The sequence below is a fragment of the Stegodyphus dumicola genome, chromosome 7 (assembly GCF_044657685.1).
Source record: "Stegodyphus dumicola isolate Sdum_Otavi_A_Nest chromosome 7, ASM4465768v1".
NCBI lineage: Eukaryota > Metazoa > Arthropoda > Arachnida > Araneae > Eresidae > Stegodyphus > Stegodyphus dumicola.
This window is the reverse complement of record NC_140774.1, coordinates 53,794,411-54,008,579: the sequence shown is the minus strand read 5'-3', so window position 1 is coordinate 54,008,579 and position 214,169 is coordinate 53,794,411. Positions and strand designations below refer to the sequence as shown.

The window sequence follows — 214,169 nt, the reverse complement described above, 5'->3', positions numbered from 1 at the left end:
TTGAAAACAATAGAAATGTGTATAAATTGAAACATTCTTTCACATTAAAATGCAAAATCAAAAGGTAAGCATTTAGATACTAATTAATACATTCTTTTAGATTTATATGTAAAAATCAAAAGTAGGTAGGTATTTAGATAAAAATTTAGGTACAAATTGATGCCATGAAGGAAATTAAAATTAACTTACTTGTTTCCAAAATTTCAAATGAAATGGCTGTAACTGTAAATGTACTCAGTGGTGGAATGTAATAGGGTTGTCGTTTTTAATGGAAGAGAAGGAGTGATTGGTGATGTATTTTACTGCATTTGAAATATGGTAGGCATAAAGTTGGCGAGAGAGCCTTATTGCTTAGTTAAAGTTGTTGTCAGAGACTAGTTTCTCAGTAAAATTTTTTTAACAAGCAGAAGAAATTAATTTCTGGCTAATGGTTTAAAAAGCATAAACAGAAGGTATCTTCACTGGTAAGAGGCTATTTACCAGACTGAGAAATATGAATAGGCCCATTAGTTACTAAAAGAATAGAATGAAAAAATAATAAATAAATAAATACCTCCTAATTTACATTATATACAAAAATTAATTACAAAATTTACAAATTCTTAGCTAACAGACACCCAGCGTATTCCGCCTTTTGAAGGTTTTAGGAATAAATTATCATAACCCTATTAGTCAACATATTTAAACCGAGGATTTAGCACCTGCTTCAGAAATTAATAAAGTTATCTGTTGCCAAATTATTTTTAAGAACTTGAAAAAGTATTAATATCCAGTTTTGAATATCTAGTGTATCAGTACAAATATTTCTAATTCGTTATATTTGTCAAATGACTGTGTTACTAATTTGTTTCCTGGAGATGTTTGAAGTCCAATTAATTAATTTATTAGTTGCAAATTTGAAGTTCCTGCTTTTTTCATAGAGTTTAATCTGTGTGTAGTTAACTATTTGAAGACTTAGAAATTTGGTAGTTTTGTCAAGAATTGGTTTTATGAAGAATGAGGCTTTTGGAATGAATTTGGGAATTTCTATTTTGTTAAAAGTGATGAAATCATCTATGTATCTGATAAGTACACTGCAAAAAAAAAATTGAGACAGTTCTATATCTCCCGTTCTACTGAGCCGATTGATGGAATTCAACTTGCCAGTTTTCATGTCTCAAAAACGCGACTTAGGATATGTATTAGATTTATATATAGCATTGTTCTGATCTAGGTATTTTGACACAAAATCGAGCTTTTTCTGAAATGGATTCAGAAGAGAATTTTTCTTGACCTCTCTATATATCTGGATAACTCAAGAAAGAATAGCTGTAGAACGTTGAAATTTTTAATGTGGGACTGCTATAATATGTAGTTGTGCATCTCTTTTCCATTGCAATCGGTTGCACCAATCATATATAAGTAAATATATACATGTATATGTATTCTCACTTTGTTACCTGGGTCAGTGAGATTAGTATTTTATTTTATATGTTGGCAAATTGTGCATTTTTTGCTTTAAAAGTGATGGAATTATGTGGTTTTTATTTTCTGGTTAAGGTTTTTATGGCTTTAGTTAGTCTGCATGCAATAGTTGTAGAACTGTGAAGAATTTAAAAGTTCAAGTGGCGAGTTAAGTCTAACAAACAGCCAATTGTTTACATTTGAAATTCTTAGTAGAATAGTGAACAAGGCCAGTTTCTACACCCTCCGTGTCTTTTTGCTGAGTAGGAAAACAACGAAAACTGAGTTTTGTGCACCAAAAAATTTGTCTTCTTCCCTGCTGGGTGAATTCCTTGTTTTTACATAGAAGTTCTTAATTTTAAGTGTAAAAAAATTTAAGTGTATTTGGTGTTTTATGTTTTTCTGTATTTTACAGTATTTAATGAAGATGTTTTGAATTTTTTGTTATTTTTGCTTTGCCTCGAAGTGAGAACTGATTAATTGAATGAGAAATATATCTCTAAGAAGGTTGAGGAAATAAGTTTAAATAAAATGCAGCAAAAAAAAGTGCATAATTTAATAGGCCTTACAAGGAAGTCATCTGGTGTCCCCGTCAGATTTTGTTTGCATAAATATCTTTGCTATGATCACTCTAATGAAAAATCAAGATCCTAAACTGTTGCTGTAATGCCTGGCCTTGCATGGTTGTGAGTGGGTGAAGGCTTTGCTAGTGACACCGTCTTATGTGATGAATATCATCCTCTGCACTGCAACTAACTTGAACTTGCATATGTTGCAAAGCATATGTGCGAGTTGCAGTGAATTGAAAAATATGTACAAGGGTTGGAACTTTAATAGTGGCAACTATTTATATACAAGGAATACAAAAGTGATTCATGTCACCATGTTTTACAGTCCTTCAATATAGTCGCCAGCATTGTGTACAGCCCATTTCCAACGATGTGGAAGTCGCAGAATACCTGTAGCAGCGCCTGTTTTGTTGATAGTTTGAATGGACCGGTCTACTGCCGCAAGAATCTCAGGAAGAGTTTGGAAGCGAGTGCCACGAAATGGTTCCTACATCTTAGGAATAGTCATAGTCACAAGGGTTTAGATCTGGGGAGTACGGTGGATGGTAAAGCACTTCCCAGCCCCATCGCTTGAACAAATCAGTCACAGCTTGTGCTGCATGTGGCTGAGCATTGTCATGCAAAATGAGAGGAGCGTTCTGCAGAAAGTGTCGCCGTTTTTTTCTCAAAGCTGGTCGGAGATTGTGCTCCAAAAATGAGCAGTAATACTGCGCAGTGACGGTCTGCTGTGGGGGAACGGTATGCGCTAGGATGACACCATCACAGTCGTACATGAGAATCACCATAACTTTCACATTGCTGGGGTTCTGATGAAATTTCGAACGTCGGGGTGACCCGTGATGACGCCATTCGTTTGATTAGCGTTTCAGTTCTGGCTGGTACGATCGGGCCCAAGTCTCATCCAGTGTAATGATATGGCGTAAAAAAGTATCTCCTTCTCGCTCATAGCACTCCAGGTGGGTTCAGGCAGCATCGTATCATAGCCATTTCTGCATTTCCGTTGATTGATGTGGAACCCATCGTGAAGCAATTTTTCTCATGGACAGGCGTTCCTTCAGAATGTGCAGCACAGTCGTATGTGCTAATCCTGTTTGTCCGGCCAGCTGACGAATCGTTTGGCGGCGATCACTGTCCATTAGTACGGCAACAGCTTGCACATCTGCATCACTGACACTCGGATGACCTGGCCGCAGCATGTCTGCCACAATTTGGCATCCTTCCTTGAATGCTTTCACCCATCTTGCTACGGTTCTGTAAGGCAATGCAGATTCCCCGCAAGCCTCTTGAAGCCCTAGATGACACTGTCGTGCTGTACGACCTCTAGCACATTCAATTTATATCCAACATCGTTGTTCTTGTTTTGAAAACATCCTGAGAACACTTACTTTAGACCGCGAGCTAATACAAGGATCCGTTCTTCACGTAACTCCGCATGCGCGTGACGTAGTCAGGACGAGTCTTTTTGCTAAGAGGTAAGGTAGGTATGTAGTTCACGTGTGGTATACGCAATATTCTTTGGTTTTGTTGCATAGCGTTTTTTCAGCTGTGTTGCCACTATTAAAGTTCCAACCCTCGTATCCAAGACCCAGTGCGTTAGGATGCATATGAATGAATTAAGTTTCAGTGCCAAAGAGTATTAAGCACAATAAAGAGAGGTTAGAATTTCATATAGCATCTTATTTGTAACAGACGATGTTGAGCTGGTTGAGTATTGGTATGAGCAGGAGCATTACTAATGACACCATCTGATGAGGAGACTGTCCTTCAACATTTAGACTGCAGAATTATCAATTTCTGAAGTCGTTTACTGACCTGACGCTCACATGGTCAATCCAAAAGTACATTTGTGGCTCAGAGTTAATCGGGAACTTTTTTTGGTTTGTTATTTAATATGTGACTATACTGATTAGCGCACTGTGCACTAATTTGGTGAATAATTATACATTGCCCTGATGAAATATATTACTAAGGAAGCTATTTGTGCTAAACGCTTTCTAAAGTATGCAAATGATAATTGGCATAATTTTATTTTCTCTGAGGACCAAACATTTTCCATAATGATGCTGCTGCACAACATTCTGTAGTGCAAGATTAAATCTTTCCATTTTCTCTGAATGCATATCAAAGGATAATATCATGCAAGACAGCTATATAAGAAAAAAAAAAAAAATCTAGTTTCAAATTTGACTGCCAATGAAATGGAAGTTAAAAGATGAGAGAACATATATAATACTACATTTACATTATAATATGTAGTATTGAAGTACATTTATACAGTAGAAACTCCGAAATCCAGAATGACCTAAAATATGGGCTTCTGGATAACCGGCAACTTTTTTTTTAATTTGATATTTTTTCATAATAAAACGGGAAGAGCCCCGATTCTTAATTTCACTTCGGCACTGGCAGCAACTTGTCGTCTTTTATTTTTTGCTTTCATCACTGCGTTCCTATCAATACACTGCAGCTTGAGAACTGACTCACGCAACGATGTCTAAACAATTCTTATATATTATTATTATTAATTGAATACCAAAGAACATGGTAACCTTTTATGTTGACATTACGCTTGGCGATGATTACAAACTTCAGATAACTCCGTTAAGAAGTATTTAACAAATTTTTTCCCATATTCAAAAAATATATTTTGTAAATGATTGGCCAAAAGACTATTTAGTGCTTTTTGAATTGAGAATAACTGATTGGTTATTAAAATCAGCCCAGAGCCATCGGTACCACAGCTGGTGTGGTTGCACCGGTCGGCAGAATTTAGGGGAGGTAAAATTTTTAGAATTTAGTGAAGCATCTAGCAACAATATATTTTGTTAACAATATTTAGTCGCCAGTCTCATGATACATCCCTAGTAGTGTATAGAGGACGCTCGTTAAGCTTTATGATGATAGTCGCGAATTTGAAGCTTTTTAAAATTTTTTTTATTCTCTGAAGGTCATAAATGTTTCATTATTATTATTATTATTATTATTATTATTATTTTATAATTTCTGCATGTTATCTCACTAGATTTAAACAGATGATCTAGAATCTACGAAATCCCGACGGGGCCGAATCTCAGAATGTATTTATACAATTAGCGGGTACTGGCATCATATTACAAAGCATGGAAAGATGTAGAGCTGGTCTAAATTACAGACGCGAAAACTCATTCTGGTTTAGCTTTAAAAATGGAATTTATTAGAATAATAGATTTTTTCGCTCGTTTCATTTCATTTTATTTATTTATTGGACAAAAAGAAAAATGTATGCATTCACTCCCGTTTTTCGGAAAATATTTCTTTTTTTGATTTTTCATTAAAACATCAAGAACAGCAAAGAAGTAACAGAGTTTTCTGACATCGCGTCATCTCTAATGTTTGCAGGTTCATGTGGCACGACAGATTAGATTATAATCTGCAAACGATCAATCAGAGCGAAAGTGGCTCTTTGAATTTCCAGTTTACTTAGAAATCGGATTAAATCTTCTGAAGAGATCTAGTTTCACGCCGATTTAAACTCTCGAAGGACTACTCAGGCATCTAATCGTTTATTCTTTCCTTTTCTTGTATTTTTCACAATTTTTTGAGGTTTCTTATTATATTAAGAGTTTAAATTCAGTCGGTGCCTGGTTTCGGAACTTCTCAAAGGTATGAGCGAAATAGTCATTCAAACCAGAGCACCAAATAAGATAAACTCCGCTATTTTAATTTATTATTTAATTATTTGTCTTTCATTTATTTTTTTAAACTTTTGTCTATTTACACATTATCTTTTTTGAATTATTCCTTATTTTATTGATTTATTATTGTCTTTTCAATAGACTTTTATAGTACTCAGACTCTTTTAATTTTTGAAATTAAGCCCCTCTTATATATAATCACTTGTTTATTTACTCAGTTATATTTGATATGAAAACTGCATCGAACTGAAATATATCTGCAAAGATACAGAATCATTATTCTCTTATGATATGCACAATCCAAATGAAGGCTTAGGCTCAGTAAATATAAAATTATTAATTTTTCTTGTGGATGAACTCAGTGGCATTAATTTGTTCTTTCTTAAATCTTTGTTCCATTATTGTATTTCAGATTTTATCCCAATTATTTTTCAGACGCCTTTCAAGTATTCGGAAAAAAATTTTCATAATTTCATCAATAAAAATCATTTTAAACTCTTGAATATCAAAAATCGGATGTTAAAAATTTCACGCACTTTGGAATCTTTGTTATTAATTGTAGACTATAATTGATACGTTACACTCATTTTTAATTCTGCATTGTTTGCCTAAATATACCTATCCGATAAGAAACGATATCTGTTACAGATTTTAGTTTTATTCATCTTGGAATTAGAACTTATTACATAAAAGTATCCCAAGAATTAGGCTTTGACTGTCAAGCTTTTGAAGAAAGACTGATAGGCAAGGCTGAAAACAGGGTTTGAAATAGCTTGATCAAAGTTTTCCTAATTTATGACTCCTCGCCTCCTTACGTTATGAACAGTAGTCGCTAAAATGAAAGTGGATTTAATGTACTTTTTTTTGGGGGGGGGGCACTTTTTGCACCAACTGTTGTAATAGAACGAGCTTCGACTGTGTCGATGTAGCTACGATTCTTTAGAAGCTTCATCTTAGTAATATTTTTCGGTCGTTTAACTGAAATCGAAGTAAATTAATTTAAATACGCGAAAGCCCATATTAGAACCACTTATTATCTGATCTGGAAACTGTTCACATATATGAACAGGGTATATATTTTTCTAAGACATTCGCAGGTCAATGCAAAAAATTTTTATTATGTAAAATAAGAGAAACAAGTTTCGTTAGATAAAACAGTACATGTTTTGATCAGAGTAAATGCAAGAAAAGTTATGCTTATGTAGCAACAAACTTGAATATAATACAGAAATGGCTGAAGACACTATACTAGCTCATAAATGATATTGCTCCATGAATGGTATAATAAAATCATTTATCAGGAAAAAGAGTTGAAAAAAAGTAATTTTGACAGCAGATCCCAAAATTTAATTAGGAAGATGTCCTATAGTTAGTACAAAATCTTATCGACAGATTATGTAGTCATCTTATCCTATTTTCTGTCATTCGTCGAAATATTTGTGGAAAGCGCAGCAGAAACTTGTAATTAATTAATAGATTGAAAAGTGGTGTATTTGTTGAAGGAGAGAGCTTTCTTCATATTGGAATTCCATTGTTTAGGAGAGAGTACTGATAATGCAAGAAGGAGCTCCCAGCACAAACTTCAAAGCTCTAAAGATGCGTATCTGAATTCAGTTAAGGTGACAAGAAATTTCGACAAGCGGATAGTTGACGGCTTACTGAGCAAATTTAGACGACTGCTATCCTGAAAAACCAGCCTCCAAAACTGCAACTGTATGCACATAGAGCAAAACAGCAACAAGCAAAATAATACGCAACAAGCAAAATAATACGCAACAAGCAAAATAATACTGCTGGTCTTGTTTCCATACAAAATTTAAACACAGCAGCTGTTGCAAAAGACATTGGTGGAACGAAGACATTTTTGCGAAAGAAATGATGCACATACTTGTCGCTGGCACATTAATGTAAATTCAGTGTAGTCTTCGGATGAGGCATGTTTTCATTTTAATGGATCCGTCAATAAACAAAATTTGCGAATCTGGGGAACTAATAATCAGTGGCTCTGTTTGGCAGTCACTGCATCCACGAAAAATAAAAAAATTACTGTTTTGGCAGCTATATGCAGCTAAGGCATAATTGGAACTTTTCACTTCCTTGTAAAGGAAGTATTGTAAGGAGCGTGAAACATTTCGGGGATCGTATTTCAACAAAAATATCCATTTTGACCGCTTTCGAATCCATCTGGACGATGTTTTTGCGTGACATCTGTACGTATGGTCTGAATAAAAGACTCGTTTTTTCCAAGACAGATGGTAAAATGGGTTCAAAAGAGATTTTCTTTCGTGACGTCTGCATGTACGTACATAATATCTCCCATAACTGAAAAAGGAGTGGTCGTTGAAATTTTGTATATGGAACTGCTGTGACATGTAATTGTGCACCTTCCTTTTTCGTTGCAACTGGCCACACCAAACCTGCATATATATACTGCCACTCTGTTACACGGCTCAGTGAGTTCAGTTTTTTTTTTTTTTTTTAATTCTTATATGTTGGTAAATTGCACATTTTTTGCCCAGAAGTGATTGAATTAGGTTGCTCTTGTGTTCCGGTTAAGGTTTTCGCGCCTTCAATTAATCTGAATGCAACATTTATAGAATTATCAAAAATTTAAAAGTGGCTAAGCCTAATGAGGCCGCCGTTTGTGTACATTTGAAAACTGTTAGTAGACTAGTGAATTAAGTCAGTTCGCGCACCAAATTCAGTATTTTTTGGCCCAGTGTGACCAGAAGTTAAATTTCGATTTTGTCTTCCTGTCCCATTCAGAACGGCGTCTGCCTAAAAATATATGTGTAGGATAACTATGTAAGGAAATAAAGCTTCCAATCACATGACTCGAATATCCTGCATGTAACAATCACCCTATCTAATAAACTGGCTAAAACGGAAAGTACTGTGTTTCGGTTTAAATGTTTTTTAGGGTTGACTCTAGATTTAAAGAGTTTAGGGAAAATAGAAATAAACCTAGACGAATGATTCGTAGATTAGAAGTTTATAAGGTCCCTCTGCCTTTTTGCGACTTTAGAAGCTTGTGTAAAAAGCAAGCTACATCAAAAAGAGCTGTAATTGTGTCCAGGCAATCTATATATAAAAAGTTGCTTATAAACTTGATTTCAGGAGAGATGATGTTAGAACCCATAAATTTATGACTCGTTAAATAACCAAACGTTCAAAAGAAATTAGCATATTTAAAAAGGTGTAAAAAACACGTGATACGAAAAAAGTATTAAAAATGCGTTTTGTGAACATTTATGCAAAAACTAGTAGCTTACATTATATTCAGATTTCACTTTGTTAGAATTGAAGACTGCATTAGATGCACTAGTTAAGGGCAAGAATGGCAGCCTTGATCACATTTTTCCCGAGTATCTCATAAAATTGGGTGACTTTTCAAAAATAGCCTTATTGCAATTCATAAAAAATTCGAAAAATGACCTTCCAAGCTCTAAAAAAAAAGGCAAAATAGAACAGGCTTAAACAGATGAGTTAAAAAATTATCATCCCAGTTTCCTTACGCATATTGTATGTAAATTAATGAAATGAAAAGTGGATAATATCTGAAAGACATGTAGATTTTCAAAGACATATATTTTAAGTACAGCTACACATATCGACTTAACAGGTAATTAAACGTGGTTTGCAGAGAAAGCAAAGCTCTCTCTCCGTATTTATAGACACCAAAATGCTGTTGATAAGGTATAAAACGTTAAACTACATAAGTTACCGACTTCTTTTGGTACCTCGACAAGTCTTTATAATTGGATAAAAAGCTTCCTTGCCCAAAAATTTAAAAAAAAAAAAAAAAAAAAAAAAAGTTCCTCAAGGGGCAACATTGAGCTGGTTCTTTTCAATATTATAACATCTTTATAAATTAATTGATGAAACTGTCTCAAGACTTAGTCCTAGCATGTAAGCTTTATCATTTGCTGATGAACTTCTTCGAGTCCTAACGGACTTCACCACTTTAGGGAATGTTCTTCAACATGTCTAAATATATAGTGAAAAACTGGCAGATCAAATACTGAGAGTACAAGAATACGAATAAAATTATGTTCGAACCTTTTAATCTCAGTCAAAATACCACGATACTATGGAGATAAACATTTAAATAGAATTGTTTATTTGAGTGTTCATAACTGAGCTGGAACAAGCATGATCTCGTCTTCTGAAACATTTAGCTGGAGTTACGTAAGGGTTGAATACAAATGTTTTGTGAACAGCCTTAAAAATTTGCATGCGTCTTGCTGTTGAGTGTGACCCTGAGATCCTAGTAACAACTTCTGAATCAAATAAAACCTAACTGATGCATTTCAAAACAATATGTTGCACTTGATTATTGAAATACAAAGTTGACATCACTAGACTCCAATATTATTAACAATATTATCGTTATTTTAATCTAAATTGTTTCCAAATTGACTCCAATAGTTGCTATGAAACTCCAGACTGGACTTCAGACTTTCAAATGACAGAAGACAAGGGTATGCCAAACCTCTAAACATAGAAAATCTCGAAAAGAAGAAGCAGCTACTTAATTAAAACGCAAAGATCCTTCTTCTCAGCAATTAAGAAATTGTATGATACATATGATACCTTTATTCCTCATTGTCTGATTTTCCAGGAAGCATAGAACTCTTTTAAAAATTCAAGACTGGTTGAAAGACAATTAGATTTTGTTTACAGCAGCAGTCTCCAAAGCATTTTTAATCGCGTACCTCTAAGACGAAAATAATTATGAGTTGTATCCTATGTAATATATTATATAATGCAATTTAATATGACATACTGTAACATAATCTATGGTATAACATAATGTGATGTGATATAACGTAATTCGATATAATATATCATAACATCACTTAACAGTATAATATAATAATATGCAACGTAACATAACGTAACGTAACATGTAATGTAGTGTAATATGTAACGCGCATGTCCTTTAATGTCGGTGCAGTTACGATGTTAAACTCTCCAGACGCTAATGAAACCAGACACAGCGACCAATGAAAGAACCTGGCATTAACATGATACACGATCATACACTTGCTAGTGATCATGAGCTTACTGCTTTGGTGCACTCCCACTTAATGTACTCCCTGGGGTACGCGTTCCCCATTTGGTTTAAAGAGTTAACATATAGCACTATATATTTCTGTAGTTTGAATTAAGAAACGTTGCCTTGTCCATTATTAACCTTTTGTTGCATCATGTCCACTCTAGTAGACAAAAGTTTAAATTTGTTTATTCTTCTGTAAATGCCTTAACCGATTCCATTCCTGTGTTTATTCATTCTATATTTATTATTATAACTTCAACTGTCGATCATAGATGGCTGTATAGCATCACTAAGTAAAGCATTGCTATTTGGAAAATAGCTGCTACTTCTGTTATAGCATCACTAAGTAAAGCATTGCCATTTGGAAAATGGCTGCTACTTCTGTTTCCAAGTTAGTACAATTTCTCATAGTAAACATTATATAATATTGCTTACATTTTCTTATACTGTCATTTTTTATTCATAATTAGTAATCTTAGACATTTTATTATAAATGTCAGTTTGAGAAAATTGTGGAGTGGGTAGATAAAGATCTACCGAACAGAGTGAATTGAAACCCAAATGTACTTTTTATCAAGCCAAAACACCACTGGAAATGCTTATGTTTGGCAAGGAATTTCTAGAACCTTTGACATTTGAATCCAATAGGTACAGGTTACAAAATCGTAGCAAAATGAATTCAATCACAATCGACGAAATGAAGGTATATTGGGGGATCTGTATGTACATGCCAGTTGTAGATTTACCATTTAGAAGATGGTAATGATCACTGCAAATGCAATGACCGTAAATTGTTGGGAAGAGATTTGTATGCATGCTGTCCAGTGTATTGAACAAACTGTAGCAGTTATTTAAAACGAAATTTGAATAAAATTATTTTTTTTATTATTACTAAGGTTATTTAGCTATAGAAGAGAGTTTGAATATACTACTCGCTGGAAATAAGTGCAACTCTAGTTCCTTGCCTACAGCTGTAGGAATATTTGTTTTAGATTAACCACTGATCATGATTATTCGTAAAAAAAGTTTAAATTATATAGGAGTGAAAAATAAACTGCTATTTTTGCTTTATGTCAGTAGGCTGTTATGCATCGACAGCACTTCAAAGACTAAAGTTATCAATTTTATTTTTGACAATTTTTCGGACGCTGGTGTTGATTTTAATGACTATTTAACTCTCTCGATTGTCAACTGAACTGATTCTCATCTAATGGCAGAGAGACCGGTGACTGGAGTACGATACATTATGTTTATGAAAATTGCAACACCATGAAGGAATTATGCAAATTGAACTAAACTTGCAGGAAATGTAAATTGAGAAAAGCCATGCAAATGATTAGTATTACAAAGCGTTTGCTTTGAGCTTGCGTGGAATAAGAACCAGCCACTTGTTCCAGGCATATAAAGGACTTTTAAGTTGCGTTGAAATCTGGTTCTTGTCCTGTGTCTGCGGTGAACGTATAATTAGTGATCAATACGCCTCGTCCACAGCGGAGGGTACCATGCCAACAACTAACGGATTTCGAACGAGGACGTATCGTCGGTATGCGAAAGGGACTTTCGTATCGAGCAATTGCAGCCCGCACGCAGATAATGCCACAACAGTTATGAATATGTAGAAGAAATGGACAGAGGAGAAACAAACAAGGCGAAATCCTGGCATTTGACATGCAACAGCAAAACGGCGCGGGACAGCATACACGTCATCGGCATGACTGTGACAGATCGTACAGAGTCCTCTCTGTTAGCACAAAGTTGGAGCCCGGCTGCAGGTGTTGTGTTGTCTAGGTCCACATTCGTTGCCGTCTGCTGAAGCATGAACTGCGTGAAAGGATTCCTCTATCGCTGACGCCTCTGACTTCAATGCGCATGGGAACACAGTGCGTGGCGTGCCCTGTGGCAACAAGTTATTTTGCAAGATGAATTTCGCTACAATCTGGAGTACAGTGATGGATGAGCCTGCGTCAGGCGTTACAGTGGGGAACGTCTTCTCCCATAGTGTATTATCCAGCGATATACTGCATAAAAGCTATGTGTTATGGTGTGGAGAGCTGTTGGGTATTATTGTTGATCCCATCTAGTGCAGACTGCTGGCAACTTCAACAGTGATCTGTACATGAGGAAATTGTGAAGCCAGAGGTTCTCCCGTTCTCCGACGCATTCCGGGTGCTGTATTTCAGCAGAATAATGCCCGTGCACCGTTTCTCAGATTGCACAAGCCTTCTTTAGGGCACTACAGGTTTTGCTTCTTCCATGGCCTGCTTATTTTTCGGAAGAGCATGTTCTGGGATTTCATCGGTCGGCGACTCGTTCATACAGCTGGTGGGGAACACACTAAGAATGAGCTTTGGTGTCAAGTCGAAGCCATATAGAACACCATTTCCTAGGATTACATTCAAAATTTGCATGATTCAATGCCACGACGTGTACAGGCTCTCATTGCTCAGCGTGATGGATACACAAGTACTGATTTACGACGTTCGTTTTGTGTTTTGTATTGTAAATTTGATCATTTATTTGTACCACTATCAGTAAATACGTGGAATAAATTTCATTCATTTGCAAAGATTCCTTCATGGTGTAGCAGTTTTTACAAACATTAGTATAAACAAATTTAAAAAAAAATTAGAGGTTCCCACTCTCTTGCGGGTTCCATTTTTTTCCAGTGTTTTCACATAATTTCGCTAATAATTTACTTCTGGAATTAAAAATATTACCGTATATTTCTTGGGAATATTAAACTGCCTCTAGTACCTTTGCGAACTATTTATTTATTTCAATTAACCAGTTATTTTATGTTATGCATCTTTACTGCCGTTTCTCCGTTTTCCTACCAGAATGCTAATTTTATTTCGTACGTATTTAAATGACGTAGAAAGAGACAGTGTTTAAAGGAAGGTTTAGATTACTTAGACACAGCGTGTCCGCCTCGTGAAGGCCACGTTACTAGTTGAAACTCTAAGACAGCATTTTGTCTACGGGATTGCTTTTTTCATGCCAATAGTGCTTTTCACGCCGTGTAGGTTCGATCCAACTTGCAAATTAATTATTTCTGTGCAGCGTTTGGCTTTTTGCGACTTAGTTTATTAGCTTAAATTTGACCTCCTTACTTTTTTAATTACGCCATAAATGCTGGCTGGTTTTCTGAGCACAAGAAATGTTTTCTGTTCAGTTATGTGAATTCTAAACAACTCTCATAATTGATTGTCTTTTACACCCTCCTTACGTTTCTGTGTGATTAACTAGACATAGCGATAAGTCGCTTACATCTGTTCAAGGGTCTTGACTTATTGTATGCAACCTAACAGAATGAGACTCTACACCTTTCAGATGAATCATGAGCTATAATTCTTGAAGAACAAAAATGATTTTCGCAGTTTCCAGGTATGGCAGGTTCATAGCAATATATATGTTCTATCACAAAAAAAAAAAAAAATGTACAGTGAAACCTTTTAAAATATGTTAACACTAAAACCATGGATATAAATGATAACTGTTATGCCATAAAAACAATTAGAACATTTAGAATTATAGGAAAATATCGTGAAACAGAAGAATGATTATGAGTAGGTATTAGAAAGTTTATGAGGTTTCATTTGATCTGATAACAGTTAATTTGTCCCAAATCCCTAATAGATGTCAAGCAAATTATCGCTATGTCTGAAATTACCTAAAAATCAGGGAAAAGTCGAAATAAACCTTTTTATTTTAACATATTTTAAAACACAATTGCACTTTCTTGTGCTCACAATATCAGCCACAACTCCTGGTATGCAACTAAAAGAATAATCAAAATCAGATTAAAAAGTGGAAGAGTATTCAGAGACTACACAATGTAAATTTTACTCTCTAAGTTGGTTCAGTAATTCTAACCGGAGTTTCAAAATCAATATGTAGGCAGAGAAATAACGCAAAGCCGAATAATTACAACTATCAGAGCTGGCAAGAATTAAATCTAGCGTGCGTGCGCAGGCGAAAACACGCTTTGTCTAAACTTAAAAAACCTCAGTTTATATACTGTTTAACTCATTTACATTTCGGTGAGGAAGCAGAATGGAGAATTTAGAGTAAAGGCTGAAATTGTAAATAACTAGTTAATTTGAGAAGTTTTAGGGCATCTTCATCAGCTGAATTAAGTATAACTTAAATTTCGTATTCTTTTCTATCATTACCAGAGGCTTTCATGTGTATAATAAATAACTACTTAAACTCGCGCCAATTTTCGGCTACATTCTTATCAACAATTGTAGGTTTAACTATTTCATACTTGATTTATGCTCAAAATTGGACATTGATTTTATAAATAAATGGTTCAAAATTCTAGCGCGACTACGTTATTTTGAATTACTTTAGTTATAACTAAAGTATTAAAACACAATGATTAAAAGACACACATAAATTTATTAACATTAGAAAGCTCTAATTCTCATCATATAACAACTGTAAAAATCCAGCTGCAATCTGTTATTTACAATGAGGCGAGGCCTTTGCAGTATTAACCGAACACCGTTAATACATATGTAACAGTGAATTGTATTCAATTTAACCTGCATTTATATTGAAAAGTTGTTATATGACCTGAAAGATAGTTGATGCTTTGTTCCTGTTAATTTCTGTTTATGTGACTCTCAGGTCGCCATGTTAATATTTTAATTTGGGTTTGATTTGATTATGATAGCTCTAACACATCAGATGGGATAGAAAGTCGTCCGATAGTCTTTTATGGTTATTTTGGTGAAACAGAAATTTGCATTTAATAACGTAACTGTATATGACTTGTAAGCAAATAATATCTAAGCGGGTTGATAGCACAGGCAGTAAAATTAGCTGCGAGATGTAGTCAATAAATACATGGTAGTCGTAAAACTGCCTTGCAACATAAGTTAGAGATGAACTGTACCAAAATATAGCTTCCCAGACTATCGCGCCAGATATCATGTCAATGAAACTCTTGAAAACGAGGTGTCGGAAGACTGATAGCTCCTTGTCTCCACACACATATGCGGCGACCATCAGTGCTGAGAAAGAAATGAGAATCATCACTAAAGAATTATCACAATATAATTTCCAATCGGACGCGGTGCAAAATGATCGAACTTGGTTTCGATCCAGAATGATTCTACTTCTGTCGAAGTCCCCATCCCAGCTTTTGTCTTTCATCTCCAAAAGGCATTACTCGATATTACAAGATGCAATGGAGGATGCTATACATCTTGAAATGATTGATAGCGATGTCTTTTGTGCAGCAAAAATTGTTCTTTGAGGACAAGTTTCCAGAATTTGTATTTTGGGGAATTACCGAACCTAAGTACATTTCCTTCCTCTCGAGCACTGTTGCCAACATCTAATATATCGTCATCTCGCTCAGACTAACTTGGTGGTTGGTTTCTTTTTCCAACAGGAACTGTCTGGCTTCCTTTAAACCTAATGATACGGCCTCTCTCTAAAACAGAAATTTATTCGTACTCCTGTTTGGCGCGTTTCAGAAGCATCTTTGCGGCAATTTGGAATATGCAAGAGGAAATGTAGTTACAATTGCAGTGAGTGGGAACATCAAACCTTTTAAATGTTACATGATATGCAACTATCGTGCGCTATAATTTCGCTGAATTGTAATCACTTGTTAAATTGCTGGTACATATTAGCATAACAAGTGCGAATGCAGTTAAATTTGTTTTATGTGCTGAAAAACATATATACATGCACGCACGCACATACGCATACTTATAAATTGCGAAACAGATTATAATAGTATATTTTCCTTTTCCGATGTACCTACACGGGAAAAAAAAAAACCACTCTACGGAATCACAACTATCAAATCCAACATAGGATACATTAAGGAATTGGTAAGAGGAAAAAAAAAAAAAAAAACTGAATGTTCAGTGCTTCCTAATGCATCTACATCTTTATTTATTATAAAACTATGTCCAGTAAATAAATAAATAAAAATCTGAAAAGTTTAAGATTTTAAATTACTTCCAAAGGGGCGTTTTTCTAACATTTGTCTGTTACCTTTATTTATTAAATATCACGTTATTCGCACTTAAACCATAAAATTCAGTTCAAGAGCAATATCGCAAAGTAGTTTTAAATTGAGCATATTTTTAGAATTTCCGATACAGAGTCTCGCAACGTTGGAGATAAAAATGCTTTTTCTGTACAACGTTGCCATTGCTCGCTTTGAAATCCTTGTGTTTGTTAATCAAAAATTCGTTAAAGTTTTACAAAATATGAAACCGATAATAAAACAAATTTCAAATTTTGGCTTCCACATGCCCATATTCGCAGTAGGATTATGTCATTCAAAATTCGATGGCTCTATGTACCGTTGTTTTATCACAATGCAAGAAATTTACATAAATTTATGCAGATTTTTCACTATTTAACTTGAAAAATTTCATTATTTAACTTCAAATATAAAGCAGGACTCTAACATTTGGTGGCAACACTTTGAAAAGTGAAGCGGACATTTATAGTGTACCAACACAAAATCGTAAAACGAAAACAATATCCTTCAGGGACAAAGCCCCTTTGGACTAAAATTAAAACTATAATGGTGAGGTTGGGTTAGCGTATTGTTATGTTTCTTTCTTACGTTACGTACGTGACGGGGTTCGTGCGGATTTGTAGTGAATAATGGCAACACTACTTGATAGAATATCGAAACGCACTTTATTTACCAATATTAATCAAGACAGTTCCAAAACACTTTTTAAAGTCGTCGAAGATCTACTATAAACATGCTGCAACAATCAGCGACAGGGCCTTCCACACTGTCAGGCAATAACGTTGGAGACAGCTTCACTCCAAAGCACCAGAGTACAGCTCCCGATTCTGCTCGGTCGTTCTCGGAACTCTACGTACTCTCGAGACTCTCCACGCTACAACTCGCGATGCACTCGACGACACATAGAGCACAGCTCCCGACTCTTCGGTTCAGTCGTTCCCGGAGCTTAATACACTCTCTCGACGATGCACTAACCGCGATATACTAAGAGACTCTTCGATGCATTCGACGACCCACTCAGCACTCGCTGCCTGGCTGCCAACTCGATCGACTCCGCACGGACTAACTAACTCGAGACACTATCTCGCACTCACTCTCCGCGTACCAGCAGGGTTTATATAGTTTTTGGCTTGTGTTCGAGAACATTCTGGGCTAAACCGGTACGAAATTGTTCCAAGAGGTTCTCCATCCGCCCATGGCATATTTTTTATATAACAATTTTGTCGCCAAATGGACGATTTTTCGGCAAATGTGGCAACCCTGATTTCCATGCCATTTTATGGCAACCTTAAAATTGCTTTGCAGGAAGCCATCTTACTGCGCCTGGACATTTCGTAACAGTATATTAATGGTACTTAGAGTTTGGCTTGCTTTGGAAGCATAAACTAGTTCCAAACTCCTAACAAATATAAAGCGAATTTTCGCTGTGTCTGAAATTAACTACAAGTCTTGGAAAGGTTTTCAATAAACATTTTAATTAAACACAAACTTTGAACATAAATATACTTTCTCGTGCCAACAGAATCGACCATAACTTGTGGCGATATAACAGTCACTTTCGAATTTTAAATGTGGACTAGTAGTGAAGGACTACGTAATTAAATCTTAAACTAAGCTGGCTCAAACCTTCAACTGGTGTAACAATTCACAAGTCGGCAAGAATAACGGAAAGCCGAATAATTACAAACTTACCATAGCTGGCAGGAGCCATGAGGGCAGAAACACACTGTATCTTAAATCTAAAAACCTCCGCCTAAAATGTTCCCTAATTCATTAAGGTTTCTGGTGAGGAAACGGAAAGGAGAAATTATAGTAAAGGCTGAAATTATAAACAACTGGTTAATTTAAATAATAACTTTATAGATATTAATAGTAAATAGTTAATCATATCTCACAACAAAAGAACATGATCACTACACTTTAAAAAAAATTAATGAAAAGGATGAAAAAATATTTAATGAAAATGGGGGCTGATGAGTTTCTACAATTTGTCAATAACTGACTCTATTTGTTAACAACATGCAAAATCTCCGCAAATCTCTGGGCACCTACAGCAGATTTCATGTTTCAATTACTGAAGTTGTTACTGCGCTGAGCCTGCTTTCCATTGTAGAGTCATTAGGTTAATTGGAAGCAGAAAAGATGAAAAATATGCAACCGCCTTCGCCGGGAATCGAACCACGGACCTTTGGAATACCGGCCTAGTGTGCAGAACCACTACACCACGAAGGCTCGCTAGAGAAGTGGGAGAAATACGTTATACCATGAATAAGATAAAAAGACTATGTTAAATTTTGATACAACATTTCACAAATTACGATAAATTTCAGGCTTTGCTCATACAGACCATACTGTTAGCACCCAGCATCAGTTGCGCTATGCGTCGCATAAACTTGAAGTACAAGTTCAATTGCTGGGTGCCGCATGAGCTGACTCAAGCAGATGCGGACACATGTGTTCGGGCCTGCACTAATCTGCTCGAGTATCAACGCAAAGACAAAATTCTGGACCGGAAAGTCACTTGTGATGGAAAGTGGATTTACTTCAACAATACAGGCCGAAAAGGGGGTTGCTCTGCGCCCGGTGCATTTGGTGGGATTGCCGTGCTGTTATTCACAAAGAGTATCTAGAAAAAGGTAAATCCCTCGACAGTAAGGTGGACAGAGAGATGCTAGTCCGTGTTAACGCTGCTATCACGAAAAAACGTCGAAGTGTTCCGGTAATGTTCCACCAAGGTAATGTTCCATCAAGATAATGCAAGACCACATGTGTCTACAATCACCGTCTGGACTCTGTAGGAACTCAAATAGGATCTTTTGCCACACCCACCATATAGCCTCGACATCGCTCCTTCGGACTTCTACCTTTTTTTACACCTGCAGATATACCTTACTGGTGCTATCTTCCATTCTGCACGGAACGTTCGAAATTAAGTTAACCTGTTTCTGGAATCGCGGCCACCAAATTTCTCTGCTGATTGCTTTGAAAAATAACAAAACTTTGTCAAAACATTATAGATTTAAGTGGTGTTCACTATCTGCACTAGAGATACTGCTTTCATGCTTTTTTTTCTAATTTTATTAAGAACGTTTTTTGGCAGAAAAATGTCGTTACAACCAGGTATTTTGAAAGAACTTGTTGGCTTGTCATATAAGAAATTTTTTACTTTACCTCGTGCGTAGTTTCACTCTGCAACTGGTAGAATATTCTGCTAGCTACTGGAAGATTCATGATTCGAATCCTAGCGATTTTCAGTGTTTTCTACTCCTGAAATCTTAAAAGACTCTTAAAAGACCGAATAGAATATCTTAAAAGACCGAATAGAGATCTTTAAATCTTAAAAGACCGAATAGAATATCTCGACGATAATTCATCATCACTTGGATCTGGTCGAATCTTTACCGAATCGCCCATTAAGTATGAAAGCTCATAAAAAATCATCGCCTTCTCCTGCTCAAACTCTCGGCATGTAAGCGAAAGCACATCCGGCAGCAGTCGGAAGGGCTGAGATTCGAATCCTGGTGAGGACCTAGTTAACTTTTTCGGTTTCCTATACCAAATAACCTAATAGACGCTACAGAAAATGCTCGGCTACATACTGCACGCAGCCCATCAGCGGCCGAGCGGTAAAGTCGCTGAACACTGGCAGTTTGGTCCGGAGTTCAAATCCCAGGGGACCCCCACGTGTAACGTTTATACGAGTCGATTTTCCTAAATCCTTCACGAAGGCGTCCCTCCCCCTTAGGCAGATAACTCTCGAGTGTTTTTCTAAATCAAACCAAACCAAACATACTGCACGCTTTTTTAATAAATCTCTTCGAGGATTTAGTACCTTTCCGGGGTCGTTCGAGTCCTCAAACCTATCAAAGTAAAAAATATCTGGGACATGTGGGAAGACAGTTGCACTCTTCTCAAAATACTACTGAATTAGCTGACTAGGGCAAAACTTGTCGCAGAAGCTTTTGCAAAAGAGCGTAAATAATTTTACTGGTTGTATGCCACATTCAGTATTGGCCTATAGCAACCGGACAAGTGGTTGCCATTCACTAAAATGCAATCTTCTTTTAGTATTTTGCAATAAAATGCTTTTTCATCTTAAATTTAACTTATTTTTTTAATTAAAAATGAGCATCGAGTGCGCACTGTTGGGCATTAAAATTGCCACACCATGAAGATTGCATGTAACAAACGTCATATTTGCGTGAAAGTTATTACTTGCTGGATATGCAATTGATTAGCATTCCAGGGCAAGTGCGCACAGCCGGTATCTACGTTTTGTATAAGTGGGAAAATTACACATCAGGTTTTGGTTTTGTAAATCACATTTGAAGGTTGGTTATTGGTGTAAAGGTCAGATTATGCCTCGTGTAAAAACGAGAAAGTCTTACTAGCACGAGCCAGAAATCAACTGTGGCAGGATCGTGGATCGTGGCCTATCAAGACTGCGATTCATCGTTCCGCAACATTTTTGCTTGTGTTGGTCAGAGTCACATGGCAGTCGAGTTGATATAGAACCGATGAGTTCAGGAAGGCCATACTGAACCTCATCGGCTTAAAGCCGCTAACGCCCAAGAGGACAGATATGCTATACTCTCGGCCTTGAAAGATTTTTAATTCATGTACGTTGAGTCAGGAACTTAGCACGTGTTCAGAATGACAAGTATCCGCAGCGAGATGCTGCGACATCTGCAGCATTACGGTCTGTCAGTATGATGACCACTTGTGCGGGTTCCTTTAACGCTGCAGGCTCACCAGCGGCCGAGCGGTAAAGTCGCTGAACACTGGTAATTCGGTCTCGCGAACGCGCTGGCTGCATGGGCATTTTCGGGTTTTCCCCATGTGTAACGTGTAGACGAGTCAGTTTCCCTTAGAAAGTCCTCCACGAAGGCATCTCTCAGGCAGATAGCTATAGAATGCTTTGCCCTAATTAAATAAACCAACCAAACTAAACTCTTAACGCTGCAGCAGAGATAGGCGCGCTTACAGTGATGAGACGAATGACAGTGGCATCATGTCGTCTTTACAGACGAATCCCGGTTCTGCGATTCGTGTGTAGAGGCACCGAGGAGAACGAACGTTACTGGCTTGCATTCGTCATTGTCATATGGTCCAGTCCTGGCGTGCTGGTACTTCTTAACAATAATTTTTATCTTAAATTTTACTTTTTTTGTAAAGTCTGATATTATATATATATATATATATATATATATATTGGATTTGATTTGAAATATGGTAAAGTACATTAAGGCTGTCTACTAAAGGGAAGAATGTCTTCGTGAAAATTCCCATACAGCCAGTTCATGCGCGAGGGGTCGGTTTCGAGTCGGAATTGTTGAATTGCCAAAGTTAAGCGATTTTATCACTCAGCCGCTGGTAGGCTAAAATTAATCATTTTTATGACCTAAATGAGACCACGACACTGGACAGAGATGGTTTCAGTGTAGTATTCTTGCCGTCGAACTGTAAAGAGAAGAAAATGACTCCTTAGAATGCTAAAAATCCAGGGCAAAAAGCCTCCTGAAAAGAATCGCAGTAGCACTGAGCGCCGCCTGAGATAACCACTGACCTGACTTTGTTGTAAAAGTATTACAAAGTTAATAGTCATCCTGGCAGAAGGGAATATTTCCTCCGTGTAAAAATATAAATATAAATATTACATGGGCATACAAGGTCTGTGTATAAACATAGATACGTTGATTACAAACATTGTCTTGTACAAGTTACAAATGATAGTTACGTAAAATCATAACAGCTATGTGTACATTTAAACATTATCTGAATTTATATTTACGATACTTTTACTGAGATAATCAAAGTAAACTTGTAATTCATTTACACATTGAATGGATTTTCAATATCATTTAAACTGCTTTACAATATTAGTTTTATCAAGTACATACAAACTGGATAGTAATATGCTTACATTACAATAGTTTTGCTCTTACAGTCCTGTTACTATTCTACGGAGTGAGCTATTTTTCTAGTGTTGATTTTCAGTTGTTGTAGTATTTTGAATTGCTATTAAAATTACATGTAACGAAGATACAATTCTCAAGGGGGGGGGGGGAGAATTTCTTAGTACCTTGCTGAGCATAGCCTGATTACCTCCTCTATTTTAGTTTTCGTCTGCTTGTTGCCGCAGGTATTCTCCGCCCATTGCGACCAGTATTCACTGCTTGACATTTTTAAATGCAGTTTATCGGTTCGTGGCTAGTTGAAGAGAAAGTGATCTGCACCACCTACCGCACCACATTCACACAATTCTGATGCTCGTTTGCCGAATCTGTTAAGATAATGTAGAAGGGTCCATGGCCAGTGTAAAATTGAGTTTGTGCTCCGCTGTATGTATTAATTGAGCATGTAACTTTCGGAAAGAACTTGTAGGTTTTCCTCCCTGTGCTTTCCCTTTCCCATCTTTCCTGCCATTCTTGTAAAAGGCTATTGCGCGTGATTTTTTTTAAAATAGACTGCGGAACACTTACTGCGTTTTCCAATCTACTAGAGTCATTGGCTGCAGATTTCGCAAGCACGTCCGCCGTTTCGTTGCCAGTAATATCCACATGAGCTGGAACCCAGATCAGGATAGGTCTGTCATCTGGTGGGATACTTAGAAGAATTTTCTGAATATCTTGCACCAAAGGACTCCTTGTCTTGTGCCCTCGGATGGACTCCAAACTTGAGGTAGAGTCGCTATATATGTTGATCTTTATTCCTAATTGATATTTTGCCAAATTCATGGCTGCTTTTAATGCAAGAAGCTCTGCCTGAAAGACGGTATTTTTGTCTGCCAGTCGTCTTTCCCAAGTTTTAATCACATTTCCTTCTTGGAGTACACAGTAGGCGCAGCCTGTGCCTTTCTCCGTCTTTGAGCCATCTGTATGGCTAGATCTAGATATTTAAGGTCAGTGACCTCTTTTATAGGGACTCCATTTAGCTTAATGTTGGGATTCCTATTTCGCGCTCCATGCTTACATATAAACAGTTGTTTAGTTTTATCTGCTGAGATATTTAATTTGTGCTGATTTGCCCAGCTCGCAAAAGTATTGATTGCGTTTTGTGCCTTTAACCTAATGTCCGTGCTACCAGAAGTGATCAATAAAAAGTCGTCTGCGTAAAGCTAATGCTTTCTCATTTGGCAGGGTGTATTGCATGTGTATTGTGTGTGCGATAAATCTGTATCTGCAGAGTGTCCAAGCATGATCGGCTTGCGCTTCTCATAGTCTGTGTGGTAGAATGTCTTTTGCCACAGAGAGAAGTTATTTTCCAGGCGTAATGTCTTTACTAATAGTGATTCCCTCTCCGCTAGAAGGTCCAGTGGAAGGACACCCGCCAGCACTTGTAGTGCCGCAGTTGGGGATGTTCTTTAACCTTTGCATGTGATCAAAATTTTCATTCTTTGTACGGTGAGAAGCTGCCTCCTCATATGGGCAGTAAACTTCCTTCCCCATATGGCAGCCCCATATAATATGATCTTTTCTGAGATTGTTCTAAGTTGTTTTCTGAGCTTTTGAGCATAGTGATTGGAGTGCCCAATGAGGTCCTGTTGTTCTAACCATGGAATTACTAAACTGATTTATTTTCTGCTTAAACTCTTTAATATGAGGTTCCCAGGAAAGCCTATTGTTAATTATAATATCTAGATATTTAAGGTCAGTGACCTCTTTTATAGGGACTCCATTTAGCTTAATGTTGGGATTCCTATTTCGCGCTCCATGCTTACATATAAACAGTTGTTTAGTTTTATCTGCTGAGATATTTAATTTGTGCTGATTTGCCCAGCTCGCAAAAGTATTGATTGCGTTTTGTGCCTTTAACCTAATGTCCGTGCTACCAGAAGTGATCAATAAAAAGTCGTCTGCGTACGCCTGGATATCCACTCCATGCTGTTGGTCATAGAGCGCAAAGGCTGTGTCCCCTGCAAGATTACAAAGTGTAGGTCCCAAGCAGGAACCCTGGGGACAGCCTCTTTCCAACTTGACTTTGAATACATCATTGTCCGTTGTAACTTGTATCCAACGATCCTGCAAGTAGCTGCGTATAAGATTCAGGGTTTTCTTTGGGCATTTGATGATGCCTAGGCATTCGACTACGTCTGGCCACCACATCGAGTCGAATGCCCATTTGATGTCCAACGAAATAATCAGAGTGTCCAAATTGTTGTCTTTGTTCTGCTCTATGTTATCTAGCAGTTGTTTTAAGGCATTGTCTGTGGACTTTCCTGCGCAGAAGCCATATTGGTTTTCGTTTATAGACTTGTTCCTGTACATGTGGAAATTAAGGCGTTGTAGAATTACTTTTTCTAAAATTTTACTGACTGAATGCAGTAAGCTTATAGGCCTATATGATGCCGGGTCTGACGGGTCTTTGCCCTGCTTGTGAAAGAGTGAAATTTTGGCTAGTTTCATGCTTCTAGGGAAGTGGCCGAGTCGCCAGCAGGCTCTGCATAGTTTTGGAAACAAACCTGGGAATTCTTTGTCAATTTTTTTAACAATAATATTATCTATGCCATCGGTACCTGGTGCTTTTTTGTCTGCTAAGGCTTTGATGATATTATGAACTTCGTGGTCTTTAGGAAGAGTAATATCTCTGTTGCTGCTTTTCCAATTAAACTTCTCCCTTATTTCTGTGTGAGTTACAAAATCAAATTCCATCTTGTATTTAACAAAGATTGTTTCTAGGATAGTGTTTAGAGCTTCTGTTTTGCTTTTTGCATCTTGTTTTACTTTAGCGGTAAGTTGCAGGGGTTGAAAAACCTTATTGGTGGCTATTTTCTGTAATGTACCATAGGTTACTTGCACGTTACTGCAGTGCTTACGCCATGACTCTTGTTTCTCTGCCTTGATTTGCTTTTTGTATTGAGCTAGTTCCTTCCTGTAGCGTACCAACTTTAATATTTTCTGTTCTTCATCATTCTCCACTTGCACCTGTCTTCTCAGGGCTCGTATTTTGCTTCTTCTTTGCTTGAGGTGGTTGCTCCACCACGATGTAAATGTTTTCGGCTTTAATCGAAGTAGCACTGATGCTACAAAATTAGTAAGGATTGGAAGCATTTGCAATGGCAAGTAGTTTTAGGCAGTAAAGTGAATCCTATTGGTACTGCGTATGGTTCTTCAGTTTGAACACTTGACTTTCTAATGACATTATCTCATTTCCCTAGCCATATCACTGTCATCATACGATTCAGATCAAATATATTGCCATATACTTAACACGCTCTATCAGACTCGATGAACTGACTGGCTGTATAGAATTTTCATCAGTTTTTCCTCATAAAAAATCTTTCTTCAAGCACATGTGTACTTTGGATTCAGCAGTTAATCTCTCAGTTTTATACCTCCATTGTCTTTATTCCTTTTACTGTCGCTCAGAAAATGATTTTTTTTTAATTTCAGAAAACTAAAATACTATGCAAATGTAATAAATAATGATTTTCTGTTTATTCGATTTCACCTTCTCTGTTAAGAAATACAAGGCATTCTTTTTTTTTTAAATAGGATACACAGTTAGAACAGCTGAAATTCTCTTTGAAGCGATAACTGACCAGGAAGCTTTTTCAAAATGTAAAGATACGAGATTATAAACAAATCAGAGCGAAGAAAGAAAAATAGTTTTATCGTAGTTATGAGGAAGAAAGTTCTAAAATTTTGATTACGAAGTATAGTTTTCTGCTGTGCAAAACTGTGAAGAATTCATACGTGTTCGTATCCGCTGCAGCTTATTTCGCGTAAATTGTGCACATTTTTAGAATAATTGAATTTATAATTTTTGCCTTTCTCCAGATATTATTACTTTTCAATTTATTTAGAATTGGGTAAGACTGCAAGATTTTTCTCTCTCGTTACCGCGTGGCTCATCACCGTCAGTGTAATTAGAAAACATGTCCGACCAGAGACTGGAAGGTCCAAAGTTTGAATCCTGGTTAGTGCACTAAACCTTTTTCCATCTCCTGCTTCGACAAACCTAATGCCTCTTCAAGATAATTTGCCAATCTTCTTTTGAAAAGTTTTATTTGTGCCTTGAAAGCGCAAACAGACCCATCAACAGCTGTATGGCTAAAGCCACGGAATACCTACGCTACCTGGAGAAAGAAACGTTATCTGCAAAAGAATAGCCGGTACCGGCGGTTTCCCCCCCCCCCATTGCAAATGCTGAGGTTCCTAAATTCTCCAATTCCACGTTCTCAAACTTAAAAAAATTTCGTCGCTTCGGTTGCATCGACTCTGGCGCCCGCTCTGCTTCTCAGTTGCATAATGTAATTGCAAGTTTCCTTAGACGAAGTCATCTGTTTTAAAAATCTGTTTTGATCTTTTTTTTTTTTTTTTTTTTGGTTTGTCTGTTCCTCCACGAAGTCTCCTGTTTTGAAAAATTTATTGCGGAAAGCGAAACAAATAATTTTTAAATAGATTTTTTTGCTTTTACTGTCAACATGAAGCATGCATACTCAATTAAAGTCATAAAAATTAAATTAAAGAAAATTCTTAAATTAAAAAGAAATTAAAAATTTGAAGGTATCCTGAAAGGTCGCACCAGACGTTATGTTAAGATTTTTTTTTTTGTTCTCCTTGAACACGCAGTTTATCAGTGTGCTCTTGAACTCACTCCTGGTTACACAATCTTTTTTTTTTTAAACTTATTATTAAATATTATAAAGTATTTCTCTCGCCTTCTTAGCATCATTTCGTGGTGTAATGGTCAGTACAATCGGCACGTATTCGAGAGGTCCGATGTTCGATTCCCTCGAAGGCATTCACATTTCTCATGCTTCCTGCTTCCAAAAAATCCTAATCACTCTACAGCGACGCCCGAACTAAAAAAAAATGTGGTAGATGATGATTCTCCATCACCAGGATTTGGCGATTGGGTCCCCTAATTCCCAGTCGCGCTTTAAAAAGGGGAGAATATAAGATATTTCTCCCGCCTTCTTAGAATACCTTCTGGTGTAATGATCAACACCCTCGAAGCGTATTCCAGAGGTCCGAGGTTCAAGTCCCGGCCGCATATAAGCAAAGTGTGTACTGCTAGGACAACGGCTTGAATTTGGCCAATGACAGTCCAGATGAAGGTCCCCCTTAACTCCGCCCACATAAATCAGGTTACATTACTGACGATTGTTTACATTCTGCTGTTGCGCGTTGCGAAATGCATTTTTGAATGTACACTGCGGGGGGGGGGGAAAGACAGTTCTATATCTCCCGTTCTACTTGGCCGATTGGCAAAATTCAAATTGCATTTTTCATGTCTCGAAAGCGCGACTTAGGATATATATTAGATTTATACATAGCATTGTTCTAACATAGGTATTTTGACACAAAATTGGACTTTTTCTGAAATAACACACCAATTTTTTTTTTCATATTTCGATTCCACGACTCAAATTATGCCTAGATATTAAGTTTTTTAAAATTTGGTGCGAAATTTACGGAGAAATTCAAAAATTTATCTTTGCGAAATTTTTTCAGTTTGCGCCAAGAATAACTCACTTGGCGAACTTCTTAAATATATGGCAACCAATTTTTCTTTTCTTTCCACTATGCCGGAGCGGAAAAAAAGGTACCTCGTTCTTACCTTTTTACATTGTGCATGAGCGGGAAAAAAGTCACATTGTTCCTACTTTCAAACAATTTTAACAAAGTGTCTAAACCACATTTGATGTTTTATCGCTTTCAACAAATATGCCAAATTTCAAAACGTGCCAATATATAAATTCACGTATATCTGCAATTTATTGCAAGTATGCTTAGAAATACGTCTACTTGAAGATGATGGTAAATATTTTATAGATTATAATTCATATTTGTTTTCGAAGAATTTATAAAAAATTATTTAAAAATACAAATTTTAGAAATAAATAACAAAAAAATGGGTGAATTTTATTTGGAATGAACATGAATTTCGAAATGTAAAAGGGAAAATCAAATAAGTTTAATTTAAAAAAAAAAAGAGATTAGTAAATATGTACCAAACTCAAATAACATCGAGTTGCTAGAATTCTGAGAGCTAATTTTTTAAAAATTACTCGTAAAACTTGGTAGTTTGGCGTAATTTAAATCGTAGAATGGAAATATGGAAAACAATTGGCAAGTCATTTCAGAAAAAGTCCTATTTTGTGTCAAAATACCTATATTAGAACAATGCTGTATATAAATCTAATACATATCCTAAGTCGCGCTTTCGAGAGATGAAAAACGCAAGTTGAATTTCGTCAATCGGCCCAGTAGAACAGAAGATACGTATAAAACTGTCACACATTTTTTTTTTTTTTTTTTTCCCCGGCAGTGTAAACATAGTTTTTAGTTTTTCGGAATTAAAGTATTTATGTATATTTATATATCTGTATATAACGATTTAATGTTTCTTTCGGTCTATTAAGGATTACTTTACTGTTCCAATACAAAATTGGATCCAGTCAGATGGTGAGAATTGGCTATGTTTGCCAAGTGATTGTGGGCTATGTATGGTGAAATACAGCACCTAATTAAGACTGCTTTGATAGAAAAGATGCTTCTCAAACAGGCTTATTAATAGTTTTCCAGGCAGGTGATTGAGTAGATGTTATTTTAATAGATATATACTTACACACTCACACATGTATGAATATATTATACAAGTGAACAACACACAAATTGTAAAAAAGCTGACTTTGATGTTCATAAAACTACAGTAAGATGAAGTAGGTTAATATAAATTTAAGTATGCTTATGTAAGCTATTATATCAAATGGAACAGAAGCACAGCAATGTAAAAAGCAAGACTTTTTCAGAAGCAAAACTATTTTGCTCCTGGAAAAGCCTGTCTAAATGCTCTTGCAGTTGACAGAGTTTTACTGAAAATCTCTGCCAAATTAAGGTAATTTTTTTGATTGATTTTAATTAATATTCTTATGTTTTAATAGTTCATTTGTCAGTTGGCTGTGGATGAGGGAAACTTAATAAATACTAACACTACTTTTATGCTTACATAAGCAAACTTAAATATACACGTACCTTAATTTGACAAATTTATCCTTGCATCTTACATATCTTGTGCTTTCTTAATCATTATTTTCACAAAAGCTTTACAATCTTTTTCAGAAGCAAAACTTTTTTGCTCCTGGAAAAGCCTGTCTAAATGCTCTTGCAGTTGACAGAGTTTTACTGAAAATCTCTGCCAAATTAAGGTAATTTTTTTGATTGATTTTAATTAATATTCTTATGTTTTAATAGTTCATTTGTCAGTTGGCTGTGGATGAGGGAAACTTAATAAATACTAACACTACTTTTATGCTTACATAAGCAAACTTAAATATACACGTACCTTAATTTGACAAATTTATCCTTGCATCTTACATATCTTGTGCTTTCTTAATCATTATTTTCACAAAAGCTTTACAATCTGCACTTTTTGAGACACTGTTTCCGCTCATTTTTCTACCAACTTTCCTGTAAAAACTATGACGGTATATAAATTCCTTTCTGAAAATATTTGGATTATTAATATAAGTATCTTCATTTTCTGCAATTCCCAGTGATAATTAATGTTAATTAAAGAAAAAATGCAGATTTTATATTAATTTATTGAAGATAAAATATTAATATATTATCGATAATTATTATAAATTATTATTAACAAACATTAATGTATTGCACATAATAATAATTAATAAATGATAATTCGTTATTAATAAAAAGTTATTGTTTATATATATATATAAATTTATTATGTTATAAGTATAACAAATATATATAAATATATGTAAATATATATAAATAAATATATATATATATATATATAACACTTATTTATAATATATTAATATTTAAATAAAATTAAAGAAGTTAAAAAGGCTATCTAATCATATCTTAATTAATCCAATATATTACAGTTATATGTAATCATAATGCTTACATCAGTATGTAAATTAAGTTGCAATATATTATATATCAGTAGCAAAATGATTTAGGCATGCTTAAATTCATGAAACTAAGGAAATGAATAAATAACAATTATGTACTTACGAGCAAATAGGATGTTCACTATTTGGATTTGAAGTTCTGGTATTTCATTGAGTATTTGTTTTCTAAGTCAATTCTTGTCAGAATTTGTTGCCAATGTTGTCTTTCATATTTTTTCGAAAATGAGATAGGGGAACCATTACAATGTCATCTAATGATTCCTCTATCTCATTTTCGAATGAGTTAGGAAGTTGTGTAGCGACAATTTTCAAAATAAAGGTCATACTGCAAACTAAAAAAAAAAACTACTACAAACACATGTCGGTAAAAAACAAATTTCAGGCCTTGTGACATCATCATTGTAGGCGGAGTTAATGTGATGGTTCTCTGGATTGTCATTGGAGAAATTCAAGCCGTTGTCCTAGCAGTGTACATTTTGCTTATATGCGTCCCTGCCAGGGCACTGCATATTTTTCATTTCTCCTGCTTCGAAATAACCTAATGTCTCTACAACGTCACTTTTTTCGCACTTACTCCATTTGAAATTCAACAGTAAAATCAAACAGCTTGAAAACAACATATCTTAAAACTTGAAAACAGCATATCTTTAAAATTCCTAATACGATGTTAAGAGCTGCTATGCATTTATTTTATTTTTTTATTTATTTTAAATCTTTCCTCAGTTTATCATTTCAATGTTCGGTGTTTCTTAGTAAGATGACTTAATTTTTTCCCCCTCTTGTCATAACTAACTTTTTGTCTCTTTAACATTATTTATTAAAAATCACTCTCTTCGAACTCACGTCACATAAAATTCAACATTGATGGAATTAACCGGTCCCAAGGCTAAACTTCGTCTTATCACCTGATTGTGATTGTGTCACCATCTAGACCTGCCCTGACAAGACGACCTCATTATGAGCATTGCCTGCCAGGACAAAGCGCCTAATGCCGGGCACTGCTTTGTGAGCGGAGATTAGACATAGAATATGTATTATAGACTTTCTTTGGTTTAGATATACCCCCAAGATGGAGGACTCCCATGGAGGTAAGAATGAAAGGACATACCAACCCCGCACTACGAGTGAAGCACTGCTCCGAGGCTTAGATTTCCAGCTGTTTTTTGATTACATCCAGAAGCTCCCTTGATAGAGCTTTGATAGTATTTCGACACACGACAGTTCCATACAAATCGAAAAACGGAACACTTCCGCATAAAAGAAACATTCATTGTGTGATGGATAATAGCAATTTGTATAGTTTAGTGACATTTACGCAAAAATCACATCTTAGTTATTTTCCGATAACTAACAGCAGTGATTTTAATTATGAATTTGTTTTATAAAATTCTAAGCTGTTGAACTACAAAAATAGAGATTTTTAGCAAAAATGTTATGCTTAAAGAATGAAAAATTCCTTACACTACCTTTAAAATTGTATGTCTTTCGATACTCTTGATAGAGTATTCGCTATTTTTATTTTATGCTCCAAACACCAAAATATTTTAAATAAAATAATTTTTCTTGTCATACACATATTATTGTAACATGTACTTTTTAAAAATTCTTAGAGGAGAGGCTTAATAGTTGCTCAGTTTAAACTCATCATTTCATTTTTATATGACTGAAAAATTTACGCTTTGGTTAACTAAAAAATAAAATTACCACAAAATGCTACATATAGAGACAGATATGCCAATAAGTTAACTTTTCCTTGATTTGTAACCGAATCTGGAATCAATCTGTTAAAAGGTATTGTAAATCAATTTCTATGAGATTCGTACTTAAGGAAGTAGTAAGGAAGAGTTTTAGAATATCTATTGTTGAAATTAAAGGTAAAAAAACTTATAAATATTAAAAGAATTATTCCCTTACATTTTATAATAACTCAGTTTCAAGTTTAAAATAATATTTAAAAAAATCCTTTTTTTTATTCCCTTTCAGGAATATTCAGAGAAAGTTAAGTACAGGGAAATGAGCACCAATATTCAGCGTATTGCACTATTAAAATAAAAGGTGCTCTAATTTGAAATGGACCGAATAGAGCATTAATTATAAATTGACTTCGATTTTTCGATTTAAAAGATGCCTCAAAAGCTAAAAAACCATGTCATATTTGAGAAAACATTTTAGGAAGAAAACCGTTCTGAGCAAACTGTTCTGTTAAAAGTATAGCATTTAATTCCGTTCAGAATGAAATGTTGTTTAAAAATTTATTCTTTTCACATACTTAGGACTCTAAAATGTTGTAGAAAAAGAAAATATATGTATTTATAATGTATATTTACGACGTAAATACAAAATAAACGAAATAATACGACGTACATACGTAATTACAAAATGTTTACATCCGATCGTGCCAAAACCCATTCTTCTTCATGGTAAGTCACTGAATGTTTTGGGCTTCACAAAGGGATTGCCAGTGCTTCAAAACAGTGTATAGCGAAAACCAATTAGAGTCTCTCCTTTTACTTTTTACCTCCATGAGATCTGCTCAGCGCCCCAATGTAGGGAGGCCACCGCAGCTTGGTGGCGGGCCCGTTAGCGGAGGAACATGGAGGTAAGAATAAACTTACTTCTTACCTCCATGCCGGAGAACGTTGCCGTCCCTCCACAGCGCCGAGGTGGACCCTTAGAGGGGACATAAAATTCAACAGCAAGATCACAAAAGCTTTTTAAAGTAGCGTGTTTTAAGAATTTTCGAAAGATGATTAAATTTTGCCATACATATTTTTAATATTCGCATTATTATTTCTTTTAAAAATAATACTTGGCGCTAACATATGGTGGTAGCATCTCTTTATTTGGAAAGTGAAAGAGACGAACGTATCGACGTATCGAAGTCAGGCGTCAGACTAATAGTACCTCTGGTGATTTCAGTGGTTGGGTGATTTTCTATTTGCTTCTACACTGAAGATTTTAAGTCTCTGTTTTATTTTCACGTCCTAATGATTTCTTTTATACTAGATATTTTATATATCATATTCGCTTATTGACTTCGAATATTATACAACATACCTGATTCATATATTTCGTGTGTTATAAAAGATGGACATTCTTTGGTTTGATCATTTGCAACTTAATAAAAATTTCTTAGTTTATCGATTTTATTTTAGGTAGACAAATGCATTCAGTCTGTGAGATCATGAAATAAAAAAAAAACATTTTTTAAATTGAGCTTATAGCATTTTACATTTTAATGTTAAAATAAAAGTTATTATTTAAAAATAAATCCCAGTTACAAACAACAGCTTTATGATAGTTTTAATCTCATCAAAAACGAAGTCAAGATGGCTCATTGCAAAAGAAGTGATGTGTTGTCAAATTTTCATTAGCATTTATTATTCTTGATATGAAGCTGTTTACGATAGCTAATTATAGAGATTTCTAATAATAGTTTTGATAGTCAAGCTTTGTCACACCACTTAATGCTCCTCCAAATATATTCGGAAATCCTGCTTCGATGCATTCGTGGTTCTTCTCCTTCCACTCTCCGGACGAGATCGCCAGTTAGATACTGAACTTCGGTATGATAGGAACATAACGATATTCGATTTTCGACGCAATTTACAACAAGGCGAAGCATCCGTAAGACACAGCTTTAAGCAATTACGCACAAATTTTTCACCTTGTCAATGAAACGGTTTTGCTAATACTCTATCCTCTACGGAAAAATGCTATATTATTCAAAAACAGTTATAAATTTAATGCATATGGGATTAAAAATTTAATAAAAGATAGTAAATTATACCAAATAATAAACTTATAATTTTTCTTTTACAACTTCTTTTCCTCTTTTTTTGTTTCTTCTTTTTCCCCCTTACAGCACTGATTTTCTTAGTTATTAAATTGTTTAAAATATTTAATGTTTGAACATCGATTTTAATAACACTACAGAAAATAGTAATTTCTGATGCCTTAATTTTTTATGGAGATGCATTGCATATCAATTTTTCAGCGCTTTAAATATGTACACATACAATTTCTTATGTTTTGTATGACAAACATGCGGTCAAAAGTAGATTTCAGATGGTCCTTTTGCGGAAAGAAGTGAGGAGATTATTTATGATGAAGCCTAGATACACGAAGAAGAAACGAGGAAAAGAAATCATACGGCGGAAAAACTTGGTTCCAAAAGCGAGCGAGAAAGTTACAATTCGCAATTAATTTCGCTTTTGCGTCCTCATCCCTGCTGCGAATGGCCCATCAGTGTCACATGGCGCGGTGACGTAGACGCATAAGTAGAGCAAACTCAAGTTAATGGCGCGTACATAAGAAGATCGTCTTGGTGAGCGGGCTTTTTGTAACACTCGGATGGCAACCAAAAATATGGAAGGTAACTGGAAAGTGTTTCTCTGGGCTGTTTGCTTTGCTATCATCTTCAGCATGAGTGCTGCGAAGAAGGTGAAAAGGGAAGATGAAGATAATTCAATGGATAAGATCTTAAATGATCCGAGTCATCCCGACTACATCGCCGCTAATTGGCATAACACGGATGTTAAAATGGCACAAAGTATTGAACAAATGATGAAAAAATTGATGCCCATGGTAATTCGAAGTAGTTCCAGTGTCGACCTATCTGGCCCATGTATGGCATCCCTATTCAAAATGATGCTTGGTTTGAGACAGTCAAAAACATGGGCTTTCAAAGGTATTTATTTATTCATTTAAAATTTACTGGAATTCATGAAATCATAAAATTGTCCTATCTGTTGAAATGAAATGATTAGAATTTTATTTTATTAAATTATGCAGCACAACATTTGCTAAATACTTAACTGTATAACTTTGGGCTTTGTACTAAAAGTTTAAAGAAATACTAAAAGTTTTGAGGAAAAAAAAAAGGATACAAAATAATAAATTAAAAAAATGAATTACCGCGAAAATAGTTGCATATCTCATGCTAGAAAGCAAAACATAGTGTGGAAAGAAATTTAGTTCCATAATAGCCTCCCCAATGACATTGTGTTTCACATAATAGCAACAAAATATTATTAGCGTAATTTTATTTCGTGATCTGAGTAACTGAAAAATTTCTTCTTTACAGCACACTTGTAAATGTATATAATCAAGTCCTAATTTTAAAACTCTAAATCAGAATTTTTTTTCTCACAGTAAATTTTAATGGTTTTCGGAATTTTTTTGTAGTTCTTTTTAACACGTAAAATGTTTCTATATGTTGGATTTCGAACCTATCTACTTTCCGCCTTAACCATTGGACTGTAGAGACAATGATTTTTTTTATTTAATTTATTTAATGTGTGTACAACTCCGATTATCGATATTGTATAATTTTGGGATTACGGATGAAAAGTACTTTGGAGTTTTAAATTGTAAAATTTATATAAAACTTCCTTCCTGTGTTTGTATGACCTAATAGTTCTGGGAATACTGAGGTAAAACCTGGTGAATCAAATTTGAACAATTTAATATTTATAGTTTAAGTCTTGATTAATTTCGTGTGAGCAGTGCAGGAATATGTTAATATGATAGTATCATGTATGAAATATATTTTGAATTGTATCATCCGATATAAAATTCTAAATACCAACACTAAATAATGTTAAAAATAAGTGAATGGTTTTATACCAATCACTTATTTTTACGTAACAAGGTACGTAAAGTAGTTACACTGAAACAGCTTATAAGCAGTCTTTAAATATTGCAGATTAAATACATTACTAAAATATTAAACAAAAATTTAAGACTTGTGTTTATTATTTTTAGATCTCTCATTTTGTTAAGCAGATACAGAACTGATTCAGTTTGAAACATGTATTAAAATCTTAATGCTTGGCCATATTAGCAGTATTGGAAGCACTGACCATTTGCGAGCATTTTCGTAAGATACATTAAAGATCATGTTTTGCCCAATGGCAATACCTGTTAAATAGCGTGGCTACCCAGACGGGAGATTGGTGAGTGACGTTGACTGCGGTATCGAAAGGCCCAAGTTCGAATCCCGGAAGAAGGCATGGATTTTTGTAGACGTACTTTGTCTAGGGGCCAAAAAAACACTGAAAAGGCACGGCAAGCTCAAAGCCTCTTCAGAGATTGACGGCAGAGGGAAAGGGGTGGAAGACTCTCGATTCGCCTTGGGGGAGAGGTAATCTCTCTCGGAATTCTAAACTGGAAATTGGGGTTGAAGCTTAACAGTTCGGTATAGCAATAGCTCAGTGATTATGAGGCTGCAGAGGTGTTGGCCGAGCTTGCCTACACCTGTTAAACAGAGTGGATGAAAAATGCATTATGCCTTAATTTTACGTATGGAAGTGGTCCAAATATTTTACGAAACTCTTCAAAACTTATTTATTTCTAACGTCAAAGTTTAAAACTCCTTTTAAATCTTATCAGACTTACTTATTTCTAATGTCAAAATGCGAATTATTATTTTATTCATATTATACAAAAGCATTTCGTTTTCCAGTAATAATAACAACAACAATGAATGTTCAAAAAGAAACAATAATTTTTAAGATGAAAATCTGAAAGAAAAATTTTATATGCCTTTAAATTCTTGTTTTAAAAAAATTTGTGATTCCAGTGAAATATTTCGTGATATTTAGTTTTCTCTAACACCTCGGGAATATTATATTATGGTTTTCTTAAAATGCTGTGTCAAATTCCTACGATATTATAGTTTACATTAAAATTTTAGAAATTTTAATTCTTTTTTCAAATTTAAAAATTTAAGATCGTAGGACGCTTTGCTCTGTTTACATCAACTTGTATGCGCTAAAGAAATTAAAGGGACATTCAGTTGCAGTCTGAAAATTGCAATATGACATTTAATTGAAAAAATTTATCATTAAATTAAAAATTTAAGAATTTTTCATTAAATTAAATAAATTAACAAATATTTAAATATTTCAAAATGCTAAAAATTACAAATTTTAGGAACTGTAATCTAATTTTGGTTTTACAGTTTAACGTATAATCCGATTCTCAGCTAAACTGTTGCGTTCAGGAATTAATTCTCCGGGAGAAATTCAAGCTATTGAATATAAAATCATATAACTGAAACCAGCTATTAAAAACGCCAGTGACAAGAAGAAAAGAAACTTTATATTATTTTCGTCATAAATTATTTCAATATGGAGATTTGTAGATTTATTTTAAAACACAAGGATCCCTTGTGCCCAAGGCTTGTAACAGAAAATTTGCTCACCAAGCTTATATGCAAAATGAAAACATATATTTCTTGTAATTTTGTAATGAATAAATTTACTTCTTAGAACATCTTCATTTATTAAGATTAAATGGTTAATATTTTTTCCGTTTTAGAAACCATGCCTCTAGTTAGCGCTGTTGTTTCACGGTTATACACAGCGTCCACAAAAGTCCTTTACCAGGCCTTTAACTTTCGTAACCTTGGGTGCAGACATGTACTTCCAGCTGCAAAAATGTTTTAAATAACGCAAACATTCATGTTTGAGTACTGTAAAGATATTAATTGTGTAAATACTTGGAAATATAACTTTTTATACTTTCCTCCAGTCCCTGTACTTATATTTTTAGGAAAATGTTTTATTCATTATAAAAATTAAAGCATAAAAAGTTTGACTTCAGTACGACAAAAACTGACCAGATATTTAATTTCTAAATCTGCGATTTTGGACATGATATTCAATTTACATTGAGGGGTTGTTTAGCAAATAAAATGAAAATAAATCAAAATTCATCCCCGCCTCCTTAAATGTGATTCAGTGGTACTGTTTTGTGATTGACTAGCGACTCTAATTTATAATTTTATTACATTTGGTATGTCGAAAGAATTTTCACACAAATAATTTATATGTTTTCAAAATCTAAAAATGCGTTGTTAATATTCGCACAAGATTTTATTCTTTTGGAATTATAATCTGTTAATAGTAAGAAAAACTCTTTCCTGTTGTTGTGAATTATCTCACTTGTCTGACAGTAACTTCAGAACAAACCCACGAGCTTCATTATGGCAAGATTGCGCCTGTCGTTTGGCAAGAGCCTTGAGCAGCACACAAGTACGACTTTGCTCAACTCCGACCCAAATTTTGATGGATAGGACTCCGGGGCGATAGGTGTAAGGATCTCCTATTCCACTTTCCCTACCACTAACATCTCGGGAGGACATTCAGCTCACCGCATATTCAGAGTGCCCTCATGCCGTAAACACCATACATTTACAAACATGCATACCTTCTTCGGGATTTGAAACCGGGCCTTTCGGTACGACAGACAGCGTCGCTAAGCATTATCCTTGTTGGGCGGCAAAAAATTATTTAAAATACAAATTTATTTCATTTTTAATTAATACAAATAATATTACGAGTTGGCTACGTGCCCATTCTGAAGCCTGCAAATGTTTCTAGAACAAAAATTCTATAAGATTCTGTGAATAAGCTCTCCAGTTTGGAAAAAAAAAATATATTAATGGATGCTCTTCATAATAATCTGCATAAAAGGCTTGTCATACTAGTAACCTTTTTGTAAACGATATTTTTTATTTTTAGTTATGTAAAAAGGTAAACATTTCTCTCTTCAATTTGTGAACGGCCCCTGAATATTTTTCTCGATTTTAATATCAGATATCTAGATCAAGTTTTGTCGTACGGGAATCAAAAGATTTGTGTTTTATTTTTTATAGCGAGTAAAAATTTTACTAAATGTAGGTATAGGGATCAGAGGAATTTTTAATTGCTTTAAATTTAAAAACGCTAAAACATGTATATTTACTCCATTTAAAGCATTTTGGGGGAGGGAATGAGTTCAGTTTTTTTATTCAGCTATTAAATAATATTTAATTTTAATTTTTGAACATGAAAAATTATTTTTATTCAAGTTTTAGTATTTATCAAAATTTTCTATATTTTTCGTTGTTTAATTTTTAAAACAGGTTAAAAATAATATAAATATAAAGAAAAGCACATGTATTTTTCAAGTTTTGGAAAGAAAGGGAGGATGATCATTTAAGAATGGTGAAAGGGGTCCATTAGGCAGAAAAGGGCTAAGAACTGCTACTCTAGAATTTTCGTATAAAACGCTTTTTTTTTTTTTTTTTTTTCCCAGGGAAAGTTAAAGAAATGCGAAAAGTATGTATGAACGTTCAGAGAGTGGCATAACGTGGAACTAGATATCCTACAAAAATTATATGCGTTTTAAGTGTTTTTCAATTCTGAGAAAAAGAAACAGGAAAAGATGACAGTTATTTAACCCAGTATGCAAACCAATCATGCCTGCAAGCAATTATGCTTAAATCATCCTATTAATATACAATACTAATTCGAATTCCCAAGAATTCAAGCTTCGTTTTAACCGAAGACTTTATAACTTTTCATTCATATATACTTGCATTAAAGACAAATATAAAGTCTTCCCAGGTTAACTTAAAAGTTGAGCACTGTTTGTCTTCCCAGTTTTATTTAAAATTTGACTTTCGGAGTAAAACTAGGGAAGGAGAAGTGCTTACATCAGTAATGACGTGTGAAAAGTAACACGCTATTATTTATGAATAGATTTCCACAAGAACTGTTTGTAAAGCTACTTACTGTGAAAATTCGAAGACGAACGAATAAGGAAGTATGAAAGTGTCAGCTTATTATTCGTGTTCTCGCTAGACGGTTAGATGAAGTTGTGAGTTTAACTGTTTTTTAAGCACAATTTAGAATGGTATTCGAAAACTGTTTTCAAAGTAATTATATGAACCAGCTTTTCAGCAACTGTTTGCAAAAATCTGCTATTTTTATTATGGTCTTTCTTTTTTTTTTAATAAGTTAATGGAAAGGAACAAAATTCAAGAATTAGTAATTTCATACATATTTATAAAAAATACTTATGTCATGTAAAAGGTGATCAATAAATGCGGTTACAAATTTCATTGCATCAAGTACGATATTAAACTTATTTTTTGAGTTTTAAAATGTCTTAAAATAAGATAGAGATATTACTCCAACGAACAATAGCAATTTTATTTAGTCGCATTTTTGCTTATTCATTTACTTTTTATTTTTCTTGCAGAATAATAAGTGATAATGCAAATAAATAACATATTATATAGTTTTAACGGACTGTATTTTAATTAGCAATATTCAGGCGCTTTTTTCAACAGAAACGCGAAATTTCCAATTCACAAACATCACCAAGAAGATTACAAATTTAGATTCTGTTAAAATAACTTCGAGACACTCGTCATCGTTTGAGTCTAAAGTTAAGTTGGGCGTTTTATAGAACATTTGCTACATGTTGCTAGGCATTTACATAAAATTAATATATAATATTCATTATATTTTAAGAAGTTAACGTCTTGAAATGCAAAATTCGCTGATATACACTTTATAAAGTATTTTCTCCCTCCTTTCCGCATGCCTTCGTGGTGTAATTGGAAGCAAACTCGACGCGTATTCCAGAGGTCTGGAGTTCGAATTCTGGCGAGGGCTCTGCGGATTTCTCCGATTTTCTTTCTTCGAAAAATTCTATTACATGGCGCCCGAACTAAAAAATGTGGTGGATGATGATTTTGCATTACAAGGATTTGGCGATTGGGTCCCCTAATGCCCAGTCGCTCTTTAGAAAGGGAAGTATATAAGGTATTTCTCCCACCTTCTTAGCACGCCTCCGTGGTACAATAATCAGCACGCTCGGGGCGTATTCGAGAGGTCCGTGGTTCGAGTCCCGGCGAGGGCATTGCTCATTTTTCACGTTTCCTGTTTCAAAAAACCTAATGTCTTTACAAACGCTCCTTGGATCTAATTAGAAATTTATGAAGTCTTGTATCTATGATTTTGCTCAATTACTGGTATAACTGAAGCTTAAAGAATTACGAATAATTTGACAAAAGCTAAAGTCCAGATAAACGTTCTTTCAGCAGAAAAGTGAAATCACTGTATTTGTAAAACAATTTCTGGTTGTAATTTTAAATAATTGTTGTACACTTGTGAGCTCGCATAGTATAATACATTTTATTTTAACTTTAAAGTATTTATAACTGTCGAATAATTAACCAATCTTTATTGGTTCTATTTATCAATAAGATTTTTAATTCCGTTTTATTTTCTATTTGTTCTCGCGAAGTTCAGGTTAAGTTCAGTACAAATTCTATTTTGGCGATAATACATTCTGAATCAGACAATGATAAACCAGCCACTATAAGAAATAATAGAAAAACGAGTTTCAAGTATAAGCTAAATTTCATAGGATTATATATCATGATTTATTTTACAACTTTCCAAACGATTCTTTTAATATCTGACGATGGAAAGCGCGACTATGATTGGCATTCTGCCAAAAAAATACTCAGATCTTTCTGCAGATCTGCTGTCGACAAAAAACACACGTCTGACAGGTAATCAAGGAACATGGTGAAGGTTAGAAGGATTTATTTGATTGTTTTGGCCTTTGATCTTTAAGACATACAACGCCCTGATCGCTCTCTGTTGCCGATTTCATGAATCTGAAGAAGTACAAATACAGTGGCTCCCAAAAGTGTTCGTTCACTTATGATTTTCATTGAAATAAGGCTCTGTCTATTAATTAAAAGTAAATTTTCTGAATGAGATTTTAATAATAAGATCTATAATCTATTCGTTTGCCGCTTTTTTTAATTTTTTGCATTGTGGTGGCATTTAAAAAAATCTGATGTGTACACCACATGACTTCCTTGTACGGAATATTAAATTATACGCATTTGTTTTTTCATTTCATTTAAACTTATTGGATTGAATTAAATCTACTTCGCCGACAGCGCATAAACCACAATAGAATAAAAGTATTCTTAAAAATTCATTCTATTTGTTTACGATAGCGACACTCTGGCGCTAGGTTCACTTAACAGTATTATATTTCATTCATATAATAACTCAGAATGCACAAAATTTATATCATTTAAAGAATTATCTAATCGTTGCCAAATGTTCTATTCAAATACTCTAAATTGTTGATAATTCTAAAAATATTGCATACAGATTTACTAAAGGCATAAAAACCTTAACCGAAAGATAAAAACAACATAATTCAATCATTTTTGAAGCAAAAAATGTACAATTTACAAACATATAAGAGTAAAGAAACTGAGATCACTGAGACGGGTAACAGATATAAATATATTTATATACGTTTGGTGCGGCCGATTGCGCCCAAAATACGAGGTGCACATCTACATGTTATAGCAGTCCTATATACAAAATTTCAATGTTCTTAGGCTACTCGTTTTGCGTTATGCGAGATACGTACGTACGTACGTACATACGTTTGTACAGACGCCACGGAAAATTCTCTTCAGAATTCATTTTAAAGCAGTTTTATAATTTTTTTAAAGGAAAAAAGTCTTTTATTCTGTCCTTACGTACAGATATAACGCAAAAACATCGTTAAATTGCATTCGATAGCGGTCAAAATGGATATTTTCGTTGAAATATGCTGCCTGAAACTTTTCGCGATTACAATACTTCCTTTTTACTTCGTACAAGGAAGTAAAAATCGTTTGCTTTAATTTTTTATTGTTTACTTCATAATATTATATTTATTATTGAAAAATGGGTCTCAGTCGTAAAGAAATTACAAAGAGCATTCTAAAATTGATAATTTTTCACCATAGTAGTGGTAAATGAATTTGAAATATCGCTAAATTAGTTAATTTATCCCATTCTACAGTGTAGTATGCGATAAAACGCTTTAAAAAAAATCGGATTGAAAACAAGGTAAGAAAAGGTCGACTGAGAAAGTTAACTAAACGTGATGAGAGATTTATTTTTACGTGATAAGAATTTGTGAAAAACTCACGTTGGTTTTGAAAACACCACCTCAGTCGCCAGATCTAAACCCCATAGAACACATTTAGAAAGAACTGGAGGTTAGAGTACGAAAACACGACATCAAAACGAAAAGCAAATTCAAAACAGTCATGATGGAATAATGGATGAACATTGATACAAAAATTTAAAAAAAAAAAAAAAAAAAAATCTATTCCCAGACGTTTAAAAGCTGTTGTGGATGCTAAAGGATATCCTACAAAATATTAATTTAACGAAAAATGAAAATATATACTAATATGTCAAGATTTTTTTGAAGTGTACGGAAACTTTTGTGAGATAAAATGTTTGTCATTGTTTGATTATTAATTTCTTAAAAATAAAGTTTCTCTATATTTAAAAATATTTCATGTAATTTTGTTACGAATAGATTATAGATCTTATTATTAAAATCTCATTCAGGAAGTTTACTGTTAATTAATGGATAGAGCCCTATTTCAATGAAAATCATAAGTGTACGAACACTTTTGGGAGCCAGTGTATCTCCACCATCACCGCAATTTCATGGATCAGATAGATTAATATTATTTTCTATAAGTAAATCGATCTGAAACATGAATGCAAGTTTATGCTTAATAATCTCTCTATCAGTAGGCAGATTGTATTTATTCAGTTTTAGTAAATGGAAAGAATGACTCATAGTAACCTGAGTCAAAAGCAAGATAAAGTTATAAAAATATTCATTTGTTTTCCCATTTTCAAGAGTTAATTAGTTTTGTATACTTCTGAATCAAAATCAGGCAAAAACAGACTGAGAATAAATACCAGTTTTATATGTATATAAATATATTAACTCAATCTGAAAACTTCATATCACATTATAATACCTGGGAAGAGGTGGGTTAAGGATTCAAAATGTTCAAAATGATAGCTATGGTAGGTCTGCTAGTTTAATAATTATATCCCCAGAAATTAAAGGTACAGAATACAAAATCTTATATTTTAAAAAGAGCTGTTCAAAATGGCAAAGCCGAAAACATATTTACTAGCAGGAAAAAAATTGCTGCATTATTTAATCTTAAATTAACGCAACGTGAAGACTTGTGCTTACTTTGTAGAGTCATTATGTTAATTGGAAGCAGAAAAGATGAAAAATATGCAACCGCCTTCGCCGGGAATCGAACCACGGACCTCTGGAATACCGGCCCAGCGTGCTACCGTTACACCACGAAGGACGCTAGGGAAGTGGGAGAAATACCTTATATACTCCCCTTTTTAAAGGGCGACTAGGGTTTTAGGGTGCGGAGAATCATCATCCACAACCCTTTTAGTTCAGGAGCCACTTGTAGTGTCATTAGGTTAATTGGAAGCAGAAAAGATGAAAACTATGAGACCGCCTTCGCCGGGAATCGAACCACGGACGTCTGGAATAACGGCCCAGCGTGCTATCGTTACACCACGAAGAACGCTAGCGAAGTGGGAGAAATACCTTATAACTTAATAAAGTGAAATAATTATAATTAAATATTCAAGATGTGTTCTGAATTTATTTCATTCTATTGCTCGCACGGGAAGCTAAAGCAAATATTTTACTCAAGTAGAAATACTTACCCTTTTCCTCAGATACGAAATCTGCGAACTGAAAATAATAAGCACCTCAAAAAAGTTTTTTTTAAGGTGTCTGGAAAAGTGAAGAAACTTACAACTGAAATTTAGGTTAAAATTTTCGTATATTGAATTCGCTTAAAAAAATCATGGACATCAAATAGCAGGTACATATGCTAGATGTAACAAAGCTGACAGTCCCAACTTTAAGAGGTTAGAGAATACGACTAATAACAATTTTCGCAATATATTGTGTGGTAGAATGTGAAATGCGAAAGCAAAAATTAAATAAGTGTGAAGAACATGGAAAGTGAAAAGTCATTTTAAAGGCAGATATTTACAATAGTGTCTGATATTAACAAGACTTGTTCAAATAAAAGACCACCAGCTGGAATACATGCATGACAACGACAGCAGATATAGTTTACGAAACGCAGATTGACTCTTTTGAAGATCTTGATTCCAGAATTAGCTCTTGCTGTTGCAGAAGTACGTGACATGCCAGCACGTCTTCTAAAGTGTCTTCATGTATTCCTGGCCTCCAAAACGTACCCCAATCATTTCGTTATACTTATACAAGAATTGCAGCTGGTGGTCGTTTGTTTGAGCAATTCATGTAAATATCAAACATTTTTTTTCGAATATGCATGATTAAAACGACTTTTCGTTCTACAAGTTCTTCCCACTCACCTATTTCTGGGTTCATATTTCAAATTCCACCAGACACTGTATTATAAAAAGGGCTGTAACATCTTAAAATTGTAAGCATAAATTCTGATACTCCCGGTGTTTTATGGTAATATTAGAAATTATAATTGCTATGATGTAAAACAAAACAGTAAAAACGTTTAACATAGAGGAAAATTTAAAAAAGAAAACTAACTGAATACTTGTAGAAGTGGATAATTTCTAACATTCAAGATGACTCACATAATTTGAAATGGTTTAATTTTTTAAATTTACAAACACAGTGGGTCATGTAATGCATGAAATGAGAGAAAACTGTAAAAGTTTTAATTAAAAATCTTCTATGTGTGCAAATTTTTTTTTTGTCATATAGCGCAGCGTTAGGATGATATTATTCAAATTCTTATGTTATACCCTTTGTTATTGTCTCAAAACAATGAAGTTGTATATATTTAAAAGATAATTTAAGCTTACTTGTATAAAATATGGCACGAACAAAGTATCTTCAACATATCCACAAACAGAAAAATGAAATGGCCTAAGATCTACTGAGCTAAATAATCAGTTGTGAAAGACTAAGTCATCAGGACCTCTGGAACTGATTCAACAAGCCAAGAAAGTGCTTCAGCTGATGTTAAGAAACGTGATATTCTACTGGAACAATCTAGTAGCATTTTAACATTCAGGGATATGTACTACTTTCTTATTTGATATATATTAAATTTTATGCTGCCTCAAAGGATGCGAAGTTATGCTCATAAAAATACTGAGCCACTCGTTTATCTTACTCTAATTTACTCAAAAGAGCTGTTTAAAGACTTGCTGAAACTGAACATGTGTCTTCAAAAATTTAATAATGCCTTGTGAAGAAAGAAATTTAAACGTGCAATTTATTCTGCATCAAAATATTAAAGTGAAAAATGAAAGCTTCTGAAAAATGAAAATAAATAAATAAATGAATAAAATAATGCGTGATCGAACATGGGAACTTAATCCCAAATTAACAAGAAAATGTCATGTAAAATGATCTAATATTGGTTAATACACTCTCTTTAGCTGTGTTCTGTCACGTGATCTGTGTGATGTCAGGCGAAAAATAGAGCGAATTGTGCAAAATGGTACCTACATAAGAACTTGTGACTTTTCTATTTTTCTGTTTTAGTTACAAGAGTTACTCTAAATGCCATTTTTGTTTTGACATAAGTAAGTATTTGAGAATGATCGGATTCGAGAGGCACTTTCTCTGTACAGTGCTTTTTTTTTACCTCGTAGCTGTCGGCTCGGCAGCTGAAGAAAAAGATAAGAATATTGCAGTGAATGATGAGAACTCTGTAGAAAACATTCTTAAAAATCCCGATCATCCTGATCATATGGCTCATTTATGGTACGAAGCTTCTGTCAAGATGAGAGAAAACACTGAGGATTTTGTAAAGAAAGTGATTCCTATGGTTCTTCGGTACAGTTCTGACGTTACGATTTCAGGCCCATGCATGGCATCTCTTTTCAAAATGATGTTAGGATTGCAGAAACAAAAACTGTGGACCAACAAATGTAAGTAAATCATACCGTTCCCCTTTTCTTGATATAAAATTAATTATAATTACTGATGTAGAGCGAATATATAACCACTTACTATTCTGAAAATATAATTAGTACGACCTATACTATTCCCTTTATAAGTTAAATTTTGCGATTTTTAAGTACTAGATTCAGGTAATAAATAGTTGTTTTTACAGAAGGAAGAAAAATGTGGCTTTGGAAAATGTACTAATCTTCAGAAAAGTAGAGATGATGAAATTTTTCTTTTTTAGTCAACTCCAGGAAAAAGTAATGAAAATTGTTAATATGTATTTGAAACTTTCTATTGAAAGGCGGAACCATCTGAATGTTAGGTTAGGTGGAATACTGAATCTCAACTATTTGCCTCTTCTGTTATTTTCAATCATGCATATCAAGAATCACTCGCTCTATCAAGAACGCTCTACCAAGAAATTTCTCATAATTTATCTCAGGTCTGAACTCATGTTCAAGTCTAGATAACGGGAAATGACTGAAAATTTTCTTTCCATCAAAGGTTTTGTAAATTCATTCCAAACGAGATGTTTAAAAACAATTGAAATTTCTGTTACTTATAACATTTATTGTCGCATTTTAGTTCAACAAGAATGCCTAAAACATACATAATATTTCATTTCATTTATGAAAAAGTCTTGTTGTGAGAAAGTACAGAGAGAATAGAAATATAATTAGATGCATTTAAGAGTTCCTGTTGCACATGAATACACATGAATGAATATAAATACACATAAAATTGCTGCTATTTTATCAAAGAATAGTTTTCTACTTATTTTTGCAGTCTATAGAAACAGCAGTATATGAAATTCATATCACAGTTGGAAAGTTAGTCAAAAATGGAAAAAATAGAAAAAAGATATGATGGAAAGAAAAGTGTCATTAAACAACTCTTACTTAATTTTAAATTGCCTTTAGGCAATAAAAGAGAAAATGTGATTCTAAAGTTCTTCTACTCCTAGAGTTACTTAAGATTCAATTACTTTTATCACAGACTAAAAAGACAAAGTTTCATAATTTTGTTTTAATTCAATAAAAATTTTAGCATAATTTTTGCTCTATAACCTTGCGGAAATTGAACCAGCTAGCCAATAGTTCTTATTTGAGATATATTTCAGATAATACCTTAACTTTATAGGGAAGATAATTTCGAAATGATATGGATAATTTAATAGAGATTAAGGATCTTTTTACTGCATCACGAAGGTGAAATTTTTCTTTTGTCGTGTTACTGCTGGAAATAATTATAATTTTACTCCAAACGATATATTGCCTCTGGCCTTTTAAATATATCCAATGATCTCATTTTCCAGTTTTAGTAAATTGTTCTCCCTCCATAATTTACTTATCTAAAAGTTAACAACTTTTTAAGGGAAGTATCAATTAAACAACTATTTTTATACCAATACTACCTTCTAAAGATATACTCATAACTATACTTTGTATTGATATCAACAATGCATGTTGGTTATAAAAAACTTCTAGATATACGAATATCTAGGGTATATCTAGAATATCTAGGATATACGAATATCTAGATATCCGCTTGACTAACCAAAATAAAATTCCAGATATTGTTATTTGAAGGTAGGTGCTCGAGATTGTGATGATTTAAAACAATAGAGTTCTCACATTTACGGTTACAGTGGAAAAATTTCGAAAGTTTCAGATGGGAACACCCACTTTTTTCCAGTTCCGTAAAACCCGTAAATGACTTTGGAATCAAGATCATTTATAATTCGAGCTTTCCACGGTATATAACGTCCTAGTTTGTGTATAAAGTGAAAGATAATCAGGGAAAACTGAAAAATTATCAGGATAAACTGACGAGGATAAAAGATTAGTTTTTACTGGAAAATTTGGCATAAAAAATGCCATCAAGTGAAAATGTTATATTTTTTTCATCTATCCTTGTTATATTTTAAAATGTTACCAAATAGTTTACATTGATCTTTTGCATTGACTATAATATTTATCTGCTTTTGGTGTAAATTGAAACATTACTTGCATAATTTCTTTATCTAATTATGTTTTAGAATAAATTAAAAAATTAAATAAAACTATGCATTTAAAACCACACTCTTTCTGTCCGTAAGTTTCGTAATGTATTACGGTAATAACTATATTAAATTAGATGCAGTTTGATTTATGAAAGATACTTTAGTTCTTAAGCCGTTTCTAATCCGACTAAACTGTTTTACTTCTCATGTCAATTACATCACCCTTACATTTAGCTGAATTGGCTAAGAGAAATACTCATAAAATGCTTCCATCGTACTTAATTTTACTTGATCTCTTTCCCAAAAGGATTACTAGTTCCACCCTTTAAGCAGATCAAAAACAGGTAATATTATTAAGTATGTGATTTTACTGATAGCAAGAAAGTAATACTATTATAAATATGTTCCTTCTGATAACTGAAGCATTTTATGGATAGCGGATAATTCTAAGGGAAAATAAATTGGAAAACTGTATTGAAATATTAAAAATACTATTATTAACATTAATATTTTGAAAGAGTTTTTAATCTGTTACATTATCGTTTTCGCGTTAAAGTATAATTTATGTCACTGTTGCAACAATTTCTTCTGTTTAAGACACAATAACACGCCGAAAAAATACTAATTCAGAAGTCAAACAACAAAAATCAGCGTTATATTTTTAAATTTTCACAGGACTAGTTTCGATGGTTTTACCGAACCACCATCCTCAGCTGCAAAAGCGGAGGGAAAAAATTCCTGGTAAAATTTGTAAATATAACGCTGATTTTTGTTGTTTGACTTCTGAATTAGAATTTCTTCTGTTATTTATTGTTATTCCAAAAGTATTACAGGGATAATTATGATAGATGAATCCAGTAGAAATATTTACTGTATTTCTAAAAATTATTATTAAAAAATCTTAGTTTTCAGGTTTTATATTAAGCCAAACGTTTTTTTAAAGTTTTGTGTGTTACCTTTATTTATTAAATATCATGTCCTTCGCACTTAAACCATAAAATTCATTTCAACAGCAATATCACAAAATAATATTAAAAGAGCATATCTTAAGAATTTCCAAAACTTAGTCTCGCGCGCCGAAGATAAAGGTATTTTTTTTCTCTCCGTACAGAGTAGCCATTGCTCGCTTTGAAATAGTTGAGTTTGTTAATCAAAAATTCGTTAAAGTACAAAATATGAAATCAATAATAAAACAAATTCCGAATTTGGGTTTCCAGATTCCCACATTCGGTGGAGGATTACGTTATTCCAAATTTAATGGCTCTAGGTACCGATGTTTTATCACAGTGCGAGAAACATACATTTATGCAAGTTCTGCATTATTACTTCATCAGCATCTTTTAAATCTTTACAGATCATCTGTTAAGAAACATCATTCTAGGACTATTTTCATTTTTACTGTTGCCACACTCAGTCTACATAACGTTGTACAAAAGAAAAGATTATGTATGATTTGTAGAGGTTACAGTAACATAACATAATGTAAAGTAATCACTGGAATAGACAGAAAAGACTGCGCTACGTTTCTATCATCAGTAAACTGAGCACTTTAAGAGAAATCTATACATTTCTTAATAATTTAAATCCTTACTCTACTTTTGGAAATATAGCTAATTGATGTACCTTGAAAATAAATTGCAACATATCCAACTGATAATTTCTATGAACATTTGCAGCGTTATTGTAATTAATAAACACTATTTCTAACGTCTTTTCGATACGGAATTGCTTAGTTTTAAATAGATCTTTGCGAGTACATGAGCACATATACTTTTGCATAAATTCAGAAACATTTTTCGTCAAATAGGATCTCTATATATTCTCTATTACTTATTCCTGTAATAAAAAGACAAATTGTGTTTCTGTGGATTATGCATTTAAGAAAATGCGATAACTTTCAAAGGACGAAATTTCTCTTGCGTCAGCATTGCCGCGTTTAAGTACTGAATTTGAATGGATTTGATTCTTTTAAATAAGGACTGGAAAAAGAAAAGAAATCAGTAATTGTAATATTAAAAAGAAAAAAAAAGGTGTTACGAAAAGGGGAGGGAAGGCAGAGAAATAAAATAATCAATTTTAAAAAATAAAAGAGTGGAGGAAGGTAATTAAGTCTGTCGCATTATTAATTCGAAAAGGTATGATACATTTTATTTTGTTATATTTCATTCAATGATTATTTATAGATTAGAGCTTGCAGTCAAGCACATTTAGGTCACTTTTAGGCTTATAATTATTATTGATGCATTTTGTAACTGTACGTAGGGTTATTATTTACTCCGTTTATTTCGTTCGTCAGACAGAATAATTACTAACGTTTCTTCGCTTATATATTCCGTTATTTAATTTAATCCTAATTATTTGTTTATTAGTTATTGACACGTTAACTCAGTTCGAGCAAAGTGTAGTTGTACGGAATTTTATTATTTTAGTTAATCTTATTAGAACGGTATCATTTTGTTTTCATTAATTTGTTAAAATGTTTAAGGTTATATTAAAATGTTATATTAAAAGTAAATCTAAGATTAATTTCGTGTTTTAATTTTCGTTCTTTCCTTCTGAGCCTGAGTTACAGCAGAACATCATGGGTTTGACGTTAATTTCAAATAATATTATTTCAAATAATATTAAGGTTATATCAAAAGGTTATATTAAAAGTAAATCTAAGATTAATTTCGTGTTTTAATTTTCGTTCTTTCCTTCTGAGCTTGAGTTACAGCAGAACATCATGGGTTTGACGTTAATTTCAAATAATATTATTTCAAATAATATTAAGGTTATATTAAAAGGTTATATTAAAAGTAAATCTAAGATTAATTTCGTGTTTTAATTTTCGTTCTTTCCTTCTGAGCTTGAGTTACAGCAGAACATCATGGGTTTGACGTTAATTTCAAATAATATTATTTCTTTGTATCATATTCCCTTTATCTTTCTCTGTTCTTTTTATGTTCTACATTCTTTTCTGCTAAATTTTCTTAAAATCGAGAGTCCAATAATTTCAAAATCATAAAAGTTGTGACGGAAGCATTAACATACTGAAATAGCAACTTTAAAAGAATTAAAGCTTTCCTTTCCATTTTGATATTTCATTGTAAATTTTCAGTTAGACATTTAGGACACATATTCAAGTTTATTATTACAAAATTGATAATTTGTTTTTCTTGATCTATGTCATCATTGCCGACAAGAGTGTAAAGAGTTATCGTATTTCCCTGTGCGTACTCTCGAGAGGGAAATATCTAGCTCATTCCGCTAGTCTTGAAGAATTCGTAGTTAATAAAGCGAAGTCACATTTGACCTTTTAAATTTTCTGCTTTGAAAACTTAATAAGTGGCACGCACGTAGGAATGAAATAATTCCTTATATTCTTCCTCATTTAAAGGACGAATGGAATGAAGCATAAGATCTAAGAAACCAAATCCAGTTAGTGATGACTTATCCTATCATCACATTCTGCTTCGGCTGCCGTTGTGGAGTTATTGAAAGAGGGAATTTTTTAATCAATTGTTCTTTCCCTGGGATTCGAACCAGAGATCTTTCAATGCTAGTTGAAAGTTCACTTTTATCTTTCTGGTTATATAGAGGGATAAAATAAATTATTTACAAGTCTTCAAGCCACAGCAATATATAAGCAGCATATTCTAATTTTGATAAAGAACACTTTACTGGTTTGTATATGTGTTTCTTTTACACCTTTTGCACAATTCCAATCAAAGTCACTAAGCTCCCTACCACAAAATATCATATACAGAATTCAGAACTAGAAATAATCGTATATTAAACGTGTAACATCGTATGTTTTTCTTCTCCGAGCCTTATATATAATGCGAGAGAACCGGCAATAAAATTATACATACTCAAAGGCCAATTAAAAGAAAACGCATACAAAGCTCTTTGCTAGAAAACATATGCAGCCGTCTTTCTAAAGCACTGCCCTATTCATGCAAGCAATTTCCAGAACAATTCGTTCTGTTGTAAGTTAAGAAATGCTGAGCAATATTTGTAACTTTAGAGGACAAACTCAACCGTTTTCCCATGGGACCATGTATAAAATTTAAATCAATTTTATTTTTACTTTTGCGAAGTAGACTCCTTTATATCAACTGCCAATTGAGCTAAATTGATTTATGGTATAATTTATTTTACTTGAAATTTAATATATTGTTATTTATTATAAACAGATGTTTTGACGAATTTCTGATTCCTTTTAAAATTCTTCGCATGAAAATTACATAAATTAAAACAATTAAACTAGAAATTAAAAATAATTACTTGATGGTTACTTTTAGGAATTAAAACTATTCCGTTCTTGTGATTGTGTTCAGTAGTAGTCAGCGTATTCCGCTTTATGATTCGGGATCAACTCCCGGAAGAATACGTTTGATTTTTCAAGATTCTTGCTTCAGATCTCTTACAGCATTCCAAAACAGTTTGAATAATTTTTAGAAATTAAGTCAGCAAACGTATGAATGAATTAATTAATGAAAGAGTATGTAGGATCCCAAAATAGGTCTCTGAAAAAGGAATATGCCGAGAAGTCTATATATAATATTTTTCCTCAGTATAATTATATATACATATATTTTTTAAGTTATATGGAATGGAAAAAAGATTAGTAAAATTATATAACAGAACTAGGCATTATTTGTAAGAGTTTATGCTATTGTATAGTAAAGTTATATTAATATTAAAAGAAATATATTCCTCAGAGTATCAATTGACAGTATTTTTTGGTATGGGGCGAGGATTGAATCACTGACGTCTAAAGTCGTTATTTTTATCCAACAGAACTAAAATGTTAGTAGAATTCTGGATTAAGCCATCTTATAAAAAATACCTTTCAAATATTTTATACGATCACTGCATGTATCACTTTTATGATACATCAGCCTTCAAATTAAAGAGCAATTCATGATGAGCAAATCCAGTGTCAGTCAATTATACGTTTGAGTAAGGATTATTAAATGTTATTACCTAAAATTTTATGCACGAGTCAAAACAATAGAGCAGAAATACGTCTCGTTTTTTCACTAATGATATTTTTGAAATAATCTATAAGGTTAAGATGTGAAGATTTAAAAAAAAAAGTGAAATATTTGCATTAGAATGTACATATTTCAAAGAAATGTTTTCTGGTTTTGTATTGGTCAGATAAAGCAAATACATAACAGTTCGCCGTTTTAAAACGAAGGGGTAAAATCGTGGAAATAAGCTATACATGTGGAAATAGGACACATTTTCACCTGAATACACAGATATCTCTTTCAGAAACTTTCCCAAATTAACAATGGAGAGCGTGATTAACAAATTACACTGCACAATCACGTAGTCGTAATAAGATGAGCATTTGATGGATTGATGATTTTAGAATTGTAACAACTGCTAGATTTTTAGAAAAACAGTAAAACATAGAAATGAAAAGAGGAAACTAAAATGATTCCATAAAATCAATTAAACAAAAAGCAGACCGGAACCAGCTTTGGCAACTATATTAAAAAAATCAGCCCGATTAGGAGCAAGGCGGATACAACTGTAACCTAGTCGCAACATTTCGTTGGCTATTTTTTCCTCACCGTCTTAACTGAAGCGTATCGAGCGGGAAATACTCGTAGAATCTTCTGAGCGCTAAGTGATCGTTGCGTAATCATCAAAGAGATTGTTTATTTATTTATTTATTTTTTTTTCGTTTCATTCAAGATGCTCTGTTTCCCATACGTTTTACAGTTGGTATCAATTGTAATTAAGGTTTGCGCGTTCGTCTTTGAAAAATTAAATTTTGGAATAATAGGCAGTATTTGTATTATTGGTTTCACACAGTCGAGAAGAAAGAATACGCTTTGATAAGGCATTCTTTTTGTAAAGATATTATGTGAGCAAAACAAAACTGATTTTAGGCCTAAGAACAAACACATAATCCATAAATAGGAAATAGGTGCCAAACACGGAGCTATTATTCAACTGCTAGGCTAGATTAGGAAAAAGAAACTGTATTCCAGCCAATGACAATGACATATTGAGTCTGTATTGGGCTTAAGAGTGATTGCCTTGCTTATAATAAATCATTTATGTATACACTTACGCATATATTGTATATTACATGCAACTTATGCATATATTGTATTTGGCATGATTGATAGCAATTTATTTGTAGCATTGAAAGGTATAACAACTAACAGTTTTGTCTAGTTAACGTATTTTCTCACCTACACTGTGCTGATTGCTAGAAGATTACCTAAATATTATCTAGTTCATTAGTTCTGTCCATCTAAGTTGCAAAATGCCGCACAGTCTTTATTTTTCAGACAGTGGTCTTGCTAAAGCTCAAAGGAAAAAAAAATCACACGAGTTAATGTCAGAATAAGAATAGGACACTCATTCAACATGGGTACGTGTGCAGCCTGATCCCGTCTAAAATGCTGAATTAAATAACGAGAACATCTAAAGATCTACTGAGATGGATGGTCATTCTTGTATTTGTCCTTTCAGGTTACGCGCCAGAAAAACTACCACCACCAACACCTTTCTATAAGCGGTTCTCTTTTGTAACCTGAGCTAAAACTTATTACTTGTGTTAGAGATTTGAACTTCATAATACACAAGCTACTTTACATTCTAAATGCCATTACTACGGCTTCCGAGTTTGGTATGTTCCTTAAGACTAGTTAATATTGGAATAGTTATAATTAAACTCCACAAGTGTGCACAGTTTTCTGCTTCGGGGAAAAGTTAATTACAGCTCTTTTTTCAACATAATACGGAATTATATGCATATTTGCACGGATATCATGCTCTATCCTACTTACATTAACTCTTATTTGCACGCTTTCCAAAGAAATCTAGAAAAATATATTTGCATACTTATACGTTGTTGAACGGTCGGCATAATTAAAAATTAGAAAAAAGAAACGATTATTTATTTTCACTTATAAACGATTACTTATAAACTTGAACTTTATCAGTAAACAAAACTTTTCTAACTCTTTTGTGAGTGTTTGTCATTGTCTTTTAGTGATTGATTGATGATCTGAATATTTCAGATTAGTGAAGTTTAGTTTGATAGTAAAGCAGTTGACGTATAAAATATACCCTTAAATTTATGTGATTATATTCTGTATCAGAATTTTAAATTTAGAGGAGGGTTGATCTGAAGATTATTTATTTTCCTGTAGGCGAATCTGAAACCTGCAAACATTTGCAATTTCACGTACATTTGATTACGCATTTTGATTATAAGTAAACTTCGGTGACCTTATTATTCGAAATACTTCACCCGATTAAAAAAAAAAAAAAAAAAAAAAAAAAAGATCAAAAATTTTTATTCAAAGCATGCTTTAAGGATTTCTGTTTTTGGGTAAATCAGTAGAAGTTCGATAAAGGAATATCTTCGCAGCAGTTAAAAGTTACGGCCTATGAATTTCACTGCATTACGGTTGAAAATAGAACTTCCTATTTAGTGGCATGACCTTGAAATGAGGTCAAATCTAGGAATGGAGCCAAGTTTTTCTAGAATTTTTATTGGATTTTTAAAGGCTATTTCCTTGGGAAATTAAAGAAATTCAGTCTGATTAATTCTGAGAAACCATACCAATTCATCAAGGTGATAAAGGATTTCAATCATCGAGATGAATAACTAACGCACATGAACAACAGTGAAAAAGAAAAAGAGATTCATTTAGTAATAAGCTTTTAAATAATTCTTTATCATAACTGAAATGAAAAGATGATTAAGCGCATACACTTCTAACAATTGGCTATGCCTTGCTGTTATTCACTGGTTCGTAAATTTTGTATTGCCAGAACACAAACGTAAAGAGAGATAAAGATATCTTTTAAAGGAAACAAACTGAATCCAAATTTTAAGAAGCTTTGCATTATTTATGGGAAAAAAATAAAGCTTAGAAGATTATCTATAATAAGGTTGCTAGCGTCGCTTGTCAAAAAAAAAAAAAAAAAAAAAAAAGTGGAAACACCGAAAACGAAACAAGTCGGATGTGAATGTGCACACAGGGTAAAATGATCTCCGTATAAATAATCAAGCGGCACAAAATTGTGAGGAAAATGTAAGAATTCTTAAAACTATAATAAAATTGCGCCTATGATGTGAAATATAGGCATCTAGGTGTTAATGTTTACGGAAATTAGGGAAGTAGTTCTTAAATATTTAAGTAGAAACGCTTCGTGGTACGGACCAGTGAATAACCTGCTTTATTGAAAGAAATGAGAAATAGGTCTCCAAGCATGAAAAACGTTATTATCATGTTGTGAGCAAAATAGTTATCAAACAAAAAGTTAACGAAATGCATTCTTAGCAATCTAGAAACAATGGCTACCATTCCTCCTAAACCACAATATTGCAGCTGCCGAATCAGGTGTTTATTTCAATTAAATGTCAAACGGGAGAGTATATATTATATAACCCGTTTTAAGAATGTCATTAATATCATTAAAGACATATTTCAGAAAAGCAGTCAAAGCATACAGTTTTTTAAATAAAAAAAAATATCGATTATCTTTTGATGCAAAACCATCATTAGCCGCTTTTCTAATTCTGCTTTTCTGATATTTTAAAGCAGTTTTGCATAGCTGCAAACAGCATCATGTTGTTAGACAACAAGATATACGGTCTTTGACCTGCCTTCCAAACTATAGCAGCATGATATAATCGTTCGAAAGAAAGCCAGCCGTTTGTAAAACAATGCTACTTAAGTTTACTTCGATGCTTTCCAGTGGTTACGAAATCATTAACAGAATACTGGTAACAGCGATTGGGTAATTGGTGAATATTTGCAAATCGAGTCTTAATTAATAAACTTAAAGGTGCTTTTATTAATATATTATTTTACTACAAGTATTAAGCGTGCAATTCACTTTGTGGCTTCACAGACATCAACTATACTGTATTTGAATGCAAATATTTTAATTTCCGCACTGGTGTTTCTTATAGTCCGAACCTTTAAAACGAAAATATATGGCGTAAATGGGTGCCGTAAATGGCATATCTTCACAAAGTCATATCAGCACTTTGTTCTCAAACACACAACATGCCAACCACAGCATTTGTTTTGCATTTCAACCTAATAAAATAGTCAAGAGAGAAGAGAAACATGTCAAAATAAAGTATAAAATTAGCAAATCAACAACCCTGTGTTTGGCAAAGGTTTTAGACAAGTCTCTGTCGATTTCGGGGGCAAGCAAGTGCACTCTTCATCAATGGCGCAACCTTCTCGTTCTTTACTACTTTTAGCTACAAGTATAAATACAACCGTAGCTTTTCCTTCATTACAGATTTCTTTGCTCCTGATGAAGATAAACCTGTACTTGTTTGCCCTTTAAATCGGTAGAGTCTTGAATAAAATCTACTCAAAAAAAAAAAAAAAAAAAAAGTTTGCTAATTTTAATAAAAAAACGTGTTTTGAAACAGAGGAAGAAACTTGCTCTACTTTCGGAGAAAATGCTGCCGCTTAAAACACATATTAAGAAAAAAAACTTTTAAATAAAGATTTACAAAGCGCAACTAGCATTTGAATGATGCAATCCAAATGCAATCCAAAAGCAAAAACCGCTCTCTGGAACTGGAGCTGGCAAGGAATATTACTGCGCTGAGGATAAGGATAATGAGAAACCTGCCTATGATAAAAATGAAGAGGGGCTTAAAGTTAAAGTAATAAATTAAATATTAACACAAAATTGATAAAAAATATTTAGGGAGTCGAGTTTCGAATTTACCCAAATATTACAGTCCATCAGATATGAATTGTTATTGCCTTGTATGGAAATGCAGCTCTCTACTCCTTCGGCTGAGAAGTTTTCTTTCACGAGGCTTATTTTCCATGCTCAGATTTCCCAGATGATGTTTCTTTTCTCTCAATAACATTTCTAATGATAATTCTTTGATTTGAATACTAGCTTTATTGATTAATAATTTAATTATTAGCTAGTATTGATAAAATCAATACTAGCTTTATTGATTTAAAGTCACCATCTATTTCCGAGCAGATATGCTTGATTCTCCGATACAATAAGGTAGTTCAAACATGTAGAGTAGTGATTTCCAAATTTATTTAGGTTATGGCAAAGCATTTGACAGCTATCTGCCTAAAGGAGGGATGTCGTCGGGGAGGAGTTTCTGAGTGAAATCGGTTTGTTAAAATGGGAAGTATCTACGTTAAACATGAGGAAACTCCCATGCAGTCAGTCGCTCGCCGGGATTTAAGCCTGGGTCTAAGTGCAACGGTAATCTATAATCTCACCGTTTGGCCATTAATGAACTACAATGATCACCAAACCGTTGGCCGTTAATTCAGATGAGAAGTTTTCCTTCTTATTAAGATTTATTAATGACCTAAAATAAAATTAATTTAATTTCACAGTTTCAATCAGATTCTTCTAGAAATATTGATATATAAAATCTGTTCTATATTCAGACACATCGACAAGAAACTTACAATAGGATGGCCCATCATGAGAAACAGAGTTGATGGAATTTCAGTGTGATTTATGAGTAAAGTGGGATTCTTCAATACTAAATCCAGAAGTGCCATTTTATACGCCCTGTTATAAGGATTGTGGGTCATTGCGAATTGCCACATTTTGTGTTTGGTATTTTGTGAGCAACATTTGATCGCCCCTGAAAGTTTCATGGTAATTATCATTGCGAAATTCGATAGTTTTCCTAGTCAATAGAAATGTTTTAGATTGAATTGGAGCAGCGTTTTTACTAAAGCATTGCTCTTTCTCGCTCATATAACGTCTTTTAGTAGAATATGATAAAATAGCAAAAAATGAAAGATTTGCTCAAAAACGTTTATGCTAGTCTTTCGATTGGTTAAATTTTGAAAATGCAGACTATTCTTTTATAGCAATTTTTTTTCTTTAAGATGTTACTAAATTTCACACATTTATGCTTATTTTTTTGTACTTATTATAATCTTGCTTAGCAGTAACGCGTAAAATGATAAGCCTGCTTTAAATAGATAAGCTCATCATTAAACTTTAAAACGTTTTCTGAAGTAACTTACAGGCTTGGAGACCGGTGTAGATCACAGCTGAGAAAATTTTGAAGTTTAAAACGTTATTCTGTATTTTTTAAATAATTAAAAAAATTGAAATAAAAGTAATTATGTATTAAGTTACATACGTAAAAATTCATATTTCAAAACAATTTTTAGTTTGTTAACGAGGAAATTTAAGGTTCATTAAAGCTTTAATTCGAATTTTTCTGACACAGACGCCTTTTGCCAATAATTATTAGTTGCTTACTTCCGGTGCCCTTTTCAACTTTTCCGCTGCTGGTGGTCTTAGCAGCTCTCAATATCATTTCATCGGTTCTTATTTTGTTTAATATCCTGTTCCGTTCTTTTTCTCTTTAGATTGGTCTTTAATTTATCGAAATATTTTGGGCGTTTCGAGGAAATCAAACACTATCTTTTGAAGGAATGAAATAGCATCTATCTTTTTAAGCCTCATTGATGAAATATTAAAAATTAAATAACTAAAAAAAGAATGCCGTTAAATGTAGAAGACATATAATATAGCTGATAAATAACGAATACGATATTTTACCGTTTCTCCAACCTCCTTTTGTTTCTGTCCAACCTCCTTCTCTTATAGACCCAAAGTTTATTGTTCTCACTAAACAAGGGAGAAAAATGGGAGAGAGAGCAAATCATAGCAAAAATTAATTTTAAACGAAACTGTTAGAAAGATGAACCAGAACTGCCGTGTTGCCTTTCCACATGTGAAAATTTTGACTGTTTTGTTTGAAATAAAACAAAGATGTCATAAGTAGCGAATTAACATCATGTAATTCATTGATTCTGAAAAAAAAAATTGATTATGATAGCATCATTATGTTCCAATAATATATGTTAAATTTAGCATTTGAAATTAAATAATTAATAATGCATGGTTTTTAAAGTAGAGGTTTGGTTTGAAAAAGGGAAGAAAGTTTATACTAATAGTAATATATTACGTAATAGTAATATATTACGCAATAGTATTGTAAAGGTTTTAGTGCTGAAATTTTCGACTTTTAAATTTTAAAACTTTAGAGTTAAAAGTTGAATCTGTGGAGGTAGTTTTAATTATATAGTTTTTATATTCATTTGGCTTGAGTTTTTCGACAAAAAAAAAGGGGGGGGCAGTAAACATTAAAGAATATTATGTTCTAAGATAATCATTTAATATTCAGGTCTTATAAGGATGCGTGACGAACTGTATATTCCATCTTTCATTTCATCGCGGAAGTACCGAATTCTGACAATGATACCGGCAGTGAAAACATTTCAGGGTAAGATGTAAAAGATTACCTGTTTCCGCATACATAAAACCGCTACTGCCATATGTAGGCTAATTTACCGACAGGGCATTTAAAAGGAAGAAGTTAAAAACCTGCAGGAAGAGCCTCTGGCTATGCGTGCTGAGCAGTTCAACGTTCCTTGCAGTGAAAAAGACAGTATTTTTTCTATGTATTTATTACTTTTTTATGCGAAATAACAATGCCTTTTTGATCTTGGAAGATTTATACCGTTGAGTAACGAATTCGATTTCTGTAATCCGACTTTTGTCCCACAAAATGTTTTTGCATCCAAGCCTATGTTGTGGTTCGAAATACGCATGCATAACTGATGACGAGAACTCACGAGATATTCAAATTGAGCACGCATATTTTGGCAGAGATTTTGAAACATTTTAAACGATTGGAACGGAAGTGAAATTAACGAACGGTTTATTAGGTTGAACTGCAATATGCATGAGTTGGGCTTATGCAGGAAAATATTACGCGCCATTTAAGCGGAGTTTGTAAATCAACAATCCAAACAGCAGTTTTCAGGCAAAATTTTAATGAATCAAGTTTACATTTTAAGAAACTTGCTCGAAATCATTTAAAAGTTTCTGTTGATATATTGCGTTATTTCCGAGTTAACATCAGAGATACATATTTCTGGTCAATTTGTCAATTAGCTCGGTAAAACTTTGATGCTGTTGTATTAACATGGTTTTCTTTTCTGCAGACAAGGTGATAAATAATCTGTAACTAAATGGTCATTTCGAAAAATATGTGTTAATTAAAGACGAAATCTTGTAGAAATCTGGACTTCTGATGTTTTAAGAAATGTTAGCAACAAAACATATATAGACAGGCAAATAAATTTCAATTCTTGGGAATACTTTTGTTAATATTTAAGCAGGTGTTATATTTTATTGCATTATCTTAGCAATGCAAAACTTTATGTTGAGCTCAAAACTTAAAGTTATGTTGAGTTCAAAACTTAAATTTATATTTTTATATTGAGTCAAGAAAACTAAGGTTGTTTCATTTGAGTAATATTTTCGAAATGCAAGTAAAACCTCTCGTTTTTATCCTTGAATAAAAATATTTCGTTTTATGAAAGGAAAGAAAAAAAGAAATGCATCTTTGTACTAATAGTATTTCGTTTCTTTTCATTTAGATCAAAAGCGAAAATTTTGGTTTGCATTTGCACCTCTCATTGATCACGATTACAAAATATAAATGACCACGTAGATTTCAGTGTTTGCGCATAGAAATAACCATGTTTCAGATTTCAAGATAGTACTATTTTTTTATTCTTTGTTTTTTTAAATAAATTGGTAATATGAATTATTTAAAAAAATTAAATGCAACGAATCTGAATTTGTTATTATTCCACCACAAGCAGTCAACGTCAAAATGCCGTTGAGGGGAAGGAATGACTACTATCTACTCTTAGAGAGTCGCATCTCTCTTTTTAATTCTCAATCGCCCCAACAGCGTCTGTTCCCTAAAAGGAGCCCAGAAGGTAAAGAAGATAGTGTATCCCACATATCTTGGATACAAAATAATCTTTATATAGCTAGAGGTACTTCACATTAAAATGAGTTAGTTCTTTGTATTTGCTTAATGTATTTGCTAATCTTCTGAACTCGGCAACAGCCAATAAACCAATAGAAAATGGAGCACGTGGCATTCGTTTGTTCCCATGTTCTTGTATACGGTTATTCTGCTAGCAGATGTTCTAATAGATGCTTCAAAAAGAAGGACCAAATATTACTTGTTTTTAAAATTTTATTGTTCATTGCAATATAAAACATCTCCAATCTTAAAAGAAGTTGAAAGGTTTCTCATTTCAGATATTCTATATGTGTGCACTTCTTCCAAGTTGCCATATCTTAAAACAATGGCCAATGTCGTGACGCACTCCTAGCTACGCAGTAGTTGCAGAACTCAGTGCTGAAGAATTTGTTATTAGATGATAGGAGAGATATAAATGATTAATGTGTAAAAACCTGTCCATTCTTAAGAAAAGAAGATAAAGGTTTCCTAAATCAGGCATTCTATGTGTGCACTTCCCTGAAGTTGCTATACCTTAAAGCAATGGTATATGTCGTAACTCATTCCTAGCTACGCAGTAGCTACGGAATTCAGAGTTGAAGAGTTTGTTATTTAGATGATAGCAGACACATAAATCATTACAATATAAAAACATGTCCAACCTTAAAAGAAGAAGATAAAAGTTTCCTATTTCAGGCATTCTATGTGTTCACTTCTCCGAAGTTGGTATATCTGAAACAATTGTTAACGTTGTGACGCATCCGCCGCTACGAAGTACGAATGAAAAAAAATGAATGAAAATGACCTGAAAACTTGGGATTCTAAAATATAACACGCAGCCATCTTGCTCATTTAAAGTGATTAGACATTGAAATCAAGTTACTGAATTAAACTAAATATATTGTACATAACTGAAGGCAACTCAAGTGATGAACGAAACATTTTTACATTGAAAAGAATTACAGTTTTGCAAGCAGTCCCCTCTCTTTAATCACGGTATATTTCAAGTAGGCTACCATTGTTTTTGTCGAGTTAGCATCCTCAAACGCAATTAAATTTCACAAGAGTACACACATTAAGTTAAAATTCACCTGTATTTGTAATCGACCTCAATTACGCAATGCATGAAAGATGATTAGATGCATAAAACTAAAATTTAATTCCAAGTTTACGCAGCTGGCAATAATAATAATTACACTAATTATAGAAACACGGTTTTAGGTTGGATGCGTATCTTTTTAAAATCTCTCCTATCTAATCAAATGCAGTCTATATAAATCTCATTTATCAGTAGCTGGTTGGTTCTATTCAGATAGTGAAAGTCAAGTAGTAATAAGAGAAATTCCGTAAGGTTTCGTAGCAACAAATGGTAATGACAACTGTAATTGCCACTCAGTTATCGCATTCTCCATCTCATTTGATAAATTTTATACTTTGTTATAAATTTAATTTATATTTAAATGTATTTCAGAAATGAGATACTCAAAGGGCAGTATAATTAAAATATTTTCTGTTATTAAAAAAAGGAAAGTTTAGAAATTTACAAATTAATATTTTTAGATTGTTTTTGATGGAGCAAAACTATAAAGTTCATGATTGTGAATATTTATTATTCTGGTAAAAAGAAAGAGCCTAGAATAGAACGAAAAGTTTTCTGCAATATTTCCCTCTGAGCAGAATGTTGCTCCGCTATTATTTTTGTTTACTACCCTATTTTTATTGGTTTACAGCCTTTGTTTACTGCCTAACTGCTACCTGTGTCGTCTTACGCACACAGGTAGTTCCAACAGATGGTTTACAGCATGTAAGTCATCGCCGTTGTCATCGCATTCGTCACCGTTCAGTCTGTCTTGTCACATGCGAGTGTCGAAAACATTAGATATCACTGTTTTTTTAAAGCTCTTCACTAATACTGATTTCTCAGTCAGAGCTCAAGCATACGAAATCCGCAACCAAATCAATAATTATGTTAAAAATATTCAATAAATGACTGAATTTGTGGAAATTTATTTATACTCGCTAACTCATTTACATTCTGACATGAAAAGCGAGGGTGAAAAGGAGAGGAACAGAAAAGTTACTTAACTCAAAATTAACTATCAGTCAAAAATAAACAGATAAATCCTCACAAGATAGTGCGTGTTTCTTCCTCTCAAGGCCACCTCACTAGGCTTGCTGACTCTGATAAGACAGTAATTCTTCGGCTTTGTATTATTTGCTGCCGACATTTAAATTGTAATGAGTATGAGAAGTTTTGAGCCAACTTCGCGTTAAAACAGTTTTGTAATCCTGGAATACTGGTCTTAGCTTTAATTTGAATTTGACTGTTACTTTAGGTTATCTCGCCGTAAATAGTAGTTGAGCTTGCCAAGCACGAGAAGTGCGTTTTACATTCAAGTTCTTATTTAATAAAAATGTTTGTTAAACCCTTTGAAGATTTTGTAGCTCTTTTCACACGAAACGATAAGTCGCTCCAAGTTTATTGAGAGCTTAATGCTAGTTTATGGTACCAAAAGAAACTGGATAAAACTCTGATAATTTTTAAGAATTCTTATAGTTTTCAACTACGAAGCATTCAGGAAACGAGCTGCTTAAATTTTAAAATGAATTCATAGAATCTCTTTCTTTTAGGCAGCATAAACTACGAGTAAGAGTTGTATGAGGAATTATCCCCAAGTGTTGCATAATCGAGAAAATATTGTTAAGAATTTTATTATTACTATTTTTATTATTGTCTATTTTCAAAAGTGTGTTTTTGCTTTATTATTGTGTGAAGTTGTAACTATATGTCTTTTCTTGTGTGGCAACAACGCTTCTGTAATTCTTCAATTTGAACTTTTGGATGTGTGCCAAGTTTGATGGCGTAATGCTCTGGTGAGAGCGTCGATTGATTGTGTAGATGAAACATGTTGTTTCAGAACGTTATTTCTTTAAAATATGTAAAATAAATGTTTTGTTTTCTGAACTCGGATTATGCAAACGTTATTTAGTTTCAACATAAAAGTTTGGCGTCCGTTTGACAGGACGTTTGTGTGATTTCGAGTAGTTTTGATTTAGGCGTTTTGTTAAAATGGAGTTGTTAAAAGCAAAACGTAAAAGTGAACGTACTTCGTTTACGTTAACTACGAAGATTGTGGAAGAAGAATTGCCTACTTGTACGGATCCTGAGAGATTGCAAGTGTTGTTGGGGCAACTAATTGACAAATTTGAACGCTTGGACAGTACTCAAAGCAGTGTTTTAGAACAAACCAAGGAAGCTGATTTTGAAAATGAATTTAATACGGCTGAAGGATACAGAGATTCCTTTATAGCTTTAAAGGTGAAACTTCAGAATAAAATTGGACAATTGAATTCGATGAATGTTACTACAGATATTGCTTCAGTTTCGATTTCGGATCCTAAAGAAAATAAAAACAGGAAGTTCAAACTTCCTAAGCTTGAGCTGAAAAAATTTTCTGGAGATGCAAGAGAATTTTTAGGCTTTTGGAGCCAATTCTCCAAAATTCATGAAGATGCGGATATTGTGCCGGAAGATAAATTTTTGTACTTAGTGCAAAGTGCAGTACCTGGCTCAAAGGCAGCTCAACTTTTGAACAGTTTTCCTGTTACCGCCGCGAATTATCCTAAAGCTATCGAGCAGCTGAAAGAAAGATTTGGTAGAGAAGACCTTCTGGTGCAGATCTATGTAAGAGATTTGCTTGGGCTTGTTACAAAGAATGCTACAACAGGCAGAACGGCGTCGGACTTAGGAGTACTTTATGATAGTATTGAAAGTAAATTACGAGCGCTGGAAAGCTTAGGACGCACCAAGGAAACGTTTGCTGATTTCTTGGGACCTTTATTGGAGTCGTGCCTACCTGAGAATATTCTACGTGCCTGGGAGCGGATTCGAACTTCTGAACAGGTATAGGAAAAGAGTTCTGAAAGAACGCTTGAAAAACTAATGTGTTTTTTAAGGCATGAAGTAGAATCGGAAGAAATGATTAGATTAGCACAATCAGGATTTACTCATTCTGTTAAGCGTCTTAATAAAAATGTTATTTCAGGTATTTCAGATTTAGCAACAAAGGTATTTCAGATTTAGCGCTGGTAAGTACAAACGAAACCAGTAAAGGTAAGCAAAATGTTTGTATATTTTGTGGTAAGCCTCATATGAGTGCTAAGTGTTTTAAAGCTGAAAATATGAGCTTAAATGAAAAGAGGCAACTTGTACAAAAGAAAGGTATTTGTTTTTCATGCTTAAGAATTGGCCATTTAAAAAACCAATGTAAAGCCAATATTAAATGCCCCATTTGCAGTTGTGATCATATAAAATTTATGTGTCCTCAGAATGTTAGTTCTGTAAAACAAAATGACTCTAAGTTGGATGTTTCCCTTTCTAATAATAGTAAGAGCGAGAAAGTTTATTTGCAAACTTTATGTGTTCTAATTAAAGTTAAAGATCTAGAGAGAAAAATTAGGATTCTCTTGGATTCGGGATCCCAACGATCATACGTTGGGGAGAAAATTATGAAGCGAATGAAGGCTGATCCTATTCGACAGGAGAAAGTAATTCATGGTTTGTTTGGGGGGAGGGAAACTGCGCCTGTAACCCATTCTGTTTTTGCTATTGACATAAGCAGTTTAGATAACACTTTTAGGTGTTGTTTTGAAGCTTTTTCTGAAAAAAAGATATGTGGATTTGTTCCAACAATCAAGAATGCTCAGATTATAGAGGAATTGAAAAGCAGGAAAATTGAGGTCAGTGACACATTTTGCGAGGAAAGTGAAATTGATTTATTGATAGGTGCAGATGTCATTGGTAAACTGTTAACTGACGAATACCTAGAATTACCCTCTGGTTTAACTGCAGTCAAAACAAAACTGGGTTGGACGGTTATGGGTAAAGAAAATGATACTGTCAGGGATAATGCCCTAATAAGTCTTTCCTTACATGTAAATAATGCTTCTTTGAAATCTTTATGGGAGCTTGAAGTTTTGGGTATTTCCGACCCGATGGAAAATAATAAAACGAAAAATCTTCATTGCGACTACGAGATTGATTTTCAGAATAAATTATCTATTCGGCCCGATGGTTGATATGAATTAGAATTACCCTGGAAATGCGAATCTACCAATTTATCAGATAATAAAAGCATTGCTTTCACACGTCATCAAAAAATGATAAAGAGGGCAAAAGAAAATAATTCTTTGAAGGAATATCGAGAAGTGTTTAGAGAGTGGGAAAATTTAAATATTATAGAAAAGGTTCCGGAAAAGGAATTAAACAATAAATGCCACTTTTTACCACACAAACCGGTTATTAAGATGAATAGTGAAAGCACTAAGGTAAGACCCGTTTTCGATGCTTCATCTTGTGAAAAGGGAAAACCATCTTTGAATCAGTGTTTATTGAAAGGACCTAATTTAATAGAATTAGTCCTGGTATTTTAGACAGAATGAGATTTTTTCCTATTGGTCTGAGTGCAGACATAGAGAAAGCATTCTTGCAGTTAGGAATTTCTCCGAAGGATAGAGATTACTTGCGATTTTCTATCCGAGTGATGAGGGAGAAATAGTGTATAGGCACTGCAGAGTAGTTTTTGGGGTTTCCTGCAGCCCTTATCTACTAGGTGCGTCTATTAAATATCTCTTGAATAATTGTCCATCTGACTTTTTAGATGTGGCTGAGAAATTAAAAAAATCGTTCTATGTAGATAATTTTATTACGGGTGTTTACAATATTGAGGAACAAGAGGATTTAATTCAAAAGGCCAAAAGTCTTATGTCGAGAGGCAGATTTAATTTAAGGGGATGGGAGAACAATGTTGCTTCCAAATATACTACAAAACATTCTGGGGACACACCTCTTTTAGGAATATTGTGGAATTTAGACAATGATACTTTAAGGTGTAATATAAATGTAAATATGATAACTTGTGATACTAAGGTAACTAAGAGACTGATTCTGTCTATTGTACAATCAATTTTTGATCCAATTGGAATACTTGCACCAATAACTTTGCTTCCAAAACTTTTGTTACAAGAAACATGGAAGTTGAGAAATTGCTAAGTTGACAAAGCCTTAATCATGGAGGCATGTGCCTGGTAATATGAACCCAGCAGATGTGTTATCTCGGGGTTGCTCTGCTAAACAAATGATTAACTCTGAGTGGTTTAAGGGACCTCTCTGACTAAGAGAAAGCCCTGAATTTTGGCCTACCAATATTGTTTGTCAGCCGAGCGAAGCTGATTTGGAAAAGAGGAAGGTAAAACTTATTAATGTTAACTTTTCAGAGGATACCAATCCTTGGTATGCAGAAAGAGTTTCTGATTACGAGAAAATGATTCGTGTAATCGGTTGGGTGTTACGTTTTATTTCTAACTGTAGGTAGAAGTCAAATTTGTGTAAAGAATCTAAACTAACTGTTGCTGAAATCATAAATTTCGAAAAAGTTTTGATTTGGTTGGTTCAAAGCTCAAATTTCCCTGACATTGGAGCTCTTAATCCACTTGATGTATTCATTGATAATGAAAAAATTATAAGAGTTAAAACTAGAATATTGGAACGCAAAGACAATTCTGAATTTTTAACACCAATTTTGTTACCGAGTAAATGTATCTTTACTACATTGTTAATTGAGTCAGTTCATAAGAAACATTGTCATGCTGGAACTCAAATGCTTCAATCTATTTTAAGAGAAAGATTCTGGATACTAAAACAACGTAAAACTGTGCGTAATGTGTTAAAAGGGTGTGTAATATGTCAACGATATAAAGCGAAACCGATGTCTTGCGAAGTGACTCCTCTTCCTGAAGATCGCGTAGGAGATTATAGGGCTTTTGAAATTTTGGGAGTAGATTTAGCTGGCCCATTGTTTTTGAAAGACGGTAAGAAGGTTTGGATGGCACTCTTCACATGCGCTGTGTACAGGGCAATCCATCTAGAACTGGTGACTTCGTTATCAACAGAATCTTTTCTTTTGGCTTTAAGACGATTCATAGCCAGACGTGGCAGACCACGAACTATTTATTCTGACAATGGGACTAACTTCCGAGGAACGTATAACGAAATGTCTAAACTTAACTGGGACATAATAGAGAATGAGGCAAAAATAAAGAGAATAGTATGGAAATTCAATCCACCAACAGCCTCCTGGTGGGGAGGTTGGTGGGAACGGCTAGTTCGCATGGTTAAAGAACTTTTAAGACGTTCTTTGGGAAAATCGGTTTTATCTTATGAAGAACTGGAAACCTTAATTTGCGACTGTGAGTCGGTAATTAATTCTCGACCTTTAACATATATTTCGGAGAACTCTGAAGATGCTATCCCTTTAACTCCGTCAATGTTTTTAATTGAAAATTGTACTTCGAATGTAGCAGATATAGATAAATTGACTCTCAGTACTTTTTGAGAAGAATTAAATACCGCCCAAAACTTCTTAAAGATTTAAGGAACCGTTTCCGAAAAGAATATTTGGGGCAATTAGTAATGAAACAACCACAAAATAAAGTAACCCGGTTGCCTAAAATTGGGGAGATAGTCTTAATAAGCGATAATTTCAAAAAACGCTTGTATTGGCCTTTGGGTAAAATTATAGAGAAAATTCCTGGTCGGGATGGCAAAGTTCGAACAGTTAAACTAAAAACTCAGAATGGGATTTTCATAAGGCCCGTTCAGCGTATTTATCCACTAGAGATACAACTAGGTGAAAATTATTTAGTTGAAGAGCCTAACGTTAACGACGATAAGAAAAACGATCAGACTGACGTACAGCATATAAAACAGAAACTTACGTCGTCAGGACGGCTTGTTAAGAAGCCTAATGTCCTAGACCTTTTTAATAGGATAACATATGTTTTTGAGTCGTTTGCCACTGACTCATAAAGGGGGAAGGATGTTGCATAATCGAGAAAATATTGTAAAGAATTTTATTATTACTATTTTTATTATTATTGTCTATTTTTCAAAAGTGTTTTTTTGCTTTATTATTGTGTGAAGTTGTAACTATATGTCTTTTCTTGTGTGGCAACAACGCTTCTGTAATTCTTCAATTTGAACTTTTGGATGTGTGCCAAGTTTGATGGCGTAATGCTCTGGTGAGAGCGTCGATTGATTGTGTAGATGAAACATGTTGTTTCAGAACGTTATTTCTTTAAAATATGTAAAATAAATGTTTTGTTTTCTGAACTCGGATTATGCAAACGTTATTTAGTTTCAACACCAAGTCTTAATTAGATGAAGGGTGATGAAGGTCAAATGAAGGGTGTAAAGAACCCTTTATTCACTCATTATAATTTCACAGGTGACCCCACTCGAGCTTTCAAAAAGCCAGCACTTCTCACTTAACTCAGAACAGGCAACAATGAACTTAAAATGTAGAAAATTTAGCCTTAACGCGCAGGAAAACTAGCCTAATGGCTAGAACACTCAATGCCACGCAGTCTAATCGGTAGTAATGTAAAATAGCTTCGTGGCCTTCAAACAGGCATAACACGCTCTCTCTGAAAAACTAAAACCACCTTTCAAAACCTTCTCTTAAATAGCACTTCTTTTTACTTCATTGGAATACACACACGCTAGCTTATTAACATTCTGGCAAGAAAGCGTGGGTGAAAACGAGACTGAAAGGTAGTTGCTTTAACTAAAAATTAACTATTACTGATTGAAGGAGAAAGAAATGCTATTTAAGCGAAGATTTTGCAAGTTGATTTTAGAGCTTGTTCTGCGTACTTGAGGCCATGTTGTTACTGTGACTAAATAGTGGTTTGATTCAGTGGCGTTGAGCGCTTCTAGCCATTAGGCTTGTCTCCTCGGTTTTCTACAAACCAGTGTATTCCTGTGCGTACTTTATCCTGTGTGATTTAGCCTGTGAGCCGTTAGGTTAATCTCACCACATTTCATTTTAGTTCAACATTATTTGTTTAAGCCAGAAGTGTTGGGCTTATGTAAGCCCAAGTAGGGCCGTCTTTAAAGATCTTTGTGTTTGAATAAATGGGCCTTATACAACTTTCTTCTGACTTTGTCTTTCTACAGTTTAAGACAAGAGGATTATTCTTCTATAGTCGTCCTAGAGCTCATGAGTATATGATACCAAAGAGAGTGAGACTCTATAGTCTTACAATCTGAAAATCTCAGCTTAAATACATTCAAACTAAATTTGCATTCTGGTGAGGAAACGGAAAGGAGAAATAATATGCAGTGTCTTGTACCAGAGCACAGTACAAATTCACTGCCATAGACATGGAGCATTCTAATTTTCTATAATCTTCGTTCAATTATAAATGGGCTATCCTTCATATACATTTACAGTATTCCCTTAATGAACTGATTATGCTAAGATTGCTTGCCTATGCTAAGAGTATTTATCTGCACACCAGTCAATAATGTTTTTGAGCTGTGTGGTTGCATATTTATTATATTGGAGGCTCTTGTACCACATAGACTTACTATTATCACTCGGCTGTCTGAGTCTCTGACCTCTAATTAGGGGCTATATTCTTTCATGGAGGACTTCCTGAGGGAAACTGACTCGTACACTATACGTTACACATAGGTCAACCACGAAAATGGCCACGCAGCGAGCCCGTTGGTCAGAATTCGAATGTCGGACTGAACTATCGAACCGTGTTCAGCTTGTCCATTGGTGGGTTGGCTTTGCCCTAGTCGCCCTTTCATTGAGGCGGAATTAAGGAATTACCACATTTTCTTCTGCGTGCTTTGTGATGCAAATCGTTAGCACGTATATCTAACAAATGTAAGATCACTGATTAGAATCCAGGCGAAAGCACAGTTAATTTTTTAGGTTTCTTGCTCCGAAAAACCTAACACGTTTCTGCAACTTTTGATAAAATCTGGTAATTGCTGAATGTCTTAATTTCAACAAAATTAAGATCTTTCCATTTATTTAAACAGCAAGTAAATGCATGATAGAATATAAATGGTGTTTCTGTTTGGTTTCGATTCAATTATTGATTGGCGTTTTAGATGTCACTTTTTTGTAAAAATTTAGACTGAAAGATTACCGTGAATAATTAAAAAGGGAAATTGCTTTTGAAACTTTCACTTTTAATTCCTAAGCGTACGAAGTTAATTTTAAACCATTTTGTTTTATGAGATGTAAACGTCTTGCGGCTAACACAGAAAACCCTTTAATCGGCTGCAATCTATTGCCTGGGATGGCAACTGGCGGACCGTTGCGTTAGATATACTAAATACTCGCTTAAGCGAAGCAAGCAATCACTTAACTAGCACAAAGTCAGATTTTATTTATTTCCTTTGCATTTAAGAAAAAAAAAACTTTTGGAGTATATGAATGAAACTGAAAATATGCAGTGTCTTTAGACAGGATAAATAAAACTAATAGGCTAAATGATTAACAATAAAATCCTTACAATCCATAAACTTCAGTTTATATGGTCAGTTATTTATGTATAGTACTCTGCTATTCTTTTAAGAGCAATATTCACAACACGAAAGAATTCTTGTTTCACAATCTAGCAGAAATAGCTTTATGTTTTTTCTCTTTATTAATTTTTTAAAATGTTATTATGTTCTATCAGAAATAGCTTTATGTTTTTTCTCTTTATTAATTTTTTTAAAATGTTATTATGTTCTATCAGAAATCTGTCAGTGAGGCCCTCTGGAAGAAATAAAACAACTTTTCAAAGAAAAACCTTATGATAAAGAGGTATAACTTTCTTACTTTTCATTGCTGAAAATGTTTTCTGACTGTGATCTGTTTGTAGACAGTTAAGTTACTGCTTTCGGATTTTTGTTGAAAGAATTCATTGACAGGATTTTAAGAAACTCCCATTCAGCCGTTTGCAGAGTACCTGTTAGTTCCCGTCGATCACGATATGGGAGGTACTAAAAAATGAAGACCACTTTTAAGGAAATATTGATAGTCAAGAACAAATGTTTCGAAATGTGAAAAAATCGTAAGGATCAGTTCTCACTACTGCTTTTCAGAATCAGGTTTTAAACGGATGGTACTTAAATGCATTATGTAGAATACTGTATTAGGACTTTTCTGGTAAAGGCATTAAGTAAGAGATATTCGATTTATCACTGTGTAATAGATCATAATGGTCTAATTGCATTTTCAAAAACTTTTGTGTAGTCCTTTCAGCATACCCTTTGTTGACCAAATGAAAAATTAATATTTTATACCTTGTATTCTTTGTTTAGGTGGAACTCTAATACAACCAAGACTTTATATTTTTGTACCCTATTTCATGTTAGTTCTGGTTCTAAAAAGCAGGAATTTGAATACGATGAAAAGGGATGCTTATCGCTTATTTATTATAAATGGATGCTTGCAATTTTTATGTTTTATATGGTGTTGATTATATGATTGGAATTCATAAATGTTTCTCGGATGCCGATGGATGATTCTGCAGCTCAAAAAGCAATGAAATTTGGTAAAATTATCCTATAGTAATGAATTCGATTAAGCATGATTGTGCCGCCCAATCGGGATAGTGGTTAGCGACGCTGACTGCCACACCGAAGGGCCCGGATTGGAATCCTGTAGAAGACACGGATGTTTTGTAAATGTATAATGTCTGTGTGGCATGGGGGCACTCTAAATAGCGGCGAGCCGAAAGTTTTCTCGAAAGGTTGGTGGTAGGGGAAGAGGGGTGGGAGACCCTAGAATCTGTCTCTCCGGTGCTCTGTATCAAAATTGGTGGCGGAACTGAGCAAAGTCGTGCTATCACCTGTATGGTGCTCAAGGCCAACGACAGGCGCAATCTTGCATTCCTTGCCACGATGAATTTCGTGGTTTTTTTTTTTTTTTTTTTTCTATTACTGTCAAGCTAGAGAGGTAAGTCAACAACAACAAGCATGACTGTCGTTAACGCAAAAGAATTTCGAATCAAATTAATCGGATTTCACTTACTTCCGAAGCCAAGATATGAAACAAATGAAAGCAAAGATTTTGCGATTCTTGCTGGGTGAAAAAGTTTAAAAGAAAATACGCTTTTAAACTAATTCTTCGTAGTGAATCGAAGAATATTGGCCTATCATTCGCTTTCTTACTTCTGAGACAATGATATGGTTTTACTCTTTCTTCTTAACCCGTTATTGTAAAATATGTTTTGTCTTAATATTATTAATTTATTACACATAATTTACATTATTAACTCAAGGCAAATATTTCTTGATTATGTGTATAATATTATTAAAAATCCAGTAGAATGACGACCAAAAGCGAATAAAATGCAAATAATGCATAAAATTCCGAAAAGATTTATTAAATTTTTATAAGGAATCTATTACGAGAGTGACATTGTTCTGCATTTTTATCTCTTGGTTGTATCATTTCCTTATTGCTTACCGGCCATGCGTTTTACTTTGAGGTTTTTTATATATATATTAATATATAAGAATTAAAACTAAATATGTGTAATGTGTAAATAAATGCAAAGAGAGAATAAATAGATGCAAGATGAATAAAAAAAGCGATAAAGAAATAGACGCAAGGATTTTTAAACAATTCACAGGGAATTATAAGAGAAATGCTTAGCGTAATTATTCTTTTATGCATAGGTTTGCTAGAATGATGACATTTACTTTATTTCAAATGGAAAAAAAATGTATATTATTAAGATGAAGTCTAGATGAATTTGTGCTGAGGTATTTTAGGACTACTGGAGCAAGGAAAATGTGCCAAAAAAGAAATTAAAGACGAACATTATTTTAAATTACCATTAAGGATGAAAGTTATCAAAAAGTTGACTTTTATTATAACAACATGGATAGTATTTTATCTATTGGATTATGACAACACTAGCTATTCGTCTACGGCGTCCTTTGTAAAGAACTTTCTAAAGGAAAATTAGTTCGCATTTATGTTACAAGTAGGGAAAACCATAAAAATGCTCGTTCAGCCAGTTCATTGGTTAGGGTTTGAATACAGGGCAAACCAGCAGTGGTCTTAGCAACTTGGTTACTGGTGGGCCCGTAATGAGGAATTTTAGTTGCATTAATCATACTGGAAGCGCAGCTATGTCTCGTGTTTTACATTGATCCGCTAGTTCATCTGTAAGCTACAGAATATCTTTTCCATTACGATTAAAGGTAATAAATAATATATAAAGAAAAATGTCTGCGCTTCGGTGGTGCGGATTCTCGGTCAACAAGTAGGAAGTTTTTGCCTTACGTTTTACGATTTCATTTCGGCTTGATTGCAGTTGTTACCCAATTAATGGTCGATTAACCATGATTGTCACAACGGCTAATCTTCCCGATTTACATCGGTGAAAAATTGAGGAATCGTCTGTTTTTAAGAAAAATCGTCAATACAAATATTTATTTTGTAAATATTTACATTAAAAGGAAGGTTTTTTGCGGATGTTATATTCTCCTCCTGAATGTGCCCGTTAATTTTCCAAGGGCTAAAAAAATACGCTGAGCTATTTTACATTAGTTGATGATTTTTACCATCTTAATTTGGTCTATGTGTAATATACGCCGATTTTGTGATGATAAAAAGCTATAATATTAATGTATCGTCAAGAAAGTAATATTCACTTCTAAATAAAATATTTATTTTTAGTTTTTACTTCTTAAATAGTTTAGGTTTCTTAAAAACAAGAACAGAAAATATGTTGGTATCATTTTCCTTTCCAATAAGAGTTTTGCGTCTTCTTTTCTGAAAATATTTTCAGAATTAAAATTCATTTTTAAAAATAATTTATGTAAAACTAGTATCCTTAAAAATTTGATTTGTTATTAAATTTAAGAAGTTAGTGGGAGATAAACAATAGTATATTGACAGAAAGATTATTTGACAGATGTTGAAGAAAAGAACTATTTACTTAATCTATTTACTTAAATAGATTAAATAAAATTAAAAAAATAATGTGAACAAATAATAAAATAAATGAAAAAAAAAATGTTGAAAGTATTCTCTTGAACTATATGTAAATATGCAGAATATCAAGGAAAATCGCATACTCTATGAAGCTTAGACAGTTCTCTATATCAACATTTAAGTTTTTGTGCAAGAGTAAGAGTAATTTCTTTGGCACTATATGCTGAAATTTTATAGACCTGATTTCTTTGTTTAGGGAAAATAATTACCATCTCGTTTTCCGTTAAAGAAAATTTCTATTAGAGTTTTAAGGCTTTGTAAAATTGGCATTAAATACTTTTGTCCATCAGTGAAAATGAAAAAAAAAAAAATTAAAAATCAAAGAGCACAATCTAATATTCCCTATTGAAAGTCGAAGATTCAGGACATGGGCAGAATAAAACTGAACTTAGTACAGTCTTTTATAATTTTTTTGGAACAGGAAACTTGATAAAATTAGCTATGCCATCACCGGGTTCGAACTCCGGACCTTTCGACTACTAACTATACGTACTTATAATTACGTACGTCACGAAAGCACTTGGTAAGATTACAACTTTACTTACACACAAAGAATCAGAATTTATAACCCTCGAGAGAGAACTTGCTTGAACATGCGCAATAAGGCACCTGCGCGTGATTTTCAGTGCCACTGTGTTTATATGGGTTATGTGAAAAACTGATATTCCCACTCTGAGATCTAAAATAATGCTCTTTCACATTTCAGAAGGAATTCTATCGTATTTTGAGAAATTTGTTTATTTTTCTGATTTGGATTGGGATGATACGTGCCGATAAATTGTTTGACAAAAGTAACGACTAAAATTTTATTAATTCATCTGCTACAAAGTTATTGTAGCACAGAAAAATTTAAGATTTATAGATTAATACAAATTATCTATTTTTAAAGTCTTTGTTTTAGTTTTTACGTGCAGCTAATTTTGCTTCAGAACTGCGCAAGGTAGATAGCGGCAAAAAACTAAATAACTTTCTTATTAATACTAATTTTGCTACCGCCTGGTATTTGGTATGTATATCTATCCCTGTAATTGAAAGAACAGTTCTGAAGTTGTCTCATGATTTCTTATGCTAAAGTTATCTCATAACATAACATCATGTTTTACACACTTTTTCAAAAATATAAGGGAAAAGGGTAACTCAGCTGGAGATACTGCATAAGTTTTGTCAATCATTAATACATTTTTATAGAAAATATAACATAAAGCAAAATATGCAGTATTATTAGATATTTTTCGTTTGCAAAAATTTTTGTATATGCAATTAAATTGAGAGAGGGAATTTGTTAACAAAGGAATCGGTCTGTGATAGCTCACAAAGACTGTAATGTATAACTTCTGTTTCAAATCACAATGAAAATTTTTAATCCCTCTATTTGAAGGCCATAATTTTAGTTTTACATTCAACTTACTGAAACATAATACGAGTATTTTCCCTCGCAATATAAAAATCAACTTTAAACTTATACAACAAAACCATTTCCTACAAATCTTGTAATATTTTCGGGCGGCATCTTCTCGCAGCTATTTTCTACAGGTTCATTTGAAAGCTCTGGACAATTAATATAGATGTGTCGAAATGTATTAATATTTATTTCGGTTTCTTTTGTTACACTTTCTGAGAATTATGGAATTAACATTATTTTATACCTTGCGACATTATCACACTAGAATGGGCGTTCTTGTGATCCTTTTTTCACAGTGCGAGATAAAGCAATCGCTAATAATTACTTAAACTAAAAGGACATTTGATGATAAGTAAATTTAATATTCATTTTTCCAAGTGTAAGTTTGCCTAATTCGAAAACGTTTTCTGTTCCTCCAGATTTTGTCCAGAACCTTCGAAATGTTTATAAGGTTTAACTTCTTTTACTACTGTAAATGTGACTTAGCCTTTTTGCAGACTTAAAATCTACTTAGCGCTTAGTCTAAACTTAAAGTACAGAAATTTGAGAAGGGTGTAAAAGACCGTTTTCTTTAAGCAGAGATTAACAGAATACACTCCTCCTAGTGTTTACAAAGTCCACCAATACTTACGGCGAGAAACTCAAAGTAGAAATTCCAAGTAGAGAACTAAATTTAAATATCTAATAGCCAATGTTATTAGCTAGTAAGCCGTTAGAAATAATATTAGCTATTCTAATAGCAAAGCTATTTATTAGATATTACTATGTGTAGCTAAGGCTACTTAGATCAATTTAATCGGACTTCACCGGCGTGAATACAAACTATCGGCAAGTAGCAACTCCGAAGGCAGGAACTCTTATCTAGAATAGTAAATCTAGTAACATAGCCTTCAAACGGCAAAACACGGACTGACTTCATAATCTCAAGCCTTCGTTTAAAAATACACGTGAACTAATTTACAATCTGGCAAGAAAATGGAAAGAGAAAGGTGACAGAAAGATTATAAACATAAAATAACTGTTATGTAAATTAAATAAACCTTATAACTTGGTTCGAGCTACTTTTGAAAGTTTATACTTTCTCCCAGTTTATAAAAAGAATGTTCTTTTATTGTCACGAATTTAACAATTAAATACACGGTATCATCTTATTTAACTGCATGTTTTCTCTGCATATTTTTCTTGTAGCAAATGGACGCGAAATACGAAATGGTTTGAAAATTAGAATCTATAGAATGAAATTATGAATTAGAATGAAATAATTTAAATATTGTTCGTTAAAACGTTCTTAAAACTCCTGCTCTAAGACTCTGGTTAAGAACAATAGCTTTGTGGATTATCTGACGACATTTTCGACGCTAATCTGCAAATATATTTCCATCATTTAAGGATTTTGGTCAGCAGGTTTCGAAATAGGAAAGATCTTATTCTTTTAGTACTGCAGAATATATACTTCAAACTCTGATGTGGATGATTTGAATTTATTTTTTTACCTCAAACTATAAATATTCTTCTTCGAAAGACATTTAGCATACTATTAATCTATCTGTCAATTTTTATTAGGATTATTCTTTTAAGAATAAAAAATTGCATATTTTAATATTTGCATAATTAGACCAAAAATATTGGCCTGTGTTAATGCGAGTTTAAAATAAAAACATTTTTTCCCCATTGGCGGGCACTTGGCCGTCTTAGTCGTGGCCACAACTAAGACCGGAAGTGATGGCCATTGAAGAGACGGAAAATAACAGCCATGCCTTCTCTGGGATTCAAACCCGGGCCCTTCGATATCGCAGTAGGCTCTTCTATCCACTATTCTGTCCGGGTGACTTATAAACACGCAGCCAGCTGCGAGACATAGTGTGAATTTGCAAGATACATTGAGCACTGATTTTTCGAAAGCGTCTCGGGTGATACTCGGGACCTCACCTCTCTGAGGATCGGATGATACTTGCCAAAGGATCTTGGTGGTATCAGACATGAAACTCCTTCGACCTAAGATTTCATTAACCCTAGGTTGAGAAGCGTATCATTTAAGAGCTTTCTCGAGAGCAGGAGAAGCGATAGTAAACACGAGGGCAGTTACGGGGGCTGCTACTTCAGAATAATAAAATAAAACGTATATGATTAAATATATTACTATGAAGTTTATTAAATTTCTGTATTAGCTTAGGCTATTTGTCTTCCTTTGCTTCAGAAAAATATTTGAGAGAAAGTGCTTATTAATACCCTGGATGAGTTATAAAAATTAGTAATGAAAAGAAAGAATGGCCCATTCAGTAGTTCGTTTTACGAAAGCACTGGGCAGTTCTGACAGTAAGAAGTTGTGGGTCTTGACAGATATACAATGGTTTTTAGGACAACTCATAATAAATAACTTTTTTAAATCTTACAAATAGCTTTTCGACACTAATTGTTTGAGGTTTATTGGCACATTGGTTGTTTATAACGTCAATGAGGAAAAAAAATGGATATGATCGCTTCCTAATTCCAGCAATATGCAAATCAAACATTTCCTTGTACATGAATATGTAATCTTTCTTTTAAGTGAATGTTTTCATTTAAAAAATTCTTTGAAAAAGTTTCCAATGGGCTCTCCTTAATTATGTTTCTAAACTTTATTCCCTTTACATTGCAATTTCAGGCAGTATTAAATAACTGCAATAATGTTTCTCAATAGAAAGGAAGAGCAGGAAATGACATACGTAGCAATAAAAGTCTATTGCTAAACAAAACACCTGCAGTGAAATGAAAGATCTTTTAAAAATTTCCGTCAGTGATGTAACTATATGTAACAGTTAATCATTTATTTTTAGATCAGATATGCTGCTCAGGGAAAGTTATTCCTTCTGAGGAATGAGTTTATGGATCGGGGTCAGATCGTGACTAAAATTGCGTCACTAACACCTCGCGGCTTTCCCTCTTATAATCCAATATCTCTTGACGGTCATTTCTTGTTTATGATACAACGATTTGTGCAGTTCTTTTTAAAACACAAGGAAATCGTGTTTGACCAAAAAATTAAAATTCAGTGGTCTTGTATTCCCTAATGAAAAGAAGCTGTATCTTTTTTGAAAAGAATTAAAGAATGCTTATTGCACTTTCATCTTAATTCCAAATATATTATTAAAAACTTAATTAATTGAGGAAAATTTTATCATAAAAAGTAACGGAAACAAATATATCATCTCAACAGTCTGAATGTAATGATAACGTATTTGTATTGGTATCGTTTCAAAATATAGCATATTGAAATTCGTCAAGGATTTTAAACCTGATAAAATTCAAAATGCTTTTTAAAAACTTCAGTAACCTAAGAGTTAGTGAAATTCAAAGTATTCATTCTTTCAAGTTGATCATAATTTGCCGTTATATTCTATTCTGCGATATATTCTTTGCTAATACAAAGGGTGTTTATAAATTTTTAGAACAACTTCGATGCAGAATTTTTAAAAAGGTCAATGTTTTGGAATAAAACGTTCTCGCCACAGCTTATTAATTTAAATGAAAAATATTGTCTGCTATTTTTAAATTTAATCTTCTTTCAAAATGTCGCATGTAAACAAGTTGAGCCATGAAGTACATATGAAGTATATGATTTTATGCTTTTCAAAGGGAACTATTCCTATTCCATAATTCAAAAACGTTGTGAAATGCATGTTATTAAAATTTCTAAGGGAAAAATAAACAACATTATTATTCAAAAAGGAAAAACTACCAGTCATTACTTCTACACAGAAAGAAGACTCCAAACGAACACCCAAAAAAAGTTACATACTGTTCTAATATTTTTGAAGTTAAATCGTTGGTAACGAAAGAAAATCCGCTGACACAGAACTCGGTTACAAAGTCTATAATTACATTTGTAGCAACAAGAAATAAAATAATAAATCAAGATTTACACCTTAAAAAAGGTAAAAAATTATAATATTTCTCAGCTTTTGCAGAGGCATGCGGCTCAACGCAAAACAATTTGTAGAATCCCTTTATGAAAATTATTTAGCTGGAGATAAATGGAAATACCTTGTGACCTTTGATAAATCATGGGTTTAACTAAATGATTACAACAAAAAGGAAACTCTATTTGTTATCAAACACAAAGTGAAAAAATTGTACAAACCTGATTCCGTTAATGCAAAGAAAGTTTTAGTGAGGGTTTTAGGGTTGTCGGAGGATTTTCTTAGAATGAAAAATTGAAAATAAAAAGAGTGGGAGAAAATATCAAAATCAACTCTACATACAAGCAAGAGAAAGTTTTACGCCTTTATTTACTGAATCCCAATGATTTTCAAAGCTTGAAACTTTATCGAGACAAAGCAACAAATTATACTTCGAAAAGCACCATAGCATTCCTTGAAAAAATAAAGATTGATACAGATATTGCGGTGTCCGCCGATAACATCGCGGCAAAAACATCGCGGACGAAAACGTCGCGGAGAAAACAACGCAAGGCGAAAACGTCGTCCTACAAAACATCGTGGGAGAAAACATCGCAGTTCTAAAACATCGTGGTAGAAAACATCGTCGTCGAAAATAAAGCGGTCCAAAAACTTCGCAGTTTAAAAACATCGTCGTCGAAAATATCGTGGTAAAAAATAAAGTATCTACAAATCATCGCATGATGATAACATCGCATGACTATAACATCGCAGACATGCTTTTTTCAGGCTTTAATAACTGTAAATGGATATTCCCATAATGATTTGTGAGCGCAAGATGTAAAGAAGGATAATCTTTACTTTCATATTTTTTATTAAATATTAAATTTTTGCTGAGAAAATAAGAAGAAAACTTAAGCATAGAAAATTAATGCAACTTATAGCACTTAATAGAATTTTAAATCGACATATTTAACTAACAAAGACCATTAATAAAACATTTTTATAAAGATTTTACAGGTAATTTTTCATAAAAAGTATAATCTATTAAGTTGCATTTAATTTTCTATGCTTAAGTTTCCTTCTTATTTTTTTCAGCAAAAATTTATAGTTAATAAAAAAATGTGAAAGTAAAAATTATCCTTCCTTACATCACTTGCGCTCACAAATCATTATGGGAATATCCCTTTACAGTTATTAGAGCCTGAAAAAAGCATGTCTGCGATGTTATCGTCATGCGATGATTTGTAGATACTTTTTTTTTACCACGATATTTTCGACGGCGATGTTTTTAAACTGCGAAGTTTTTGAACCGCTTTATTTTCGACGACGATGTTTTGTACCACGATGTTTTAGAACTGCGATGTTTTCTCTTTGCGATGTTTTCTCCCACGATGTTTTGTAGCACGACGTTTTCGCCTTGCGTTGTTTTCTCCGCGACGTTTTCGTCCGCGATGTTTTCGGCTGTAACCAGATATTGCATATACGTATATACGTCTTTTCAATGTATTCCTGCGAAGTTCCCTAATGTTTTAATATATGAACTACTGTGTCTCTTGAAAAGAGCTCTTTCTAAGCGCAAATCGACCACCATTGATGAAATTTGGAAAGTAGTGCAAGAGAAATAGAAATCAGTACTCTTGGAAATTTTACGAAAAGTCAGTCTATCATGGAAATAACAATGCAGACCTAGAACAGTAAAAAAAAAAAAAAAAAAAAAAAAAAAAAAAAAAAAATTATTAGACTGAACATTTAAAAAAATACTATTTACATTTAAAATATCAATTAAACGGCCCGAAATAATTTTAAAAATGTGTAAACACGCGCTGGAAATCTGTGGTCATTACAGCTATGGACAAATACAACTTCAATGTGAAGCAGGGATGAAAATTAAAGAAAATACACTATCTACGTGCATACCTTGGTAATGGAAAAGAAACAAATAAAATCATTAAAAAAACGTTGGACACATGTTTTAATCTCTCTCTTTGGGATGGGAACTGAAATATTAAAGAAACAAATCAAGTGCCTAAACACATCAAATGTATAAATGTACATCAGAAAACATTGACACGAAACGTTAAATATAATCATATACTTCAACGCTTATATTTATTATGACTCGGGTTTTTAAAGTTTATCTATACCTCCTTATGTTCTACGATAAGATATACCACCGCCGTTTTCAAAAGCACTAAGATATAGTGATAACGTAATAAATACTTGTACAAGTACAATATTGTACAATTTAATTATAGAAAAATTGCAGGTAAACAAAAACTGACAGATATGTCTTTATTAATATATAGCATTTCCTGTTAATATCTGGATTAAACATTCGTATTTATATCAACATCCAGAAGTTGATTTTCATAGACGCTCATGTTATATCTCGTACATGCGTTAAATATGCAAATTAAAAATTTTTTAAAGAAATACTTGCTAGTCTATATGTATGATGTATTTTGAATAGGAATTGTAAAGCTTCCGTATTCCGAGATCGAATTTATTGAAATCCGAATCAAAGGGATACATATCATCCCAATAATTTCTCTTCTATTCTTCTGTAAAAATAATTTGTAGTATTCCGTTTCTCAGTAAATATCAATGCAAATAAAGCGTTTATAAGACAAACTGAAAGAAAATTGATGCCAACAACTGATCAGTTTAAATATTTTGGGTTAACCGTAAATTTTCGATTAAACTTTGAAATTAGATTAGGCAGACCGTAAGCGAAACCTCTAGTAAGTCTAGTCTCTTAGTCAGCTTATCAGTCCTTTTACGAAAGTTGATGTTTAAGAGTGGCAGAAATGGGAAAACACTGAACACTTGAAGACTTGTAGTTCGCTCTGTGTTTAGTTCCTGGCGGAAGAGTTAAATGCATAGGGTTTTCGTAATTTCTACTTGTGCAACATAAAAATCAGTTTGTAGAGTCATTAGGTTTTTTTATACTGGAAATGTGAAAAATGAGTAAGGCCATCGCCGGGACTCGAACCTGGACCTTTCAAATACGCGCTGAGTGTGCTACTGTTACACCACGAAGACATGCAGAAAGGAGGGAGAAAATGCCTTATATACTCGTCTTTTTAAAGGCGATTGGGGATTAGGAGACCCAATCGCCAAAGCCTAGCGGTGACGAATTATCTTCCACCACCTTTTATTTCGGGGGCCACTGTAGAGTTATTACATTATTTTGATGCAGGAGTACATGAAAAATAAGCAATACCCTCGGCGAAACTCGAAGTTGGACTCTCGTATACACGCCGAGTGTGCTACCATTACATCTTGAACGCATGTTCGAAGGAGGGAGAAAATGCCTTATAAGTTTCTCTCAGAAAATCCTTTACGAAGTCATCATTCCTAAATTAGACCCGTCTGTCTATTTTAGGAATTAGGCCGTGATCACTCAACCAACCAACCAATTAAAAATTAACACAAAAACTACATGTCTTCGAATTAAGCCTGTTCTGATATATGATTCCCTGGTTCAGTCAGTAGCTGCAACATCATATCAGGGGGGGGGGATGAAAATTTTCTGGAATAAAGAGTTGATTTTCAGAGGAAATGCACAAAGATATGTGTACAGTGCAAAAACATATATTAAAAACGAGTCTTAATTTATATGCTTGCATGAGAAATTCAAATTTCACACAGGACAGCATCAATTATAAAGTTACAGAACATTTTAAACATCCTTGTAATACATTCCTCCATTCAGACAAATAAATTGAATTGCTTGTTTTATGTGTCAACGTGCCACTAGAGAAAGCTCGTATCTCAGTCAAGGACTCGTTCTAGTAATAAATATATGTGAGCATATAACGATTTTATTATTAAATATTATCTGAGGCTATGAAACATAATTCAGAGATTACAAGCTAAAGAGGATTTCATTTAAAGAAACTTTACCTATTTATCTAATATCCATTTATTGTCACCTGGTAAGAACAAATATTTATTGTTAAATAAAATTAATATTCAACTTAAGAAGTATTTCAGTTTCAAAAGCTCTAAAGACTGTTTATGCATTTTATTTTTCATTTTTCTACAAAACACTAAATAACCAAAGAAAGTGTGACCCACAAGAATCATAAACAGGTCAAGTCTCAAAATATCATTAAAATGAATTTTTCTTTGAATAAAGCTAACATTCTAAGGCGCACAACCACTTTTATCAGCTTATGAAATTTGTCATCATTTGATATATATTATTATTTTTTTTACGAATCCAGTTATTATCTAATGAATGGAAAGTTATGAAAATAAAATAACTAATTATACAAATCTAGCTAATAAATGGTATTTAAATATATCTTTTCTTGAGCGGATCCAAAATGTAGTGCCACTCAGATGGGAAAATATTTAAACGAAAGCAATCTATGCATGACTACAGAATTTTTTCGTTATAATTAGATTTTATTTTTTAATCTTCTTCCAGTGTACACAGGAAAAAGAATCGAAAGTTTTATACTGCATGTACATAATGGCATTCGAATCGTCTTTTATTAATTATACTGGGAACATTAATAAAGGTTAAGAAGTACACATATGTTTGTAAATGATTAGCTTTACCACACAAATGAGCCTCGCAATATTACAGTACCGAAAATAAATGAAAGCCGGTATTCCTTGTCAATTATCAACAACAGACACTGGCATTACTTGCATACATTTTGCCGATTCTTGTTCATTTTCGTGCTCTTTAGAGTTTAACAAATTCCTATTTTGGCAGAAGACAATCTTTTTTATCTTTTACTTTGAGAGAACAGTAACAGTTATTTTCAGGAGTAAAAGAAGTCAGAAACCCTCAAAACGTATACTACCAGATATATATTTCGATAAAGTATTATATATTTTGATAAATTCGTTTAATTTTGAAAAGGCTTCGATGCCCATTATAATTATTGTCAATGGACTTTATGAAAGAAGAGAATAGGAGGATCATCATCATTCTCATAAATTCATGGCCGATTCGTAAAATTATGAGTTTAGGTAGCAGGAATGATATTTTCTGGGGCTACATTGCGTATATGTTACTAAAAACAGAAGGTATATTTCCAGAAGACATCTTGTGACCTCATTCCAAATAATACACGTCGCATGGAAAGGGGGAAGAGCTTCACGTGTAACGGAAACTCTTCAAAATGCCGAGAAGGCGTTTTCTTTATCCAATTGGTCACTTAAGAGTCAACGAACCCAATGATTATATTCTGCAAAACTGGCAATTTTACAAAACGCTATATGACTAGAGAAAGTGTGACCCACATCTACAGGTTGTTTATATCATCTAGAATAAAAATGTTACAGAAAATAACGATTTCCCACTCTCTCTTTGTGTATTTGAGCGGACTTCAGAAACTAATGTCCGTCGGCAATTAGTTTCCTTTTTCCAAAGATGCTTATCGATTTATGAAGAGCTTAAGGCGTTACCATATATACTTTAGAAGCCAGCCGAATGAACCTCTGAAACTAAACTGCATTTTGATGCTAAAGATAAACCGGTAAAAAATGATCCGGAGAGTTTGAGAGCTAGATAAATGCCACAAGCGCAAATGAAAAACATAATTACTTTGCTTTGATAATGCTCCTTTGTTATTTGTAAATATGTCTGAGATAACAAAAAAGTGACTGGGTAATAAGCAGCGATTAAAAACAATAAGTTTCGGTTCAATAAATTTATTTTAATACGTATAAAAACTTATGTAACTGCATATGTCGTTATTAATATAAAACAGTTACTTAATTAGTTTATTCAAGAAAATTTTGAAAGGCAGGAAAACACACACATAATTTACAAAGTTCACTAAAATAACATACGTATAAAACTATGTTGAACCATTTAGTTACATATCACCATTTCGCAACTGAATTACTGAAAAGAATTTTTAATAATCGAATCATTTATGTCGTTTCGAAAATTTCTTCTTATCGTAATAGATGACATTTTTCTGTTTTTGTTTTTAGTTGTTATTTCATTTCGTTCTTTCCTTTTGTTCGTTAAAAACATTTTGCTGATTCTTCAAAGTATATTTTCTATCTATTTTACTTCTTTTTAACCCAAAGGGGCAATTTTTCAAGAACGGCTATTAATTTCGATTTAACATTTGGCGTCGTCCATTATAAAACGGCGTTCCACTTTTAAATTGCGGGCCCACCAGCGGCCGAGCGGTAAAGTCGCTAAACACTGGTAGTTCGGTCCGAGGCTCGAATCCCCCGAACGGGCTGGCTGCATGGGTGTTTTCGTGGTTTTCCCCATGTGTAACGTGTATACGAGCCAGTTTCCATTAGAGAGTCCTCCACCAAGGAATCCCTCCCCTTTGACAGATAGCCCTAGTGTGCTTTGCCATAATTAAATACACACACACACTTTTAAATTGCTGCCACCAAATATTACAGCCCTGCATTATATTTAAAGAAATTAAATAATGAAGAATTTGCATGAATATATGTATGTTTCTCGCACTGTGATAAAACAACGGTACCTAGAGCCATCGAATTTTGAATAACGTAATCCTCCTGCGAATACGGCCATCTGGAATTCGTTTTATTATCGATTTCATATTTTGTAAAACTTTAACGAATTTTTGATTAACAAACTCAACGATTCCAAAGCGAGCAATAGCAATACTGTACGAAAAAAAAAATATTTTACCGCCAGCGCGTGAGACTGCGTATCGGAAATAATAAAGATATGCTCATTTTAAAATTATTTTGCGATATTGCTCTTGAACTGAATTTTATGGTATAAGTGCGAAGAACAATAAATAAAGGTAACACACAAAATGTTAAAAGAACGCCCCTTTAGGCGTAATATAAAATCTGAAAGTTTTCACATTTTTTTTTATTAAAAGTTTCAGTTCGTCTTACAGATTGAATTCGTAAGAAATTTATAGAATTTCTAAACAAAATAATTTATTATATTTTCATTGTACTAGTAGGACTTAGATTTTATGATTTTACTTATATGTGACATAAGCAGTATTTGTTCGCATTAATCAGTTTTTCATAGGAAAGCTTTAATTATAAATATTAATTTCTTCACTCATTTCTATACGTCTGGCTCTCGAATTAAAAATGTGGACCAGAAGTTGTCATTAAATCTGAATGAGCCGACCAAGGAGCCATTTATCTTTCTTTAGTCAGCTTTAAGACTTTTTCTTTTCTTTAGTCAGTCAGTGAAGGGAATTCTATAAATTAAATCATTTCTCTCAAAAGTTAGTCTGACGTAAAAGCAAAAGGAACGGTCCGGTGTTCCTATGTTCGATCTTTGACAATTTTTAGCCTATAAAAATCTTCTTTAATAGCATATTTCTTTTTTTAAGCTCGTAATTGCTTCATTTATTAGAAAATTCTTCCTGAATAATAGCAAAAATTATTGTTCAGTGCTCTCTAGATGCCTCAATCTCGTGGAAAATTCTCCGAATTTATTAACATCATTAACCAGTTAGACTAGGTTTAAGTTACATTCGATTAACAACCTGCAAAACAGCTTTATTTAATTTTAAAATACATCCATATTTTAGTTATATTTGACAGGAAATATGAAAATGTAGATAATTTGATTTGCTTATGAAGACTTAAAATGTTCCGACAAAAGTGGTACTAATTTTTGTGTTCAATAATATCTTGTTAAGCAGTTTCCTTTACTATATTTCTTCTGTATGATTATAAATAACTATTGTTTCATCCAAAAAATCTTCAAAGCTTCCAAATATGCATATATTACACAAAGTATTTAATTTATTAACGCAACAAAAATTATGAATTTTATTTGAAATATCTTTTGATAAAAAGTTGGTAAATTAAAATCTTCTATCATCTTATCGCTATTTTTAAAATTCTGTTAAAAATTAATTATAAAAATTAAGTTAACACTCGAAACTATTGCACGAGTTTGGAAACATAAACTTAGTATAAATAAAAAATACACCCATGTCCATAAATTAAGGATAATTCGGAGTCACGCGGAAATCGAACTCTAAACTAAATATATCACCTGTAAAATCACTACACACATCTTCAAGAATCATATGCAAATTTCAGGAAGTAACCAGATGACACCGATGGTACGTCACAATGACGAGAGTGTAAAAGAGTGATATATAAGAATACAGGCAAAGAAGTAAAATTGTTCGCAGGCGCTTTATAAGCATTTCAGTGCAATAACCGAATAGTTATGACACAAAGGACGCATTTGGATGATTTTTTACGTGGCAGAATTATCTGCCGTCTGGAATGTGGGCGTACACAACTGGAAGTATCAGACGAACTTGGAATTGGCCAGAGTGTCATCTCCAGGCTTTGGCAACGATTCCAAGATAATGGTAATGTGAGTAGACGTTACAGCACAAGTTGCTCCAGAGTTACAACGCCAAATGAGGACCGGTATTTGGCAGTTACTGCCAAAAGAAACAGGCGGAGGACAGCCTCAGACCTGTCTCGTCAGCTCTCTTCAGCCACTGGTACGACAATTTCAAGGCAAACCGTGTATAGACGCTTAGAGCAGATTGGTCTATATGCTCGTAGACCTGTCAGATGCGTTCCACTTACTGCAACTCACTGTCGCCTGCGGTTAGCCTGGAGTAGATAGTATTCATTGTGGACACCGCAACAGTGGGCTTGTGTGATGTTTTCCGACGAGTCCAGGTTTAGCTTGCAGTCTGATTCTCGCCGGACTTTCATATGGAGAGTTCCAGGTACCCGTTACCACCAAGAAAACATCATTGAACGACACCGTTACGGTGGTGCAGGAGTGCTCGTTTGGGGTGGAATTATTCTGGGTTCCAGAACTGACTTGCATGTTTAAATTGGAACCATGACAAGCCAAATCTATCGGGACGTCATTCTGGAACAACATGTACGTTTGTTTTGGGCCGCCATGGGCGCACAATTTGTGTGTATGGATGACAACGCCCGTCCTCACCGTGCAAACATTGTAAGCGAATTCCTTCAATCGGAGGATATCACCCGTATGGACTGGCCAGCATTCTCACCGGACTTGAATCCAGTAGAACACGTGTGGGATATGCTTGGCCGACGAGTTGCAACCCGTTACCCTCCTCTTACATGTCTACCGGAACTTCGGAGAGCATTGCGTTTTGAGTGGTGTAATATCCCCCAAGATCAGATCGATAATTTGATACTCAGCATGCCTAGGCGTTGTACGGACTGTATTGCATCGTCTGGAAGACATACAATGTATTAACAATCATACCAACCATGTAATATTTGTTTTTTTTTTGTAAATAAGGTTTTTTTGTAATTTGCTCCAGGGAGAAAAAATCGCTAATTTTTTTAATACTATCAAACATATAACATCTTTTTTTTTTTTTTTTTTTTTTTTTTTTTTTTGCTCTTTACCTTTTGTTTAATAAATAAGCTTTACAAATAAGTCAAATTTGTTTTGCTTCTAACTCTTCCTTTGCCTGATTTTGCATTATCCTTAATTTATGGACATGAGTGTAATACTGGGATATCTAACAGGCTGATTTGCCGAACTTTAGTTTAATACCTGTATAGTGTTATAAATAAGTGTACTTAAAATGGGAAGAGGGTGAATCCATTACATGTTGACGTTAAATTTGTAGATCAAGTCTAGGTTGTCACTAAGTTAGTTTAGTGAACACCTCCGCATTGAAAGAAACTGTAAAAGTTATTTCTCGTAAAATGAGCTACAAATCAGAATAAATAAGAATGTAAGACATAATTACACCACCTAAAAGAGAAATAATAAAAACTTTTTTTCTTTCATTAAGTATATTTTTATGTTCTTGTATAAGCTGGAAAAAAAAAAAAAAAAAAAAAACATTCGTGTTTAACGAATCAAAATTAGCAAACATCGGTAAATGTTTAGTCCGGATATCATTTGTTTGTTGTTTGACATAATTAAAAGGCAAAAGAAAGATGTTCAGGATTTTCTTAGAGAAGTGAAAGCGATAAAAAAGTCTGTGTTAAATGTTAATAATAAATATTTGTTTTCAGAACAATTTAGGATTATTTTTGCACAGCAAATGCCTGGCAAAAATATGCGTTTGCACAAAAGCTCTCTATGTCCTTCAATAGAATTGCTTGTAACCCATCATTAATGATTGCTCTACATTTAGGAGTGTTTACCCACTTTGTTCCCAAACTCTGAATTATAGTGTAAGAAAATGCTTTTTTCTCGCTCAGGAGATCTCAGGGCACGTGTCACTGATTTCGCTCAAGCATTGCGCGTGATCACAAAGGCGCACGCGTGACAACAGCTTGCTTGCTCAATCAACTGCAGCTTGTCAGTGGTAGAGTAAGTTGCAGGAAAATATGGCGTGAGACTGGTTTCGCTCTCCTTCTCCTTTTAATTAATCACGTAACTGGAAGTTTTAAATCTTACCAGTTATGGATATGGATTGTAATATCGGTGTTATGAAGGTTAATTTATTTAGGTGCATCGCTAATTAACATGTACTGTAATTTTTATAACATGTGGCTAAAATTCCTTCAAAATTACGCAGAACGAAACCCTTGTTATTCCCTAGTTCTAGACCCCAGTTAAACCCTAGTTCTAGACAGAGATTATCTGAATTTCAATTTGAATCGGAAGATATCCACGAGACGTGTTACATAACACCGCTGAATGCTGGTAGTTCGACTTGGGCTCGAATTCAGCCCAGCAGCTCGGCCGTATTAGCATATTCACGTTTTCCTCGTATGCAACCGTAATACGAGCCTTTTCCCCGTGGAAAATTCTCTACGAAGGGAGCCTTCTTTAAAGGAAAGACTTTTAATGCTTTGCCGTATTGATAAACAATCACGCATTTTTTTTCCGGTGACTCACTAGCTTGCGACATACACTCAATGTAGATTTAAAAAAGGAATTAGTTAACTAAAGTAAAAACTTAAGAATGATTATCACAAAATATCGCGATAAAATTAAAATAGGGCTCATTCTGGCAGGCAATTACAGCCTTCACTCCTATAATACTTTTCCCTTGGTTTGACAAATTGAACTTTTATTTATTTATCTATTTAACTTTTTTTATGTGTGTGTGTGTTCTAACTCATGATAAATGATAGCTCCATTCCTGAAAGCAAAAAGTACAGTATTGATAGTAGCTGCAATCATACAACAAACAATTACGTAATGCTATCGATATTTTTGAGAGATTTTGCTTGGCTAGAATGCATAATGCAAGCTAAGAGTATCTTGAAAAATAAAATCGTATGAGCTTTATACATAATCACTTCAATTCCATAAAACTTGTTTTTCTTTTTAAATCTATTATTTAATAAATTCATTTGAAAACAAATAAAAGTCTTATCCTAAAACAGATCCCTAAGCATAGACGTGTATACAGATCTCATGCGTAGAATTATTAGATTTGTATTAAATAAAGTTCCTCGTTAAATTCACCATTTTGCCGATGCGCCACGTAGTTGTTCTTTCTTGATTAAACCTCTTAAAGTGCTTTGATTTACCTTTGAAAGGAGAACAGTATTTAGGCATAAAGATACCACACCTTTATGCTGTGATGGCATTATATGATGAACAGTTGAAAATTTCTATGAAGGTACATTTTCTCACGTATAGTTATAATTTAAAATATTTAATTATGAAACATTGAAAACTTTCTTAATATTACAAATTCTGTTGTCGTATATTTTTCGCTGCATCGAAATTTGCAATACTAAATGAACGCTGAGAGATAAAAATTAATCTCTTTAATACATAAATAAATGTTATGAATGCTAACATTCAGTTAATTAATGTCATTCCTATGTGAAAATTGTATTTAATAAAAATACAGTAGCATACCATGAGCGATAGTGAAAGTGAGTACACTTTTTAATAAAACTCGCATAGACGTTGGTGACAGAGATTATTTTCATTTTACTTGTTATGAACTGGTTTGGTTTGGTTTATCTGATTACGGGAAAGCACTCGAAGGCTATCTACCTAAGAGAAGTCATGGAGGACTTCCCAAGGCAAACTATCTCGTATATATTCACACATGAGAAAACCTCGAAAACGCCCATGCAGCCCGCCCCTTCGCCGGGATTCGGATCACAAATCGAACTACCAGTGTTCAGCGACTTTCTACCATTGGACCCTTACAATGCATTCTAGAATAACTTCACGAAATGACAGGAAGATGTGTAACATATTTTTAAAGTCTTTGCTGATTTTAAAATTAGACAAAATTCGACATCAGCTTAATTAAATTAGACGAAATTCGACATAAAAAATCGACATTATGAAGTAAGCTTGACGCTAAAATCAAGTAAAAGTTTTTTACATTTTAAAAAATAGTTTGACAAGGATCTTTCTTCAAATAATAAAGCGGTAAATTAATTTTATGATGAATAACGGCAATTCAGATTCCGCCATGCGTGATTCCATGCATATTGTTCCCAATATCTCGTAAGACCCTCAAAATAAGATTAAGATACGAAAAAAAAAGCAAGTACAGTACTGGGAAATAATTCGATTTTTTTAGCATTTAACCTCTTTTTTATGTTCAAGATGCTATCGTAATAGTATAAAAAACTTTAATGATTTTGAATTAGCTTTCTACTTGAATTTTTTATATTTAATATCTTACGAATAACGATAGTACTAAAACGAAAAAAACGCAAAAACAGTTATCAAGATACGTAAAGGAAATATTATTCTCTAAAAAATGCTTTTTTTTAATGAGCTATCCTTATTTTCATACAGAGCTAAAAATTAGGGAAGAAATCACATTTTTCGTCCAAAAGTTTAATGCGTAGTTGAAATGTGCGGGATTACAGAAATTAAATAATAGAATAGAGATAAAAAAACACATTTTACAATATTTTCAAAAAGCTGAATTTTATATTCAAGAAATTGCGCATTATTTAATTGCAATGCATTAAACAGCATGTAGCATAATTAAGATACAATAACACGCCGAACAAATATTAATTTAAAAGTCAAACAACAAAAATCAGCGTTATATTTTCAGCTGGTAGCAACAGAGGATGATGGTTCGATAAAACTTCTAAATTAAGCATGTAGCATGTTTTCACGGGGCTTTAATCGAAAATTTTAAAATGCGAAATCCTGCAGTTTTTTTTTTTTTTTTTTTTTTTTTTTTTTTTTTTTTTTAAGAGGAACATTTTTTATAAATTTTCCGAAAATCCCAGGAATTATTGCATGGGATAGAAAAATACCTGTGTTTCTCAAAATAGACAGTACTAGCCCAATTGAGGACGTTCAAATTACCCAGAATAAAGTCAGCTTTAGACTTTACAGAGGTCGCAGGATCGAAATCCACGAAAACGCCCATGCAACTGTCCGTTCGCTGGGACTTGAACCCCGGAACGAAATACCAGTATTCAGCTGCTTTTACCGCTCGGCCGCTAATGGGCTTACTATTCTGGTTTGCACTTATTCCTCAAATTTCTTTATAATTCTCAGCATCATAACCACGCAATGACGTTTTAGGGTTGTTAACGTAAATTTTTGACAAAATTGAAACATGGTAGTTTACAACGTGTACTAATGAATCGTAATCCTAATACTATTAACGTTTCATCAAACTCATCAATCTCACTGATTAAACAAAACAATTATTATTTTTACTATGTTAATGTCAAGGAAATAGTATTCAGTTATTCTAAGGCTCGTATAGCTATTTATATAACATTGTATTATTCAAGCTTTCCGTAACTGTACATGTATCTATTTTTTTTTTACAAAGAAATTAAAATGCTTAGTTTTCTTTTATCTGTGCTGATAAAATTTTGATAAATAACAAACATTACATAAACCGACCTTTTAAATATTATTAATTAAGTATGTAGACATTAGGTTATACCAATACGGGAAAGTGGAAAATGGGCACTATTCTCGCCCAGATTCGAACTCCAGACCTTCCGAATACGTACCGAGCGTGTTTTTCAGTTACCACAAAGGTATGCGAAAGGTAGGAGAAAATACTTTATATACTTCTTTTAAAGGTCCGTTCGTGAAATCCTGGTGGTGACGCATTATCATCCATCCCGGTTTAGTTCGGGAGTCACTTGTAAAAGTAATTAGGTTTAGTAAATGACTGAACTTAAAACTTGGACTGACTCAAACGACTCACTTGAAAAATGTGCAGTACCCTCTCCAGGATACGAACTCCGGACCATCCGAATACGCGCAGAGCGCGTTTTCCATTTATACCATAGAGGCATGCGGAAAGGAGGGAGAAAAATGTCAGCATTTTATTTGAATAATCAGTTTACTTAATATTAATGAACAATAATTTTTATATCTATGTGCATTTATACATTCGTAAGAAAGCAATGGAGATGTTAAAAAATAACTCGCACAAGGAGACTAATATTAAAAAAAAATTAAGAAACACTAATGTATACTTATACATATCTAAAATTAAGCAAAATAGAAATCTTATTTTGCCGTGGATTCAAAACTTACGCCAAGGTAAGGTTGCTATTTTGTCTAATTTTAAATTTTATTTTGACGTGTTCGTCTTCGAACTTGACTTGCACATATGTTTAAAAACGGACAATTTAAGCACGCAAAAGAAGACTAGAACATTACATTTTTTTACCATTTAATTTTTTTACTTTAGTACTTAAATTCCTTTACCGAAATAATTCGCTTTAAAAACAATCAAATTATTGTTTATTGTTTTAATATATTCAATATATTACTAGAACTCATGAGAATAGTAAAAATCTGCTTCATATATTTTTACTTTATTTGCACATGTAGTAGCTATTAGAACTTCTTCTATTCGCCTTCTGTTGGAATCATTGCATTTCTATTATATTATAATAAAAATAAATTTAAGGCAGTTTAATGTTACCGAGGAATCTCTGTGAAGTTTTTAAATGCCCGGTAATAAAAAATGAAAAAGAATACTTGAGAATTCCGACGAAATAAAAGAATGGGCTTTCCACACATTCTAATTGCGATTCAATAATCGAAACGTTTCGTTAAAAATTTCTCCTCAAACAGCACGCACTCTGGACTTTTAATCATTCGACATAATTTACAACTGAAATTAGGACTAATCATGTTATTATGCTGGAGAGGTTTGTTAGTAAAACATAAAGAAATAAGCAACCTCTCAATACATGTGTGGCCTTGTACATTGTTTTCATTGAGGTCAGTTAGTCGGTCAAACGCGGTTTGTGTTTTTATACTTTTTATAATCTCAGGGTGATACGGTGTGACCACTTTCTAAAATATATATTGCAAAATAATGCTATTAAAATCATAATTTCGAAGTATTAAAATTCTAATTATACTATGAATCTGAAACAACGAAAATTACTCTTTTTCAAAGTTATAACTATTTTATAAGCGGAATATAAATTTCTTCATTAGGTAAAATAAAGTCGCCTCAAATAATTTTTTTTTTCATTTTTTAAGTTAATTTTGTGAATAAAACCCTAACATGAATTATATTTTCAGTTATATAAATAAATAAAATTTATTTAAACTGTCATCATATTATCAGAGGTTCGCGATTCCTTTAATATTAATCTAGTGGAAGGTTATCACAAAAGTAGAATAAATTTACGCTAACTTTCGAACCTCACTTTTGAATTAAACATGACCGCTTTGTTGAATTAAGCACACCAGCGAACTTTCAGTGTTCAGCAAAATCGCTAAACACTCAAAGTTCAGTACAGGAGTCTAATCCCGGTGAACGTTTTGGTTGCATGCCCGTTTTCGTGGCTTTAACCTGTGTAACGTGTATTCGAGACAGTTTCCCTTAAGAAGTCTTCCTCGAAGGCATCTCTCCGTTTAGGCAGATAGCCCTCGAGTGCTTTGGTCCTAATTAAGTAAACCAAACCAAACCTTTGTTGAATTAAACATTTTAAAAAAGGTAAACGTTGACTTTGCCCTGTTAAGCGCAACGATGTCTGTTTAATAGAGGTATTTTTATTTAAATTTTCTGAATTCACAAGAGTCAATGGTGAAGCAATTTTCTTCAGACATGTTAAAAACTTCAAAGTACCCGATATTATAACGCTCCTCGAAATATCTCAGTTTTTGAATAACGTAAATGTTAGATAAAAGCACAGAAAAATTACATGATTTCATCGTAACGCCTCTATATACTATTTTGTTTTTATTAAATGACTGTTTAAGGATCGTTTTGATGCATGGGTAAGCAGAGTTTTGTCGTAATATATACACATTCCTCTATTACACCCAACTGACATATTGAGAATTCTTTTAATACAATTTAGATTTAATTTTGGCCTGAAGTAACATGCTATTATAAAAATACATCAATTCTTAGCTAATATTTAAATATTTTATTTGTAAAATGCGTGTAAGACGTTGCATATGAATTCTAATCTCACTGAATTTTTATTTAAAGTTTTTATTTGTTACTCAAACAGCACTCACGCTGGACTCCTGGTTTGAATGGGTTCATTTGTTTCTCATAGATTGAATGTAGGTTTATGATGAAAATTTTGCATATTCAATTTTTCTTTATTTAACACGACATCATCTTATAATAAATCGTTATTTTTTAGTTAGTGAATGTTTTTCCTTTATGTATCTTAAAAGTATACAAAACATTGTTCATAATTTTTAAAGGATTAAAGCGTAAGGATGCAACTCTCTTATGTAAAAACAAAATGCGGTGCAAATCACTCTACAATTGGGAGAAAAGCAGAATCAATCTTAAAAGTCAGATCTTTTCAGGCTTTCGAAATTTACTTCAGTGTTTTTGTTTGATTAGAAATATTTAATTGTATATGTCATATTACATGTATCAAGAGAGCCCTTTTATTATAAACATTTATTTCTACAGAACTTGTATAGCTGACATTTATTTTAGATCCGAAAAGACAGTTTAAATATATTATAGAAAGTTCTCGCCTTCTTTTCAACTTTAAAAATAAAATGTTTAAAGATAATTATAATGTGAATATTTAATGTTTTTTATTCGAAAAGAAATTCTTTTTCTAATGTTATTTAAGAGAATAAAGCTGTATAATCAATAGAATGAAAGCATTTTACCTTCAATTCCAAATGTAAGCCTTTCAAATTTTTTGCATCTTATTTTATCCATAAATTTACTTCTACATTTCATTCAGCTTTTTCAAATCATGTTGTGATTTCTTAAGAGGAAACAAATACTCCGTTACTGTTTTTTAAGTTCAACGGAAAATTTATTGTTATTTTGGAGGAGTTCAGGAACAGCGGAATGAAACAGAAGAATAGTTCAGCCGATTAATTTGTCTAGGAAAGAAATCTACGCTTTTAGATTCCTTTTGTTAAGCTTTTGTCTAGCAAAAATCTTGTTTCGTAACTCTAAATAGACACTTCTCGGTCAAATAAAATAGTTGACTTTTTAAAATTCCATTTCCATTCTGATATAAGTTTATACAATATTAGAAATCAAATATTTAAATTTAATTGATGAAAGTTAAGAACAAACATTTTATTAAATTTTTTTATTGAATCATTTAATTGTCTTACTACATTTTTGCAGTTTCTTCTTATTGATAGTGAAGAGAATTGAACTCTTTCCCTTATTCAAATGACTTATCAAATTTCAAAAATTAGGCGACATTATGAAGTTTCATTTTTAGTGGTATTTGAGCTCGTGCTATATCTACTATCATATGCCGACCTTTAGTCTTCATCATTAAAATGTTCATTTGAGTTACGATTTAAAAATGAAAAAGTTAATTTTTTTGAGTTAAGATTTAAAAATGTAATGAAACCATGTAATAACTGATCAGTTCCCGGCTTACACAGAGGCTCTCTCAACACTTTTGGAAAGACTCTAATTAAGCAAGTAAAGCGAAAGAAAGCTCTTCTAAAAAAACTGCATATAGGAAGCTGCGTTTTTGCATTTTCCAAAGCAAAATACTTTTCTTTCAGTACTGAATCTTAAAATACAAAGACCATGTAGGTATCCTGGAATTAAGATACCTAATGACACAATAAACATTATCAGACATAATGAAAGAAAAACACTGACAATTATTTAATTTTTTACAGAAAATGAAACGCCAAATGTTAATTCAATCAAAGTTCATACTTCAAAGACAACTTCAAATTAAATTTTTGCACCTGAAGCAGGATCCACCTACTCAACGGATAATATCATCAACTTAAAAGGTGTCTGCTTCTACTGAGAATAAAATAAGAAGAAACGATTTTAGCTTAAAAAAAGCAATGTATATTGTTTTCTGAGACACGTGGCAAAGTATAAGACCGGACGTACCGTTCGTAAGTAATACCTTACGAACAATAATTTTTCGTGGGAAAAAATAGGAACGTTTGTAGTGTCATTAGAGTATGTTTGAATGCAGGAGACATGAAAATAAGCAATGCTTGCACCGAGACTCGAACCTGTACTTCTCGAATATGCGATGAGTGTGCTACTATTGCACCACGAAGGCATGCAAGAATGAGGAAGAAAATACCTTATATCCTCCTCCTTTTAAATGGGGACTGAGGATTAGGGGACTCAATCGCCAATCCTAGTGATAACTTGTTATAGTCCACCATCTTTTAGTTCGGGCGCCATTGTAGAGTCATAAGGTTTATATTGAAGCAAGAGACATGAAAAATAAGAAATGCCCTCGGCAGGACTCGAACTTGGACCTCTCAAATATGTGCTGAGTGTGCTACCGTTACACCACGAGGGCATGCAGATAGGAGGGAGAAAATACCTTATACGTTTTGCTAATAAAGATGAATCATAGCTATATTTCAATTATGGCAATAGAGAGGATGAATGTGTGATCGTAAACTTAATATCGAGAGTCTGAAGAAAAGTCCAGTATAGGTTTTATGATTACAGCTGATTAACGGAGGAATGAGAAACTAAAATGAAGAAGAGCCAAATACTAGGCTTTCGGGCTGTTAAGAAGAGAACTTTCTACAGACCAAAAACAGAAAATTGACGAATTATCGAAAAGAGCACAAGAGGTGTGGGAAAAACCTTCCTATGGTTAAATTAAATAACGATCTTTTGTAATGGAAATCGAAAAGCAAATTAATAGAAACGAAAAAGGGATACCACACTGAACACTTAAGCAAAATATTTGCATTGCAATTATTTTTTTTTATGTATGAATATCGCCCACGTAATGAGCAAATGTGCGCTGTATGAGGTCTGGATATATAAAGAGGATACTGTTTTTGCATAAAAAAAGCAGAAATAAGATAATTTTTCATTTTGCAGTTTCTAGTCTGATGGCGATTAAAAAGTGCTTTACAGTTTCTAGTCTGAAGGCGATTAAAAAGTGCTTTATGGTTATACCAAGATCAAAGTTATGAAAAAATTAATTGGAATTCATATTCATATATCAAGAGGAGATTACTAGAAATTGATTACCGTCTTCAACAGAGAAACGAAAGCGTGCGAGGTTGTGGTTAGTAGGGTAGGACCCCGAATGGAATTTCACTGGAAGCCCAGACATTCAACTTAACTTTTTTGATATAGTAATTTCGTCCAAAATTGGAATTTTATTTAGAAGTACTTATCAATTACCAGTCCTCATCAACAAGGAAGTGTAGATTTTTTCCTGAAAACGAAACTCTTAAATTGTGAGGAAAAATAAAAATAATCACACATCTTACGATGACTTTTCTTAATTATCTTGAACAATGAAAACTCTAAAATGAGCCCTGATATGAATGCAAAAGTGTGTTTTAAACGTTTGTTTCATGCAAACACGTTACTTTAAAAGGCATTTTACTTTTGCAAATCGTGCAAAACAATGTTTCTATAACACATTATTCAAAGAAGTTCAAATACCTTTGAATTGAACATTAACGTCAAGCAAGCTATATTCTTATAACATTACATATATATATACCTTTAATTATGAAAATTTAGACATATATGTTTATTGATGATATGCGGTTTATGTGTTCAATAATTATGATTATCATTTTCGTATTACACACATTACTTAAATATATTAATTTTACTATCGCATAAATCCTAAAAATATCTTTAAGCCAATAAAAATGAATCAGAAAATGATACTCATTTAAAACATTCTCACTGAAAATGTTTGTTAATAATTATCTGAATATCAAATGAATAATTATTCCAAACACGAGAAACTGTAATCCTGGCATCCTGTAATAGTTTATTTAACCTTCAAATAGTAAATTATACGATTTATATTCATTTATTGTTGAAAAGGTAAAAGCTTTTCAGAATTCTAAATATAAATTTGAAGGTGATTTATTCTAAATATAAAATCTATATTTATTAATACAATTTATTTATTCTGGCGCCTAATATGGTTGCTGTGGTTTATCGTTTTGGCAAGAGGAATGTAAAGTAAACCATTAGATCATTTAATTTTGTACAATAAAGCGAACAATTCGAAACTGATTGATAATTCACTGTAAATATTTTATTCTTCATTTATCTGGTAGCACACATTTCCAAGATACAGCAGGCAATGTGTTTCTTAGTTCAGGCCACAAATTAGACACAAAAAACCTTATTTATCTTAATTAACATTTTTTTTTCATTTTGACAAAATAATATTCCATTTCCTTACGTATCTCCATATTTCATTTCCGATTCCTTTTTCCTTTCGTATTCTTCAAGCAGGCTAAAAGGTTCATAATGCAACATGTATAAAAGAACTATGCCACATTTAATATTTAACCGGACACAGTAGATTATTGATTTAATTTGTATAAAACTTCTACTGGCAATATTTTTGTAGTTATGAATAGAATATTTCGATCCTATGGCAAATTTTCCTGCATCTACATATTTCTTGTTCATTTCCTATTACTTGTTTTTTTTTTTTTTTTTTTTTTTTTTTTTGGTTTCTTTATGTTGCGCGAAAAGTAACTTTATGAATAGAAAATAATAAAAAGAAAAGTTTACAAAAATTCTAAAAGCTTTCAGATTTTACATTACGCCCAAAGGGACTTTTCTAAAGTTTCCTGTGTTACCTTTATTTATTAAATATCATGTTCTTTGCACTTAAACCATAAAATTCAATTCAACAGCAATATCGCAAAATAATTTTAGAATGAGCGTATCTTTAGAATTCCCGATTCACAGTCTTGCGCTCTGGAAATATTTTTTCCCCCAACAGTTGTGCCATTGCTCGCTTTGAAATCGCCCAGTTCGTTTTAAAAAAATTCGTTAAAGGGTTACAAAATATAAAATCGATAATAAAAATATTCCAAATTAGGGCTTCCTGATGCCCATATTTGGTAGAAGATTACGTTATTCAAACTTTGATGGATCTAGGTACCGTTGTTTTATCACAGTGCGAGAAACACGCATACATTTATGCGAATTCTTCATTATTTAATTTCTTTAAATATAACATAGGACGATAATATTTGGCCGCAACAATCTGAAAAGTGATTCCCCATTTATAGTGAATCGATGCGAAATTCCGAAATGAAATTAATAACTCTTTTGGGCTAAAAAAGTATGTAGTATTGGGTATAGAACCCCCTGACTTACGGGATTTCACAAACTAATACCAGTAACACTTCGGTAATTTTGGTGAAATTAAAAGAACATTTTTTAAATGATAACAACGAAAAGATGTGATTTTCAGTTTGCACATATTGTCTCTGAACAAGAACATGCATTAAACCATTCCCACGTCAAGAGAAATGTAATGTAGCCTTACAAAGCATACGGCATTTAACGTTTCAAACAAATGGGTTTCCCAAGACCACATCCTTCAAGTAGACTTTTCAGACGTATATAGTGTCATAACTTATACTTAAAAAATAAGCTAATTTACTTTGCGGTTTCTGTTGGGTCTCAGAATACCTTATTTGAAATGGCAATCATTCGCATTTTTGAATGATCGAAATTTTAAAGGTTGAAAAATATTTTGAGGTTATACAAAATCTGCTATGCTCAGTTTGTATAGAACTGATCCGGTCGGATGCTTTCGTTCATTGCAATAATGCAATGAAATTTAGATAATAATAAACAGACATGGGAACCTTGACACGTCTGACCTGTTCGCAAGGGTCATTAAGATGAAATATACTGCTCTATAAAGACAGCAAGCGATTTTAAAGCATTACATTTGCAATGCTTAATTCTTTACTACTGAGTTGTGTCAAAGCGTTACCAAAACATTTTTCAGATTCCATTTAATTATAACTGATATGGTATATTAAGTAGATGATTTCGTTTTAAAAGATTATGTATTAGGAACTTTGAAGTTTTCACTGTGTGTGTGTGTATGATTACGGCAAAGCCTTGAGGGATATCTGCCTATGGGGAGGGATGCCTTCGTGGAGGACTTTCTAAGGGAAACTGGCTCGTATACATGAAGTTTTCACTATCATTTCATTTGTTTAAAAATTGAAATGAAAAATTAAGATAAATGCATAAATATAGTAAAAACAAATAGAAATGCATAGAATTTTATAAGATTATGAAAATGTAATGAAGAATATTTCGCAAAAGGAGCTAAACTTCTTTAAGTTTTCAAGGCTGGCAGCAGACGGTTAGAATTTCTGACGTCTTTTAGCTACTTAAAGTGTTTAAGTTAATCATGCAATTATTATTCCACATTTTTAAGTATCGGAGTCTTCCTACAATGAAGTTGGAGCCGTTGGTAAAATTCTGAATTTCCCTAAAATATATCTTTTTGCTTTCAGAACCTCATAATAAATGTTATGATATTTAGAAATTTCCTTTGCCAGTGAAATTTTTCAACTACAGAAGAAAGTTTATAGGACCTTTGGGATTATCCACTAAGCTTTCAATAAGTTATTCTTCCTGTAACTGAAAGAATCACCTTTATTTCCCCGTATTATAAATTTAAAAGTTAGAAAATCGTACATTTTTCCTTTTTTTCTCGTAGCCTTATACTACACTACGATGGCGTTAACCACCCTCAGGGAAGTTGCCAACATTTTGGAAGAACACTTTTTTTAATCTCTATTTCAAATTATAACCGTACTTTATAATAGTTTAAAAAATGAACGAGTTAAAAACAATATATGTATTCCTTTATTTAAAACAATATACGTATAAATTGTACCTTTATTTTGACTTTAAAAATATATGAATTAATTATCAATAATACGACTAATTAATATGTTTATAAACGTTCGCAGCGTTAGTGTAATTAATAAAATTCGTTTATAATATCATTTACTGCGTGATCAGTTATTAATAGTTGTTTGCTTGCTTAACTACGGTCACGCTTCTTTAATATCAGAGATGCTTGGAGAACATACATTAAATAATTCTGGGTTATTAGTACATTTTTAATAATTACATTTATAGAAAACCAACTCGTTTTTGTCCCATAAAAGTCAATTCAAATGTACAAAATTACTACATTGCATTTAACAGAATTGCTAAATCTGAATTTTAAACTTTCATTATAATTTGTTGTACGTATTACGTTCTATTTTATTCATTTATTTATGTATCTATGTTTTGAGAGAGTCTTATTCAAAAAGCTGTATAGCAACTGATAAATGACTCATGATTTTGGAAATTATGCTCATTTTGATGATATTATAAATGTTTTATTATGATTCGCTGATTTAAAGCATTGGCGACATTTTTAGAGTATTTTGCTTAACATTATGAAGGCGAGCAACATGTTTTGAAGGTATTTTTGTCATCAAATATCCATTATTAAAATTATAACGAATTTTTTATGGAAAAAATTTGAATTTAATAAATGTATATTTTAATTGATAATAGTAATAATAACTAAGCAAAATTTATTACTCTATCCTAAAATAACTTTGTATCCAATTAGAAAAATTCAGTGTTTCACTAGCTACTACCTTGAGTGAATATTTGTTCCATCTTTGATTGTCTAATCATACGCATGTTCTTTATAACCAATTTCAATCGCATACATATTAACCCTTTTTTGCGTCGTAAAACTAAGCCATACTTAACATACATAAGAAATTTACATTTCTTTAATTAAATTACAAATATGTTTCCTTATCGTTTACGGAACTATGCCAAAACGCAAATTATTTACACATTATGGCATCGCAGAACAAGAAATGTGATAAGGAAAAACATAATTTTGAAATGCAACTCGTTTACGGCTTCTGATTGTAAAAGAGGAACCAAGTTTACAGTACCAAGATGGCAGGAGAAGAAAGGAGAACGAGAATTTTCTTTTCCGCTTTTTATCACCATCCTTGCTTCGAAACTGTGGACTTAAATGTTAATGAGCACGATGCCCTTTTCGGTTTTCTTCCTCCAGAACAGCAGGCGGCTTCCGAAACTAGAAAGAATGAGTTTCGTGCAGATAAGCTTAAGTTTCTTGTACGTAGAAACCCTTGTCAGTGGAAATAAACGTGCCTCGACTATTCAGAAGAAAAGTGAAGCAAGAAGATATAATATATGAGAATCCTAGAGAAGTAGATCTGGCAAACATACGTCTATGTAAATTGATATTTGAACTGTCTATAGTTTAATTCAATGATTTTCGCGTCATATTACGTTTCACTACCAATCAACCATGCGGCATGGAAAAATATACTCTATCATTCTTGAAAGAATATCAATCTTTGAATTTTTTAAATTGAGTTATACGTATCACTGAAATAAATTAAGAAATTTGAAGACAGCAATTCTTAATAATTTAAGACTTCAATAGCGAGTATTCTTTTAATTTGGGGGCCATTACATTACGTTACTCTCTCAATTTGTTTCGTCCATGCGCCAGGCTTTGCTATTCCGAGAGAAATAACATCTTTAATTTTCATGGTCGCTAGCAAATAACCAGTTATCATCATTTTGCCATTCTAGGGTTTAAGACCATTAATTTATCTTTTAAATTATAGCTGTAGTTGTTTAACAAACCGATCGTTTTAAAAGCAATTAACATACTTCTAAACAATTCATATCGTTGTTTTATTTTTATTTAATTGTTATCTGTTCATTTTATCATAATTTATAATATATTAAACTGATAATATTTTAAGCATTTACGTCGTAAGTTTAATCAACAATCTATGTTTCAAACACCCCGTATTACATACCTCTGGACAGATTAACAGTAGTGACACTGTAATCATGAGTAATACCGCGAGTACGTAAAAACCTCCTACAGTTCTAAAAGCTGTAGGCAATAAAAATGCAGAAGATAGTTTGCACACTGGGCTTACGAGTTCATAATGTAAAGATGCTTCAAGCTAAAAATTTGTTTTAAAAGGAAAATTCGCCTTTTATCCCTTCAGAATTTACAATTTCAGTAATTCGAAATACGATTTTTTTTTCACCTCGTAATTTAAACTAGGAACAAATGAAAATTTAGAATTATGAAACTCATATTGCACACAAAATTCTCTGCTAAAACATAGAAACAGTATTTCTTTTATACATTACACTGAGAGAATTCCATCTTTTTATAAAACAATAACTTTGCAATTTAAAACTAATGGTTTGTTAGACTCAATTCACTTTACCTCTGAATCCTTCTTGCCTAACACTTCTTCCTATCAGTAGGAGTTATAAATATGGAACTATAAGCGAAAGTTATTTAGACTTACTGTGATCTATTTTTTAATGCACAGCATTATAATTAACCTAAATAATCCGTAGCTGAAATATACTTCAAAAATGAATTTAGAAAGGATACAATGCTGAAATTTTTAACATAGACTTCTTTTATTCTTTGGACTCGCATGAGATGATGACTAATAGTCAAATTTTATCAGAAACCTGTTGAGCGGTATTTTAGAAAATATTTTACCAATCAGTATCTTGTTGAACTATATAATTGTTGAACTAATTAGAATATAACTAAGAAATATATAATGCATTTTTCATGTATGTTTGCTTTTGAACATTTTCTTTAAGAATCATTTAAAGAAATATTTTGTATTTTAGCTCGGCAGAGTATTTACTAGCACTTTTTTTTCTGACCAATTTCACTAAAGTTGGCAGATTTGATTCGTTTTTAGTTGACGCTAGATTTTACATGATTTCTGGAAAGTCACGTCACTCCTATATTTTCCCTGGAAAGGAAGTTTTAAGGTAATTTATATCACCTAAATGCTTCCAAGTCCGTTTGTTAATTATATTAACGTATCACAACCGAATACAGCGGAGACTGTGAAGAAGAATTTATCTGGGAGCTGTTTTTCCCTACATTCATGAACGAGTTACCGAATGCAGCATGGATCGTTGTCTTGTAATATATCCATCTTTTGAAACATACTGAACTGCCACAGCACCGAACGAAGCTTGTAGAGACATTAGATATTTTTTTGGAAGCAGGCAAGATGAAAAATGAGCAATTGCCTTCACCGGGAATCGAACCACTGACCTCTGGAATACCGGTCCACTGTGCAAACCACTACACCACGAAGGCACGCTAGGAAGGCGGGAGAAATACCTTATAAGCTCAAAGGTTTGTTTTCATGTAATATCAAATAAACGAAAGTCGAATAACCAACAGTTGATTGGAAAATAAAATACAGGGAGTTTTGGGCTGTTAAGCACGTAGAATACAGAAATGAATGACACAAAAGACTTAATCAAAATAAACTATGTGTCCAACACAGGAAAATTTGGATTCCTTGGAAACATAGTCACATACGTTCTTTATATTATATTAAATTAAAGTTGTGGGAAATTATAAACAATTACTGGACTCGATCCGGAATGTGTTACAAATGTAGATAAGATGAACGTTTTCTTCGCATTGCTTTTATTGTTTTAGAAGACAAGTGTCATTCTTTAAAAGAAATGCGAATGCCTCAAGGCATTTGCCTACTTCAATGACACTAATCCTTCAAATATTAAAACATACGCATCAAATTAATTGAAAAGTAAACATTTCTTTAACAGAACAGGAACTGATGAATTTACTTTCAGTCCAAATAAAAAAGTTCATAGTTAAGTATTATCAACTTCCATGCATTGTCATACGGATTATATTACTCTTGGAATTATTCACTTGAATAATATAATAAGTAAACTGTTATGTGTACAGAATACTCTTTCTTAACAGCTACTATTAATAACATGATTCGTCTAAGGATTGAAAATCGTTCATAACAGGTTGCCACAACTCGCTCAGCTTAAGGGAAAAGTTATAAGGAACATGGAGAAAATAAACAGACATTTTCCTTTTACGTTACAGAAAGCATTATTCGTTTGAGAAGTACTGATGATCTAAAACCTTTAATTATATCAACCATGATTAACACCTTAGATGTAAATGTGACTTGAGAATATTTTTAAACCTTTTCTCCAGCCTCCGAGAAAATAATGCCATGCAGTCTACTGAAATTCCTCCAAATGTCAGCACCAAGTGCTGTTAATTACTTTGCAACGAAAGAAAGGTAAAAACTAGTTGGAAACATTTCGAAATTCGCATATGTTCATTATATGTTCATTCATGGGTAAAAATAAGAAAAAAATTGTTGGTTTATGTAAGTAACAAACGTTAAAATGCAATAATAAAAGAAAAAAGGTTAAAGGAAATGAAATGTAACTGTAAATATCTCAATCTTTGTAAACTAAATTATTTAATGACAGTTATACATTTTTTATGTGAATAAGCTGCTTAAAATATATGCACATATCATTTCCTAAACATTCTTCACCCAAAAAGGCTGATCATTTCTCCTGATTTCTATCAAATAATGTTCTAAAAACTGAGAGGCCAAATTAAGGGCCTTTACATTGAATGTTGTTTTACAGCTTTCAGTCGTTTCTTATCCTATCACCAAAGACCAGAAGGTCACATTTCAGAATTATCTTTCATGATGGGAGAAAGAGGACTTGAAGAAACTCATTTTCTCAAAGACCCCCCCCCCCCCCAAAAAAAAAAAAGAGTCGGAATATGAGGTCTGAAAGAGGAAAAAGGTCTTGAAATATGGAACATTAAATTCAGAATATCAGATAAAACTAATGAGTACTAATGGATTAATAAGTACCGTATTTCTCGTATCGGACAATAATAGGTCTTTCTCAACTGCCATAGTTGGCTAAATTTAATGACTGAAATTCCAAGTGTTCATTTGTATTTCATAACGGTTTGAGTTTCTAAAAGATTGCTTTTTCTTCTACGAACGTGCTAGCTTATTCGTTATTAGGATACATGTAATTCAAAGTCAGGGTTCTCTATTTCTCGAAACAGAAAAGCTTCATAAGCTGAACTATGTGAAATTTTAAATATTTCTCAGTTGACTTATTTAACCAAAAGGTGACCAGACTGCACAGGATTATTCCAATTTAAGGCAAGGTTTTATACTGAAACACAATTATTTAGTCTGACTCTGCAAATATATTTTTCTGTCGAAAAAGTCACGTAACCTATGCAAAATTACCAGTTTCCAGTATTCGAATTTAGCGCGAAAGAAAGCGCCAGAGTACTTTCTGAAGAAAAGAACGTATGAAAAGACATGATCGGGATAGTTTAATTTGTCTTGTCGAACAAAAGGAATAAAGCACTCGGCGACGTTTTGACTTAATGTCGCATTCTGAGTGAAAAAAAATGCTTGGGCTTCTCTGATCCAAAATACACGTATATCCCTATCATGCCATAAAAACGTTATTTGTCGGTTTTTCTTATTTTTGACCTCTCGTTTTCCTCATATCAATATGGTTCTAGAGGAACAATGTTCTGAGACAACTGAAACTATTGAAAATAATAATAGGTCAGATGCTAAAAGAGATATTCTCCCAGGAATATCAGAAGCCCTGGAATATGTGTATGCATTCCAAGGAATATTACTTGTGATTAGTAATAATTGTTTACCTTTCAAAAGAAAATGCCTTATATTATTTTCCATAAATGCTTTCAACGCAGAAATATAGTCTTTCACTTGAGCTATTTAAATCTCCAAACGAGATTTTACGTCATCCACTATACGCGATTCAACGCGTTTCCCGGCGAGGGCATTGCTCATTTTTCAGGTCTTCTGCTTCAAATGTTCTCTGCAATATCTGAGTCAAAAATTCAAAAATATATTGTGGTAAGGTTGTTAATTACATTATAAGAACTTTATACTCTTTGAATAACTCTATAAAAACACTAGATCGATTCCAACCCAACTCAAGGGTAAATTACACTAATCAAAATTCACAATACTAGCTTTTCCATATCGCAATATTTTGCGCAATGTATATAAACATGTTTGGATATCTACATACACATGTATGTGAACGCCGTTTCATTTCCTCCAAAGTTACATCACTCTATGGAATCATAGCTTGAATAATGAATTTGAAATGAAATACATAAACTTATGTAAAATTCTCTTTCCCTATCAATATTTATATGACTAAACAGGTACATTGGGTCTTTTACATTACAGAACAATATGTGCCAAAACATTTTGTCAAAAAAGATGTATGTGCCTATTTGATACTTCCAGTGAAAAAAAATCCTTTCACTATCAGCTAATTTTTACTGAAAAGAAATTTTTCTAAACATAAGAAATGCCTTTTTAGGCTTGCTATAGATAATGGATACGATAGACTAACTAATAAGTAATGAATGCGATAATAACAATTAAATAATGAATACGATTAAACGGTGCGATATTGGTATTTTTCTTCTAGAACACTATTATTTTTATTTAAAATTATTTAAAATAATTCTTACTGAAGTGTTACACTTTTGGATCGATCTGTGCATTTGTTAATGATGTTTTTCCTGATTAGAAAAGCTATTTTGAAATTGTTTTATTTTTTCTTACTTATTGCTTAATTATCAAAATTACATTAATCAACAACAACACAGCTGTACGTCTACGTCTCATGGATTAAAATTATTCTTATAGCACACTGATGATCTCTGTGTGAAAAGAAGGCGGATTGGCACAAATTTTAAAAAAAATATATATATATTTAAGTTTTTGTATGCTATTGTGTACAATATAATTTGCATTCCAGCTGCTTTATCTTTACTACTGCGTAACTAAATATTGTCAACTCAAAGTCTGTTAAAGAAGTCAATTAGGTAGACTAGTTCACAAATCCTCAACGTAATCCTATATATAAAAAGCCCAATGATTACAAAATGTCGTGCTCAATAATGTGACACAATTTCTTAGGTTACGGCAAAAAATATTCCGAAAGTTTCCACACTTTAACATCATTAATTTAATTTTCAAGGCATGTTTCCAAACTATTAACTTTAACGCTAAAGGTTGCTTTTCGTGATAGGTATTTAGCAAACCCTTAATAGACCACATATAACTGCTTTTCAAGAATTCAGCTGGCAAATTATAATTATTTTTATTCTACGTACAAACCGGTACAAAATCCTTTCAAATCCGGATATTCGAATATAGAGTTATTTTAAAATCCAGCATAAAGTTCAACAAAATACATATGAAATTTTAAATTTCGTGTTTAGTGACTTTAAATTGACTATATATCAGGAGTTACTTAATAAAGATTTACAAAATTTATTTAAGTATTTTATTACTTTTCAATATAATTAAAAGATTAAATTAAAAAAAATACTTATAACAGTCCAACATTTTCTGTTTTCACTTCATCCAATTTAAGGAATATTGAAAAATCTCTATAGAAATAAATCAATTACTACTTAAGGACTTTTAAAAAAAATCTGGAAAACACAAGGAATATGTAAACTATTTTTAAATAGCATAAAAGTATGTTTAAAATGATGGTAATAATGGGCCACACTCCGTAAGGTTTCGCGATGCTACGATTGTGAAATTCTGGACTGAAATGTTCTATCCAGGATTTTCGGTTTATTTTTATTTCCGTAAGTGTTAATCCCAGACGCTTATTTCCAATTATAAAGTATCTCAAAAAATAAGACGTAGAATTTTAATGAAAGCAGTTTTAATACAATTGGCAAAAGGATGTCTGTGAGGTCAATAAAAATTTCAGATGAAGTCTCTATAAAGAAACAATTTCAGTTAGTAAAACATTCATAATATTAAAAAAAAATCCAAATTTTTACACGCAAATTTCGCGAAGATATATGAGAACAAATTAATTGACCTGGGTAATTTTCACATGCCTATTAACCGATTTAAATTCAGTACATTTGAGAACAAATTTAGGATTTACGGATTTAAACGAAATGGGTTTAAAAACACTACAGATGAAATGCCTCATAATAAGATTTCCTGCCCCTCTTCTTAAAAAGAAAGTCGTAATACTTTTTTTGCTTTGCTATAAATATTTTAGAACCAGGAATATCTTTAATGACCTTTGCTCTTTCCTTTACGGTAGAACGTTTTTTATCCTAGAACAAGACGTTAAAGATGAAAAAAAAAAGGATTTAATATTTATATTTTCCACAGCTAAAATTTGTAAAAGAAAGTTATAAATTTCGTTTTTACATTCTTATTACTTTCATATTTTTTTAAAATAATGTTCTTTTAATAACACGCATTGTTTTATAACACAAGCATCATTATAACTATCAATTTCATTTTTGTTTTACTAATGATGTCATTTTCTCATAATTAAAGTGTATTATTTTCTCATTAGCTATTATTGCATTGATTTATCTTTGAAACTACAGTAGCATCATCTTAAACAAAATGGCAAAAAGTAAGTGGAACTCATGCGACCTCAACAAGCCAGACACTTTACTTTCGCTTCCGTCCGCAAAAAAAGTAGATCTAAAAAATAAAAGAGGCCTTCCCTAGATGACCTAATTATGGATACCACGCGAGTCATCATCTTTCCTTCAAGGAAGCAGGTGAAAGGATCCACCGGTGGGTTTTTCTAAATATCAAGGTAGTATGAAAGGAGGGGTCAGGTCCGCCTTTGTTTAAATGCCAAACCATAACGTGCGGCCATATTTTACTTACAGAGTACTGACAGGAAAGTAATTTATTTGTCCTAACATTTTCTTTAGAACTATTATTGTATTTTTGGTTATTTTCCTAAATAAAAAAAATATAATTGCTAATAATTAATTTCGATTATCACAAGGTATACACGCAGAAAAAAGACATGAAATTTGCTTTTTTTTAAAATTATTTTTTAAAAATTTCATATAAGTTACTATATATAGACAAATGTCGTAAAGAATGGCATTTTTACAATGTAGTTTCATACTAACACAGTTAAGGAACAGAATGGCCGGATTAAACTATTCAGTGAAAATCAAACTGTACTACATTTATTATATATGTATATTACAGAAAAAAATATTCACAGTAAAATTTTAAATTAATGTTTTATAGAAAAACCAAAGTAGAACAAAAACGTAAAACAATTAAAGCAGTGAAAACAAACATTACATAAAACCGAGAAAAGTGATATAAAAATATCTTTTTTATGTAAAAATATGTTTACTTTAAAAATATTTTTAACTTGTCGCAAGTACAATACAGGCATCTCTCGGAACGGAGATTAACTATTTTTCTGTTTACCATTAATAAATACCTTAATGTTTTTCATGAATAATTGAATATTTTAGTTTTTCTTTGTAAATTTATAACAAAAATCACAATTTCATGTGAAATATGAAACCGAAAAGAAGCATTTTACAGGAAATTATGTTATTTTATACTTTATTTTGTCTTAACAAATGATTTTAGATCTTTGAAACGTTCTTCTCAGCCACTAAAATTAATTCAGTTATAAGGTATTTCTCCCGACTTCCCAGCGTGACTTCGTGGTGTAGTGGTTCTGCACGCTGGGCCGGTATTCCAGAGGTCCGTGGTTCGATTCCCGGCGAAGGCGTTTGCTCATTTTACATCTTGCTTGCTTCGAAAAATACCTAATGTCTATAATCAGTGTCTCAATTAAGTTTTAGTAAAAACGTTTTATTGCAATGGATTTAATGTATTTTTTCTCACAATAATTCCCGATCTAATTGTCATCAAACAAAGTTATATCTTCACAACTCAATCCCATTCCCGTCATTCATATTTTCCCCTAATCCACTCATCTATCCCCCATTGCTTACTCACGCACAAAGTTAAATTTGAAATTACTCAATTAAAAATTTATTTATGTTACCACATGGTATTTAAGAGTGTGACTGTGGGGTCAAACATGGCTGCGTATACGTTTCTGGTCATTATGAGAGGTTAGCTGGTCAAAAGAAGCCGTGTTTTCAGATTCATAACAGCAAGTCCAGCAAAATAATCTTCAAAGACGTCAGGAGTAGTTTCTTTTGAGGTTCAACGTACCTGAGGAGGAAAAAATTAGGGTACTTTCACTGAAATTAGGGTATTCCTTGCCTCCTGGGGTCTGAGGCCCACATTTTGGACGGCCTGAATGCGTCAGGGCAGTTTAAGTAGACTTCTACGCATTACAGCTGCCTGTTTACTCTTAAAAAAGAACTAATTTAACCATCTTTCCGTCGACCTCTTTGATATCAAAAATAAACATCCATTGAATTCAGGAAGTTAGATTTGTTTGTTGCTTGCTTATGAAAGCGAAGATTGCAAATAATTTATTTTGGTGAAATGATACTCTTCTTTGGATAAAACATAACATATAAAATAAATAATCTTAGTTTAATAGAAAATGCATATCTACCTAGCATTTCTTGTTGTTTCCTGGCAGAATTAAAGAAGAAGAACAAATTAGGATTCTTTCATTGGCCATAATAGCTATATAATGCTTTATTAAGTACGATTAAACTGTATAATACAGTATTCGTACACGAAGCACTCAAGTACGAAGCATGAAAAATACGAAAAACGTATAAAGTTTACTGATATATCTAATAAAAATAGTATTTTAATAAAATTTACTATGAAAAATGCCTTGAAAATAGTTTAATTTGAACTTCAGCCAAAGCTGCATTACATGCGTTACATCTCAATAGTTTCGAATTTTTTTGTCGTGTTGTTAACTTGGCAAAACCTTTTGGAGCTAGAAAAAGCAACTAGCAATTTTTCGAATTTTATTTCAATGAATATCATATGAAATATTAATCTTAAATTTTAACAAAATGCTACATCAAAGCTCAGTAGTTTACGGTATAAATGCTCACGATTCCACTTCTCCAAGCTGCATAGCGGGTACTTAAAAGTTTTTTAAAATGTTACAATCTACTTTCCAAAAAAGGAAACTTCATTGACACAGATGGACTAGATGGAACCCAGAAACAATTTTTTTCTGGTTTAAATGTCCGACCTTCTTTCGGAAAGGAGGAGGTATTATAAATTTATTTATTATTTTGTTTTCGTCAGTGTATTGTCTTAACTATCTTTAAAATAATCTGAACCGCTTTATTTTCTTCCGCTACATGACTCCCATTCGATAATTACCATTCTAAAATTCACTTGAAATTCGAAAACATAATGAAAAAAATCTTCTTAGCGTCATTTTCCGATGATTTTATTCTTTTCTGGCAGTCACTTTAAAAAGCCTATTTCTGAAACGAGTGTTTTATTATTAGTATTTAGAAATTTAACTTTAAATCAAAGCATTTAGAAATTTAAATCAAAATAGATACAGATTACAAGAAACTTTTATCTATTACATTTATATGAATCTCGAGTACTAAAATCAAAGGATGGATTCAAACCAAAAGCATACGGATGTATGTAAGTGTCTTCGCAGCATGATTGCATTTAAAGTAGTATGAGATGAAGGATCTTCGGATCAATTCCCTGGGCGATTCAAAATTTCAAAATTGGGACGTAAGTGAACAAACTAATCTGTCACCTATAAAGAGCCCAAGGTGTAAGCCAACGATAGGCGCAAATCTAACCTTTTAACTGCGATAAAATTCGCAGATTATGATCTGATGCTACTACCAGACAGATGAAAAAAGTTACAACATATAACACATAGTTTAAAATACAGCAACGACAGACACAGTTATAAAGGTAAGGATGGTGTAATATAATTTGAAATTCTTATGAAAAATTGAGAAAATATTTGCTCTGTTTTACAGAAATATTAACCAATTAAGGACGCCATAACCCTATTATGAATTTTAAAAAATTGCCGTACGTTGCCCTTTTCCTATCTAAATTTATCTAGAGGAAGAATAAATTGCAAAAACGTGTTCCGACGTAACTGTAAATAAACACATTTTCTTTATGCAAGAGTAGTGTTACGGTTTGTTGTGAAATCGGGTTGCGATATACTTAAGTATAACCATAAGTAAGCAAAGCTAAAAAGCCAAAGCCTTTAAACTATTTTTTGTTTCACAGTTAAGAATCACAAGCCCGATCGTTTCGCTCTGCAGAGTGTTGCAATCATCCCTGAACTTTTTAAATTGATTTTTGACCTACCGTTTAGAATAATGTGCACCATTTTAGGTTATTTATTGCTCGCAAAACAGTTTCTTTTGGATTTTGTTTTTATACAAGGTTAGCAAATTAGGTGAAATCTCTATACATTAGATGTACAAACTTTCTATCTTTAGAAGCGAATACATAGCTTTATTCATTTAGTTTGTTAGATATTTGAATAAAACGTTTGAACTGCAACTGGAATATTTCGAGCGCTCAATAAAATAAAATTCTAAGAATACAGCCCAATACTTAGAAAGGTTTACAGCAGGGATTCCAAACCTTTTTCTTGCATCGACACCCTTCAAAGGAATAGTTTTGTTCATCGACATCCTTCTTTTCCTCTATAATATAGAATATACAACATAATCGTAATGGCGTGTAGGGAAAGCAACAGTTAACTTGTATTCTACTTGTCAGATGTAAAGGGCATACTTTCGTATTAATGACCTAAGTGCCATTTGAGTGCCTTTGTTATCAAGTTTCAACGATCAGCATGGCTGAGAGAATACGCGCAAGATTTTGCTGTGGCTCATTGCTTTTGCTTTCTTTGCATTTTTTATTATGTTTCTTTGTGCTTCTGAGTTTTGCTTTTTTATATTGCATTTATTGCTTAAATTAACATGTTTAAAAATATTATCGACTTTAAAATTACATAATAAATATAATTTGTGTGTTTTTCCCTTATATTTATTTTCTATGATTTCTTCCATACTATATGATATAGCTTTATATCAATGAGCAACTAATTATCATTTTTATTAATAAATTTTTTGAAATTAATGAGATTTTGACTGGCGATTAATTACCGATACATATTCGGCTGTCGACTCCAAATCATTCCTTGGTCATCATGGACCCCCTTTAAAATTCCATCGTTTCTCAGAGATTTATACCGACTATGTTGAGAAACCCTAGTCTATAGCAATAACTCTCAATGTACAGCGGCATCTTATTGAGCTTCGGAATTTTGTACCTACGCAGCGAGAGAAAGTTCACTGAGAAATTTAGAGAAAGTAATATAAAATATTGTGTTGCCAATGAAATCGATTATGGCAAAGTATGATGAAGGGATACTTTCGTAGAAGACTTGCCAAGAAAACTTGGCTCATTCTCACGTTACATATGGAAGATGGAGAAAATGGCGTGAGCTAGTCGTTGGCATATAGCACAACAAAAGACATGATAAATATGCTTCAAAAACACTAGTCTTTTGATATCTGGCATCAGCTTACGTAACGCTGCTTCCTCATTATCATTCACCGGCTCTAACAAATGGCCAATTCCGAGAGGTCTTGCCTGGCTTCACAGTGTGAGATTTTTTAATTAATCTTGCAGATGACGGAGCGTATTAATTATAAAAGTCATAAATGGTTCTCTAAGCTGAGCGCGTAAACAGTGGCGCATTGATTTTAAGGTGCACAGGTGCTTTTATTTCGTGAAACTACCAAGTGCAGAGGAGTAACATTATTCCCTAAATATTCAGAGTGATTCAAATGATATACTACTCACGCCCTGCGCAAGTAAGCAGAGATATCTGAGCTTCTTAGCAATGGCTTCCACTGTCTGATATCGGTCTGTCTTCGTCAGTAAGACTAATAAAACAGACCAAGACGAATAGATCTAAATTGTTGATCTTCATACCAAACGGCATCACTGGACGCTGTTTTATGAGGTCAATAATACTTCGAATAATGGTGTCCGAGTTCTGAAATTACGTGATATGACGCTAGTGAGGACAACGAAATCATAGGCCACACTTCTCAGACTGCGCACTTTCTTTAGCTTCTCTGTTATTCTATCTCATAGGAAATTATAATATAGTGGCAAATTTTAGTTTTATGGTGGTAAATTTCTGCAATACATAAGCTTACTGAACATCTATAATGACGATACTCAGTCTCAAGTAATTTGGAAAAATTTACAGAACTTTTATTTTGTTCAAGTATTAATTCATGTAATACGGCGTCATCGCTGATATCACATTTCCAAAATTTAAATATGCAACAACTTTCTGCCAAAGGTTTGTGACTTTATATATATATACTATACACTTTTACCTGAAATTTTGATGCTGTTACCTTTAAAATTATTTTTCTTTACGATTTACCGGACAATTTCTTATAATGACACATTTCAGTGTTTTATATCAGTGTAAAAACACATAATTCCTGAATATGCTGATAGGAAATAAGCTAAAAAGCGTATGACACACTTTACTTTAAAAGAAATTGGTTACTTGTAAATAAATATAATACTTTCGAGAGAATGGAATAAAGAAGATAACAAGTGTTGGTATTCAGGCAAGAAAAGTTAAAAATTTAATTATCGCTTAACTTTCACTGGTATTCTAATTTAGAGGAACAGAAATTCCAAGTAATCAGAATTTGAAACATTTACTCTAACAAAAATTACACTTATCCTTTATAAAGTATTTTCTCCCTCCTTTCAGCGTGCCTTCGTGGTGTAACGGTAGCACACTCAGCGAGTATTCAAGAGGTCCAGCTTCGTGTCCCGGTGAGGGCATTGCACATTTTTCACGTCTCCTACTTGAATAAAACCTAATGCCTCTACAGCTTAAAAAAAGTAAATGCTTATACATCAGCTATCTTTCCTTACAATCACATTTAAATTTGCGAAGAAAAAAACGTCTTGATATTCGTAATTACAGTTGACAATCAACTTTTTAAATTTGTTAATTTAGTTAATGAAATGAAATGCAAACACAGGTTAAGAAATTATAAACTGTACAAAGTCATATTATTTTTTTTAGTAGATAAATTACAGTTATACGTTATATTACGTGAAAAGAAATCAATAATTAAAAAGTAAAGACTTAAAAAATGTTTATTATATTATATTTGACTGATATATAATGATTGTTTTCTTTATATTTCTAACGAGATGTTTCATATGGTTCTGTGTTATTGAGCCATAACGATACCTGCTGGATAACGCAAAAATATTTTTCAGTAGTTTTATAATAACAGAATACAGTAATATTATCCATAACGCGAACAGTAAAAGTATAAATATACTGTGCTGATTTCGAAAACCTCTTTCGTAATTAATTACTGTAAATATTCTTTTGCAATAAAAAGATATTTTTACTATTAATTAATGAGTTATTTAAAACATGGCAGAATGAAGAAGCGTTTGATTTTTAAATGTATATGTATTTGTAAACGCAACAGATTTTGATGTCAGTAAAGATGCTTTTGTACTGCACTGTTAAAGGCCTCAGATAATTAGCGCTGGTGATGATACAAGTCATAAAATTATATTAGTCACTTGAAATGGAAGGTCTGTAACTCACTGCACCGAAAAGATATCCTAAAACGGCTCAAATTGTTAACTGTATTGTTGATCTAATTTGAACCCAAAACTCAGATCCTAATATTAAGGAATAGTTAAATTAAGAAACTTACTTAAAAGCTGAATATTAAATTTATATAGCCTAGCTAACACAGGGATTAGTAATTCCAAAGAAAATTAACGGTTAATCGGTTTCGTAACAAAGTGTAAATAAACAATGAAAAAAAGGAATAATTGAAACACTTATTCTGTTGATAGACAAGCGAGAAAATGAGGCATGGCTTATTTACCGTGGCTTGTTGACTTTATAATGTCAACAGCTGTTCTTATTGATAGCTTATTTCTTCTGGGCTTCAAAAACTGAGCATTGCTGAGTGATCTCGAGAAGAAATTTAACATTATTCAGAAAAGAGCCAAGACGCTGTTTACTTCTGAAGCGCTGAGGGAAACCTTAGTTAAAGATATCACATGCAGTTAATGTTGTAAATTTTAAAGGGACTTTTATCCTAATTATCCTTAATTTATTTTATTAAAATAAATATATGTCACAGAATTATTAAGCGCTTCTTAATAGAGTAAAGCTTTACTAAACAAACATTTAAATGCTTTTTCATTTACTACAACGAGAGTTCATTGTAGAATGACTTATGTTTTAAAGTGTATAAATTAGACTGTGTATCAATATTGCTCAAACTTTTCTCACGATTTTGATCCATACCTGTAGAGGGAATTTTATTTTTTTTTAACTTTACCGACAATAATATTTAAAATTTATTTTTGAGATTTTAAAAGTTATTGCACACGATGTGAACCAAATATACTTTTGTAGAGGTAAACTAGTATACTCATTTTGAATATCTGCAGCTTCTGCTGTAGGGGAACATGTAAATCATTTGAATTAGTTAATTAAGTTTTCAAAGGTTAACTAACTTTTTCGAGTTAATGATTAATATCCAAGGATTAAAAGGATTAATAACCCAACTAAAAAGTTCTTAAGCAGAATTGAAGCAATAGAAAACGTTGTCCTTTAGTTATCTTCTTTTTGTTTGAATAACAATTTTATATAGCTTTAATAGTACAACCGTAGTCATAGGCAATAAAAATCTATCACCTTCCCATATCCAAGTAAACAAGTTTCTTTGTTTTGTAAACCAATATAATGACCACCAGGGCCGAGTGGATAACACCACTGAACCCTGCTATTTCGATTCGGGTTAACATTGGTAGCGAAAAGGCTAGCTGCATGCGTTTCCCCCCCCCCCATCTGTAGCATAGTTTTCCCCATAAATTTATGCATGAAAGCGATTTCCTTAGCAGATAATCTCCGTGTGCTTTGCTTTAATCAAATATTTTCTAGCCAAAACCATTATAAAAGTAAGAAACGTCTTCTCATATGATCCCTACTCCCCCATTCTTTCTCTAATGTATTCATTTATATTTTATCTTATACAGTTTAAAGGTATTTTTTTCCTCACTACCGCGTGCCTTCAAGGTGTAACTGGAAGTATGTCCGGTTAGCAATCGAGCGGTCTGGAGTTCAAATCCCAACTAGGGCATCATTGATTTCTCATGTTCAAAATAAATCTCTCAAAATAAAAGTCTAAATTAGTCTACAAGTGGTGCCCAAGCTAAAAAAAAATGTGGAGGATGATAATTCGTTACTACCGGGATAAGGTAATTGAGTGCTCGCCTACCCCATTGCCCTTTAAGTGGGCAAGAGTGCAAAGTAATTTTCCCTTCTTACCGCGTGCCTTTGTGAAGTCAGTAGGTCGGGAGTTCGAATACTGGCGAATGCTTCGCTAATTTCTCACGATTCTCTCTCGGAATTAAAATTCTAAATCTCTCTACTCAATAGACCCTCGAATAACAGGAATAAAACCCATGATGAGCTCTGCGGTTAATCCAAAACCAGGGTTAATATGATAGGTGTTAAAAAAGAGATCAAACAGGATTAGCTCATATTATAATTAACAGAAAAAATACCATTAGCTGTTTGCTTGTACTTTTGAGCAATTTAATTTGAAGGATAAATTTGTTTGATCGTGCAAATTAAATCAGCATATATGTAAATTAAATGAAAAAGAAGAACACTTTTCAGAACAGAAAAAATGCTATCTTTTGCTTTACACTTGTATATCAGTAGGAATGACAGGAAACAGAAGATAAATATTCGTACAACTTACTTTATTTTTACGTTTTAGAAACTTATTTTTAATGGATTATTTAACAGTGCTTATACTCGTGTATTCCAAATTTAAACTACGCAGTAGTATGAATAAATGCAGTTTCTGAACACTACAACATCATTTGCTAACACTACTGACTTTCCATGCATTTTCTTTTCGTTTTTGCATCCGTGGAAATTTTGCTTCGTTATGATAATTTGCGATAGTAATTTTTCTATGGTTCGGTAATAAACAAGCCTAACCTTTTCTTAGACAAGGACTGGATAATTCGCAGCTTGGGCAATCCTCCTCCGTTTAATCAATAACTGCTTGTAAACGCAACATTTAAATAACTTTATTTAATTTGGAAATCGAACAAGAAAAATCAGCGTTATATTAGTGTTTGTTGTTTGACTTCTAAATTAATATTTGTTCGGCTTGTTATTTTAACCTAAACTGTATTTATATTAGCCCTATAAGAAGCAGTTTCACATTTTCAGTAACTTGGGCTGATTTTTCTTTTATATTTTGCTGTTTCAAAATTCCTACTCGAACTGAGAAAAGCTTTGGCAACGCATGAGCGATAAAAAATACTAATTTGCCTGCAGTTAAAAGTAACAAGGTTAATTCCTCAGAAAAGCGTATGTAAATAAGCGAGTTCTGTGGCAAGACGAGTTTTATGAGGTACCCAATTAAAGCAATGGAGAAGGAAAATAGATATAAAGGTTAATGTAAAACACCGTATGTCTGACAGTATAGCTCTAAGTGCCAGTACATTTATAGCCCGATGGAGAAATCAGACGCTTTATTACTGAGAAAGAAATACGTAGCCAAAAATTTAAGAAATCTTTCCTAATTTTTCGTTCGCCTTTCCAGTAGGCAGGGAAAGTATTTCTTATGCAAACGGGTCACGACTTCCACCGTGATCTCTTGCAATTGGCTCAACGTGTGTTTAGAAAGTAGTACTAGTGATTTAAGTAGTGAGTAGAATGCATGAGTAGAATTGTTGAATTTAGAAGAAAAAAATATCTAATTGTACATGATCTACAGTTTAAATTTTATATCTTGGAACTGATGAAGCGGCTGAGAAAATTTACCTATCTCAGTATCATGAAACAACTTCAATTTCATGCTTGAATGACTACATTAGAGCATTAAATTATATACTTAATACTCAATTATTCTCGTTGAATACACTTTTTCAAATAGCAATGATTCTGTACTCGGTATGTAACAGAAGGCGTTAGAAACAACTTTCATTATACACAATCAAATATTTATGAAAATTACCATTTCAATACATAAAAATACATATGTGTTTTAATTGAAAATCATTGCAGAAAAGAAAAATTTTAAAATATCCTAAGGATAAAGTGCGTTTATTCAGGCTGTTGTTCTTATTTGGGTATTACAGATTGATTGAAAGATCAGTTAAGAATCCTATATTTTTTCTAATTGCTACGCTGAGAACTGACAGTGTGCGAGACCGAGTAGACTATAGATTGACGATTTTGGTTTCTCTTTTCCCCAGACGAGTGGCTGAAAATGTATGGTAGCATAATGTAACGTTAACAGTCAAAACATTTTAGAACTAAACATAATTGGAGATGTCATAGCTTGTCCCTGTAACCTCCGCTAACCCTTCATTTGCTGACATTAATTAAAAACGATTTAAATCCACTTAATCGAATGGAGATTAATATAAGCATTTATATATACACTTGAGTTTTTATAATACAAACGTCCAATTACACGAACTTATTAAAACTCGTTTAATGCTCCCTAAGAAACTGAAGAGTCTCAAATCCATTTGCTCTGTATCCATTTGTCTCATTCTACTTGCATTATTTTTATTTCAGACTTGTTTATTTTTTAATTTTTAGTCCAAAAGGACTTGAATCCCGAAAGACTGTTACTTACGTTTCGACTTTTTGCGTCGGACTCCTATAAATGTGGGTTCATTTTTCAAACTGTTGCCATCAAATGTTAGAGTCCTGCATTATATTTGAAGAAATTAAATAATGAAAAATCTGCATAAATGTATGTATATTTCTCGCATTGTGATAAAATAACGGTAACTAGAGCCATCGAACTTTGAATGATGTAATCCTCCAACGAATATGGGCATGTGGAAGACCAAATTTTAAATTTGGAATTTGTTTTATTATCGATTTCATATTTTGTAAAGATTTAACGAAAATATGATTAACAAAATCAAAGATTTCAAAGCGAGCAATGACAACGTTGTGCAGAAAAAACATTTTTATCTCCAACGCGTGAGTCTCTGTATCGGAAATTCTAAAGATATGCTCATTTTAAAACTACTTTACGAGATTACTGTTGACCTGGATCTTATGGTTTAGTGCGAAGAACAGGATATTTAATAAAGAAAGGTTAAAACATTAAACTTAAAAGAAATTAAAATGTTAAAAAAACGCCCCTTTGGACGTAATTTAAAATCCGAAACATTTCAGATTTTTAAAATTTTTTTTCTTTCTTTTCCAATTCAGTATGCGTGCATCTTTGAGACTACGAAACAATTCGTTTTGTAGGATAGTTATTTATAACCAATTCATAAATACTGCGCTTACAGTTAAAGAAATACTGATAAGAATTTCATTAACAGCAAATAATAAAAAGGGAAAATCGACAGTTACTGCTTTGTATTCGATGTTCCTTTTTTTTAACCTGTTTGTTATATTGTAGTATTTCTCCCTTTTATCTATTAACTAAGTATGGAGGAACCTAGTGAATTGCTGAGCGAATAATCGATAAGTCCAGAAACAGAAACGTAAAACTCAAGAAGGGTTAATTACCCTTTATCACTCAAACTAAAGGTGTACAGTAGGTCCCTTTCTCAGGATGTACAACAAACCCTCCGCTTGAGCTTAAACTGAAAAATATAAGAAGTAAGAACTTAACTAATGACTAACTAAAGCGATGTAGCCGAAGCTAACACAATGCTAACTAGTTGGCCCCTAAATATAGAATTAGATAGCGAAGCTATCAAGGGTCCGTAATACGGCCGAGCGTACTAACAGCTTAGAGAGACGTAGCCAAACGGCAAACGCGCGCTAATCAGAAACTCTTGATTCTCTCTCTCTCAAACTCAGTGGAACTTCGACTTAAATACTACGCCTTCTCATTTGCGTTTAACGCGATTCTAAAAACTCATTCTGGTAAGGATTCGTAAGCTGATATTAAAAGACATAGAAAAGAAGCTTTTACTTAAATAACTGTTATAAACTTAGAATACACTTTACAAGCTTTGCTGAAAACTGTAATTTCGTTATCAAATACTAGGAAATAAATTGCTATTTAGCTAAAATAAATAAAATATTGTTCAAGAATTATAATTATTTTAAAGTGAAAATCTTAGCCCATTTTGATTCCGAAAGTTTAATTTTGCACAAAAATATAAATAATGGAAAGACAGCTAAAAACAGAGATGTTTTTAATAGATAGTCTTATAAAGCATGCGTGAGTAATGCGTTTTCGATTTGCATACTTTCAATGTGTATTCATATTTTGTGTCTTATCTACCTGTTGTATTTTGAAATCATCTTTTTCTATTTGCTGCCCTTTACTTATATATCTTGTTGACCGAAATGCACAAAAAGGCTTTTGAAGCTTAATGTTAAATAAAATATCGGTTTTTTTATTTTAAATATTTACCCATTATACACCGTTCAGTCATAACTGTTATCTATACCTTATAATGTCCCTCCCATAAAGCAAGAGGAAACTTCGGTGTTAAAACAGAGTGATGCTGTGTTCGCAACAAACAAGCAATACTTAAGGTTTTGAACAACAGTATATAATTGTAAATAAAAATAACTTAAATGATTCTTTAGAATAACTGTTTTAAACAATTAATTAAACAGCAATGAAAGATTAAATTGAATAGAACAATCGGTCATTTGTAATTAGGCACCAAATGGCAGGTGATAAAACCCTTGGAAAAGCTACAGCTTACTGATACCTTTTCACAGAACGAGTGTTCCAGAGTAGGTCAACAGAATGGAGGTATTAAAGTATCCACTCTAGGTCAGGGTTTTCCTTCTGCTCAGCGAAGTAAGCCAATTACACTCGACGAGTGTTTGTTCACATCGTCGAGAGCTTGCATTGTGTAATCGAAACCATATTGTTTTCTTTCTTTGCTTTTCTGTTGTTTTAGATGAGTTGTAAGAGTTTTAAACCAACTATAATAAATGACATGCTTTTTTTCTGCTTCTAGTAAGCAGAATAGAGGATACAGGAGTCATGCAGGAGATTTATTTACTTATTTATTTATTTTTATGCACTTGGTTTTTATTGTACTTTGTTGGAATTTTGCGCTAACAGAAGTTTTGTATAGTTCTACGTCAAACAAGTAGATCACCTCGCCTATCATTTTGCTAATCGCTTTGTCTCTTGAGTCAAATCATAATAAATCTCAAATATTTTCGATATTATTTTTAGAAACAGGTCATATAATAGTCACACAGTAATGCTCGGCCTTGAATTTTTACTTGAATCTTTAAACTCCTGCTCTTAATAATTACTCATTTCGAACTTAGTTCTTTAATTTTTTGACTCAGAAGCGTCTTTGTTTAATTTCTTCAACCATTTTTAACCGTTCGTTACCTTGTAACGTTAGGGTACTATGCATCATTAACACGACATAGCAAGAATCGCCAGTGCACAAAACGTAAGATCTTTAGTTTATCATCCAAGAGACCTAGAAATAACCAGTTTCCAGAGTGTTGCTATTCACAGTGATGGAAGATTTTTAGTTTGTCTTTCAAATAATATATTATTGCTTAAAACTGACAGTTAAAAAAGAAATAAATGTAATTTTTAATAATTAAAATTTTATTTAATTTTTAACAACTATAACTGACTGGTACAATTAAACATACATACATTTACATACATTTAATACAGTTTAAAATAAATTTCTGTCTCCATTTTATTACGTTTCGCGATGGTATCAGAATATTTAGCCTTTACGTATTTTGGAAACGTTGCTAGAGTTGCTAGAGGTGTTACCTTTCGATGTTTCATAAGAAATTTAACAGTATATTGCTTAGTTAAGTGAGGGTTGATGGTTAGTAGCCCAGCGTAGAAAAGATTCAGTTTAAAATCCTGGCAAATGAATTGGTTGCACGGAGGTTTTGCGATTTCCTTACAAACGATGCAAATATGAAGTCAGTTTTCATTGGAAAATCCTTCACAGAACCATTTCTTTTCTTATACAGGAAGCTTGCATTCCTTGATCAATCAGTTAAATATCCAGCTTAGCTGATGGAGAAATGATTTAAAAGAAATATATTTTTTAATTAATATCTTTGCTGTTTTAATGATACCTTTTTAATTGGTGCACTTTATGATATTTTTTATTCGTATAATTTATATAATACACCTAATAGATATTTTTTATAAATATGTGTTGCTTCACTGTAAGATATTTTTAATGTTTACAGATTTTCTAATGTTAGAGATTACATTTAATACTCGTATTGGAAATACGAGTATTATAATCCAATACGAGTATATTTCCAATATAAATTTTAGAGTTTTCTAGTGTATACAGATTACGTATCTAGATACAGAATAACTGTTTTGCATACCGCCTAATAATGAGACTTCAAATTTCTTGCTGGCATTATATTGAAATTGGGATAATTAGAAACTATGCTATTATTGTAAGCGTTAAAGGAAAATAAATAATTAAATAGTTACATGCCTTTCATTTTAAAGCAAAAGCTAGAAATAAAAAATTTGTAGGAAGCAACAGCATGTCAAACTCTGACATACTGAATAGATAACAAACAAATCGTTTGATGTAAGGTAATATTTGAATGGAAACAGAAACGGAAAAGTAGAGAGAAAACCTTTTTGTAGGAAAAAAAAAAAAACTCTTCATAATTTTTGTCGGTTTTAATTATGATAAAAATTCTCTTTAAACAATTAAGAGCTCTTTAAATTTATTTCAAATATGAGGTAATGCGATAAAAACCTTTTTAAAGAATTTTTAACTTAGACACTGCATTAAAGCAAGCCTCATTTAACAGATTTTATTCGCAGTTTATTTCTGGTATCCTCAATCTAAAAAAAAATCGAACCACATTCTCAAGCCTTTATGTAGTTTTATTCAAGTCACTTTGGCAGAAGTTCGTAAGCAAGTGCACGTAATGATATAAAAATTAAGCCCAAATGTATTTATTAATTTTACATCCTTTTTAAGTTTATACGTAGAATAACAGATTGAAAAATAAATATGATATGTTAAAATCTTATACAGTTCCACACTTGTTATAGAATCGCTAGCTAACTCAGCATTTTAGATGTAGTGACCACTTGTGATAGGACTCTAGAGACGGTAATAGTAAGTGTGAACTAAATTAGTCTAATGCATCAATTATATGACTTCAGCTAATCCTATTTCAGTTATAAACTAAAACTAAACTTAGTGGCGCAAACAACCCGAATGGGCCAATGGCTGCAGTGCCCGAAATCTGCTTTCTTGACCGTGGGCCCCGGGGAGCGTAAGCATATGCCCTGAACAAGTGGTCAGCTTGTCGCATGACCCCCAGTGTTTAGTCCCCAAGCAAACTTGGTACTCATTTTATCGACCCAAGGGATGGAAATCAAGGGATGAAGGGCTGAGTCGACCTTGCCCAGCACGGGGTTATTTCAGTTAGCACGGAGTTGTTCAGCACGGGACTTCAGCTATTATATGACTTCAGCTAATCCTATTTCAGTTATAAATGTTGTAAAATAATTGGGTAAAATACATATAAAAATTTTAAAGTTGTACGGTTTTAGTTAAATATACAAAAGAGTTAACAGAAAAAAATAGTTATTTTTTATAATATCCTTGGTAAAAAAAGGTGACTAAAAATAAAATCATGAAGCTGCAACCAACGAGGAATTAAAATCAAAATTCTCAAATGGAATTTTTTTAACTGAATTATAACTGTTAATTATTACTGAATGTAACCATTCTTATATGTGTTTATACCTAGGGTATTGCTTCTCTTCTTCTCTAAATTTCAGTCAATTTTTTAGATTATGTTTTTTATGGTGGCCAAGGCTTTTATTTTTAATCATTATAAGCGAAAATGATGTGATAGCTAATTTTTTAACTGCATTTAACTAAAACCATACAATTTTAAAAGATATTTTATTTTATGCGTTTATGTGAGATTGCATTCAGTTCGGTAAAATGAATGTTTGATAAATTTTGATTTTAGATTCCTTTTATCAGACTCGATTATCAACAGCTCATTGATCAATTTGGTAAAATTGTCCAAAGTTGTTAAATTATGGCTATATACTGAAATAAATATATTTCGATTATTTCCATCCGATGTTGCTAAAGTCAAAATCATTAGTCTGTCAGCAAATAAAGCTATGTACACTTTGCTGTGCTGCTCGAAATAAAAAAAATAAATGAAAGCTTCAGTATTATTTAAAAAAACTATCTCTATCATATTTATATCAAATTTTGTTTATACTAAGTCTATATCGATTTTTTTATAGGTAAAAAAAAAAAAAAAGAATCGTTGAAAATTATATTTTGACTATTACGTATAAATGTAACATTTCAAGAATGTCGTTTTCCTAGATAACATAAATCCACACTGATGAATAACAAACAGAAAAACACACCTAAAAGAGTAGAGAAAAGCACGTCACCTTAAATTATAAAATAAGACAAAACCAACCATAAACTGACAGTAGTCTTTAGTACAAATCTTTTGTGCGTTGCAAGGCTTGAGGCGTCACGCTCCTTTCTTCAAGAAGCAAAATTTCGGCTTTTCCGTATGCATATAGACGTAAATAAAAATGCTGAAACTGACATTTCTTTAAACAAAAATTCTTCCAATATCTAAGTGCAAAGTGCTTAAGTTCTAAAGTTTTTCATCACAACATATTACAAAATAAACAAATATACTTGTTTACTATCACTTCAGATCCAATAACTATTTGTAGTTTATTATTATTTATTTATTATTTAATGACATTTAAATTAATACAGCCTGAGATCGACGTAGGCGTACATTTGATATTTCAAGGTAGTAGCAATCAACCACTGCTAACCTTCCATGACCTCACTGTCTTTAATAACTCCTAAGTAAGTCTGTTCATTTTTACCTTGACAAGTAGTTGAAATCTGTGAGGAAGAATGACCCTTGATACAGGTTTCTTTCGCTGCAAAGCACCATCTTATTTATCTGTCACTCCAGTATGCTTTAGATTTCTTAGTTCAGAGAATAAAGATATTTCTTAGACATTTCTGGACAACACTAAACTCACTGACATGTTCAATAATATTTAAAACCCCTTCAGGACGGGTGTATCATATATGCATCAACGGCTAATACTCTTACCAGACGGCATGTCGTTTAGCGCAACTAACCTTGGAGACGGTGTGTTGTACCAGTGTAACGCAGTGTGCGATGCATCAGTGTATCACCCGGCTGCTAGCGACCGACTGATTGCATATATGACATACACGTCTGTAGAGGGTTTTTAGTTCAGCAACATGCCGTCTCGAAGGGAAATAATTATTCCCGTATTCTTGAAGAAGCACTTGTACGTGCATCTTGAAATCAGCCCAAATCTCTACGAATAGCATATAGAAAGAAAAGTGAGAAAAATACACACTAGTAGGGTATTTTGAAATCATATAACAATAAAATTTATCTTTCTGATAGCACATTTTCGAACTTGTTTGACGGGAAGGGGGTGTAAAATATTCCTCACGATCTGAAATCTCATTTGAACTGCTATATACAGGATGTCCCGTAAATGTTGCGACAAACTTCTGGGGGAGATAGGGCACATCATAAGGATTAAGAATTGCATAAGAACCCATGCCCAGAAACGTCATTGTACGCTGCCAGGCCTTGTTGTACAGGAGAGTGCTAGTGAAGAGTGAGGATTGCCTTATCTGAGCGGTAGGTACCATACGAAGAGAATGGAACGTGCCGTGCACGCATTTGTCTCCAAAGTTTGTTTTCACGTCTGCATGAAAATTTGCGCGACTACGGGTCATTAAGAAGTGGCAGGACAAGTGAAGGCAGGCCACGATCGACTCACTCGGTCGTTAGGGAAGAAAGTGTGTTGGATACGGTGTAGAGTAATCCAAGGACCAGCATACGTGCCATTGCGTCTCAATTAAGAATGTCTCGTACCAGTGTCCAACGTCTCTTGAACGACGAGTCCTTCCACGCCTTTCTTCTCCAAAGGGTTCAGTTAGTGCTCCCCGATGACCATCCTGAATGTGTGCATTTCGCACAGTGTTTTCTGTAAGAAAGTGCCTGTAATGTTAATTTCCCAGCTTATGTGTTGTTTACGGATGAGACCATATTCAATAGGGATGGCGTATTCAATCACCACAATGAGCATTTGTGGCTCAAGAAAATCCGCACGCGGCACAACAAAGCTTCAAAGTCAATGTCTGCGCGGGTTTGGTCGGCGACTGCTTAATGCTGCTTGTGGGGAGTCATGAAAAGTGTCGTGTATCACGATCCTGTTGTGTTTGAAGTGGATCTTGTGGCCTCATTCTGGACTGGATGCTCGTAGCCATTTGAATAGATCATTCCCGCATCGATGGATTGGGCGTGGTGGACCGGTTACCTGGCCCGAACGGTCACCAGATTTATCGAGCCTTGATTTTTTTTTGTGGGAAGCCATCCAATGTGTGGTGTATCACGATCCTGCTGTGTCTAAAATGGATATCGTGGCAAGACTTGCCTGCACAGCTACTACAATCAAAGAAACTCCCACTGTGTTTGAACATGTCTGGCAATAAATGGTTCCTCGGTGTCAGGCATGTTTGGCTTCTGATGGTGCAAACTTCGAGCATCTGTTGTAACATTCAAGCTGGCGTATGTATTCACCATTTGTAGTCACGTCCAATAAATGTTTCAAATGAATCACTCTCTTGTTTCCTTTTCCATCTTGTACCTCTGCTACCACTTACCCCTGACATTTCAGGGTATGGGTTCTATGCAATTCTTAATCCTTATGATGTACCCTACCTCCCCTAGAAGTTTGTCGTAACATTTACGAGACACCCTGTAGTTTAAATCCAGTGAGGCTTGTAGCTGCTGTCAAGAGAGAATACGTCACTGAATGTCTAGCAGAAAGCAGTTACTATGTATGCCATATGTTCTATTTGGTGTTGAACTGCTGACAGTTCATAAAATTCACACTCCCTCGCTTAAAATTCCCAAACAGTACAAGAACATTTATTAACATCGTAAATGTTTCAAGTAGCCTTGTGGTCATCATCTGAACTGTTTTGAATGTTTTTTATTGTAATATGGCAATGCACACTTGCTGTATCTGTGTAGGAACAAGGATGTCTTCCTGAAGGATTTTATAAAGAAAACAGACTTAGTTTTCGGCTGTTGTTTGTTTTCGGTTGTTGACTTAGTTTTCGGCAAGGCTGTAGTTTTCGGCTCGTAATTTTTTGAACCATCGTTAAACCTGGCTTACGCTTGTTGTTCGATCCTCATATGCTACATTAATATTCATATTTACTTAATTGAATTCATAAAGCAAAATGGGCCAAATATGCTCCTTTGTCAATTTCATTTAGCTCTGAAAAAATAAATGTTAAAATCTAACAACACTCTTTAAATCTTGCACTAAGAATAAGAAAGAGATTATATTATTATTTGTTTTTTAGCAACTCAATGCAGGTATACTTTATTAAAAGACTTCTTACTTATGGAATGGCCCAATATAAAGAATACAATAAAAACTGTTTATTTTTTGTAAATGAGATAATTTTAGCTATAGAATGGATTGTTTTGGAATGAATTGTTTTAACTTTCTTATAAATTTCCTAATTTTTAAGAATTCGATTTTCTGAACTTATAAACATTCGACTTTCTAAATTTGTGGAGTTATTCTGAGAAAGTTACGTAATATTCCAAGAAATCTTGGAAAGAGCAAAACGTTACATGATTTGAGGTACCTCTATAAAATATTTCGACATCAGACACAATTTTCAAAGATTTCGCTGTGGAAAGTAATAGAAATTTTCATGTTTAATTCACATTAAATCTGGAAGCGTAATGCTTAGTCACTTATGCGTTCTAAAGTTAATTAGTTCTTCAAACCCTTTTAAAATATTTTTACCTTATGTTTTTGCAATAAAAGCCGTAATGAGTTTAATTTTTATTCTGGATATGTCTTTAACGAGCCATACGTTTGGGTTTTACTTTATGTTACTTTATGTTTCATTAAGGTTACTTTACTTGTCATTTCATTTATTGTAAATCTTTACAAAATTTATCATTTTCGAAAGTGTTGGCTATGTGGCATGGCAAAGAGACAGAGTGTTGCTATTGATCTGACATAAACTTAAGTTTGTCTTTCAAATATAACTCATTACTCATCAATATGAGAGATTTAAAAAAATAAACGAAATACTTAAAAAGAAAAGAAGGAAAAAAAAAAAAAAAAACCTGAAATCTTTCAGATTTTACATTTCGCCCAAAGGGATCTTTTTTTAATCTTTTGTGTGCTTTTGTGTGTTACCTTTATTTATTAAAATGTTCTTTGCACTTAAACCATAAAATTCAATTTAACAGCAATATCGCAAAACAATTTAAAAATGACCTTATCTTTAGAATTTCCGGATATACAGTTTCGCGCGCTGGAGATTAAAAGAGTTCCCCCCCTGTAGAGTGTTGCCATTGCTTTCTTTCAAATCGTTGAGTTTTCTACTCAGAAATTCATTAAACGTTTACAAAATATGAAATCGATAATAAAACAAATTCCAAATTTCAAATTCGAGCTTCCAGATGCACATATTCGCAGTAGGATTACGTCATTCAAAATTCGATGGCTCTATGTACCGTTGTTTTATCACAATGCAAGAAATATACATACATTTATGCAGATTTTTCATTATTTATTTTCTTCAAATATAATGCAGGACTCTAACATTTGGTGACAACAGTTTGAAAAGTGAAACGGTCATTTATAGTGATTCAACGCAAAATCGCAAAACGAAAACAATAGTCCTTCAGGAACAAAGCCCCTTTGGACTAATAAATTAATCATAATTTTATTTTAGTGATATATTCATTCAACATAGGTTTAATTACATTTCATTTATGACGTACCCACTTAATTTCTGCGAATTTACACAACTCTTTTATGATTAATAAAATATATTTCTAGCACCATATGTTAAGCACTTCGGTTAAAAATAATCATTTGTTTTTATATTGTATTTATTTACTCATTGAGTTGAATCTTTTTTTAATATCTCAGGAGTCTGTAATCTGCTGTCTTCTATATATCCTGAAAAAGTTAAACAAATTTATACAGTTGCATTTGTAAATAGTAAACATAAAAAATATGAATATTCATGAAAAATGTAAATTTCTAGTTTCCATGTAATTATATACTCATATATGTATATCCTATTTCAGTAATCGATGCATGGGGCAAACCGGGAGATGGTTTGTTCGAAGGTAACTTCGGATACGTTGGAGATTACGATGAGTGTGTCAACCTAGTCATTCCGGAACTGAAGGATCAAGAGGGAAACCCTCAAAAGGGTCTTTACTGCCTAGTTCACTTTACACCTGTCCTACCCCCAAAGCCACAACTGTATACACTGTTTCACAAGATACCTGAACTTGCGAATATTACCAGCCAGAATACAGTAAGTACTTAAAACAACACATTTTATTTTAATCAGCGAGTCCGAACATGAAAACCAATCATCTTTGGTTTTCATTTTTCATCGTTTCATTCTGTAGTTCTAAGAACAGTAGTCTCCATTACTGTACACTATAAAGGTAGTTGATCGGTAAAAGTGCTCAAAACTCCAATTGCCTAAACGATGAAAAGAAGAAGGTGTCGAGCATCATCAAGAGTTACGAAGTTTTACAAAGATGTCAAAGCGTGTTTTTATGCGCAAAGTAGACGCAATGCGGACCATAAAAATATTTTACTTCTCGAAAAGCAGTACTTTAAATTGAGGCAATATTTAGCCAACAAGAGCAATGTACAGTTTTTAGCGTATTTATGCTGAAAGCAATATATTTAAGACACAATAACACGCCGAATAAATACTAATTCAGAAGTCAAACAACAAAAATCAGCGTTATATTTACAAAATTTCCACAGGACTAGTTTCGATGGTTTTACCGAACCACCATCCTCAGCTGCAAAACCGCAAATGTTTGGGGCTTCTATAATTAAGACACAATAACACGCCGAATAAATACTAATTCAGAAGTCAAACAACAAAAATCAGCGTTATTGCGGTTTTGCAGCTGAGGATGGTGGTTTGGTAAAACCATCGAAACTAGTCCTGTAAAAATTTTGTAAGTATAACGCTTACAAAATTTTTACAGGTTTTACTTAATGTTTGACATCTGAATAAGCAATATATGTTATGCTTTTATAATATTTTTTGTAATATGTACTAACTTACCGTTTAATCGCTTTCTCGCATTTTTCATTTTGTTTCACCTATCCAGTTGAAAAACGATTCGAGATTATATTGCATATCCAAGCTACATTGCATGCAAAGTTATATGTAAATAGAAATTGATCTTGCGTAAATATCATGAACAAATCGGAATATATAGCCTAGAGTATATCAGAAGCACCATTTCCTTTCGTCCATCTTAGAAAAAGCATAATGTAAGTTGGGCAGGAAATTCAGAATCAGTTCTATTAACTTGCTAATTTGTTCTGCGAGTGAATTTGGCGTTTTACTCCGTTCAGAGTAGAGCAAGTGCTTTAACAGCTGTAGTAAAAACATTTTCGTATAATGTTCTGAAAAGAACAAAATCAGAAACGAGAATGCTGAACAACTGATATTTATCAAAATGTTTCTTGCCTTATAAGTAAGAAACGCACAATTGCTCAGAACTGTTTTTTAGAATATTTCAAAGCATCTGTTATTTTTTCAATACTATATGAAATTATAATTAAAAACTTGTCAATAGAGGGAGATATTGCCATTGACGCAAGATGAGATGATTTATTTAATCTCCCGACGACTGTGATACGATCTGAAAATCATAGTTAGGCACATAAGAAATCAATTTGATCTAGGAAGGATGCTTTTCAAAGAAGTACTTACGGATAATTACAAATAAGAATTATTTAACTATTAAAAAAATTAATTTTTTATTTAACTCGAGCATTTCACACTGCAAGAAATTTTCATCACATAAATTTAAGAATTAGTACTTTTAATTAAATCTAAATGAAACATAGCAATCAACTTGCTGCGTGATTATTACTAACATTTTCAGCATTGAAAAGCAGCAAAAATTTTTTTCCATCAAACACAATAAAATAAACTGGTCACTTTCTTTAGGTTTCCGAAACATATTAAAACAGCCTCTCATGATAATACAACTAGTATTCGATTTTCTGCACATTTATTTGAGATTTTATCTACATTGCTTTATTTATTAATCTCTTGTTACTTTTGTAGATGTTTTTGTTCATTTGTTGTCATAACCAGATTGCAGGTCGTTCTATTCCTGTCCGTTACCGCAGTTTATTTCCAATTCCTTAAAAAATTGTTTTGAGATGTAATCCATAGAAAGTATCACTAAGACATACTTTAGGTTTAATATTATTATAGTTATACATCAATTAAATAGTTTATTAACATAAAATTACAACCAAGATGCATCTCAAATTCGTTGGTTGTCGGTAACCTTTAGACTGAGATTTCATAGTTACCGGTAATTAACCCATAGGTTGCGTATTATAGAAAATTTGGGTGGCTTTTTAAAATGCAACTAAATGAAGAATTCGGTGCCCGTCATTGAATTTTCAGTGTTCTTTTATTATTGCTTCTAGTATCTTTACATCAGTTTTTATTTAGTGATTTTTATATTATTCTTTTCAGAGCTTCGCTGAAACAGCAAAGAACGCTCACTGGTTTTATCTTCTAGGATTAAGAATAGGCGTTTGTATGCCGAATTCTTGCACAGCGGATGACGTATATAGTATTCTTGAGCAAAGTAAGAATCTTCGAAAACTTTCGAAGTTTTAATGAAACTCATTGATATATGTTTTTAATTTATGCTTCTCATACAGTATATTTTTTCTAAAAATATTCAAGAAATTATGTTTTAAAAACTTTTATAAAGTTTTAAGCTCATAAATATCACTTCTTCATTTCATTTTTATGATTGGGTATCATATAACAAGTACTATCTAACCAGTAGAAATATTTTATTTCATTTTAGGAAATAACATACAGATTGTTTTAATATAACTTTATGGGGAAAATTCAATAAATAAATAAGTTGTTCTTTTGCGCAAAAAGTGTTTAATGGAAATACGCTAGAATATTGGTTTTCAAACTATAATCGTGACCCTATTTGGAGTCGCGAAAATTTATAGTTAGGTCACAAGAAGGATAAAATTTCTAGAAAATCTGAATTGAGGGTACGTAACTAAGAGTCGACGTTTTGATTGGGGTCGCAAAATTATTTTTTAGGGTCGTTTGCATTTTTTATGCGGTCGCACTGCCATAAAATTTGAATACCACTGCGTTAGGATTTGATTAGGGAGTAAAATGGGAACTATGTACAAAAGGTACTTATTTCTTTTGAATTAACCCTAAGAGGTTACTTGATTTTGTATGTATTCATTAATGGGATAAAAAATCAGAATACCCTACTTATATCCCGTTAACGAATTTTGAATATTTGAAGAATGATAAACAATCTTAGCTTCAAATTATAATTAAGATCTAAAACTGAATTTTAATTGCCCAGTATTGTACGAAAAGGAATAAATAACTATTAACAAATCTGCTATTTTGTAAGACACCTGTCAGACGAAATTTCAAATTAATCCATGAATTTATTTTTATTACATAAGCACTTGCGTGAAAACCTTACTGTCTTTTCTATCATTGTGTGAAGTGTACTCATCTCTGCAGTAGGTTAGTGACTGAAATACAAAAGTAAATGTAGTCAAACGTGTCAAAAATGGTAGAGAAGTTTTGAATTTTTTGAAGCAAGAAATCTGAAGACTCGGTTATTCTTTCATGAATATTTTACCCGCGGATCTTTCAGTTATTTTCTGGACATGCTACCAGATACATAACGGAAGCAGGCATAAGGAATGCGATAATTCATTACATTCTCCCTCGCTAAAAGACGACTGGGGAGGGAACAAAAAAAAAAAAAAACATTCGTACCCCCAAGAGTACGCATAAGAAAATACGATAACTCTTCATATCATTAGCTTAATTTATGCATGAAACATTACTTAAGTTCATCTTTAAAGCTGTACAGTCAACAAAGTGTTTAAATATTTAAAAATTCACAGCGCATAATATGGAAAATGTCAAAGAAATAAGGTAAAGTTCACAGAAAACTGAAAAATGAGTCACGGGATTACAACAAAAATTTTTCCATTGGAGAAAAGCTCATGATTATTCCATCTTGTTATAAGAACTATCATATTGGATGTAAACAGTGAAATTTTAAAATCAATCCATATTGTTACGGTTTTTATATTGATTTACTGGTACTTACGTATTAACTCCACTGCAGCTGCAGATTGAGTGTTTTTAAGTGCCGCCAATCTACACCTAAAATGTTTGCGACAAATCATAAATTAAAGCACATTATTTAAAATCAAAGTAGTCAATCGGATTTCGATGGAAAATGGGCCGATATAGAGTTGAACATAGATATGAATCTCAAAGCTGAACAAAATGAAGCTCTGCTTCCTTCAAACCAGTTGTCTTTTCTAAGTCCCACTTGCTGATCACACTGTCTTAAATTACATTTCCAAAACTTACGTACGTTTACCAAAACAAAGTTTCATATAATGCAAATTGCGAATTGATACATTTTCGTTTTTTTTTTTTTTTTTTTTTTTTTTGGTAAAATATTTCTCACCTGAAAAAATAAAATTGCATCTTCTTCTGTGTTTCGCAAATCCCAAAGACGCATTTTTGTAGCACTAAAAAATGGCGTCAAAAATCAGCAAACAACAAGGCAAAAAGGAATCCAAAAGATAACTGCGTGCGAACAACAGGATTGCTCTTTTGTGGCGCATCAGCGTAACTTCTGCTGCGGTGGCTTTTATACGTATAAGTACCGATTTATTTAGTTTAGTTATTTTTAAACAGAATTAATTAATAAAACTGCTTTTATATTTATGTATACTGTTTTATATTACCGTGAGTAGATAAAAAATGGGGGTTCTGCGACACGGGGTGTGGGGTGTGGGCGTGGTCAATGACGTCACACAGAAGGCGGGGCCAAAGGCAACGTCATCACACTAGGAGGCGTGGTCACCAGTGGAGTTGAGGTGTTGGTAGACTGCTGATTGTGTTGTAGACCTCCTGCTTTTCATTTAAAGTTAGTTTTTTTATATTGGCAACGGGAAATATTTTCTGCATCTTAATTTTGATGATATAACGATGCTGCCCTCTATTAATGAAAAAGTAAATTATATGTTTTACAAATATGTTTTTTAAGTCTGGTGTTAAAATTATTCAATGCGCGACTCTGAAAACAATGTAAAAGAAACAAATATAAAAAAGACTTTCCTTTAATGTAACTACAAGATAATTTGTTTTTATTACTCAAAGTATTCAATTTTATTCTGATACTTTTATCCTTTCTAGTTTTAAATGAAACTTTAACTTATTTCTTAGGTTTTCTGTTCATAATAACATATTCATTTACTGTCATATTTTTTTAATACTTAACGTTTCTAATTTGTAATATTTTATTTAATTTCCACATACTATTTTTTTTCATACCTTTCATAAATTTCAGCATACCCTGATTTTTAACTTATATGTTATATTTCACAAATGTTCCCACACATGCTGTTTATTTGTTACATTACTTAATTTTAGATGCAATTTCACACTTTTTTTAACGTTATAATGTTCAATATATTTAAAAAGAAACGTTTATTTTTCGTGATCTTAGTTCTTTCACTAAATTTTCTACAAAATTTCTAATTTCTTTCACATGTTCAACAATATCTTCCTTACATTACCGAATATTTTTTTAAAAAACTTAAGTCTATAACTGTTAATTACTTCTCTTACGTTCATGATTTCCCTTCTGTGTTTATATTTCTTAATTCTAGTTTAACTTATTTATTATAATGTTTTTATTTCTGTCTCATCACTCGTAATTTCAACATTTTATTCCTTTTTATTTATTTTAACGATATGGATTGTTTTCATTTACTCCATATTCAAACATTTCCTTACAATTTTTAAAATACTTGTTTTATTCTCCGATCATAATAGATCATCTACAGGTTTTACTCAGAAATTTCCATTCACAACTTTACAGTTTAAAACCATTTATATCTAACTGTATTTCTTTCTCATATAGTTTTACGATCTTCAAAGTTTCTAACATCATGTTTAGTTTTAAATCCCTATTACCTTTAAGTGTGTTGATAATTTTCATTTCTAATTTTACATCCACATTCAGTGTTTCATCCACACATAACAAAATATTTCTTACATCTTCTGATATTTAGTCTATGTCATATTTCAGTACTTCAAATGAATTTACACTGCTCACATTATTATTTTTTCATGTTTTAGAGACACTGACTATACTAATTTTACTATTTTTCCTACACTAATTGCATCTATGTCAGCACTCATGATAAACTAGCAATTGTTTTGCATCACATGCATAAAGAAATTCTTAAAACCAACTTTTTCAATATCCTACTCAAATTACTGTTTTCCAGATGGGAAATGCCAGTATTCTTTGGTTTTACTCTGTTACATCTTTTTAAATTTTAACATCTTACTTTTAATTGTAACATACATCTTTTGAACAGTTTTTTCTATTAATGATAGCCTTACCTTATTTGTTCAAATTAATTCTTTCATTCACCTTCTTTACTACCTTTCAGTACCTTCATAATTCACTATGCAAACGCAATGTCTTTCACTGACATTCTGTTTAATAATACTACAAGTTTCGTTAATTGACAAAAAGCGAATTATTTCTCAGTTCAAAATAGAACTACTATATTTTTGCACAAACATTACCTTTATCCATTCAAGACACCCCTTAACCTGTAACTGACGTAGCGATAGGAAAGGAGACTCTTATCATATGCTCTTTCGACATTTGAAGTTTCTAGAACTTCTTTGACAAGTATATCAATACCATCAGAAAATATACTTAACATTTTTACCCAGTTTAAAGGCAACATACTGTTGTAAGAATGGTTTTAGTTAAATTTATAAGACAAGTTAACACATTTTGTGCTAAATAGGCATAAACATTTAGATTCAGAATATTTCTTTTAAATCCGATGTAGGACTTGAATTTCATTCATGATACGGATTGTCTCTTGATTTTCTTTTTGTTTACCTTACACTAATAGAAAATTTTTATTTTACAAGTTCAGCTTCTAACGAAATAAAAACTACGATACACCTGCTGTTTTTAAGAAAAGGAACTTTGATATATTTCTGGAAATGTAAATGCTTTTAGAGTTTTCTTTCAATAACGTTGATTTTCATTACTTTACTAACTTTAATAATTCTCTTATTAGCTAATATGAATGAAAGAAGATTGTCAAAAATGTAACACAGTATAATTCTTACGAACATACGTACCTTTACCAGCATACAGATATTACCGATTGAAATGAAGAAAGATACAGATATTTTACTCCAATCTACATTAAATTAAAAAAATATTTAAACTTTCATACATTCCAAAGAATAAACGAAAACTCAATAGATATTGTCATGTTTGTATATATGAGATAAAAGTTCTATGAAAGGTATTTAAAGTAATGCTTAGAACTTCATAAAAGCGAACATTCACTATGTTAATACACATATCATCAGTTATTTACATTAATCAATGTAATATTAATCATTACATGTACTATATGCATATATATTTAAAGTTTAATTGTCTTACAATTGAATAATTAACTATGGAGAGAAAGAGGTTCATATCTTACACTATTTAATTCACATGGAACAAATTTTTCACTCAACCACATTGAACCACGTTTATTAAATTCGTTAAAGTTCTTTTATTTCTGCATTTTCACACTCACGACACATTTTAAATGTAACTATTGATAACCATTTCAAACACAGATATCATAACTCAGTGTAAAACTACATCATAACTCATTTTTTCCCTACTAACTACAATTTTATATATTCAAGAAGTACATCTAAGACATGATCATTTTCTATGTTCTAGCAAATCGATTCAATTGCGAACATACTATTAAGACTTACGATTTTAGAAGACTTGCATGTATTAACGATGTCAACGTTTCTTCGTTTTTGTAAGATTCGCATCAAACCATGTCGCATTCGAATGTGGTGTAAGAGATCACTTTTTCTTTTAAACACTTGTAAACAATGGATGCAATTTATAAGAAGAGAAGTATCATGCTGTTTCAAAACATCATCATCAGCATATTTCTTTTTCTTTTGACACCAGCAAAATTAAAAAAAAAAAAAAAAAAAAAAAAAAAAAGGTTCGTGAGATTTTCTTCAAATTCTGTTTTACTTGAAAAAATGTCCGAACATTCAATACGATGTAAAGATTGATATTGTTTTAAATTCTTATGCTCACTAAATATTTTTTATCATGATTTACTCTTAAAAGTAACTTTATAAGTTTTCATATCCTTTTTACATGAAACGAACTTGTGATTATTCACTACAAAATTCTAAGACGAGAAGCTTCACGACTTTTCAAACTATAAACTTAAATTTCTTAGGACATACACTACATCTGATGTTCCTTTCATGAGATTTCAAATATCTGTTCAGATTACTCGTATTCAAGAAACCTTACAAATATATCACATAAGTTCAACGAATAATCGCTTCATAAACTCTTAAATTTTCAACACGAGTGAATCACTTGAAGCATATACTGCACTGTAAACATACAATACTTAAAAAAAAATTGTTATAAAAAATAAAAATACATTCATTTCACCAAGAAGCTTTTCTATTTAAATACATTTATTTATTTCCAAAGAACAAGTTTCTGTATTACACATAAAATATACTTAGAATTTTCTTACATTAATTAACATAAAATTAACAGCAATATCCATTTACTGACATTTGATATACATGTTTGCTTTAAAATTAAAACTAAAATTGCAATAGATTTCTATTAAAAAAAACATAAGGAAAAAAATCGTCATAACATCAAACAAACACAGAAATTTAAATAGAATAGCTGTACTTATATTAATGCATTTTTATAATCTTCATAACATTTCAATTCAAAAAACCTATCACAAAATAAATGAAAAATTTTTTTCTGCCTCAAAGAATCTCTTATATTTTTTAAATTAATACATAAAAATATATCTTCACCAATATATTTAATTCTATTATCAACACTTATTATAATGCAATCATGTCTTGTTTGTGAAGTATGATTTACAATGCAACCTTCGCATTTAAATAGTTTTTTAATCACTGAATTTAATTCAGTTTTGATAGAGTTTATGAGTTCTTTAAAAAGTTCATCATCATCACTTGCCATATCCGAACAATTGTTTTTACATTTGATTTGCAACGGTAAAATAATTTCAAAAATACTTTTATATAAAGTATTAGATACATCAGGAATAATTTCTTTCAATTTTTTTAAAATATCACAGTTTAGTTTTAGGTATGTAGGTTTTAGTTTAAAAGAATTTTCATCTTGTTTAAAAACTTGTTGAAAAATACACTCACCTTCTTTGTTGAAAACTACCAACTCATTATTGGAAATGATGCTGGCACTCGTATAGACAAGATTAAATTCATATATTTTTGAGGAAAATTCTTGCCATGTTGCAGGAGTTATAACAACACCGCGTGTAGTAGGGTATAATATTTTATTTTGTTCCACACATTCACGTAGATGAATGTTCATTCTGTTTTCAAACTGATTTATGGACACAAAATATCCCCAACCAAGAGTCCACTGTGCAATCAACTTCGAACTTTCTTTTTTCTGTTCTCGATTATTCGGCATGAAGATATTTTCAGGAACAGATTTCATATAGTGGGCAAACCAGTCATCCTCTGGAAGTTCATCCTCATTATCTTCCAAGCGTCGTTTTTTAATTTTCGAAATTTTTATGTTTCGGAATGTGATACTAATTCTAGGATCTTTAGCGTCAGGTTGAGAGGGTATTCCATGCATCCAAAATTGATTCGTTGGGGGTTTCATTACAAGGAGAGTTCCATGAGTTAAGTCCACGCTTTGAGATGTGAAATTTCGCCTGGTAAATACCATTTGACGTTTTGCACCTAAACTGATGATAGGTATATCACTTTCAGGTTCGAGACAAGTTTCATTGTCTTAATGCGTTGAAATCTTCACCACTCCGTCAGGATAATAGTTCAATAAAGCAAAATTATATTTTTTGCCAGTTATCGTTTCAACATAATCTTTTACATTTAGAAGAGTTTGAGTCCATGGTTCTGCACAAATGCTCGTTCCAGAGAATTCGTAACTAAGTCCTTCACCAAAACCGAGTACTTTTCTTCGTGGAACATACTGAGTCCCATTAATTTCAAAACTAATATTTTTTAAATCATAATTTGATAGTTCATCTAGCAAAATATCAGCTTCATTTCGTGAATAAAATTCTTCGTATAATTCCACATTTAACTCTGTATCACATATATTCCTCATATTCGCTTTTGAATCTAACGACAATTCTGAATGACATAGAAATACGTAGCTTTCTTAAATAGCAAAAATTATCTAAAATATACATTAACGAAATGATTTCATCAACATTTATCGTAATACATTCTTGTCATGTCTTGTTTGTGAAGCCAGTCTTTCCGGCGTCATATGTGTAAAAATAATCATGATAGGATAGTGGGAAGGAGTTATAGTGTCCTAATGTTATTCTGAACCTCGATATTACATATATGCATAAGGAGAATCTTAAAAGCATCATCCACTTATCATGATAGAGTAATGGAAAATTTCTAAAACTCTGATAATCATACGCGAAAGAATGTATTATCTTAAGGTTGTTGTTGCTATTCCAAGTTTGACAGTACATACAGAAGTGAAGGAAGATCCTTGATAAGCGATCAAAGGTCTTCCTTCACTTCTGTATGTACTGTCAAACTTGGAATAGCAACAACAACCTTAAGATAATACATTCTTTCGCGTATGATTATCAGAGTTTTAGAAATTTTCCATTACTCTATCATGATAAGTGGATGATGCTTTTAAGATTCTCCTTATGCATATATGTAATATCGAGGTTCAGAATAACATTAGGACACTATAACTCCTTCCCACTATCCTATCATGATTATTTTTACACATATGACGCCGGAAAGACTGGCTTCACAAACAAGACATGACAAGAATGTATTACGATAAATGTTGATGAAATCATTTCGTTAATGTATATTTTAGATAATTTTTGCTATTTAAGAATGCTACGTATTTCTATGTCATTCAGAATTGTCGTTAGATTCAAAAGCGAATATGAGGAATATATGTGATACAGAGTTAAATGTGGAATTATACGAAGAATTTTATTCACGAAATGAAGCTGATATTTTGCTAGATGAACTATCAAATTATGATTTAAAAAATATTAGTTTTGAAATTAATGGGACTCAGTATGTTCCACGAAGAAAAGTACTCGGTTTTGGTGAAGGACTTAGTTACGAATTCTCTGGAACGAGCATTTGTGCAGAACCATGGACTCAAACTCTTCTAAATGTAAAAGATTATGTTGAAACGATAACTGGCAAAAAATATAATTTTGCTTTATTGAACTATTATCCTGACGGAGTGGTGAAGATTTCAACGCATTAAGACAATGAAACTTGTCTCGAACCTGAAAGTGATATACCTATCATCAGTTTAGGTGCAAAACGTCAAATGGTATTTACCAGGCGAAATTTCACATCTCAAAGCGTGGACTTAACTCATGGAACTCTCCTTGTAATGAAACCCCCAACGAATCAATTTTGGATGCATGGAATACCCTCTCAACCTGACGCTAAAGATCCTAGAATTAGTATCACATTCCGAAACATAAAAATTTCGAAAATTAAAAACGACGCTTGGAAGATAATGAGGATGAACTTCCAGAGGATGACTGGTTTGCCCACTATATGAAATCTGTTCCTGAAAATATCTTCATGCCGAATAATCGAGAACAGAAAAAAGAAAGTTCGAAGTTGATTGCACAGTGGACTCTTGGTTGGGGATATTTTGTGTCCATAAATCAGTTTGAAAACAGAATGAACATTCATCTACGTGAATGTGTGGAACAAAATAAAATATACCCTACTACACGCGGTGTTGTTATAACTCCTGCAACATGGCAAGAATTTTCCTCAAAAATATATGAATTTAATCTTGTCTATACGAGTGCCAGCATCATTTCCAATAATGAGTTGGTAGTTTTCAACAAAGAAGGTGAGTGTATTTTTCAACAAGTTTTTAAACAAGATGAAAATTCTTTTAAACTAAAACCTACATACCTAAAACTAAACTGTGATATTTTAAAAAAATTGAAAGAAATTATTCCTGATGTATCTAATACTTTATATAAAAGTATTTTTGAAATTATTTTACCGTTGCAAATCAAATGTAAAAACAATTGTTCGGATATGGCAAGTGATGATGATGAACTTTTTAAAGAACTCATAAACTCTATCAAAACTGAATTAAATTCAGTGATTAAAAAACTATTTAAATGCGAAGGTTGCATTGTAAATCATACTTCACAAACAAGACATGATTGCATTATAATAAGTGTTGATAATAGAATTAAATATATTGGTGAAGATATATTTTTATGTATTAATTTAAAAAATATAAGAGATTCTTTGAGGCAGAAAAAAATTTTTCATTTATTTTGTGATAGGTTTTTTGAATTGAAATGTTATGAAGATTATAAAAATGCATTAATATAAGTACAGCTATTCTATTTAAATTTCTGTGTTTGTTTGATGTTATGACGATTTTTTTCCTTATGTTTTTTTTAATAGAAATCTATTGCAATTTTAGTTTTAATTTTAAAGCAAACATGTATATCAAATGTCAGTAAATGGATATTGCTGTTAATTTTATGTTAATTAATGTAAGAAAATTCTAAGTATATTTTATGTGTAATACAGAAACTTGTTCTTTGGAAATAAATAAATGTATTTAAATAGAAAAGCTTCTTGGTGAAATGAATGTATTTTTATTTTTTATAACAATTTTTTTTTTAAGTATTGTATGTTTACAGTGCAGTATATGCTTCAAGTGATTCACTCGTGTTGAAAATTTAAGAGTTTATGAAGCGATTATTCGTTGAACTTATGTGATATATTTGTAAGGTTTCTTGAATACGAGTAATCTGAACAGATATTTGAAATCTCATGAAAGGAACATCAGATGTAGTGTATGTCCTAAGAAATTTAAGTTTATAGTTTGAAAAGTCGTGAAGCTTCTCGTCTTAGAATTTTGTAGTGAATAATCACAAGTTCATTTCATGTAAAAAGGATATGAAAACTTATAAAGTTACTTTTAAGAGTAAATCATGATAAAAAATATTTAGTGAGCATAAGAATTTAAAACAATATCAATCTTTACATCGTATTGAATGTTCGGACATTTTTTCAAGTAAAACAGAATTTGAAGAAAATCTCACGAACCTTTTTTTTTTTTTTTTTTTTTTTTTTTTTTTTTTTTTTTTAATTTTGCTGGTGTCAAAAGAAAAAGAAATATGCTGATGATGATGTTTTGAAACAGCATGATACTTCTCTTCTTATAAATTGCATCCATTGTTTACAAGTGTTTAAAAGAAAAAGTGATCTCTTACACCACATTCGAATGCGACATGGTTTGATGCGAATCTTACAAAAACGAAGAAACGTTGACATCGTTAATACATGCAAGTCTTCTAAAATCGTAAGTCTTAATAGTATGTTCGCAATTGAATCGATTTGCTAGAACATAGAAAATGATCATGTCTTAGATGTACTTCTTGAATATATAAAATTGTAGTTAGTAGGGAAAAAATGAGTTATGATGTAGTTTTACACTGAGTTATGATATCTGTGTTTGAAATGGTTATCAATAGTTACATTTAAAATGTGTCGTGAGTGTGAAAATGCAGAAATAAAAGAGCTTTAACGAATTTAATAAACGTGGTTCAATGTGGTTGATGGAAAAATTTGTTCCATGTGAATTAAATAGTGTAAGATATGAACCTCTTTCTCTCCATAGTTAATTATTCAATTGTAAGACAATTAAACTTTAAATATATATGCATATAGTACATGTAATGATTAATATTACATTGATTAATGTAAATAACTGATGATATGTGTATTAACATAGTGAATGTTCGCTTTTATGAAGTTCTAAGCATTACTTTAAATACCTTTCATAGAACTTTTATCTCATATATACAAACATGACAATATCTATTGAGTTTTCGTTTATTCTTTGGAATGTATGAAAGTTTAAATATTTTTTTAATTTAATGTAGATTGGAGTAAAATATCTGTATCTTTCTTCATTTCAATCGGTAATATCTGTATGCTGGTAAAGGTACGTATGTTCGTAAGAATTATACTGTGTTACATTTTTGACAATCTTCTTTCATTCATATTAGCTAATAAGAGAATTATTAAAGTTAGTAAAGTAATGAAAATCAACGTTATTGAAAGAAAACTCTAAAAGCATTTACATTTCCAGAAATATATCAAAGTTCCTTTTCTTAAAAACAGCAGGTGAATCGTAGTTTTTATTTCGTTAAAAGCTGAACTTGTAAAATAAAAATTTTCTATTAGTGTAAGGTAAACAAAAAGAAAATCAAGAGACAATCCGTATCATGAATGAAATTCAAGTCCTACATCGGATTTAAAAGAAATATTCTGAATCTAAATGTTTATGCCTATTTAGCACAAAATGTGTTAACTTGTCTTATAAATTTAACTAAAACCATTCTTACAACAGTATGTTGCCTTTAAACTGGGTAAAAATGTTAAGTATATTTTCTGATGGTATTGATATACTTGTCAAAGAAGTTCTAGAAACTTCAAATGTCGAAAGAGCATATGATAAGAGTCTCCTTTCCTATCGCTACGTCAGTTACAGGTTAAGGGGTGTCTTGAATGGATAAAGGTAATGTTTGTGCAAAAATATAGTAGTTCTATTTTGAACTGAGAAATAATTCGCTTTTTGTCAATTAACGAAACTTGTAGTATTATTAAACAGAATGTCAGTGAAAGACATTGCGTTTGCATAGTGAATTATGAAGGTACTGAAAGGTAGTAAAGAAGGTGAATGAAAGAATTAATTTGAACAAATAAGGTAAGGCTATCATTAATAGAAAAAACTGTTCAAAAGATGTATGTTAGAATTAAAAGTAAGATGTTAAAATTTAAAAAGATGTAACAGAGTAAAACCAAAGAATACTGGCATTTCCCATCTGGAAAACAGTAATTTGAGTAGGATATTGAAAAAGTTGGTTTTAAGAATTTCTTTATGCATGTGATGCAAAACAATTGCTAGTTTATCATGAGTGCTGACATAGATGCAATTAGTGTAGGAAAAATAGTAAAATTAGTATAGTCAGTGTCTCTAAAACATGAAAAAATAATAATGTGAGCAGTGTAAATTCATTTGAAGTACTGAAATATGACATAGACTAAATATCAGAAGATGTAAGAAATATTTTGTTATGTGTGGATGAAACACTGAATGTGGATGTAAAATTAGAAATGAAAATTATCAACACACTTAAAGGTAATAGGGATTTAAAACTAAACATGATGTTAGAAACTTTGAAGATCGTAAAACTATATGAGAAAGAAATACAGTTAGATATAAATGGTTTTAAACTGTAAAGTTGTGAATGGAAATTTCTGAGTAAAACCTGTAGATGATCTATTATGATCGGAGAATAAAACAAGTATTTTAAAAATTGTAAGGAAATGTTTGAATATGGAGTAAATGAAAACAATCCATATCGTTAAAATAAATAAAAAGGGATAAAATGTTGGAATTACGAGTGATGAGACAGAAATAAAAACATTATAATAAATAAGTTAAACTAGAATTAAGAAATATAAACACAGAAGGGAAATCATGAACGTAAGAGAAGTAATTAACAGTTATAGACTTAAGTTTTTTAAAAAAATATTCGGTAATGTAAGGAAGATATTGTTGAACATGTGAAAGAAATTAGAAATTTTGTAGAAAATTTAGTGAAAGAACTAAGATCACGAAAAATAAACGTTTCTTTTTAAATATATTGAACATTATAACGTTAAAAAAAGTGTGAAATTGCATCTAAAATTAAGTAATGTAACAAATAAACAGCATGTGTGGGAACATTTGTGAAATATAACATATAAGTTAAAAATCAGGGTATGGTGAAATTTATGAAAGGTATGAAAAAAAAATAGTATGTGGAAATTAAATAAAATATTACAAATTAGAAACGTTAAGTATTAAAAAAATACGACAGTAAATGAATATGTTATTATGAACAGAAAACCTAAGAAATAAGTTAAAGTTTCATTTAAAACTAGAAAGGATAAAAGTATCAGAATAAAATTGAATACTTTGAGTAATAAAAACAAATTATCTTGTAGTTACATTAAAGGAAAGTCTTTTTTATATTTGTTTCTTTTACATTGTTTTCAGAGTCGCGCATTGAATAATTTTAACACCAGACTTAAAAAATATATTGCTAAAACATATAATTCACTTTTTCATTAATAGAGGGCAGCATCGTTATATCATCAAAATTAAGATGCAGAAAATATTTCCCGTTGCCAATATAAAAAAACTAACTTTAAATGAAAAGCAGGAGGTCTACAACACAATCAGCAGTCTACCAACACCTCAACTCCACTGGTGACCACGCCTCCTAGTGTGATGACGTTGCCTTTGGCCCCGCCTTCTGTGTGACGTCATTGACCACGCCCACACCCCACACCCCGTGTCGCAGAACCCCCATTTTTTTATCTACTACCGTGCAATGCAGCACGAGACTTATTTTAAGAGAAAGCTAAGCCGGAAAATTAAAAATACAATAGCGCGTGCGTTTAACATTTAATAAATAAATATCTCTTTTAATTTATATTCAAGTAGCATAAATGTTAATTGACTAACTGTAACCATAATTCTACTCTTTTTGCTTTCGAGAAATTGGTAGAACAATCTCGTGCGGCCGATTTAAAAAGCTGTAAAAGCCAAAGAGAGAACATCTCAGCCCGGTTGTTTTATGAGTTTGTTTAGAAATCTGTTGTTGTTTACCGTAGCGAATTCGCGGTATAATCAGATTAGGTTTCTATGTTTTGAATTAAGTTCTGTTGGAGGTTTGAATAGTTTAATAGATAACTACTGTGCGATATTGCAATATTGCACGAATATCTGAATAAATTTAAGCATTTTGTTTTATTTGTTCTGATAATAATAAATTTTATTCACTTTTCATCGGACATCTGCATTTAATTTATTACGAACCCGTACGCACGCAACAATATTATTTCAATTCTGATCATTAAAAAGTAAAACAATGAGATACACTTGTGAGGGGTTACAGGGAGCTTAAGACAGTCGATTTACATAAGAAACTTGGAATAAAGCGTACTAATAGACGAAACTTTTAATTTAGTATGGTGGTGTGTGTATTTAATTATGGCAAAGCACATTAGGGCTACCTGCCTAAGAGGAGGGATGCCTTCGTGGAGGACTTTCTAAGGGAAACTCGCTCGTATACACGTTACACATGGGGAAAACCACGAAAACGCCCATGCAGCCAGCCCGTTCGCTGGATTCGAACTTCGGACCGAACTACCAGTGTTCAGCGACTTTACCGCTCGGCCGCTGATGAGCTCTTAATTTAGTAAACCATGGCTTTAGTTATTCAGAGATAAGCGTACTTTTCAGTACAGAAATTCATGAATTCGATCTTCTATGAAAGTGAATGTTTTAAAAGGAAGCACATTCAACCCTAATTATATATTAAATGATATTTAAACTTTCTTCCATGTGGCAATGCACTAATTGCAGACGAACTCACTTTAACATGCAGCTGCTTTTCTAACTGATTATAATGGAATAATTATTCTAATAACTGTAACAATTGTTGTAGCCATTAAATGAAGAAACTGATTACACAGGGATGCATGCATCAAATTGATTTTGGTCTTGAAACTATATATTTTACCTGAATTGAAATATTGGTAATCTCTCTACGTTTAAAATTAGGTAAAACTGAATTTTGTATTTAATTTTACTTACAGAAATTTCATTTAGAGAAAGACATTACCCGTCCATTCATTTTAGACAAAAGCTCTAGTTTCTAGTACAAATAGGAATCCATCCTTTTTTATGATACCAAGTTCAAGAATTTCTACCAGAAATAAATAAATCTTAAAAAGTTTTCGTCCTTTGCAATCTCAATTTTTGTTTCTAAATTTTTTCCACATTTAAAATTGGGCAGAATTGTATTTTAAACTTCACTTACAGGGATTTTATTTAGAAAAAGGCTATACATGACATTCATTTTAGGTAAAAGCTGTGTGTGTTTAGGTGTGGTGTGGTGTGTAGTGTGGTGTATTTATTTATGGCAAAGCACACTAGGGCTATCTGCCTAAGAGGAGGGATGCCTTTCGTGGAGGACTTTCTAAGGGAAACTGGCTCGTATACACGTTACACATGGGGAAAACCACGAAAACAACCATGCAGCCAGCCCGTTCGCGGGATTCGAACCTCGGACCGAACTACCAGTGTTCAGCGAATTTACCGCTCGGCCGCTGGTGGGCCTGTGTGTGTTCAGAAAGCTGTTTTAGTTATTAGAAAATAGTTTCTTGTATAACAAAAATTCTTCTTTTTTATGATACCAAACTATTCCAAACCATTCTGCAAGAAATGCATAAATGTTAAAAAGGTTTCCTTCCTTTCTATTCTAAATTTTTCAATAGGTGGATGTACATCTGTTGCTCCTTTTATTATTTGCATCTCGTTTTTTTTGTGTATTTAAGCAACGCAATTCTGACAAAATTGTGTACAGAATATTTTGTGCTAGAATTGTACAGAAATGCACAGCGAGTTTGCTCCTTTAAGAAGAACCTGTATCAAATTCCTCGGAAAGCATTAACCAGCCTTTTCTTCAAACCTCAATCTAAATTTGTATTTGTGTAATTCTAAATTTATATTAGCGTGCTTCGCTTAAGTATATTAATCTATCTGATATATCTACGTTGCTCCATTTTACAACTAATTTACGGCTTTTAAAGGATTTTGTGATTAAATTGAAATGTTCAATTTACGCTGTAATAATAATTATTTTTTGTATTTTTAGTTCCCAAACAACTGAGTGTAAAAGGTACACTGACAGTTCAGAACTGTGAAACGAAGCAATACTTCACATTGAATAATGACCAAATAGCCATCTTGTAAGTAAAATATAATTGCTTTGTTGACTGTGATTTATTATAACAATAAAACCACGCATCATCCGCAGTTTAAGAGATAATGTGAATTTTTCCATAGCACAGAGATTTTTTAACTTTATTTCTTTCCACTAGAAAAAAAGCCTCGTTAGTTTTGACTTAGTTAGTTGATTAAAACAATAATCTATTACAACTAATTTTTATAAATAAAATAATGTATTTATTATAAAATTATTAAAATGATAAAAGCTTAATAACAGGTTATAAAGTTACCTGAATATACAGTCACTCCTCTTCCAGTATCATATTTTTAAAGCTCCGAACCGAGTATCTATCATTTCAATGTTTAAGTTTATTTATTTTGTCCGATATGAATTGTCAGTATCGCATCTCTCAAATCACTCAACTTTACAACCCCCAACGTTTTTTTTAAATGTTTGGCAGTAGCCATTTTAGGCATTCGCCTCTACTAAGAGCAGAAGCGGTGGACATTTTACTATGGAGGCACCTAATAGACGGCCACCGTTAACTCCTATGAAAGGAACAGATAATTTACATCCATGCCTTTTCTGAGATTCTGACTCGCGCATTACGGTACTTCACTCAGAATCCCCAACCACTTTTCCCATCTGGGTGGCCCACTTTACAAACCTAAGGATTTCTATTAAGAAGTTTAGTATTTTCCAGAAAATTTTCTCCTCGTGAAACCATTGCTTTACCAGCCCCCCTGGATACAGTAAAGTTCTAGGGGGTGTTGGCTATTCTCCTTAGCCTTTTCCCATATTGCTGTCTCTAACCTTTTCGCTTGAAGACAGTAGCTTGGAAGAAAAGGTAATACAATTAAAGCATGGTTTTAAAGGTAGTTGTATATGTTGGGCTTTAAAATTTACTGGAAGAAAATGTTAGAGTCACAAGAATATAATAATATAGTCACAAGAATAATTAATATATATTCACAAGAATATAGACAAGTCACAAGAACTTAGAAATTTGTTCTAAAGAAAAATCTTTCTGAGAAAATTTTGTTGGGGGGAGAGAGAATACAAAAAATCTTGGGAACAATCCCCAGTTTATTATCAACAGAAGGCATTCCAAACACCTATTATTTACTATGCTTGTGATATTAACGTTAATATAAATACTAATTTTCTTAAAACAAACATTTTTTAAAAAATAAGAATAGCAGGTGTGACGCATTAATAGTTGATATTCTAGTAACAATTTTCTTATCATCGGAAATTACATTATGACATTAATATATTCCTAATTAATTACATATAGTATAATATTGATATATTCCTTTTTTGATACTTATAAACGATGCTCAATAATGATTTTAAAGGTGTTATATGGAGTAAAATGAAAAAAGTTTTCTATTTTTCCAGATCTAAAATTTACTTTGGAAAAGTGACAAACAAAAAAGAATACAATATTTTCTTTTAAAGTATTTTGTTTTCTTTTGAAGTCATTGATCTTGCAATTCTGATGCTATTATTTTTGACGGTATTATGTTCTGGCAGCACTTATTATACAGAGATGTATAGGCAATCAATGAGAATTTTGGGATGAGAATGAGAATAAAAATCGCAACTAAAAATACACTAGTTTTAAAAAGTGTTAATCTAATGCAAAGTGTATTTTAGATTACTTATATTTCTTTTCCGTATAATTGCATAATTTTATAATTGCATTTTTCTTCCTCCGCGAATCAGGTAAATCCGCTTACGGAATCTCTTTTGCAAAACCCCTAGAAGGGATCTTAGAAAGTTTGCAGTATTTTTAAAAATCTGGCTTTATAACTGCATACCAAAAAATATCACATTTTGTTGAGAACCTGAATGTCGATCATTTATTTCTGTTAACAGAGATTTAAAAAATTACCATTTTTATTATATTTTCAGTACCTTTATATTTTCAAGTCAGTTCTGCAATTATATTAAATTTTCGACTAGACAAGTATTTATATATAATTAGAGCTTTTATTATCATGCCGACGTTAGATTTTAAATCCATTTATGAAAACATAGAAGACATATTTATAGATTCTTCTTTTTCCAGAGCTGTAATAGGCACCATGGCACTTCTCCTAATTATAGGAACATCTCTAGACGTTATTACTCGAATCAGGCAAGGAAATGATCCTGAACCTTTGTCCATCACAAAAAGTAAATATTTTTTATAATATACGCACATTATTTTTTCATGTATTTTTGAAATATTTTTCTTTTTTATAATGTTCATTACAATAGAAAGAAAACAGGGAACCTGATTTATTGCATTCCAAAGACATTTAGGATATTTAAATTATAGATAACAGCAAAAGCCTTTGGGGTAGAGTTGAGTTATTTGCATTCTTTAATTTAATTAGGAAGATAAAAAATTATCGACTTTCATAATTTGTAGAATCGCAGTGCATGAAATAGAAATTGGTTTTCTAACAAACCCCAGACTGAAAATTATGAATAGACCTTACAAGCCTTAATCTTTCCTTGTTTTTATATTTAGAAATGAAAATTGGGCAAAACTGTGAGCATAAATAAATCGAAATGGCAACACTTTTCTTATCACCATACCATAGTATAACAGATGGAAATCTGTATTTATTTTTTATGACTTAATTTTATTTATAAATAAGACATACTGTATAAAGACTGAGAAATATTGTAATCTAATGTAAAATATTTCAAAAGTCACAATTAAAAATCTAAGGGCTTACCTTTTTAAGCTTTCCAGTTTGTCTGCTAGGAAATTAAAATGCCGGAAAGAGCTAATAAATGTGTGTGTGTGTGAGTATGGCAAAGCCTCGAGGGCTATCTGCCTAGGAGGATGGATGCCTTCGTGGAGGACTTTCTAAGGGAAACTGGCTCGTATACACGTTACACATGGGGAAAACCACGAAAACGCCCATGCAGCCAGCCCGTTCGCGGGATTCGAACCTCGGACCGAACTACCAGTGTTCAGCGACTTTACCGCTCGGCCGCTGGTGGGCCCAAAGAGCTAATAAAATTAAGCGAACTTGGAAAGTTGGTTGAATAGAATACCTGCTGGCATTGGCATTCTGAAGAGCACAATTATCCCGGCTTCTTCTTCCAGGAGTAAAAATATTCTTTAAAGCGGTGATGGTTTGAAGAAATACTATTTTTGAATAATAACTGGGCGCAAAGAAATCCTGCATTACATTAGTTAGTAGTTAATCAAATCAATTTTAATTTATATGAGCCTTTAAACTAATTACTAAAGAACCTAAAATAAGTTTGTATCTATTTTGATAATAGGGAAATTAAGAAATAAATTTTTATTTATTTAAATTTAAAACTAAAAAATTTATGTTCCATTAAAATTAAATTATAGCTTTAATGAAATATGGAATAACAGAAGCATTATTTTTTACAATATTATACATATTTAATTTCATTTTTAAATTAAAGTTTTAAAAACGTAAATTATAAGTTTAATTTTATTTAGAAAAAAAAAGAACAAGGGATAAAGATAACTGGAGCAGTGAACATCCGTAGTCCGAATAAATGGAATTCTACTAAACTGTGAAATTTTCTAATCCAACAAAAATTGAAATCGATCTTTTTTGAAACGAGAAATATTTATTCAATATATTCGTATGACAGATAAATTAATACATATAAATTAAATAAAAATTTTCATAACCCTGAATTCTTCAAAACGTTGAAAATTGGTGAAATAGATTCTATTGAAATGTAAACAGCAGATAATCACGTAAATTCTTCGCTTCTGCTTTTGACATCCATAATATCACCCAATCTGTATGGTGGTTAGGGAAGTTTCAGCAGCAGATTCGCTTTCCGGGTAAAGAATACTTGTAGTTGTAGTACCTATGTGAAATAAAGAACTTAGAAATTTGTTCTAAAGAAAAGTCTTTCTGAGAAAATTTTGTTGGGGGGGAGAGAGAATACAAAAAATCTTGGGAACAATCCCCAGTTTATTATCAACAGAAGGCATTCCAAACACCTATTATTTACTATGCTTGTGATATTAACGTTAATATAATTACTAATTTTCTTAAAAAAAAACATTTTTTAAAAAATAAGAATAGCAGGTGTGACGCATTAATAGTTGATATTCTAGTAACAATTTTCTTATCATCGGAAATTACATTATGACATTAATATATTCCTAATTAATTACATATAGTATAATATTGATATATTCCTTTTTTGATACTTATAAACGATGCTCAATAATAATTTTAAAGGTGTTATATGGAGTAAAATGAAAAAAGTTTTCTATTTTTCCAGATGTCAAATTTACTTTGGAAAAGTGACAAACAAAAAAGAATACAATATTTTCTTTTAAAGTATTTTGTTTTCTTTTGAATATCTGGTGCATGATCGAAAGTCTAACGATCATCATTAGGAAATGTTTAGTTTTCTAAATTAATTTGCTAATACATTCGCCGCATACTGACTTGAAAATTTTCTGTCTTTTGAGTCTAAGACAAATATGACAAATTTAATTCTTTTAGCTTCATTAATTTCATTATATCTTTTTATTTCAGAAATGTATTACAAATTCCTGGTGTGTTTCTCCGTGTACAGCAACTACCTAAAATTAATCAACGTAAAAACTAACGAAAATAACCGACACCTTGGTGCAGTCAACGGACTCCGATTTATTACAGTCACGTGGGTTATTGTCGGTCACACCTATCTTTACGCTGACTATAATATGATGAGTGAGTTTCTGTTTTTTGTAATATAGTAAAATGTTATGTTGTTTTTATTAGATGTTAGTTATTATTTATTAGATGTAGATATTATATGTAAATAGCAAGTCTTCAAGTACTGCTTGTTAATTTATGCTAAAGGTGCAATGGAAAACTTAATTGTGTATCTTTAGAGTTCCAATATAAATTTATTGCATGAATGATATACATACCGTTTATTCAAGTTCCCTAATTCATAATGAAATCTACTTGTGAGTCACTTAAGAACACTCCAGTCCATGACGTTAAATACTGCTGTTACTTTCCAACAACCGAAAACGTAAATTGCAACACTCTCTTCTGTGTATTTGCTTTAATTCTTAAAAAATGAATTATTCTGATTATTACAGCAATAGCCATGTCCTGCCTCTGTCCTTCAAACTTACTTTCCCATAAAGGGATCGGGGACATGCAGAGTAAATATTAAATTCTTATATTGAATCAAGACCCTAGGAAAGATGTATGCCAAATGTTGAGAAAAATGGTACTTTTGTCAATAAACGTTTTTTGGTTGATATGCTAATGCTCTATTGCTGGCCCACTGCTAGCGAAATGTTAAAATTTATTCAACAATTAATCGAGAAATTTTCACTAAAATATAATCGAACTTTAATAATAATCTAAAAATTAGTCAGGCTAGAAACAATCAAACCAAGGAAAAATTATGCATACAAGATATCACGCGTCTTTGATTCTGTCCAATCGTTATTGAGTTATTTGCATTGAAAGCTAATTGTGATTTAATGACCATTTCTATATATTGCTAGAACATAACTAACATTTCTATATAGTGTTAGAAAACAGCTAACTGTTAACTATTTAAATGGTGTAATTACCGTTAAGAAATTATGAATGTACGAAAATTAAATTATCTACCGCAAGATCTTTCGTTGTATCTTTATGGTTTAGGTATAGGTCATACACTAAAATAATTTAGAAGATATTTAATTCCTAAAATAAGAGCTACAAAAATTTAAACCTCGAATTTTAAAGAAAATATTTAGTATTGTATGGTATACTAGGAAATTGATTCAGAAGTCAAACAACAAAAATCAGCGTTAATTCACAAAATTTTCACAGGACTAGTTTCGATGGTTTTACCGAACCATCATCTTCAGCTGCAAAACCGCGGTTTTGCAGCTGCAAACGGTTTTGCAGCTGAAGATGATGGTTCGGTAAAACCATCGAAACTAGTCCTGTGAAAATTTTGTGAATTAACGCTGATTTTTGTTGTTTGACTTCTGAATCAGTATTTATTCGGCGTGTTATTGTGTCTTAATACTAGGAAATGCTAACTGTATTGAATATTCGAGAATTTGTAGCTCTTTTCTGGTATTCTGTAAAATACCTTTTTTAATATAGTAAAAAAATAAACATCTGAATTTAATAGACTAAAATGTTTACATAACAAGTTATAAATACTTCTGAGAATGTCGTATAATTTGAGTTTTAAATAAAACCTTCTCATAGAATACATTCTTAATTTTTAAATGGATTCTGCCCCTATAAGAAAGATTTTAAAATCACATGGAATTCAAAAAAGTATTTATATATTTCTAACCAGAATGACGTAGTGAAATATTTTGGTACATATTTTTGATTTAATTGCTGAAAATTTATCTTTCATTATGTGAGAAAAAATTATCATATCTTATCACACGTAAGTCTCTTTCATAATAACTTTTCGCACGAAATTTCACTCTTAAAATTTTATCATATTTTCAGAGTATAGAGAACGTTTTTTCTGTTAATTAAGCACATGGTTTAAATTAAATGGATCAGTTACGTTTAATGAACAAGTTTTAATTGAAAGAGTATTATCATCTCGGTTACTGAAATTCTCTTTTTCTACATAGTATATAGATAACAGTCTCTTTTGTCATCGCTACTCAATAACTAAGCATTAATCGAAAATTTGTATATCAAGACAATATTAAAAATTATTGTCTCTTTCTTTTTAGAGCAAGCAAACAGATTACAATTTCTACCTCCTGATTTTCCTTTCCAAGTCATTGCTAATTCCATGTTAACTGTGGATACTTTCATCCTCATGAGGTCAGAATCATGATTTATTTATATGTTTAAAATTAATTAAATTATCAATTATTGAATTTTTACATTAACTTCTCTTTTTATTCCATGATCTGCATAATGATCGTGTTCTCTTTAAGTATCTGAAGCTGGATTTTTATTACATTATAGAGTTTTGTGTTACTGTGTCTGAATTAATATATATTAAACTGTTTTAAGTGAATGTTATTTATTCTACTATCTATCTGAACTATCATTCTTCGTTGAGTTATAGGATTTAGTAGCATTGTAATTAATTACTTTGAAATGCTTTCGCTTAGTAACCTATTTCACTATATCTGGTATTAAACACGTTTTTCAGCCAACTGATACATGGCTGATATTTTCATTAAATTTATATTTTATGTATTCGTTATTTTACGAAAATGTTATTTTTCAGTAAATGCCTGTTGTAACTTAATTCTTTGAAACTGTATAATTTTTTTTAAATTCAAAATTATAGCACTAAAATATACAAATATGATTTTCTATAAAAGCATTCCGAACTATATAATTATACGCGCTCCTTACACGTCATTAACCATATTTTTCATTTGCAAGTGACTCCTCTGTAATAACTAGATGTCACTCAATTTATTCACTGAGGTTATAAAGCATTTTCTCCGTCCTTTCCGCATGCCTTCATGTTTAAGTGGAAACAAGCTCGAGAGGTCCGAAATTCGAATTCCGATGAGGGCATTTTTCTTCAATTTCCCGACATCGAAAACATTCTGCGGTATTGTACTACTAGCGCTTGCACTAAAACGATGGTGGACGACAATTCGCCACCACCAGGATTTGGCGATTAACTCCACTCATCCCCAATCATCTTTTAAGGAGGGAAGTATATAAGGTATTTCTCCCTCCTTTCCGGTCTTTGAAAGCAGACTCGACGCGTATTCGAGAGGTCTGGAGTTCGAATCCCAGTGAGGAGACTGCACATTTTTCACGTTTCAGTATCGATATAGCCTAATGAGTCTATAAGGTGGGCACTAACCATCGGGTGCTTCACAACTAATATGCATACCTTCTTAAATCTTCTTGTATAAAAATTAGAATTAGAATTAAAAATCAGTGATTAAACGCATAAAAGAAAACTGATCAATTGGGAAACATATAGAGAATTGTAAAATACATTAAAGTTTATAAAAAGGCTATTTAATTCTTTTATAGTTAGCAAAGGATATTTTTATGGGAAATGAAAAGAAATATAGAAAATGACTCAAAGAAGCGTTGCATGGCAGCAGGCTGAGTCATCAGATTTATATTCATTGATGGAATAGTTAACAATTCGTAATGTTTAGTTGATTTTCAGAAATTATTTAGTAAAATCTCTTAAAGTCAGTGCTAGTAAATTGAGAATATTTAACAACATTCCAACAAAACAATAGATTGAAAAACCCAAGGTGTCAAAATGTAAGCAAATACTGTATTTAATTCTTCGTTACTTAAGCATCAGTATCATTCAGATTTGTTGCGTGTGATCGAAATAGCTTTATATAAAATAAGGAGCGAGGATTGTTTGAAACGTGCTCCAATAGGAGAAATTTTTAAGACACACTAGGAACTTTGTCATGTGGTGGCTGGCAATAATAAGCTCTAAAGATCATATAATTAAAAGCGAAACATCCTTTCACAGATTCGAACAATATTACAAAATGAATTCCTGTATGTGCATGTCTCTTTAGTAAAAACTAACGTTTGAAATTGCTTAAAAATGCTTCTCAGCTTCAGATAATTTTCAGTTTTTTAAGCTATTACAAATATAATTATCTATTTATTAGGTTTATGAAATAGAAAATCCTTGCGCATTATAGCCATTCGTTATTTGCTTTGAAAATAGAAACTATCTAGGAACATATTGATGCATTCCCAACTTTTGGAATCCTTGTGCGAATATGAAGACACTATTCCAAAGTTCATTTTAAATTTAAGGCAGGAGTCATCATTTGATTACGTTTAATGCCCATATTATTCAATTATATTTACATAAAACATCTTATGTTACATTTCACAAAGTACTTAACATTTCGTACAGAATATATTCCTAAAATTCACAAGTAATTAAACTTAAGAAATAAATGATAATTAATTCTGAAAACATTTTTCCAGCAATAGTATGTTTAATATTTCTTAGAGCCCTTAAAACAAAAAATATGTTTTACTAGACCAGAAATCTACTACTAAACGTGCATATTTTACTTTTATACCAATGCACGTAAATTCTGCACTTTTATCCTCTTTTAGCAATATGAAATTCATTTTGTCTGATAACAGTAAAATTGATTGACATCAAATGTTAACCATACCAACTTCGGATTCAGAGATTCTTCATAGTAAACATAATCATTAACTTATTCTACAGAAAGGAAATTATTTTTTAATTTGTTTCATGTGTTATCTGCTTTCAGTGGTATGCTGGTCACATATAGTATTCTCAAAGCTCAAGAGAAGAGGAAAGGTCTCAACATTCCTATGTATATATTCCACCGTTTCTGGAGGTAAGTTATGATTTCATGATTGTCAGTAACAATTTCCTTGATTAAGAAGGAAGCAAAGGTTAAAATATTAACATAATGTATTGGTTCCCGAAAGACTCTACATTGATAATGATAGTTAAGTTTCTATGGTTCTATAACAGACTGATGTACTATCGGAATTGAAGGGATGCTAGTATAGGAAGTAATCAAAAAATGAAAATTTCATTCAAAGCATTTTCCAAGAGAGGCTCAAAAGTACAACATCTAAACCTAATATAAACGGTCAACGATGACGCATTGGTAGTCATAGATTGTTGAATATACCAAACTGCTAGTCAAATGGAGCAACAGTGAACCAAAATCTGCTGAAAATATATACGCGACAGTCTCTTGCATAAGTAAGGCTGTACAAACATTCTCATCGAAAGAAATCCAGGCTGTGAAAAAGCTTATATATATAATGATCGAACATAATGTTTGGGCAAAAGCGTTCATTTTTTTTCGAAAGCAATAGCATTTCACCATTTTGCAATGCAACTAGCAACTCCATATCTGAAGTTCAAATTTGACTTCTAGGCATTTATGCATTGATTTTTCATAAGAGAAATCTATGGTGTGAATGAGGAAGATGTATTCAAAAATATTCATTAATAAAAATGCCATAAAACGCCTTCCAGCTTCTCATTGCTTCAATTCGGGTAAAACACTGTAGCATGAAACAACCCTGTAAAGTTTGTCCTATAAATCTGAAAGAAACCTGCATATTTTTCTCTTTATAAAAGAAATCTATTCACTTCTATCTGTACGTATAAGTTAACTACATACATTGCCTCAGGCAGAAATATATTTCTGCTTGAGACAGGGAAAAAACTCGAGGGGGAAAAACTGCAAGTTGGTCTTTTATTTACTAACCGCCTAATAAGACTTTTACGCCAGCGTTTCTTCATATTTTGCTCTGAAGAAGCCTTTTTTTATCATTACTCAAGGAAACACGTCTTAAAAATACCACGTCTGCAGCTTCGGTATATTAATTTAGTTAGTAAGCTGTGGGCATTATGATCCATTTACCTTTGGAAAATTTTGAATAAAGAAATTTTTTTGAGTTTTTTATTTCATTTAATGTTTTCACCGAGAATCAAGAAGACATAGCTACGTTTTTAAACAGTTTTCGAAGTCTGAATAAAAAATTTTGTTCCTGAGAATTTTATTTCATCTTGTGTTTTCAACCATAATGAAGACAACTTAAAATTATGTTTTTAAATATTCTTTATTCTTTTCTGCAGAATGTCGTCATATCATTCGTTTAGAATCAAATAAATTATACGTAAACTATCATTATATATTATATCTTGGTCACAGGCTACATCTCAACAAATGACTCGATTCTAAAAATGAAACGATCTTTTTGATTATAAATAAAAAACGTGAATGTGGAATATATAAAGATCTCATTCCAATCATTCGATTCATAAAAGTATCGGATCTCCCATCTTTTTAAATGTTCATTCGATTTTAAAACTTTTTCATTGATTTAATCTTGATAATGATGTAAACTTGAAAAATTTTTATTATATGAATAATTAAAATACATTTTATTAAAAACTGAAATACAAATTTCATGGAAACAAGTTTGTGCATCGATGTAATTATTTGTTCTGTGTTTAATGATTTTCTGTCAATTCGCAACTCGCAGCATTCATAAATATCAAAAGGACCAAATAATATTTATATCTAAAGAATAGCATTTATTTGTTCCCTTCATTTACATATGCTTTTAAATTTCTCAGTGTACTTCAGTCTAAAATATCTTTTTCAGCAGCTCCCAGTATCAATGATATCTCTTTACCTTAGCAAAAACAAATTTTATCTGTTCATTTTATTCCTTCTATTAAATCTTCTCTGTAGCTGCTATATTGTTTGCATGCAATATTAAAATAAGCTTTTGGAGAAAAGATGAACTTGTGCAACTTGACGTATTACTGAAGCAATGGTAGGTGTCACGTAACAGTTGCTGCCTAAGCTATCAAAGTTAATCTTAACGACTCTTTTGCAGTGCAAAGTCTTGAATTATCCCCCTATTTGATGTGGTAAAGAATGAAATATTATTTGCATAAATATATACTTTTGCAATTTTCTTTTCTCTTCCTCAAAATTTATTGCTGTCTTACTTTATTACTATCGTTTTTTAGACTTACTCCTCCGTATGCCATGATGATAGCATTCCTGATCCTCAGCCCCATCTTGGCTTCTGGTCCCGTGTGGAAAATAACTCTGGATCCCTTGATAAAGAACTGCAAAGCTAACTGGTGGACAAATCTTTTATATGTCAACAACTATGTTAATGCATACGATTTCGTAAGTACATTATTATCGTTATCATCATCTGCAGAGAGCATAATCGAATCATTAAAAGATTTGAAATCGAGATTTTGATATTCATTGATCCATTCAAATACAGTATTTTTTCTCATATCTGTTTATGGGCCCACCAGCGGCCGAGCGGTAAAGTCGCTGAACACTGGTAGTTCGGTCCGAGGTTCGAATCCCGCGAATGGGCTGGCTGCATGGGTGTTTTCGTGGTTTTCTCCATGTGTAACGTGTATACGAGCCAGTTTCCCTTAGAAAGTCCTCCACGAAAGGCATCCCTCCTCTTAGGCAGATAGCCCTAGTGTGCTTTGCCATATTTAAATACACCATACACCACACCATATCTGTTTATGCTGATAGATGGATAGTAAACAGATTATAATGAAATAAAACATATAATTGCCAACAAAATTAACATAACAGTTAATTATCTTTAAAGAATGCATGCAAATTGAACCTTAAAATCATTGAACTAAAGTTTAAAATGAGGAATGTGTATGCCAATTTCGGTATATGTCGGGTTGGCAAGAACGTTATTTCGGTTTGTATAAACAGAAAATGTTATGCTCGTTTTGTTAACCTTCTGTCAATCTTATAACTTTTATCCTTTTGAGATCTGACAGCTGACACTTTTAGGTCGTTTTACAAGTGTTAGTTTATACGGTCAATTTTAACATGGAGCGCAAAAATAAACATTTTCGACATATTTTATTTTTTTATTTTCACAAATGCAAGAATGCGGTTGAGGCTCACAAAGAGATACGTGAAGTTTGTGGTGTTGATTGCTTTACAGAATGCATGTGTCAGAGTTCGTTTAAATATTTTATTATGGATATTTTTAATTTAAAGATGACCAATATTCTGGCCGAACTTCTGAAGCTGCTGATGACATAATTAAAGCCGTAAGCGAACGAATCGTCATATAACTGCGAGAGATTGCAAAAGTAATGTATCACTCATAATTTCATCATACGTTTAAATGTATCACTCATAACAATTGAAAATCACATAAAATGTCTTGGATTCGTTAAGCAGCTCGATATTTGGATTCCGCGTGAGTGGAAAAAATTCACTTAACACATCGAATTAATATTTGCGATATGCATTTTAAACGTAATTCAATTAACCCCTTTTTTTAAATGAGTTTTTACTGGTAATGAAAATGGATCGTAGTTCAAACATCATGAATCAACACAAATCATATCGAAAGCCGAACTGCATCAGAAAAAGACTATGCTGTCAGTTTGGTGGGATTACAAAGGTGCTGTGTATTTTGAACTGCTACTAAGCAACAGAACGATCAACTCAAATGTTTACTGCCAAAGAACTTCTGAAGTTCGAGAAAGCAATCAAAGAGGGCCAGATTTCGCAAATCGCAAAGGAATCGTGTTCCACGGCGACAATACGAAGCCTTATACATCTTTATCAATATGAATGAAATTACTGGAACTTGGTTGGGAAATGAAGTCGTATACCCCACATAGCCTCGACTTTGCACCATCGAATTATCATTCATCGTTCATCGGATCACCATTATCGTTATTTATTTCGAAGTTATTTACAAAACTTCTTAAATGGTAAAATTTTCAGTAGTAATGATGATCTCAAATTATTTTTTGCTGATAAAAACCTTCTCTTACATGAATGCGGAATCATGAAGTGATCGGAAAGATTGCAAAAGGTCATCGAACAGAATGGAATATGTTTAACTGATTAAAGTTAATTTTTTTCTATCATTTTTTTTCTATATTCACTGATGTACTTTAGGAAAAAATAGTTTTATTTCACATTAAAAAATCAAAATTACTTTCTTATCAACCCAATATAAAAATCAAGCATTGCAATAATGTCAATTTTAAAGTTAGAAAATTTCGCAAGATAACATTTGTTAATGAAAAAATAAATCATGCTGTCTGTGAAAAAAAAAGACTCCTTTATAAAGAAATGAACACTAAAATAATGTTTAATTGTGTCATTCATCATAAAGATTTCATAATATGAGATTTACTTATATTTTAAGAGATGCGTAGAAACATTACCCTAGCTTTATACTAATTGTCGCTAAATAGTTAGTTAATTAATATCTTGAAACACTTTTGAAATTATGTAGGGCACTCATGTTAATTAGAAACTTCTCTAACATTTGTGTAAACTTTCTAATTATTTTTAAAGGATTTGATCTATAGCAGACGATATACTGACCGATTTTTTTTATTGATAACCTAGTTGAGTAACGTTTAATCTTAAAAACTGTAAACACTGGGTTTCCAGACAAAAGATAACATAAATAATGAAATTATGTCCCGAAAAATATTTATTATAATTTCTGAGATTTAATTTCCTTTTTTTCTGGTTTGTGCCATCGCAAAAAATTGCAGAATCCTCCAAAGGATTTACTATAAACTAACATACATCAGAAAAACCAAAATGCTCATCTATAGTGATTGTACACAAGCTTAATAATATTGCTAATGCAAAAAGGGAAAGTTGTATAAATGCTGTAGGTAACTGGAAAACTAAAGTCAGTTATTGTTACTGAACTCAGTATGGAACACTACTGTCCAAGATGAAATAGCTTCATTTTCTCTGAATGCTAATCTAACGAGTGCTGGATGTCTGTTACACAAGGTTATTCTAAAATATCGGATAAATATCGATATTTTTTATATTTATTTTGTATTTATATTTTTTTATATTTATTTTATATTTTTTTATATTTATTTTATATTTATATTTATTATCGATATTTTTTATATTTATTATTATTATTTATAAAATTTTAGATATCCGATAAATTTATCGGATAATATATCGGATCAAGAAAAATCAATTTGAACAGTCAAAAGCCTCCACAGCGACCACTAAGAGTGGTTACACCGAACAGGCTTCAAGCAATATAGAATTAGATCAACTATTATCTGGATATTGTGCCACTAACCACGTTTTCACTGATGTACTTTAGGGTAAGATAAAAAGAAAACGTTGAGTATTTTTCTTTCCAATGGTGCCAAGGAAAATTGCCAAATAACATTTGTGGTCAGAGAAGACTTATAATTTCGTTATTTTGGATGCTTTTTCCTAGATACCCCGTGTAACGAACGTTTAATAATAATTAAAAACGACTGGAAAAAGTCATATCAAAAGGCCGGTAATTAAATAAAGAACAAATTTATCATTTTGGGGAGATATACTGTAGAGACTCTGTATAGTAAGTGGTAGCTGATTTATTTGCGTTTATGTTTAAGCCGTTATCACATTAGCTGTTTGTTGCCGGGACAAAACGCTTGTAGCAACAGTTCTGAGAAACGGCCTTTGGCGAAATAGGGTTACCATCTTCACTTGGCAAACAGGCTGAAAGCCAAACAAGAATCAGTTATCGCTCAGATTGGCGAAAGTGACGTTTCCTTTCAAGTGACATTCGCTTCTTCGTGTTGTTTTGTATCGCTCACACGCTTTTCGTTTTAAACTTTATTGTTAGTAATGGAAGATAATAGAAAGGTGATTGCTATCAAGTTAATCACTTTGATCTCCACTCTGGCACTTCATGTAACAGATAAACACACTTCTGGTTATAGCAATCAATTACATCAGTAATAGCCAAATTCTGTATACACCTAAGAATAGTTTAAAAACATGTGCTGGATAAGTCTATTTATCACACATCGCTTATGTCTATTTTCTGTTGTCTGCATTTCAATGAAAATTTGATGGCTCACTGGAAAATTTGTGACCTGGTGAAAGCATTTTCTGACTAACATTATGGCTCATAATTACTGTTCTGTCCATTCAAATGACAAAAATTTATATGGCTGATATTTACCTCCTCACAGCCAGCAGATACTATTCAGCAAAATGAAGATCAAATAAAGCATATGAATACATGAGCAATCAAACATGTGCGAGTTGTTTACTGTCCAATAGAACACTCGGTAATATACCTAAAACACATTAATTATACCAACTCTAGAAATTAGGTGTTCACATCATGAGTTTGTTTTATGGTTTGGTTTATTGAGATTACAGCAAAGCACACTAGGGCTATCTGCCTAAGGGAAGGGATGCCTTCGGGGAGGACTTTCTAAGGGAAACTGGCTCGTATACACGTTACACATGGGGAAAACCACGAAAGCGTCCATGCAGCCAGCCCGTTCGCGGGATTCGAACCTCGGACCGAACTACCAGTGTTCAGCGACTTTACCGCTCGGCCGCTGGTGGGCTCAGTTGGTTTTATGTGATTACCGCAAAGCCTCGAGGGATAACAACAGGAGGGATCCCTTTGTAGAAGATTTTTTAAAACTGGCTCGTATACCAGTTACAAATGGGGCAAACCAAGGAAACGTCGTGTAGCCAGCCCGTTCGCGGCATTCTAACCTGAGACAGAACTACCAGTGTTCAACGACGCTTCGGCCACTAGTAGGCCCGTGCACTTAATTAGAAAGTGCAATTCATTATGTAAACAGACATGAAGGTGATAATCAGTTGTGCGCTGTTTTAAGTAATCAAATGTTATAAATGCACAGCTGTTACATTTCTTATTATTTATTAGTCATGTTTTTATTACGTAGATCATACGTATGATATAATTATGAATTAACCCAATAACAAAATGTGTACACTCTTTAGTACTCAAATACTCATCAATTATTTTTCAACTGATTATTACCTACCCATAATAATTTGCAAAGAACTGATAACTATAGTTGCTGCCAATTACATAATCGTTATCTGAATTAAAAGTAACTTCAAATAAACTTCTTGGCAATGTTCATTTTTGTATTCATACATACATATATATATACACATCTAATAAGTCATATATTTACATACAGATAGAGAGATGCAATGTTTTAGAAGTTGTTAATATATATTTATTAGTATTAATGTAATGAATAAGATTTATATTAATGAATGTATATACAAATGTTTTTCATCATGCATAATAATAAATCCATAAATTTTCAATGTTTCAATATGTAGCATTTACAATAAAAGTATAGTTTCTAATGTGTTTATAATTCAAAAAGTATTTCATTAATAACATGAAAATAATAGACAAATTTAATGAGTATTCTCATTATTACATAAGCTATGCTTTTCTTTTTTATGCATCCTTTTATGCTGTTTAAAATGTGTAACTGATTATGCAGTTCCGCGCATATACAAACGGATTTTAAAAAAATTATTCAAATTTAAGAAATAAAATTCTATTATATAACAGTGTTATAATATACGATCAGCACGAAATACGACAAATTTGGCGAACTTTTGGCTACGAACAATTTGTAAACAAATCCGAAATGCAAGAACGTCGTAAAATACTGTCAACTCTGAAATTTCCACGATTATATATTTAATGAATATATACACATTTAAAAAATGACTCGGGCAGTTGTATTACAACAAAACAGCAATGATTAAATCGGCCTCTATTTCCACCGTCCATCACTTCACAGTGAGAGCCATCGCCATATTGAAAGTTACCCGTGATCCTTCAGAAGCTGACCTTTCATCTGATTGGTTGAACGTTCGAGGAACACGTCTCCGGCCGGAACATTTTGGGAAAAGTTTTAAAATGTTGCTCGTAGCCGGGACACGTTCCTCCTAGCTAGACGAAACATTTCTCGGAAGCCTGCCGCTTAAAGCCGTACTACTAGAATCTCGTTTCTCGCAATTGACCCGGGTAAGCGCGCGCGTCTACAGATGTGATAACAGCATTAGGTTGCGTGTAACTAAAGACGCACTTATTATATCAATGAGAAGCTCTATTAACAACATCATACAACGACTGAACATTAATACTGAATACATATTTAGAGGGATCTAAAGGTCCCTGGGTTTCGGCAAGACCCGTACGAAGCCCCTTCTTTCGAGCTATTGGAACACTCGTGTCCAGGTGGGTTGAAGGAAGCCTCCAATTCTTACATATTTACAGGGGGGACAGTAGGCATTAACAGCATGAAAAAATACCATCTATGGCAAAGGGGTCACAAACCAGGTTTAATTGAAGAAAATCGTAATAATACATAGTTATGAAGTGTTAGCGTCGAGTGGAACAAAAGGAGTCAATATTAAGTAGAAAAACCTTTAATTGACAGAAAGCAGGATAACAATGCATCATAGTTTAAAGTTAGAAAGAAGATGACGAGACGGTTTTAGAAGAATTGTTCGAAGTTGCGGCCACGATAGTCATTGACAGATGACATCGACGGACGAAGGATTGCAGAACACGTTCAAAAATACCCCGATGTGCTGGCGATGTCTGCAGAATAGCCGACGATCCGTGAGGTCAAATCGTCCAGTGTATCCACAGACCTCGGCCTGGACCTCAGTCCCTTGGATTTCTTCATCTGAGCCCATATATATGTGTGTGTGTGTGTCAGATTATTTAATTTACGTTTTCCCAGCTTTATAAAGTTTCACTTTCGCGAAAAACCAAAATTGGTCAAAAGAATTTTCAGTTTTTCGAAGGAAGAGGAAAAGCGGAAATATTTTCGTTTCTTTGTTTTTTGCAATCATTGTAAAACAATGACTTTTATTCTAAAATAGCATATACGTTTAAGGTAAGTTTGCAGAGTGCTTTGAGTCCTTCAAGGAATTGAACACAGTGCAAGAAATGCGTCAGACTTGGCGGTCAAGCATATATTCTTACAAGCTTATTAACCAGAATAAATGAAAATTATCTCATCTAAATTTAATGATTAAATAATTATTAAATTTAGATGAATTAATTTAATTATTACTAATTAATAATGAAATTTAATTATTACTAATAATTAAATTAGCTTATCAAAAATTAGCTCATCTAAATTTTGACATCCGATTTTGGGACAGGAAAGCACTGATATCATACTTGCAGTGACCTAAAAGATGCACATGACAAATAAGATATTAATAGATGATCTTTGTTCTGTCTGTTTTTATAGCATAGTCCCTAAATCTTCTACAGCAGCACCTTATTTAACGCATCATTATCATTGCCACCCCTTTAAATGTTCAGTTCCAATTCTTTTCAGTTTCAGAAGATGACACTATGTTGTTACATATTTATTTCCGTTTAAGTGGATTACCATATAATTATTTATTTAGTATTGTTTTAGATTTTTAAGATTTCTTTTTTGTTATGATTTTATAACTTTCTTTAAAGACCAAGGAATATTCAAAGACTTTTCCCACATAAAATAATAATAATTGGTTCTTCGTAATGCGTCATTTTGGCTTATATAAGTTTTCACAGGAACTAACTACTTTGGTAAAACTGGGGGCTCCTGCGGTTTGAAGTGCACTAAACAAATGCACTCTATCTTATGCAACACGATCTAAAAGCTTGTATTGTGAATTTTGAATACTAAGCTCTATCCTAATAACGTCTGCTTATTTTTATTAAATTCTTCAGATATTTTATATGAGTAAAAAGGTATTTTAAGAAAACAACGTCCCTCCCATTTAATAACAATTAAGTGATGATAGGCATTCTCTTTGTCTTTCTTAACGTCTTTTATATTTACTGAAAATATCAATTGCAAGGTACTAGTTAAAATTTGTTTTTATGTTGAGGAACTAAATATGCATGTAAACTTAATTCTTTCAAAATAGTCACAATACTACTCATAAATCTATTAACATCAGTGTAATTTTAGTTTTGCATACAAATGGCCAAAAAATTGCTGAACATTGGTAGTTCGACCCGGATGCAAATGCTAGCAGTCCACAAGCGGTGGAGCGGTCAAATAATCCAATCTAATCTAATAATTTTATTTTTTAACTTTATGCATTAACTGAGTAAATATAGATTATAATTAGACTTGCAGTAAAATTATTTTCTTTTAATTAAAGTTTAAATTTCAAATACTTTTTGGTCTTCATAAGCTCTGGTTTTCATTTCTTTTTTAACCAAAACAATATTTACAAAAACTTTCTACAAAATATTTTTGAAAAACAATGTACTTGCGCAATCAATGCGCATTAAATTTAGAACGAATTTTGACGTTGATTTTTCTAAGTATTTCGCTTTCTCAGAATATGATTATTAAATGGGTTATCAGTTTATTTTCAACACGATGAATGTAAAGCTGATAGCAACTCTGATCGTCTTAGCTTCTACTGATAGTATAAAACGCTGTCTTATAAGGGAGAAAAATCTTTCTCACAAACTGATTTCGTAAAATAAAGTTGAAAAAAGTAAGATGCAGGTAAAATTGCATGTCTGAGATACTTTATAATTACTTCTTTTAAGATTAGCTGTTCTCGGAACTTGTCTAATCTGATAAACAAATTTATATTAATTTTCTTTATTTTTAACCTATCTTTTTATTTGAGTAATCCCATGGCTAAATAGAATACACAGACCATCTACCAAGTTTCTTAGCTGATTCTAATAAATTATAATTAGTATTTATAATTAATAACACATCTCCTTTTGCTTTCTTTAAAATATTACTTTCTTATAAGAATATCGTTTAAACGCCTTATAACAAAAAGTTTTTCAAACCTTAATTTTCATACCAGTTCTTATAAAAGTTCTTAAAAAATGACGCAGCTGTCATCAAGCAGTTTCTTTCAAAGAAAATTAAAATTGCTCTTAATCATGTCTCTTATTGGTCAGATTTGACACCTGAAGACTACCTTTCTGTTTCATTTAGCGAAATGCCATTTTAAAGGATTCCATTTTGATAACAGTGTAATGATTTTAATTTTGAAAAATAAAAGTAGTACAAATATCGCATTATTTATGGGATGACCCAATACTTCGTTTGGCAAGAAATCATAGTCTAATAAATATTTTGCTTTACATTAGCTTAACTAATTATATCATTTTATATATTTGAAATCTTAAGCATCAACAGTGCAAATTATCATTGTCAGAAATGGGAGGGGGGAATTGTGCTGGGAAACAGAAGAAAGGTGTCCAAATTAACTAAACATTATTGAATTTATTATCGAACTTTTTGATTTATTCTATTAAAGGGGAAACTTTCGAAAGTTTTAAATCATTATCTCTGTTAATTTGTCCTAATGAATTTCAATTAGGGCAATCTTTCATTTAGGTTGTTTTTATTTAATGCATTTTAGCAGCCATAAAATATATATAATCCTGAAATCCTGAGCGGTGCTGATACTGCTGCCAAGAAGTGCTGTACAATAACTAGGAGTTGCTCATGAGAAAGCTTGAAAAGATTTTTCTCTGTGATGACATAAACCACGAGTGTGTTTGCTGTATACTTTTCTGAGATATAGTTTCATTATTCAGTTAGAAGCCTTACTTCATGTGTCAATACACATAAACAGAATCTTATTCCCAAGAAAAATATGCAGTGCGGATACGCTTGAGTCAGGAAATAATGCTTAAGTAAAGGATTTATCAAGTAGACAGAATATTATATGAAATGAAGGAACTTTCTTGCGATAATATTAAGAAAATACAGATCTTTTAAAAATAAATGTTGTTATTCTTTTCTAGAAGAGCCCTTTTAAAAGTATGATAGTATTTATATAGGATTGGATCTACACAAAAGAAGCAAATAAGAAGAAAACATATAAGAATCTAAATAAAAATTATTAAAAGTTATAAGGAAGCTATAGATCAGTTACAATGTAATGCACTCTCCTATTGCCTTTTAGAAACTACTAATTAAATTCCTAATGACTGCACTTTCTTCAGTGTTGAAATGAGGAAGTAAATAATTCAAGCAATACTTTATTAATACAATTAATTAATCTCATTACTGAAAAATAAGCTATTGTCTGTTCCGTATATGAAGTATTTTGCTTTTTTACATTAGTTTTTCTGTTTTGTTGCAGTGTCTGGAACATACGTGGTATCTAGCAGTGGACATGCAGTTACATATTCTGGGCCTGTTTGTCCTGTTGCCTCTAATAAAGTAAAACACCTTCAGCATAATTAATTAGTATTTTAAATAATGTAAATCGGTTATTCCACTTTGCGCATAGCAAATTTAAATTTATTTTGTTTTTCTTAAAGGACAGCAATCGTTTTAAGACTTTTAAAAAATGTATTCAGGGTAAGTGTTCAGTAAAATAATAACAAAAAATTCAGTCTAACGAGCGCGATAAAACAAATTTTCTCAAGCTAATTTTTTTCTTAATTTATATGCCTTTTTCTTTGAAATATACGTAAGAAACTTGTGTTGTTACTAGATGTTACTGGATTTATGTTGGCGCAGGATTATTAAGGATTATCTCAGAATGTAAATACACCAGTTCTGTCTTCCATAAATCCGAAACCTTTGAAATATTCAAAATGACGTCGAAGCTTCTAGAAAGTTTCTCATTAGCTAGTGTAACACAATATAGAAGATAATCTAGAAAGCATTACATTTACGGCAGTTTGTGAAAGAAAGTGGTAGAATGTAACTGCTTTAAAGTCTGAAAAATGCAGATCATTATTTTCTATACATAGAGTGAGAGTAAAGAAGAGAAATTTCTGTTCATAATTAAGTCTTGAAGCAGCCGAAGGTAGAAAATTCTGCATTTGCCCCTGCCTGTTTGCTTTTAGTTAAGTTTAGTGGAATGACCTCTTCGCTTTAAAAGGGATTACCAGCAGCCTGCACTTCATCCATTCCTCCATAACTCAACGAAAGCAGTTCAGCTTATCGTAGTAGGAATGCGCGTTACTGTGAAATGAATTTGGAATAAAATTTCTACCGTAATTAAGCCAAATTCTTTTTACATTATCTAATATTTATATTGTATTCTGTGCTATCTTTCTGAAATATACTGGGTTAAAAAAACTAACTCTGAATACATAATATAACTTTCAATTCAAAATTATTTTTTAAACTCCAGTTTTCATACTTTATTTCCATCTAATATTTTTTCTGCCAAATTCTATATTGAATACTTATATTGTACACAAATATGGACTGCAATAGAATTCATAAGATGATATAAAAGAAATGCATATAGCTAGAATTAATCTAGCTAATTAATAATAGCTAGAATAAGAAATGCATATAGAATTAATCCTCTTAAATTCACAATGTTAATGATTTAAATACCGGTTGATATTCACATAATTAGTGTTACGCGATCCTGAGATAAAGTGCTTAGTCTGCCAGGTACATCTGAAATCCCCAATGGAAATGCTTAATATGCTATAAATTACTAATTCAGAAGTCAAACAACAAAAATCAGCGTTATACCTACAAAATTTTCACAGGACTAGTTTCGATGGTTTTACCGAACCATCATCTTCAGCTGCAAAACCGCAAATGAAAAAACTACGATTTTGTAGGTATAACGCTGATTTTTGTTGTTTGACTTCTGAATTAGTATTTATTCGGCGTGTTATTGTGTCTTAATTATGCTATAGATTGCTATCTGCGACGCATAACTATTTGCAGAACATCAGGTTTCATCTGATGGATGCTACCCTAAAAAAATGTGTTACAGCATACTTTTCTGGAATTCATATAAATTGTTCATATCACAATTTACAAATCCTTCGACGTATTTTTCTTCGAACAACGTAAAAATTTCTAAATTTAAAATGAATTAAGCAATTTATGTAGAACAAAGCGTACATGAGTTTTTGAAAACAATGTTTTGAGTAGAACGATTTCAAACTATACAGTCTTTCGAATATTTAACTCATTATTATAAATTTATTTATATCTAATTGCTTCAAGAACTCAGTTTACTCATCATTACGCCGAGGTAGTAAATGTGGGAAATATCACAAAAACAGGAGTTGCAACTAAACTTAAATGTGCAAAAAAGCAATCGTTTCCAATGCAATAATATCTTGAAATATTAAAATAATGACTGAGGAATACTCTCTACTAGATGGCCTAAACTTGCAGCTGTTGTGGGCGTCATCATAACTGTTGGCTTTTCCGCTGTTGCTGCTATAGTAAATTTGATTCATGATTTGCCGCCAAGTCCACTTGGTCTTTTCCCAGATCCCGAGTAAGTACGAGATATTTCTTAATTGCTTTCTCTGATCAAATATTTCAGTTTTGATATTCTATGCCAATAAATAAATAAATAATCATACTTTCAGATAAACAATAAGGTTATTCTTTATTTTCTTTCTTTTCATTACATTATATTCACTGAACTGTAAATGATAATAAAATTATCATTTTATGGTACACATTGAAAGAAGTAAATCATGTACAACATTTCACATGCATGTACAACATTTCAAGTATAAATTCATAAACAAATTATTGAATTTCAAGAAAACAACGTCGCACTTCTAGACCTGTCTACAAATTCCTCTTTAATTTTTGGATGTTTTGGCAGATGTTTTGTTTGGAATATCGGTACTTACGCATTATGCCGTCGACCACTGGCGGAAATTTAGGTAAAGGTGCCAGTTATCCATCATTGCTGTTTTATTCTAAAGGAAGTAGTCGTACATAATAATATAAAGGAAGTGGTCGTACATAACATGACCGGTCAATGGGACAATACGTAAGTACTATATATCTAACAACATTACTGCCAGCGTTTACTAAATCTGTGAAATGGTTCTCAAAATGATGTCCTTTAAACGATCGAAAATAAACTTCGGACAGGCATCTAGGCTGATTTAAAAATTAATTTGTAACAAGCTGATGATTTCAGTTGTACATACGAAAAGACAGTTTCAGGTAATAAGTATTCCTTAGGAAATCAAACTTTTCTGGTTAGTACCTTTAACTCTTCTTAGAATTCTTTTTAGAGTATGTAATTTAGTAAATGCTCCTTTAGTACAATTTTCTTGACAAATATTTTCTTATATACAGTCTCTTTTTACGATTTTGTGAATGTTTTTGAAGTGTTTTAAATCTCAACTATTTAAATTAGTAAAGAGTTTACTAATAGGATTACATTGTCGTTTCAAAACGTTTCTAACCTTTAGTGACTATTTGAAAAAATTCTTGGAAAACGAGAAAAGTGGGAAAAAGTGTTTAGCTACTAATTATTTGAGCGTTCTGTAGTTAGAAAGATATATTTTTTACACAAACGGACGAAATTAAATACATTTCCTAAAATACGAAATTAAAGAAACATTTTCTTAAATTAAGACCTTTTCACTCTTATGTAATATTTCCTTTTAATTAAGTTTAACATTTTCAAATCGAGTTAACCTAGCCAATTTTCAAACCGAGTTTGACAAGTATTTCATTAACTTGAAAAAAAATTACAACTAAAACGCGAACTAAATTCTAAACAATTATTACTTTAATAAAATTATTTGCATCTTTAATTACTGCAGTTATACTTGCTAAAATTTTGTATTTATTAAAATAATATGTAACTTCGATTTTTCATTATTGGATGAGAAATTGTAAAAACAAAAATAAAATGTAAATATTTTGTTTGAGAAACCATATTAAATTTTAAGGTCAAACTAATAAGAATATTTCAATTCGAAAATTAATCTCCTTTGATAATCCATTAATCATATTACAGAAGTATATTATTCAAGTTAATTATTTCAGTAGATGAAAATTAAACATCATGGCTATTTGATGCGCTGTGAATTGATTTTTTTTTAAATTCGTTTATCATATGTCTTCTTTAATTTTAGTAACTAATTTAGAGACAAATGAATATGATTCTTAGACATCAAATTAATTTGTTCACTAGTAATTTAATTTAAATAAAACAATAAAATGCTTAATTAGTGTAATATACTGCCTAATTAGCTGATTCTGAACACATTGATTTCCTTTAGCAGTTGTTGCAAGCTTAAAAAAAGACCTTTCACAAACATAAGACATTGCATATGAAAATAATATTTTTTTGCATTTGTAGTTATTTTATTTGAGAAGAATCTAAAACATGTGTGATTTTCTTTTACAGTGATAGAGTTTATGTCGAAGTACCGAATTATTTTAAACCTTACGGTCACGTTGGACCTTACTTCGTTGGCGTACTTCTCGGTTACATTCTGGTCAAAAAGCCCAAAATACAGATACCTTTGGTAAGTTATTTCTCATAAACATTTTAATAAGATTTTCATTCTATATTGCGTTGATTAATGCTTAAACATTCTGTCATTGTTTAGTTTCTGCTTGTAGAATGCACAGTTTAAAAGCAATGTCTATCTCGGTGTTTTGTCGCCTATAGTTAAATTAGTTTTAAAAGAGATCTAAAGATTTGGCACTTATATAAAAGATTAGATATTCAACAGTTAATTATTTGTGTGGAAATTTTATGATTTTGTCTTTAAATATTGATTGCAATGTGAGAAAATATCCTAAGTAAAATTTGTTAAATTTCAAACTTTAACAAAAGGACTGCCTGACTTGCTTAAAAAATACAAAATAAATCACAAAGGCTGTCATTTAATGTACAACTTTAGTACATTTGAAAATCTTCTGAAATATGTTTCTTTGAAAAATGTATCCTTATGATTAGTTGATTAGTGATTAGTGATTGTGAAAGTTTTAATGTGTTAATATCAAACTTTTATTTCAAATGAAAAGTCTTCCATAATTTGCAACATGATGAAATTAAATCCGCTACCTAAGTCATGTCGAGAGGCCCATTTATAATATATAGCGAAATATTACAAATATATGAAAATAGATTCTTATTCTTTCACACAGTGTTATCTGTATTATCAACGATCTTCTAACATATTTGAAATAAAAGAATCATGGATTGTAAATTTTAAAGAACGGTGGATTTTTTCAGTCTCTCAATATTGCCGGGTGGATATTCTTTACTGCATTGGAGCTGACTAACATCTACGGAGCCTACCCCTGGAACAATGGCAATGTCCCAGGACCATCAGTTTCCGCTTTGTATGCAGGCACATCAAAAACAGTCTGGGCTTTGGGCATCTTTTGGGTACTTTTTGTATGCATCACGGGTAATGGAGGTAAGTTACAATATCTCAAAAAAGTATTCTTAAAGCAAATATCCCTGATTCGTATAGTTAATTTTCCTCTATTTCATTACAGGAATTGTAAATCGCATACTTTGCTGGAAATTTTGGATCCCCATGGCCCGGTTATCTTACGTATTCTATCTCGTCCATCCTTTAGTCATCTGGGTTCATGAAGCTTTTGCCCATACAAAAATGTACACCAGCCATTATTTTTGGGTAAGAATTGAATTTGCAGTAATCAACAGTAAATTATTCGTTATAAAAATGTAACCTGGAAGTGGCAGAGACAAGTTAAAATTATATCCATTAACTAGGAATAAAACTTCCGATGTCTTGTTATAGGCCATCAGAGAATAATGCTTCTTTTTATAAAATAATCTAATGCGTATAATAATCTAATCTTTTCACAGACACTAAAGGGATGTGTGAAAAATAGTTTATATACTAATTAAGTGACGAAATTACATGAAAGATCTCGGAAATAGCTTCTAAATTTTTCACTCAAAGATAACAGTACATACACTGAAAGATAACAGTACATTTTGTCTTTAAACCGCTATATAAATTAGCCATTTTATATAAAGTAACGAATACATTAAAGTCGGTAAATATTTTCTATATGACAGAATTGTCATGAATCACTCAGCTTTACGCTTTAAATTGCATCAAATTATTATGTGCTGCTTTGTTAATATAGCTTAATAGATAATATAGTTTTAACAGATACTATTAAAATTTCAGAAAACGTGTTTCATGTAATTTTAATAAAGCTTGCAATTCTAATTGTTCAACTAACTATAAAGCAAAAGCATGAGACACAAAGAAATTTGTAATATCCTTTTGTTATTCTTTGGGAAACTACAAGTGGCGCAACTTAATTAAGTTAACCCGTTAAAAAATACATTCCTCAAAATAACTGCAATGAATTGCCATCGTGTATAAGCTCCAAATTATGCAAATGGTAATTTTTTGGGTGGTCAATGGAAACGATTTAAGCAATTCCTTGCATAACTAATTTTTCTTTTCCTTCTCTTTAATTCTTTTCGTAAATTCACGTTCCTTAATAAAACTTCTTATGTGTGTTTGAAAAACTTAATTTGTAAATGTTGTCTATTTTACCGTCCTGATCCTGATTTGGATTCAAAACTTAATAGCTATTTTCAGCTAAAAACATGGAACTGAAATCTTCATGTGAGCAAACTGTCTGGACAGTGGCCTATAAACTGCTGGTAATTACTGAACCGCCAATTTGAAAAAGGGAATAAGAGCATAACAATAAAACTTACGTATTAAAATTTGTAACTATTTTTTATGAACGAAATTTTTGGTGCATAATAATCTTCATTCTGAGATATGGAACTGAAAATGTCAAGCTTGTCAGGATACCTGACCAGTATCATATCAATGCGACTGGGATTTCCAGTTCAAAGAGGAAGGAGAAAAACCAAAATATTTTAAAATTTTGGTGTTTCTTCTTCCCTTAAGAATAATCAGCTTTGAATTCATACTTTTCCACAATATGGCAGATTTTGTTGCATATATATATATATATATATATATATATATATATATATTTGTAGCAAAGTAACACTTAAAAAGAGACTCTATACGAGTATAATATGCTTCTTTCTTTTTATAAATAGGTGCTTAGGTTCTGATGATATTAGAATACGAAGTTTTATATCAAAATAGATATTAAACACTTTGGAAATGAATTATTCATGAGAATAACTGTTTGGCTATTCTTGTACTGCTGTTATTGCTGTTAACTGAATCTTTGACTTGAAAAAAAGGGGGAGCAGCCTAAAATAAAGAAATAAGTTATTAAGATTTTTTTTTTTTTCGCAAGAAACGAAATTTTGAATTCAAAACTTCCTTGAAGCTGGCGATTCAAATGGTGAAGATACAATTAGTAAATAATGTAAAATGCCAATTAAAACAGCTTCTTTGCATATGCACCGTTTATCTGAAGTTATTAGGGCAGAATTATATTTTACATTTTTTGTAACCCATAATTAGGCTTGTTTGCACAAAAAGGAAAAAAGGAAATGGCCCAATTTTGCAGACATAACTTTGATTGTATGGTCATTTTTCAACATATTTAAAATAAAATAATTTTTAATTCTACATTTTTAACTTATCTTTCATTTAAATACTATACTTATATATATTCACCTGTAATCCTCCCCCCCCCGGGTCCGAATCTCAGAGAAGGCATGGTTATAACTGTCCGTCACTTCAATAGAGGCAAAGATGATTCAGAAGGTCTATGATGACTTGTGCCTACCACTGGAAAAAAAAAAGTCTACAATCTTGAATGGAAAACTTCATTTGCGATTACACTGTGATGTTTTCTTCTTCACTGAAACTTGTTGTTTTAATTTTTAGTATTTTATTCACTTTCACTGCAAAAACGTTTAAAAATTAAATTAAATTAAATTAAATTGACATAATCGTTAAATTTTAATTGACATAATCTGCTTATGAACGTCAATAGTTGAAGATCATCCCCAGTTCAGAAATTTGACTGTCCACCATTTTCGTACGCAAATATATTAAGAGAATGTGTTTATGCTATAAAATAATTATTCATCTCTTAATAATGAGAAACTAAAAGAAATATTCATTTCAAAAAATTAGAAATATGCATTTAGGGATTTAGGCATTACTTATTTAATTTTGAGACATTTTCCCAGCGAATGCATGCATCAAAAATCGTTGTCTGTCAAGAACTCTAACTTTCGCCATCATTTTTCTTTAATTTATGTATGAGTAGTTTTGCTTACTGATGCATATTTTGCGCTACATGAGAAAGAACTAAAAATTACAGCATTTTAATTTATTTCCATTAAGGTTGAATAAAAAGTATTAAACAGAAACTAAAAGCAAGTCATAAAAATTTACAAATTGAAAATAAATATTCTCCGAATCGTGTCACTAGTTAAACCATATTTTGATTATGACGTACATGATTTCGATAAAATTATGTCATTCAATTTATATTCTGTTTCTTCCTTTTAGATATATAGCATGTTAGGTCACTACATGGTTTCCATGGTTCTAGCCCTCATCATTAGCTTGTCCTTCGAAGCACCGTTCTTGGCCATGGAAAAGATAATCTTCGGCGGTGGAGGTGGACGAGGAGAAAGTCGAGCTGAGGACAACCGAAATGGCAACAAGAGGGGCCATTCCACGCCTCCAGCCAAGAAAGTTCCAGAGCTGCCCTCATACGATTCAGAAATGAGATCGCGAACCTTTAGCACAAACACCAAGCAGCCCACCACTGATGGCCATAACAACGGTGTGTATAGAAATGGCAGTGAAGGTCTTTACAGAGCCACGAGAGAAAATGGAGTTGGTCAGTACAGAAATGGGGTAGACAATGGCTCTTTTTGTCGACTATGAAGAAAACGATAAAAGAACTGCAAATTTTCACAGTGACTTCTTAAATATATTCAGGCGTTAGAAACCATCTATGTTAGACTACATTTTTTGTATATTAATCTCATACGCAGCATCGCATTACTCTTAAATATGTTGTGCAATATTTTACGTGGCACGTAAGGGTAAAATGTTTGTGCATCAATTATAAAGTTATTTTTGACGTTCACATTGAGGAAATGAAGTGTAAATGACAGTAGTGTCATACAGAGAAATAGAACTAAAATCTTACATTCTTCGTAGTGATAGAAAGCAAAAGAAATAAAGCAAAGAAGTAAGTCCTTTGTAAAATAAAAAATTATTGCTTCGTCAAGTACCTTACTTTTACTTTCAATTTATTTACTTTCGTTGATCAATATTTTAGGTAAGGAATTATTGTGATATAAACTCATCAGATAAAAAAGGCTTATTTAAAACGTTGCCTATCTTTTTGTAGACATTAGTACATGTCATTTGTTATTGATATAGTATCAAAAACTGATTTCATTAGCAGCAGCTGATAAACAAATAATTTAAAGGCTACATGGAAGAACGTGAACATTTTTAAAGAAGCGAGTTTTACATTACTTAAAACCTTCTTAATGATGCATTGGTTTCTTCTTTTTAGCTGATTTCAGTTGCTCACAATTTAAAAAATTGGATTTAATTTCAATTTACACTGGAAATTAATACCGCATAAGCAATTAGTTTAAAATATACGAGCAAAATACCATAGAAGCTAGTTATAAAAACTCTATTTGACATAGAACAAATATAATGCACGTTTGGAAATGTTTTTCATGGAAAAAATAACTCTACCAAATATTCCATAAATTTATATTTTAAAAAGTGGTATATGTATAGTTTGATTGAAATATTAAAAGTTTAGCTGATAGTGCTGAAACTATAGTGTATTTATTTCTGTAGAAAACATGTTCGAAATGTCATATGGATGTTTAGAAGTGCGGTATGCTTTAGATATTGATTTCTCGGAGATTTGTATGTTGCTTAAAAGGAATTTCTAAAACCCTTTTAATTATGCCTTATTACTAAATAATATTTATTAACATTCTAATTAATTTTTCGTATTTCTTTTTTTAATGTCTATCAAATTTGTTTGGAATGACATAAACTAAGAATTCGAATTTTCCTTTTATTATTTAACCCTGCGTTAGGCGCTACGTTTGTATTGCACAATTAAACGCGGGAGTCACAGGTGTCACCCACCTATTAAAGTATATCTAGAATAAGGAAAATCATTTTTATGCTATTGCCTCCCCAAGAAGCACCAACAATTAATGCTTAGCTGCTGAACGGCGCGACTTCGAAGATGAACACAAAGGGCTGCAAACCTGCGACAAATATCACTGGGGACACCTGTCAGCCAAGCGCTTAATCTAGGGTTAATTAGTGCTCCAGGTTTGAATAAGCATAGGGACCATCCCAAATATATTTGCTGTTTATTTAATTTATTATTATTGTTATTTTTTGCAGTGCGACTTCTTTACTGTAAACTACATATTCGGTATGCGATTCATTTCCCAGCTATTGTTTGACAATAGAAGGGCATTAATTTTATTTTTCTCGATTGTTTCCCCATTTTAGAGTTATGATATGAAGCAACTAATTTACATTTGGAAATTAGTTGTAGTAAGAAAGGATCGTATTTTATTTTGATAGTTAAAGATATTGATCTTTTTGCTGTTTCTCTCTACCACACACACACAGTTTCTGAATAGGTCTTAGGAACCAAACCATATAGGCTGTCTGGCGCCTATTGAGTCCAATTAGCATGAATATACCGCATTAGTCTCTTTTAAACTTTTTATATGACTTTCAAACATTGACTGGTCAAAAATTCAAATTTATATAATCATTCTTGTCAAGCAAAAACTATCTACGCCTCAGAACTACTAAATTATTTAAAAATCACATTTAAAACTTCATCGTCTTTTTTGTTTCTATAGCGTAGTTTTGCGTATATACACATAAAGGTATCAATTTAATAACGTCATTTATAATTTTTTCAGTAGCCCTTTCAAAAAAGAGATATTCCAGTTTAAGAATTGAGCTTTTAATGTAACTTCTTAGAAACGTAACATTATTTCGTTAAACAGATGGAAGGGAAAAGTTCTTACTTTCACCACTCCCATCTGTATGTAAACTGAAAATTAATAAAATAATCCTTATTTCTGAATTAAAGACCAGTATAAACCTTTCCATTTCAGCATATCTCAAATATATTGTAGAGTGTTTTTACGTTTCTGTAGTTTTGCATTAAATCTTGACTCTTTGATATCGTTCTTTCGTTTCATATTATACACAATTTTTGCAAACTTCACAAAAAATCACTCTTTTATTTATTTATTTTACACAACAGTTTTACTGTACCGAAATATTGCTCTTCAGTAAATTAAAGGAAAAATATCTGCAATTAAGCAAACTTGGTTTTTAAATGCTCATAAAACTCACTTCAGTATATTTAATAAATTATCATGGTTACGTGAAGAATGACGACTATGTCATTTACATATTTTTGTATATAGCTAAAAATTATATACATATAGTGTATATGTATACACACACATTACATGTACTGGAATCTTTTAATTTTATATACTTATCATTTTTATACTTTTCAATGTTATGTATTTCATGATGTAATAAATTTTGTATATTGATACTTTGTGTGCTTGTCATTTATATAAATAACTTCATTCCTTAACTCTCAGCAATATTTAAATATTATTGATAATATTATTATTATCGTACTAGACGATAAATTCTTAAGTATTTTATAAATAAAATTAACTTCAAAAAATGATACAAAACAAATACTTAAAAATAATTAGTAAATTTATTATTATTTACATTTAATGTGGAGTTCCTAATAATTATTTCATAAAGAAAATTATGTGAAACTAAACTGATATTTTTAAAAAAGCACACATTGCCTTTTATTTGTTTAAAAACTAAGAATAAATTATTTAATATGGCAGATCAAAAAGAAAGTTTAATATACTTTCGTCCCATCCTTCATCGAAAATGAACGAAATTTTGTTTCAGAAACTTTTAACAGAAATTTGGAAAATAGTGATATATTACCATATTAATCTTTTCATGCACGGTTTTTCACACAGATTTTTTAAAAAATGTAAACAGAGTGTTTCAGCAAATCGGTTACAAACTTTCAGGAGAGATAGAGTACACGATGGAAAAACACCTAGCAATGCATGATCGGAAATGCTTTCCTGGCACGGTAGTAACGACACGAAACACAAGAAAGGAACGACATAATGTTTATGATGATTAGTGCAGCGGAAACCAAGAACTAAGAACAAAAACAGACTTTAAATTTTGAAACATCTAGATTTTTACACCTGAAAAGTGAAGATAATTATTCATTTCTTTCCCCCCTTTATTTACATTTTAGCCCAAAGAGCGTTAGCCCAGAAGGCTATTCATTTCGTTTTGGCATTTTGCGTCGGTTCACTTTTCAAATTGTTGCCACCAAATACTATCCTGCGTTAATTATGCGAATTAAATAATGAAGAATCTGCACAGATGTTTGTATGTTTCTCGCATTGTGATAACACAACGGTATCTAGAATCATCAAATTTTGAAAAACGTAATCTTCCACCGAATATGGGCATCTGCGCTAATTTGGAATTTGATATTTGTTTTATTATCGATTTCATATTTTTTAACATTTTAACGAATTTTTGATTAACAAACTCAACGATTTCAAAACGAGCAATGGCGACACTGTACAGGAAAAAAAATAAACAAATTTTATCTCCAGTGCGCGAGATTGTGTATCGGAAAATTCTAAAGATATGCTCATTCTAAAATTATTTTGAGATATTGCTGTTGAATTGAATTTTATGGTTTAAATGCAAAGAACATGATATTTAATAAATAAAGGTAACACACAAAAGATTAAAAAAAAGGTCCCTGAAAGCTTTAAGATTTTTTTCTTTTATTTTAATCTAGCATAACTGATCTGAACAAATTAAGTTATTATGAATCTGATCTAAATAATTTTTAATTTTTTAAAATTTTTAATTAGTAGTTAAAAGTTGTTTCTTACTACTTAACAACACATTTAGCACTTCTGAAAATTCTGTTTAATTAAACCCGAAACGATATACGTCAATATTATTAAAGGAATAATTTGTATATGCGTATTCAGACAAAGCGAAGCAAAGAAATTTGGCGCTCAGGTGGAAATTTCATGCACACTGAAGTGATTTCTTTTAATTTGATTCTTTTTTTTAATACTTTTTTTGTACCTTTTTTAAGATTTTTCGCACGTAGCCTCACTCTTGAATCGATCTAACCATCATAAAATTTATCTTTGCTATCGAAATTTGTTTGATGTCATCGTCATCCGCTGGTTTACTCTAGACCAGGGGTTCTCAACCGATGATAAGCGTACCACTGGTGGTACGCAAAAGAAAATAGGTGGTACGCAAAGATAGTCAAACAAATGCATGTGTTATGGGTTTTACAGAACAATTTTATTAGTAGAAATTGTTTTACTGCTCATCGCCAGAAGTCCCATCTGCCATGCGTTTTCCTACACAGCTTCCACATGTGTTCTATTAACCTTAAACATTGAGGTAGAAAATGCCACACATCCTAGTTCCTACAACTCAAGTAAAGACTTGACTGTTCCTAAGAATAGTGAAGCTAAATAATGTAGCATTAACTATATCAGATGCCTTCTTCCATGCTTGCAATCCTTTGTGTAAACAGACTGAATTGGCACCTAACAAGTAAAAATATTTTGAATGAACATCAATATGGCTTTACGCCTCAGCATTTCGTAAAGGTACACTTCTTTTCTTATATGATACAATAAAACAAAATAAACTGGAAAACTACGTCACGATTTTCATGCTTCGAGATATGAAAGGGGATTTTGATAATATTTGCTGGCAGGCATGATAAATATGTTGAAAAGTGTTAGCTTACCTGAGAACATCTTCTACCTGATAGAGGACTTTTTGCATAGTCACATTGTAAAACATTCTGTAGGTAATATTATGAAAAAATACAACTCCTCAAGAATTAGTTTCTGTAACTTTTTTTGTGCAGTCTTACAATTAATGATGAATTATTTGCTTTTCAAAAATTTCATTCGGGTTCAATTTAATCTTTTCAAAACTTTTTCTAATTCCTTTTAAGGATGATCTGCTTTTAATTATTCAATGCAAAAGTTTTATTGATGCTTATTCTTTGTCTCGAGATTTACTTGATACTGCTTTTCAGTGCTCTCAAACTTTAGAAACTGAAATCCAACCAGCTCAAAAGCAAAATTATGATGGTATATATAAAAGGATAAAAAATGACTACAGAATAAGTTTATCACTCGTGGACCTCCCTGTTGAGGAAGTTACACAAAGTATCTTAGAGTTATCTTGGATAACAAATTTCGGTGGAAGCAATCCTATTTCTCACCTCTCGGGTAAATGTGAGAAGGTATTTTCGAGATTATGTAAAATATCTAAGAACACTTTTGGAGTCAAAACAAGCGTTCTTAAATTGATCTATAAGCGAGGAATAGTGCCGGTTATTTACTATGTATCAAAAGTGTGAGACAATACTTTAATGAAGAAAGTAAACTGCAAGCTTCTAAAGAAAATTCAAAGATTTCTTTTAAGAATTATTTGTGATTGTAAAACTATTAGTTACGAGGCTCTTTTTATTATTTCTGGTATTCCACCTTTAGATACTGGAATTCTGAGTAATATTGCAATGAAGGTGGGGTTGCCGTGGTGTATTTAATTATGGCAAAGCACACTAGGGATATCTGCCTAAGGGGAGGGATGCCTTCGTAGAGGACTTTCTAAAGAAAACTGGCTCGTATACACAATACACATGGGGAAAACCACGAAATCACCCATGCAGCCAGCCCGTTCGCAGGATTCGAACCTCAGACCGAACTACCCGTGTTCAGCGACTTTACCGCTCGGCCGCTGGTAGGTCTATTGCAATGTCTTACGAAGCGATTAAGGATACGAATGCGAAGTTTGAAAGGCGAATAATAACACTTGACGATTCTTGTTCGAACGCTATTTTTGTTTCGACGAGTTTGCATCAGTGGTAATTTTGATCTTGATTTGGTATACAAAAATACATGACGATATCTTTTTTTTATATTTAATCAAAACACCAAATAGATCACAGTAATATAGACACGTCGCAACGGCGAACCACAGTTACATAATGTAAAAACACAGAATTCTTTCAGCGCAACAGCGCCCTCTATACTATGAAAAGTTCGAACACACCCCACCTGTGCTCTGTTAAGAGCACACTAAATTTACACATCAATAATATATGTAGATATAATCACAAATCAATACTGAAAACTACATTCCAAATTAATACACTACATGACACAAACACACACACATATATATATATATATAGTTTAAAGTTATATATATATAACTTTAAACTTCAAAAGTATAGATCAATTGGACGGGTCTTCGATAAAGTCCTTGAGAATTACGATTCAAACACGAATGCACATACCCATCCCTACCTTTATAAACTTCTACAATTCCAATAGGCCATAAAAATTTTGATTTCGTCGACTCCTCCAGCAATACAACCTCACCCTTTTTAAGATTCGTTTCAGGAGATGGATTGAGAAAAGTATGCGCAGACCGTAATTCGAGGAGATAATTCTCCTTCCACTTTTTCCAAATTTGTTTCAAAAGATTAGTTTGATACAGTTTTCTCCTAGTCAAAGTCTGCCTGTTCAATGGTTCATTTCTGAAAAGGTCGACGAAATGTACAGGATAAGAAATATTTTCTTGCTCTGCAAACAAGAAATGGGCAGGTGTAAGAGCTTCTGGCTCTTTTATTTCATTGTGGACATAAGTAAGAGGACTATGATTTAGAACTAACTCAATTTCTGATAGAATAGTCATCATTTCCTCAAAGTTAAGAAGAGCCCTTCCGAGAACCTTTCTCAAAGGATCTTTGATACTTTTTATAAGCCTTTCATAAAAACCACCCCACCAAGGCGCGTGAGGCGCAATATATTGCCAAGTCATGCCATTTATTGATATGAAATCTTTCAATTTTGAATCTATTATAATTTTTGCTAATTCTTTAAGAATTTCATTAGTGGCTCTAAAGCTCTTAGCATTGTCGGAAATGATAACTTTACAATTTCCTCTCCTAGCTAAATATCTTCTTAGTGACAAAATAAAATTTTTTGTTGACATATCTGTGATTAATTCTACGTGCACAGCTCTAGTAACACTGCATGTAAATAATGTTATATAAGCCTTTTGAGGCGTATCCTTTCCTGATTTTATTAAAACTGGGCTACTGAAATCTACGCCAATTACAGTAAAAGGAGGGTTTTCAGTAACTCTACTTTTAGGTAGTTGACTAGTTATTTGTTTAGCTGGTTTCAACTTATACTTTCGACAAATTAGGCAGTTACCTAATACTCTTTTTATAATTTGTCTACCTCGTGGAATCCAAAATCTAGACCTAATTTTGGCTAGCGTAAATGTAACTCCACCATGAAAAATTTTATTATGTTCTCGAATAATAATTAACTCTGTAAATTTAGACTGCTTTGGAAGAAGTACAGGGTGAGCTTCATCCTTTGTAAATGCTCCTTCTTCTAATCTTCCTTTTATGCGCAATACACCACAACTGTCGAGAAATGGGGCTAAATTTAAAAGTGGAGAGTTTTTAGGAATCGACTTCCCATTTTTAAGGTTCTGTAATTCTAAGTTGAACTCAATGTTTTGCTCATGTTTTATCCAGTCTATTTCAGCATTTTGAAACTCTTCTGCTGTGAGGGGACCTGCAATCGTTTGTGGTTTTAGAAGTTTATTAATAAACCGTTTAATTAGTGCAGTTACTCTTAGTACTTTTAACAAACAACTATATTTCCTTAAATCTAAAATAAATTTCGAATTTTCTACCAAACAGTTATTTTGCACTGTACTTTCAAATTCCTTTTTTAGCTCTAAGTCTACGTCTATAGATTTTAAGTTCTCTCTTTCAGTAGGCCAGTATTCAGGTGATTGGCTTAGCCACAGTGGACCGTGCCACCAAAGCTGGTTTGTAGCTAAATTTTCTTCAGAAATTCCTCTGGACAAGATATCTGCAGGGTTATCCTTACCAGGGCAATGAACCCAATTATTGGTATCTGATAAAGATTGAATTTCTTCTATTCTATTTTTTACGAAAGTTTTGTGTTTACTAGCTTGTCCCTTAATCCAACATAATGTAATCATCGAGTAGGTGCAAAAGTAACTAGAAGTATTAAATTTAAGACATTTACTTACTTGATGGACTAATCTTGCGGACAATAAAGCTCCCATTAATTCCAATCTTGGTAATGTAAGACCTTTCAAAGGAGCTACACGACTTTTAGAACAAATAAAAGTAATACTTATCCTTCCATCTTCAGATATAGCTCTTAAATACAACACAGTTCCATAGGCTAAAAGAGATGAATCTGAAAAAGAATGAATTTCAAATGAAATAAATTTACAGTTCAAATTTGAAAAATAACATCTAGGAATCTGGAGATCTTCTAAGTGTTCGACTTCACTGCACCACAACTGCCACTCGTGATCCAGTGACGATGGAAATTTGTCATCCCAGTCCATGTCATGACTCCAGAGTTCTTGTAGAATGCACTTCAGCTTTATGATGAAAGGTCCAAGAAATCCGATAGGATCATAAATACGACCCACTACTCGAAGAATAAACCTTTTCGAAATAGTTCCGTTCTTGACAAACTTTGATAATTCTTTTACGTTGAAAGATATACTGTCCGCATCTGGATCCCAAACTAGACCCAACACCTTAGATGGTGAGTCAAGTCCCATACTTGAGCTCTTTTCCTCATCGATGTCAAACTCAGCATCTTTCCACAGCTTATTCAGTTCCATGGAATTAGTTTTCCATTTTCGTAATATCATGGCCACATCTTTTGAGAATTTCTACACTTTCAGTCGTAATTTTCAAAGCCGCTTGCAAGTCTTCTTCGCCTGCAATTAAATCGTCGACATAAAACCATTCTGATAGTAATTTGCAAGTATCAGGAAATTCTTGTTTACATTTATCAAAATTATATTTCAGAGTTGCAGCTAATAAATATGGACTTGGTTTTAGTCCAAATAAAACTCTACTAAAGTTCATTTCTTGATGTGAATTAGAACCGATGTCATCAGTCCAGAAGAATCTAGTAAATTTTCTATCTCTAGGATCGATCAAAATTTGTAGATACGCTTGCTTTATATCCGCTGTGAAGGCGATTGTATTTTGTCGAAACTTTAAAATCATTTCAAATAGATTTGGATACAAGTTAGTCCTTTAAATAAACAGTCATTAATTGAAAGTTGTCCTCCTTCATGAGAAGAACCATCAAACCCCATTCGAAGTCGACTAGTAGATTTGTCCTCGCGAATGACCGCATGGTGGGGCAAGTAGAATGACTGCTCAGAATATGACACTTCAATATCTGACGACGAGTTTTCAATGATACCTTCCTTACGATAATCATCAATTACCTTTTAATAATCCTCAAAAAATCTGTATCATTTCTAAATTTCCTAACAGAACCATCGAAACGTTTCCGAGCCACTTCTCCATTATTTGCTAATTTCTCCTGCATACCTGGTTTCCACGGCAACTTTACACAATACCTTCCATCTACGAACCCAACAAAATTATTAAATTCATCAAGTACCTCCTGTTCCACTAAAGTCAAACACTCCGCTTCCTTGTTTTCAATACCTAAACTTTCCAGTTCCCAGAAACGCCTGAGTTCAGCTGACAGAGTGCTTTGATCACCCAAAACTAAATTTACAGCAGCCGTTTTACTCATATCACCACAATTTCCCTGCAAGGGACCCTCCAAGTTCTGTGTTTACAGCTACCAAAGACGTATTTAACCTTTCAAAACCTTTTGTCAAATTCCAACCCTCCAAGTTCTGTGTTTACAGCTACCAAAGACGTATTTAACCTTTCAAAACCTTTTGTCAAATTCTAACCCTCCAAGTTCTGTGTTTACAGCTACCAAAGACGTATTTAACCTTTCAAAACCTTTTGTCAAATTCCAATAAAAATCTATGCCTATTAACAAGGAAACTTCATTATCATCTGACGCTTGATTATATCCCCACGTTAAAGTTAATTCCTTGGCTTCCATTTCAGCTCTTGTACTCTCATTCGGCAAATTAATCGCAGCCCTCGAAATTTCATCTGTTTCCAACGCCTGTATTACGACTTCTTTTCCATCTAAAATATTTCGCAATCTCACTTCAACTCTGCGACATGTTTGCAAGCAAGGATCCTTTGCTCCAAATGAATAAATCTTTAATGTTTCTGACCATAGACATTTTAATCCCAACTTCATAGATACATTTCTTTTAATAAAACCTTTCTCACTACCATTATCAAACATTGCGATAACTATACCTGACGATTTACGACCAACAATTTCTGTCCTAACACACTGCAATAAAATCACATTCCTATCATTTACAACTGAATTCGAAATAGTAGGCTGAATTTCCATTTCCTTTGGTTTTTCTTCTTCCAGTTTTGAATTAGATTTACACTTGCTAGAATTTTCAAATTTAAAACAAATAGCTTTGGCGTGTCTACCAAAGCAGAATAAACACTGTTTAGCATTACATTTTTTCACAAAACAGTTTGTGTTACAACATAACAGACATCTCCTTTCCTTAATTAATTTATCCCCTTTTTGCTGTACAGTCATGTTTTCACATTCAGTCTTACAGTGACCTTGACCGCAGAACAAACTTGGGAAGTTTTCGGCATAAAATTCTGTTACTGACGCGTGTTGATTATTGCGACTCGGAGGGAAGTTTCGTTTCTGATTTCGAAAATTGTTTTGTTTGTGTTGGTTAGAATGAAAATTATTATATGAAGATACATCATTAGAATTAATACGGAATGCTTTTTCTCTTGCACTAATAGCATTATGTAAAAACTTCATCAATTCCTGTAAATCATGACAATTATTTATATTTTGCTTAGAAAATTCAAGAGTCAACTCTCCTGGCAGATTTTTTAGTATTATGTTAGTCAGTATTGTTGTGTATGTTTCCGATTTGACATTTAATTCCTCTAAACATCTAATTTGAGTTTGGGTTTCAAAATAAAGATTACGAAGAGCCTGAATGTTGGAAGCATTTTTTACAGGTGCCAGATTTAATAAATTTGACAAGTGAGCATTTATTAAAATGTCTCTTTGGCCAAATGTTTCAGAAATTAATTTAACAGCCTGTTTATAATTCTCTGGAGTAATTGAGAATCCTTTAATGCTAGCTAGGGCTTTACCGCCTAATAAAGACTTTAAATAGCAAAATTTGTCAACCTCAGTTAAATTAGAATTATTATACACAGAATTCTCAAAATGATTCCAAAAATCTAAATATTCTGAAGGCTCACCATAGAATCGAGGAAGCGAAAGTTTAGGAAGTTTAGTTCTGTTTTCTAAATGCAAAGTTTTATTTTCTACGTGAACATTTTCTGGATTTACTGTTTGTTCACCTGACTGATATTGAACTTTTCTAATTGATTTAATTTTGTTTTGCAACTTTACTTTGACAGGTATTATATTTTCGTTATATTCATCTACTGCGTTAGTTTCATCCTTAATTTCGTGTTCTTCTTTCAACAATTCCTCATTGTCACTATTTAGTATGTTAATAATTTCAATTTTACTATTCAACTGTTCTAAATATGAATCACATACATCTATGTCAATATCTGATTCATTCAAATATCTGTTTATCTTTTCTACTAACTTTAAAGTTTGTTCACGATGTGTGTCACGCTTAGTTCGAAGCTTTAACAATTTAGCCAATTTCACAGTTTCTAGCAACAAATTTTACCCCTCAAATACTTTAACAATAAATTCTAATTCTAGAATTCTAAGAAAACAAACTGTAATTTTCAACAACAAATCACACTTCAAAGCATTAAGAACAAATTCTAATTCTAAGAAAACACAACATTTTCTTATTTGCAAATACATCCGAACTTCTAAATATCAATGCAAACATTCAGTAAATTCGAAACCGAAAGTTGTAATTTTTTCCAAACAAGATCAACGACATCAAACAACTTTACTCCTTCAACAATTGCAAATTTACTACTTCAACAATTACAAAACAAATTTTCAACAAACTATTTACTCACCCCACCATTACGATAATTCTCGGCCGATGCACCACATCTTACGAAGCGATTAACGATAAGAATGCGAAGTTCAAAAGGCGAGTAATGACACTTGACGATTCTTGTTCGAACGCTATTTTTGTTTCGACGAGTTTGCATCAGTGGTAATTTTGATCTTAATTTGGTATACAAAAATACATGACGATATCTTTTATTTATATTTAATGAAAACACCAAATATATCACAGTAATATAGACACGTCGCAAAGGCGAACCACAGTTACATAATGTAAAAACACAGAAGAATTCTTTCAGCGCAACAGCTGCCCTCTATACTATGAAAAGTTCGAACACAATGAAGGAAAGCATTTTCAGTCACTCCTCATCAAATTTCCTTAACCCCACTGACCACATTGATATAACCCTGTTGATTTTGATAATTCATAAGAAATATAAATATAGCCTCGTATGCAATCAGGTTCCAGCTTTCGCTTAAGACGCTTAAATGATATACTGATTCCCTATTTTGGGTAAATAGAGTTCTTTTATAGTTTTACATCATTTGTGAATACATTTTAGAGCAGCGGTTCTCAACCTTTTGACTAACGCGTACCATCTAAACAAAAATTTAAAACCTTTAGTACCACCATTACAAAGTACTACTACCATCACCACTCTTGAATAAATCTCAGATCGCATCAATTTACGAGTATTAGAGAAAAAAAACTAAATCATGATGTTGGGATTTTAATTTTTGAATTTAATAGTCAAAAATATCTTGATTCTTTGCGTACCAGCGATTGACTATTTAACCCTTTCCGGCACGCTACCTTTTGAAGTCGGAGTTTTGATTAAAAAAAAGGTAGGCAGTCTAATTAGGCCTAGAGGAGTACATAAGTAAAATTTTGTGAAGATAGCACTTATCGTTTTAAATATGTGGGTGTGCCCAAAGTAGCACACTGATTGAACAGAGCTTCGAAAAGAGTGCTGAAACGAGCATTGTTGTCAATGAACTGACCGATGAGATGCGGAAAAACAAATAATACAGACTCTCAATTGTCCTAGATTATCGGTGAGCCCGGTCTGGGCAAACCTAGGGTTCGCTGTTTGATTTTAGGCAAGATTTCAAGGTAAAATTTTAAAACTAATATAGAATAAGATTAGCATACAGCCAAAAAAATAACATAGAAATTTCTTTTCGAACAATTCCTTTTATATCCTAAAAAAATCTAGATTTCCTTGAAAAATGAGGGTCTTAAAAAACTAAACATGGCTAAAATATATGGACTGGTTTGTGTTGAGCTGCCATCTACTATAAATAAAGAAGGTTCAGAGTAACCTATAAATCCTTTTTCATTCAATTTTTCTGTGCGTACAGAAGGACATTTTGAGGTGCGTCCAGACCGGACACACTGTGCCACAAAGGGTTAAATTCTTTTTTTCTTTAGAACATTAGGGGCCCACAGCGGCCGAGCGATAAAGTCGTTGAATACTGGTAGTTCAGTCCGGGGTTCGAATCATAGAGAACAGGTTCTCTGCATAGCCGACTTTGTGTTTTACCCAATGTGTAACGTATGTACGAGCCAGCTTCTTTTAGAAAATCCTCTAAGAATGAATACCACGCTTTAGGCAGATAGCCCTCGAGTGCTTTGCCATAATTATATAAATAAATCAAACCAAACTTGAACAATAAATGCCAACAGTGCTAGAAATTACTTTCTGTTTTACACTATTGTATAGTATGTCTTTCGTTATCCTATAATTTCAGCATTTATTTTCAAACAATAATTTTTGGTAAAAAATATTTATCATAAAAAATGAAACTTAGTTAAAAATTTATTCTGAAACGTCTGTAATTCAGACGATTATTCTGCGTAGACACAAATTAATTTTCGTATTACTTCGTGATCCATTTTTGTATCCAGTTGAGAAATACAGTTACTGTTTCAGTGGTGGTTTTATATAGAAGGCAGACTACTCGGGAACTTTTATAGTCTCTTCTGTTAAGACAAAAGATCGGTTTAATATTTTTGAGGCCCTTCGCGATTGCGCCATGCGTAATCCCGTAAATCCACCTCCATACTTTTCCCTGGAGCTTCTTCATTGGAGCAGAGTGCTTTCCACCTAAAAGCACCTTTTTAACAAAATATGGTAATTTTGAAATCGAAGGCCATAGGTTGGGTGCTGCCAGACGTACTACTAAAGCTTGAATTCTTAGAAGCAGCTCCTGCGTTCATGCAACCATTTTAACAGCTACTGTGTTGATTCGGCGACAATGCAGCCATACATTACCATGACGGATGATCAGTTTTTAGTAGACGCTTTCTGATACAGAAGAGTTCTGGCGTATGGTAATTGTATTTTTCAATGAACTAGTGGCCAAATTATACGGACGAGTGCAAACAACACTTGCTTTTGGTGGTGCCTCAACATCATGATTAACTTGCGTGAAATAACAGCCCAAAGAAACAAAATAAAAAGTGTGTGTGTGTGTGATTATAGCAAAGCCTCGAGGGCTATCTGCCTAAAGGGAGGGATGCCTTCGTGGAGGACTTTCTAAGGCAAAATAAAAATAAAGAATATAAATAAATAAAAAAAGAATTTTGCTCAAATAATTTCTTCCATTGTTTTTCTATTAGGTTAATACTTGCTGGACGTTCTTAGCGTTAATAATCATATTGTGAAGTTGCGTATGACAATCTAGAATTACAACAGGATCAAATCGTACTTGCGGGAAATGTTGCAATAGAATAATTCTCGGTTAAAAAAACGGTATTCATTCTTCTATTTTTATATTTTCTGCTTCCTTAGTCTTTAAATTGCATGATATGGTTCCAAGGATGCGAAAATTACGCGCCACGTAATATCTTTTTTAATATGCCTGAGCTAAATAAAGTTAATTCATCCATTTTTAAAATTATACTGAGCATAATATATCTTAAAATATTTATTGTATCTGTGAATTATTATCTGTTCACAAAAATCTGTTTGGAAAGTGATCACGAAAATTATAGTATGTTTATGACTCGTAAAAATCGAAAATACAGCTAAGCGCAATTTTTCATATTCTCAATTAAGGTTTCAATAAAATCTCTAAATGTTTCTCCTTGGTGATCTCTTATTATATGCCGGTAAACATTTTTCACTTTTGAAACATTTTGTATACTGTTGTTAAACGGAACCGTCTCTTAAATAACAGCCGAATTAAAATTTTAATGCAACCAATTCTATTATGCTTCTTAATCTTGGACAAAATGCATAATACTAAATTAATAATAGCTGCTTAATTGTAAGCATTTAAGCATCTAATGTCTACTTAAATGCTGACGTTGTGCATAACACTAAGTAAAGAATTTAAGCATCCATTAGAACCCAACTTTTTTTTTTTTATTTCTACTACATTCATTTTACAGTTTTTCTCTTTCTGTTAATAAGTGTGTTCGAGAATCTTGTTGAGAAAAATTCTCATATTTACAAGAAAATCTCAATTACCAATTCTCATAATCAACAATTCTCGAGTATCTTGAAAAACATTGGGAAAAGTCAGGAATTTAAATCACCTGAGAAATTAGGATTCTACAAATCTGAAGTTATTTTACCAGAAAGATTACAGTTTTATAGACTGTTCGTGTAGGAGTAATTCAATCTTTAAAGTAAAATTTCAGAACAATACAGGAAGATTTCGAAACGAAATCTCAGATTACTACATTTAAATTTAATGCTTCCCTTAAAATGTGTTTTGATTGAGATTCACAGAATGAAGAGTCATGATACAGTAGTTGATCAGTATTTGCTTTGAACAGCAAAATATTTTTATGCATGAGGAAAATGGCATACCTGTTTAGCTGATTTTGGTAAAGCAGAGAACAGACTAGCAAGTAGTAGGAAAGGTGGACTACAGACTTCATCAATGGTTTTACAGGTATAGTCCCATCGGACTTACTGTAAAGCTTCGTCCCAATTTTAAGAAGATGACCCTGGAGGAAAGAGTCTCTCGTCTCTCTTCCCCTACCCTAAAACCTCTCCAAAAGACTTTCTGCCCGCCAGTATTTTAATTCTATCCCCATGCCTCACAGATACTGTACACTTACAGAATTCCATATCTTCTCCGGGATACGAACCTGAGTCTAAGGATATATCTATTCAGCTCCGCTAACTACTTTTCCAATTAGGCGGCTCTGTTAAAGCATGTGAAAGCTATTTGTCTAGGAACCGAAATACCTGTCAACTTTATCGCTTGCCAGAGACCGAGGGGTAAAGTTATTGAATGCGTGCAGTTCGACCTGGGTTCCAATCCCGGGGAATGATACCCGGGAAAACGATGAATGTACTCTTTCGTAGTTACATGAATATAAACCAGTTTAGGTGTAACGTGAATATTAACTAGGTGTAACGTGAATATAAACTAGGTGTAACGTGAATATGAACCAGTTTCTTTTAGAGAAAGTCGCTCACGGAAAATAGCCCCTGCGTTTCTTGCCGTAATCAACAAAATCAATCCAAATGAATGTGTAAGAGATTTCCAAGGGAATTTGGCTACTGTTGTTGTAATGCATGAGGAACCCCGAAATGTCCCCACAGCCAGCCTTTTGAGACCGATCGAACTACCTATGCGCATAAATCAGTGTTATCCACTGGGCCACTGATGATACGAAATAATGTGAATTAATTACTCACTACTGTATAGAACTAAAAGGAAGGAATGAAATTTCGTAGACATATTAATCTTTAAATTACAATTTCTGTGATAGAATTTTCTCCTGACTATGAGGATTTACTGCTATGGTTTGGATGAATCGGAAAATAAATTCCAATTAGGTTGTTTGGTTTGGTTTGTTTTAGTTACGGCAAAGCCTCGAGGGCTATCTGCCTAATGGAAGGGATGCCTTCGTGGAGGACTTTCTAATGGAAACTGGCTTGTATGCACGTTACACATGGGGAAAACCACGAAAACGCCCATGCAGCCAGCCCGTTCGCGGGATTCGAACTTCGGACGAAACTCCCAGTGTTCAGCGACTTTACCGCTCGGCCGCTGCCGTTGGTGGGCAAATTCCAATTAGGAAATACTGGTAAAGGAAATTATTTTTTTATGATACCGACATCTACCAATACGAGGAAAATTTCTCCATTTCTAGAATTTTTGTATATAAAGAAATTGTTTCGCAGGTAAATAAAAAAACTGTCATTGTTAATGAAACTAAAAATCACTTAATTATTTTTAATTGTTTTAGAATCACTAGGGAATTTCCAAAAGAAAATTTTTGGCTATACCTAAATTACTCATTCATGTATTTTCGAAGCATAGTCGTTATTTTTACTACTTAATCGTATCAAAATTGCATGGTAATAATTAGAATTTTTCTTATTTTAAAATCCCGACATCATGTTATTTTATTATTAGGTAAAATTACCGGTGTAAAATTCAAAATCTCAAAACATAATACTTGGTCCGTTGGAAGAATAAACATATCAGCTGTCAAGTGGATATGACAGCTGAACACTGGCTGTTCGTCCAGAGTTTGTTTCTCAGGAAACAGACTGATTACATGGGATTGCAATGATTTTACCCATACGTAAAGCTAAAACAAATTTCGCTTGTATGTTGTCCAATGTGGCGCCTTCAAAATGCATGTAGTTCAATGCTTTGCTATTGCCAGTTAGCCAAACACACCGGTTAACTGTATGGATTTTGTTTTTTCGTCTCTTTTCTAACCGTAACATTTCTGCGAGACAATTCTCCATTTTCATAACCTTTTGAATCAGGTGGCTCCTGAGCGTTTTTCCCTAATGAATTATATACCACAACAAAAAATTTCTTGTAACACTTCTGGAATTTTTCACTTCTTAAATTTTACTGAAATAAATTTTATTATCATCTTTTACCAAGCACGTAATTTTATGATGAAATATTGCAAGTTAGCTCAACTTGGCGACTTGCATTTTAAATGTTTCGAAATTCTACTCTAACTTTCAAAATTTGCAATTTCTTGTCACTTTTAAATTGCCTTGAGGGTTCGGTTATTTATGTTAAATAATTCGAGGAAATATTTTTGTACGAAATACACCAAAAAATATGTATGGCCGTCCAAGGAAGTCATGAGGTGTCCACATCAATTTTTCTTAATTTTATTTATGCTATTTCTTTCGAAAAATATAATGTTCAACTTAAATATACAAATGGAATGTGTCACGTAGATAGTATAATATCCTCCTCTTAAGTGGATAGCTGTCGCGACTTTGCCATAATCAAAGAAACCAAAACAAATCAAGTCTTTGAAAATTTAGTATGTCAGTTTAAAATGTAAAATTAAATAAAATTCAAATTTATATTGATGAGTGTTTATAGGGTAAAAAAACTATAAAATTGAAAGGTCCTTCATGTTTTTAGATATGCATGAAGTTTCTTAAATCCAACGTCAGACTCATGATCTGTTGGTTAGTAAACTCGTTAAGGGAAAGTACGGGAAAGCGACTTGCTAAAGAGAAAGGATACCATAGAAACTTTTCCATGGAAAATTAGCTCCTATTAAATGTTGCACATGGGGGGGGGATTCGAAATGTAAATAAGAAGTATTTATGGTTCTAACGTTACCATCTTCATCAGACATTTTAGCATTTTATTTCATGGAGTGGAAGCGTAACCTCATGCAGATCTTGTTAACTACCGCAACCACCTTGCCGCAGTTTAGCAAATTTTAGGAATAAAAAGAACAATTATTTTTATTGCAAAAAATTATATATATACATATTATTACTTTCATATTCTAAGTTTCAACTATATATTTGTTCAAAAAAATGATCAGTAATCTTGGTTACAAACGGGTTTTCGCTTTCGTTGTGATGGAAATTTCGTTGCAATCGCTTTGAGGAAAAATTGGAATCATTGTTCCTTCAGCGATTTTGAGACAAAATAATGCATTTATGCAGAACATTTCATTTCTCTTTCTTATGTTATAGGAAAATCCTACAACTTTTAAAATCAAGTTTAAGACAAAAAATAGTCATAATTTTTCTATAAAAGCCATTGGAACTTACTTGGAATGCAACAAACGGAACGCATACGAAAATGACGACGTTGCAAAGTGAATATTTCTCGTGTGTATAGTTGTCTGAATAAATGTTATGTTCATGGTTACCAGAGTTTGTTGTATTCTGAAGCTTTGACGATTTCTACTAGCTTGCTTGCGATAATACGTAAGTACACAAATCTTTTTATTTAAAAAGTCCCGTAGTAGTTTTACTAATATAAACACCTCAGGTACCTTAATATTTGATATATCTGTTCTCAATGGGAACAGTCCAGTATTACAGATCCATAAATAAAATTTTATAAAATACGTTTTAAACGTACCAGATATTCGTACGTATGATTCATAATTATCTTGGGTATCTGGTGCAATCGGATTTTATGAATCATTAATATATCTTTATAAAACATTTTTCAATAAGTAATGAATTTGTACTAGAAATCGTGTGTATTTTCAGTTATAAAGCAACATGCACCACACAGTTTTCCTTAGAAAGATATGAATGCCAATTTAACGTTTCCGGCGAGAAAATTCCTTTTCGGTCATCATTTATTTCGAAGGTTTTTAAATATAATAAATGTATATCTCATTTTAGTAACGGAACGAAATAGAGTTATTTTAAAAGATTAGAACTATGCATTCAGTTTAATAGTGGCCAAAAAGCAAAGTTGGCTCATGTGTCTTTTTGAAGAAAACCGATTGGCGCGTATAGGTCTAGAATTGAAAAGATCCCAAATTATTACTGGCTGAATATAAAATATACGTATTATGTTCATGGAAAAGAAGGTACCGAGACATAGTTATGTAAGGGAGATCGGCAAGTAAATGAACAGAGGGAGTGAACGTTAGATTTTGGTCCTTGAAACTCTTGGCATATCACCTAAGAACTTGAGATTGATAATCAAAGTGTTTAAGCAATATTAAAAATTACTCAAAACAATTTCTAGATTATAGGAGCAATTAGATTTTTCAGATGATAAAAATAAGCTTTAGAAATGTAAGCAAGCATCAAATCCTTTGATTTTATTACCCATGAAAAAATTAGTATGTTTAAAACGCTCGACAAAAAATTTAAATTATATAGTCAGCATTATAGCTAAAAACAGTTTTATTACAAAGACCTTGAAATGCACAGATAAGTTACAATAAGATCTCACTTTCTAGTAGATAAAATTCCATTAAATCTTAAATTCATTCAAACTTTAACAAATATTAAGGTTTTTCTCTTTTAAATCTGCAAACAGAATTTTTTCATATAAATATTACATACTAATACCATACTAACGTCCCAGAACTAATTTCGTGTTAACAAATACCTTAGTTCTAACACAGAGCAAAATTTTTGTTCATATGAAAGTTTTAAAATTTTATTAAGAATAGCCAATAAGCTACGGTCAATAAAACAATTAACACTTATAAAATTTAACAATGACAAACGTATAGTTACACATTTCCAAAAATTGTGCAGTCATGCAAATAAAAATAAATTATTTTTCATAAAATGTTTGCAACAGACCTACTCAGTTTCTTCCATTTTTCGTGCACGTTTTGAGAAGATGTGAATTCTTCATAATCAAGAAAACCATCATTATTTTTATCATCGTTCTCCAATCTAAGGTCTATCAGATCAGCAAGCTCATTATCACTGTAGATATGTTCTTGTTTTAAGACGTAGGTTTCATCATCTTCGTAAGCAGTATCGTCATCATCTTCTTCATGCCAATGAAGAAAAGATTTAACCAGCTCACAACCATCAAGCTTGTTGTTTTTGTCATAATCGTGCATCTTAAAATAAAGGAATATCAGTTCTTCTTCAGCAATTTCCTCTATTACAGAGGTATTTACGACACTAACGAAATCTTTTTGAAGATGATTTCTTATTTCGAAATCCTGTTCGGTAGCTAAAATGCTTATCTCATGCCAGTGATATGGAACTGAAACAATAAGTTCTTGATCAGCAAATTCTAGAAATAAAACACAAAATACAACTGCTACTAAGGCGACAGTTTTACTCATTTTAAAATCAGCTGTATAATACTGCCAAGTGCAAGGTACACTTATTTGCTGCAAGAGTAACGTAAGCAGAAAATTTAAAGTAGTTGCATAAAAGATACTAGAACGTCTCTTAAGCTGCTACAAGTGAAATATAGTGGTTGAATGACATTCAGTTTCTACTGATTGCAGAAGAAATCAAAGCCAACGGCAGACGAAATCAAGCCAAATTTGGCAACGACGTCTAGAGATAGTGAGTTTTGACGGGAGAAGATTTTAAATATTAAAATAATATACTTACTTTAAATGTTTAAAAAAAAGCGGAGGTTGGAGGGATCCAAAAGTGGCACTTTCCTAAAACTCAGTTTTTACGGTGGAAGAAACCAGCCAAACAGTTAAATATGTGGGATTAAAACGCTGTGCACAGTAGGCGCTAACTAAAAAGAGACTACATTTGCAAGAAAATTTTCTGCATTTCCAAAACTGAAATAGCTTCTGAATGTGCAGGCTAAATTCCCTATAAAATTTATAGCAGCGTTTTTAATTTCAAATTAAGTATTGTCAATGGAAAGGTTTAATGTATGACATTCTATTTCTTTCTTTGTTTACTGAAATAATCAATCAAAAAGATACCTTTTTATGCTTACATAATTTTTAGCATAGTCGAAATAAACTAATGATGAAAGTACCATTTCTCACCGGAAGTATAAAATTAGCTCATACAAAAAACTTCCGTAAAGGAAAGGGATCGAAATATAGCATTTTTGTACCACGCTTTGTTCTTTTAAATTCTTTTTTCAGATTACCTTCCGGTCAAATTCTGAGAAGTAAAAAATTCATTTCAATTAATCAGTTGCCCATTTACTGGGGAGAAAACAATGCAACTTCCAAACATAATCTTGTAGTGTTTGGATTGGTGGTATTTAAGATGATACATAATGATTTTTCGGTACTTTTCCGTTTCGCCGGCGCAAATCTCGCCAAGCAGACTTTATTGGCGACAACATACATTATGCACACAAAAAATATTAAAAAAATGTTAGTCCTAAGAATTCTTTTTTTGAAGGCATAAACATTTTAATATCGCTTAAAATTTTATAAAAAGCCAATAAATAAAGACAATAAATTTATAAAAAGACATTAATTTAAGAATTTACTATGCTTTCATGGTTCAACATCCTGTTTCGCCGGTTCATATCACGTGACCCCAAGCGATCTCATCTCACGTATACTACTCTACAAAAATATAATGCTCTCAGTAATTATCAACATTAATTTCAAGTTAAATCTTAATTTAGAACACAAGTTTAAATGCAAGAAATACTTCAATTCGTACGAATAACTTACTCAGAAATTATGTAAAACTGCAGTGCTTTACTTCGCTAATGCATTCTCATTAGAATTGATGAATTTAACCCTTGACTTTACCTTTTCTATATTTTCGGCTTCGGGTAAGCGCTGTGATTGCATCCTAATTGATTTAATTGCCGAAAATGGCCTTAGACATAAAACTGAACTATCTGAATGAGGCGTTAAAGGTTACCAGCGAGAATATTCCGTTTGGCATCGGTTGTACCATTATTGGCGATTTTATCGCTTGCGCCGGCAAAACGGAAAAGTACCGATTTTTCTTACGTAGATGCAAATATAATCAGTGAACGATTATCATACATTGGCACGATAATATTCTTGTTTACCCGATAAATCTGTCAATTATTCAACCACCGAGTTTTAGAAAATAAGTTAATGGATATTCAAATCCTGTAGCTGCGTTTTAAAAATCAAATTTAATACTAACGCAAAATCAAACTGTTGTGAGGGATAATGTTGTAACAAAGAAATACAAATCCTTTCGAATGAATCTTAAATTTGAAATAATTCGCTTTCTCAAGCTCATTTCAGAGGCAATTGATACATTTTGGGAAAAAATTTCGTTTTCAATTTCTAATCCAGGACCACCATTTTAAAAGTTTAAAGCCTCGAATTTCTGGTAGATTAGTTCTACTGCTAATAATAGAGGGGGAGGGACATCTACTACATGACGTTTTCTTGATTTTCCTTTTTTAACCTATTGCGAACGGCTGTTGACGGTTTCAGACAAACCGTCCATATAGTACATAAACAAAACTTCACCTTCTCGAAAGAGTAAAGAGCCCAATAACTGCCGAGTGGATAAAATCGCCGAACACCAGTATTTCGACTCGGATTTAAAACTCTGCGAACGAGTTGCCTGTGTATGTGAAAGTTTACGTCTTAGTTTTATGTGTAAAAAAAAATTGCCAGCTATACCAATTTTCCTAAGAAAGACCTCCACGCTTCTATCACGTAAATAGCCCTTATGTGTGTTATACGAGTGTCAAACAATTAAATCCTAATTTTAACGTAAATACAGGCAATTTTCCTTTAGAAAGTTCTTAATAAAAAGAACATCGTTTGCAATAGTTAGCCCTAATGTTTTTTGCTACAACTCAGTAATCCCTTCACATTTCTAAAGTGAGCGATTGCGTAATTTTTATCGAATTAAAATTTCCTCATTTAGCACAGAACAATAAAACTTAATTCAGCCTGTACAATAAGTTGCGGCATTTCTATATTCAGTGAATTTAGAAAGTAACAGTAGAAAATATTAGATAACTGAAGCAAAATTATAACTCAAATTTCCTCTTAAGTGAATTTATTTTCCTCTGTCTACCTTTTGCTTAGGACAAAACTTCACATGAATAACATACATATTGTAGCACTTCTTAAATTCGTGTATTATTGTAAATCAATAATCGGTTTTCTGAAACCATAACTTAAATAAAACGACTCTGAATATTCAATATTTCTGTAATTCTTTTCTTTATCAAAGTTTAAGTGATCAGTTTACTTTCACTTCTCTTCATGCACTGTCTTGTGACAAAATTTGGGAGATTTATACTATTTCAAGGCCAGCTTGCCAAAGTACACTTACTGTCTGCCTAAATGTTTCAAGATTCTATTGGAAACTGAAACTTCCAACGCATCTATACGGTTCCAAGCAGCTATTAAGCAGCAACAATTCTTACACAACTTCGTTGTTCTTTCGAAATGAGCTAACTTTGCGATTACTTTCAAATCAAGAAATAATTAAATGTTTGTAATGCTTTTCTAAATGTAATATTCATTGCATGACTTCGCTTCAATTACAGTTCTTAGTTCTAATTCATGAATTAGATTTTCGTATGCTTTTATTTATCATATCAACTAGATCGGCTAAAAATCACAAAATAAGCGTAATTTATTTAGATATTTAGCCGATATGAAGTTTTACTTCGTTATTTCTTCTGACAAGATGAAAACTTTACACATGGGATACGTTTCCATTGAAGCCATATCACGCATTTTAAGTGCCATATAGGGGCATTTTGGCTTATTTTTTCTCTACTCCTTTGGCTCGATATTGCATGAAACAGAGCTGATGGAAAACAATATTAGCGTTAGAAATTAGAAACTTTTTTTTTCTCTAAATCTCATTTTGGGGAGAGAACACGACCTACATTTCGCCCCTTTTTATGAATAACTTTTTATCAACCTCCGTAATTTTGTTGCGTTAATTGATTTTAATATTACGATGAGATAACAAGAAATTAGCACATATCTTTGTTATATAGTTATTCCAATCGAAGTTGCGTTGTAGTTCATCTAAAACAAACTCGGTTTCGCCGAATTCAATAAACGTTCATTCCTGACACACTCAGTAAATGATTCGTAAGGCGATAATAAAATACTGGGTCCAGCAATCCAAATTTGTGCTCAGACATCTTTTTCTTCCTGGCATAAATATAAATGAAGAAATCTCTATTGTATAACCTTAATGGTAAAGTTTTCAAAGGTGTATAACGTTCAATTTTTAACTTATATGGTGAAAGTTTAGTACATAATTAATTTGACTGAATCTCACAGGCTCTCACATTAAAATAAATTTTTCTCTGAAATTTATATATATTTAAACACACAGAAAATAGTCATTCATGACACAGATTGATAATTAAAATTTTATTTTGAGATAAACAGTGTATATTTTCACTGGAACTTTATATTTTTATAATATAATTATGAATTTAAGACAAATATGAGATAAAGACCAAATTTTTAGCAATAGTATACTTGTTTTTTAATTTCGAGCGAAACCAAAACTTACATGATAATAAAGTAAATAAGTAAACTAAAGTTTAATCGGGTGTAATGTAAAAGCTGTATTATAAATTGAAGATTAACATAATACATACTGTATTTTATCTTTTAACTATGTATTTGCGAAATGCAGCTTCGTGATCAACTTTGGTTTCTCTTTTCCAACTATGGAATAAATGTTTCATAGTTGGAAAAGTACTGTTGTAAAGGTACTGTTCTATTATCAGGATCGGATCCAGAAATGTATGCATGTATATATGTAAGCACGAATGTATGGGTGTGTATACACATATATGCACATATATTCATACACACGAACATACATTCATACATTTCTGAATCTGGTTCCGATAACAGAGCAGTACCAAAAAAGAAATAACATCGATATATCAAAATATAAAATTCTTGATACACAAATAATTAAAACTTGTTCTCAATAATATTAAAAATATAGATATCTGATGATTACGCCAAAATTGCAAGCGAGCATACAGCTTGGAAACTAATAAGGAAATCATCAAATCAGTTAAATGTTATGAAAATGCAATGAAACGTTCAAAATGAAAACGAAATTATGATTACCTTAAAAACACTTACTTTATTTACATAATAGCAGGTGGTTTACAATACATTTAGCTCACAAACAGCTAAATCATTCATCCGAAATTTTAAATTTTTAAAAATTCACCTTAATGAACTTCACTTTTAAACACATAAACAGAATTTCTTCATGCAAGTCGGAAATTATAAACGCTTTGATAAATATACTACATGGTTTCAGTTCAGCGTTTAAATCATGACCAAATTTTTAAAAGTTTAAAAATACATAAAAAGTCTTAGGCTCATAAATAGAACACACAGACAGAAGGCAGACAGAATATTAAAAACACGTACAGCATTTAAACGCGCAAATAGAAGCTAGTTACTTTGCGCAAGCTAAAATCGCAAGTAATTTTAAGAATAAATTAATAGTAATTTTAAGCATTATAATTCTACTTCAAAGACTAGCTTTCTTTATCCATGCGTCGATTTTCATGCGCTCGTAAACAGGTTTAAAACAAATTAGTATAGCCAATAGGCTCAGGTCAATTAAAAACAATTAACAGTCGCAAAATATAACATATAGAAACATACGTGCTGAAAACGATTGTATGAACACATAAACTATTTTCTCACACAAGTGGATTCCGTCATTTTACCTCATTGTTGGAAGGCTTACTGAGAAGCTACAAATTCTTGATAATCAATAAAACCATCATTATTTTTATCAACCATTTCCAAAATATTGTCAATAATTTCAGCAAGCTGAATGTTATCGTAGATAGGTTCGTCATTTATGACATTTTCTTCATCGTCGTCATCTTCATGTGGATGAAGAAGACCTTTAATCAGCTCACAACCATCAAGTTTGTTGTTATTGTCGTAATCATGATTCTTGAAGTAAAGAAATCGGAGTTGCTCTTCAGCAAGATTATTTATCTCAGCAGTATTTATAACACCATCGAAATCTCGATGAAGGTGATGTTTATTTTCGAAATTATAATCCAAATCAGGAGAAATTGATTTACGCAAGTGATGTGGACTTCCAGAAACGAATTCTTGACGAATAAATCCAAGAAATAAAATAAAAAGCAGAATAGCGGCCAATGAGATGCTGGAGTTCATCGTAAAATACAACTTGTAAAACCGTATATTAAAAGAAACTTAAAATTGCCGCAACAACTGTACAAAACGGATAGATCTGAAAAGCTTCTTCTCTAGCTACATAAGAGGTATTATGACGTCAACACTTTAATGGAAACCGTAGTGTCTATGGATTTTGTTATCATGATTCGATTATTTAAATTATGCAAATATCTTTAGAATAATCTTACAAATGAGTAAAAAATACAAATTTAATTAATACTATGCGTAAAAAATAATTTATATCAACTGGGCAGAATAAATTTGCAAATAATTTTGAAATCTGAATTAACAGATTTTAAATATATATTTTATAAAAATAGCAATTATTTTATTATTAATTTTATTATTATTGAAATAATTGGGGGTTATCACAATGTGATATTGTACGAAAATAATCATTGCTAATTTGATGGAAGATATATTTAACATAAAATCTTAATTGGTTTCCGACAGATCATATGTATGAAGGAAAAACAAATTATACATATTTTTATAAAAATGTGATCAAAAAAGGACTATACCATAATTTATCATCCGTGGATAAGAGCCATTTCCCTTAGAAATCCCCCCATAAAGGCATCCCTTCCCTCAAGCAGACAGCCGACGAGGGCTTTACCATTATTAAATACTACAAACATAATTTATAATCCATTACGTTCTTTGCTCGATTAAGTTCTTAAGCAAAGTTCTCTTGAACTGGCAACATTTTTGTAGGGAACGTCCAAACAGAAACTAGCTCGTACTTACGTTACTTAAAACACAAAAACTCCCAAGGGTTTTTTTAAAGAAAAGTAATAAGAATTGCAAGAGAAACAGAAAAGAAGGAACATAACATAAGATGTGAAACAAAATTAAAAAAATGTAAATTTTTGGTATTATGTTTAGAAGATAATTTTCTACACACATATTTTTTTTCATCAATATTTAGTTTTGCATCAGTTAATACTGAAACAAAAAAAAAAAAAAAAACTCAAGTGTTTAGATTTTAACTACTGCCCAAAAGGATTTGTTAATTTTTTTACGCTCTCGCTGAGCTCGCAGTCTGTCAGTCTGCTGTTGCACTCTTGCTAACCCATTTCTTTTTGTCTTTATTATTAAGCAATATTTTCTTTGCACTTACGCCATATATAGTTCAACAGCAATATCACAAAAATTTTAAATATGTTTAGTGCCCACCAGCGGCCGAGTGGTAAAGTCGCTGAACACTGGTAGTTCGGTCCGAGGTTCGAATCCCGCGAACGGGCTGGCTGTATGGGCGTTTTCGTGGTTTTCCCCATGTGTAACGTGTGTACGAGCCAGTTTCCCTTAGAAAGTCCTCCACGAAGGCATCACTTCCCTTAGGCAGATAGCCCTCGAGGCTTTGCCATAATCACACACACACATATGTTTAGAATTCCCATGCAGTGTTAAGTGTTGGCATAAAAGCCTTTTTGTCTTCTCAGTCTTTTCTCAATTTATTCTATCGATGTTCGGTTTTCTTTGTATGCAAAACTTTTCTTCTTTATTAGCCCATAAGGGACGTTAGTCCTGAATGGGATATTGGTTTCGAAACGGCATTTTGGTTGAGTTACTGTAAACGGCGCATCACTTTTCCAATTGTTGCCCCAAAATAGTATTATCGCCCTGTATTAGTATATTTAAAGAAATTAAATAATGAAGAGTTTGCATGAATGTATGCATGTTTCTTGCATTGCGAAAAAGCAACCGTACCTAGAGGCATCCAATTTTGAATAATGTAGTCCTCCCCTTAAACATGGGCATCTGGAAGCTCCAATTTGGAATTTGGAATTTGTTTTATTAACTGTTTCATATTTTGTAAAACTTTAATGAATTTTTGATTAACAAACTCAACGGTTTCAAAGCAAGCGTTGGCAACACTGTACGAAAAATAAAGAACATTTTGATCTCCGTATTCCAAGTATCTTTACATACTTTTATTTACATATTTATAAATTTAGATATCAAAATATGCATTTTATTTTTCAATTTTAATAAGAAAATAATTTAGATAGATTATAAAAGCGATATTAAACAATTTGTTTTATAGGATATTTTAAAGATTCAAAGGCCTATCTCAAACATGCTGTTACGGTATAGCGCTTAACTCACACAATTAGCCCTAGAATTTAACTTCCAGTGTAAGCGCAAGAGGTTTTTGAGATTTTTTGTTATTAAAAAAAAAGAGAGAGAGAGAGAAAGGAATCCTAATTTCACTGCATTACTGTGACATTATTAAATGCCGTATAAGTATTTTCTCCGTCTTTTTTTCGCATGCCTTTGTGGTGTAACTGGAAGCAAAAGTGACGGGTATTCGGGATGTGCCGAGTTCAAATCTCCTCTATGGCACTGCGGATTCCTTCAGTTAACTGACTTCGAAAAATTCTAAAGAGTATACAAGTGGCGCGCCCGAAGTAAAAGGTGGTGGACGACAGTTTATCACTATCATAATTTGGCGATTGGGTCTCTAAATCTTCAGTTGCCCTTTAAAAGAGGAAGTATATAAGGTATTTTCTCCTTCATTTTCATTTGCCTTCATGGTGTAACTGGAAGCACGCTCGAAGCGGCTTCGAGAGTTCCGGAGTTCGAATCCCAGCGAGGGCATAACGCATTTTTCCCACTCCTGCATCGATAAAATCAAATGACTGTATAGAGTTACTTTTCGAAAGGATTTAAGCTATATTAATATAACTTAAAAATCATTTTGATTACTATTAGTGTCAATTTGTAGAGACATTAGGTATTTTTTAGAAGCGGAAAAGATAAAAAAATATGCAACGCCTTCGCCGGAAATAGAACCGCGGACCTCTGGAATACGCGCCCAGCGTGCTGACCACCCCACCACGAAGGCATGCCAAGAAGGCGGGAGAAA

General features: G+C 32.4%; 3 protein-coding genes across 4 annotated transcripts; 1 reads left to right on the top strand and 2 right to left on the bottom strand.

The window, feature by feature from the left end:
- The first annotated feature begins 34,967 nt into the window (after nt 1-34,967).
- On the top strand, nt 34,968-186,920 carry LOC118196477 (nose resistant to fluoxetine protein 6-like). 2 transcript variants are annotated; one of them, XM_085820213.1, is made up of 15 exons: nt 34,968-35,336; nt 135,317-135,552; nt 137,770-137,884; nt 154,227-154,320; nt 156,376-156,482; nt 158,849-159,025; nt 161,017-161,110; nt 163,537-163,626; nt 165,795-165,960; nt 175,771-175,850; nt 177,775-177,897; nt 179,785-179,905; nt 180,622-180,808; nt 180,891-181,033; nt 183,839-186,920. In XM_085820213.1, the coding sequence occupies exons 1-15, from the start codon at nt 35,000-35,002 to the stop codon at nt 184,220-184,222; spliced, it is 2,454 nt and encodes an 817-aa protein (XP_085676339.1). In that variant the 5' UTR covers nt 34,968-34,999; the 3' UTR covers nt 184,223-186,920. The 2 variants fall into 2 exon arrangements, with proteins under 2 accessions (XP_085676339.1, XP_085676340.1); XM_085820214.1 differs by lacking the exon at nt 34,968-35,336 and adding an exon at nt 46,893-47,250.
- A 17,900-nt stretch (nt 186,921-204,820) lies between these two features.
- LOC118196481 (multiple coagulation factor deficiency protein 2 homolog) lies at nt 204,821-205,620 on the bottom strand. The gene has a single exon (XM_035367945.2). The coding sequence runs from the start codon at nt 205,481-205,483 to the stop codon at nt 204,962-204,964; it is 522 nt and encodes a 173-aa protein (XP_035223836.1). The 5' UTR covers nt 205,484-205,620; the 3' UTR covers nt 204,821-204,961.
- Nucleotides 205,621-210,198: 4,578 nt separating this feature from the next.
- On the bottom strand, nt 210,199-211,396 carry LOC118196480 (lymphotoxin beta receptor inhibitor-like). The gene has a single exon (XM_035367944.2). The coding sequence runs from the start codon at nt 211,277-211,279 to the stop codon at nt 210,830-210,832; it is 450 nt and encodes a 149-aa protein (XP_035223835.1). The 5' UTR covers nt 211,280-211,396; the 3' UTR covers nt 210,199-210,829.
- Nucleotides 211,397-214,169: the final 2,773 nt, after the last annotated feature.

Excerpts from the sequence above, each read along its gene's own strand:
- LOC118196477 (XM_085820213.1), top strand. The coding sequence starts at position 35,000 with ATGGCAACCAAAAATATGGAAGGTAACTGGAAAGTGTTTCTCTGGGCT. Across the intron at positions 165,961-175,770 it reads ATGTTAATGCATACGATTTC|TGTCTGGAACATACGTGGTA; the intron begins GTAAGTACATTA and ends GTTTTGTTGCAG. Across the intron at positions 175,851-177,774 it reads GTCCTGTTGCCTCTAATAAA|ATGGCCTAAACTTGCAGCTG; the intron begins GTAAAACACCTT and ends ACTCTCTACTAG.
- LOC118196481 (XM_035367945.2), bottom strand. The coding sequence starts at position 205,483 with ATGAGTAAAACTGTCGCCTTAGTAGCAGTTGTATTTTGTGTTTTATTT.
- LOC118196480 (XM_035367944.2), bottom strand. The coding sequence starts at position 211,279 with ATGAACTCCAGCATCTCATTGGCCGCTATTCTGCTTTTTATTTTATTT.